General features: G+C 37.8%; 6 protein-coding genes across 8 annotated transcripts in view; 1 reads left to right on the forward strand and 5 right to left on the reverse strand.

The window, feature by feature from the left end:
* Positions 1 to 685: 685 nt before the first annotated feature.
* LOC100891894 (NXPE family member 3) lies at positions 686 to 5,044 on the forward strand. Its single transcript, XM_030977475.1, has 4 exons — positions 686 to 1,506; positions 2,101 to 2,279; positions 3,160 to 3,227; positions 3,717 to 5,044. The coding sequence occupies exons 1-4, from the start codon at positions 925 to 927 to the stop codon at positions 4,550 to 4,552; spliced, it is 1,665 nt and encodes a 554-aa protein (XP_030833335.1). The 5' UTR covers positions 686 to 924; the 3' UTR covers positions 4,553 to 5,044.
* A 5,670-nt stretch (positions 5,045 to 10,714) lies between these two features.
* Positions 10,715 to 49,775, reverse strand: LOC105446252 (mucin-5AC-like). Its single transcript, XM_030977593.1, has 24 exons — positions 49,713 to 49,775; positions 48,981 to 49,029; positions 45,882 to 46,154; positions 43,844 to 43,881; positions 42,025 to 42,094; positions 41,208 to 41,227; positions 30,328 to 30,409; positions 27,797 to 28,069; positions 27,227 to 27,264; positions 26,874 to 26,919; positions 26,015 to 26,170; positions 25,179 to 25,304; positions 24,144 to 24,373; positions 23,353 to 23,402; positions 22,679 to 22,787; positions 20,693 to 20,805; positions 19,625 to 19,727; positions 17,929 to 18,130; positions 16,480 to 16,546; positions 14,987 to 15,053; positions 13,640 to 13,755; positions 12,629 to 12,755; positions 11,832 to 11,873; positions 10,715 to 11,160 (listed from the first exon to the last, which is right to left on the reverse strand). The coding sequence occupies exons 1-24, from the start codon at positions 49,773 to 49,775 to the stop codon at positions 11,086 to 11,088; spliced, it is 2,535 nt and encodes an 844-aa protein (XP_030833453.1). The 3' UTR covers positions 10,715 to 11,085.
* A 14,295-nt stretch (positions 49,776 to 64,070) lies between these two features.
* Positions 64,071 to 154,054, reverse strand: LOC100887982. Its single transcript, XM_030977594.1, has 44 exons — positions 153,942 to 154,054; positions 147,355 to 147,776; positions 137,016 to 137,170; positions 136,020 to 136,070; positions 134,437 to 134,549; positions 132,970 to 133,031; positions 131,175 to 131,350; positions 130,259 to 130,291; positions 129,441 to 129,521; positions 128,108 to 128,248; positions 125,175 to 125,398; positions 123,433 to 123,589; positions 122,367 to 122,480; positions 120,529 to 120,648; positions 118,450 to 118,566; positions 117,857 to 117,973; positions 116,419 to 116,523; positions 115,894 to 116,019; positions 115,142 to 115,291; positions 114,517 to 114,722; positions 112,458 to 112,617; positions 111,260 to 111,376; positions 108,815 to 108,946; positions 108,298 to 108,441; positions 107,701 to 107,906; positions 106,878 to 107,037; positions 106,116 to 106,232; positions 104,039 to 104,164; positions 102,126 to 102,239; positions 101,588 to 101,701; positions 100,560 to 100,676; positions 97,654 to 97,791; positions 94,080 to 94,193; positions 88,415 to 88,537; positions 87,259 to 87,639; positions 81,558 to 81,680; positions 80,409 to 80,516; positions 75,566 to 75,685; positions 73,536 to 73,928; positions 69,243 to 69,362; positions 68,557 to 68,682; positions 67,643 to 67,774; positions 66,163 to 66,522; positions 64,071 to 64,401 (listed from the first exon to the last, which is right to left on the reverse strand). The coding sequence occupies exons 1-44, from the start codon at positions 153,957 to 153,959 to the stop codon at positions 64,298 to 64,300; spliced, it is 6,537 nt and encodes a 2,178-aa protein (XP_030833454.1). The 5' UTR covers positions 153,960 to 154,054; the 3' UTR covers positions 64,071 to 64,297.
* Positions 154,055 to 160,987: 6,933 nt separating this feature from the next.
* LOC755356 lies at positions 160,988 to 251,359 on the reverse strand. 3 transcript variants are annotated; one of them, XM_030977476.1, is made up of 59 exons: positions 251,174 to 251,359; positions 246,657 to 246,880; positions 244,720 to 244,876; positions 243,129 to 243,242; positions 240,810 to 240,929; positions 238,823 to 238,930; positions 237,992 to 238,117; positions 236,340 to 236,456; positions 235,582 to 235,701; positions 234,540 to 234,641; positions 234,088 to 234,237; positions 233,464 to 233,669; positions 232,618 to 232,777; positions 231,766 to 231,882; positions 229,317 to 229,442; positions 228,636 to 228,755; positions 219,895 to 220,008; positions 219,312 to 219,428; positions 218,701 to 218,823; positions 218,032 to 218,192; positions 215,662 to 215,899; positions 214,016 to 214,135; positions 213,078 to 213,197; positions 206,886 to 206,999; positions 206,296 to 206,412; positions 205,685 to 205,807; positions 205,009 to 205,169; positions 202,902 to 203,139; positions 201,594 to 201,713; positions 200,726 to 200,851; positions 199,949 to 200,062; positions 199,398 to 199,511; positions 198,698 to 198,814; positions 197,757 to 197,879; positions 197,095 to 197,255; positions 193,331 to 193,574; positions 192,356 to 192,475; positions 191,695 to 191,820; positions 190,803 to 190,916; positions 190,333 to 190,446; positions 188,186 to 188,299; positions 187,330 to 187,443; positions 186,951 to 187,064; positions 185,704 to 185,817; positions 185,170 to 185,283; positions 184,498 to 184,614; positions 183,536 to 183,658; positions 182,329 to 182,489; positions 176,154 to 176,391; positions 174,884 to 175,003; positions 173,751 to 173,876; positions 172,587 to 172,700; positions 172,045 to 172,158; positions 170,950 to 171,063; positions 170,138 to 170,251; positions 169,795 to 169,908; positions 166,497 to 166,628; positions 162,683 to 163,042; positions 160,988 to 161,613 (listed from the first exon to the last, which is right to left on the reverse strand). In XM_030977476.1, exons 1-59 carry the CDS (start codon positions 251,352 to 251,354, stop codon positions 161,495 to 161,497), a joined length of 8,223 nt encoding a protein of 2,740 aa, XP_030833336.1. In that variant the 5' UTR covers positions 251,355 to 251,359; the 3' UTR covers positions 160,988 to 161,494. The 3 variants fall into 3 exon arrangements, with proteins under 3 accessions (XP_030833336.1, XP_030833337.1, XP_030833338.1); XM_030977477.1 differs by lacking the exons at positions 235,582 to 235,701; positions 236,340 to 236,456; positions 237,992 to 238,117 and having other exon boundaries at positions 160,989 to 161,613; XM_030977478.1 differs by lacking the exons at positions 214,016 to 214,135; positions 215,662 to 215,899; positions 218,032 to 218,192; ... (3 more) ...; positions 228,636 to 228,755; positions 229,317 to 229,442 and having other exon boundaries at positions 160,989 to 161,613.
* A 2,151-nt stretch (positions 251,360 to 253,510) lies between these two features.
* Positions 253,511 to 259,843, reverse strand: LOC115920849. Its single transcript, XM_030977479.1, has 5 exons — positions 259,733 to 259,843; positions 258,780 to 258,892; positions 255,283 to 255,344; positions 254,484 to 254,659; positions 253,511 to 253,796 (listed from the first exon to the last, which is right to left on the reverse strand). The coding sequence occupies exons 2-5, from the start codon at positions 258,783 to 258,785 to the stop codon at positions 253,714 to 253,716; spliced, it is 327 nt and encodes a 108-aa protein (XP_030833339.1). The 5' UTR covers positions 258,786 to 258,892; positions 259,733 to 259,843; the 3' UTR covers positions 253,511 to 253,713.
* Positions 259,844 to 260,137: 294 nt separating this feature from the next.
* LOC105440503 overlaps positions 260,138 to 270,000 on the reverse strand; it is a 12,858-nt gene continuing 2,995 nt past the window's right edge. Inside the window, exons 2-4 of the mRNA XM_030977598.1 lie at positions 264,792 to 265,213; positions 261,306 to 261,460; positions 260,138 to 260,217 (exon numbers count right to left, since the gene is read on the reverse strand). Of these exons, the coding sequence (XP_030833458.1) occupies positions 260,138 to 260,217; positions 261,306 to 261,460; positions 264,792 to 265,213 (657 nt within the window). The remainder of the gene's footprint in view (positions 260,218 to 261,305; positions 261,461 to 264,791; positions 265,214 to 270,000) is intronic.

A 270,000-nucleotide genomic window follows, 5' to 3' on the forward strand; every position in this document is an offset into this window, starting at 1 on the left:
GTTGAACCACCACCTGACACCATCGAGGGCGTGCGGAGGTACACTTGAAGCCACTCTCTTTTTGTAGTGTCTAGCATCAGTTCTTGTTTTCCACCAAAGCCGGCTGATGTTTACGAGCTCCATGATTTATGTAATGTTTTTGTGTAATACATCCATGCATAATGATCTGGAAATTTATTACTGGCCTAAATTACAACATGGTAACTACACTATTGTAAATTCGAATCCCGGCAAAACAAAATATGTAAACTCGCCTGTATCTCCTATAAGGCCTATTTGTTTTTAATTTATTTTTACAATGTCTTGTAAAAATAACGTTACAGCTTTGGATGCTATACGTGAAATTATTTTTGAACGAAATGTATTGATTGAAGATTAATAAATCATTAAATTGAAATTAAAATTAACCAAATAGTATATATGTAATCTGTTCTTAATCCTGGCTTGTCATTCCACATATTGGATACTTTTATAATTAGCCAGTTTGTAAATAGCTTCGGAATGCATAACCCAAAAATATCCACAGACCTTTTACACGATGGATACGTACCATTTGTGCATTTTAGAATAATCACTGCCGAAGTGATGGAGGTGCTTCATGAATACCTTTTGTTTACCTCTTGAGAAGAATACTTCCACCTGTGTATCAGATAAATGTACTGTCGGTGCATAAATGAATACTGATTACATAGCTCTCGTGAGCGCGAAACCAGTATTCATCTCAATGGTATTACAATTTGGGAACGAATGACCTTTATCTGCCCATGCGCAAATCCTAATTACGATCTCGCTTATTGCGGGTGTTTATAACGTGTTGGAAAAAGCATAGGTGCTATTAAAGTCTGATACGTTGTTCTTTGTTCATGCAATCTTTCATCCATTTCTCTATTTATATATTTCTCTATTTATATATTTCTCTAGATTATGATCCTCTCAGACAGTCTCTCGTTAACAAACGTATCAGCTCAAAGGGTACCGACGGTAAATTATGTTACGGTCCCCAAAGTTAGACATCCCCCCATGAAGCAAAAGGAGTGGCGCACTCTACGACCACCTCAACCAACACCAAACCAAGTCCACGCCCAAGCAGTTATAAACAACGAGAACATGACTAGCGGGCATTACTCTCGGTTCTTCATTCAAGATCCAAAACCGGTTTACTCAATCGGAGACCGGATCGTTGTTTTGATCGAGACCCGGACGGATCTCAACGGGCCTAAAACCACGGGTGGCGATTCCATCCGTGCTAAGATGTTCAGCTTGGGGGAGAGAGCGGGGCAGAGTACGGACGGTGAGGTGAAGGATATGGGGAATGGTTGGTACGAGGCTTGGTTCACTGTTCGCTGGCCCGGAGTAACTACAATCGAAGTGGTGTTGGTTCTAACAGGGGAAGCTTTAGCGGTTCTCCGGGAGATAGTCGCCAATCCGGCCAAGATGGTTTATATCGGGCGTTTTGTAAACGGGGATAACGCTGCCACAACTAAGTGCAACATTTTCCCACCACAAGTACGTAATCTTTTAACCCATGTCGCTTCAATTATTTGTTTGTTGTCTCACAGTTTGTTTTCGAATATGTAGGCTTATTGGGCCTTATTAAAAAGAAAATCATTTAAACTTGACTCGTTTCAATTAAGTATTCACAGAAAAAGTGCAATATAAAACGCTTAAACATCCCCCCCCCCCCCCCCCCCCAAAAAAAAAATGAATAAAAAAAAAAATTAAAAAAATGAATGAATGAATAAATAAATAAATAAATGAATGAATGAATAAATAAATAAATAAATAAATAAATAAATAAATAGAGAAATAACAAAAACGGAACCATGTGACATTTCGAGATTGTATTTCCAATCTTTAATTCACGATCATCGCCGGGAGTTGAAAGTCTATTGGATGTAGAAAGTAACCTAGTTGTATTGGGGCAGCTTGACATCGAGGGACTTAAATAAAAACAAGTCAACTTTGGTTCAGTTCCTGGGGCTCAGTTCCCGGTGGTCAGTTCCCGGGGTTGAGGTTCTTAAAATGGTCATTAGTTTAAGTTCTTGATCACACTAAGAAATGCTTGGCATAATAGTTAAAACATTTCTCGTTTGTTGGCAGTATGGACCACTGTGTAACATGTCTCACCCTGACGGTAGAATGCCTTGGTATTGCCAAGCACCCAGCACACCAGGGCTATCATGCGGGGACTGGAGGTGGTCTCAGAGCGATGAGCCATCTACATCTCAACTTCTTGCGGTAATGATTGGACATCAATCAAGAAAAAATGCACTAAACAGGTACAGTATGCAGTTAATCCCACAAAGGCAATTTTTAGAAAATCAGTTTAATTCAATTGATTTGAAACACAACATTAAAAAAAAGATTATAAATTATAGATTATATTAAACATGCAATTACATAATTATGGAAAATTAACATTACAGTAGCAATCGTATTATGTGGAACTTAGGGAACTAAGTTCATACTATACGTATAGTCTAGTGTTAATCTAGCGGTATAGTTGGTCTAGTGGTCCATTTCGGCTAGAAGTGGTTTAATGGTAGGTCTACTTTCGATGTTTAGAGGTCTATTTGGTATAAGGGTAGGCCTACATTTGGTGTACAGGCTCAAAATGGTCCTGTTGGTCTAGATGCATATCTCTAATTTTACCTGCAAGCAGCCACCGGTTCTAGGACAATTACCCCCCCCCCCCTCCTCCCCCAGGAAATTACCCCCAATGACAACCATGCACCCCCGGAAAATTTCCCCCTAGGTCAACTACCCATCGAGGACAAAGACCCTCCGGAATTACACTCTAGGACAATCACCCCATGTGTGATATTTGTGATATGCTGTTTTTGCAATTGTGCTACGGGTAATTGTCCACGGAGGGGGGGGGGGGGGGGGGGGGGTGTCCTTGGGGGTAATTTTCCGGGGGGGTGATTGTGCTGGAGGGTGTTTCACAAAACTTGTCATCAGGGACAAATGACAGTTTTTGTTATAAGCTACTGAAATCCTTGCTTCTGATTAGTTATCATCAGATTTGTCATTTATTGTTGTCATATGTCATTGAAAAAGACATTGTGAAACGGGTTCCACGAGGTAATTGTCGTGATAGGATTCATGATCGTATTGATCACTTTTCTGCCAACCATCCCTGTTTCCCTCCCTTCACAGATACAGAGTACGTATAGAGAATGGGGGAGTACCGTTAAACATCAGAGTTGAACTTGAACCATCTTCAGGTAACTAACAATGTCACTTTTTCTGTACAGTATATTAGAGTAGCTACAAGGGGCGGGGCCACTGGGGCACGTACCCCCGATCGAATGGTAAATACAAAAAGAAAAAATAAGAGAGAAAAACAGAAGTACCAGGGAAATGATTCAAAGTGAGAAGGGGATAGAACTCCTCCCAGATTTCGTCTCTACAATAAAGTCTTTTAACTGGTGTTGGTGGTGGTTATTTTACCTGACTGCTAAGAAAGCATAAATGCTTGTTGGTAAGCAACCAGACGACCGACGGCTTTACGTCCTCTCCGAGGGACCTGGTAAAGAGGATTAATGCCTTACAAAAGGGCACTAGCGCATCGACTCGGTTTCGAACCCGGGTTACCGGATTGCGAGAACACTGCTCTACCGAAGCTTTCGTGCCTCATTGTATTTCATTCACAGGAATATATTTAAGAGACTTAATCCAGAATAATGAATTTATTCGATCTCGTTGTATTTCAGCTGGCGTGTACAATCCGAATTCCTTCGAGTATCCGTGGCAGAACCTCACTCTACCACCATGTCAACCCGGTCAGCATATCGGTCAACCGCACCCTTCCGGATACTTCTATCAGGATACCTGGTATTCGCTTCAATGTCGGATCCGGAGACACTGGCTACCCGGTAACATGTCATCCTGTCTAGCGAACACGGATCTTCAGATCATCGGAGATTCAGCAGCACGTCAGATGTACACGTTGCTAAAAGAGATGCTACAGGATCAAATAACGAGCGAGCGATCCGGATTCTTGCACGAATCCGAGAACCGAAGCGGACCTCTATGGTTCATCAACGACATTAACCGAATTGAAATCCGCTACAACTTTCACGGATTCCCAATAGGCGGATCTAATTGGTTTAACCGATCAAACATCATGGATGCCACAACGCGTATCGATGCAATTCAGGAGTCAACAAAACGGTTCGTACTGCTCTTAACGATCGGTGCGCATTTTACGTACCACAATTTAGAGTTTTACGAAGCCCGTATGCGCTCCGTAAAGGGCGCAGTAGACCGGCTTTTCGAGAGGGTTCCAAACGCTGTGGTCATTATAAAATCTCTGACAGCGAGGGAATACGGTGCAGTTCGTCATATCGCAGCTAATAGTGAATGGTGGATGTGGAGAATAGACCAGGCGATGAGGGAGGTGTTTGGAACAGACCCGAGGATAGCTCTAATAGATGCTTGGGACATGACAAAAGCGATGCTCTTTCCGTATGATATCCATCCACATCAGACTGTTATAGCAAATTACATCAGTCAAATTTTATCTTTTCTTTGCCCAACGGACACCTAGTTGACATTCATATTCATTTCAATGATCTTTTAATGAACTTTGCACAAACGTCAATAGTTGGGTTCGAGTAAGTCGCCATAATAATTTGATACTACATGTACAAGGAATCGTCGAGTGAAAGGGGTATTCTCCCTTGTCGAAACAAAAGCGTAAAATTAGAGAAAATACACCAGTGAAAGTTCGAGAAGATGTGACAACATGTGACCGCATTCACCCGCTCCGGGATTCACGAACAGTTTGAGGCAAATACTGAAATACGAGGGGTCAAATCAACCGAAAATGTAATAATATTTAGTGTCTAAAACATTTGATTGCACTCTGCTGTGACGGTGAATAAACCTCTACGAATCTACAGAGGTGAGGACATTTTAAAAGATTCCCTCTCATGCCATAGCATTGACACTGGCATACCTCATTTGAGCACCACGCCACAATAAGCCAGTTCGTAAATAGCTTCGGAACGCATGACCCCCAAATATCCACAGATCTTTTACAATATGCAGGGGCGTAGACAACGGGGGGATGAGGGGGATGCATCCCCCCACCTCACAAGGTGGGGGGGGGGGGGGGGGGGGGGGGGATGGCATGTACAATCATCCCCCCCCCAGGTTTTGGGGAATGATATTTGCTTACTTAATAAGTCATAATGATGATAATAATAGTAATAATAATAATGATAACAATTATAATATTAATAATAATAATCATTATGATGATGATAATAATAATCCTCATCATTATTGTAATTGTGTTTATTGTTATTAGCCGCATTCACACGGTGAAAGCCAATTCAGACGGTAAAAAAAGAAAATCTTACAAGTATTTTTTGGTTATCTTGTGGTTTGGAAACCACAAGATAACCACAAGATTAAACAGGCGCGGATCTACGGGGGGGGGGGGGGGTTAGGGGGTTTAAACCCCCCCCCTTGGGCGGCCCAAAAAACAAACAAACAAAAAAAAAGGGAAAAAAAAGAAGGAAAAAAAGAAAAAAAGAAAGAAAAAAGAACGCACGCTGGAGAGAAACCCTTTCAAGTGCAAGTATTGTGAGAAGATATTCAACTCCTCTGGTAACTTAACCAAACACATGATAACTCTGGATATAACTGTGTATTTAACTGTTACTTGATTTAAAAAGACGTTATCATGCACTGCTTTTTATGGTCTCCATTGTGTTAATAGATGCCAGGAAAACATCACTTACGGGGTTCAAATAAACACCCCAAAAAAAAATCGGCTCGCCGCTTCGCGGCTCGTCGACGATGCTCCGCATCGTCATTATTGGTCAACCCCCCCCCTTAGCAAAAAGCTAGATCCGCCCCTGAGTCATCCCCCCCCCAGGTGTACGAACCTGTCTACGCCACTGACAATATGGATACGTCCCACTTGTGCATTTTAAAATAATCACTGTCGAAGTGATGGAGGTGCTTCATGAATACCTTTTGTTTGCCCTCTTGAGAAGATTACTTCCACCTCTGTATCACATAAATGTACTGTCGGTACATAAAATGAATACTAATTACATAACTTTCATGAGCACGATACGAGTATTTGTCTCAATGGTTTTACAATTTGGGAACGAATGACCTTTATCTGCACACGTGCAAATCCTAATTACGAACTCGCTTATAACAACATACAACAGATACATGAATCAGGGACGTGATAGAGAAGGACTGGAATCAAGCCGCTTTCCTTTGACCCCATGCTCCAAGCCGCCGAAAAGTTATGCGCTAATCTACAACTGTTGACCAGGTGGTGAGATAAAAGAGCGCATGAAATTTCAGGATTTAGAATTCCTACATCAGAAAATAGTATCACTGCAACTGTTCGCTGTCCCTTCCAATGATTTCTCATCCATTGTTGAATGTGTAAAGAGTAGAACAAGCGAACACAAACTTGTGTACATTCATCCTTTTTTAAACTTGAAAAATACAAAAAAACACACGAAAACACGCATTAGCAAACTTAATGTTATTGAAGATTGTAAATCATGGATCAAATAACGGGGCATTAAAGCATGCACACATTAGCGCATCATCCTAAAATCTTGAGTTTTTGACAGGATGTAATTTTTCTTTTACCAACTCTGGCACACAAATTAAAGGAAGGACGGAGTTCTAAATTTGAAAATTTGTTTGATGCACTATTCCAAATAAAATCCCCATATAAAGTTTATGATTTACACTGAAATTTTGCCGGTAATTTAATATTTTGTAATAAATGTAAAACTGGTGCCTGGGTTCCGAAAGTCCCCGCAGTGGAAGCGCGGTTCGGAGCATGGAACTTCAAAGCCAAGTGGAATGTTACACATCCCATTGTTACGCTTTAGAACTCAAGAATGCGTTTGAATAAATTACAAGAGTTTCGCCTCCTTTTCTTTCACCTCCCTGTATGAATGGTGCATTCCTCACAAACTTTAATACAATTATTAAAATTAAATCTGATGTTATGTTAATAAGTAGTTGGAGGATTACAATAGGTATGATTGGTAAACTGGAAATCGCTGGCGAGGAAATTAACGAGGTTGATGTTGCCACTTATGTTGGGGTTCACATTGATTAACATTTGTCTTGGAATAGTCATCTTACTTTTGTAAATCAGTGTATTAGAAAGAAGGTTGGAGTGCTATTTAGATTGCGACATTTTGTTCCTAGCCGTACTCTAATATCATTACCTAAGCATTTATACAATCACACATTTCTTAGGGAATAGATGTGTGGAGAAGCACTTATGAGACTAGCCTAAGAAGCATATTGTATTCACAGAAAATGCCAGTTCGTATTATAACGTTAAGCGAATGGAGAACTTCTATAGCTCCATTATTTAAAAGATTGCGAATCCTAAATGTGTAAAATTTACATGATTTATCAATATGTTCTTTCATGTTTGATCTAGTCAACGACCATCTACCTCATATTGTAATACAGTACTCAGACATTATAGAGCATATCTATTCCACACGACAAAAATAAGGTGGAATATTACGTCTCCCACAATTTTGAAGGACGCAAGGTCAATTTTCATTGTCTTTTGTGGCCAGTGAATTTTAGAACAGATTACCTATTAATGATATTGAAATAGGTTTCGAAATTCTCTTAATACTCATTTGTTGAACAAATCATGAATTAAATACCAAGTTAAATAGTCTGTATATGTATGAAAGTTATATTTCATATTATCAGTTAGTATATTGTTAGACATTATTAAGTATTCTTATCTTTTAAAGTATTGATTGTAATAGTCAATTTATTATTTATGTTTTGTTCCGTTTTTCTAAAATGATTTGTACCAAAATACTTTGTTTAGCTGTCTAAGGGGTTAGGCTCGACTATATAGCAAATGTGCTATTATCTGGCCCCTTTACCAACCAATAATTTATCTTCTATCTATCTATCTATCAATAGTGTTATTATATTGCTGTTGGTAAAATAATTGGTAAAATAATTATAAAAAGAAATTAGACGACACAGTCACAAAATGTTAGTATAACAATAACACATCATGTAGAGTAGGGAAAAACAAATGTTATTTTAAAAAGAAAAAGCCATAACAGGTGTCCCCACCCCTTTCTCTCTCTCACTCACTCACTCTCTATCTCTCTATTTTTCACGTCATGTTCTATCTAGTGCACTATTTTCCTCAACCACGTTTATTAATTCTGATCATACAGGTTATGTTCAATTAATATTTAATATCAATAATGTAAATTTTAAATTATGTTGGATTTATTACGGTCATTATTTTAAAGGTCATCGAGGTTGATGTTGTATTTTTAGTTAGGTGAATATTTCGTTTGTTGAAAAAAGTGGCTTGTTTTTATGTTGACGCGCAGCCAGATTGACACCAATGAAATGATAAGAATAAAGGAATGCATCTCTTGAATGATAATCGTTTTAATTATCCTTTTTATTTAATCTCCACTCTACGACTGCATGTCAGTTTTATTATTTAATTTCCACATCAAACGATAACATAAATAGACAGTATAAATCCGCCCCTAAGTATGCAGATACGATGCAATTTTCAGTGAATGTCCATACAAGAAGTAAAATAAAATCCACCTTGATAGCATACTTAGCGTAAATATTTATTAATGAATGATACACACCAATGAAAGCTAAAACAACAACAACAACATACAAATTAAGTAGATTGGTGAAAGTTTGAATGAAATTGGACAAAAGATGAGAAAGTTAAGAATGTTTTACAGTTGCAATCATTATATAGGCACTATATGGGCTCTTCAAATTGGGTGAATCGTTAATGTCTCCGCGATGTAATGGGAGACAACTTTCCCATTCTGTTTATTTTATATTTCTAATTTCATATGAATCAACCCATTACAAAGGTTGGATTGCCCTTTAAACTTGAACGAGTTCCCACTTTAAAGAAAAAAATATCAATTGTTTCGATATATCCGTACGCATAAAGAAAATATCAAATGTAGAGTGCATGTCTAATGCTAGCGAAAACGTATTAAATTATCCTTATTTAATGATGAAGAAGGTAATAGCAGGTATAACATGTATATTACTGGGCAAGGGTATAAACTATTTGCTGAAACTCCCGGCAAAAGACCGTCAACAGACCAATCATAACATCATATAACATTGAATTACTAACGCCCGGGCGCGTTATTTTTTTCAGCGGCACAGATTGGGGTAAGGTGCGTGTTGAGCCTATGGGAAAGTTTAGGGTTAGGGTTAGGGTTAAATCAAGACCTCTTTTTAAAAAAAAGCCCCAATCTGTGCCGCAGAAAAAAAATGACGTCGCCCGGGCGGCGCACACTAGTGCACCATCAGGATGAGACATGTTATATAGTGGTCCATATGCCACGAAACGATAAATATAACTCCTTATATGCTACAATATCATTTGATGTGAACATTCAAAGTTATAAAATCGATGATCTAAATGGCCCCATGATTAATGGCACTTAAATTTCAAGATATTTCAAGCTTCTTTAGACATGGTGGAGGAGAACAAGCTAAAGCGGCTCAGAATCACCGTGACGTCATACCAGGGTCCCATTCCACAAAACCTGTCATCGGTGACAAATGACAGTTTGTTTTAATAAGCTACTGAAATCCTTGCTTCTGATTGGTTATCAGCAAATTTGTCACTAATTTTTGTCATTTGTCGTTTAAATCAAAATTTGTGATACACCTCCCTGTAGTGCGATTATCCACTACTTGAGGTCGACCCACCCCATGTGCAAAATGTCAATAGGCCTACGTTTTTTCAGGCGAGGTCAAAGATCGTAGTTATATTGTGACGACCATTAATAATTTTTGTTTAAATTAACACTAGGTACTAAATCGCGAATTTAAAACGAATACATTTAATTGCTTGAAAAAGATAGATTGGATAGTTTAACAAATATTCTTGAGTTCTTGACTAATTCAAAAATGGAATGTCTTATTAAACACATCAAAAAGAAAAGAAATATATTTTTCATATTTGTCATATATATATTTAGATATTTACAAGATTGCATTCATACAATAAATGTGGTGCACCAGGAGTACCAAGTTTGACAGAAAGGAGCGCTATACAAAACCCCACTACTACCATTGAATGACTTCAAGATTTATAACTAGTTTGTTTTCATATCATCATTATATTCATGCATTTCTTAAATCGTATCTTGATTTTCTTTATCTGGTCATGAAAAATAATATCCAAAAGAGTTTGAAACATTTGCACAACAAAAGTTTCCTTTTCAGCACAAATGTCTCTTTGAACGTTAGCAAAAACAATGACAATTTACATGCCTATAGACAAGTTATTCGTCCTTTTTGATAACATGATATCCTACATGTCATGTACACATTGATTTAATGGAATTACCTTTTCCAAATATTAAATGTATTCACTGTATATCAAAGTTTTTATGTGTTCACCACACGATACTAACTCCTAACAATACGTGTTAAGGCAAACAGCCAAATAAACCAAGAAGATCATAAATGTGCAAACCAAACACCAATGGTTAAATACGCCAGAAATATTTACAAAACCGTCTTTATTTACCGTCCTAGGTAATATTGTTTATATGATTAATACATGTTGATATAATTTATTTGTTTCATCATCATTATACGTTATATATAACCTACGTTGACTTTGTACATGATGGACTATTCCATTGCTGTAATCATCATCATCATCATCACAGTCGATTTCAAGTCGTACGCACTGTTTCCATTACTTTACTTTACTGTAATCCAACGATGTCGTAGGTATAAGCATGTTCATCGATTCAAGATTCTTCCATGGTTACTGCTATTTGTGAAGGGAGAAGATAGTGTGCAAACATGAGACAACAGACAATACCTAGACAGGCTCATACAGAATGCTTGGATTCTTTGACAAGTGACTTTCAAGTCTATTCCTTAAACGAGTTAACCGACTCAGCTGCCACCATGTTTTCTGGGAGACTGTTGCAAAATATTGCCCCATATCAAAGCTGAAAACTTCATTCATCCTCTCACTCATGGTGGTGTTGAATCATTACGATGGTTCAGTAACCTCTATTCCTTGCCAGTCCCTTCATCGGATGTTTTGATGTCAGAAAAGTCTTGCTGCTTGGCATTTGATTCGCGGAGCTAAAAAACAAATGAAGAAAATGGAAATTAATGTATACACCATCAAAAACCCTCCAGTATTTATCCCTCAACCCTCCTGCTGCTTTACTTGCACAAACCCTCGTCAGTCATTGGACACGGTGCGATCATGTGACTGCAAGATTCACCTGTTATCGACACATCATAGGCTGTGTACGCTGTGACAGTCAGATATTAACAAATCTAGGCTCCACTGAAGCCTTTAGCAATTGTGGTAAAAGTGTCAAGTTAGAATGTAGGCCTGCATACTACCCTCCTGCCGTCACAGTTTTGGATGGCATTAAAGAGAAGGCTAAATTCTAGTAAATATTCTACTAATTTGAGAGCTTTATCATTCCGTTTATGTCAGTTGGAAGAATGACGTCATAGCAGAACTTTCACCCTGACTGAGAAGGATTGCCATTCAAATGCCCTCATACATAATACAATAAGAGATTAAAACAAGTTAGCACCAAATTTCCCTTTTTTTACCGGCTCTTTCTCTCTCTCTCTCTCTCTCTCTCTCTCTCTCTCTCTCTCTCACACACACACATTTTTTTCTCTGTCTGTCTGTCTGTCTCTGTCACGCTCTATATATATCTCTCTCTCTCTCTCCTTATTTCTCGCTATTTTCCTCCCATTTATCTCTCTGGATACGCTCTGATTAAACTCACCTGTGGATTAAAGACACCGTAGAACACAAAGACGATGATGCCCTGGTTGTGAGAATGAAATTGATGAAACAGTTAATAATCAGATAAAATCTCCAGATTTTATTTTCAAATCACGTTCATACAAATCAGACACAAACTGAAATGAGAGAAATGCAATTATTGGGATTTCATTATTCACCCCTTTATTTTCAAGAGTGTAGATAAGAACAAACAATAGACACAATTAAAGACATGGATTTCACCGGATCCAGGATTTTCCAATAGGGGAGGGGGGGGGGGGGGGGGAGGCGGACATTTGAAAATCGCGCAGACCGTTATTTGGTCAAGGGGGGGGGGGGCAGTGCATGAGCACTAACTAACTAAAACTAAAACTAATACTAATATATATAATTTTTTACTCAACACCCCCCTCCCTTGAGCAATAAAAAAGAAAATATAAATTTTGGGTAACAATCTTTTATTTTTGCCGGGGGTAGGGGCCCGCTTTTTTGTAATACTCTTTTTTGGCAGGGTTCTCGAGATTCGCGCCATTACTTGGCTTAGCGTGTATAGTCGGTGAATAAAACAATCAATAAGAAGGATCCAGAACTAGACTAGGTAGGCATATGTGCAAAACCTTTTATAACATGCTTCAAGTCGCTTCCGACTGAAAAATGAGAAAAATTATCTAGAATTCATTGGTAAAAATACCCCTTCAAAATAATATGCCGCACAGCTAGGGCATTCATTGAGTGGCACATTTAGAGTTAACTGGTATGAGAAACATGTCATGATGAAATGACATTTCGTGTGCATACCTGTGACATCATGCAGATGTGGAACAAGTAGTCCAAGACTAGGCTGGACCAGACCTCAAAGACCATGTGAAGGACCCAAGCAATGACAAGTAACAGAGAAAGCAGTACCGAGGTAGGTAAGCACCATCTGTTTTTTTTAAAAATGAAATGTAGAAGGTGAAACACAATGACCGGTAATAATGATAGTTTTGATAGCAATCATAATAATGATATAATAAGCTGGGTGAAGAGTGGACAATGTGGATTAATGTCCTGCCGAATGTCATTGATAACGGGCTGGGATTCGAACCCTCAACCCTTGCATTAAGAGTCAAGTGAATTACCCATTATACAACCTGCACCTTGAAACATAATGACCGGTATTCATAACAGTATTTGTTATAGCTTAAGTCCAAGTTAAAACCCTGACCAAGTGGTCGGATTCGGTCCACTTATTTATGGAACGCCAAGAGAAACGGATCTAAGACTTTGGATAAGGGTATGGAGAATACCCCTCCCCCAAACAAATTCCTTGAAATGCTAGAGCGCCGTATGGCAGCCGTGCTAAAGCCAGGGTAATAATCGGGAGCGCCAGGAGGGTCAAATCTGACTGACATGACCGCTATACAAGAACCCACTATTATTATTATTATATATGTATATATATAATAATAATAATATTACAAAAATAAAACAAATATCTAATAATAATACAAAATATCGCCAGCACTAAAGTAAGGAAGCAGAAAGTGCCCCTTTCAAATCGAAAATTATATAAACAACAAAGGAACAGACAAGCGAAATAAAAAAAAAAAAACACAAATGCAAATCACAAGGTGATCAGCCCCAAAAGAGAGTGCGTGAGAAATTGAGAGAGAGATAGAGAGAGAGAGAGAGGGAAAGGGGAGAGGGAGAGGAGGAAAGTGGATCAGAGATGTGTAGGGAATGTCACTTGATTTTAAGGGGGTAGGGGGTAGGAGGGGGAGAGGCACTCCCTATCTTTAATTTTTGTTCAACCTCATTTATTCTTACCCGGCAAGTATCTTGAGCTTATCTGTCCATTCTTCGTAGTCCTCATCATCTCCGTGGAATTTACGCTCAATCTTGATCATAAAGTATGCGGTGATGATCGACAAGGTGATATTCACCTAAACAGGAGGCAACGATGTTAGACATTTCATGTATGTACTGAAACGCATAGCTGATCTTCACTCAGATAGTCTTCGTTTATATATAATGTTATGAGTTTCTATATTTGCTTACACATGTTTTTAAAATGTCGTTTTTATTTTCCTTGTTCATTCCCACAGCTCTGTTATAAATACTTGCAAGATTGCTTTACCATATGAAGCCTATTAACGATAGGCTATGGTTTTGTTTTGTTTTGTTTTGTTTTTTTGTTTGTTTTTTTTTTTTTTTTTTTTTTACCGTAGACGCCTTCATATCCTCTTTTCCGATTTTAAGTCCTTGATTTAAAAGTACCTATAAGCATACCAAAGTGTTGAAATATATATTTCATGTACTTGTGTTCATTGAAAATACAGATGCATTATTCTTATCAATATTATTTCTTGTAAAGAAAACGGACAAAGTGTAACTTAAAAGGTGCGAAATGAAAAAAACCGAATCGGAAGAGTATGACTGATGACCGACGATGTAATATTGACCTACACAGGAATAACTGATTAAGCAAATAATAATAGACAAATATGAACTGCAATTAGAGACCCTGGGTTAAAGCGTGGTACGGTATGTCACTGAAACAGCTCCCGTAGGACTTTGTGCCAAAATTGATGGGGTTCAAATTTTCCCGAAGACACCAAATTTCCCTATTGCGCTTTATATAAGCCAGGAGGTGTCTGAAAATTTGAGCCCTATCATTTTGGGCCAATTGGGACCCTTTTGAAACCAAAACAGAAAAGAAAAGGAAAAAAAAAAAAGAAAAAAAAGAAGAAAAAAAAAAAATCAATTTTGGCAAAAAATCCTACGGGATTACGATTACATACCATACCGCACTATTAGGAAATACTGTACCAGAGGTAATATGTATATCACTACATGAACTAAGTAATTTATACCAAGTAAACGCGAAGATGTGTGCGTTCAAGAATTGTCTGATGAATTTAAAACGTTATAGGAGCAATATTTCAATCTATTTCTATTTTCGAACGTCCGACAATTACGGGTACTCTTACATGTATAAGCATGCGAGCAAATCATTAACCTAATACGCTGTTTGGGGGCCAGGGATATCCTCTATTTTTTTTCTCTGACTCGAGAAAGGGAACTCCTTCTCTTACATTTTCCCGGTTTACAGGATAGGGAAACCCTACTTTTATTTATTTAAAAAAAAAAACACACACACAGAGATAATATTACCAGGAGTTCGAGGATTGTAGTAGAGATGAAAATCTTATACGGTATCAACGTATCTACCAGCCAACAGCTGAAAGAGAATGATACAGAAACAAGGAGGTGGAGATTAGACAAATTAGTATTTAGTTACTCCACTTAAAGATGAAGTTGAGTTCTCGTCATGCGATTGCATTGTGAAAGAAACGGTGTGGAACCGACCAGAAAAGGTTTATCATCTAGCATATAAGAATTTGTGTGTATTGCAAGGTCCTGGAATCATCAAAATGATAAGAAATGTGGCCAAGTCTTGGTAAAGTTACAAACACTTGCACAGAAAGATGTATATGGGACTACACGAACACGTGGCGTAAAAAGCCGGCCCCCGATTTTTACGATGTTACATGCATATTTAGAATATGAAGGCATTTGAAGAGCCATGCTTTTCAGGGAACATGTCTTAACTGATGTTCTTCCACACTTGCATAATAAGAATGAGTAATGCTCACAAATTATTTTTCACCTCTTCCCAGAACTCAACCTTCTCTTTAACGAATAATTTTATATCTTACTTCTTGAAAGAATTATCTTATCCTTTAGTCATTTTATCAGTCAGGTATGAGGGGAAATCTTTTATTTCCATAATTCGTTCATGTTAATTTTATGTCGAGACAGATACCCTTCATAGTAATTATCCAAGTTCAAGTTCCATGTTTGAAATGTTCATGTAAAATTGCCTTGGTATATAATATATTTCCTTATTCTTTGTAAACTGCAGTTTTGGGTCATTGCTACTAGGCAGTCTTTATGAAATAGATAAATCAATAAATCAAACTAAGAACTGTTTTAAAGAATAAATAGTTCTGTTTCTAGAGAGCGAAACGGGGGGGGGGGGGTGGTCACAAAGATCCTTAGTCTAACTTAACTCTAAGCCAGACTTAAAAATCATGGAGAGCCATTTGTTGCCTTTTAAACAAATATATTAAAAAGCGAAAATTCAAGTAATTTTGACTTTTTATGAACTCACATCAAGAACATGAAATCTCCTTAAAAATATGAATGATTTGAATCAACATGTTTTTTTTAAATAACTTGTACCAAATTCTTTCATAGATGCTAACGGCTTTCCATAATTGTTAAGTCAAACTTAGAGATAAGTTATACAGGGTTCGTGCGGTTCTGTATCCCTTATAAAATACACTGAATATGAATTCTAAATGTAAATTGAATTGATTAGACTCGAAAATGTATTATACATGTTCAGTTATATCGTTTATGTTTCGTTTAAATGTTTATATTGAATGTATTATACTTTTAATTCTAATTTCCCCTTGATTGTCTAAAATATGTGATTTTTATGTAATAGCTTTTTATCCGGACCCCATGGAAGAACAGGCGGATTTTGTTAATACACCTGAAATGGGCTAGTTATACGGAAATAAAAACAAACAAACTTAGGATCTTTGTAAAACACCCCCCCCCCCCTCCCCGGCCCCTGAACTCTTAGTTTTGATCGATACCTCTCCGGAGTGCCGTATGCATACGGGTATTCTGAGTAAAGAACTCCAACCAGTAGCACGGGAAGTCCTGCAAATGAATGACATACAAAAGAAAAATGATATGAATGAGGAAGATACAAACTATGGGTAGACTTATGATCTTCTTGCAGTGGCGTAGCGCGTGTTCAGACGTTGAGGGAGGTCTGGGAAGGGGCACCAGGCTAAATAACAGGTAGATTAAAGTTAAATCTTTAGCGCCAACGAGGCGAGGGGGTGGAGGTGGAGGTTGAAAGTTGTTTAGTCTTTGTCTTTCTTCCAGCGCCTTCTCCCTTCGTGTCTCTTTTTTTTTTCTTTTTCTGAATGTTTGGGAGGGGGGCACGCGGCTCATGAACCCCTCATCGACGCCAGTAAAATATTTAAATGCAGGAAAGATTCAATTTAAAATGGTTTAATTTGACTACTGTTGTATGTAAAAGATAGACGTTATCAATAAAAACTTGTTTTATGCAATAAGCGAAAAAGGATTATTGTGAGAGTGTAGTATACATGTTTTGGACCATAGTGAAATTAGGCGCAGTCCATTAGCTGTCAAACAATTGGTAGATCAAAAGCATTCCACCGTTAATGATACTAATACCGATTATAATTGAGCACAAGAAAACGAAAAGTACCATAACGCTTACAAAATCACAAAATGTGATGAGAAAAAAAGTAAATCATCATGATCATATAATGTATATATGTATATATATATATATCTATATTGTGTTTTCATATGACCATATTGTATTACATCGTGATCCTACTATATTGCCGATGGAAGAAGTGTGTTTTAAGGAATCTTTTGAAAGTGACAAGACCGGCTAGTTATCTGATGGAAGGTGGGATATTGTAGGGTGAAAATGTATCCGACGAAACTTCTGGGCGCTCTTTCATTAAAAATTGTTATCAATAACAAGTTACAAAAACTGATATAACTTTAAGCATAAAATTATAGAATGCCTCAATACCATGGACTTTTTTTGGAGGTTAATTATATACATTATATCATATACAGTAGGCTTGCGGATGCACCATGAGAGAGAGAAAGAGGGGGGGGGGGGGATTGAGGAATTATGAAAAGGACTCTCGGTAATCTTTCTTGGGGGTGTGTAGTCCTGAAAAGGACTGTTTGTTTGGTCTTGAAAAAGACTGTTTGTTATTTTTCATAGCTTACTAAAGCGCTTGGAGAGGATGAGTGGCTCGACGTTTCGAACAGGGTGACTATTTGTCGTCCTTTTCAGGACTCCTCAATCCCCTCTCTCTCTCTCTCTCTCTTTCACATGGTGCACCCGCAAGTCTACTGTATATATACATCACCATGCAAGCCGACACTTACAAGCTACATTATATCAATACACAACTTTTTTTTAAAGAGGTGGGGGGGGGGGGGCGATTGGTACACTTTAACAACTGGTGGTCTGATATTACCCCAAACAGCGAGGAAAATCCTAGTGAGCGGTAACAGTTCTAGGCTGAATGTCTTGGGTGCTATGAGAGCTGCATGTAGTCCCTCTCGTGTCTTTCCATGTATGTAACAAGTGTTGAGGAACAGAGCTGTCTGGATAACCAACCACAATCCATACACCGTGGAGAGGTACTGCAAAACCGCTGCCATGGCTGCGCAAACGTACTGATATGGTAGGGGTGAAATAATAAAATCATATATAATAATGAGAGTTGAGTACACCTGGGCCTTGTTGAAAAATTGTAAATGTTTATTCTAAAATCAAGGCAAGTCATAAAAACAGGAACAATACAATATTCATTATCACGAAGTTGCATTAAAAGACCTTCTTTTACAACAACTTCGTCATATTTATTCCAAATGGTTTTCATTGGATGATAAGACACATTCAGCCGTATGAGCATTCTCTTCCCCAAAATGCCGTGATTTTTTTTTTTTAAGTCTCAGAATTTGATATGAATCTCAGCCTCAGGTGTGATGCTATTCATATTGTCTTAATGTAGAGAGTGAAAAATCATCTGTTTTAGGATTCATGCCCGTCATCGGTTCGTTTGAGATTGAATGATTTTGAATCCGTTTCAAAATCATCTTGGAATCTACACCAAAATAGTGATTTGAATATTAAGTAGATTTTATTATATACCTCACTTAAGTAATCCAGCAATCTGATTGGTCGAAATTGCATTCATAAACTTTAACTCTTCCTGTAAAAACAGACCTATTTTCCCAATAACCATGGTTATTGGGAAAATAGGTCAGTCTCCATGGTTACCCCATAGGTTTACATGTTAAAAAATGGTTTGAGCGATCGAGGATACCGTACGTGTGCGAAGAATTGGTCGGTAATTTCAATACAATTGAATCTCGATCGATCTTACCGACAATTTTATCTTGCATTGTTGACATGAAGACGAAAATAAACTTCCAAAAAACAAAAAAAACAACATCTGCCGATAGATCTTGATCTAAGTTCGTGCCAATATGCATTGCAAAAGTAAAAGAAGGGCCCGATTGATGGAGCAGCCGCGAATCATCAATCACGCGAAGCCGTTTTCAATCCATTTTAATGTATATATTAGAAAAAACAGTTAAGTATGGTAACAGAGCGCGATAGCCGAGCGGTTTAAGGCGCTGATTTTAGTTACATCACCTTTTGTACGCAAGAGATCGAATCCCATCTTCGACAAAAGTTTTTTTATTTTTTATTTTTTAGTCTATTTTTTTTGGCATATAAAAGTATTAATGACTGCTTTAATATTCGAGAAATAGTTGTTTTTATACGCTCAAGGGAAGGTTAGAATTGTGCTATTGCCCGAGGCGTACAACTATTTCTCTCAAAGCAGTCATTAATACTATACTAGTTTTTTTTAATGGAGTTCTACTCCAAAACAAAATGATCCCTAATATATAAAGAATCGATGTGCACTTGACCTGCATCTATTCAAGAAAGATAGAGACGGAAAGAGAGAGGGAAATAGAGAGAGAGAGAGAAACACACACACACTCACACACGCACACACACATTCATACATATACAACGGAGTTAACAAACCAAAAATAAGTTAGGAAAGGCATTTAGATTTGTACTATTACTGAAACCTGATGAATAGTACTAAATAGTATATTACTGTCAAATAGTATAATGAGAGTAGTAATTACCAGGTTGCCAGTAGCTTTCATCCCTACGAGATAGGTCATGTGAGCAAAGCAACAGGACATCGCTATGTTCAATTGAATCTTGGCCAGTTGAGAATGCTGATTGCTGCTCAATCAAAGAAGAAAATATATCGCATCAATTGATGAGATAATGATTCAAGTTCAAGTTCAATTTCAAGTTTTTTTTGTTTCACATTTTCACAAGAAAGAATTCACATAATTGACAAAATTAGAACATAATATGAAATATACTAAAAGTGTCACATTATATAATTAATTCTTTGAAAAGACGTCGAAATTAATTTTATTGAATAGAAGTTTATATAGGGTGAAATGTGAGGAGTCTATTAAAAAGCTCAGCTTGTAGATTATAGGTTCCTATAAATAAAACTAACATTTGATTGAAGTGGTTGTAATGGTGAAGGACGTAACAATAATAATAGGTGGGCAAGAAGGCCTTGACATAAAATGATATACAACGTGAAACAAGCAAAAATAGCAAATACAGCAATCAAATTAATTTGTTACCAAAGAAATGACACGATAGTCACTTTAAAATATTGAGGCCATTAAACGAGGTCACTCGAGCGAGGCAGAAGACATGAACAATCATGATACTGTAATGGTTTACGGAAGTCAGGCTGTAACTGTTTAGAGACATCCATTCTAAATAATGATTCGTTTCAATTGGCTTATAGTATGGAAAGTAGACAGGCCTAACTATTATTGGGTGGGGAATTATTAAATGACGTCAATTCCCCTCAAATAATTCTGTTATTCTGAATGTTAATGTCAGAGGCCTTATTATATCAAAACAATTCCATGAAACTTATGCCAGGTGTAATTCCCTTCTAATCGTGTAACTTACTTTTTGGTTTAGGTATTAGCTTTAAGTTTAGGAAATATGAACGACAACCGACGTGTTTCATAATTTCATCACGTGACATTCCTACTCAATGTTGGTTTTCACTGTTTTGTCGCTATTCTTCGATGGACGGAGTTTGGAGATAATCTTTACTGTCTGACTTTTGACCTAAACTTTGGCCTATGACCTCAATTTTAGCTACGTACCCGAGGATGAAGTAAACCATGACGATGACGAGAAGGCAGATGACGGATATCGCTCCTAGTATCTTTTCGATAAGAAGCAAGGCGATGGTGTTGACATGACCCACAGAGAAACCCTGCAAAACAAGTCATATCAAAGTCGTACACACTAAGAAATAGGGGTACATTTGGGGTGCAGATCGCTGCTACAATAGCAGCCACCTATAGGGTGCAAGTCTGCAATACATGGCTGCTATTGTAGCAGCGGTCTGCACCCCTAAGGGTGCTCTTTTGCACCTCTAAGGATGCAAGTCTGCAAATTGCACCCTATAGGTGGCTGCTATTGTAGCAGCGATCTGCACCATATAGGGTGCAAATTTGTACCATTAATTTTTAGTGTGTACAGTTAATAACTAAACTATTCATACTCCTTGTAAATTTCATGATTTGTCTGTGTTTTTTCTCGTTACTCAAGAGTGAAAGGTAGGCTTGTTGAATTAGGTCCTAGCTTTGTTGAGTACTTTTTTAATGTTAGCTTTAACATGCCACAAGAAACATAAAGTGAGCCGAATCAATTTTTCACAAAAACTTGGCAAGGGTATACATAATTCAGTTGTTACCTGTATCTCGAATACCATGTACCTCTGACATACCGCCAAACTGACTCAAAACTGACCGATAAACCGACCAAATCATATCTCTTTGGTGTAATGTATATATATATATATATATATATATATATATATATATATATATTGTTTTTTTTTGGAGGGGGTGTATATAGGGGAGGCTTTGGATATTGTTAGTCTTGTGTTAGTGACGTGTACCTGTCGTATCAACGAACAAAATTAAATGAATAATCTGTAGGACGAGCAGTCTTAATACTGATGTTGCTACCTGAGGCCCAGCTGTTATATTTGCTCCAGCGCCTAATGGCTTTTTATGTCATAAGCCCATTTGTACTCCAAATTCTTGTCGAAGCGTCCACACTTAACTTCCTGAATAATGAACCTCCGTGGAAATGCTAAAGCCAATGTTTAACGATCTCCTTTAGATAAATTGCTAACTATGTCACGAGTTCATTGCCTTCTGCTTTATTGGGGATGATACTCCCAAAATGTGTTGCAAGGTCTATAGAAAGTGATAACCTGGAAACAAAGTGATACATAATGCCAATCTAATAAAGATCGTCCACTTATGTACAATGAAGGAATACAAGTATTGCAAGTGGGGCCACCTTTGAACCACGTTCAAGAGCAATGGCGGTAAGGTGATCTAGCCTAGTCACATGGGTATGGTCATAATATAGATCACATGAAAAGTGATACTTCTAACGAATAGAGTTTCAAGGATCCTCGCTTCTGAAACGTCCTCTAATGATATATACAAGAGCTATGTATAATCGATAATATGAATGGACCTAATTATCCATACAATAGGTTTTTAAAGCTAATCTTTCGTTCTGGTCAGGTATGAGGATCGTATGTCCAGAGAACAAGACCATAATTTATTCTGGATTGTTTATCCTTCAGTAGATTGAGTGTTTGAACCAGTAAAATAAAAAAAAAAACTCGCAAAACTTGCCGAAAAATCATCTTCAATAAAAGCCTCAACTCTCATTTTTGCATAGTGACCTGTATAAAGTACATGGTGTCGGGCCTCCCTACCTTGATTTCCTTATCTTTCTATGCTCATTATCCAGCGCCTACACATTTTCTACCAAAATGTCATTTGTTTGTAATACTAAACATTCAGTGTAGTACGTTTTGTTGAATTCTGTGAGAATTTATTTTCTATCATTTCTGGACCTCTAGGAAGAACAGATCCATTTAATAATGGCTCTGAATAGAGCATTCCAGCCGTTTCTAATTCTTGATTTGTGTTATATTTATATATTGTATTCTTGTATGTATTTGAATTTTTATACGGAAAATAAAATAAAACCAAACCAAACCAAACATTAACTCCAGCTTATCTTTAAGAACACTCTAGGCATGCTAATTCGACTACCTTTGGGCCTCGTTCCAGAGCAATAGATGCAAGATGGTCACATCGACATGTCACGTGAGTATAGTTAGAATAAACCACCTTACAACCGTCTGTAGACCATTTCCAATCCCTAAAAACAAACAAAACACTCAATAAGTATTCTCTTAATGTTCTTAGAACATCTTTAATATTATATTACGTCCGTTGCAATCGCTAAAAACAAGAAGACACAATAACACATTGTATTTACGTTCTTAGAACATCTTTAATACTGTATTATGTCCGTTTCAAGCACTAAATACAAATAAAACACACAATAGTATTATATTAACGTTTTTAGAACACTTTTAATAATATATTACGTCCGTTCCAATTCAAAAACACCCAAGGAATATCAAATAAGTGATCTCGTAAGTTTAATTAAAAAGTGATGAGAACTCTTCCGTCCAATAAATCATATACGTTCTCTATACCTCTTGAAATTATCTTATAAGCTGTATACGTCTCATTCCAAAAAAGCAGGAACTAAAAATATGACAATCTACTTCCCAAAAGACGCTCTCTTCAGGCCTAACTCATAAAACGATGTTATCTTATCTGCTTCTTATAATTGGTAGGAAGGAATTTCTTGAATGCTTTAGTCCCTAATCATGGTAAGCAGAAGAACATAATAAGACACTTTTTTTTTTACTTACGATGCAGCTCCTCTCATGGATGTGCAAATCGGTACCTCATTCTCAAAATCCTGAAAAAAAGTCACGAGGATGAAAATGAATCATTTATTATATCGGACAGTATCAGTAAATGAAATTGTTTAGTTATTGCAGCGGATGGAAAATCCCACGGAAAAGGTTAATATAGGGTGGCATAAAGCTACAAACTCAAACTTGTTTCCTATGACATAGAAGCCTCAGTAATTTCCTAACAATCGTGTCCAATATCAACCCATCCACACTTTCTCCTCACTCACACTCAATGTATGTTATTCACCTATTGCGATCTGCATCCCCTTCTCGAATGACACCTGGGCCCCGTTGCATAAAATTTACCATTGATAGTAACTTTGCCATCAATGGCAACTACCATTGTAACAGGGCTCAACAATTAATCAAAATCAAGGTTTCAATGGTAGTTACCGTTGATGGCAAAGTAACCATCAATGGTAAGATTTGTGCAAAGGGCCCCATGTCTCTTCTATGTTTGGGTGCCCAGTACGTGACTCCATTGACAGGCCTATGGGGGGGGGGGGGGGGGGTTGGGGGGGATGTTGGTTCCATTTTTATGTACAACTTTACAGCTATACGCCTATCGAGTAGATGCATAGTTGCATAGTTGCATAGTTGTATAGTTGTACAGTTTTAACCAATCAGAACACATGAAACTATACAACTGCGCAACTATGAGACTATGCATCTACTCGATAGCCGTATAGCTGTAAAGTTGTACATAATAATGGCACCAACGGCCCCCATACAGGCCTACTTACTATCTTAGCGGGGAAGACCACGTCGACATATTCACCATCCTTGAGTTGCAGTGGAGCGCCGTTGAAACAGTAGACGGTAACGTCGACGACGGAAGTAAGAACACGAGAAGGAGCAGCCGACTCGGATTCATTGTCCACATCAGCATCGGTGTCATTAGATGGTGGCTCGGGTACACTGCCGCAACCGTCTGCCTGACTAGGCTCACTAAATGCATTGATCGCTAGTTTAACTGCGAATGATTTAGGTGACATTTTGTGAAAGCATGGACATAGAAACAAATTTGTCAAATCTTGTCAATTTTAACATCACTTAATTGAGCAAACTTGCAAAAGAAAGGACACATGATAGCCCACGACAAAACCAACTTAATGGTAGATGCAGTTTATATAAAAGCAACAACAATCATTGTGAGATTGTTTCACATGGAAGCATATTTTCATACGAGATGGTACTTTTTTTAATATAAACTTTAAGAAACTGAGGGCAAGTGTCCATGTATACACTCGGACTCTCCCACCTCCACCTTATTGGAATTCGTTTGTAGCTGATACCAAGACATTTTCAGAATTTAAATTGCATTATCAGAAGACATGCGAAACCAACGAGTGCGTTTTTTATGTGCCTGTGGTCATGTAAACTTTTGCTTCCCTGGTCCTTGAAGCTAATGATCTCGCTCTCATTATCAGTACTATACCAGTGGAACCGAAGGTTTCGATCTCGTGTGCCATTAAAAAACAACTTTCGGTCTCATGCATGTGCCTCCGATCATGAGATCGTTTGCTCTCGAATGACTTTTTTGGTGCATTTTCGGTCTCGAAAATATTTAGTCTAACAAACTTTAGGTTTTGGAGGCCCGTGAGCTTATAAGCTTTATTCGCGAAATTGACAACCTGGACCACTCAAAACTCACATCTTCCTTCAGACATTTAAATGCTAATTGTATTGGAGGAGCTCGCGCCTTGAATATTTTTAAACAGATATATGGCGCCATACAAATGCTGTTGATCATCATCATCATGTTCTCTGTGACATACCTGGTTTAGTTTGTAGAGATGGCGATTCGAAGTTGACAGCTAAGCGAGAGTCCGCATCCTCTCCAGCTGAAGTAAAGGTCAAAGGTCGGTAAGGTTTGGCATCCGCTTCCCCTGCTGTAGCATTACCTGAAGAAGAAAAAAAAGGCTCTCGAAAATCGATTCAATAAAACAGTAATTAGTGGGCAAATAGACACTAAGAATGTTGAAGCACTGTTGTATATTGATGACGGCTCTTGTCACATACACAAAAGTTTCTAGGCTCGACTCTGGTCTATGCTTTGTGTATTGTGTATATGACTTTGTTGTATCGAACTGGTACTTGGAAGTTATAATTGATAATTAATATTAATAATAATAATAGTATGGTTATTTATATGGCGCCGGTATCCGACTCTGGCGCTCATGGCGCTTTACACATATTACCCTGGTCGTAACCGAGCTGCTAAAGTAACTAGTGCTCAAGCATATCAGGTACCCATTTACACCTGGGTGGAGAGTGGCAAATGTAGATTAACGTCTTGCCAACGGACTTGAACCCCATACCTTGTAATCTGCAGTCGGGTGACTTTTCCTCTAGTCCACAACACCTCTGCGGTTGTTAGCATTACTTTTTTAATAATAATAATTATTATTGTTATCATTATTATTATTACCATTATTATCGTAACCATCATCATCATTGATATTAGGTATTTTACTATGTATTATCTAATACTTTCACGACACATCCATACAGTGGTATCGGGGGCAATGTTCGCAAGGTCATTTTGTCACCGAATTAATGCTCGACAGGATCATAATTCCTGAAGACGACTTTCTCTTCAATATAAACTTACCGAAACACTCTGCAAGAAACTCCTCGAATACAGCCCCAGGCGATGAATCTTTTGTAGTGGCAATTGGAGTACTCGTCGTTGGTGGCGCTGTAGACGCAGATGGGGTAGTAGTTGGAGGAGTGCTTGTCGTGGTCGTTGGTACAGTGGTAAGAGGATCTATTGATGATCAACGTAAAAGAACAAAATTCCAGTTTAGTATATATATATACATAAAGCTTTATCTTTAATATCTAGCTCTATTGCCGGATTTGGTACGTACGTTTCTAAAGTAATGATGTTGGTGGCGGTACACACATGTATTTCGTGAAATTGTGTGGATATTGTACGACACATATTTCTTTTGTAATGATGTCGGTGTTTGTGTTGGTAAACCCATTAAAAAGACATTTTAATGGTGTTGATGTCGGTACACACATGTTTCTTATAAAATGGTGTTCGTGGCGGTACTAATAGATGTTTCTTATACAGTGTGTAATATGGTTTTTGTGGTTCTTGTGCAACTGTGTGGATATTGTAACACACATGTTCCTTATGTAATGGTGTTGGTCAGGCGCGTACGTAGGATTTTTTCAAGGGGGGGGGGGGGGGGGGAGGGTTTAACATTTTTAAATCGGGCCGAAAATTTCGCATCGACTCAGCTGCAAAAGGGACATAGTACCTTTAAAGCTAAAGATATAAAGATATAATACACGAAAAATGACACAGGACAGATGGATGTGACATTACTACCCAATGTGGGATTCATGGACTACATAGCTTAAACTGTTCTGGAAAACCTGCAACTTGCACCATGTTTACAAATAATCTGAAAGGTTTTCAGCAGAAGAGTAGAAGATAAGAAATGGATCCTTTTAATTACCAGGCGTGGTAACGGTAGGTGTAGTAGATGGTGTGGTGGTAGCTACCTGCAGGGTAACAAAATAAAAATAAACAACAAACGTATATTATCGTTTAAAATCAGTTTTAAACAAATTAAAATTACACTGTTGGCTCAACTAACTTTTCAATGAAGTATGATTCGATATAATGGGATACAGTCAGCTCTTAATCCTCGCCTTTAACTTTCTATTCAGTTTATTTCACAGTGCAATCGCCTAAGTTACAGTCCTCATCAATGTCTTCAAGGAACAGATATAACACAAAACAAAAAAGTACAACAAATTAATCAGAAAAAAGAGAGTAAATAAACAGAGAAGAAACAAATAAACATACCGCAGTGGACTCCAGCACCACAGGTCCAACTCTGACACCTTTACAAGAAGAAGAAAAAACAAACGATCCCAATAATACAAATATTACTTCTGTGAAGAGTTTCGCAAATAAACTCTAAAGTAACAGAAAATGCGACTTGTAAGAAGACTACTCAATGCACCCGTACGCACTCGTTTAAAACGGGGCTGGCATGCACGTGCTCAAGCCCGAGTTGGGTTTCGTGTGTCCAATTTTATATTAATATTTTTGTTCTTGATACTCCATAGAAACCCGGGAATTCTTTGTTTAGAAGGTTGTTTGTATGATTTATAGCTGTACGCAGCAGATTAATTTATTTAGGGTGATTGGTACACATTAAAAGCGATCGCAAAAACTTTCGAAAAACCACCTTAGTCAAGTTTATATATAATAGCCTCGTCCATTACACATGCGAACATCACACACACGTAATTTGAACAAGGGTTTTACTGGGTATCCAATAGGGGAGTCCACTTTTGATACTGCTCTTGCTTTGATTTCTCGAAAGCTTTTGGGCTTATTTTCTTTGTGAATAAGAGATAATTAACTTACAATCGTACTCGGCGTAGAAATAAGCGCTATCTTCTCCTGGACACGAGCCGGTACACGTTATATCGCATATGTGACGTTGACTTTGTATCGGACATAAAATATTCCATAGGCTTGTTGTTTCAGCGCTGGGGCATGACGAAAAGGCAGAAGTAGTAAAGTCATCGCATTCATCAAAGCTCAAGCAAAATCCCTTTGTTACGACAATCTCTGTACCACTGCTGCATCTCAGACTACCACTATTGATAGTAGGACGGTCATCTGTGCATTCTCTTTCTGCAATGGGATAATATACAAATACATGTATTGAGTGGTTGAATGGGCCAGGAGCACGGTTAAATACATTACCCAAGGTAATCTCGAAAATGTACAATAGTTCAGTCTCGAGATCTATAGGAGCTATAGTTTAAGATCCCCATAAGTTTACGTGTTATTTTTTTTTTACTTTGTGCGAGCGCGGACACCATACGGTGCTTTTTGTCTGCGATTCCCAAATGATTGAAACTTTCAGTCATTTTCAAGCGAAGAAAAACATATATTTTTTGGGCCCTCGAAAATTTGAAAAATCGCAACCCCCCCCCCCCCCCCCCTTGAGCGCCAGGGGAGGGGGCCCATCTCCCCCAAAAGGTAAAATTAACGTGTTTGTACACGTTTTTTTTCCCCAGGGGGAGGGGGACCCGGGCCCCCCGGGCCCCCTGGATCCACCACCGCCTCTTATAGCAGTCAATATTATAGATATAATGGCTGCTGTGAGAGGAATAGTTGTTTTATAGGCTCAAGGGGATGTTGCATCCTGATATCACCACGAGGCGTGCCGAGGGGTGATGGCAAGATGCAACGTCCCCTTATAAAACAACTATTTGTTTAAATATTAAAACAGTCATTATATCTTGTATATAGCGAACCAGTTTGTTTACGCTATCGAGGTCTCGGTTGATAACTTGCAGGTAGACCAAGTCTTAGGCGCACTCGATTGTGCGTGCTAAAATTCTTCCCATTGAGATTGCACGCATATATTCCTATGTAGTCTACGTGCATTGCGCGATCATGCAAAATTGGTCAATGTAATGATTTCCAAATCGAGATTCAAATCTCTTTTGTATTTGATCCTGAAGGTGATACTAAAGTAATGAGATGTCAAATGAAAACGCAGGTTTATCTCCATGCTTCCAAAGGGGCATCATCTCATCATTACATGTAGATCTACGCCTAGCTACAATCGAGATCCGGATACCCGGAATCTTGCGGGAATATCACTCATGAACAATTGATCATTACTGGCATCGTTCGTCTCTTTAAGGGAATGGCTAAAATTACGACTGCAATTTCTACCAATAAGATGGTTAGATTTCTGAAGAGAGGTATGTATATAAATCTATATAATCACACCCTTCGGTAAGATATTCATTTACATTGCCACTCTCTACCCCAGGGGGGGGGGGGGGACTTCGCCTTATACGGTAAAGAGGGAGGTGCCGTTCTGATGGGTAACTGTTTTGAAAAAAGCCCTTAACGTGTAAAATAATTGCAACTGTGCATAACAAAGTTATTCACGTATTTACTTATCTATGTTATAAGCATTACTGTTTTAAGAAAAAGAAAATTTGCATTTATTTTAAAAGTCAGCTATAAACGATTTGTAAAAGTGTTATATCCCGGATCAGGTGGTATCATTTTTTGTGTGTGTTATGTCTTAACGCTTGGATGAACAGGAGGCATTGATTGAGAGAGTTCAAAGATCAATCTGCGCAAACGTATTTAAGTGAGCGAATGAATTGAATGCATAAATTAGATACATTGCATATGCCTTTTTTCAGAAGCAAAGTCACACACACACACACACTCACATACATTAAGATGCAGACTGACCGAGTCCTTTGAGAGAAACAATTTATATACATGTTAATGCACCAAACTTTCATTATGGCATTATGATTGATTTTAAATTCCATTTTGATATTAAATGGGAAATTTGCGATTTAAAAAAAAAATGTTTATTCCGTAATAATGACTTGGCTGCGTGTATTTTTCATTTATCTGAGTGTACGAGTGCAAAGAATTGTGTCTGTGTGTGTGCGTGTGTGTCGGTGTGTGTGCGGGTGCGTGTGTATGTGTGTGTTTGACTGACTGAGTGTGACTTCATGTATGATTTTATATGTGTGGGATGATTAATTTTGATGGAGATGTCATTTGGATCTGCAAAGACCGAATTAATACCCAAATCCCCATTGTTTTATACAAACATCACATAACCATTACAGGCACAAGTCGATAATTGCACTCTTACACATGTCTCCTGTTCATCCAAGCGTGACCATATACCACACAAAAATGATACCAAATTATTTGGGATAACACACGCTTCCATAAGATGTATAATAATTGATTGTTTATAAATGAATGTTTAGGTGTAAACTTTTTTTGGACTAACATTGTATATACACCTCCGCGGGTTCGGATCGGATGTGAACGAGACCTAAGAGGTTCTGAGTGATTATGAGAGACAACCCCGGTAGATCTAGCTTGATACTTACCTATCTTGCTTTCCACCACAACCCTTGTAGCAGCAGCAGTAGTAGCGGCAGCAGTAGTAGTAGCAGCAGCAATAGTAGCTTCCTATCATTTGAAAACAAACAGGGCATACTTTAATTTCCAGGTAAAACATAAGTGAAACAAATAATATACCATCCTAGGGTTCACTGTATATTAGTCCGCACCAAATGGGGGAGAGGGAGGGAGTGAGAGAGAGAGAGGGAGAGAGGGGGATGTGTGGAGCATCTAAACGTATGGATGTGATCATATTTATAATGGGTGCTATACCTGAAATGTGTAAACATTCAGAATGATTTGATTGAAATGATTTATTTCCGTTTAAATATTTACATAATTTAACATGTAAAAACTCCTTAAAAATCGATAATGACATAAAAACAATGCAATAAGACACACATGTAACAACTGAAGAACTGAAAAAAATAACGGAACACGTTAATAATAAAACGAAACGGACGAGCATGCTAAAGAAGCAGTTCTTGCATGTTATCCCCTAAAACTTAGTGGGATAACATTGACAGAGAATTTTGGTCAAAATAGAAATATATCAGAGATAGAGCCCCTTTGCATTAGGATAATTTCTTTTTAAAGAAATGCCCACAAGGGTTACGAATGAATTCTTGTTTACTCCTAGCCATACCAAAAAAAAATAAAAAATATGGGAAGGGTCTTGAAGGGGATCTTCTTTTTAAATCCCCTTCCCTCTCCCCGTTTCCTTCTTCTTATCCCCCTTTTTGTTTCCGCCTTGGCGGAATGAATTTGAATGGCCAAAGTGCATAAATAGAATGACTGAAGCACATTTCCGAATGAAAATGACAGTCTCCGCTGCCGAAAAAAGGTGTTTTCACCTAATTGAATGAACATTTTAACAAATAGACCTTACAATCTGCAAAACTAACTGCGGGAATATCTATATTATTATCACTAATAGTCTTTATTAGCATGGATCAATCGTATCAGGACAATTACCCCCTGGGCAATCACCCCCCGGAAAATTACCACCCGGAAAACTACCCCCCACGGATAATTACCCCCCAGAAAATTACCCCCCCGGAGAATAACCCCCCGAGGACAATTACCCCCCAAGGACAATTACCCCCCAGAAAATTACCCCCCGGAGAATTACCCCCCGCGGACAATTACCCCCCAAGGACAATTCCCCCCGGAAAATTACCCAGAGGACAATTACCCCCCGAGGACAATTACCCCCTGAGGACAACTACCCACCGAGGACAATTACCCCCCGAGGACAACTACCCCCAATGACAATTACCCCCGATGACAAATACCCCGGAGGACAATTACCCCCCCCAGGACAACTACCCCCGAGGACAATTCCCCACAAGTACAACTACCCCCCTCCTCTAAGGACATTTACTATCCCCAAAGACAACTACCCCCAATGACGATCACCCCCGAGGAATTTGTAACACTGTGACAAATAATGCAAGCTTCTCTTCAAATTGCTCTTTACAGAAAATGTCATAAACTTTCAATTTCTATGTTATTTGTGAAGTTCCTTTCAGTGTTTTCAAATTATTCACTTCGATATGGGGGGGGGGGTGGGAGTTGCCCAATTCCCCCGAAGTTTTGCTTCCGAGTAAAGAACAGAAATTACATTTTTTAAAGAAATTCAACAATACATTGCGCCCAGATGAGTACGCCTTACAGCCTCTCTCACCAACAATGGCAAAACAAAGAAATTAAGATGTAATATTTCATTTATGCATCCTCTGTAACTTTTTAAATAAGCTGATCGTGTATTTGTCTTTGTATAATGGGCCCTCGTCCATGATCCGAAATTAACGTTATCTATATATTTCTGTTATCTATATATTTATGTTGTCATGCGGGAGTATGATATGCGCAGGTCGAGGGTTCGAATCACGACACCGGCACTAATATCCTTTGGCAAGATATTAACCTGCACCTGCTACTCTCCACCCAGGTGTTAAATGGGTACCCGGTAGTATGCGACCGTCATTGTTGGTCACAACGGTGTCGATTTTTATCCGTGGTTGGGGGGGATGATAGGTGCCAAAATATTTTCGGCAATGGATCAAGGCAACAAAGAGGTAGAAGCGTGTGGCAGGTTGCACCCCCTCCCTTACAATTTATTAATTTTTTTTCAAGTCACCCTCAATAAAGATAACATTTCAGAGAATATGGGACCCATGTGGGCTTGCAACTTTGGTTATTATCCTCTCAAGCGCGTAGCAAGGATTTGATTTTAGGGGGGCGGTAGTGAGCACGCGAAGCGTGCGAAGAGCGCTCCCTATAGGGGGTGGCTGCAGGAAGGGGGGGGGGTTCCCCGTCCCACGCGAAGCGCGGAAGCTTTGATGTTTCATTAAATTATTAGATAAAGAAGACGATTCGTTGTTACGTTCTCGACTCTTAATACTTGTCTAAATTCAATTTCTTTTGACGTTTTATTAAATTATTAGAGAAAGAAGATGATTCGTTGTACCGTTCTCGACTCTTAATCCTTGTCTGAATGTAGTTCTCCTTCCTCCGCGCATAGCGCAGAAGCTCTGACATTTCATTAAATTGATAAAGAAAGAAAACGATACCATTCTCGACATTTAATCCTTGTCTGAATTCAGTCCCCCCCCCCCTCCTGCGCGAAGCTTTGACGTTTCATTAAATTATTAGGGAAAGAAGACGTTTCGTTGTACCGTTCTCGACTCTTAATCCTTGTCTAAATTCAATTTCTTTTGACATTTCATTAAATGATTAGAGAAAGAAGACGATTCGTTGTACCGTTCTCGACTCTTAATCTTTTTTATTCCTACGTCCTCTTCCTTTCTTCTTTCTCTCTCTCTCTTTATTTTTGGCCGGCGGTTTTTTTTTTTTTTGGGGGGGGGGGGGCGACCGCCCCCTGGCTACGCGCCTGTATCCTTTCAGTCTCTCATCAATTCCTGATGAAGCCGTATGAGAGAGAATTCAATTTATTCTTGTCTCATATACGGATGTCTCATTTACGTATGTATTATGGAAATGAGATAGCAAAGTGTGTATATTGATGGTCATCTCGCGAGTAATAACCATTAACTACTCTCATCGGGCTCTCATCATTAATGTTTCTCTTCATTTTTTGTGTGATGGTGAATAGTTTAGGGGGAAGGAATGACTGTACACCCCCCTCCCCCCCCCCCCGGGATCGACACCCATGAACATAGCACTTGACGAGTGCCTGGGTCATGCAAAATAGATAGCCTGTGAAGACTTTGGGATTTGGGAGAAACTTTTCATTTCTTAAGAGGGTACCATGACTCAAAAAGTTGAAATAACGCTGTTCAAGAGAAATGTATTTCTATGCATTTTGAGAAGCACTTGACGATTACCTAAAACTTACATCCTTCGTGGAAATCAGTAGCCGCACTGCCGTTCTATATAAAGGGGAATGTTTAGTAACGAGGAAGACAACGTGCTAGTATTTGAACGAATATGGGTTCATGAAGGGGTCTTATAGGCTCGTAGCCATCTCTCAATGTATCAGATCGTCTTTTGCTATTGAATCCCGATTTTCCACGGGGGGTAGTTGTCCTCGGGGGGTAATTGTCCTCGGGGGTAGTTGTCCTCGGGGGATAATTGTCCTCGGGGGTAGTTGTCCTCGGGGGGTAATTGTCCTCGGGGGGTAGTTGTCCGGGGGGTAATTTTCTGGGGGGTAATTGTCCTCGGGGGGTAGTTGTCCTCGGGGGTAATTTTCCGGGGGGTAATTTTCCGGGGGGTTATTGTCCTTTGGGGGTAGTTGTCCTCGGGGGGTTATTCTCCGGGGGGTAATTTTCCGGGGGGTAATTGTCCTTCGGGGGTAGTTTTCCGGGGGGTAAATTTCCGGGGGGTGATTGCCCAGGGGGTAATTGTCCTAGAACCTGGATCAATATTCGGAAGATGCAACTTCAAGTTTAGAAAGATCAACCAAGTCGGCGACTTTCCAAATTATGTCTACGCTGTTAGCTAAACTAATTGAACAAAATTTTAAATGAAGTATGATTTTAAGTTACTTCGTCAGCCCTTGACTCTCGCTTAAAAACTGATGTTCAGTTTCCTGGTATAAACGGCTGGCATAAGCCTAATTTACCGTTAACTTTGACAGCCAATCAGCGCTCGTTATATTCTCGCCTTGCTTCCTTTTAGTTTCTGTAATATTGATCGATTTCGGCTTTCTGTTTCATTCTTGCGTTTTACTCTGATGAGTTCAAGTCGAAAAGCTTAAAGGGACTTTGTAACATTGTTTAGATGAGAGATAGTGGTGCTAAGGCAGTGCAATGCTAGATGTACAATTAAAGATAATCTGAAAATTTGAGCGAAAACGGACCATTATTCATTGTACAAATCGGAAAAAAGTGATCCGATCGATTCCTTAATTCTCCCAATTATATTATTACAATTTAATTACATTTTAGGTGAATGGAAATCTCACAAAGCAATAAAATGGCTCTACATTTTTATAGCCTGTTGTATGTCTTTTTTTCATGGAAAAACGGTTGGGAAAATTCAAAAAATGGTTGGGAGAATTTTCTCCCATGATGAAAACCATGATCATAATAATGAAGCTTGATGACGATGATGATATTTAAAGATGATAACGATTATGATGATAAGCCGCACATCGATCCGTTGAACTTTGTTAAAAATCTTCATATTGCGTGAATTAATTTCGGATTTGGGGCAACGTAGTTGGATAATCCATACATACAAACATAATTTTACGTGTTTTGCATCCTGATTCAACAGATTTGTGAAATCAACCATCACAATGTTACTAAGTACCTTTAAGTTATGGCTCTCTTCAACGCTATAAGAAACAGAATAAGAAAAAGTACACAAAATGAAGCAGAACAACACAAGAGAATTAAATAAACAAACAAGAAACGAATACACATACCGTAGTGGACCCCAGCACTACCGGTCCAACTCTGACACCTTTACAAAAAGAAGAAAAACTAGTAAATCCCCAAACAAAGCCGATGAAATCCATATCAGTCTTATTTAATCTCTACATCTGGTTACGGTCGTTAGGTCATCTTCTTTTGCATCACATTTATTCCAATATGCTTAATCTGCAATCTACAAAAAAATCTCTTTAGTTAAGAACATCACAGTTTTTTAATTAATTCATGAAAAAACAATGAATTCAAACAAACTAATTTCATGAATTGTATGAATACAATCATTTGTATTCATACATATTATGTTCGAGAACAGGTTGGGATAAATAAAAGATTCCATGAGAGTAGTTAAATAATTATACTGAGTTAAGCCCCTATTACACCGAACTAGTTCTAACTAGGATCTGGAAAATGTTGCCAAACGGGCTAAAACTGTGGTTGAACGAAGTTGAACGTAATAGCAACTGTTTACGATCTGTTTAAAAACTTCATGGACGGGCTCGGACTGGCTACGGGAGAGTGCTCTAGAACTTTGAGCGTGTTCAAAATCGTCCCCGTCCTGCAATTAGTAGCTAGGAGTGACACCGTACTTAAAACGAGGAGGACGTACTACAAACGAAATTGCCGTACTTCGATCCTACTCGAAACGTGTAACAACCTGCTGTGGTCAAGGATCAATTAACAGCAGTATAAGTCCCCATCACACCAAATTATTTCTCGCTGCGTTCTGGAACCGGCCTAGAAAATCGTAAAAACGGGTTATCGTAGGGGTAGAATGTGTAAATAATGTCTATAATACGATCCTAGATCGTTCATAAAAATTCCTCAATACGTCCATCTCGTCTGTACCCCGTCTACAGTCAGTTCATATCAAGTTCAGAGGTGAATTTGCCATTTCCTAGCCGCCGAAGCCTAGTCTGCAAGCACAGACCCTACAGATACTTTGTCAAAAAAAATCATTGGGCCTTGAGAGAAGCCTTGCCCAGCTACCTGTGTCAGGAGCAGCTATATTATATGGCCTATGGTATTATTATAGTGCAGACTCTCTTCTACGACTGACTAGGGTTTGTGTCTGCAAATTAGTCCAAGCCCGTCCTTTATCAGTTTTTTTTACCAGTTCTTAACTAGTTCTACCTCGTTCCCTGTATACGTCCAGATCATTCTAACTAGTTCGCAACTTGCTCTCACTAGTTTATAACCCAAGCATGCCATTCAGGGACAGTTCTACTCGTCCTCATATCGTTGTTAGTGCGTTCGAACGAGCCCTTATAGGCTCGAGGGCTATAAAAACCCGGCGTGTTCTTGCCATTCTTTATTTCCGTTCAATTATACTACTGCTAATTGATGCTCGACCACTTCACGTTGTAACACGTTCCTAGTAGGATCAAAGTACGACAATTCCGTTCGTAGTACGTCCATCTCGTTTGAAGTACGTTGTCACTCCGTCCAATTGCAGGACGGGGAATCTTTTTTGAGGAGGCTCAAAGTTCTAGTGCACCCTTCCCGTCCAAGCCAGTCCGAGCCCGTCCATGAAGTTCTGAAACAGATCGTAAACAGTTGTTACTACGTTCACTCCGTTGAATCCGTTCCAACTCAGTTTGAGCCCGTTTGGCAACAGTTTATAAAACGTAGTGAGAACTAGTTTAGTGTGATGGAGGCTTCACTCCTGTGAATGTCTTGCTCTTCAGAGCTTTAAGTGTTGAAGTTGAACGGGAATAAGGAATGACAAGAACGCGCTGGGGTTGTATAACCCTTGGGCCAGGACGTGGTTGCACACGCTCTTGGAGCGAGTTCAAACGCACTAAGAACGAGATAAAGACGAGCTGAACTGTCTCCAAACTAGTAAGAATGGGTTTGAACTGACTGTGGATGAGATATAGACGAGATGGACGCATTGAGAACTGTTTATTAACGAACTAGGATCGAATTATAGGAATGATTTATAATAATAATAATAATAATAATAATAATAACAATAATAATAATAATAATCGGCATTTCTATAGCGCCGTCTATCTAGAAATTATATTCCGAGAAGCATTTATTATTACCCCGGCTTTAGCCTAGCAGCCATTACAGCGCTCCGGTATTTCAAGGAATTAATTCCTGCCAGGTGCCCATTGACATCACCTGGGTTGAGTGTGGCAAATGTACATCAATGTCTTGCCAAAGGACATTAGTGCCGTGGCGGGACTTGTGATCGACAGTCCGGCGGCGTGTCCACTCTACCCCGCCCACAACCTGTTTTACGATTTTCTAGGACGGTTCCAGAGCGTAGTGAGAACTAGTTCGGTGTGATGGGGGCTTTAGACAGCATCACCTGTGCGCTTAGAAACACCTGTATAAAGCGCCCTATTAATGTAATTATTATTATTATTTTATTTGTGAATAAGAGATAAATGACTTACAATCATACTCGGCGTACAAATAAGCGTCCCCACTTTCTGGACACGAACCGGTGCACGTTATGTCGCATCTATTACGTTGACTTAGACTCGAACAATACGTATTGTATTGGTCTGTTTTATTATCGCTGGAGCATGACGAAAAGGCAGAATCAGAAAAATCCTTACATTGATCAAAGCTCAAGCAAAATCCCCTTGTTACGACGATCTCTGTACCACCCCCGCATTTCAGATCACCTACGACAGAACGATGGTTATTTTTGCATTTTTCTTCTGCAATGAGAAAATATGCAAATACATGTATTGAGAGGTTGAATGGGCCAGGAACACGATTATATACATTTGTATCATCTAAGGAAATTTATCCAACAGGCGCGTCCCACTGCACTGCGCGTACATCCATTGTTATTGTAAGCTTTAGGCGCAACAATTGAGTCCTGCATCGTACGCGCAATCAGAGCAATATCCGGTCAATATTCTTTGCGCTAGACTGCCCAGCAGTCATTAGTGAAATTCGTGCATGTAGGTTTGACCAATCAGAGGCATAGAATCTACATATATTATATGTAAAAGAAACTAACAGTAGCGTACGTCGCGCAAGTACAGCACAAAAAAACAACATTTTCAATTCCTTCAATGTCTACATTTCTCAGAAATAGCGCCTATTAGTATTAGTAATGGTTAGTTATAATGCATGTGAACGTTGTAGTATGTTCCCTATAGGGTCGTTCACAAATGAGCCGCCGCAATTTCTTTCATTCTTTAAAAAAATACTTTTTAATTAAAAAAAAAAATGAGATGATTGCAAATATGCACAACAACAGTCTGGCGCACTTTCACTGAGCTCTATGTTTTTAAATACAGAAATGCGACGCTTATTACGCTTTACGTCATCATAAAAAGTTAATCCCTACGGATGTGTCGCGTCATATCTGAACTAGGTTTTTTTGAAGTGGAGATGGTGCACATACATGCGTATAGGATTGAAATCCAGTAACCAGGAGTAATAATAAAATTAAAAAAAAGCAGTTATACGCATTCAAGTTTTGGCGTATACTTGGCTATTTTCTTGTCACCGCTATTAGAGCAGAACGCATAAAGAAATACAAAGTAAATTCTTTTATAAACAATGTTCTTAAGCAAATAATGTACGAAGAAAGTATTCTGCTAATCATTTTATTTTTGAAATAATTGATTAATACAAAGAAAAAAGAAAACATTGAGGGTAGACTTAGCTGAAATAAAGATGGCTATTAACAAGTTCAACTTTATATTATCATAATGCATGAATTAATTTTGTTTCATATTCAAATTCAAACTGATGAATAGTAGATAACTAGTAAAAGACCCGTTCCGATTTGACGTGGTAAACCGTCGCAAAAAGGAAAAATTGAATAAAAACCGCCGCAGTATTTGTACGTGTAAATGAATGACAACAGCTTCCGACGATGGTCTTGCGCTTACTCACTCAGCTCAATCTTATGAGCACAGATGTTACAAACAAAAAGCAGATCATCGGCAGATCATATACACACCAAATTGAATATAAATACAATAGAAAATCTACTTAACCCTATTGTTCGGGAACGCATATGGGTGGCGCCCCGCCGCTCGCAGACTTTTTTTATTTCGAGTCTTGCGCAACTTTTAAAACATTTTTTTTTTAAATTGGCCCTACGGTTACAAGGTCACGTGACCTATTGTCTTTGCATGTCACCCCGAAAATCGCTCATTTTCGTGATTTGTGTACAAAAATAATATGTCAAACATGGGTTATTGGGTCTTGTTTAAAGTTTAGGTGGTTGTTTTGGGAATCAAAATAGTTGAATTGTAGTAGGAAATGAAATAAAACAACAAAAACAATAAAATACATAAGTTAAAAAAACAATGAAATACTTAAGAAATTATCAAAACAAAAGATAACATAAGGAATAAGCTGGCTCTTCCAATTTTTTGTGTTGTATTATAGGATTTTCCGACCAAATTCGCGAGTTTGTCATTAAAATTAATTTGTCTTGCGTTCAAATTCGACGGTTTTAGTGCTGTCGGGTATATTTCGGGTTTATATTCCTTTTTCTAAATTTCAAATATATGAAGTTTTAGTTAGAATCTACGTATGTTTCATTCAAATTAATGAACAAAGTGCTTCTTTCGCTATTTGGTTATTCGATTTAGCGCAACACGATTTTCTGACAACGCGACGGTGTACTTCTAGCATTCTAATTCATATGTAGCATTCAAATTAGCACTTTATGCACTATAATTAATGGTCAATATACATTTCTCGTTTATTACACACTTTTTATAGCTCATTGTTTTTTTTTCTATATCGTTTTTTCATGTGTATTTCACCCTATTTTATTTTCTTGCATTTATACTCTTTATATATTTTAGATATTTCAGATATTCATCAGCCTTTAAGTTTGATTGTTAAAAAAAAGACTTACATCTACGGACTTGATGGTCTCAATATTTGTGCAAATTTTCATGTAAGGAAGTTGTTTGTCTTGTGTTACATCATAAATTTATCACAATTTCATGATGGAGGAATAGTATAATATTATGACTGGGGTAGGTGTTTTTGTATCCCCACTTTTCCGGGGTATATGAACATGTCCGTTCAGAAATGCCATATCCCTTGATTTCGCCCCTTCTTTACCTAATGTCAGACTACACACATATACTTTGTCCTTTAAAATTAATAAACTGAATAACAGAAAAGACCCTAATGGTAAATCATGTATTTAATTGCATTTTTTTTTAAAGCTGTAAACGTGTGTTGCATTTCTTCCCCCTAATATTCCTATTTTGAATAAACATAATCCGAATACGAATGATAGGTAATAATTTGAATGATAAAAATGACGCCTCGACAAGTGACGATTAATTATAATGCTAGTTGAGCAGTTTCTAAATTGAATGACAGATCTATGAAATCCTTCGACCAAAATTCTAAATTAAATACAAAATCGGGAAAATTGAATGATAATTGGCATGGCAAAGCTGATCTGCGCTAACTTAAATACAAAGTAAATGTATTCGAATGACAAACTCGCGAATTTCGCCAAGAAATCCTATATTATTCCGAATGGTCTAATGCATTTATATCATATGAAAAAGAATGCTTAAAGGGATAGTTGAGTTCTGTTGCAGGGGGCGCTACACAAAATAATTTTTGTGAGATAATGAAAAACTGAGTGTCAAATTTGAGAGAACATAATATTTAAATGACAAAATCATCTTTGTTTGATCAAAATCGGTTCAGAGACGGCTGAAATATAACGATTTCTAATACTTGTGTACCACCACAAATATTAGATAATTTGAAAAATTTGAAAAAACCGTTAAAAAAAAACGAGATAACGTCTTTTACGTCGTATTTCAGCCAAGGCCGATATTGGTTTTTTTTGTTGACATTTTCGTGTTGCTTATATTACGCACAACCAGCCGGCCCATGTTTTGTTATTTTTAATTTAATTGAATAATTAATTAACGGTCGAAAGTGGAGCTGAATTGGTATGCTCGTATTGGCTAAATTTCACACATTTGGGGGTCTAAACTTACCTTCATAGTAATTTTAGGTTCTAAAAGGGCACTAGAAATGTTATAGATAAGAATAAAAGCAATAACCATGCACTTTGAAGGCATTTGCGGTCTGAAAACAAAACTCAACTATCCCTTTAAATATGAATAATATATGATTTATGGGTAACAATGTGATTTTTATGACTTTATTAGCCTACATTACCATAATCATGCAAATGGATTTTTCAAAAAATGGAAATTATCATGGTATTCTATACACTTCACTTGACATGTGTGCAAATTTTCGCGGAGATCGGCCGCTTCACGACCAAGATCTTATGGGGGGGGGGGGGCATAATGCCCCCCCCGGCCGTACTAAGAACTCATATAGCCCGGCCTTTTTAGGGTTAAAGATGACATTTATCTAAAAAAAAATGAGGACTAACATAAAACGAATTACATGTACAAAAACAGATATAATGATATCAAAAGTGTGATATGAATGGAAAAGGAGCAACATAATAAAATTAAAAAGTTCCTTCCGTCACCAATAATCAAACAGAGATATTATATACCGACGCGGGATTGCAGCGTCGCATGTGAACGACACTTAAAGACCGTCAATACTACTGGGCCAGAAGGGATTATACCACACAGCGAGGTCACTGACAGGTGGCTATCTCATTAACTCAGCTCTCAACTAACATAAGAAAAAGGAATCATGGGGACCAACAGGCACCGATTTGGGAAGTTTTCTATATAGAGGGAGCAAGTAGCTACACGTAGGACAGTGGGGTTTTAAGAGGTTCTGAGTGATTATCAGAGACAACTCCAGTAGATCTAGCTTTATACTTACTAATCTTGCTGTCAACCACAACCCATGTAGCGGCAGCAGCAGTAGCAGCAGCAGTGGGAGTAGTAGCCTCCTATTATAGAACAACACAGGAACATATTTTGATTGGCATAATATGCAATACTTGGGTTCACTGTATACTTGTCAACGTCAAGTGGAGGAGAGGGAGAGAGAGAGAGAGAGAGAGAGAGACGGAGTGAAGAGAGAGAGGGAGAGAAAGCCGATAGGAAGGGACGGAGAGAGAGAGATAGAGAGGGAGAAAGAAAGAAAGAGAGAGAGAGAGAGGGAGCGAGAGAGAGAAAGAGAGAGAGAGAGAGAGAGAGAGAGTGAGGGATGGGAAGGGGGAGGTGGTGTATGAATGTGGTTTTATTCATAACGAACGCTTTACCTCAAATTTGTAAACATGCAGAATTATTTATTTCCGTTTATATTAGTAACCAGGGAAATGAGAATAATAATGGAAAACCTTTTACCCACAAATATGAGAATTAATCGAAGGGGGCATGCTAAAGAAGCAAGTATTGTATGATGGATGCTCCTAAAACTGAGTTGCATAACATTAATAGAGAGTTTTGGTCAAAATAGACATGTCAGATAGAGCCCCCTTGCATAAAGATAACTTTAACAAGAAATACAAACGCACACAGGGGACACGAACAAATTATCGAAGTTGTGTTTAAAATGGCACAGAATAAAAAGTGCTGTTATGCTGCCAAATTCTACCGATTTAAAAATGAATTATTCAGGGGGGGTTCTTTTAGAGGCAAGATTAATATAATTATTACGCAGTGCCGCCGGGAGATCGTGGGGGATAAGCATATTGCATTTTCATGAGTTAGACTTGAATTGCAGTGACTGAGATGCACACCTAGTCACGTTTCAATCACAAGATGATGATGATTTGACAATTTTCTTCCAAATTAAATTTACACTAAACTTTTAACAAAATAATTGCATGAATAAACTTTTCGAGTATGACATTTATCTAAATTTGTAACTAAAACAGTTTGTAATGACAATGATGATAATGGCGAGGAAGATAAAGTTTGTAATGATGATGATAATAATGACAATAATAATAATAATAATAATAATAATAATAGTTATAATAGTACAAATTATAGCAATATTAATAATTAGAATAATAACAATAAAAATAATTGAAAAAGTTAATTAGACTTGAAATCATAGGGCTTGATGACTGACAGAAATTCAAAGGAAATTGACCATGTCGATTTCGAGTAAACGTGTGCACAAAAAAGTGTACGGAAGAAATAAAAAGAAAGAAAGAAAGAAAGAAAGAATAAAGAAAATTCTAGCGAAATCAATAGGTGATCTGTCGTTGACAGACCACCTAATAATACGATAAAGATTAGAAGACAAAAGAGAACACCTAGACTACTTCTAACTACAACTATTTCTGCTACTATTTATTCTACTACTAATATTACTTCTACTACTATTGCTTATATTACTACTACTACTATTTACTACTACTACTTCTACTACTACTACTATTTACTACTACTACTTCTACTACTACTACTACTACTACTACTACTACTACTACTACTACTACGACTACTACTACTGCTACAACTATTACCACTTCTACTTCTACTTCTACTACCTTTAATAATACTAATAATACTGCTTATTTTCTACTTCTACTACTGTTACTAACTACTAATACTGCTCATATTATTGCTGCTTCTTTAGCTACTACTATAGTGACAATAAGAAGAGAATAAGAACAAATAAAATGACAGAACACTGCGATCGACATTTGAAACATGACTAGGAAATACTGAACTTTACTCACCGTTGTGATGACTGGCGTTGTGGGGTCTGATGGTCCACCTTTGAGAGAACATGCAAGAAATATATAGTTCTGTTTTAGGTATGTGACGTATTGTGTGGATATATGGTATATGGTCACTTAAAGGTACTATGTCCCGTTTGCAGCCAACATCAAATTCAGTAGAACTTTGCAGGAATTTTGAATAAGTCACGTATGTCCTATTTATGAAATGTAAACGTTAGCAGTGTCCTATTGTTCAAATTATGAAAGGAAATCCGTTAACTTTCTAGACTTCACTGTCAGACACTATTGAGTGAGTGTCTGACTAATTTCTTTGTCTTTAGTAACAACATACATAACTGTTTACTTTACGTTATCACTGAGATTGTCTCATGTTATTACACAACCTCCTCCCTCCAGCAACCATGGGAGAATCCTGGATCGATGAACAGGCTTAGACCTACAACACCGTGTATTAAAGTAAACTAAAGTAAGTAAGTATGAGAGGAAAAGGGGTAGTTCAAACATTTTAATATTTATGAAGAGAAAAAAGATAATTCGATGAGTTTGCCTTCACGTATCAACTGTTGTAGGGTCATGTCTTATTGGTTTAGTGAAAACATCCTGTCAAACCTATATCAAGATGTGTTTTTTTTTCCTTGATCTAAAACAGTGTATTGATGCCGTTTGATCACTTCACCTTCGAGTACATGCAATAATGACTATTAAAACATGATGACGTGGATCCTAATCAAATGATTGGTTGGAAGCGTACACGTGACCAGGCATTTATGACTAACAATTCATCACCTTGGCGACGGACTATTGACGTTACAACAATGTAATTAATCAGGAGGTTGCATTGATGGCGGAATTTTCATGGCGGACTTTGTTTGAGGGATTACACTGCCTCGTAGCCGGGTGGCGAAATTTTTATTCCCAAACAGGTTTGCAATTTCTTATATTTCCGTTCTTCTCAATGGCTGATATGTTCTACATCATTAGCAGCTTGGAAAGAGGTCACAAACAATTAGACTTTAATTTTTTATTGCTTTGCCTCACTATTTAAAATGGAAAAAAAAATGAATAAACTGAGACTTGAATCCACAACTCTAAGCTTGTATTACGCTGGCCTTACCGATTGAGCCAACGATGGGTTAATGAAAAGTGATTCTGCATGATTTCGATAACCCTATCACTAACCCTAAGGGTTACGTCATTGCTAATGACATAACATATCAGCCAATCAGATGACCGGAAATATTAGCATTGGCAAACCTGTTTGGGGAAAAAAATTAGCCACCGGGTGGAGCGTGTGGTGGGTGTGGGGGAGTTAGCATGCACTATTCTAAATTCCCGGTACCATCAGGTCATTCATAATTATGAACTGATGGGAATTTCCAAATGTGTTTTAAAAATCAATGGAAAGTTATCATGCACAAATTATGGATTATGCTGTATATCTACATTATATTTTTCTTTAATTTTTTTTCCTAAATGTATTTTTACAATTCTACCGAAGTTTTGTGTCTTACAATGGCGCCAGGAGTGTCAGTTCTTAAAGTATTGTGCATAATGGATTGAAAAATGAAAATTCATGTGTTTAATAAACATGGCTTATGATATCAATTGTTTATATTTCAATCTGAATTTGTGTTGTTGCTTAGAATAAACTTCCACCGCTTCCCCTCCTTGTAGAAAACTTTAACCCTCCTTTTGAAGGTTTCCTCCGCTGTTTTAAGATAAAATGCTCAAATGAAGACAACAAACAAACAAATGCAGAACGAAGAAGAAAAAAGTAGCGAATATATGTTTCTTTTATTTAATGAAGAAAAAGACGGAGAAGTAAGGAATGAAAAAAGAAGAAGCCATACTAATAACAGAAAGAGTAAGAAGAAGAAGAGGAATACGAAAAAATAATAAGAAGGAATAAAAACTAAACATAAAAGCTAAACGTAAAAGCTAAACATAAAAGCTAAACATAAAAGCTAAACATAAAAGCTAAACATAAAAGCTAAACATAAAAGCTAAACATAAAAGCTAAAAAACTCATACTCACATGAATATGTAACATTGAGATATTTGTAGGTGTTCGGGCATGGATCATAGCTAAAGCTGCACTGGAGTGCACACGTCTGTTGATCCTGACACTGGCTTCGGGCATAGGTGACTTCGTCACTTACACAGTTAGTGGTAAGGATACTCCGATGATCGCAGGCCACACTACCCGTGGCACTGCGGCCATACTGGGAGTCAATGATACTGATTGTACCAGGAGAACAATCTATATTACCCGAATCATTCTGACATAAGATCAGATCGATAGACGTGTCTGCTGAGAGATAGAAAAGAAGCAGCAAACTTTCTTTTGAACAAATTACCTATGGGTTGAGAACTATAAATTCGTTGAACAATTTAAACTACAGGTTGAAAAGAGATATTTTTAGCAATGCTATACATTAGAATACGGCACTCAATCGGACTCTTTAATTGCCTTAAATATAGGATTTCCAGGCCAAATTCGCGTGTTTGTCATTCGAATTCATTTACTTTGCATTAGTTAGCGCAGATCGGCTTTGCCATGCCAATTATCATTCAATTTTCCAGTTTTTGTATTTAATTTAGGATTTTGGTCGAAGGGTTTCATAGATCTGTCATTCAATTCAGAAACTGCTCAACTAGCATTCAAATTAAAATTCCCTTGTCGAAGCGTAATTTTTATCATTCAAATTAACACCTGTCATTCGTATTCGTAATATTTTTTATTTAAGTTAGGAATGTTAGGGGGAAGAATTGCAACAAACTTTTACAGTTTTTAAATAATGCAGTTAAAATGCATGATTTGCCATTGGGGTCTAAGCTGTCATTCCATTTATTTATTTTCAGGTCAATGCAGATTGGTGTAGTCAGACATAAAGTAAAGAAGGGGCGAAATCAAGGGATATGGCATTTCTGCACGGAAATGTTCATATATCCGGGAAAGGTGGGGGTACTCTCAATCGCCCCTTTTTACTACAGACTCAGAATTTTACAAAAGTAATTCACATCGTCTCTTATACTCGGCACACCCATCTGTTTTTCTTAGTTTCATAGTTTCATAGTTTACTTGCCTGCCAGCAGATCGATGGCTAAATACATGGCTAAATAATGAATCATGTTCAAATTGTTGACTCTAGTCCCCACCCCAGTCACAATATTTTACCCTTCTTCCATATTGAAATTATGATGAAATTATGATAAATTTATGATGAAACATAAGAAAAACAACTTCCTTACATAAACATTTAGATGCAAGTCGTTTTTTTCTTCTTAACAATCGAACTTAAGTGCTGATGAATATCAGATAAATCTAATAAGTAAAAGTGTATAAATGCAAGAAAATGAAATGTGATGAAATACACATGAAGAAACAATCTTGAAAGAAAAAGAATGAGCTATAAAAAGTGTGTAATAAACGAGAAATGTATATTGACCATCAATTTAAAGAGAAGGTTGAGTTCTGGGAAGAGGTGAAAAATAATTTGTGAGCATTACTCATTCTTATTATGCAAGTGTTGAAGAACATCAGTTAAGACATGTTCCCTGAAAAGCATAGCTCTTCAAATGCCTTCATATTCTAAATATGCATGTAACATCGTAAAAATCGGGGGGCCGGCTTTTTACGCCACGTGTTCGTGTAGTCCCATATACATCTTTCTGTGCAAGTGTGTAACTTTACCAAGACTAGGCCAAATTTCTTATCATTTTGATTACTCCAGAACCTTGCAATACACACAAATTCTTATATGCTAGATGATCAGCCTTTTCTGGTCGGTTCCACACCGTTTCTTTCACAATGCAATCCAATGACCAGAACTCAACTTCATCTTTAAGTGCACAAAGTGCTAATTTGAATGCTACAAATGAATTAGAATGCTAAAAGTACACCGTCGCGTTGTCAGAAAATCGTGTTGCGCCAAATCGAATGACCAAATAGCGAAAGAAGCACATTGTAGATTAATTTGAATGAAACATACGTAGATTCTAACGAACTAGAAAAGGGAATATAAACCCAAGATATATCTGACTGCCCTAAAACCGTCGAATTTGAACGCAAGACAAATTAATTTGAATGACAAACTCGCGAATTTGGCCGGGAAATCCTATATTCTTTCCCTGTTCGCTTTGGAGAAGAAGTTCTAGAAGGAAGACAGCATCCAAACGTCTATTATCATTGTTGTTATTATAATTCTTCTTCTACTTCGCCTGCTTCTTCTTCTTTTTCTTATCACTCTTATTATTATTATCAATATTATAAATATTTAGCATGGCCATGAGCTCAACAATTATAGGGAAACATGTGACTACAAAATCCAACATACCAATACCACAATACAGTGAATGACGAAATACGATACAGTATTTGGTAATGTCACAGACTTTCCATTAACAAGACATAACATTGCAGCTCAATGAACCCTTTTCAAAAGGCAAAACACGCTATGGATTAACAAAACAAAAAAGCTATTTAGGATTATCAATTCTTCTCTCTCTCTCTCTCTCTCTCTCTCTCTCTCTCGTTTTACTCGCTCGCAGAGACCTCAATGAAAACATTTATTTTATATCCAGGTAAAAATCAACAACGAAGATGATCAAAGAGGATTTCAGAAGAACATGTTTTCGATGAATAAATGATGGCATAACAATCTTGAATTTGATTTGTTTGTTTCTATACATACTTTGTTCTTCAAATTCAAATGTACATGAATATAAAATGCTACAATCTTTTTTTGACAGTACATAATTTGAACATATGAATTGAAACTGACATACTAAACAGAAATTATATATAGAAGGGATACAGCGTGAGCTGGTGGCTTGATTTGCTTGCAGTCGTTTTGTATCAGAGAAAATAATCAATTTGGTAGGTGCCCACCTATTTGAATAGTGCGCTCTCCTATTGATACCTGTTGAACTCTAAATTAAATGTTCTGTCTTCATAACGCTCCGCGGGATCCCAACATATATTGTGATAACAGAGGAAGACGTAGGAAAAGAACCGTCGACGGAAGGGAATGTGTTTTCATTTCGGTGTCATGAAATTGATTGGTTTTTGTTAACAATACCATTCGGCTCATCTAGCAACGATAACAGCCTGATCACACTTAAAATAACTTACCGCCATGGGTTGGGTATACAACACTCGCAGTCAGAAGCAACACAAGGACCTATAGAAAAAAAATACAATAATAATAAAACATTTAGTTTCGTTATTTTCAAGCTACTAACGTCGTTCGTCAAGACATTAATCAACTTCTCTTTTCCTACTGTCCAACCAGGTGTAATAATTGAGTACCTGGAAATCGCTGGGATAAGGGTAATTACAGGGCCTTAACAAAGAACAGCATTGAAGCTGATTAGGCTTCTTTGGGTAAGAAATATTATAAGCACCGTCTTTATCATCTGCCTTTAAATTCTTGGTAGACTATCATAATTTCACCATTGACTAAAATTTAGATAATCTAGGGTTAATGAATTCCATTTAATGATCAAGCTTTTACCAAATTAGGTAAGTTTATTGAGCGATATGATGATAATCATGGTATTGAAACTGGCAGGCGTTTAGTAAGGCATTGTTTTCTCAGTGATCAAAGTCCCTCAGATACGATAGAAAGCCGTATATCTTCTGGTTGTTTATGACCGAGCATTAATTTGAATTTATATTAGTAAGGTCGGGTAAGAACACAATAAGCGTCATCATCATCATCATCATCACTACCATCACCATCATCATCATCATCATCACCATCATCATCACCATCATCATCACTATTATCATCACCATCATCATCATCATCACCATCATCATCACCATCATCATCATCATCATCACCATCACCATCATCATTACCATCACCATCACTAGTATCACTGTCATCACCACCTTAACCATGATCATCATCACCATCACCATCATTATCATCATCATCATCACCAACACCATCACCATCATCATCACCATCATCATCATCATCATCATCACCATCACCATTATCATCACCCTAATCATCATCATCACCATCGCCATCACTAGTATCACTGTCATCACCACCTTAACCATGATCATCATCATCATCATCAGCATCACCATCATCATCACCATCATCACCACCATCATCATCATCATCACTATCACCATCACCATCATCATCACCATCACCATCACCATCATCATCATCATCATCACCATCATCATCACCATCATCACCACCATCATCATCACCATCACCATCATCATCACCATCACCATCATCACCATCATCATCACCACCTTAACCATGATCATCATCATCATCATCATCATCACCATCATCATCACCATCATCACCACCATCATCATCATCATCACCATCACCATCACCATCATCATCACCATCACCATTATCATCACCATCACCATCACCATCATCATCATCATCATCATCACCATCACCATCATCATCACCCTAATCATCATCATTATCATCATCACCATCATCATCATCATTATGATCCTTGTTATGACAATTATCACTATCACCACCAATATCATCATCACAACCACCACCATCACCAACAAAACAACTCCATCAGCGACACCAACACCACCACCATTACCACTACCTCATCCACCATTCCCACAACCACCACCACCACCACCACCACCACCACCACCTTTACCACCATCACCACCATTATTCCATTTCCGCCACAAACACCACCATCATTAGCACGTATAATTTATATATTTAATTCATTAGTATGAATCCTTTTTTGCATTTCATATCTTTAAACGCTAGGGTCTTCGTGAAGAGTTAAAATGAGAAAAAAAATATATTTAGCCTTAAACATAAACAATGCGATATTATTTGTTTGCAAGAAACGTTTTGGTGTCACGATCTAGAAAGCATAATTTGCAACAAATTGATGGGTACAGGTTTGTGCAATAATGGAACCAATCATTTGAAAGGTGTCTCAATTTTAATTAACAGAGACCCGAAAATTTATGTAATACGTACTTTTATTAAAAGTGACGGCAGAACTATGGCTACTAGTTTGAGCTTTCATGAATTGTGATATTTTCTTTTGAATGTTTATGCTCCTGCCAAAAAAGAATCGGGAAAAGAAGCTTTTTATAAAATAATATTTTGATTGTAGGAGGGGAATTGTTTTCAAAAAAGGAAATTGATACACATGGTATATCTTCAGGTAATCTTCCGAAGTATTATTTTAGGTAATTTAAAAACAGTGCAACTTGGTAGATATTTGGAAACATTTATATTTAGACAAGAGTCAATTCATATGGAAGCAGATCTCCCTTTCTCTCTCTATTTTCTAGGTTGGATTATTGGTTAATGTCAAAGAAGATATGCCATTTACTTCAATCTACGGACATCCGTCTGGCTTTAAAGTGCGACAATAATGCTCTTTCTTTAAAATTTAAATTTGAAATTTTAGAAAGGGGCAAAGATAAACAATAATATCTAAATGGATGCAGAGTATCATACTAGTGTAAGTAATTTGATTAAACAAGTTAAGTTAAAATACATACAATTGTCACCACAGGAAAAATAGGAGATATGTAAAGTTCGTTCGTTCGTGTCTCCTTAATAGATCGAGATAGTTATGTATGTAAAGTAAAGATAAAAGATATTACGATGTTATATATATACTGTAACCAAAAATATAATGTTAACAAAAATGATTTTAATAAACTTAAAAAGAAATATGATACCTTGAGTGAACAGCTAGATAAGAATTAAAAAAAATATTATTAGTAAGAAGTGTGAAGCACAGAAGAAAATAGATAAATATTATACACATAAATTAAGAGGGGCGTTTGTAAAATCGAGGTCAAAGTGGATTGAAAAGGGTGAAAAGCAAGCAAATATTGTTTACAGTTGAAAAACGTAATGGGCAGAAAAACGAAATAGAAAGCTTATATATGAATAGAAAATTATAAAGGATGGTGAAGAGGTTTTACAGGAAATTCAAAGGTATTTTGAAAAGAGTATGAAATGAAATTCACGAATGTTCATGTTGATAAATATTTCAATTGTTTAATTGTAAGTACTCTGACCGATGAAGAGGCATTGAAATGTGAAGGGTTATAAGTGAAAAGGAATTTGAAGTGATGGTCTTAGTGCGGAGTTTTACAATGTATTTTGGTTAGAAATTAAAGAGTTGGTTATTGCAAGTTTAAATACGGGGTATCAAAAACAAAATGTATCTTCTTCCCAAAGGCAGGGCATAATACATTGTTATTTAAGAAGAGGGATAGGAGATATCTAGACAATATGAGACATATTTGGTTATTATACAATTGCGGCAAGAGCAGTGTCTAAAAGACTTCAACGTGTTTTATCAAGTATTATTTCAACTGATCAATGAGGTTTCAAAAGGAAAAGATCCGCAGCAGAAAAAGATGTGATTGATTATTTAAAGACATCCAATAGTTCAGGGACTATATTCTTTTGGATAAAACAAAATGAATCGACAATTTATCCCATTTGTCCTAATTCATGTAACGGTAAATTCAATTTAAAGAATCTTTTATCACCTTGATAAAGATTTTTTAGACTGACGCTATTGGTCGTGTGATCAATAATTGATGGATAAAAAAAGTTTATTATTGAAAGAGTAGTTTGCCAGGGTAACCCATTATCGACATTACTTAGTATTGGAAATACTAGCAAGTAAAATACGACAAAATAAAACATTTGAAGGGATTAATATACTCAATGCTAATTTAGGTTTCGCTATTTTAACATTTCCCAATTCCCAACACGACACTATGTGTGAATTCTGATAATGGTCTACTTTATATAACCTATGCAGGTCCAGAAGAAAAATTGGAATTTGACAGAAGTTATGAAACTGAATATTGTGGATTTTTTTCTTCAATAATTACATAATATATACGTTTCAACCTGTTAAATATTTCGGAGTATGTTTAGGCGAAAATAAGAAATTGTTACAAGATTTAAACTGGAATGTAAAAATGTAAACAATTCGAAATGTATTAAATATGTGGAAAATACCTTTCATAGTAAAATAATTGATTTGAAAATGTTAGCTACGTCATAAATTTTGCATACGGAAACTGTTGTAACAGTACCAAAACGTGTTTTTCAGATATTGAATAGATTATTGTTTTGTTTCTCATGGAATTCCCAAAAAGATAAAATGAAACTTAATATAATTATACATGATATTGAAAATGGTGGATTGAATATTATTCATATTGCTAGTAAAATATCTTCATTTCGGTTGGCATGGACATTTCGATTCTTTAATGATGATGGCTATAATGGGACAGACATGTATATATACGAGTCAGATAAAATAGGGGATTTACTTTGTTTACAGTTCAATTGTAATATAAAATGTATGAATTCGATATGCACTAAACATGATTTTTCATAATTAAAGACAGCATTTCCGCAGTGTTGGTAAGATAGATTAAGTGATGTCATTGATTTTGAAGATGAATATGATATTTCCAATATTATAGAAATAGAAACAGGGGATAAAGTAAATGTTTTTGTTATGAAAGTGAAAGATTACTACCGTTTGTTAATACGGAAGAAGTGAGGAGAACCAATCTTCTTTTTTTGTTAAATTCCTTTCTATATTTAGATAACGTATTTATTTGGAAGGATGTATTCTCATTTAAAATAAAGCGAAACCTTAAAAATAAAGTTAAACAATTTAATTTAAAGATGATTCACAGGATTATTGCCTTAAAAAGTATATATAAATGGCAAATTGTGCATTATGATTTATGCAACTCTTGTGAAAAAGTCGATTCACGTTTAACTTTTCAAATTTTTTTGAAAAAAACAAAAAATTTGATATTGCATCTATTCCCAGTCTTACTACAAATACACACAAATTTTTTTTTTTGTTGAAACAAGAAATGTACTTATCTCAATATTATTTTAAATTTTTCGCAATATGCAATTTAATAAATGTTATGTTAAAAAGATCGGCGATAGTTCTGTTATTTACCCGCATGCTTTTTAAAAATAAATTTAAGTCGTTCCTAACATTTTTAGAATGTATAAATGTGGAAGAATTATTTTAATATCATTTTTTTACCAATGTTATTTTTCATTCAATCATTGAGTAATTAATGTAAATATGTTTCCATATTATGGAAATATAAAGTCTCGCTTGAGAAAAGAGAAAATAAAAAAATCAACATCACAACCACCACCACCATTACCACCCCTACTAAGAACACCATCACTACCCGTACAACCACCACTAACAACACCACCACCACCACCATCACCACCCCTAACAACAACATCATCACTACCCCTACTATCACCACTAATAATACCACCACCGCCATCACTACCCCTACCAACAACACCATCACTAGCCCTACTATCACCACTAATAACACCACCACCACCATCACCACCCCTAACAACAACACCATCACTACCCCTACTATCACCACTAATAACACCACCACCGCCATCACTACCCCTACCAACAACACCATCACTAGCCCTACTACCAACACTAACAACACCACCACTACCACCACCCCTACCAACAACACCATCAAAAGCCCTACTACCAGCACTTATAACAACAACACCACCACCACCACCACCACCACCACCACCACCACCACCACCACCATACCACCACTACCACCAGCACCGCAGTCCATCCGCATCGATTAAGTAAAGGGTAAACATCCCTCATACCTGAGAAGCTGCAAGATTCCTCGTGGTCTTCATGACTCCCTTGTTTCCCTCCCTTTCGTGCAGTTGTAAAGGAAATGTAACTAGAATATCTCTAAGCTGATGTCCTTCTTGATTATCCGATAAATGTCAGTTTACAACAGTAGACAGCTTAATGAATTTTGTCAGTTCCTCCAAACCAATTAGTTTAAGAATCATGACATTTAAAAGCAGATGATATTACAATCCATCACAGTTGCATCGAACCCCTATGAAGACAGAGCATGAATTGGTATATAACGCCGAACCACTCGTCGAAAGTTTGCAGAAGGCATTTAATGTTTACATTCAAATGTAAGTATCAGCGAATTTCGAATTATCAATCAAGATGCTAGTAAAATGTTACGATTTTGAGGAAAGGATAAAACTCTCTCTTCGGTGTGGCGTAGAAAGAAACCCTATCAGACTTGCTACTACGGTATCAATGATCATGCATCGTTCCGACCAACGAGAGAGGAGGCCTGGAAGACTATTCTCAGATCGGATAGCATCATCATTACCATGGTATGGTTGGCATGGCAACACACTGTAACCGCCAAGCGCATCGCGGTTCGGTGAATGATGCATATCATTAGGGGTCCTTTTGGCAAGGTGATGACGCCAGTACTTGATCAAAATTCTATTTTTTTTTTGCAAAGGAAAATGGGAACATGTCGAAGGAAAAGGGGCACGAGTCAAAAATATAAAGGGCACTCGTCAGGGGTGAAAAGGGGGAGGGGGCACTTTAACTAAGTAATAGGGGCACTTGTCAAAGTAAAAGGGGCACCTTTCCTATGTAAAAGGGGCACTTATTACAAAATAAAAGGGGCACTTTTCCTATGTAAAAAGGGGCACTTTTGGGGCATCTGAAAAAGTGTGGGGGGGGGCACTGTGCCCCCCTGCCCCCCGGGAGGGCCACCTCTGCCTACATTCCACGCACCATCAATGACTGGAACTCACTACCCTCTGACATCCGAAGGACCACGAACAACGACACCTTCAAACTCCAAGCAACCAACTTTTTCCGCAACCAAGACTCAAGCAATAAGAACTAAACAAGCACAGTGCGCACCCCTCATCCTCCTCGCTTGGTTCTTTACGGAACGTTGAGGAGTATCCCAGAAGAAGAAGTGATATGCGCAGAACGCGCAGAACGAACTATCGCTATTTAATATCATTAATTTGAAGCATATTTCAATACATTTCGAGGCCCATAACAAAACTTGTGAATTTTATTTGGGGGAGGGGGGGGGGGGGGGGGGGAGGGGGGGGGGGGGGTAAGAGGACACTTTTTTCCCTTTTTTTTTGGTCTCGAAGTTTGAAAATATGACATTTTGCTCCGTTGAGGGGGGGGGGGGGTAAGGTCAGCTTTTTTAGGCCAGTCATGGGAATATTTTTTTTTAAATAAAAAAAAAAAAAAATGCAAAGGGGGGGGGGGGGGGTTAACCCCTCAAATCCCCCCCCCCCCCCCCCCCCCCCCCCCCCCCCCCCCTGTGTACGCGCCTGAAGTCAGATCAAAAGAAGTTGAAGATTATACAGAACAAAATGGTGAGATTTATCATCTGTTCTGGTCCAAGAACTCATGTTGGCTACAGCGAACTTTCTAAGGCTGGTTTTCTTGAAGTCGACCAAAGATCAAAACAAGTCGTATTGCATCACGTGCATAAAATATATCATACTAGGTCGAATCATTATATTTGATCCAACTTCGATCTTGTTACTGACGTACATGATTATAATACAAGAAATAGCCGCTTCAACTTTAACTTTATACAGAAAGAGTAGGTAGTATTGGAAATTCGTTTTATTACAATGCCATAAAACATTGGAATTCCCTTCCCAATGGTGTAAAAGAAATAGGAAAGTATGATCATTTTAAGAGGAAATTAAAGGAATAACTAATACTTGACAGTCAGAGAAGAGAAGTGAATGACATGTTATATGATTGAAATTTTTATTCTTCTGTCGGTTCATACTTTTTCATGTTGTATATACTTATGTTTTCGTACATTCATCATTATTTTCCTCTTCTTCCTTCTCCTCTTTTTCTTCTTCTCCTTCTTCTTTTTCTTCTTGTACTTTATATCATTTCTATCATCAGTTTAATGTTGTTATTATTATTATTATCTTTAATAAGTAGTTCTTTTAATTTTCTTATCTGTCTGTACATATTACTATTTCAAGTTATTAATTTTATACAAGTCTGTAAGGGACCCCACTGGAAATAAGCTCTCGAACTTTCGTGTTATTATTGTATATTGTTGTATGTTGGAAGCTTGTGGAATAAAAATCAATCAATCAATCAATCAATTTTGATGAAATGATGAGGTAAGTAGCAATCAAAAAATAGAATTGATGCATTTGGCTCGAGATACCCCCCCCTCCGAAAAAAATAAATCGGCGGATAGTTTGATAGAGGATTTTATGTTGCTAAGTCATCGTTTTTTTTAAATGAAAAATCCTACCCCCTTTTCCCTCTCTCTCCATATCTCTCTCTTCATCTTTTTCTTCTCTTTTATCTAACTATCTCTTTTCTCTCTCTCTCTCTCTCTTTCTCTCTCCCTCTTTCTCTATCTCTCTCTCACTCACTCTCACTCTCTCCCCCCTCTCTCTTTCTCTCTATTTCTCTTTCCCATACCCCCTCTTCCTAGCTTTCGCCTTTTGTATCCGTTTCTATCTCATCTTTCTGATAATGTTTGCTACTATAAGTTACCTCTGTGAAAAACACAATACGGTTCAAAAGCCGATGATACCTTCCTCTCACGTGAAAAATGTCCACAAATTCATTTCCTAATTGCCTCGATGAAAAGGGTACAAGAGATCCTATCAATTATTAATGATTTAATCAACGTGCTCGAGGTGTCTGAGTGGGAGAAATAAACTAACGAAGAACAAAAATAAAACAGCAACATCAACAATAATATCAAAAAGTGTCGACCATGAGCATCGGCAAAATGATGCTCGAGTTCATTAATCGGTCTAGTGGGACCAACCAATTATTATTTAGAAAGTAGCCCTTTTCTGTTGCTAAGGCCTTTCATGTATTTGTTGTTAATATACAGGTTTAGAATTGATGTTACGCCGTATTACTAAGAGGTAAAAAATAAACCTGAATTCTTTTTAGTCTGTGCTGCATTCATAGAAGCATTCAATCAATTATTATTGCTATAATTGTCAGGACGTTACAAATTATACGGAGTGTGAGACACGCGGGGGGGGGGGGGGATGCAGCCCCTAGCGCTATACTCCCCCCCCCCCCTACCCCGCTTTGTACGCCTCTGGTCCAGACATTAAACTATTCCCTGCCACGCGCAAATATGAGGGCAATAACAAAACGATTTCAAGGGGACATTTATTCTGATTTACTCTCCCACACTGATATAAAAACAATAAACAAGCTAACATATTATTTTCATATTTTTCAGGGGTCATCCTTCTGGAATCATAGCATTATATCATATTCAAAGGGCATACTAGCTCACAGGCGGTACAATTCATGGGGGACTTTATTCAAAGGCAACTTGATCGTTATTATCTGTGACATATTATTTACTTCTTCTAGGCTCGTGAGTGGTCAAAACTGCATGCAATAGATTCGCTATTGACTGCTGGCCTGGGCAGTGTAGCGAAATATATGACCGGTTATGTTCTGCATTCAATTAAAAAGGAGGCGCAGAGTGGATAGCCCACTTCTGTTAGATTCGTAAATCTCCCCAAATATTCAAATACAATTTGAACTGCATATCATGTAAACTGATCCCATTGTCAAAATACACAAGCAGTATATTCGGTATATACAAACCAAACCAATATTTGCTGCTAAATGTTCGGGAAACGGTTACAACTCTAGCTCCTCGGTGTTTTCGAGACGGCACTATGCATCTCAACCCCATCTCCAGGCACAGTACATTTTCTACATCACCTTGGTATGTAGTTAAAACCGTGTCCCTCTAAGCATTGAATATATAAATACTATATTACAGAAAAAATATCTTTTTAGAAAAGAGGACGGGAGCGCTCCCGATCTTTGCATCCGTAAGTACACGTACCTTTCCCAATATTATTCATTATTCATCTCTTTTGTCCACGTCTCCTTGGTTAGTGAAAGAGACGCTGATCATGCGTGTCATTCAAAGATGGGCAAGGTCACTCAAGGTAATTGGATTACGTCCCGATAAATTAACCAGTGTATTGTGATAGAAATTGAGTAAAGATAATTTGACGGGTTGTAATTATATTCATCTTTTTTAATAATTATCTTTCCTTTCACTAGTTATGGGCCTGCCACTTAGGGACTCTCTATCTTCCCTATCTCTTATTTATATCTCTCTCTCGCTCTTTCTCTCTCTCTATCTCTCTCTCTCTCTCCTCTCTCTCTCCCTTTCCTCTCGTCCCCCTCTCTCACTTTCTTTTGTTTATTCATGTCTCTATCTCTCTCTTTTCTTTTGTTCTCTTTCTATATTTCATTCTCTCTCCTTCTCACTTTCTCTTTGTTTTCCTTTCCTTTCTCTCTTAATTTACCTCGCTCTCAACCTCTTCTGTCTGTAAGTTTTGATCTCTCTCTTCTGGCACTGCTATCACACTTGATATTCCTGTCAAGATCCATAAAGCTCCAAATAATTATATGTTCCCTCTTTCACATCCTTTCTCTCTTTCTCTTTCCGAGACTCTCTCTCTCTCTCTCTCTCTCTCTATCTCTCTCTACTTCTCAGTTCATTCTGTAAATCTCCTTTGTATTCTCTTTTTTCTTTATCCTTCTACCTTTCAGTCCCATTCTCTCATATCAGGGATACCAATTGCAATTAATCAGTTGGTTTCATCAATTGATAACAAAAAAGGAGACTCTCACGTATATTTTCAGAATACCATAAATCAGCTGTACAATATATGAAGCCTGAAAGAGACTGAAATTGAGAGCTATCAAGGCCTGAAAATGATAAATAATAATATTCGGTTCTTGTATAGCGCATATCATAAACATACATACATACACATGTAGAAGTGTCGTAGTCGAGTGGTTTAAGCACTTGAATTGAAATGCAAAGGTCATGGGTTCAATCCCAGGCACGGCAGTCCTTTGGCAAGGTACTAATCTACATTTACCACCCCATACCCAGGAGAGAAATGGGGACCTAGAAGGACGGTGAAAGCCTTTGTGCTAGTAGTTGCCTATGCCCTCACTGCTTACATCTGGCCCCTCTCCCTCTCTCGGTCTTGTCACCTACAAACCAATCCCCTTTCTTCCCCTCTCCTATGTTTTCTGTCTGGGTAATAATAGTAAAGCGCTTAGAATCAAGAAATGTTACTATCATTATTTCAGTTATTGTTATCTGTCGTATTATTGTATAAAACTATTTGACATGCATGTACCTCCTTTACTAGCAATAAACACAAAAAAGCTGCGTACTCATTTCATTGTATCCATACACCAAGATTTTATTTTCTTTTTACTTTGACATCAATATTTCATACAAAAATAAAAACAAAACATAAATCATATACCCAAGTAATGGTTTTCACAAAGTGAAATATAGTCTACATTGTTTGTACATTACCTGCTATCTTACTTTTACAGTGATTGATGACCTTACATGAAATATCATTACGATTTGGAAGATTATTATTGGTTGAAAACCAGAAAGGTGCAACTCTCTGTTCAAATAAACGATCTAACCTCCCTCTGGCTCTATGCATACAATACATAACATTTATAAGATATATATATATATATATATATATATATATATCACCAAAATGGTATAAGTATTTTGAAAGAGGTGTTTTGATTTGACAAACATATACAGCATAATATATACTTTTCTTAATATAATGTCTAAAAACGTAAGTACATGCATACAAATATGAACAATCCCCATAGGAAAGAAATGAGCCTGCCGCATACTCCTGCGGCAGACTTGCCGCAGATCTGCAGCAGACCTGCCGCAGACAGTCATCTTTTTCACATGCTAATTAGTTTTGCCGCAGACTTGCCGCAGACTTGCCGCATACTCTTTCAGTATGATGAAGAGTCTGCGGCAGGTCTGCCGCAGACTTGCTGCAGACTTGCCGCATACTCTTTCAGTATGATGAAGAGACTGCGGCAGGTCTGCCGCAGACTTGCTGCAGACCTGCCGCATACTCTTTCAGTATGATGAAGAGTCTGCGGCAGGTCTGCCGCAGACTTGCTGCAGACCTGCCGCAGATTCTTCGTCATGAATATTCATATCTCATATAGACCTGCTGCAGACCTGCCGCATACTCTTTCATATCCAGTACGTGGCAATAAAGTATGCATGTAGAAGAACCAGTGATAAACTGATTGATACTTCATAATCGATATTGGCAATATCGATATTACCAATTAGGTAATACCAATATATATCTATATTACCAATTAGGTATATTCTATTCTCAATTGTATTAACTTCATCACATTAATCATTTGAAGTGTATTCAAGAGTAACATTTAAAGTGACACAGGCTCGTACACATATATATACTAAATATGTATATTGTTTCTTGGTTAGTAATCATAGTTTCTTGGTTAGCAATCAATATATCTATTGCTTAAACGTGAATGTAATTGTAACATGATCAGACACAATAATCTATTGGTTAATAATGGCAAAAGGAAAATAGAAATCACAAAAATGATGTGCATTGTCTTAATTTGCTTAACAAATCATGATAAATGTATTTTTCTGTCACACGTGTAAAGTAATAATGAATATGCATGAGATGATTGGTTTCAATTGGCCCTGTTAGACTTTAATGGGATTTCCTGTGGCAGACCTGCCGCAGACTGTTCCTGTGGCGTACTGGTATGCGGCAAGTCTGGAGCAAAGTTTCGTCCTGCCGCAGATCTGCCGCAGACTGTTCCTGTGGCATACTAGTATGCGGCAAGTCTGGAGCAAAGTGTATTCAAGAGTAACATTTAAAGTGACACAGGCTCGTACACATATATATACTAAATATGTATATTGTTTCTTGGTTAGTAATCATAGTTTCTTGGTTAGCAATCAATATATCTATTGCTTAAACGTGAATGTAATTGTAACATGATCAGACACAATAATCTATTGGTTAATAATGGCAAAAGGAAAATAGAAATCACAAAAATGATGTGCATTGTCTTAATTTGCTTAACAAATCATGATAAATGTATTTTTCTGTCACACGTGTAAAGTAATAATGAATATGCATGAGATGATTGGTTTCAATTGGCCCTGTTAGACTTTAATGGGATTTCCTGTGGCAGACCTGCCGCAGACTGTTCCTGTGGCGTACTGGTATGCGGCAAGTCTGGAGCAAAGTTTCGTCCTGCCGCAGATCTGCCGCAGACTGTTCCTGTGGCATACTAGTATGCGGCAAGTCTGGAGCAAAGTTTCATCCTGCCGCAGATCTGCCGCAGACTGTTCCTGTGGCATACTAGTATGCGGCAAGTCTGCAGCAAAATTTCATCCTGCCGCAGATCTGCCGCAGACTGTTCCTGTGGCATACTAGTATGCAGCAAGTCTGGAGCAAAGTTTCATCCTGCCGCAGATCTGCTGCAGACTGTTCCTGTGGCATACTAGTATGCGGCAAGTCTGCAGCAAAATTTCATCCTGCCGCAGATCTGCCGCAGACTGTTCCTGTGGCATACTAGTATGCGGCAAGTCTGGAGCAAAGTTTTATCCTGCCGCAGATCTGCCGCAGACTGTTCCTGTGGCATACTAGTATGCGGCAAGTCTGCAGCAAAATTTCTTTCTGCCGCATACTTCGGCATACTCTTTGCCGCAGACTAAATGTCTGCGGCAGGTCTGCGGCAGGTCTGCGGCATACTTTTCACTTTCCTATGGGTCATGTCGAAAGTCAAAACCATTTGATACCCAACAACATAAATGAATTCTACAAATGATATTTTAATACACCTGCATACTAATGATAAAACATAAAAGGTGGTGTTACAAACTAAGGATAGATTCATTAAAAGGTATGACAAAATAACATCAACCATTTGATACCCATACACATAAATGAATGTTGTTAAACTCTTACAATACAAATACAAGTACATTTAGGATGACTTTTATAAACCATCTCCTCTTACAAATTTAATACAAATTTTATATGACAAAATGATGTGCTTCCTATCAGCTAGGTGTATTCTTATCATTATTGCAGAAAAATCCATGAATAAATTGTATTTCAAAGCCGAGAAGAAACATGATATCTTTGATTAAGGATTAAAGAAAACATGATAAAATATAACGATAAAAAGTAGCCTAAAAGCTCCATTGCAGCGCAGCTGAATATACTTTCCATTAAAGCGCAGCGGAATATATTTGTATAAAAGCTGCACTATATGAATTTATTATTATCATTATTAGATCATATCTCTCGTTAATCGAGAACACATCAAATTATTTCAAGGACTCCTTGCAAACAAAACTAAACTAAAAACAAATAGTAACAACGAACCTCCCCCGACGGCATTTTCAAAGACCACTAAATAAGTCTTCATCTTCTGCAAGCCAGTTCCTATACCAACAAGTCATATCTTCATCTATTGAGCATGCTCATACGATCAGCAATATTTTACTGCTATCATCAGCTAGTTCATAATTCCAACATTTAGTACCTTCTTTAACATTTCGAGTACTTTCTTGATTTACACCTTATCTTAAAGGTAATACAAAATTTTGATAATATTTCAACAGGAGTGGATTATGAAATTTAAAATTGGCATTACCATTGTAAAACCTAGTGTTAGAATAAGCAACTTTAAAAAAATTGGGATAAAAAACACTGAGGATTTCAAGAAATTTAAATATCAAATTCATTGGTGCTCCTGATAAAATTCAAATAGTGACTACAGCTATACAATGGTAGCTGCGACCATGAAAATCTCTGAATATTTTTATTTTTCAAACAGGAATAGAAAATTGGCCGGTTTTATTCAAGAAAAATTGTTTTGAAGCTAAAGTAATATCAATCTTGAGAGGGAGCTATACAACAAAGAGAGTAATTATTCACAATTTCATCACTTTAGACTTGATTTCAACCACGACAACGATCATTAAATGTTGTAGGATTGCTTATGCTTCCAATATCATTTGAACCAAATTCATGACCCCATACCAAAACTTTGTATCACCTTTAACTCAGTACATGTCTTAATTCAATACTCTTCATTCTTAACTCATACAGTTTAGCAGTAGCGTACACAGGATTTTTTCAAGGGGGGGGGGGGGGGGGGGGGGAGGAGGGGAGGTAAGAGGACACCTTTTTTTTATTGGGGGGGGGGGGGGGGTCTCAAAATTTGAAAATTTGACATTTTGTTCTGTTGGGGGGGGGGTAAGGTCACCTTTTTTACGTCAGCCATTGGAATAATTTTTTTTTTTTTTTTTAAATAAAAAAAAACAACACAAAGGGGGGTGTTTTGCTCAAAAATACACACATACACACAACTGAAGGGGGGCGCTAACCCCCATCCCCCCCCCTGCGTACGCGCCTGCAGTTTAGTACCCTGTAATATCCACACTTTTTCTACAAGAAAATATAATGTACACATTTTATTAGCCTATGGTGAAACTGCCAATAAAGTAATCAATATTTTATTTTTGACATTTAGTGTCTACTCTTTGTTAAAACACCGGAATACTAAAGTACTTTCTTTCATATCTAAAATTTAAAAAAATGAAGCAAAACCTACGGTAAATTAAGGAGCTGGAATTTATGGGCATTCGTATTCAGTCGATTGAGAGCAACTGAGACTTAGGTCGCAGGTCTCAGAACCTGAATCGCAAGCCACACAGACTGAAGAATCCCCAGTGCATTCTGAAGAAAAAAGATAAAAAGAATATAAATAGAATTGACATCTTCTTCTAGGCTTGGGACCAAACAGCATAGTCTGATGTCAACAAGGACGCCTGGACGCCTGAATCAACAAGCTAACATAAGCTTCCTACAGGTACTCTCTTTTCCTTCTACTCATTTTCACAGTTTGTTTAAATTAATTTAACATAATGCTCATGATTTGTATATCGTAAACGGTTTGTACTTCATCACATGTATATATTTGTTCGCTTTTTAACGGAAATAAAGTCTTTTGAATTGAAAAAAAAAAAAAAAATGTACTACTGACACTTCAGAATATAATTTAAAAAACAAACAAACAAATAATGCAATATTCTAATCTTCATGGGATATAAGAACTGTTTGTTCATAGACTGAAAAAACCCTGTTATCCACTGCTTTCCAAACTTAATACAATTGTGCAACATTAATCCATTGACTACAGCATTGCCAATATCCCATAGGCTGAACACATGAGACCACTGGTTCCGGTAGGCAAAGGGCTTAGGAAGGTTGCATTCACTCAGGTTTAACCATTTAAGCAAATATGTGATCAGGGGGTGTTTAAAAAAAGCCTCTTTTCAATGACAAATTACAAAAATCAGCGACAAATCTGCTGATAACCAATCAGAAGCAAGGATTTCACTAGCTTATCATACTGCATTGTCAAATCCCATAGGCTGAATACCTGATACCACTGGATCCGGTAGGAAAAGGGCTTAGGAAGGTTGCATTCACTCAGGTTTAACCATTTAAGCAAATATGTGATCAGGGGGTGTTTAAAAAAAGCCTCTTTTCAATGACAAATGACAAAAATCAGTGACAAATCTGCTGATAACCAATCAGAAGCAAGGATTTCACTAGCTTATCATACTGCATTGTCAAATCCCATAGGCTGAATACCTGATACCACTGGATCTGGTAGGAAAAGGGCTTAGGAAGGTTGCATTCACTCAGGTTTAACCATTTAAGCAAATATGTGATCAGGGGGTGTTTGAAAAAAGCCTCTTTTCAATGACAAATGACAAAAATCAGTGACAAATCTGCTGATAACCAATCAGAAGCAAGGATTTCGCTAGCTTATCATACTGCATTGTCAAATCCCATAGGCTGAATACCTGATACCACTGGATCCGGTAGGAAAAGGGCTTAGGAAGGTTGCATTCACTCAGGTTTAACCATTTAAGCAAATATGTGATCAGGGGGTGTTTAAAAAAAAGCCTCTTTTCAATGACAAATGACAAAAATCAGTGACAAATCTGCTGATCACCAATCAGAATCAAGGATTTTACTAGCTTATCATAACAAAAACTGTCATTTGTCTGCACTGATGGCAAGTTTTGTGAAACACCCCCAGGCACCAAAACACAATCAGAAATTCGCCAGAAATGATGTCTTAGTTTAGGTGTGATTCTAAAAGATGAGACATATAGAAAAGGAAAGGATACAACAATTCGTTTGAAATATATTGAGGGTTCAGTGACACAAAGACGTAACTCTATATTTTGCCAAAATGAGTATTTGATATCAAAAGGTTCAAAAGAGTGTGGGCTTCCCAGGAAACACAAAGACTGAACTCCATCCAACACCCCATTGAAGTCAATGGCTGGTGAAACATAGACTTAACTCCTATGACTTAGGCCCATGTGCTCAGTGACACAACCACTTTTTCTCAAAATGGCCAAAATGAATTTACGTCTTTGTGTCACTGACCCCACGATACAAGAAAGAAAATGTTCTTACCAGGAGCTGGGACTGCTCTGACTGAGAAACTGAGCGTGACAGGAGCCGACTCTGTCAGTGGAACATCCACTGACACAAAGGCTTCATGGCTCAGTACAAAGAAGTCATGCCTTGTGAACATGGTGGTAGAGCCCAAGCGAGAGTAGCTGGCAGTGCTTGAGCCGAGGAAGTCTGTTCCTTCGCCAAAGACCGCTTTAGAATCATCGGGAAGGTTGTAGGAGGAAGATACGTCAAAGAACAGGACGTAGGAGCTGTTAAGGGCAAAGAAATGCCACAGAGCTGCTTTGATATTGTCCCCCACCGGCTGAAGCTCTATCGTATTAACGTCATACGATTCACCAGCGACCACCCATACCTCAGCTGAGCAAAAATATAAAGTTACAAGACGGATTAATCTTTTGTATGATTATCATTAATTTATCATCAATTTGGTAACATGTACACCAAGATAAAACAATAATTCAAATATTCATAGGAAAGAGAGAAATAATTTATTGAAAACATTAATAACCATGACCCGCAGGTCTTCCTCCCTGACCAAGCTAACAAAACCAGGGTAGAAAAAATTGATTTATAAATATATGTACAAATGAAATAAGACCATGAAACATAATTCCATAACATAAAACTAAAATTGAGAAATATGAAAGTAAAGATATGCCAAGCAGTAATGAAAGCTGGTATTTCTGGGGCCGGTTTCTATGGAATACTTGTACAGTGTTCTATCAATGTGTTATCGAATGGAATCTAGAGAAATCCAAAATATTTGGTATAGCGTCTTTTGATTGCAGTTAAAAATTGCTTCACTTTTATTTTTTCTGTGTTTAAAAAAAATAAAAAAATTCTTGTCATCCCTGTATAAGGATGCTTAACTAATGATTACAACTCAAAACACATGAACCAAAGTGCATATAAACATCAGACAATCCATGCTTTATTCTTATATGCTCTATTATGATACAAAAATAATTATATGATCACGTCAAATGAAAGGATATAACAATATTGCCCCAAATTACATGAGTATTTTTATTTCATTAATACAACAACAAAAAATGGAAAAAGACGCCCAATTGTCACTTGGGTGGAGAAAAGCAAGGTAGTAAAATAAGAACTATGATTCACAAATATCGAACAACGTGCCTTTGGCAGTCCCGGCCGGACAAATCTTTTTTTAAATGAAAGGAGCATAAAGGCTACAAAAAACAAGTTGTATACAGAAACTAATTTTGAACAAAATTGCCAGCCATTATTGAGGGCACATGATAAACCGCCCAATTATAGATTTTTCAAAAGATTTTCAAAACAACATTTAGGCTATATCATGACCCTAATTCTCTATCAATTTTTTGTTCAAATCGATACTCAAACACTAGTGAGGAATTTTGCTAAACGATGTGTTTTATGACGTTCAGAACAGGAAAAATCGAATAGCTATACGAGAATCGTATAAATGTTTGGAAAAGTGAAAGAAGCTTACTTGAGATGTCATCATAGCCACAGCTCATCTCATCTTCAGCAAAGGTGCATTCTGGGGCCAGGTTGCAAACAGACTCAGACCCGATGCATTCACCGCCTCGATTACAATGGAATTCATTCAATTCACAACTAGCTACAAACAAGAAGAAACATTGATTGTAAGAAAACATCAATTATATAGTAACATTCATCATAGGAGAATATATCTGATATGATAATAATAATAAAACAGTGCTTATACAGGAAAACACCAATTATGAAAAAAATACCCATTGCTAAAAAACAAAACCTGTTATAGAAAAACGCACTTCATTAGTATACATATGACATATGATTATAAGGACACTCTCATTACAGGTACCCATTATAAGGACACTCTCACTACAGGTACCCATGTATGTTTTTATTTCAGAGCTACGAAGTTCTGATGAAATTTCCTCTCTCTGTAAAAATATACACCTTCATAAACCATATCCAAACGTTTGTTACACACATACTACCCATTTTGATTGAAAAACTGTGATTTGGGATCTATCAATGTGTTGCCAGTTTAAGAATTTGAAAGTTTGTCTATACAAAAACAAAAAATGGTATCAAATGTAATATGGGCATTTAACAGTTAACAGATAAGTATTGCAACCTTCAACATAAGAGTGCACATTGCAGCCTTGAAAATAAGAGAGTTCCAAAACTAACAATAAAGCAAGCTTTTAAAAAGGAGTGAAGCAACATTCAATCTAAGCATGTTGCCATCTTTAAATATGGAGTGTTGCAACATCAAAACAAGAGAGTTGCAACATTCAGAATAAGTGGGCTATGACCTTCTACATAGTAGTGTTGCCACATTGAGCAAATGAGTGATGCAACATTCAATTTACATAATAGTACTGTGATATTAAAGAACTTTAATCTTACTTGGGCAGTTTAATTCATCCTCTCCGTTAGAGCAGTCATAGTCACCATCGCAAACCCATTGTGGATCCAAAATGCATTCAAAGTCAGACTCACATTCAAAGCAGGAGTAGTTTCCTGGTGGGGTTGCTGGAATAAAGTTTTAAAAAAAGATCACATATAATACAGTTTAGTTAATGCCAGTTTAACTAAAAGTCACCAGTGCATGCTTGAAAGAAATAAGAGTACATACATGTCGCAATAAATTACAATTGTTTTGGTAGTTGATATACAAAAAACCTGATTTTTTAAATTTTGCTGCATTTTACGTTGCAAACTAAGAAAATAGGAGTGTTGCAACACTCAACGCAAGAATGTTGTCATCTTCAACAGAAATGTTGCACCATTTAACAGATGAGTATTGCAATCTTCAACCGAAGAGTGCATGTTGCAGCCTTGAAAATAAAAGAGTTCCAACATTAAAAATTAAGCAAGCTAAAATCTTTTAGAAAGGAGTGAAGCAACATTCAACCTAACATTGCTGCCATCTTCCACAAGAAAGTTGTGGGCCGCATATCGATATCCCCTTGAAACAATCAAACATTTTGTACATTGTAAGCCATAGGCCATCAACTGCTGCAGTGCCAGGGCTTGACTCAACGACTTTTGCATCTAAAGTCAATTGCTTAAACCACTCGACTACATCTTACCTTCACACCCGTACTCATCTTCCCCGCTATTCAGACATTGGATTTCTCCATCGCATGTATCATCCAACCAGTCATAGCAGTGAGGGGAGCCATTACAAGCCACCTCAGGGTCCACGCATTCTGCAAAAGGAAAGAAGGCGTTCTTTGAATTTTGAATATTTTCATGATGAGAAGAGCATATTTAAGTTTTAATGTAACACGATGTGGGTTAGTTAATGAACAATTTTAAGTTAATGAACAATTTTGACACTGGGGAAGAGACAAATTAATGAACAAATACTATACAATCACTTTCACTGATGCATTTCCATATGCATTCAATTTCATATTTTCTGTTTTGTTTTTGCCCGATATATTATATATATATATATATATATATATACACATATATTAATTTGGACTACTCAATAGACCTGTTAAATTTTGTAGTTTACGTAGTTTTTTTATGAATATTTTGTTCCCGTATTTTGCATGTCTATGAATTTGTGTTCTGTCTTTCCATTCTTTTCTGTCAACAATGATGAATACCTTAAATGTGTTGCACAAGTATTACAAAATACGTATAACTTACAATTATTTAAATGACATGAGTGAAGATGTAAGATTAAACGATTCTATTCCAATTCTTGATTCTGACTTTGATCAACAATATGTAAATGATTGCAAATATTATTTGGAAGATGAATTCAAAGAGTCTATAGATCCAAATTTAGTGCTATACCTTTTAACTCGAGGAGTATGGCCAAAAATTTCGATCAAATTTCTGCCTACCTTAGCAGCCTTTCTTTAAATTTTACAGCTATTGGGATAACAGAGACGTGGCTGAATTCAGAAAACGAAAATTGTTACATGTTGGATGGATATAACTTTATTAATAATAACAGAAAAGTTGGTAGAGGAGGAGGCGTTGGAATATTTTTAGATGAAAAGTTGTGTTATCGATTACGGGATGACTTGAATCCCACGTGTTCTTCATGTGAAACTGTATTTGTTGAAATTAATATACCTTGATTAAAAAGTATAGTAATTGGTGTAATCTACAGACCCCCGAAGTCCAATTTATATCTATATATGACATATTTTGATAAACTATTGCAAGAACTTTCCAAAGATAATAAACAAATGTATCTCCTTGGAGACTATAATATTGAGTTATTGAAAATTACTTCAAATAGTATTATTACTCTAATGAACATAATTGCGTCACACGGCTTCTACATTCAAATTAACATTCCAACCTGTGTAACCAACTCATCCCTTTCTATTATTGATAACATATTAACGAATGACAATGATATTACTCAAGGTATTTTTTATTCCTCAATTACTGATCACATGCCAATTTTCTGCTATAAGAGAGGTGTTTATAAAAATGTTTCAGATCAGTCCTATACTTACAGGAAAATCAATGATTTAACGATTAATAATTTTTTTGTTGAATTAAGTAATATTGATTGGGGTGACGTACTAAGGTGTATGGATGCTGATAAAGCTTATACTTTATTTATGAATATATTCCTTAAATTGTATGATAAACATTTTCCTCTTACATCAACAAAAAAGAGAAGAAAAAATAGGAAACCGTGGGTTACCAATAAAATATTGAAATTGATTAAGAAAAAAAATAAATGTTTCAAAAATTTTTGTCAAACAAGACGTACAAGTGATGAGAGAAAATTTAAAAAATTAGAAATAAAGTTATTAATGCCCTTTGTAGAGCTCGTCAGGAATATTATAAGAACTTGTTACAATTGAATCGAAATAGTATTAAAAAGACCTGGAAAACAATTAATGAATTATTGGACAAAAATAAAAGTCAAATTCAAAAAACATTTCAATGTAACAGAAAATTATTTACTGAGCCTATTGAAATAACAAATCAGTTCAATAATTATTTTATTAACATTGGAAAATTTGTTAGTGACGCGGTACCACAATCTATTCATTCTTCTCATTTTTATTGTCGAACAAATGTTGTTGAATCCATTTTTTTATCACCTGTACATACGAGTGAATTAATTAATGTCAGTAAATACCTTAGAAGTAATGCAAGTTGTGGAATCGATAATGTAAGCTGTAAAGTTGTTAAGCGGGTTATCCATGCCATTGTATTGCTGTTAGTTCATGTATTTAATCTTTCCATTGTATCTGCCAAAGTAACCTTAAAACTCAAAGAATCTAAAGTAATCCCTGTTTTTAAGAAAGACGATCCCGGCAAATTTGTAAGCTATAGACCCATATCCCTCTTACCATGTTTTTCTAAATTACTTGAACGACTAATCTATAATCGGTTATATAAATTTTTTAATATCAAAGATATTTTAAGTGACACTCAATATGGATTTAGACCCAGCTATTCCTGTGAACATGTTCTTTTAAAAGTCCAACAAAAAATATTAGATTCATTTCAAGCTAACAAACATATAATAGGGATTTTCTTAGACTTATCTAAGGCATTTGATTCTATGGATCACTCAATACTTTTATTTAAACTACAACAATGTGGAATATGAGGGATTGCATTAGACTGGTTTAGGGACTATCTTTCAAACAGAGTTCAACATACTTTTGTCCACTGTGTTTTGTCTTCTTCGTTAAATGTCTTTATTGGGGTACCTCAGGGATCAATACTGGGCCCCCTGCTATTTATTTTATACATAAATGATCTTTGTAAATCATCTAACTTATTAACCGTCTATCAATTTGCTGATGACACTAGTATATTTTTTTCATCTAAAGATTTGAATAATACTGTCCACGTCCTAAATAATGAGCTTAAGAATATATCTGACTGGTTAAAAGCAAATAAATTGTCCCTGAATGTTGACAAATCTAAATGTGTTTATTTTCGAAAAACTAAATATAATATAGGATCTAAAATTTCCAAAATTTCTGATATAGCTAGCAATAACAGTCCTTTAATTAATAACGATAATATTCCCATTTATATTAATAATAAACTTATTCAATTAAGTAATCCCGTTAACTTCTTGGGTGTCGTATTAGATAATTGCTTGGGATTTAAGGACCAAAACCCACAAATGTTTTACATAAGATCAGCAGAAATGCTGGCTTGATAAATAAGCTAAAATATAGTTTGTTACCCGAAAATTTGATAACTTTATATCATTCCATTATTTTCCCTTATTTGAAATATTGTAATATTGTATGGGCCACTAATGCAACACAAACTGAATTAGACTCACTATTTAAAGTTCAAAAGAAATGTTTAAGAATAGCTACCAATTCTCATTATCTAGCACCTTCCGCACCTTTGTTAAAGAAGCTATCGTTACCAAATATATACGATATAAATAAGCAAGAAATCGCAACGTTCATGTACAAATATAAAAACAAGTTGTTACCTGCCCCCTTTTCAGACCTCTTTCAATATAAAAGTCAAATTCATAATTATAATACACGGCTTTCCAACAAATTTCATTTATGGTCTGTTAAGTCTAGTTATGAAGCTAAATCAATGAGTTATCTAGGTCCTAAACAGTGGAATATGATCCCCCAAGTAATAACGAAATCACAATTCATATCTTCCTTTAGAAAAACAATATAAAATCTTACTACTAAATAATTATTAATCAGCACAATTGTTGATTTTTTTTTCTTTTCCCCCTTTATATATTGTTTTTCTTCTCTCTATTTTACTTTCTCTTGTCTTATAGGTAGTTGAAGAGCTTGTACTTTGCTCATTTTACTTAATTTATTGTTGTGTGCTTATAATATGTTATATTTCTTTTTGTATTGTTTTTCATTGTTTAATGGGTGATCCAACTTCACAGGTTTTCGCAACCTTCATGGAAAGCCCCGCATATAACCTTTGTAAACATAGTTAAAATTTACTGTTACTTTGTATATTTTGATTTTTATATTGCGAAATAAAATTGAATTGAATTGAATTGAATTGAATTGAATTAGTCCATAAAAGTACTGTAGGTTCTTTTGTGGAGAGCCAGTGCAGAAAAGAACCAACAGGCCTAATGTAATACTCTGCATTTTTCACTAATCGCCCATATCGATAAGTCAATATCATCAATTTCCCTCAACTGAAGACTGTCCAAGAGACTGGGTATAGGAACGGTCATTTCTTGATTGGACTAAAGATTTGCTGTGAGACTTGTTCACTCATTAATGTTGTTGCCACAAAGACTTGTGTCACCAAATTATGACCTAGTGCACCTAGAAACCAAGGACAATTTCCTTTTAGTTGAATAAGAATGAAAAACTAGTCTTGCAATGCACATAACCATTAGAATACTGATATTTGGATTGTTTTCTTACTGATAGCTGTGACACGGAACTTCACATAAGCTTCCACGCCCTCCTTGGGGAAAGAAAGTAGAACAAAGCCTGTGTCGTTGGTCAGGGTGAAGTTATATAAAGAGCTGGTGCTATACTCAAATCCAGTTGCATCAAAGTATCCTCTGTTCAATGGAAAAGACGCTGGGTCATCACCAGCTCCGGCAATGATGCGGAGGAGGGGGACTATTTGAGGAGCGTTGTCAGACCACGTGAAATTTTGTAGCTCCACGAAGAGAGCGGATCCTGGTTCAGATTTGAAGACGTAATGGTAGAAGTCATAGAACTTGCTGGCGGGTGTGCCACGATCCTCCACAGGATCACCGGAACGTTGCTCGATCGTGATCCATTCACCAGTCAGGACATCAATCTCGGCTATAGTGGGATAAATATAGGAGAACATGAATGTTAAGATATGCATGGTGGTGTGTATAAATTCATCAGTTTGCAATAGTCTTGAAAAGGACTGTTGGGTTTGAAAGGGGATACAAAAGAAAATGAGAGGTAAAGTCAAACCATTCTTAGTGGTCACCTCTATATAAAGGCCACTTGTCTAGAGCAGCCACTTTCTGTGTCTGGTTTTGGTTGGCTTTTATAGAAAGGTTTCACTGTAAATGGAATCTTGACCTGATGACAAACAGTCAACCTGTTTGAAACTTCGAACTTTGATCTCTCTTCCCATTCAGATCCTGGTTCATCAGTCATTCTATTGGGCTCCTCTCATGAAAGAATGCAGGTACCTCTCTCCAGTGGGCGCGATAGCTCAGTTGGTAGAGCAGTGGTCTCGTAATCCGGTAACCCAGGTTTGACCAAGTCGATGCGCTGGTGCCCTTTGGTAAGGCATAATTTATACTTACCAGGTCAATCGGAGAGGACCTAAAGCAGTCGACCGTCTGGTTGCTTACTTACAAGCATTTATGCTTTCTTAGTAGTCAGGTAAAATCTCTTTATATTTTCTTTCACATGTTGTTGTAGAAAATTTTACTTGCCAACATTAAGTTTTAGATCAATGCAATCTGCACATGCTAAATTACACAGATAAAGGTCATTTTCACACCTACGTGTAAAACGATCTTAACCCTACTCCTAGAACTTATCTCAAATCCCAATTACAATCCTATTCATATTCCTATATTTGTGATTTAAAGAAACATCCAGAACATGTGTCACTTATAGCAAATCTGAAATTTCACTTGCAAACTATAGTGTAAACTTTATGAAAAGGGAAAATCCAAAAGTCTTTTTGATTATCTAACCCCTTCACTGCTTTGGTTGATGGACGAATCAAATACTGGACCGCCACATTAGACTTTTGTCACACATACAAACAATGTGGCAGCATGTAGTTTCAATCCAGAGCAAAACAAAGAGTTTTAAAAAAAATCCACATTGCAGGAGAATCAAATATTAGTAGAAAACAAAAAACGACAAAAAAATTATTAATATTAAAGATAATAACAACAATAGTTGTAGTAATGGTCATATATGTCCATATATAAGGTCCAGCTACTATATACAGATATACTGTACTGTGCTTAAAGGTAAAGACCAGTTTTGGAAATGCCCCCTCTCCAAAAAATGAGATGAAAGCTCTTATTTGATAATTTGAACCGGCCGTTGAAAAAACCCAAATAGCGCCTTACACGTTTTATTCCAGCCAATGCGATGTTGGCTTTTTGTTGGCTTTTTCGTGTTAGTTAGAATACGCACAACCAGTCGGCCCATTATTGTTATTATTAGTTAATTAATTAATTAACGGTCACCATATTTGTTTTAAAGTAGAGCTGAATTGGTATGATTGTATTGGATAAATTTCACACATTTTAGGGTCTAAAATTACCTTCATAGCAATTCAAGGTCCTGAAAGGGCACTAGAAATGTCATAAATAAGAATAAGAGCAATAACCTTGCACTTTGAAGACATTTGCGGTCTGAAACAAGAACTCAACTATCCCTTTAATAAAAAGTATCATGCTACTATTATATACAAAGAATATAGATGAGAATCTTACTGATAAACTCAGAGTCTCTGCAGACACTTTCCGCTTCGTCTTCTCCGTCATAGCAAATGTCAAAGAAGTCACAGACCAGAGAATCAAGAATGCATCCGATCCCAGGGCAAGTAAAACATCCTTTGAAAAAGATATATATCGTGAAAAGAACACTATTAATAACTATAGACATGTAATACTTGTTTGGAAGAAGTATAGGTGGGCTCTTTAAACTAAAATTTCAGAGAAAATAGAGCAAAAATAAGCATGATACTGCTACAAAACAATGTCATGATGATGTGAAAGAAATTCATCTCACATAGGCATAACACGAAAATTAAAATAATTCTGACACGTGACATTTAATCAAAATTTTCACTTAATTGTCTTAGCTACAACATATCCAAATTTGAAAGCAAACTTTATCAATATTTACAGAGATACAATCAATATTCCATAAATATGCTGACGTCATAATATGCAAAATTCGTATTTTGAGTTTGAAGGTCATTATGATGATGTCAGAATATTTTTAATGGCCAAATGAAATCATATCTCCAACTCATACTCTATTGCTATGACGAATGAAAACGCGCTTGCATGCATGTGTGCACGTTTTTTTGTTAAAGGAAACCTAAACCCAAAGAATAAGTGTAGGTATTCTGAAAAATGAGATGTATTCCTGCCCTTTGATGTACAATATTCTTTACGAAAATTTACAAGATATATATAAATGAAGATATTCCTTCAGCATGATATGGGCGCAGCCATTTTCTTGAAAATGTGACGTACCTGTTGAAGTTGTACATGTATCATGCACCAAGCTTTAGTTGGAAAGAATTTTTAAATCAATAACGAAACCTTTACTTTTCAATAAAAAATAATAATAACTGAGATGATAGAAATTATATTAGGTGAAAAATAAATAATAGGGGCACAATTGTAACAAAATTCATCTATAAATACTACACTATAGCAGTTGACAAATCTATTTCATTTATGAGAAACCTTCACCCCAGAAGAGCACTAACTTATTTATGCAATTTGCATTCTGGCAATTATAGTACAAATGATAATAGCAGGTGAATGAAATGCTTCATCACCACACACGTCTGGGAAAGAAGCATCCATAAACTTGAATACATTACTTGATAAACGACTTCGCATAGTACGTCACATTATCAAGAAAATGGCGATGCCCATGTCGTGTTGAGAAACTGTACTTTATTTTTGCTTTATTCCTCTTTCATAAACTTTGGTGGGGAATATTGTAGATTTATGGGCAATAATATAATAAATCTCTTAGTATAAGTAAAGTTATTACTTGGGGTTCGGTTTCCTTTAAATGCTCAAAAAATGGCCTTAAACGTATGCACACACAAAATTGAGACGATTTCAAAAATGTGCGCACGCACATGCTGCATTTTTTTACCTGAAATTGACCAGACGGATATTGACCTTGATCATGATAAATATGAATGAAAAATGACTTTCCGTTATGAACATGACGAAAACTTGTCGTTTAAAATTGAAACCCCCATTTGACTTTCACTACTCCTAGAGTTAAGCCTAAAGTAAACACTAGCGCTATATAATGTAATCCCCCTGCCGAGACCTTGACTGGGTGATAGAGAGGGAGAGAGAGATAAGCATGATAGAGGGAGACAGGAAGGGAGAAAGAGTGCTAATTTTCACATTTAAAATTGTTGTTATATAGCCAATTCAGGGGGGTGTTTCACAAGTTGGACTTAAAAATTATGGAAAGCCGTTAGCATCTTTGAAAATATTTTGTAAAAGTTATTTTGAAAGGCATAAAATGTTGATTCAAATGATTCATATTTTCTATCATCAAGGAGATTTCATGTTCTTGATGTGGAATTTATAAAAAAGTCTAAAATACTTGAATTTCTGCTTTTGAATATATTTCATTTTAAGGCTCCAATGGCTGTCCATAATTTTTAAGTCCAACTTAGCGTTAAGTTCTACTTAAGATCTTTGTGAAACACCCCCCTGGGTCATTTTGTTTCGTTCACACATTTTGGTCTTCATCTAAACTAGAAATATCGCAATCTGTATTGCCGCGCAATAAGAATGTATACCCCGTCAGTGGCAGCCATTTTGTGTCATCCTTATGTTCGGAGGAGGAACAAAGAGCCTCTCTCCCCTCCCTGAAACAAATGGAAGACGTAGAGGTCGCCACTAGTGGCTCAGACTATTGTCAAGACTAGGAGCAGCATCACCAAAACAATATGTGTGGAGATCAGAGTATAATGCATCTCTGTAGAAAATTTGAAAGAAATCTGTCAAGAAATGTGGCAGTTAGAGCGCACAAAAGACAGCCACCAAATATGAACTTTGACCCTATAACAGACGGAACACAGGTGGCAGCATCACCAAACACTAAAGATGTGTAGATTGTACTAAGACACACCTCCATACAACATTTGAAAGAAATCCATCAAGAAATGTGGAAGTTAGAGCGCATAAAAGACATATATACAACCTTTGACAATATAAAAGACGGAACAATGAGGGCAGCATCACCCAAAAGTGTAGATTGTACCAAGATACAATTCTAATTCTCTATACAAAATTGGAAGGAACCCCGTCATGAAATATGACCTGCAGAGCACACACTAGACACCATACAAAACAATATGGCCTTTTAACCTATAGAAGACGGAACACTGGGGGCAGCATCACCGAAAGTTAACTCATATCCTGCCATGAGACTGCTAGCGCGCTATTTTTGTTATAGTGCTCTGTGCACGCGAGCGCGCTATCGATTGAATGCCACGTTCATGCTAGCGAGCCACCGCTACTCTGCTTTGTCTACGCAAGGGCGCATATATCTAATAAGAGTCATTGTTCATGCCCATTGCACCGTGCTGAGTGCTTTTGCAGCGCTATTGAAAGTACCATCGCGTGCATCAGATTATTGGCTTTGGATTACGCATCTTTGTATACAACAGTCAGATTGGATTTTCTCGAGTAATTTAGCGATTTGTTTTTTGTAAAGATTTAAATAACACGCGCTTGAACCAACCTTACAATTAACTTGGCACACAGGAGATTTGTGGCTGGCACAATAGGGATTAGCACTGTGGCACTGGGTGCATTGTATGGGTGGCAGCTTAAGAGTTAAAGGTGTGTAAATTACGCCAAGATACACCTCCATACAAAATTTGAAAGAAATCCGTCAAGGAATGTGGCAGTTAGAGCGCACACAAGAATATGACGCGGCAGTGGCTGCGGCGGCGGCGTAACACTGCTGAATCCAAAGTACTACCGGCATACTGCCGGGGGATACAATTATTATTGACTTTTGGAAAATGAAAATATCTTAAAACAAGTACAATACTTATTTCCTACTTCTCATTTCCTTTCAGGCAGAGCCCCAGTAAGAGTTTGTTTACACTAGTATTACGTAAGATGATGAAGTGTCCAGCTGCAATACAATATCATTATCTCTCACGCAGAGCCTCAAGGCTCTGTTCAAATTTTTAACGAGAGAAACGAAAGTGGGGTCATAATACCCCACCTGATTTACATTGGTGCCTGTGTTATAGTGGTGAAGTATTAAAGGCTCTCTCATAGTTTTAATGAAAGAAACGAAAGTGGGGTCCAGATACCCCACCTGATTTACATTGATTCCTGTGTTATAGTGGAGGGGTATAGTTTTAAGGGAGAGCTTTTCGTAATGAAGATATGATCATGAGTTGATTTTCAGAAAATTTCACAAATGGCGTCTAGGTGACGTCATCAGTCATGGTAAAGATTTAAAACCTTGCTGTGCTTTGACCATATACCTATACATATGTGTTCCAAATGTCAAGGCATTTGATTGAGCTATTTTCAAGTTACAGTATCTTGCCCACAAAAAAAGGGTTAGAAATAAGATAAATAAATAATAAATAAACAAAAATAAAGGCAATTTTAACAAAAATAATAATAATATATAGGCCTTTATATTGCGCCGTCTATCTAGACAATTCTATTCCGAGGCACAACTTAATTATTACCCTGGCTTTAGTCTAGCTGCCATTACAGCGCTCTAGCATTTCAAGGGATTAATTCCTGCCAGGTACCTTTTTACCTCACCTCAGTCAAGTGTGGCAAATGCAGATTAATGCCTTGCCAAATGATATTAGTGCCGTGCCAGAGATAAAGTCAAGTGCTTAAACCACCCGACTTCGAAACTTCTAAACATCTAAACATTTTTTCGTGGTATCAAATAAATAAAGAAAAAAAGACATTATGTTGCCATTTTTTAGGCGGAAACTCCTAAAGGAATAATGTCAAAGCTTGTATACCGGTCAGGGTACCTGTACAGTTACGGTTTACACACATGCATCATCTTTAGATATCTTTTATTTAAAAATTTAACATAAAGTTAAAGGCCGGAATTCACAACAGAAGTTTATACCTAAACTGTGGTCTAAATCATCAATTTACAATGAGTGTCCATGTGAAATGTCATGCATGCAATATTATACAAATTATACAACCTGGGCAAAGGCATTGGGAAATCAAGTTTTGTGTGATAGGGAAATTCATGGGATAAAAATATATATTCAAGCAATTGATAAATAATGAGGCAACGACGTCACAAGCTGATAACCAAATTGGCAATTCATGTAGTGATTTTTCATTTCCATTCGGCATATAAATGACATATCGACTGCTTTAATAATCGAGGTCTGGCTGCTTTATCTGCTTTCGGGAACTAGCACGGAGGTATTAAACAGCCAGGCCTCTCAAAGTAGTCGATATAAAATCATATAACCTGGGCAAACGCATGGGAAATCAAGTTTTAGGGAATAAAAAGGGAAATTAATGGGATAAAAATATATGTTACACGTACCTTCGCACCCGTACTCGTCTCCCCCGGCTGCGCAGTCATATACACCATCACAGTATTCATGGTAATAAAGACAAGATGACCCATTGAAGTAGCAGGATAAATCACACTCTGTTAACAACAATATAATAAACAATAGTAATAATAATAGTAAAAGTAAGATTACTAGTAATAGTGATAAGAGTACAGTGAGAGGAATGAAGGATGATGAAAATGACTGTAATATTAATGATAATAAAATTAACCATATTACCAATAAAATCATCATCACAATTATTTATCATGGAACTCATTCGCAGGAGATGGTGTACGCCATCTTATCAAAAACACCACGGTGGCAAATAAATGACTAAAATGGTATGTTCCATTCCGTTTTCTTTATTATACATGTACATCTAATTCCATGCAAGGCGATAAGTGGGTATGCAAAGGGACCTTTGTTCCTTGGAACTATACTTCATACTATAGCAGTTTTTAATTTGACTTGTTAGTACCAACTGTAAATGGCAAGAGGGGGTGAAAAAAGAAGTAGCTGCAAGCTCTTGTATGTACTAACTAATCTGTGTGTTAAGAGCTACAGAAATGTAAAGGGCAGTATACCATGCTACTATACCTTGGTTCAGGCGCGGATCCAGGAACCCATTTCTATCGGCCCGGCTATGGCAACCCCTTTGTGTAAAAACTAGATAAACTCAGTTTATCAACTGATAAACTGAGTTTTTCTGATAAACTGTGTTTATCTGTTGATAAACTGAGTTTATCTGAGAAAAACAGAGTTTATCTGAGAAAAACAGAGTTTATCTAGTTTTTACACAAAGGGGTTGCCATAGCCGGGCCGATAGAAATGGGTTCCTGGATCCGCGCCTGCCTTGGTTCTTAGTTCTTGATTCAAATTACCATCAACCATAAGTACAATATTAACTATGGTACCGAACGTTGGTAATACGATGGTACTTGTTTTTATACAGGTATTCTTATTGTGTCCTGGCTGTCTACTACAACATACATACAACATCGCTGCCATCATCATCATCATTCACCGACACTGCACCATCATCCCAATCATTGTTATCGCATCACAGTCATTGCATCAACATCATCACCACCATCATCATCAACACATCGTTGTCATAAACACATCACGAGCCTTACCGCCATCACAGTTGAATTCATCTTCTTGACTGTAGACACACTCATATTCCCCATTACACGTGTCATTGGCCCAGTCCACGCAGTGAGGAGATCCAATACAAAGACTCTCAGGGCTCTCGCATGCTGAAAAAGAAAAGCAATCAAGAAATGAATCCCAAACTTTAAGGAATCCTTGAATCTATGGAAAACTATGTCCACCTAATACCATTGAACAGTTTAACCCTATTTAGCCCGGGGGGGGGGGGGGGCTTTAAAAGCCCCCCCTCGACATTTTTCCGAAATTTTTTAACGCAAGAAAATCTTGCACTAAAATTTTGTGACTTTTTTCTTTTGAGTCTTGCGCATCTTTTGAAAGATTTTTTTTTTTAAATCGGACCTCCCGTTACAAAGTCACGTGTCCTTTTGACTTTGCATGTCAGCCCGAAAATCGCTCATTTTTGTGATTTGTATACAAAACATATGGAAATCTCATTTTATTAAATAAAGTGATAAAACATTGGTTATTTGGTCTTGTTTATAGTTAAGGTTTTTATTTTGGGTTCAAAATAGTTGAATTATAGTTGGAAATGAAATAAAACAACAAAAACAATAAAATACATAAGTTAAAAAAACAAAGAAATACATAAGAAATTATCAAAACAATAGATAACATAAGGAATAACCCTGGTTTTTCAATTTTTGTGTTGTACTATTATTCCAAATGGTCTAACAAATATATGTAGTGAGAAAGAATGCTTTAATATGAATAATGTCTGATATATGGGCAAAAATGTGAATTTGATGACCTTATTTGCATAAATTACCATAAATATGCAAATGAGTGAATTTTTCAAAAAATTGAAATTACCTTAGTATTCTATACACTTCGCTTGACATGTATGCAAATTTTCGCGGCGATCGGTCGTTTCACGGCCGAGATCATGGGGGGGGGGGGGGGGCCTTAGAAGCCCCCCCCCCCCCCCCCCCCCCCTGGGCTATGCAGTTTCAAAATAACCCGGGCTAAATAGGGTTAATGACTTCAATACATTTGACCTTTGCCCTCTAACACACGAAACATAATCACTTTATCCTTGCATGCTAACATGCATAATTTATATACTCCCTCTAAGTTTAGTTTCAATTACTCTTCAATTAGTCATCGCAGTAATGATAATTTTTCTGGTAACCTTAAAAGCCATCAACATTTCAAAAACATGTTTGGAAGTGTGACAGTCAGGGTCAGGGACCTTAACCCCTTGCATACGGGAATCAAGTTGTCCCTGTATTAGCCTATGGGCATCAGAGAATTCAGTAGTGGAGAGGTTAAGGGGTAGTCAGCTTCATGTAGCTAACACATTACAAAGAATATAAGGATATATGTACTGGACACATTCCATATAGTGCAGCGGCTTAGCAAGAAAATTGTGCACTTTTTGATAAAAGCATGAAACTTCTAGCATAGTTTGCTTTCACCATAAGATTTATTTTCAGATGTGGAGGGAAGTCAGATTTGACCTCTGATGACCCTGAGAGGTCAAATCCAAAATGGCCGCCAGGCCGCATGGTCTAATGTACAAACATGCTTAACTTTTGAACCAAATAGTCCAGAGAAACGTTTAAGGTGTCATTTCCAACTAACTTGGGGATGCCAATTCATTTGGTAATACTTCTGAGATCGCCTGAACTCAGGGTTTTGCATTTAGGTCAAGGTCAAGGTCAAAATTGACTAAAAATAGCATGTTTTGAAAGGTTACAAATGGTAAAATCTCATTTATTTGTCATTTGTTCTCAAATTTCTTTAGGAATGGTTCCCCTGCACAGTCCTCCACCTTAATCCTTTTCTGGTAGTCTATTTCAGTTTGATTTGACCTCTGATGACCCTGAGAGGTCAAATCCAAAATGGCTGCCAGTCCGCAAGGGCTAATGTATAAACGCAGTAACTTTTGAACCAAATAATCCAGAAAAACATTTAAGGTGTCATTTCCAACTAAATTGGGGATGCCAGTTCATCTGGTAGTACATTTGAGATCACCAGAACTCAGGGTGTGGCATTTATGTCAAGGTCGAGGTCAAAATTGACTAAAAATAGCAAGTTTTGAATGGTTACAGAAGGTTAAATCCCCATTATTTGTCATTTGTTCTCCCTAGCTATGTTCTCAAATTTATTAAGGAATGGTTCCCTGCAGAGTTCTCCACCTTAATCCTTTTCAGTTAGTTTATCTAACAGTTTGATGTGACCTCTGATGACCCTAAGAGGTCAAATCCAAAATAGCCGCCAGTCCGCATGGTCTAATGTACAAACGTGGTAACTTTTGAACCAAAAAGTGTAGAAAAACGTTTGAGGTGTCATTTCCAACTAACTTGGGGATGCCAATTCATTACGTAATACATTGAGATCGCCAGAACTCAGGGATTTGCAATGAGGTCAAGTTAAAGGTCATATTAGGCCAAAAAAGTACTGTTTTCTTTTTTGAAATAAACATTGCCTCTATTTTTACACTTAAGGTTTCATTATTTTAAAAATTAATAAAAAGACCCGTGTACCACCACTTTGACTATCCAGGGCCAAATTTCATAGAGCTGCTTATCGGCTGGTTCTGTGCTTACGTATTAGTTTCTACTTCAAAGCACTGCTAACCGTAAGCACACGAAAATGCATTAACCTTACGCTGCTTACTGGACGAAAATGAATTTTGTAACAATGCAATCCATTGTGAACGTACAAGGTGGACGCCTTGTTTTCTTGCTAACCAAAGTTGTCTGCTACAGTTATAGCACGAAAATTTGCTTACCGGTTAGCAGCTTTATGAAATTGGGCCCAGAAGACAAAAAAAGCTATTCCAAATACGACCTAAAACCTGTTCATAACCACAGCTATAGATATTTACATGAATTTAGCACTGTCCACAACTTATGCATATCCTAATGATGGTAACGATCAAAATCTAACAGTCTCCAGAACAAGATCACATTCCAGTGCATCTTTTCTTGCAGCGACAGTGGATTATTCATGCCACAACTTTTATGCTTCCGGGAGAGTGGTCCAAAGAGGCTACCACCCAGTTGTTTCGTTTGTCCAGCCCAAGTCAGATGGCTCTGCATCTCTGGATTCTTGGCCAATATCTGGTTTCAACAGTTGGCCTGGTAGCAAGTGCGCTTGAGGTGCTGCTTGAGTGCTGCCTGGGATGGAGGAAAGTTCTCCAGGTTTCTAGACTTCTGTGCGAAGAGCTGTTTCCTGGCATCATTCACTATCATGCTCTCACTGGTTCGGTCGTATTAGCACCACAAATCGCTCTGGCAGTAACATTGATCCTTCACTGACCTCGATCCTAGGCATGCACAGGAGTTCATTGAAGGAATCATTCACCTCTGGGAAAGACTTCTAAGTTTTTCCTGTGAATGTAGAAACAGTGTGACACCCGGTGAACGCATGAAAGATTGGAAGAGTCATACATTGTGTCAGACTCATGGTGGCAACTATCATGATTTTATGAAAAGCCTTGTACCGAAAGCTTGATCTGGCACCAAAAGCGATCCCCAGCTAGCATCAGGAGCTGTCTTGCTGAATGAAGCCACGGCCAGTTCAACCGCATCAGTACTAACAATACGTATGGATACCCTTTTACACCCATGGGACAAGGCCTACCAAGTGTGACTCAGCAGGAGAGCAGAGTACTCCACTTCCATCTGTTGCATATTATACAGTTCCTTGCCCTGTGGTAGAGGAAGGTAAACGGCTTCGCATGACATGAAATCAAACAATTCGGTTTTGTTCTCATTGAATCGAAGGAAGTCCTTCCAGCTTTCTGGCAGCAAAATGGAAGGAGCCACCCTTTTCCTGGTGTCCTTTCCCTTTTCCTGCCCTATTGAGGCTTTCAGGCTAGCAGGTAAGTATACACCATAGCCAAGGTCGATGTGGATGCTTTTCTCGAGTTGAGCAAAGATGTATGGGGCAAACACTTTTTCTCCATACTCTTGAAATGTTCTTGATGTTCCAGGGTTGAGCATTTAATTGAACCACAGCTTCACCATCAATAATTATTGCTTGGGCCACAGGTGCACTATTGTTTTCGAACAGATTTGATTCCAGGCAGCGAAGTAGATCTGCTTTAACTCCAAACCGCATTTACCTCCAGTTAACAAAGCTGGCGGGACTGCCTGGTTTTCATGAGAGAAGAAATTGTCCATATCTGCATCCCTTGTCTGACACGAGATGTAAATCCTCAAAAAGAGACCACAGTCACTCTTAAGTGCTGCAAGCTGTGCCTTCTGTTTTAACATATATATAACCTTCGCCGGCTGCCGACTGAAAAATGGCAACTTGTTCGTATGAAGTGTTTGTGTGACAGCTAGGTGTCGTACACTGCTCTAGCCTTTCTGTCACAAACTTTGTGTACTGCTCACCTAGGGTCTCAATCCTTCTCCCCGTTTCAGCCAATTGGATGTCCATGATATGTCGCTTGTGCCAATGACTAGTATGTCTTGACTTTGTTCTAGAGATGGATTCCCCATCTCTTTCAGTACTGTCAGAAGTTCCCATCCCTCAAGAATGCTGCCTGCACTCCAGGTTGCTGGTCAAGGTGATTTTTGTATAGTGTTAGCAGAAACGTTAGTTTGCTTTATGGCATGTTCCTCAAACTCTGTAGCGATTATTTAAATTACTTAAACCAAATAAAACACAAAGTAACTTAAAGAACATCTTACCAGTATTATTGAGCAGTAACGGAAAGGAGCAGTTTCCCTGACTTGAATTGAGGTTTGTACCGTATACTGCCTAGCTGCCCACTGACCATGCTATATGCATATGGTCAGTTACAAGACAACTACTGGTTTGGTGCTATAATTAGTGAAATAAACTAACTGACAGGGATTACGATGGAGACTATGCAGGGGAACCACTCCTAAAGAAATGTGAGAACATAGGGGGACAAATAAATGGGAAAACTTTTTGTAAACATTCAAAACTTGCTATTTTTTTAGTCAATTTTGACCTTGACCTTGACTTCATGCAAAGCCCAGAGTTCTGGCGTACCCTAAAGTATTACTAAATGAATTGGCATCCCCAACTTAGTTGGAAATGACACCTTAAACGTTTTTCTGGACTATTTAGTTCAAGAGTTAAGCGTGTTTGGACAATTATTAGACTATGCGGCGGACTGGCAGCCATTTTTTATTTGACCTCTCAGGGTCATCAGAGGTCAAATCTGATTTCGCTCTACATCTGAAAATGAATCTCATGGTCTGCAGGGGAACCACTCTTAAAGAAATTTGAGAACATAGGAGCGAACAAATGACAAATAAATGGGATTTGTTTCGTTGTAAACATTGAAAACTTGCTATTTTTAGTCAATTTTGACCTTAACCTTGACCTAAATGCCAAACCCCGAAATCTGGTGATCTCAAAAGTATAACCCAATGCATTGGCATCCTCAATTTAGTTGGAAACGACACCTTAAATGTTTTTCTGGACTATTTTGTTCAAAAGTTAATTAGCGTGTTTGTACATTAGACCATGCGGACTGGCGGCCATTTTGAATTTGACCTCTCAGGGTCATCAGAGGTCAAATCTGACTTCCCTCCACATCTGAAAATGAATCTTATGGTCTAAACTAACTATGCTAGAAGTTTCATGCTTTTATCAAAAAGTGCACAATTCTCGTTATATGGGGAGCTAATCCGCTGTACTAATAGTAGCCACCAGAAAAGAGTGGAAGATACTTACCTATGGATGTGACCCGCAGCTGGACAGAAGCATTTATGCCATTGGGGAAACCAATCAGAGCAAAACCTGTGTTGCTCTTGAGAGAAGCGTTCGAAGAGTAGCTAATGCTAAAACTATAACCTGTTCCATCAAAGTAAAGGACATTAGCTGAAGCGTTTGTGGGGTCGTCTCCAGCGCCAGCATAGATGCGGAGGAAGGGGGCAAGCGGGCCATCAGACCAGGCAAAATCCAGTAACTCCATGAAAAGGGTTGTACCTGGTTCGCCCTGAAATACATAGTGTGTGAACTCGACGAAGTTGCTTGCTGGGGTGTTGCGAATTTTATCACCTCCAGGCCGTTGTTCAATAGTCACCCAGTCTCCAGTTGGTACCTCAACATTCTCTAGGATGGGGCAGAGACAATGACAGCAATACATATCAATGATTAACATTCTACTCTTTGAGTTTTGTAACAAACTTTTAAAGATAAAGCGAATTAAGTTCTGGTCGTGTGAATTGCTTTGTAAAATACACTGTATGAAAGTGATGGGAAAGATTGATCATGTAGCAGATAAGCATTTGTGTATTCTCTGAGGTTTTGGAATAATCAAAATGATAAGAAATTGGCCTAGTCTTGCTAAAAGTTACGTGCACTGTTCACAGAAATGTGTATATGGGACTTTACAAACAGTGGCGTCAAAGTGTGGTACACAACTTTAAGCTGTTACATGCAATACTTAAAATATGAGGGAATTTTAAGAGTCATATATACCTCTCCAGGGGACACATTTTCTATAATACTCTTTCACACTTACATGTCTGGCAAAGAAGACCTTCGGGTATAGTATTTAGTTAATCTTTTTTTTCTTCCTGTAATCCATGAGAATCACCTTAAATTTCACTTTTGTTTTTTATACACTGTTTCTGGATTTTGTCTTTGCCAAATAAATGAAAAAATTATAACAATGAATCAAGCTCACAAATGAATTTCCAACTTTCCAAGGACTCTAGCAAGCCTATCTTTAAATTTTGGTCATGTTGTTCCTCCATTCTTGCATGGGATAATACTTAGTGAATCTTCACAAAAACTTTGATGCAAGCACAATTTCTAGAAAGCTGCTAAAGTCTATAGACAGGTGGTCTATATATAAAGGTAGTCGCTGTCAGCTGAGACTTACTGATGAATTCAGAATGTTTGCAGAGACTCTCAGATTCATCTTCCCCTCCTGGGCAGTCGTCATAGAAGTCACAAACTCGAGCATCAGTCAGGCACTCGGAGTTTCCACTACAGGCGAAACATCCTGTACATAATGATAATAATAATAAACTAAACATATAATACTTGTTTGGAACAAGTATATGTGGGCTGGTCAACTAAAATTTGACACAAAATAGAGCAAAGATAAGCGACATACTGCTAAAAAACAATGTCATGTAAATTAATAATGGGAACGAATTGACCATAGGCATAACATGCCTAAGACTGAGCTGGTAGAGAATTGTCTTAGCTACAACATATCGAAATTTGGAAGAAAATTGAACAATATTTACAGAGATACAATCAATTTTACATAAATATGCTGACGTCATAATATGCAAATTCGTATTTTTAGTTCGAAGGCCATTATGATGATGTCACGATACATTTAATGGCCAAATGAGACATGAAATCATATTTCCGACTCATACGCTATCTAAATATGAAAAAAAATTGAGAGTCCCGGTGCATTCCAAAGAGCTATAATGGATTTTGTATGGGCATGTTTTTGCCCATATATGCTATGTATTAAAAGAGCTCGCACGCACGGACCATTATCTTGAATGGACGCTCATCTTGTAATTAATGGCCATAAAGAGAAAAACATGGTATCAAATTCCTCGAAAAAATATGAGAAATATAAAAAAAAAAAAATGGCGATTCTATTTTGTGTAATGGTGTTACGCGTGAAAACGCACGCGTGTGTGTGTGCGCGATTTTTATTTTTTTTATGAAATGCTTAAAATGACCTGAAACGTATGCAAAATTAATTTTGACGATTTTGAGCATTTAAATTTTTTGCGCACGAATTGACGCCCGGACGTACGCGCATGCGCACATTTTTTTACATGAAATTGACCGGACTGATTTTGACCTTGATCATGATAAATATGAATAAGAAATGTCTTTTGGTTATGAAGATATGATCATGAGTTAATTTTCACAAAATGGCGCCTAGATGACGTCATCAGTCAAGGTCAAGATTGAAAACGTTATTTTGATTTCTCTATATGCCTATACATAGGTTCGTAAAATTTCAAGTTATTTGATTTAGCCATTTTCAACTTATCTTGCTAACAAAAAAGTGGGTGGAAATAAGAAAAATAGACTAGATTTGTAATACATGTTTGGAACAAGTGTAGGTGGGCTGATTCAACAAAAAATTGAGACAAAAAAAGGGCATATTTGAGATATCTTATTGTCTCAGCTACAACATACTTGAAGTTTAGCGTAATCGAAGCTTAAACAACGTAGATATTGCTCGCGAAAAACGGGAATGTAGATTGTAGAATCGAGTTTTGAGAAAAAGTCATGTCCCATAGAGAACACACGCAAAATGTGAAAAATTGACATGCCTCCTTTAATCGCAAAAATACGCCATGATGCTTTTGTCAAAATAAAAAATGTGGCAATTTTATTTGTTAAGAATTGTCTCAGCTAGAACATATCAAAATTTGGAAGAAAATCAATCAATATTTACAGAGATACAATCAATTTTTCAAAAAATATGCTGACGTCATAATATGCAAATTGAAATTATGAGTTTGGAGGCCGTTATGGTGACGTCATGAGTTAATTTAGGGTCAAATAAGACCTTAAACAATATCTCTGAATCATACTCTATTGAAATATGAAAATAAATTGGGTCACTTTGCATCCTAAAGAGCTACAATGGATTTTGTATAGGCATATTTTTGCCCATATATGCTACACTGTTGCTCATAACGGTGGAATATTTTTTTTTATCCCAATTTATGGAATTATTTTAAAAATAATTTAAAAATACTAGATCTAGATAATAGTATACAGTCTCAGATTTTATTGAATAATAATTTGCCAATATGTGTTTTGCGTGACTGCTAAAGCATGTATATTATGCTACTATGTTTATCAACTAGGGGACCTATGCCCTTAAGTCATAAATGACAGTAATGAGGATTAATGCCTCACAAAAGGGCACTAATGTAGCACATCGACACGGTGTTGATCCTGGGGCCTCACAGTTACGAGGCCATTGCGTTGTCACTGAACCATGACTGTACGCAGCGGGGGCTAGGGTAGGGGGCAGTTTCCATAAATTAAAAAAAACACAGAAAATGCAATAAATATTCCAATAATTTATTGCATTTTACCCCGGTCCCCAACATAAAAAAAATACTCTGGACGGCCATGCATTATGGCTCAAGGCATGGGCACACAGAAGATTTTTTTATGTTGGGGACCGGGGTAGAATGCGATAAATTATTGAAAATTTATTGCATTTTCTTTCTTTTTTTAAATTTATGGAAACTGCCCCCTACCCTAGCCCCCGCTGCGTACAGTCATGGTTCAGTGACAAAGCAATGGCCTCGTAACTGTGAGGCCCCAGGATCAACACCGTGTCGATGTGCTATATTAGTGCCCTTTTGTGAGGCATTAATCCTCATTACTGTCATTTATGACTTAAGGGCATAGGTCCCCTGGTTGATAAACATAGTAGCATAATATACATGCTTTAGCAGTCACGCAAAACACATATTGGCAAATTATTATTCAATAAAATCTGAGACTGTATACTATTATCTAGATCTAGTATTTTTAAATTATTTTTAAAATAATTCCATAAATTGGGATAAAAAAAAATATTCCACCGTTATGAGCAACAGTGTATGTATAACAAGAGCTCGCACGCACGGAAATTTATGTTAAACGGTCGCTCATTCCGTTATTAATAGTCATAAAGAAACAAACATGGTATCAATTTGTTTGTAAAAATATGTGGAATATTATGAAAGAAAAAAAATGGCGATTCTATGTTGTGTAATAGTTTTACGCACGAAAACCCGCGCGCATGCGCTTGTGCGCGATTTTTTACAAAATGATTAGAATGGCCTAAAACGTATGCAAAATGATTTTCAGACAATTTAGAGCATTTGAAAATTTTGCGCGCGCACTGACGCGGACGAACGCGTACGTGGCGTTTTTTGACCTGAAGTTGACCGGACGGATATTGACCTTGATCATGATAAATATGAATGAGAAATAACTTTTGGTTATGATATGATCATGAGTTGATTTTACGAAAATTTTACAAAATGGCGCTTAGATGACGTCATCAGTAAAGGTCAATGTTGAAAACGTTATTGTGCTTTGTACATATGCCTATACATATGTGTGCCAAATTTGAAGGCATTTGATTGAGCTATTTTCAAGTAATCGTGCTTACAAAAAAGTGGTTCGAAATAAGAAAAATAAAGAATAAAAATAAATAAATAAAGGCAATTCTTACGAAATTATAAGGTGGTCTGTACGATATACAGCCCACCTGATAATACTTGTTTGGAACAAGTATAGGTGGGCTGGTCAACTAAAATTCGAGACAAAATAGAACAAAAATAAGCGAGATACTGCTTAAAAATTCTTAAAAAGCAATATCATGTAGTTTCATGACGTGAACGAAATTCACCTTCTATAGGGATAACACGCAAATTATGAAATTTCTGACATGAGGCCTAAATCGAAATTTTCACTATGATGACGTCATCAAAATGAAAAATGGTGTCTATTAAGCTTGTAGAAAATTGTCTTAGCTACAACATATCGAAATTTAGAAGAAAATCGATCAACATTTACAGAGATACAATCAATTTTACATAAATATGCTGACGTCATAATATGCAAATTCGTATTTTTAGTTTGAAGGCCATTATGATGATGTCACGATACACTTAATGGCCAAATGAGACATGGAATCATATTTCCGACTCATACACTATTTAAATATAAAACAAAATTGAGGGTCCCTGTGCATTCCAAAAAGCTATAATGGATTTTGTATAGGCCTCTTTTTGCCTGTATTAAAAGAGCTCGCGTGCACGGACATTTATCTTGTTATTAATGATCATAAAGAGATGAACATGGTATCAAATTGTTCGAAAAAATATGAGGAATATCATTTTTTTTAAAATGGCGATTCTGTGTTGTGTAATGGTGATACGCGCGAAAACGCGCGCGCATGAGCGTGTGCGCGATTTTTTTATAAAATGTTTAAAATAACCAGAAACATATGCAAAAAAAATTTGAGATGATTTTAAGCATTTAAAATTTTTGCGCGCGCACTAATGCGCGGACGTACGCGCACGCGCGCGTTTTTTGACCTGAAATTGACCGGACGGATATTGACCTTGATCATGATAAATATGAATGAGAAATTAATTTTGGTTATGAAGATATGATCATGAGTTATTTTTCACAAAATGGCGCCTAGATGACGTCATCAGTCAAAGTCAAGGTTGAAAACCTTACTTTGATTTCTCTATATGCCTATACATATGTGTGCCAAATATCAAAGCATTTGATTGAACCATTTCAAAGTCATTTTGCTAACAAAAAAGTGGGTAGAAATAAGAAAAATAAATAAATTAATAAATAAATAAATAATAAAGGCAATTTTAACAACATTATAAGGTCGTCTGTATTAGATACAGCCCACCTGATAAATAAATAAAGGCAATTCTAACAAAATTATAAGGTGGTCTGTACGTTATACAGCCCACCTGATAAATAACTAGACATATAATACTTGTTTGGAACAAGTATAGGTGGGCTGGTCAACTAAAATTTGACACAAAATAGAGCAAAAATAAGCGAGATACTGCTAAAAAGCAATGTCATGTAGTTTAATGATGTGAACGAAATTCAACTTCCATAGGCATAACACGCAACTTAAGAAATTTCTGATATGTACCCTTTAATCGTAATTTCCACTATGATGAAGTGATCAAAATAAAAAATGGTGGGGACTGAGCTCGTAGAGAATTGTCTTAGCTACAACATATCAAAATTTGGAAGAAAATCTATCAATATTTACAGAGATACAATCAATTTTACATAAATATGCTGACGTCATAATATGCAAATTCATATTTTTAGTTCGAAGGCCATTATGATTATGTCACGATACATTTACTGGCCAAATGAGACATGAAATCATATTTCCGACTCATACTCTATCTAAATATAAAACAAAATTGAAGGTCCCGGTTTATTCCAAAGAGCTATAATATATTTTGTATAGGCATGTTTTAGCCCATATATGCTATGTATTAAAAGAGCTCACGCTCATCTTGTAATTAATGGTCATAAAGAGATAAACATGGTATCAAATTCCTCGAAAAAATATGAGAAATATGAAAGAAAAAAATAGCGATTCTATGTTGTGTAATGGTGTTTTGCGCGAAAACGCGCTCGAATGCGCGTGTGCGCGATTTTTTATAAAATGCTTAAAATGACCTGAAACGTATGCAAAATAAATTTTAGACGATTTTGAGCATTTAAAAATTTTGCGCGCGCATTGACGCGCGCGTTTTTGGACATGAAATTGACCGGACTGATATTGACCTTGATCATGATATGAATGAGAAATACCTTTTGGTTATAAAGATATGATCATGAGTTGTTTTTTAAACAAAATGGCGCCTAGATGACGTCATCAGTCGAGGTCAAGGTTGAAAACCTTACCGTGTTTTGTCCATATGCCTATACATATGTGCGCCAAATATAGGAAGATTAAAACATAAGAATAGATGTAAAGTTGAAAAATTTACCTGTACAGTTAAATTCATCGATACCAACTGGGCAGTCATATATTCCATCACATACATCGCTTTCATCGAAACATGTAGTATCAAAGGAACATGGATACTCGTCTTCACCGCAAACTACAGAAGGAAAAGGAGAACGTTAATTATCACATTTTATGCTCTTTATAATGATGAAACCTGTACTGATGATGAAAAGTATAATTATGAATATATTGATGATTTGACACCTAGTTATGTCATTGATTGCGATGATAAGGAGGATTATATATATATGAATAATGGTCATAGTGACGGTGATGATGATGGTGATGATAATGATGATGATGACAAAATAATTATGATATTGATGATGGTACACCTAGTTATGTCAGTTATTGCTATGATGAGGATGATGATATATTTATGAATAATGGTCATAGTGACGGTGATGATGATGATGATGACGATAATAATCATGATATTGATGATGGTACACATAGTGATGTCAATTATTGCAATGATGAGGATGATGATATATTTATGAATAATGGTGATAGTGATGGTGATGATGATGGTGATGACGATGATGATGATGATATTGATGATGGTACACATAGTGATATCAATAATAGCAATGATGAAGATGATGATATATTTATGAATAATGGTGAAAGTGATGGTGATGATGATGATGACGATGATGATGATGATATTGATGATGGTACACATAGTGATATCAATAATAGTAATGATGAAGATGATGATATATTTATGAATAATGGTGATAGTGATGGTGATGATGATGGTGATGACGATGACGATAATAATGATGATTGTACACATGGTGATGTCAATAATAGCAATGATGAAGATGGTGATATATTTATGAATAATGGGGATAGTGATGGTGATGATGATGGTGATGACGATGACGATAATAATGATGATTGTACACATGGTGATGTCAATTATTGCAATGATGAGGATGATATATTTATGAATATATTTATGATATAATGACAAAATGAAGGATATGATCAATAATAATAATAATAATAATAAACAATATTTATAAGGCGCTTAATACTGGTGTCTCTAAGCGCACCATATTCTGACTTAACAATTATTTACCAAAACTTATGATAAACAAACAACTTAAACATCTGTTTTTTATTCAATAAATCATGCATATATAATAATAAAAAATAAGATAAGAGTGAGATCAAACAAACATACAGTATACAAGAGGTCAAACATAGGATCAAACATAGGAACGAACAAACAAAAAATAAGACGGTGTGCACCTCCTTTGACCGACTCACAACTGCAGAATATTATTTATGAATTAAAAAGGTGCGTTTTCAGCAAGGACTTGAATTGGTCGAGAGAATGAATATTATGAAAGTGCGCTGGTAATTTGTTCCAAAGGATAGGGGCATTTACTGAGAAAGCTCGGTCGCCATATTTAGTAGCGGTACGAGGTCCGAGGGTTAACTGCAAGGTTGATGATGATCGAAGAGGTCTTAAAGAACTAGAAGAACGTAAGGAAATCAAATCTGAAAGATATTTAGGGGCTTGGCCATGGAGAATTTTGTATGTAAGAAGAACTTTGAATGTGATGCGATGGTGTATGGGAAGCCAATGAAGAGAACGCAATATTGGGGTTATGTGCTCAAACTTTCTCGAGAGAGTAACAAGCCTTGCAGCAGTATTCTGAATTCTTTGAAGTGGAAGTAGGGACGATTGCGGAAGACCAGAAAAAATTGAATTACAATAATCAAGGTGGGAGGATACAAATGCATGGGTTAATTTTGCAGTTGTGGGCTGGTCAAGTAGTTTCCTAATTTTCCCAATTTTGAAGATTCCAAAAGATGCCGATTTACATACGTTTTTAATGTGCTGTTGAAAAGTAAGATTTTTGTCGATTAAAACACCCAGGTCTCGAACGTATTCACTACCCTTCAGTGAGCCATCTCTGGTAACCAAGTCGGGGAAGGAATCGGTGTTTCTGAATTTGGAAGTAATGTGGATCATTTCAGATTTTCGTTCATTAAGGCAAAGTCTATTGTTAGAAGACCAGAACCTAATGTCTTCAAGGCAACTGCTGAGTTTCCGAGTCGCATCATCCTTCCCGTTAGGCTTAAGAGTTATATAAATCTGAGTGTCGTCAGCGTACATCGCATGTTGAATCCCCTGGTGAGAGTTAATGACCTTAGACAGTGGGCTGGTGTAGAGAACGAAGAGAAGTGGGCCGATTACGGAACCTTGAGGAACGCCGCAGGTCAGTGGAAATGTTGCAGAAGGCGTGTCGTTGATGATCACACGTTGACTGCGATTGTGGAGATATAAGCGTATCCAATCAAGCACAGTTCCGGTGATGAAAAAGTCATTTTCCAGGCGATGAAGTAACAGGGTATGGTCGATGGTGTCAAATGCAGCCGTATAATCCAGGAGGATGAGCACGGCTTCATTACCCTTGTCTATGGCCAGGAGAAGATCGTTCAGGACTTTAACCGTAGCAGTTTCTGTTGAATGGTGGTTCCTGTAAGCAGATTGATGAACAGGAAGCATGCCAAATCTCTCGAGGTGGGCCTTCAGCTGAGCAGCCACAATCCTCTCCAAGACCTTATCTAGGAAAGGTAGGTTTGCAATGGGCCTGTAGTTGTTCAGTCCATTTGGATCAAGGTTCGGCTTCTTGAGAAGAGGAAGGAGTAGGGATGTTTTAAATGATTCCGGGACATGACCAGAAGACAAGGAGAGATTAAACATCTTGGTGATAACAGGGAGGAGTTCGTCAAGGGTGTCCTTCAAGAGCCACGTGGGAATTGGATCCAATTTACAGTGTTTAGATGGTAGTGATTTGATGAGCTTCCTAACTTCCGAATCAGATACAAGACAGAACTGGGAAAGTTCATGATCAGACGACGGAGCGCAATATGTGACTGCTGGCACCGGAACTGAGTCAGTGAAGGAAGATACCAAATTGGATACCTTCTCGCTGAAGAACCTAGCAAACCTGTTGGCAAGTTCACTGTCAGATGAGTGATCCGGAATAATTGAAGATTGATTTGGTGATGAGAGTGACTGTACAATACTGAACAGTTGTTTGGTGTCAGCATCTGAAATAATATTCTTGAGATACGTTGACCTAGCACTGTAGATGCATTCGTAGTAAGAATCGCATTCTTGACGATACAGTTCCCTGTCAACACAAAGCCCTGACTTAATCATACAGCGTTCCGCCCGGCGCCTTCGTCTCTTTGCCTCCCGCACGTCTTTGGTAAACCAAGGCGCTTTAGGTCTAATTGTGACGGTTTTGACTTGAAGAGGAGCATGCCTATCAATCAAGATGATAATAGTGTTGATGATGATGAAAGTAAAGATGATAGTCCTCACGATGATGGTGATGATGGTAACGATAATTATGATGATTATGACAGTAATGATAATGATTGGGATGGTGATAGAGATGATGATAATTATGATGGGGGTGATTATAATATTAATATACAAATTTCTTTACATTTTTTCAACAAAAGAGTAATGTAACATTCAATCTACATAATAGTATCGCGACTCTAAACAACTTCATTATTACCTGGGCAGTCAAATTCATCCTCTCCGTTAGAGCATTCTCGTACGCCATTGCAAACCCAGTATGGATCATAAACACATTCATAGTCAGATTCACATTCAAAGCAGGAGGAGTTTGCTGGAGGGGTTCCTGGGGTGGTTGCTGGAATAAAGTTTTAAAAAAGATCATATACAATGCACTGATACAGTTAATGCCAGTTTAACTAAAAGTCACCAGTGCATGCATGCATGCAAAAACATAAAGCATACCTGCCAGCATTTGAAAATAAAAATTAGGAATTGTTAGCACGGTATGCCTTCGAAAAAAATAAATCGCACTTGCAGCGGCAGTGTAACTGGCAATACGGAATCGAAATTTTGTCAAATCTGAATATTCTGAATTTTCAGGTTCTAAAAATCAAGAAAATCTGAATATTCCTGATTATTTGTAAGGGTTGGCAGGTATGCATGAAGTACAAAATATGGCCTCAATACACAAACAATTGCTTTGGTAGTCAATACATAAAAACCCTGATTTTTTAAACTTTGCTGCATTCGATGTTGCAAACTTGAAAATAGGAGTGTTGTGACCTTAACCCTATTTAGCCCGGGGGGGGGGGCTTTAGAAGCCCCCCCTCGACATTTTTCGCGATTATTTTTTAACGCAAGAAAATCTTGCACTGAAATTTTGTGACTTTTTTTCTTTCGAGTCTTGCACATCTTTTGAAAGAAATTTTTCGAAAATCGGACCTACCGTTACCGAGTCACGTGTCGTTTTGTCTTTGCATGTCAGCCCGAAAATCGCTCATTTTTGTGATTTGTGTACAAAACATATGGAAATCTCATTTTTCTAATGAGATAAAACATTGGTTATTTGGTCTTGTTTATAGTTTAGGTGTTTATTTTGGGGTCAAAATAGTTGAATTATAGTTGGAAATGAAATAAAACAACAAAAACAATAAAATACATAAGTTAAAAAACAAAGAAATACATACATTGTATTATTATTCCAAATGGTCTAACAAATATATGTAGTGAGAAAGAATGCTTAAATATGAATAATGTCTGATTTATGGGCAAAAATGTGATTTTATGACCTTATTTGCATAAATTATCATAAATATGCAAATGAGTGAATTTAAAAAAAATTGAAATTACCATAGTATTCTATACACTTCACTTCACATGTATGCAAATTTTCCCGGCGATTGGGCGTTTCACGGGTGAGATCATAGGGGGGGGCCCCCCCCCCCCCTGGGCTATGCAGTTTCAAAATAGCCCGGGCTAAATAGGGTTAAAGGCTAGATCCACTCCAAAAAAAATTTGCTTTCAATAGAAGCAGAAAAACGAGAAACAGAGCACACACAAAATTGAGTAACATCGGTCGACTAATAAGGAAGTCATGATTTTTTTTTTAAAGTATGAAAATGTATGAAACTTAGAAATTCACTCTACAAATTGCCAATTTGGTTATCAGTTGGTGAAGTCATTCCCTCACTATTTATCAATTGCTTTATATATTTGTATCTATCCCATTAATTTGTCTTTTTATCCCCCAAAGCTTGATTTCCCCATTCCTTTTCCCAGGTTATTAGATTTGTTTCATATATTGCATGCATGACATTTTACAAAATCCTTTTTGAACTTTGAAGAATTGATACTGTTTTGAAAGTATTCAATAATTTATCAAAATTCACATTTGTCATGATCTAACTGGCAAAAAAAATCTATAAAGGGTACCCACACAAAAAAAATTACTGTCAAAATAACTTGGATGCTGGTGTGAGGAAATAAGATTCTTAGGGGGGAAATAGGTAATTTATATTATCAATATAAAGGAAACAATTAGTGGATAGTGAGGCAATGATGTCACAAACTCATGAGTGAGTTGTCAAGTTGTCTTGTGATTTTCCAAGTTTTGTATGCCATTCAAAATTAATAACTTTCTTACTGGTTATCCGATTTTGCTCAAACATTTTTTGATTGGTTTGTATGATTTTTCTGCTTCTATTGAAAGAAAGTAATAATTGGAGATGACATGCTCTCTAAACATAAGAGTGTTGCAACACTCAACGTAAGAATGTTGCCATCTTTAACAGAAATGTTGCAACATTTCACAGAGGAGTATTGCAACCTTCAACCTAGGTGTGCATGTTGCTTTGACAATAAGAGAGCTCCAACACTAACAATCAAGCAAGCTAAAACCTTTTACAGAGGAGTGGAGCAACATTCCACCTCAGAATGTTGCCATCTTCGACAGAAAAGTGTTGCAATATTCATCCTATTAAAGAATGTTACCATCTTTAACATAAGAGTGTTGCAACATCAAAACATAGATGCACAGTCAAAGCAGTTTCGTGGGGGGTCCGCTGGAATAAAGTTGTAAAAAAGATCACATACAATGCACTTCATTTAGTTAGTGCCAGTTTAACTAAAACTCAATGTTGCATGCATGCAAAAACATAAGGTACATTACATGTCGCAATGAATTACAATTGTTTTGGTAGTCAATATATTAAAACCCTGATTTTTATCATTTTGCTGCATTTTATGTTGCAAACTTTAAAATAAAGGAGTGTTCTGACCTTAAACATAAGAGTGTTGCAACACGCAACGTAAGTATGTTGCTTTCTTCAACAGAAATGTTGCTACAGTTAACAGATAAGTATTGCAACCTTCAAAATAAGAGTGCATGTTGCAGCCTTGAAAATAAGAGAGTTCCAACACTAACAATAAAGCAAGCAACATTCAATCTAAGAATGTTGCCATCTTTAACTATAGAGTGTTGCGGCATCAAAACAAGAGAGTTGCAACATTCAAAATAAGTGAGCTGTGACCTTCTACATAGTAGTGTTGCCACATTGAGCAAATGAGTGATGCAACATTCAATTTACATAATAGTACTGTGATATTAAACAACTTCAATCTTACTTGGGCAGTTTAATTCATCCTCTCCGTTAGAGCAGTCGTAGTCACCATCGCAAACCCAGTATGGATCCAAAATGCATTCAAAGTCAGACTCACATTCAAAGCAGGGATAGATGGTAGCTATAATAACAGTAAGAAAAAAAATATATAGATAAAAAGGTAAAATACAATGCAATTTAACAGTTAATGCCAGTTTAAAGGTAAAGACCAGTATTGGAAACGCCCCAATTTCAAAAAAATGAAATGGAAGCTCTTATTACCAATCATGTGAAAGAATATGTTTTGACTAATACATGATGATAACAAATTTGCCGGGAAACCGCCTACTAATTGATATATTTGGTAAATTAATTTATCAATGGTCTGTGAGAGCCTAAACGCACGTGTCGCACAGCTGTGCGTATAGTCCCATATAAATCTTTCTGTGTACAGTGCTTGTAACTTTACGAAGACTGGGCCAAATTTCTTATCATTTTGTTGATTCCAGAACCTTGCAGTACACACCAATACTTATATGCTAGATGATCAACCTTTTCTGATCGATTCCACAACGTTTCTTTCACAATGCAATCGCACGACCATAACTGGTCTTTACCTTTAACTTTAAGTCACAAGTGCATGCATGCAAAAACAAAAAGTGCATACCGGCCGGCCGGTAAATGTTGCAATGAATAACAATTGCTTTGGTAATCAATATATCAAAACCCTAATTTTTATTTTAAACAGCTACATCCTAAAAATATGGCGAAGTAGGCTCTCTTTATTGTACTTGCAATACAATATTATTTGGCCTACAGCAATGCTTTCTATATCAAATGAAACATTATTTTACTCTCTATGTTATGATAATGCTTCATAGTAGAGAAATTAATTTCTCTTTAATGAAATTTACCCATAATAAAGAACAAAATATGAAGCACAATGTGAATATATCACTTTGTCTAGTTGCAGCAATTCTTTGATTTTGTTTTGCTTTGGTCGTTTCTTAAGCAATTTACAGCATATGAATTTGTCTAAAATTGTCAACTCACGAACGCAGTTGAGTTCATCTTGTCCATTGTAACAGTCTTCATCACGATCACAAACCCAAGCCTCAGGAACACAAGGCCAATCTGAATCACACTGGACACATGGAAGAGGTGTACCTGTATCAAAATACATTAGCTCATATCAATAAAATGGAAAAGGTTATAGACCTATAGGCCTTGTCTGGTTAAGAGTTGCGACTGAAATCAATAACTCGATCTTTACTGTTATACTATGACAAGATGGACACACAAAATGAATCCAGTCAGGATATTCATTTTTTTTGAGAACCTGTATTTATGGACTTGTGCAAAATGTGAAGTACGTATGGGACTGTAAACACACATATGCAAGCTCAAGAGTTTTTCATCTATTCCTTGTGATAAATACGAGGGTGTTTCAAGAACTATGCTTTTCATGGGACCTTTCTACTAGTCTTTCAAATTGATATAAAAAGAATTAAAAGTTTACAAATTATCATTCATCTTTACAAATCTTTACAAAATTTCACAGGGTTGAAATTCACTTTGTTTCTAAACTCACCATCACAATCTAATTCGTCAGTGCCATTGAAGCAATCAATCTTGCCGTCACAGACAGAGTCAAAATCAATGCAGTTATCAAAGGAAGGATGCGTTTGGCACTCAAAGCAAGTCCCTGTCGCAAGAGAAATGATTCGATAAGTTATCAAGTAAAGTATATAACATGTCAATTCTTGAAAATAAGGATGAGGGGCTTCATATTGTACAATGACACTCAAGGATCTAGCTGGAACTATTTACATCGAAGGAACATCAAAAGTACTAATGATGTTCCTGAGTGTGAATAGTTTTAGCTTGTTCCGAGAATGAATCATTGTATATTTGTTTTATATCCCTTCAATCTATACCTCCTGTTCATCTAAGCATGAACACATACCACACAAAAATTATACCAAATGATTTGGGATAAAACGCTCTTTATTAGATGGATAATAATTTACTGTTCATAGATGATTTTTAAGATGATTAGCAATTTTCTAGTTGTAAACTTTTTTTTGACTCACACAGTACAGGTACTGCATTATTGCAGTGCAGTTATAGCTCAGCGTAAATTGCATGACTTGAGCGCCGTGACACCGCGGGAGTCGCCTGTCCGGAGGCATTTGAAATCCTGTACGCTCGCTAAATTTTGCCAGGGAAAAAGTGAACTATTCGTGACGTCAGCAATAAAAATGAAATATTCCGATGTAATCGGCAGGAAACGTAGTTTATAGAAAAACTATTCTTTTTCTTGTTGTGTTCAATCCTAATGCAACAATCTTACGATAAGGGATATAATATCTGTTATATACCTCATTTTAAGATTCTTTACTAATCCTGTCTTCTGATTGGTTGAAAATGCAGTCATGTTCTTAACCATGCCCGCTAATTGAAATTCATAGTCATTTTTCCCGGCTCTACCGGTTTATATCCATTTTTCATAGCACTTTTTCCATGGCTGTGAAACGTGACGTCATTTTGCTGCGATCCCCAACCATGCCCGCTAATTGAAATTCATAGTCATTTTTCCCGGCTCTACCGGTTTATATCCATTTTTCATAGCACTTTTTCCATGGCTGTGAAACGTGACGTCATTTTGCTGCGATCCCCATTTTGGTTTACGTGTTACCGTATAAGTTTCTTTTGTGCGATGAGATGAGTCAACATTTTCCTTTTTTCCGGTATATAAAATATATATTGACTGCTTTTAATATTCGAGGCATAGTTGTTTCTATAGGGTCTCGGGAAACTCACAACCTGCTATGACCCTATAGAAACCACTATGCCTCTCAAAGCAGTCAATATATCCTTAATATTTGATATTTCCCTCCAAATATAAATATCACTTGAATAAGAGCAAACTTGAACACAATGTCCTGTGAATTAAATTATTTTGTCTTGGCACTAGAAGCTAAAATTAAGTTGAAATATCAACATGTTAATTATTATTCATTGTCTCACTAAATAGAGTACATACATTTTGATTAATCATTTTTATTGGTAGTCACTAGGTATATAAAATTCCTACTGTTTTATAATTTTGCTGCATTCTACATTGCAAACTTGAAAATATGAGTGTTGTGACCTTAGACATAACAGTGTTGCAACACTCAACGTAAGAATGGCGCCATCTTCAACAGAAACATTGCACCATTTAACAGATGAGAATTTGCAGCCTTGAAAATAAGAGAGTTCCAACATAAATAAATCATTAAAGCAAGCTACAATATTTCACAAAGAATTGAAGCAACATTCAACCTAAAAACATTGTTGCCATCTTCCACAGAAAAGTGTTGCAACTTCAGAACAACAGAAATGCAACATTCTAAATAAGTGAGCTGTGACCTTCTACATAATAGTGTTGCCACATTGAGCAAAAGAATGACGCAACATTTAATTTACATGATAGTACTGTGATATTAAACAACTTCTTACCTGTGCAGTTCATCTCATCCTCTCCGTTATTGCAATCACTCCATCCATCGCAAATCCATTCTGGATCTTTGACACACCGAAAGACAGACTCACAATCATAGCAGGTGGAGTTTGCTGGAGGGGTTGCTGGAATAAAGTTTTACAAAAAGATAACATACAACGCACTTTATACAGTTAATGCCAGTTTAACTAAAAGTCACAAGTGCATGCATGCATGCAAAAAATCAAAGTACATACATGTCGCAATGAATTACAGTTGTTTCTGTAGTTGATATACAAAAACCCTGATTTTTAAAATTTTACGTTGCAAACTAGGAAAATAGGAGTGTTGACACCCTCAAAGCACGAATGTTGTCATCTTTAACAGAAATGTTGGGACATTTAACAGATGAGTATTGCATTATTAAACCGAAGAGTGCATGTTGCAGCCTTGAAAATAAAAGAGTTCCAACATTAAAAATTAAACAAGCTAAAATCTTTTAGAAAGGAGTGAAGCAACATTCAACCTAACAATGCTGCCTTCATCCACAGAAAAGTTGCGAGCTGCATATTGATATCCCCCTTGAAACAATCAAACATTTTGTACATTGTAATCATTAGGGCATCAACTGCTGCAGTGCCAGGGCTTGATTCCATTACCTTCGCATCTAAAGTCAAATGTTTAAACCACTCCTCATCATCCTTTTTCAGCCCAAGCTCGCAAAATCATGAATCAGATGTATGTCGCAATCAGTTACATTCTTTCCGTGGTTATATTATCACAACCATGATTTTGTTATATGATTGCTGTATTCTATGTTGCAAACTTGAAAATAGAAGAGTTTTGCACCACTCTTACCTTATCCTTTTATTGAGTAAAGATTGGTAAAAATATCAAAGAAAATCTGAGAAAATGTCTGTTTATCACTGCAGGAAAATGACTGAAATTTTCGATCAGTTGGGAATCGCAGACAAAAAGCACTGTATGGTGTCCACGCTTGCTCAAAGAACATTTTAACATGTAAACCAATGGGTATCGCAGCAAAATTTTATTAGTTTCGCGATAACAGGAATTTTGAGGAATTTTACTCTTGGATATTAACCGATTTGGGCATTTTTTGTTTCTTTACGGGAATGGCGAAAATCACTCCAATTTCAATCAATCAGATGGCTGAATTTCTTACGTGAGGTATATACTGAATTAAAATCATAGTGGCTTAAAGGAGAAAACATATTCCCACTATCAACAGCTTTTATAACATACCAGGTATTAGACACAGGCAATTATTGAGCAAAACTAGATGGAACTTCGACTGCACGTACTCGAAAATAATGCCTACGTCATAGAGCAATTTAACAAAAATGAAACCAAAACAGAAGAAATTTTTCAAATTCAAGTTCAATTGTAATCCATTAACAGGTTCTCAGAATATCGTGATTACAAGCAATTTTTTTATATATATATATATATATGACCCTTTGATCTTTGACCTCATAACCCTAAAATCTACTCAGTTCATTGGCTCTGCAAGATGTCCTGAGTTAAATAGTAATCCATCTGTCAGTTCTAATGAGAATGCGTTCACAAGCTATTTTTGCATACATAATGAGCCCATGACCCTTGACCTTATGACCCAAGAATCTACTCAGTTCATTGGCTCTGCAAGATACATACATTATCTAAGTTTGGCAGGAATCCATCAATCTGTTCTAATGATAATGCGATCACAAGTTATTTTTGCATACATAATGAGCCCTGTGACCTTTGACCTTTGACCTCGTGATCCCAAAATCTGATCAGTTCATCGACTCTGCAAGATACATACATGACCAAAGGTTGGCAGGAATCCATCAATCGGTTCTTGAGATAACGCGATCACGAGAACGGGACGTACGAAAGGACGGTTGACGGACTTACGGACGGACGGACAACCGAAAACATAATGCCTCCGGCTTCTTCATAACGGAGGCATAAAAAATGTCTGTGGGGTGGGTTATTCTGATTAACTTTGGTGAGTGGGCAATTATTTTCCATGATCTTATTCTATAACTTAAGTATTGTACTGTTTATAATAATATTGTCAATGAATATCCGTACTGCAATCGGTTTCATCCTCCTGGCTGAGTTCACACTGCACCACACCATCGCAGATCTCACTCTCTTGATAACAATTGTTGGAGTAGGTACATGGGATATCATCTTCTCTCGGACATTCTGGAAATGAAGGGAGTAAAAAGAAAATCTTAAAGCCACACTTTCCTACTTGTACCTACTTGCTCCCTCTATATAGAAAACTTCCCCAATCGGTGCCTGTTGGTGCACCATGATCCTCTTTTTCTTATGCTAATTGAGAGCTGAGTTAATGAGATAGCCACCTGTCACAGTGACCTCCTTGGCTAGCTGGGTGGTCTAATCCCTTCTGGTTGAACTAGTACAGCCAGCCTTTAAATATGACAGGCCATTCCTGCCACTGGTTGCTCTCTTCTTTGGAATACTCATCAACGCCCTGTGATGAACCAAACGAGGAGTTTCCCTTTTCTTAAAATAATTCCTGTCCTGAAAAAGTTATATGCCACACAAATAACCTCACTGTGCCACACTCTATCATGGGATAGATATACCAAAGGCATCAAGATTTATAATGAATATTGAATATTGAATAATCTATACTGCTGTTAAAAGGGTTAACATGGAGCTAATCAAGACTGGAAATGGGCGTGTTGCAAAGCCATTGTTACATGAAGCAGTCCGGGCCTGTCAATTGATGCCTACAGTTTTGTGCAAATTTGCATGTGTCGCAAATAAAAGATCGTGCTGAAAGACCAGCGAAGAAAGCAGCTGAAGCATTAATGTACTTACGGAATGAACTCAGTCTCAGGGACATGTTGACGTTTCCTCCTGGCGCTCTCTCAAGTAAGATATATGCCTCGTTCCCAGGTGTTGCTCCGCGGAATGGCACAGTACTATTCCATATGAAATAACGGGAGAAACCCAACAGTAAGCCATCGTCGTAGAATGCCTGAAAAGAAACCATTTGACTGTCAATAGAGGGAAAACATGTTACTGAAGTCACACCTGCTTTAGGGACCACCGGTCTACAAAGACAATATTTCCCTTGAAAATGGTTTCTTGTTGAAACATGTACTAAAGGAACCTGTACATAAAGACTACCCGCTTTAAATATAAAGACCACTTTTTGTGTCTCCCTTGGGTGGTCTTTATAAACAGGTTTCACTGTACTACTGTTAGTAGTCAAAGATTAATCTTTACCAGTGTTAAAATGGTTGAAAGGGAGCTACATGTATAAATCAGGGCCACAAATAGGTTACTTTCCAAAGTCATAATCAGGGGTGATAGTGAGTACTAAAAAAAATATTTAAAAAATTAAATTCTTTCTCAACTGCCCCCCTCCCCCCCCCCCCCCTTAAGTAAAAAAAAAAAAAAAAGGCATCCAACAACATTCCCCTTTTTGAGTGAAAATTGGGAAAAAATAAGGAAATATCTGGAAAATTGGGAAAAAAAAGAAAAGAAACAGATTTAAATCAGGTAATTACCAGGCCTGCATAATGTTCTACAAAGCAGTCCTTCCCTCAATTGCTGCCTATTGTTCTGTACAAAAATGTGAATGTGGCAAATGAGCATTCAAGCAGAGAATTAAGACAAGAGAAGTGTTAGCGTTTACCTGGACAGGGTCATGCCCAGTGCCAATAGTCAAGGATGAATCGTCACCATCAAAGACCACCTTTATGATCTCAATCAGCAAATGTGAGTTTGGTGGACTCGATGCACGGTAAAGAAGATAGTCCTTGGGCGTATCGATGTCCCGACTAGGATAGGCATCAGGGGTCATTAACCATCTATACTCATCAAATGGAACACTTATATCCTCTGCAAGAACAAGTGAAGGAGTATATAAATGATGTAGTTGAGTTCTGGTCATGCATTTCATTGAGAAAGATGTGCTGCTTAGAACCAAAATGGAAAGATTTAATTCAACATTAATTAAAGTTTGATAATAGAATTTATGAAATAAATTATTAAAAAAAATAAAGGTGTTAATGAAGTATGAAGAAATAAAGTACAATTATTGAGTGCCTTGAAGGGCACAGGTTAGACTATTGACCAAGGTGATCTTAAAACTGTACTTTCTCTGGAGACAAAGAGGAGTGGTAGGGGTGAGGAGTGGAACAGAAAGGGGAAGAGGAAAGGGGAGAGGAAAGGGGGTGGGGTGGGGGAGGGGAGGTGGGGAAGGTGGGGGGGGGGGGGAGCTTTAAATCACCTGATATTTGTGAGACCATACAAAGTTCTTCTGTTTCGTCTGATCCTGAAGCTCTGCAGTGTGGTATAAAGTCACACAGCAGTGTCTCTTCAATACATGTTGAGTCTGGCTCAGGGCAGGCAAATGAAGCATCAGGACAATTCTCTGTACCAGAAAAAAAGAAAACATCATCGAATTTTATTCATATTTCATGTTAATTACTTCAATAGCAAATTTACATCTGGTCACATTTAAGCTACCAGTCACAGCTAGGTGCCAGTAAAATACTTACATAATTCACTGAGTGAATTACATTTTTAGTACAAAGCAAAATGACAGATTTGAAGCAAAATTGATTTAAATAACTGTTATATCATTTTGAGTATATTCATTTACTTCACCATCTGCAAACGTTCCAGAGTACTCTTCAAAAAGATTCCAGACAGTTCTTTCACAGTGCAATTATACATATCAAGGACACAACTTTATCTTTAAAGAACATTGTCTTCTCTCTATCCACACAAATGTTTTGACTTACGACAATCAAGTTCATCTGATTCATCAAGGCAATCAGCACTTCCATCACAAACCCAGGAAGAAGGCAAACAGGTATCTTCAGCCCAGGCAGTAGTACAGTTATGGCAAAGATCGGGAGTACCGGTAGGCGATGCTACAAAGATGGAAGAAAATATAAATCAAATCAAACCAAAGAAAAATCATATCATATAAAGTTATGTTCTTGAGTATTAAAGGTGTTTTACTTTAATATGCTCCACTCCACCCAGATGGTACCTAGTAGAATACAAGAGGCAATCTGCAAACTTGAGAATAGGAGTGTTTCAACCTTAAAATACGAGTGTTGCAATATATAACCTAAGAATATTGCCATCTTCAACAGTAGATTACTGCAACATTCAACATAAGAGTGATGCAACATTCAATCTACAGAATACTATCCTGACTTTAAACAACTTCAGTCTTACATCAAATTTAAGCCAGTAACACGGCAACAAGCTGGATTGCTGCAAAAGTGATTGGAAGGTGGTGCAACCTAAAGTGTAGAATCGTGATTGAATCCAGTGACCGGGGAAATAATAGCAATGTCATGGGTTGGAGCCCCAGCTTAAGTTGGCACTGGTGTCCTTTGGCAAGATATTATTCTACATTAGCCATTCTCCAACCAGGGGTCTGTTTCATAAAGCTGTTCGTAAAGTTACGCATGACTTTACAAACGACTTATGTAAGAAGTGCCAGATAGGATGCCCAAAGTTTTTCCTGATGTTTTCATAAAGTGTGACTATATTACCAATAACCTCAATTAAATTATGGCAAAAAGTATACTTTGTATTAAAAATGTTTGTTATAATAATCTAGTCTGCATAGTTCAACTTTAGTTGATGCAGTTAAAAAATGATTGAGCATCCCATTTGGCTTTTCATATATAAGTCATTCGTAAAGTCATGCGTAACTTTACGAACATCTTGATGAAACGCCCCCAGGCCTTAAATGGGTAAAAGTAGTAAGAAATCCCATGCATGCCGAGGGCACAGCGTTGACAGTTTAGCTAATACCGGGGTTATAATAAACCACATTGAGCACTTGCGTGGTGGATATACATGTTTGCGCTCAATGGCGGCTGGCTGGAATGCTCCCCAGGGATTGGGAAATGTGCATACATTGTGTGTGGGTAAGCCTGAATCCGATGAACGGGGTAATAATATATCTGTAAAGCGCTTAGGCACATCGTTGGATCGATGTATTGAGCGCTATATAAACACAGAATATTATTATTCTTATTATTATTAACAAATATCAAATCAAAGAATAGTGAAGCAATACACGAATTTGCATCTAAATACAATCACAATATTCATAACCATGGCCCAGTGTTTCATAAAACTTGTTATCAATAACAAGTTAAAAAAGGTACAAGAACTGTTACGAGCTTTCATGAGCTATACTATGCTGTCATAAGCAAAACGTTTTATGAAACAGGACCCAGGACAATGAGGCTTTCTGGGTTCAAGGCAGGTTGTGCAAATTAATCATACAATACCCCAAAAATAGAAATTAAAAAAGTGCAATAATGGAATTGAAATCATAGTCACTTACAGGTAAAGCAAAGTTTTGGGAAATTTTGAAAATTGGATGGATAGTAATTCTTGAGAATTTTGATATATTTGGATGCCTCTGTGGAAAAATTATTAGCACTAGAAAATATATCCCCTAAAACACTTCTGCTTTTGAGATATTGAATAATCAAAAATGTACTTGTGCTCCCAGTAAGTATCAAATATCAAATATTTCAAATAGCACCCAAGGCCATTCCATGGTAACTGCGACCATGAAAATCTCAGAATATGCAGTTTTGATATATGATTTCTAAACAGGAAAAGCAAATTGGTCGATTGTAGTCAAGAAACATAGTTTTAAGGTTAAAGTAATATTAGTCTTGAGAGGGAGCTATACAACATAAAGAGTTTATTCAACTACAACAACAATCATGGAATATCGTAGAATCGCATATGCTTCCAATATTGTTCTTTCAAACCAAATTCATGACCCCATACCAACACTTTGTTTTACCTTTAAAAGAGAAAACATATTACCACTATTAACAGCTTTTATAACATACTCGAGTATTAGGCACAGGCAATTATTTAGCAATAAGGGAAATTACCTGTCTTGCCACCTTCAAAAGATCCCTCAAAACTCACCTTTTCCCCAATGATCTATGTGATATACTTCCTTTACTGTACATTTTTGTCCTCTTTTCATATATTTGTATTTGTAAGCACTATGGTACAATATTGTTTTTAGCGCTCCTAAATATTCAATATTATTATTATTATTATTTTAACAAAATCTGTGGGGTGGGTTATTCTGATTAACTTTGGTGAGTGGGCAATTGATTTCCATGTTCTTATTCTATAATATAAGGTATTGTACTTTTTGTAATAATATTATCAATGAATATCCTTACTGCAATCGGTTTCATCCTCCTGGCTGAGTTCACACTGCACCACACCATCGCAGATCTCACTCTCTTGATAACAATTGTTGGAGTAGGTACATGGGATATCATCTTCTCTCGGACATTCTGGAAAGAAAGGGGGTAAAAAGAAGACCTTGCTCAATTTATACTATAATATTCTTCCAAATTGACACCAAAATAATAAGCTCAAAAATCACAAGAACTTCACCTGTTCACTCCCGATTCTTTCCTACCCATAAGCATCATCTAACAAATAATCAATGTCAGTTAGAATATATAAAATCAACCTTAAAAATCTTTACCTGGCATGCTATATGTTAACAGATTAGGAGCATGAAGAGAAAAAAGACCCAAATAAATCCCTGTGTACGAAACCCTAATCTGACTTGTGTTCCCTACCCGACTTGGCACCAATGTCCTGTGGCAAGGCGTTAATCTTCATTTGCCACTCCACACCAAGGAGACAAATGGGGACCAGGGGAGTGTTTCACAAAGACTAAGATCGACTTGAAGTTGGACTTAAAGCCAGCCAACTGTGACTGTGTGTGAGCTGAGCTGAGCTGAGCTATTATAGAGTAGACTCCACAACACTTTGAAATTGCTCTTATTGCACCGAGTTCAATATAGTTTTGTTACTATAGAGGTATGAAACCTGAGCTTAGATTGTGATTATTCTGGCCATGTATAGTTGTATGCTGAATTTCGATAATAATTTTTCAAAGTAAAGTTTTCACAAGAAAATCAGACGGCCGTTTAAAAACATAGCCTAGCTCATTAGCTGGATAGAATACTTTTACTATGATACAGTTCTTGCATCATATCAATACATTAAAACGGGTATTACGCTGCGCCATTCATGGTCAAACAACGTATATTATAAAAATCGTCTATACCCTATATAAAAATAATCGAATTTTATTTTCGATAGCATATAGGCCTCTTTCTATGTACCCCCCCCCCCCCTTTCCCCCTAGAATCCCATGGATTTTCCACGGGTCCAGCTAGTACTGGTGTTAAAAGGGTTATCATGGAGCTAATCAAGACAGTTTACCATTGTTTACACTTAGCAGTCCGGGCCTGTCAATTGATGCCTACTGTTTGCTGCAAGATTGCATGTGTGCATGGCAAATAAAAGATCGTGCTGAAAGACCAGCGAAGAAAGCAGCTGAAGCATTAATGCACTTACGGAATGAACTAAGTCTCAGGGAAATATTGACGTTTCCTCCTGGCGCTCTCTCAAGTAAGATATATGCCTCATTCCCAGGTGTTGCTCCGCGGAATGGCACAGTACTATTCCATATGAAATAACGGGAGAAACCCAACAGCAAGCCATCGTCGTAGAATGCCTGAAAAGAAACCATTTGACTGTCAATAAAGGGAAAACATGTTACTGAAGTCACTCCTGCTTTAGGGACCACCTGACTGCAAAAACAATATTTCCCTTGAAAATGGTTTCTTGTTGAAACACGTACTAAAGGAACCTGTACCCATAGGAAAGAGCCTGCCGCAAATGAGCCTGCCGCATACTCCTGCGGCAGACTTGCCGCAGATCTGCCGCAGACTGTTCTTGTGGCATACTAGTATGCAGCAAGTCTGGAGCAAAGCTTCATCCTGCCGCAGATCTGCCGCAGACTGTTCCTGTGGCATACTAGTATGTGGAAAATCTGGAGCAAAGTTTCATCCTGCCGCAGACTGTTCCTGTGGCATACTGGTATGCGGCAAGTCTGCAGCAAAATTTCATCCTGCCGCAGATCTGCCGCAGACTGTTCCTGTGGCATACTTGTATGCAGTAAGTCTGGAGCAAAGTTTCATCCTGCCGCAGATCTGCCTGCATTGCGTCATTTCATTCTAGTAGCTTGAATTAGTAGAAACAGCTAAAAATAGGCGGAGTTGCTTCAACAATTCTACAAATATGGTTTAACACAATGCAGAAGTAGATGTAGAGGAATAGGAATACAATAACTGCATATACATAGCCCAGAGTAGAGTCACAGATCCATGTGCTAGTTACAATTAGTGGGGCTGAAGATGAGATCACATATGGCACAACAAAAAAAGTATTAAACAGTCCGTTAATTCCTCAGTCTCATCTTATGTAATAAATTCCTCTTATGGTACCAGTTGAACTTGAAGCAAATTGTTTGGTTTGACAGAAGATAAAAAGACAATTAACAGTACTAATTAACACAGGAATTTACAAGATCATGGGCTCAGCCTGCAACCTCATGGCCCTGCATGGTCCTCCAAAATGGCTGCCTATAGCCTTGCTTCAGACTGTATAATTTCCCACTTTTCTGTGGCAGACCTGCCGCAGACTGTTCTTGTGGCATACTGGTATGCGGCAAGTCTGGAGCAAACTTTCGCCCTGCCGCAGATCTGCCGCAGACTGTTCTTGTGGCATACTAGTATGCAGCAAGTCTGGAGCAAAGTTTCATCCTGCTGCAGATCTGCCGCAGACTGTTCCTGTGGCATACTAGTGTGCGGTAAGTCTGGAGTAAAGTTTCATCCTGCCGCAGATCTGCCGCAGATCTGCCGCAGATCTGCCGCAGACCGTTCCTGTGGCATACTGGTATGCGGCAAGTCTGCAGCAAAATTTCTTTCCGCCGCATACTTTAGCATACTCTTTACCAGACTTAAAGTCTGCCGCAGATCTGCGGCAGGTCTGCGGCATACTTTTCACTTTCCTATGGGTACATAAAGACTACCCGCTTTAAATATAAAGACCACTTTTTGTGTCTCCCTTGGGTGGTCTTTATCAACAGGTTTCACTGTACTACTGTTAGCAATCAAAGATTAAATCTATACCAGTGTTAAAATGGTTGAAAGGGAGCTACATGTACAAATAAGGGCCACAAATAGGTTACTTCGCAAAGTCATAATTAGGGGTGATAGTGAGTACTAAAAAAATATTTAAAAAATCAAATTCTTTCTCAACTGCCCCCCCCCCCCCCCCCCCTTAAGTAAAAAAAAAAAAAATGGCATCTAACAACATTCCCCCTTTTGAGTGAAAATTGGGAAGAAATAAGGAAATATCTGGAAAATATGGATAAAATTGGGAAGAAAAAAAAATTGGGGAAAAGAAAAAAAAAGGGAAACCAATTTAAATCAGGTAATTATCAGGCCTGCATAATGTTCTACAAAGCAGTCCTTCCCTCAATTGCTGCCTATTGTTCTATGCAAAAATGGAAATGTGGCAAATGTGCATTCAAGCAGAGAATTAAGACAAGAGAAGTGTTAGCGCTTACCTGGACAGGGTCATGCCCAGTGCCAATAGTCAAGGATGAATCGTCACCATCAAAGACCACCTTTATGATCTCAATCAGCAAATGTGAGTTTGGTGGACTCGATGCACGGTAAAGAAGATAGTCCTTGGTGGTATCGATGTCCCGACTAGGATAGGCATCAGGGGTTATTAACCATCTATACTCATCGAATGGAACACTTATATCCTCTGCAAGAACAGGTAAAGGAGTAAATGAAATAGTTGAGTTCTGGTCATGCATTTCATTGAGAATGATATACTGCTTAGAACCAAAATGAAAAGCCTCAATTCAATTCAATCTAACATTAATTAAAGTTTAATAATAGAATTTAAAATAAATTATTACAAAATGATGGAGTTAATGAAGAATGAAGAAATAACTTACAATTATTGAGTGCCTTGAAGGGCGCGGGTTTAACTATCGACCAAGGTGATCTTAAAACTATACTTTCTCTGGAGACAAAGAGGGGGAGTTGTAGGGGTGAGGAGTGAAACAGAAAGGGGAAGAGGAAAGGGGAGAGGAAAGGGGGTGGGGTGGGGGAGGGGAGGTGGGGATGGGGAGGTGGGGATGGTGAGGGGGGGGGGGGGGGAGGAAGGCTTTAAATCACCTGATATTTGTGAGACCATACAAAGTTCTTCTGTTTCGTCTGATCCTGAAGCTCTGCAGTGTGGTATAAAGTCACACAGCAGTGTCTCTTCAATACATGTTGAGTCTGGCTCAGGGCAGGCAAATGATGTACCAGGACAAACCTCTGTACCTGAAAAAAAGAGAAAACATCATCCATTATTATTCACGTTTCATTTTATTTACTTCAATAGCAAATTTACATCTGATCCCATTTTAGCTACCAGTCACAGGTGCACGCTTGCAAAAACATAAATCAGATACATGTCACAATCAGTTACATTCTTTCGGTGGTTAACTTAACACAACCCTGATTATGTTATATGTTTGCTGTATTCTATGTTGCAAACTTGAAAATAGAAGAGTTTTAATTGCACCACTCAACGTAAGAATTTTGCCATTTTTAACACAAATGTTGCACATTTAACAGATATATGAGTATTGCAATCTTCAACCTAAAAGTGCATGTTGCAGCATTGGAAATAAAAGAGTTGCAACATGGGAAATATTAAAGAGCGTTACAACATCAAAAATTAAGCAACCTAGAATCTTTCACAGAGGAGTGAAGCAGCATCCAACCTAAGAATTTTGCCATCTTCCACAGAAAAGTGTTGCGATATTCAACCAAAGAATGTTGCCGTCTTTAACATAACAATGTTTCCACATTCAACAAAAGATAGATGTAACATTCAATGTACATAATAGTATCGTGACTTTAAACAACTTCAATCTTACTTGTGCAGTTCATCTCATCCTCTCCGTTATCGCATTCACTGTATCCATCGCAAATCCAGTCTGGATCATTAACACATAGAAAGACAGACTCACAATCATAGCAGGTGTTGTTTGCTAGGGGGGTTGCTGGAATAAAGTGAGAAGAAAAAAAAGATCACATACAATGCACTTATATAGTTAATGCCAGTTTGACTAAAAGTCGCTAGAGTATGCATGTAAAAACATAAAGAGCATACCGGTACATGTCGCAATGAATTACATTTGTTTTGGTAGTCAATATATAAAAACCCTGATGGTTATAATTTTGCAACATGGAAAATACGAGTGTTGCAACTTTCAACCTAAGAATGTTGCCATCTTCAACAGAAGAGTGCTGCAACATACAACACCAGCTACAAGGGTTATGGCATTCAACACAGTGGTGTTGCAATGATCAACATAATAGTGCTGCCACATTCAACAAAAGAGTGATGCAGCATTAAATATACAGAATAGTATCTTGACTTTAAACAACTTCAATCTTACCTGTACAGTTCATTTCATCCTTTCCGTCATCGCAATCTTCATATCCATCGCAAACCCATCCTGGATCTTCAACACAAACATCAGATTCACAATCAAAGCAGGTTTCTGGAAAATGGGAGGAAAAAAGAAAATCACATACAATGGGATTATACATTTGATGCCAGTTTCACTATAAAAAGTCATTAGTGCATGCATGCAAAAATATAACTCACATACACGTTGCGTCAATTACCCCCCAAAATGTAGTCATTACATTAACCAAAAAAATTGAAAATAGGGGTGTTCCTACATTAAACATAAAAGTGTTGAAGCTTTCAATCAAAGAAAGTTGCAATCTTCAACATAAGAATGTTGTAGCATTCAACCTGATGGTAATGATAATAGTAATAATGATAATAATAATCTACCTATAGAGGTCATTTTCCATATACATGATCAAATGCACTTTACAATATTTTTATTAAAGGCATAGACCAGTTATGGTCATGCGATTGCATTGTGAAAGAAATGTTGTATAATTGATCAGGAAAGGTTGATCATCTAGCATATAAATATAGGCGGTTTACCGGCAAAATTTGTATCATCACGTAATAGTCAAAACATGTTCTTTCACATGATTGGTAATAAGAGCTTCCATTTCAATTTTTGAGAGGGGGGCGTTTCCAAAACTGGTCTATACTTTTAACAGAAGAGGTGAGTTTTTAGATATTTTTTGAAGGTATGTAGAGATTTCGGGTTGCGAAGACAACTGGGTAGGTTTTTCCAGTTTGGAACAGCAGCTGTGAATACTCTGTCTAAGAGACGGATAGTTCAGCGTGATGCATTGAGAGAAGTGAAGGAAATTCCAGAATAGTTGACTCATAGTTATTGGCTCAGATAGGTAAGAGTAGCAAGATCGCAGATACATTTGGAGGTGAGAAGAAGTATTTTGTAATGAATCAGGGACCCGACGGGTAGCCAGTTCAATTGAAGAGGGTACAGGTATCATGTAACAGATCTTGGTTGAACCTGTGGAAAATCTAGGTGCGGCATTTTGAAATCCATGTACTTTCTCAATGTGGGTTGCAGTGCATGGCACCATAAAGTAATAATTACATTAATCCTGGCGGCTGGTGATGAAGGCATGGGTAAGGGTGAGTAATCACCACTGGTCCAGATACTTGCAAAATCGACGGCTATTGTAGATGAAAGGAGGCTTGCCATCTTCAACAGGAGAATGTTGCAACGTACATTCAACAGATGATTATTGCAACCTTAGTATTGCAACATTCAACCTAAGAATGTTGCCATCTTCAACATAAGAGTGTTGCAACATTAAAATTAAAGAGAGTTGCAACTCTCAAGATAAGTGAGCTGTGACCTTCTACATAATAGTCTTGCCACATTGAGCAAAAGAGTGATGCAACATTCAATAGTATTTAGACATTAAACGTCTTACTTGTGCAGTTTACTTCATCCTCTCCGTTATAGCAATCAGCAACATCATCGCAAACCCAGTATGGATCCAAAATACATAGAAAGTCAGACTCACATTCAAAGCAGGGATAGATGGTAGCTGGAATAACAGGAAAAAAAAATTGAATACAATGCCATCATGCAGTCAGCTAATGCCAGTTTAACAACAAATGCCAGTTTAACTAATAGTCACTAGTGCATGGGAGGGGGGGGGGGGGTTGGAATAAGGAAAACACAAAAGATTACATACAATGCAATTTTATAGTTAATGCCAGTTTAACTAAAAGTCACTATAGTGCATGCAGGCAAACGTACATACGTGTTGCAATTAATTACCATTGTTTTGGTAGTCAATATATAAAAACCCTATTCAACGTTGCAACATGGAAAATAAGAGTGTTGCAAACTTAACATGAGACAGTTTCAACTTTCAACCTAAGAATGTGGCCATCTTCAACAGAAGATTGCTGCAAAAATTCAACACAAGAGGGTTATGGCATTCAACACAGGGGTGTTGCAATGATCAATCTACAGAATAGTACCGTTTTTTTTTACTTTAAACAACTTTAATCATACCTGGGCAGTTATATTCATCCTCTCCCATATTGCAATCTTTTATACCATCGCAAATCCATTCCGGATCTTTAACACAATCATAGCCAAGATTATCAGAAGCGCATTCAAAGCAGGTTTCTGGAAAAAGGGAGGAAAAAAGAAAGTCTCATACAATGCAATTATACCTTTGGTGCCAGTTTCACTAATAGTTTCACCGGTAGTCACTAGTGCATGCATGCATGCAAAAAAAAAAATTACATACACTTTGCATAAATTACCAAAAATAATTAGTCAATATAAAAATTATATAAAAACATATTTTAAAAAAAAAATATTTCCTGCAATCTACGTTCCAACCTTGAAAATAGGAGTGTTCTGACATTAAACATACATCTAAGGTAGTACTGAACAGGACCAATTGGTATACACGTCCAGACTTCTGTGGCATTGCAAATTGTCATAAATCATGACAACTGAGGACGCAGAGTTGAAAAATCAGATAAAAAAGGTGCTCATAAAACTACAGTGGGTTGCAGACAGTGGGTTGCTATATGAACATCGACGTTATAGCCCGTCTGTGTATGACTGTGCTGAGTGTTCATTCTGCATGTAGCTCCAAGCTTTGGTATTGAAAGAATTGGCTGATGTTGACTCTTTGATGATGGTGGCTGGTAGTTGAATCCATTGCTTAACCCTTACTGTACTGGGGGGGGGGGGGGCTGGGAGGCCCCCCACCCCCCTCGACATTTTCGGAGATTGCGCCGCAACCGCTTGGAATTTTGAATTGTCGTTTCATGTCTTTTTTCCCTCAAGTCTTACGCACATTTTGTTACCATTTTTGAAGAAAACAGATATACGTGTAAGGTGTTACATGACAATTAGTATGTGCATGTCATCAAAAAGTGTTATAATTGCATATATACATGTACAAGCAAAAATGTCAATACAGGTTAAGATGTATTTCTTCCTAAGTGGGAGATATGAATTGATATCAAATTGTTTTTATGTTTCTCAAAGTAACTTGATGTATTCCAGAACAAAAGAATACATTAGAAATAAAAAAATAGATATAATAAGAAATACAAAACAATAAAATACATAAGAAAATAAATATTTGAAAATCGCATAAAATTTGCATAAATTATCATTATTAATTACATCAAAATAACTATTTTGTGTTAGAAAAGAAGTTTCATATATGAATAACGAGTTTCAACGTTAAAAAAAAGATTCTGACAATTTTTTTAATGATTCTAGTTCCCTGTATACATGGTGTATATCCAGATTTTATATTCATGAATGTGTAATTTGCGTATTCATAATTTATGCAAATTAACCTATGCATTTTCAAATATCATAAAAATAATGACACCTCATTCATTACATTTTCAATATTCTTCACAAGTTTACAGACAAATATGTAGAGTTTTCTGTAAAATGCATAAAATTTACATTTTGCATAATTAATTAGGCTATAACGACAAAAATGTGCATATTAGGAAAAAAGTAATTATACCATCTTGTTCCTTACGTAAATATCTACAAACATGCAAATTTACGTGTTCATCAGACATTCGACGGCCGAGATCATAAGGGGGCCTCCCCCCCCCCCCCCCCCCCCCCCAGTAAGTGAGGTGCTCAATATAGCCCAGTACAGTAAGGGTTTTATAATAGTACAAGTATAGAAGCTGTTCTTGTATGCTTCGGTCCTCGCAGAGTAGTTGATGTACAGATTCAGTCTTTGACTACGGGTGACTGGTCTGTTGGGGTTGTTGGCGACTGGGATAAACTTCTCTGGGACGGTAGTGTTCCAACATTCAACAAGTGAGTATTGCGACCTTTAACATATGAGTGTTGCAACATTCTTAGGTTGAATGCTGCAACACTCTCATGCTGAAGTTAGACACACATTCAAAGCAGGAGGGTACTTCGGGTGGGGGGGGGGGGGATGCTGGGATAAGGAACAAAAAGATTGCATACAATGTAATAATGGCCTGCATACAATATATGCACCATCTCCACTCCCTTTATGAATCTTTACATTCAAACAACATTGAAATATAAATAAATCATAATATCGTGTTCGAGAATGGGACTTACGACAGTCGTTTTCATCCGAGTTGTCCAGACAATCTTGAGTGCCGTCACAAACCCAGTTAGATGGCAGGCATGTGTTCTCTGCCCAAGCGGTTGTACAGTTGTGACAATCGTCAGGTGTTGCTATGGTGAAAGGTGAAAGGTTAAAGGTTAAAGGACAAAGAAACGTTACTTGGGTGTAGCCAGTCATAGTAAACAAATATACCATGCACTGAGAGGCTCTAGTTGAAATTATGGATCGAGGTGGCAGGAATAGCACTATTTTCTGAGGGGCTTAGACCCGAAGAAAATAGTGCTATTTATGTCGCCGAGGAATCCATGATTTTACTAGTGGCTTGAAATAGTGCATGATATATTTGTTTAATATTTTTCAGCGACCGATAGCACATTGATCTTGATTGATCGCATGACGTCATCCATGGCATAGTGCCATGGTATAGTGCACTATACCATGGATGACGTCATGGTTACATCATAGCAATGTTATGTTTGGTCACATGATGCTATGTTGACCAATCACTGAACAGGATTTCATTGATCAAAAATATAATAGTAATTATGGTGGCTTCTTATACAGCTTTCCTGTCTGTAATACAGGGACATTCCTGGTGCTCCAACATTATAATAGCTTGTTATTCCTACAGCGAAATTTAGAGCTGAAATATTGTATAACCCTAGCTGTTGCAACTATGAGAAGGCGCTAAAGCATTCAAGGGGATTCTTTCTACAGGGTATTTATTTATTTCACCCAAGCGGTGAAGGAAGATGTCATTTAAGACTCACTTCTGCAAGGATTTTCAAAACAAATGTTCAGTCGAATATTGATGAAATAATACAAAATTTAGGTTTTCTGCGTGCAATAGAAAACTCAAATTATGTATTCTTTTATCAATATTTGTCTTCACTTTTTTTTTGTGGGGGGGGGGGGGGGGAATCTTTGCAGAAGTGTGTCTTAAATGACATCTTCTTTCACATTATGATACAATTTAAGTGAAATTTTGCCATCAAATTACTGGCAAAATCAGGGCTCCAAACAATTTAGAGGGGCTTCAAATATAAAGTTGCGTTCTGGTCATGCGATTTCATTGTCAAAGAAAAGGTGTGGAATCTATCAGAAAAATTGATCATGTAGCATATAAGTATTGGTGTGTATATTTATACTGCAAGGTTCTGGAATCATTAAAATGATAAGAAATTTGGCCCAGTCTTGGTAAAAGTAACAAGCACTGTACACAGAAAGATGGTCATGGGACTTACATACACAAACAAATGGCATAAAAATGTGGTCCTCATATCTAAGCTGTTAGTACATGTCATATTTAGATTATGAAGGAATTTGAAGCGATAGCAAGTGAATTGGGGATGTTCTTATTTTGTAAAAGTCTCTCACTCTTGTCAAACCCTTGTCAACAATAGGAATACTTGGTATTTTAATCAACATGCATTACATTCGCACCGCTGTCCAAAATTGATCAACCTTCTTGCTCTATGCATGTACATGTACAGTACTCGGCTGTATGTGGTGCGATGAGCTGCTCAAACTTGTGTGTGCATACGCGTACCGAGTACTGAAAGTTTGTGAATACATCATGCCCATTCATTAATTCTGATGGGTGCTAGCTAATCCTGAGGTACCACAGAGGTCTCATTCGCGAAAGCAATGTCTTGCGAAAATGTCGCTTAGCCTGTTGTTCACGAAAATGTCTGTACGTGAAAATATCAGCTTATACTAGCTTCATACCCCACAGTATAGTTTTGATGAAATATCGACTGAAGCACGTAACTGGAGTGAAATTAATGTCACAGTGCCTGATTCTAATGATAATAATATGCATGCTTACAACATCCATCTTCGTCGTCTCCATCCGGACACTGTTCTATGTCATCACAGGCTTCACTGGGCAGGTAACATTGAGCAGAGCGCTTACATGCTATAGCCCCCTCAGGTAAACATTCTGGTGAAGAAAAAAAAAAAACAGTTTTAAAGATAAAGGTGAGTTTTGGTAATGTGATTGCATTGTGAAAGAAAAGGTGTGGAATGGATCAGAAACAGTTGATCATGTAGCATGTAAATTAGGTGTGCACTGAAAGGTTCTTGAGTCATCAAAATCATCATAAATTTGGCCGAGTCTTGGTAAAGTAACAAGCACTGTACACAGAAAGCTATATATGGGACAACACACATGGTGTCGGGGCTAGTACTACCTTGATTTCCTTGTCTTTCTATGCTCATTACTCAGCCAGTATACATTTTCTTCCAAAATTGTTTGGCTCATGTCATTTATTTGTAATCTTAAACATTCAGTGTAAGTTTCGTTTGATTCTGTGAGAATTAATTTTCTTTTTTTTACCAGAACTGGAGTTTATCTTTAAAGTTAGAAAGAAAGCAGTAAGGTTGGTATGAAGGAGAATGCTTGGGACAAGAAGAGGGATGGAGTGTTTTCATCCCGCCAAAGTCAGTAATCCCTCGTAAGAGAGAAAATGCCTACTACAGTAAATGATGATGATGAGTAAAAAAAAATTCCTGAAAGAGTATACTTTCCTCTAATATGTATTTTATTGCAAAAATTTGGAAGCATTATGCCATCTTTGGGCGGATTTTCGTAGACATTTGTCTAATGCGGAGGTTGCATCAGTCTTTTTGACCTTGTCTATTACTGGAGTTGACTTTTGGACATCATATTGAATTGGATATGCCTAGTTCTTAAACCTCTTTCAAAGTAGAGGTACACTTCAGCATTCATAAAAAAAAATGTATAAGGACATTTCACCTCACCAAACCTGGACAAGAGTTAGGCCACAATATCATATCAATTCAGGCACAGTTAGTCTCCTTTGACTTTGCGTGTATGTTCAAGAGAACATGTGAAGTTTATCCACGAAAGGAGTTAAGATAATTGTACTTACGGAATGCGCTAAGTTCGATGTTAATCTCAACGTTATCTCCTGGGGCTTTCCTAAGCAATATGTAAGCCTCATTGTCTGGTGTGGTAATGGATAATACAGCGTTAATCAATATTCCATCTTCAACACTCAGCAGTGGTCCATCACTGTCGTATAGTGCCTGAAACATTATCAAAAATAAAAATAAAAAATGTTATGAATGATTTCATTTCACAAATTGTACATGTATACAGCATTCGTTTCTTGTCCAAGTAGCATGTGTTGGGATATAGAATCAGTCCATAATATCCTATAACCACCACAGATTTTGTTCCTATCTATTATTCATTTGGCAACTCATCAACAGAGATACAAACAATTGTGTTTTATGTGAATGGCATGTTATTATTTATATACGCAATCAGGTGTTACGTGTTAGTTGTTAGGTGTAAGGTGTTAAGTGTGAGATATGGGTAACATTCTTTATTATATCATATTAGGGACCAGCACCACATAAGACTTTAATGTTCTTTCTTGCCCATTTCCTCATTCGTATATACATATTTGTATTTTGTGTTTAACTTTCCTCATGTTGTTTGTATGTTTTTTACTTATCTGTAAATACCAAGTTAGAACTCGGGAGGGTTCTAGATGCTCATGCTCCTCAGAGATCACGGAAAGTGAGGAATCATGAGGACTGTCCGTGGTATACCAATGACATTCATACTCAGAAGAGGATACGTAGACAACTGGAGAGGAAATGGAGGGCCAATGGCCGACTTCAGACTGACAAAGATCTGTACTGTGCCCAGCGTGACCTCGTAAATTCACTTGTGAAAAGGGCGAAGCGCTCATACTTTGTAGATCTTATTGAAGACTGTCGGAATGATTCCAGAAAGCTCTTCTCAGTAGCAAACCGACTTCTGAATCGTCGACCGTCATCACCACTTCCAGCCCACACGGACAGCCAGTAAATGGCCTCTACATTCACCCACTTCTTCCAGACGAAAGTCAAGACCATCTGCGACAGTTTATCACCTGACGAAACACCACACCATCCCCTTACTTCCTCTTCCTTTTAAGTAATACAACCTACTACCCCTACAGAGATTATGTCACTCTTACGTAAACTACCCCCCAAATCATGTCAGTTAGACCCTGTTCCCACTAAATTATTAATGGACTGTTCCTCCACATTCGCTCCCATCCTTTCTTACTTGATTAACTTGAGTTTAGAGCAGGCACATGTTCCTTCCTCATTGAAAATAGCTCATGTTACTCCGTTGTTGAAGAAACCTTCTCTGGACCGAAATTCCCTCCAAAATTATCGACCAGTTTCAAACTTACCTCTCTTCTCACTTAACATGGGGGTAGTAATATATCCAGGAATCTAATTGATTTATCACCAAATTTAATCACACACTCGTACGTAGGGATAGAAATAATATGCTTGAATATATTCATATTCGTATGATTATGGGTATTAATTTGAGGGTTCAGTGACACAAAGACGTAACTCCATATTTTGCCAAAATGAGTATTTCATATCAAAATGTTCAGAAAAATGTGGGCTTTCCAAGAAACACAAAGACTTAACTCTACCCAATAACTCATTGAAGTCATTTGCTAGTGAAACATAGACTTAACTCCTTAAGGCCCAATTGCTCAGTGACACATAAACCACTTTTTCTAAAAAATGGCCAAAAAGGAGTTACGTTTTTTTGTCACTGACCCCTCAAATTTCTCCCTCACAAATGTTTCCTCACCTGCACAGGGTCATGCCCGCGTCCTATCAATAGGGAAGAATCATTGCCGGCGAACTCCACAAAAACAAGGTTGATGAGAATGTGTGAGGTTGTCGCAGATGAACCGGTCACCGATAGCTGATAGAGGATGTAGTCCAGCGGCGTCTCTACGCTACCGTCTCTCTCCGGGTAGGTAGCAGGCGTCGTCCATGTGCTGTCCCTTCTGAGAGACACAACCTGTTCCACTGAAAGAAAACAGATTATGATTTTAAAACATGATAATGCTATAAGATGACAACTTGTCAGTGGGAGCTGCGTGGTTCCTATGTTAACCAATCGACTACGGTCTTCCTATGGGCTTAACACAGTCCCCATCTGGGCTGGTTCCCGCACACAATGGCCCAAGTTCAACAAACCGAGGTTTACGTGCGTCATATGACACGTTTCAACCTGTTTTTACAAACCAACGCGTCATATGACGCACATAAACCTAGGTTTGTTGACAAACCTCCTTTGTGAATTTGGGCCATTGAGTTATGCCCAAAGAAGCAGCATCATGTTTTTGTTTTTTTGTAATCCAGAAATAGATTAAAATTGGTACAAGACATAAAAAATTAGTGAATTATTAATAATAATTACGGTATATTCATATCCAGAATTTTTTTTTTGTAATGAAAGGAGACATAACAAATTAATGATAACCATTGCTTTTCATACCAGCCTAATTAAATATCTGATGTAATAAAGCCCAAATGAAATGTTGAAGGACCAATACCTGTGATGGATAACCTTTTGATAGATGAACTTAGATTCACCCATTGCTAGTATAGAGCAGAGATATGTATGTCAATGAAAGATATGCCTGTTCAGACTTCGTATACATCGAGCACCAAAATAGTTCCGTCCCATAGAGGTGTTGTTGTCTAGTGTAGAGGTGTGGTGGTCTAGGCGGCCGTCAGATTGTAAAACGGTCTAACTCGAAAATTTGACTTTTTTAGGTAAATTCACTTTCCGGGTAATGTGAGGGCGCTCTTTCCAATGGTGCTATCGATAAAATCCCATTATGTCTACTTTAAGAGATAATTTCCGCTATCTTGGTACTTTTTTTGTATTTTTTCTTCAGATTTGATGGTAAAACGGTCTATCTTTGAGTTACTCCATTTTCGGTAATATCGTTTGGAGGTAAAACGAGCTATCTTTTACATGAACCTTTTAACCTTCTTAACTGAGATTTTTTAATCATCGCTGTCAGATGGTAAAATGATCTATCTTCGAGTTAGACCAGTTTACCTAAGTTAGCCCATTGTCGCTAATATCTAATAGTATGGCAATAGTGTTTATGGTCTAACTAGAAGATAGACCATTTTACCATAGTATGGCAATAGTGTTTATGGATAGACCATTTTACCATTTTATGATGTGAAGTGGGAGTGTATTCATGTGCTACGGTTAAACAGTCTATCTGCACAAAAATCTCATTTATTTTATAATTAAAACCCCAAATACGCACAAAATTCTTCAGTTATCACTGTTTAATATGCTTCTTCTTGTCCCATTGCTAAAAATGGATTATACCCATTTCCTAAAAAAAGCTCAAACCTCTAAACTTCAAAGTCATTTTTCTCAGAACAGCGATTTCCAGATAGACTGTTTTACCATCTGACGGCCGTAGTGTAGAGGTGTTGTGGTCTAGTGGATAAGTTGTTGGACTTTGGAATACAGGGTCCGCGGTTCGAGTCCCGCCCGACTCTTATGTCCTTTGGCAAGATATTAATCTGCATTTGCCACGCTCCACCCAGGTGTTAAATGGGTACCGGTGGGAAGGAACTCCTTGAATGCTGTGAGTGCCAAAATTGGTATCGGCTGCCTAGCAGAGCCGGGGTGATAGTGGGAGCGCCTTGAGCACCATGCATAGTAGATATGTACGCTTTATAAATATCCAATATCATTATTGTACATAGTATGTAGTAAGAGGGAATGACAGGCACTGGGAGCTCCATAAACTGTTTTTTGAGCCCATGTCACAACTAGATGTCTTTCTACATGCTATATAGTAACAAAAGCGCTAACGTCATATTCCCTCGTCGTCCAGGTTACTGGTGCTAAACAACAGAGCTGCGCATTAAGCTCACTGCAAGGTCATTCAAGAAACAAGCTAGAGCAGGGCAAATTCAGAGCTTGGGACTGCATGGTGTGATCACCACACCAGTGTTAAGCACAACGTTGTTTGGAACCAGCAACCTCAAAGGTATAGCTAGACCAGTTCTGGTCATGCGATTGCGTTGTGAAAGAAACATTGCGTAATCGATCAGAAAAATTTGATCATCTAGCATATAAGTATTAGTGTGTACTGCAAGGTTCTGGAATCATCAAAATGATCAGAAATTTTGCCCAGTCTTGGTAAAGTTACAAGCATTGTACACAGAAAGATGTATAAGAGACTACGCGATATCTATCCAGGGCGGGTCGATATGATAATTTACCAAATATATCAATCAGTAGGCGGTTTCCCAGCAAAATTTGTATCATCACATACTTTCGTCAAAACATATTCTTTCACATAATAATAATAATAATAATAATAATAATAGCCTAATAGTCCACTCCAAATTTTATTAAACCGAGACAGAAATTCTTTTTGCCCAATTGATCAAGAGCCCGGCAGCCACTGAGCAGCGCCAGATCGACGTTGCTCTATCCCTTATTGTTTAACGCCAAACAAGGCAGCAACAACTCCCATCTTTTAACGTCTTTTGGTATGACGCAGCCGGTGTTCGAACCCACGACCTCCCGGTTGTGAGGCGGATGCTCTACTGACTGAGCCAACACTCCGGTATGATTGAAAATAAGAGCTTCCATTTCATTTTTTAGGGGGGGGGGGCGTTTCCAAAATGGTCTATACCTTTAACAACTTTGTCACAATGACTTCATGCTTTGATACTCCACAGATTTACCTGTTAATGAGGAGACCTTGCAGAGGTCTTCTGTTTCGTCTGCTTGGGACACCCTACAATCAGGTACAAAGTCACAGAGCTGCGTGCTATCTATACAGGTTCCCTCGGCTTCGCAGGTGAACTCATCGCTTGCACAAGTAGCTGTGTTGGGTAGAAAGAGATTGTTACTGAAACATGACATGGTAAAGAAGGTTCTGAGCTAGGTGTCATCCAAAACTGCTGGTTACAGTAATGATGATAATAATTATGGTAACAATAATAATAAAAATAATTGTAATATAACAACAATAATAATACTACTGACATTAATAGTAACAATAATAATAATAATACTAATAGTAATAATAATAATAACAATGATAATAATAAGATCACAATAGTTGCAATAGTGATAATAAGAAAGTTGGTGGTGATGATGAGGATAACAGAAATAAATGTAATATTCTTGATTTACATTATGCCTAGTACATCTATAATATCTCTTACAAGTGCTTTAATGAAAATATTATTTTACAGTTTCCTTCTCGAGTTCTGCCTAGAATGGTGATTTCTTTTGAAGAATGAAGGAGCTTGACGTTTTGGGCAGTGTACTCTGAATTCATGAGGACTGAGAATAGTTCCCCCAAACAATAAATACCTATTAGGAACTTATCTGACAGTTGTAAAAAGGATAAAGATTATACGAAATGCAAGCTGTGCAGATGCACAATAAAAACTCAATAACCAAGACAACCCCACACAGTGCTAAATCAAATCTTAAATTATGAGTAATTCATAACTGTTTTGTGCGATACATTACTGACAATGTCTAACATTTAATTAAATCTGGTCATTGTAATTAGTTAAAAGCCCTTCTAAAGCTCATACCAGGAACCCATTTTACAAAGCCTTTTTTCAGTGACAAATGACAAAAATCTTTGACAAATCTGCTGATAACTACTCAGAAGCCAGGATTATGCTAATAACAAAAACTGTTATTTATCACCGATGACAAGTTTTGTGACATTAGGCCCAGATCAAATATGAAGCGACATGTCTCAATTGATATCAATCTTCATTCAGAACTCCACAATATCGGTACTTGGTTATGTCAGGGACACCAAATTTTGTGATAAAAGCCATGCAAAAAAGGTGCGACAAAAAGGTACAATGCATTTCAATGCATGTTTACGAGAAGTCGCACCATGCACTGCATAGTCTGTTCACGAGGCCACTGCTGCCGCGATCGTCTGTGTGCACACGTTATTTCTTATGAAGGTTGCATGTTTACAGTGATATCGCCTTGCTAAGTAAGGTTGTCGACCCATTTTATAAAACAAGTAATAGAACTTACCTTGCGCTGTTGTGGTATCTGTGGCATCTGTGGTACTTGGTGGTGCAGGTGTTGTACCTGCTGTTGGTGCTGCTGTGCTAACTGTAATGGCAATACAACAAAACATGTCAATTTGTATATGATTTATACTTGACACGTGTCATGGAAAAGTACAAAAATGCAGATTTTCTTTCGTTTTTTAAGGTACACCGCAAAAAAAAACTATAACATACTAATTATAATTACAAAAGACAGCATGATCAGCTAATAGCAAGAGATCACAGAAAAAAAGTTCCTGTAAAAATACTCGGAATGGGGGACCTTCACGGTTTTGGTAATTTAGTTTGCCTGCCCCATTCCTGGCAACTTGTAAATGCTCATGGGAATCACAATGATTTTCATCCTTTGTTTTGTATGATTTGTTCTTCTATGTAATCCTCTGTATACACTTTGTTTTGCCGAATAAATAATAATAAAAATAATAACTCCTCATTAACTGATCACCTACATTTTATTCAATAACTTTAAACATTGACGGAGAAGTGTCTTTGTCTCCAACATTGGAGCAGAGAGAAAGAGAAAAGGAGAGAGAGAGAGAGAGAGAGAGAGTAAGGGAGGGATGGGAATAACAATAAGTTATTAAAAATACTATGATTATAACAATTATCATTTAGTATGCTTATCACAGTTAGAGTTTTAAAGAATTTGTTACATTAGTCTGTGGAATTCGCTAATTTGATGAAAGATGGGATATTGTTCTACTCAATGAATGTAGTGACAGTAAGAGGAGAGACAAATTTGCAATGGTGTTTTTTCAGGGAAGGGGGTGGTACGCTCACCTGTTGTTGTTGTTGTTACTTCTTGAACTGCCACTGTAGGATAAACAGAGAGAGAGGGGAAAAAAAACATTTATCTCATTATAAAGGAAAAATTAGTTTTTAATCAGTTCTAAAGAATCAATTCCTTCAAATTTGAATTAGCAATAACGATTCTTCCAACTTTCTTGCAAAATTTCTACGTAGTCAGCTGTCTCAGAACCTGCTGCTTCAACATAAAGTACCCTGTATAGGCACTACAATCATGGTATACAGATGAACTGGGGATAAATGTTCTGCACCGTACACCATGAACAAACTATAACTTGTATGGTTTTTTATCAATAGAAGGTAATTGAGCTTCATACTAAAAGAGTATTGGACAGGGTCAGCCAAGATGATAAATTCAAGACATTACGCCACATTTGCCACTCTCCAACCAGGTGAAATAAATGGATACCTGGTAGGATGCGAAAATCATTGTACTTTGCTCAGCACTGCAAATTTCTGGAATGGCTGGAATGCTTCCCAGGGAGTGGAGAATGTGTATATACTGTGTGCCCCGTTTCACAAAAACTTGTCATCAGTGACAAATGATAGTTTGTTATCAGCTTCTGAAATCCTTGCTTCTGATTGGTTATTAGCAGATTTGTCACTGGTTTTTGTCATTTGTCATTGAAAAAGGGGCTTTGTGAAACACCCCCCAGGTGATCTGTGAAGCACTTACCATTGGAAACCACAACATCCACATTGTTATTAGAGATTATTGTGGGCCCTGTATCACAAAAATTGTCATCAGTGACAAATGACAGCCTTTGTTATTAGCTACTGAAATCCTTGCTTCTGATTGGTTATCAGCAGATATGTCACTGATTTTTGTCATTTGTCATAGAAAGGGGGCTTTGTGAAACACCCCCCCGTTGATCTGTGAAGCACTTACCGTTGGAAACCACGACATCCACATTGTTATCAGAGAGACCCTCTGAGGTCAGTGTGACTAGTTCCTCGGCAATCGCGTCACCAAGAGCAATTGATCCATCTTCAGCCAGTATAACATTGAGTCTTACTGGTACAGAGTCTATGGTTATCAAGATTGTAACCACCACACTCCCGGGACTAAAAAATAAACATTACATTAAACAAATAATAGATTAAACACTTGTAGGTTAGATTCTGGTTCAGGGTTTTGAGCTAGCTCCTGTCATCCTTTTGTTATATCAGTTTGGAAAGGTACCATACAAGGCCCTTTCAAAAATATATTTATTCAAATGCACTTTTATTTTTAATATGCGTGGAGAAAAAGCTGACAAGTTTGAACTACCATGCTACATGTACATGTATGTTAAGTACCATATATACACATTCTTGGTGTGCATTGCGTGAGATTATCAGCTAAATTGGAGATGGTCAATTACAAAACTAACAATAAACACCATATCCTATGTCCTACATACATGTTAAACCAACATTTTCCCATTGCCTTCAGACAGTTTATCTTTCACGGTGTTGTCGCATGACCAGAATTCAACTTTTATCATTAAAGACAAATAATTGTGGATTCCTGTGGGTACTTGTAGATGATATGGCTCTTTTTTCAATTATATTCATGAGTGGACAATTGTAAAGACGTTTTGATAAGAACCTCCTGGAAGGGAAAGTCATCACATATTTCAATTTCAAAAGATGTAGAGTAGTGGCTCCGGTCTGCGGCCGATCGGCGGGAACTGCCGATTCTATTTTTATTGGAATACTCACAGAATACTTCAATACCCTCAATAAAGAGTCCATATACTTACTTATTAAATAGAAGTCACAAATAACCAAACTGACCCACAGCGTGGTCAGCATTGACCATGTTTCGAAATGCTTCGAGTTCCCCGGTTTGCGGGCACGCAGTACCGGTTTGCGGCACGCGTACGTCACAAAGCTTTATGCGCTACGTCACGATGAAAGCATGTACCAAATTACTACGGGTAACCCAAATTCTCATGTTTATCTGTTGCTACGGTAAATTTGTGAAGTTTTAAACAATTTCACCTTTTCCTCGAATGGATCATCCCATACGGGGGTACGTACTACTAGAAACTATCGGGTCATAGGGGGTACACACATCAGCACACATACCATCATACACGATCCCGCATGTTATGTGTGTATTAACACCCCCTGCCGCAAACCAGAAAAACACGTAATTACGTGCCGGTTTGCGGTCACCCCATGCAACTAGCCATGCGGTGGCACAATCAAAATATCTGCGATAGGAGACAGACCACAGCCATCATACTTCCACAAAAACATCAAATTTCACCTCCAATCGGACAAATATCGGACAAATAGAGCTACAATATTGATCTAGTCATGCCTCGATCTCTTAACATAAAAGTTAGCACCTGCTGGAATTTTCATCGGCGACTGGTGCCGTAGATTTCCGACATCGCTGACGGATACTCCGTACCGATAGGAGCACCTGCTACGGACATTTTCGGCAAAGCAGAACTTACCGTGGAATCCACGGTAGGTTTCAATGATTATTATCGAGTCATATTCATTTTATTTTTGAAACAAATACCCCTGGCCGCAAACCGGGCGATGCCGCAAACCGGAGACTCTACTCTAGATCAAGTGAAATAGAAAAAGGTAAACAAATAATTTCTTGATCAGATAACATTCTAAATAAAGACAATGAAACGTTTGTTTGTGCTGTTGTTTGAATTATTTCAACGTAGTCTATTCACCTGAACCCCAGGACTACCCTAGTTGAGTTTGAGAAGTCCCCTGACTGCAGTACTCCAGCCAGCTGCATTAAGGAACAAGAACAATTATTTCCTTTTAAACTGATAAAAGGCACATCTAGTCATCTATACTCTTCATAAACCCAATATCAAACAAATGATCTGATTGGCCATTTGCTTTGTTTTGGTACGTTGACCCGGTTATATATCGGCCAGGTTATGCAATCCTTTTCCAATACAAATCTTGGGGATCTTGAACAAGTTATGACAAACATGCTTTTCAATACGTGGGACACTGCCAATTATACCCGATTCTTTTCCCACAAGATACTGTTACTTAGCTTAGAAGGTACTATTAGCAACACCGGTCTACCGGTACATCTACTTACATGAATCTATTTGAAGACATCATTCATAGAAACAGTGCCATATATATCAATTCGAATCAGCGTTAAACAAAAAAGACTCTCCGCGACTCAGGGGGCTGGCTTCTTTTTCTATTCTCCGTGCATGCATCGATCAATCTAGATCATATCTAGACTCTATGCTCCATTTAGGCTTTAGCCAATCGGAGCGGTGGTAAGAAAACTAAACCGGTCCTTAATGTGTGACAACTGTTCTGATTGATCAAAAGTTTTCTTAAGTCTACCAATAATTTTGAAGGGGGGGGGGGGGGGCTACATCTGTAAATGACCCCCCTCCCCCCTTATTTTCTTATTCGTGTTCTTTTGCCTAAAGAGATAGATTTATAGCATGCTGATTTATTTTTAAAAGATAAAAACCTATTGTTAAATGCAACATGTTAAAAGTGCTACATGGAATAGACCTAGCTACAAGCTTTGCGAAATTATTGGACCCTATTGCGATGTCATATTTCCTTGACTATTCTAGTCAAGATTGTGATTGCAATAGTAGTGTGTATTACAAATCTTTAAACAAAAATTACAGAGTAACTTTCTTTTGTATCACTTCTCAATTTATCGATTGTATGTACACCTATAATTTATGTTTTTACCATTTGGTTCTAACTAGTTGGTTAAATTTTATTATGTATTAAGACAAAATAAACATCCAGAAGAAAAGGAGCTAGATGTGAAAATAAATCACTTTTGAAAATTGCAACTTTCACATTTTGAAACATTTTGAAATATTTCAAATCACTTTTCTCAACTGTACTAACGTAGGCCTAGCCTACACATGAGCTGCAACCAGACTAAATCATCCGTTAGTCTCCATTTGTGACATAGGTGCCGAGACAGGAGTAACCCGATCCAAGCGACACACATATTTATTTTATTTAGGGAGTGTTTATTTAGTAAGGGCCTTGAAATGTTAGGTAGTCCAACAAGAAACCAATTTACTTCCAATGTGCATTCATGAAACGCATACCTTCATTAAAATGTGACAGAATAAAGTGACATCCTGTGACTGCGGTCGCCCATTAGTAAACACAAACTTCGCTTGACTTACCAGCATCAAGACTTCAGCCTCTAGCTCCTTATATTCAGTAGAGTTGGAGTCGTATAAAGCGTCGGTGAAATTCTTGTCATTAAACGTCAAGTTCAACTCCACTGCGACGTTATCTATTGGAAAAATCCACAAAAGAAACTGATATATTTAAGTCAACAAAACCTTGTAAACTCGCATTTGTCTGTGTTTAGTTTTGATGAATTAGTAGTGGGGAAGAGGCTTCTTTCCAGTTTTGTTGAATATTTTAAGTATGTTACTTTGTTATTGTACGCATGCTTCTATTGTAAATCTTTCTTAATTCAACCAATGGCTGCGATGAAATGATATTAAAACGTTCAATCAAGCAATCAATATAGGACTATGCTACGGAGACCCAATTCAAAAAATGTATGGGATGAAAAGAAAGGGGAACAAACATAAAATAATTCCCTCTATTTGTTTTCGTTTTTTCTTATGCCAGTAAAATCGCTGAAAAACTGGGTGAAGTGCCATATCCTATTACCGTTTAGAATGAACAAATAAGCAGAGTCCCCAAAGTGTCCCCCCCCCCCTTTTTTTTTTGTACCTCTCAAAGAAATCTAAAAGCACACCAACAAGCCCCCTCTACGTTTCGAGACATTTTAGGAGAGGTTCATCCCCGTGACATTTCACAGAGATTGGTTCAATCTACCATTACTATTAATAATTTCACCTTTTTAAAAAAAAATCAAATTAAGTCATTTTATCAATTATGTTATCATGTTTATGATGTAGTTGGAAAGGGACACAAATAATGATTTCATGATATGTTACTTATTCTTTTCTAACTCCTTAGTTTGTTCTTATTGCTTCATCGATATAGTTAAATCGTGCAAAAATTGATAAAATGCAAGAAAGGAAATTTAAAGATGAATGTATTCGTTGTGGAAATAAAAATGAAATTTAATGAAAGGAAATTTTTCAAAGTTCAAACTTACCAATCTGGATCGGAAGAGGGCGTTCAGTTACTTCAGTACCTGCTACGGAATATGAACACGTGAAGCTTCACAGTCAAAACAATGATCAGTAATGTAAATTGCGCGTCAAAAAGAACACACTTTCTACTTTTAATCTTCTCCCTTTTTTTTTTTTTTTTTTTTCTTCTTCTTCTTCTTCTTCGTCGTCTTTTTTTCCTTCTTCTTCTTCGTCTTTTTTTCCTTCTTCCTCCTCTTTTTCTCCGTCTTTTTCTTCTACTTCTTCTCCTTCTTCTTCTTCTTCTTCTTCTTCTTCCTCTTCTTCTTCTTCTTCGTCTTTTTCTTCTTCTTCTTCATTTTCTTCTTCTTCTTCTTCTTCTTCTTCTTCTTCTTCTTCTTCTTATTCTTCTGTTTGCTGTTTTTTTTTTTTTTTAATGTTTCCTCTCTTTTACTTTCCCTCTTCTTTACCCCTTCTTCTTCCACTTCCTCCTGGGCCATATCGACGGTGGGGGAGTCACAGGAATCAAGATTATTTGCTGGTAAAAGATTTGTTGTTTTACCTCAACACCCAAATATATAAATTATTATAAATGTGATCGTAATCAGTTTTTTTCTACCTTTGTCAACGATAAAAACACATGTTTACGATACCTGAAGTCGTTGTGCTTTGAAGTGTAGCGGCCGTCAATCCCACTGAGTAAACTGTAAATATTGACCACACGAGGTGATTAAAAAAATGGACTTTGTGAAATCAGGTTATGTTAAGGCCCAAACAGATCTAGGCAGTAAGTATTGAGCGAAGAAGGGGGGGGGGCAGCGAATTTAATTTTCAAATGTTTATTAATGCCAGGTTGTGTACAATGGTGGTAAAGCGTTGTTGTTCCTCCATAATTTTCAACGCATTTAAACATTTTGGTAGTAAACTATTGCACATGAAATGACTGAATTTCAGATCGATTAAAAAAGTTATGATTTTGTTTGGTGGGTTAATTATTCATGTTTATGTAAATGGGATCACCAACTTATACGAAATTGTTTAATTTTTCCAACAAAAAGATAAAAGTTAACAACCCCCCCCCCAAAAAAAAAAGTGAACAAAACTAACAAACTGTTCCCTGACATTTTTCCCTCGACACCCCCCCCCCCCTCTTCTTACAGCATACATATGGACAAAACATGCTTCGTATATTATGAAATTTATAATTTTATGAAATTATCTACCATTTAGATGAAAGCTGTATATTCTTCAAAAGCTACATATCGAATGTATTCAACTGATTTACTCAGCGGCGTAGCCATGATTTTTTGGCAAGAAGAAGCACGATGTAATAACAAATTGCTGATATGCCCCTAGCAAACTAAAACAACTAATGAAAATAAACTTAAGAACAACTTTTCAAAAAGAAAGAACAAAGATGGAAAAGGAGTAGTTTCATGAATCAGGGGAACAAGGCATATTAATATGATTATTATTTATATTATTATCAATATGTAATCAGTAGTAGTATCATTATAACCAACATTACTATTATTGTTATATTGTTTAATGAAGATGTGCACCTGGATTTCAGAGGGACATGGACCGGTTGTGCCGCCCCCCCCCCCAACCCCCTCCCCAAACAAATATCTGAGAGTTGTTTTGCTTACCGATGTAGAATGCAACAAGACCGATAATCACTCCTATCAGGACGAGGATGAAGAGAAAGATGCAGATTTTGAGCTCTTTTTGTTGCCTGAGCTTCTCTTCTTCACTGTCTGGTCCCGCAGATGGTCCTGCAGGTGTTCTCTTGATGCTCTCGTATCTAGCAAAATTATCGTCAAATGTTCAGATTTAAAACATATTCATTTCCTTCATAATTATGAAGATTTTCATTCCAAAAAGGACTTTTCCACATTCAATGTTTTCGAATGAATATTCGTAACACATGTTTAAATAAGATACAGTTATTGAAATTTGCACTGATCATCTAAACTGGTAATGACTCCATATTGTAAACGTTACATACATACAATTATTTGTATTTATTTAGCGCCTTTACATGAACATGCTCAAGGCGCTTTACATTTTAAAATACAAACATAATAGTTTAAATGAATAAATTCATCATTACCATATTGTTTTTTTTTAATGGAACGAGTTTAGATTGAATCTCCTGTGCAATGAAACGTGATTAATTACCTTTTGAAACATAATTTTAAATGCAAAGAGTACATATGATTACAATATGTAAGATTGGTATTTAAACAAATCTGTAAAAAGTGTAGATAGCGCCCTTTGATTTTTAAGCTCTTCATAATTTAGTTATCAAATGAAATGTAGAAATATACATAGATTAATCAGGTGGGATACACTCACGAGCCCAAGGCTTGTGCTGCTAGCTATAGCGCCCTAATTATATATAAATACAGTGCGTCCCAGAAAGAAAAAATAACACACGAAAACAAACTGTGAGCTCTATGAACATGACATTTTTTAATTTTTTTATAATAGAAGTAATCCATCCATATGCGCTCCACTGAGCAACCTTGATTTGAAAATGGCATGTTAAAGTCCACTTGTGCCAGATTTGGGTGAAATAGTGAACAAAGTTATTATGGTTTAGCATCACGGCGTGAACATGATCGAACATGACTTGAAAAAGCAGAAACTTTTCAAACCAAACGAGCAGATACTTTTCACGTATCGTATAGATATGTTGTCGATGGTGAGGGTAAAACGAGCATATTTTGTATATACTTAAATGGATGTGCATTCATTACGAACAATAATGTGTGCATGTTTCAAAATCGCAAATTTATAAAAAAAAAAAAAAAGAGAAAAGAGACAGTCATGTGATATTGTCACCAAAAAAATGTAAGGGCAACTCATATTTGTAAAATGTGGAAAGGTAGGGTCCTATTGGGCACATGAGGTGGAAAATATCCCATTAGAATATGCAATTTTCCTTTTAAGATCGGAAGCACTTTTAATCAATAACTGTTGCATACGATGTGGGGTATTATGACGTCAGAAGCGAAGTTTTGGTTATTTTGGGTTTAGCCATAGAGGGCAGTTGCGAATTTGTTAGGGAAACTAAAACACGTTGTTGCAGTTAGTTATCGGCACTGAAAGTGCACCATTTTTTGGTATTTTGACACAAGCCCAATGTTGTGAGTATTTATTTACCTCTGTTTATTGAAATATGATGACTATTGTTGTGTTTGATGCTATTGGTGATAAAAATGAAGAAATGCAAATAGTGTAAAATTAAGTAAGAAAATTGTTACTCACGTACGTAAATTTACGTTGTGTGTGGGCATGCAGTTGTGTATAAAGTCATTGGGTTAGAATTAATTTCGGTAAACGTAAAGAAGACAGATATGAATATGACAGAAAAGTTGTATTATTATTAGTTTCAGTGGATTATGTTAGAAATGTATGTACAGTATAAGCTGTCCAATATTCAGTTGGTTTTTTTGGATTAGTATGAAAGACAAAATGTTCTATAAAGAGTAGTTGACAGAAAGTAGGTCAGGTATGCCAGGGGTCATTATAGATTGGTAGTCTTTCGTGCAGCCTGTTATTAAGATTTAGGTTACCACTAAATGATATGTTGGGCCTATTATGCTTTGGTAATTAATAGTGAGTCAATAGGTTGTATCAAAGGAGCTATGAACTCATCTTAGCAGAAATATGTAAAGATATTTCCTAACTCATATTATGCCATTTATTTACAGTTATTTACAAACCTGTTTATTATTTGACTGGATAAGATAAACAAATGTTGGATAGATTATTTGATTGTCATATCAGCTATGCTAAGTAGCATATTGGATGCATTATTCTAGTAATGCTTATGATTGTGTTTTTTATCTTTTATTAAAGGTTGAACCTTGCACCTGCCAGTTTGGAGTCTTGGTATCACAAAAGGGTGTCGCTGTGCTATTCATTCGTCAATGGTGTCTTTTGGTTAAGTGAATTAATCGTCAATCGTCAATCACATCAGTTCAACAACAGCTTGGTAGTGAGAGCTACAAGTCAAGAACGTCAAGATGAATACCATCAGTGAAGATGGTAATAATGAGACTGTGAAGTCCAGTGACGAGCTGGTTGGCCTTGGTGGTGCTGTTAACGTTGATGACATCACACCGCATGATTCAGTGAGCCAATGTGGGGGAAGCACTACTATCTCCACGTCATCCAAGTCCTCAAGGCTAAAGGCTATGGCGAGAAGGGCTGCTCTTGAGGCAGAAGCTGAAGCCTTAAGAGAGCAACAGGAGCTCGAGATGGAAGAATTCCGCTTGAAGCAACGCAAAGCCCAGCTGTTGCTGAAAACCCAGTTAAAGGTTGCTCAAGCTGAAGAGAGGGTGTATCAGCAAGATAATGCTCCATATGCACAGTCTGTTGCAGGAACAGGTGGACCTACTCCCGCAAGGTCATCCGTTGTGCCTTCAATCACGAATAACTACAAACCTGTTATGATGAAGCCAGATGAGGACGAAACTGTACCTTCTCCTCACACACAGACGGAAATGCTGCGGCTGCAATTACTGGAGCAAGGACAACGACAACAGCGGGGGCTGTTAGAGTCTGTATCCCTTCCTCATGCCACTCTGTCTACCTATCAAGGTGATCCGCTGAAGTACCATGAGTTTTGGAGGTCCTTTGAGAACAGTGTTGACCAAACTTCAGTAGACGACGCTGTCAAGCTGACACGCCTCCTGCACTATTGTGCTGGCGACGTTAAGAAGTTGCTTCAACCATGTATGATTATGAAGCCTACAGAGGGCTATCACAAGGCAAGGATTCTACTCAAAGAAAAGTATGGAAATCCAGTAATGATTGCTCATGCCTGGCTTAGAAAGGTTACTGAAGGAAAGAACATTGCTGCACAAGACAAACATGGACTAGCTGAAATGGCGGATGAAATCCAGATTTGTGTGCAGACGCTAGAAGCAGTAGGTCAGGCATCTGAGCTGACTTCTCAACATGTTCTGCTGAAGATAGTAGAGAGGCTACCATACCATCTGAGGACAGGATGGTTAAAAGTTGTAGGAAGAGCTAGAAAAGAGGGTCGACTTCCAGCTATTACGGATTTGGTTGCATTCTTGCAACAGATTGCAGATGAAGAGAATGACCCTGTCTTCGGTAGGCTGACAATTAGAGATCAAGGCAGTAAGATGTCAGCATTTAAGAAGTCTGGGAAGACATCGAGAGGGGTCTTTACTACTAGTACAGATGCTGAAGGCAGCAAGACACGGAGCTGCATTCAGTGCGGTGGAGAGCATTCCTTATTCGGCTGCAGTGAGTTTAAGCAACTCAAGATTGAGGACAGGCTTAAACTGGCCCAGAAGGAAAGATTGTGCTACAATTGTTTGAAGAAAGGTCACGTGACCAGGGACTGCAAGTTAAATAGGACATGCTCAGTAAGTGGGTGTAACAGGAAACACACCAAGTTTCTACACCTTATCAGACAGCCTTCACAGACTGATAGCACAGAGTCTCGGAGGGATATCGGAGAGTCATCAAGTGATGCCAGGAATTCACCAACGTCATCTGAAACGGAGGCAACTACTCATCACTCGTCATCCTCTCATGTTGCTGAAGAAAGTTGTAGTGTCATAGGGGCCGGTAGTAAAGTAGTGCTACCTATTGTTCCCGTTCGAGTACGAGCTAGAGGGAAAGAGGAGTATTTTGACACTTATGCCTTGTTAGACACATGTTCAACATCAACATTCTGCACTTTGGAGTTGACGCGTAAGATCGGGGCTGAAGGCACAGAGCAGAGCCTTTCCATGTCGACTCTAGACAAGTCAAGGATTGTCACAACATGTAAAGCAGTCAACCTGGAAGTTGAAAGTCTGTCAACTCAATATAGAGTCAGTCTCCATCATGTATTAGCCAAAGAGAAGATAAATGTTAGCAGTGCACTTGCTGCTGATAGAAGTGACATTCGCCAATTTGCCCACCTTGCAGATCTGAATCTACCGGCTGCTAGACCTCAAGACGTCATGCTACTAATTGGACAAGATGTGCCAGAAGTATTGGTACCAAAGGACGTTAAGTATGGCGAACCCGGGCAACCTTATGCTGTGAGGACGGCATTAGGATGGACCGTGAATGGACCAGTTGGGAACCGGCACAGAGACCATGACATATCGTCAAGCTTTATTTCCAGTGATGCTAATTTGGAGCTTCAAGTGGAAAGGTTCTGGTCACTTGAATCAGGGTCGCTAGCAGAACAATCTAAGTGTATGTCTGTCAATGACAAGAGAGCTCTGAGAATTTGGGAGGATAGTATCCAGAAGAAGGGTGATCACTACCAGTTGTCTATACCCTTCAAAGAGAGACCCCAAGAACTGGCTGACAACATATATGTAGCAGAAAAAAGGCTAGAGAGTCTTGGTAGGAGATTGAGGCGAGATGAGGATCTACACAGACGATATACCAAGGCTATGTCAGGATTGGTGGAGGATGGATATGCAGAGAGAGTAGAAGAAAGGAATGCAGGTTCAGGCAAACCTGTTTGGTATCTTCCTCACCATCCTGTTGAGAACCCTAACAAGCCAGGCAAGACAAGAATTGTGTTTGACTGTGCATCTACATACCAGGAACGATCGCTCAATGATGCAGTTTTGCAAGGCCCTGACTTAACAAACACACTTCTGGGTGTTCTCTTGAGGTTTCGACAGGAGCCGATTGCCATTATGGGGGACATCCAAGCGATGTTCCATCAAGTACAAGTCCCGCCTGATGAAAGAGATATGCTGCGGTTTCTCTGGTGGCCAGAAGGAGATATTGAGAGACAGCCAATGGTCTACAGGATGTGTGTACACCTCTTTGGAGGGACCTGGTGTCCCAGTGTTTGCAGCTTTGTACTGAGGCATACCGCTGAAGACCAAGCCGAAGAATTCTCCCCAGACGCAGTAAACGTGGTAAAACGCAACTTTTATGTTGACGACTGCCTGGTATCAGTGAAGGAAGAAGATAAAGCAGTTCAACTCGTAGATGAGCTGAAGAGAATGCTGAAAGGAGGAGGTTTCAACCTCACAAAGTGGCTAAGCAATAGCCCAAAGGTAATGGAGTCTGTGCCTGCTCATGACAGGGCAAAGGAAGTGGAAGGACTCGACTTAAGTTATGATACCTTACCGATTGAGAGGGCCCTGGGTGTCAAATGGAACATTGAACTAGATACCATGACGTATGGAATCACCCCGAAACACAAGCCCTGTACCCGTCGTGGAGTGCTGAGTGAGGTTTCCTCGGTATATGATCCGTACGGATTTGCAAGCCCATATGTGTTGAATGCCAAGATCATTTTGCAAGAGCTCACGGCTATGAAATTGGATTGGGATGAGCCATTGCCAGAGAAGCAGCGTGAGAGCTGGCTGAACTGGAAGAGAGATCTGCTGCTTATGGAGGATTTCAACATCAGCAGGTGCCTAAAGCCTCATGATTTCGGAGATGTGACGGAGTACCAATTGCACCACTTTTCTGATGCTTCAGAGAGGGCATATGGTGTGGCCTCTTATCTCCGAGTGACGAACCAGGAGGGCAAGGTCTATTGCAGTCTAGTAATGGCCAGGACTCGGCTCACTCCGCTGAAGAGAGTTACGATACCTAGACTGGAATTGATGGCAGCGACGCTTGCTGTGAGACTCGATGGTATGCTGAGACGTGAGCTAGACTTCACCCTGAGTGACTCTGTGTTCTGGAGTGACAGCACTATAGTGCTCCAGTATATCAAGAATGTGGAAAGACGATTCCACACATTCGTCGGAAACAGGATTGCAGTAATCCATGAAGGATCTGACCCAAAGCAGTGGCACTACGTCAACACTCGGCAGAATCCGGCTGACGATGTCTCAAGAGGGATGACAGCTGAGGCGTTAACAACCAGCAAGAGATGGGTGAGTGGACCCAGCTTCTTATGGTGTGAGAATGAGTCAAGGCCTGCAAGTCAAGTCTTAAATGATGTCAGTCTAGATGGCGACCCTGAAGTTAAGAGCAAGGACAAGGCTGGGGTTTATATGACAACTCTCTCAGAAGAAACTGCCTTAATGAACAAACTTCTTGAACACTACTCCTCGTGGCACAGGTTGAAGAAAGCAGTTTGCTGGCTACGGAGGTACTTGAAATGGCTGAGATGTAAATGTACACAGGGTCCTGAAGGCATTTCAGCTGAACTTTTGCATGGAAGCTTGGTGGTGGAAGAGATGAAGGACGCAGAGGAGAAAATTCTGCAATATGTACAAGCAGTCAGCTTCCCTCATGAGATGTCAACCTTGCAGGCTGAGCAGAATGACACTGCACACCAAGAACAGAGCTGTAAATTGGTCAAGAAGACAAGTCCAATCTACAAGCTAGACCCAAGGATGATAAATGGCCTACTGAGGGTAGGAGGAAGGCTTGGCAAGGCAATGTTGCAAGAGGAGGCGAAGCACCCAATTATACTTCGCAATGATAGTCATGTCGCCAAGCTTATCCTGAGTGAAATCCATGAGGCATCGGGACATAGTGGCAGAAATCATATGTTGTCTTGCCTCAACCAGAAATATTGGATTCCTGCTGCTGGCTCTGTGATCAGAAGGATACTGACTAGATGTGTTGTGTGCAGAAGACAGCGAGGGAAGGTTCTTGAGCAAAAGATGGCGGACTTGCCAGTTGACCGGCTTATTTCAGATGAGCCCCCCTTTTCAAGAGTTGGAATTGATTATTTTGGACCGTTGGAAGTGAAAAGGGGTCGGAGTGTCGTAAAGAGATATGGGGTGCTATTCACATGTCTTACTGTGAGAGCAGTGCACCTTGAGATGGCAGATTCCCTTGACACAAGCTCTTGCATTAATGCTATCAGACGCTTCATTGCACGCAGGGGAAATGTGAGAGAAATTAGATCTGATAACGGCACTAATTTGGTTGGAGCAGAGAGAGAACTGAGGACCGAAATACAAAGTTGGAACCAGGCTCAGATACATGATACATTGTTGCAGAAGAATATCAAATGGACATTCAATCCACCCGCAGCTAGTCATCATGGAGGGGTGTGGGAACGCCAGATCCGAACTGTGAGGAAGCTGCTGTGTTCCTTGGTTAAGCAGCAAACCCTGAATGATGATTCATTGCATACACTCTTCTGTGAGATTGAAAGCATCATGAACAGCCGGCCAATCACTGAGGTGTCCAGTGATGTAAATGATGTGGAAGCCTTAACTCCGAATCATCTGCTTCTACTCAATGCAAAATCACCACTGCCTCCCACAACTACCAGTGAAGCAGACAACTATGCCAGGAGGAGATGGCGCCAGGTGCAGCTTTTAGCGGATACCTTTTGGTCGAGATGGGTGAAGGAGTACTTACCACGGTTGCAAGAGCGGCAGAAATGGGCTACTTCACGACGCAATATTCAGGTCGGCGATCTAGTTTTGGTAGTTGATGAGCACGCACCACGTAACTGCTGGCAGATAGGAAGAGTGCTTCGAACCATGCCAGACCGAGAAGGCAACGTTCGGCAATGCGAAGTGAAGACGCAAACTAGCACACTTCGAAGACCTATCGCTAAGCTCTGTTTGCTCCTGGAAGTGGATTCCTGAGATTTTATGTGTTAAATCGCGTTAAGGTGATATCATAATAATGGATCATGGTTCATTGGATGGCACATGGATCTGCAATATTTGTGGTGTAATTTAAAATAAGTGTTAGAAGTGCGAGCCTAGCAACGCCTCCCCTTTATGATATATTAGTGGACCGCTGTTTATTGGATGGATTCAGTCACTCGCCGTAAGTTTAGTAATTTAGCGGTCTTCGTTATCGCGGTCTTACATCGCAAAGGATTTCTTCTGACACAAAAGGGAGAACTGACCATACCGAGATTGAACGCTTTCGCAAAGAAACATTAACATTCAGATTGATAAACACTATAAGAGTGAAATTTGATACATCGAACAATGACAATCAGAAAAAGGATTGTTGGAGATATATCCCATGGAAGGACTGATAGTTGAATATTTAAATATTAATCCATGCATGAAATATGTTTTATAATATGTATACATAAGATATTGGTAGAAATACATGCAACTCCTGTTGTTTCCCTTTTTTTTTTTTGTGCATTGAGGCCAAATATCAGATTTGGGGTTATAAAAGGAAAAAAAAACAAAAAACAAAAACAAAAACCAAACAAACAAATAAAACATGACAAGGGTTGCAGTTATTTCACATGTGCAGAAATTTCTATGTTATGTTTATATGCAGGTTGTATCTGCTTGACAACATAATCCATATGGTGACATATGGAGACTGAAAAGGAATTTTCATCAAGAGTAGTTAAATCCTAAAATGTATCCAAAGCTACTGTTTGTATTAGGAGTAAAAGGAAAGGAAAATTTGTCTGAAATTTCAAAGATATGTATATATGTTAATATAAACTTGATACAGTTTGGAGAAAATGATTAAGTACAGCCAGTGAAGATTTAGAAAATGTTATTATCAGTTACATACACGATGGAAGTTATTTGCATAAGAAATACCTTTACCGTAGATGAAAGGGTTTGATTTATATGTGTATAAATAGTGGAGTACGTTTTATTTTTACATTTATGTGCTTTTTCATAGTATGTTAACAGATTTAAATGGGATGTTTGTGTTATTAACCGAAATACAATTTCTATGAAAGGGTTGTATGATAGGATAAGTTATGTAAATGTTCATTGAATGTTCACATTTAAGGGGCCGGAATGTTGCATACGATGTGGGGTATTATGACGTCAGAAGCGAAGTTTTGGTTATTTTGGGTTTAGCCATAGAGGGCAGTTGCGAATTTGTTAGGGAAACTAAAACACGTTGTTGCAGTTAGTTATCGGCACTGAAAGTGCACCATTTTTTGGTATTTTGACACAAGCCCAATGTTGTGAGTATTTATTTACCTCTGTTTATTGAAATATGATGACTATTGTTGTGTTTGATGCTATTGGTGATAAAAATGAAGAAATGCAAATAGTGTAAAATTAAGTAAGAAAATTGTTACTCACGTACGTAAATTTACGTTGTGTGTGGGCATGCAGTTGTGTATAAAGTCATTGGGTTAGAATTAATTTCGGTAAACGTAAAGAAGACAGATATGAATATGACAGAAAAGTTGTATTATTATTAGTTTCAGTGGATTATGTTAGAAATGTATGTACAGTATAAGCTGTCCAATATTCAGTTGGTTTTTTTGGATTAGTATGAAAGACAAAATGTTCTATAAAGAGTAGTTGACAGAAAGTAGGTCAGGTATGCCAGGGGTCATTATAGATTGGTAGTCTTTCGTGCAGCCTGTTATTAAGATTTAGGTTACCACTAAATGATATGTTGGGCCTATTATGCTTTGGTAATTAATAGTGAGTCAATAGGTTGTATCAAAGGAGCTATGAACTCATCTTAGCAGAAATATGTAAAGATATTTCCTAACTCATATTATGCCATTTATTTACAGTTATTTACAAACCTGTTTATTATTTGACTGGATAAGATAAACAAATGTTGGATAGATTATTTGATTGTCATATCAGCTATGCTAAGTAGCATATTGGATGCATTATTCTAGTAATGCTTATGATTGTGTTTTTTATCTTTTATTAAAGGTTGAACCTTGCACCTGCCAGTTTGGAGTCTTGGTATCACAAAAGGGTGTCGCTGTGCTATTCATTCGTCAATGGTGTCTTTTGGTTAAGTGAATTAATCGTCAATCGTCAATCACAATAACAGGTGCACTTTTTCAATGATCGAGGTATATCATGAGCACATAACAAACAGTAAACTAATTTATTAAAAAAACATAACTTAATTTAACTATATATGTATATGTATTTTATATATATATCCCTGTGCTACAATTCATTTTCAAGGGATAATTATACCTGGTTTTGTGTTTCACAAAGCAATCAAGTCAATGCATGTTATATTGTTTTTGTTTCGATCTAATAATATAAACTAGCTGGATTGAAATTCAAAGAGAAAATATCTTACATCCTTGAATCTCCCCTTGATTTGCTCGGGAGTGGACCGGCCTGTTCCTCTTCCGGTTCTGTGTATTCAGGTAGCTCTTCACCATCATCTAGCCTCACCATCTCAATTTCGTCTTTAGGATCCACATCCGCGCCACCATCCACAGCATTGACTTCAATCACAGCTGAAGATTCCATGTCCTCATCGACAACGACCTCGCCCTCGGCATCAATGTCTAAGTCATTACCGGGATCGGCGACGACGTCAGGCTCGGGATCGTTGGGGATGTCATTGACGGGTTCTTCCGGTGGTTGCATGTCGACAGCGGTCTGTTCGCCCGTGTCCATCTCGTACGTGGAGTTGTCGTAGGCATGTTCCTCGGTATTACGACCAACAGCCGCCGCATCACCAGCGTTGTCGTATGGGCTCTCGCCCGGCGGGGGCTGTGAATGAAAAGAAAACACAATTATACAAAAAGGTGTGGTATGAAGGGGAACAGATTGAGCCGTAAGGATTTTCATTTGCTCTCGTTCTAGAAGGTATACAAAGTATGCTGTATGAAGCTAACATTTCATTCGATTATATTCCGTTTGATTTCTTAGACAAAAACAAAATGCAATTTGCAAGGCAATACAAATGTTATCCCTGCATTCTTTGCTCGCAATGCTGAACTCATAATAACATCATCATTGTTTGAGTTCACCGTGCAATGTCTCAGGAATAGTTGACTTTAATAGTTACCATTTTAGATAAACCCGACATTAGGTTCCACGTTTGTTTCCCTTTTCTGTCAAATATAGGGTTAGGGTTGGTTGGTTTTTACCTGACTGCTAGGAAAGCATTGTATGCTTGTATGAAAGCAGCCAGGGACCGACAGCTTTAAGTCCTCTTTGATGGACTTGGTAATGACGAGTAATGCTTTAAAATGAGGCATTAACGCATCTAATTGGTTTCGAACCCGGGTCCTCCCTGTTACGAGACCAACACTCTCTACAACTGAGCCATCGCTCCTCCTTAGTGGTAGGATTTCATTTGGGTTCAGGTTAGGTTATGGCTAGGTTTAGAGTAAGGAATAGGTCAAGGGTTGAAGTTCAGAGATAAGTTGGCGCGAAGATAGTGACCGCGGAACAATAATAAAAAAAAAACATCCCCTCCACCTCACATAATCCAGATCCGCCTATATTGCCTCAACATCAGTCATCACAACCACAACATAGTCGAGTCTGGGCGCTTCATACATGTAGATTGACATCCAGCTACTGTTAGGGTATGATAAATGGCCTTACAATTCTGTGACAAATTGTATCGTGTTTCTTTGAACCGCGATACATGAATTGAGGTTATTCTATTCGATTCGACAAACAATAATCATCTGTGATATGAACTGATAGCCCACGCTCACCCGACGTGCATGACCAAAATCGGTGACATGCTGCCTGATTTTGAACAAAGATGCACAAATTTCAATCTTTGAAAATATCCTGATGACAATTAGATCCAGTGCAAATAAACATACTGAATTTATGAACATAATGATATCAAAGCAAGTCAACATGTTATGGTGTTCTGTACTGACATTGTACACGTATTTACGCCTACACTGTGGAGCACAGACAATTTTGGAGATTCGCATTTTAATTACCCAATGCGTTCTGGAACTGTGATTTCTGTACTAAGTTTATGGGAACAAAAGACTTCAGTAGTCAACAGGTTAAAGGTACTATGTCCCATTTGCAGGCCCAAAAAACATGAAAAGGTTAAATTCCACCTGCATTTAAAAAACGAAAACGAAACGAAAGGGCTTGAAAATGTCTTTGTGTGGGGATATAACGACCGTTAGTTGTCGAATCAAATTTATGGATTGCAATCTTTTTAGTAAGTAGTCTGATTTTCAGACCCTTGTACCGAATGATGTACGTTTTGTACGGTGCAAATATTCAATCAGGTTGATTTTGGCCATTACAAGAAGTAGGTTATTGATGTCGACAAATGCATATGTGCCCTTTACAGCTCATTGTATGTATGCTATTATCAAAGAAAAAAAGAAGTCAGTCAGTCACTCAATAGTGTCTGTCATTGAAGTCTAGAAAGTAAACGGGTTTCCTTGCATAATTTGAATATGAGGACATTGCTAATGTTTACATTTCACAGATAGGACATAGATAACATATTCATAGTAATCTAGTTCTACATAATTTGATGTTGGCTGCAAAAGAGACATAGTTCCTTTAAACACTGATTCACAAACAAATAAAACCACCTGGATTAACCTGTTTGACGTCTGTAAGCCCGTTTTTGTCAAAAAGCAATTTCATTACCAAAACTCAAAATCAGCATTTCTACAGAAACACAAATAGTGAGTCCTTTGTGTTTCTGCTTCTCATTCGTCACATTTGATTGATGCTAACACTGGATAAGATAAAGGAATGTTAGATATTGATCTACATTTGTCACTCTCCTCCCAGGTGCTAAATGGGTACCTGGTAGGATGCGAAAGCTTATGTGCTTAGATTACCAAGTGTGCGTTTGTAAAAATGACGCCTGGCTGGAATGCCTTAGTATGAAACAAACTAAGTCACCTGGTGTAGACGGCCTTCCAATATAATTCTCCAAAGTATTCTTGGAAGATATTGAGCAGATACTGGTAGATGCGCTAAATTAATCTTTTAATAATGGTCATATGTCTGAATCACAAAAAAAGGTAAAATAACTTTGCTATTTAAGAAAGGTGATTCTTAAAGTTTGATGAACTGGCACCCAGTGACATTACTAAGTTGCGATTATAAAATAGCAGCTGCAGTTCTAGCTAACCGCTTGATGAAAGTTTTCCCGAAACTAGAGGGGGAAGAAAAAAAAATCCAAATCCGGTATATCAAGAATAGCCTAAGCGGTTCTAATCTAAGACTGCTGCAATATGTGATAGCTTACATGAAGTTGGACGATATGTAAGGTGCCATTATGAAGGCAGATTTTAAGAAAACGTTCGATGTGATAAATATTGATTTTGTAAAGCAGTCATTAAGTGTGTTTAATTTTGGCCCCCAGTTTATCAAGCGGGTTTCAGTATTGTATTCTGTTAACTCTGTCTGTTATTGTTAATGGTTTCCTAACAGAGCAGTTCAAAACTCAGAGAGGATTCAGACAAAGCTGCCCTCTCTCTCGGCACTTCTCTTCATTCTAGCCGCTGAAATGCAAGCAATAAGGATATGTAGCAATCCTGGTATAAGAGGTATAAGCGTAGGAAACACTACAAGTCTTTTTCATTTGAAATTATTTCAAAATACAGATGACACTGTTTTCTTTGTAAATGATGAAGAATATTTAAATGCACTATTGAAGGGCTCTCATGCCTCCGGGTAATAGTGTTGAATTTCACTTTTGTGAGCCCTGGCCCACACGTTGCTCCCTACCTTTTCCTCTTGTATTGTTCATCTGTCAAAATGTAACTGTATTGTGCTTTTATGATTGGCCTAATCAATAATAATAATAATAATGAAAACTTAGTGAAGTCGCAGGTTCTTAATCGAATAAAGATAAACAACATTGACATGGATTGGTAATGAAAATGAAAAATGTGATCTATTGGACCACACATTGTCATGGTGCGACGAGCCTGTAAAGTAATTGTCCTGCTGATTTATAAAGATAAAGAAAAAGCCATACATATCTTGTGGGCCGATAGTAAGATGGAGAAAAAAAAAACTAGATGATTCGAGAATAAGAAATCTGACAATATTTGGAAGAGTAGTTGTATTGAAGACACTAGCAATAAGCTTTGTGATACATATGTTAATGTTTTAAACTGTTCCTAAAATCTATGTCAAAAGAAAGAATAAATTATTTTTAATTTTTATTGGCCGGGAAAAAATTAAAAAAGTAAGGAGAATTGATATGTTCAAAATTGTAAGAATAGGGGTGTAAGTATGATGGACGTTGAAAATAAGATTATGAGTGTTATATTGCGTTGGCTAGGGCAAATCACTGATGATTCAGACACACTGTGGACAAGAATGGCTAATTTCTGGTTTGACCAGATAGGTGGGCTCTCTTTGGTATCAAATTGTGATTTTGATGAAAGAATATTACATTATTGTGTATCAAAATGGCCAATGTTTTATCGTGATATCTTCCTAGCATGGTATACATTTTAGGGGGATATAGTTAAAAAGGCCTCATCGGAAATATATATGATTTAATTGAAACATTATTTTTAGAAAGAAATTGTTGTTCTTTAAGAAATGGTTATAAAGTGGTATTGCGAATGTTAACGACATTTTTAGAAACGGTACCTTTAGAATAAGTGCTCAAATTGGGTATGAATTCAAGCAGAGAAAATCAATGTATTTTTCGACCTTGCAACACTTCAAAAAGCGATTCCAAAACAATTACTTACCAAAGGAAATAACTCTCTATTGAAAAGAACAAATTTACAAATTCCAAGAATTCTTAATAGAGGTAGAATATTTTTAAAAAAATATATGAGTTAACTGGTAAACAATATTTTGACATGCTACGCTTAGATGCCGTCTTTTGGGGAAAAGCTTTTAGATAAAGATAACAATTGGCCAAATTGTTTTGAAAGAAATTTGATTAACGTTAATGTTAATATGCTGAAAGAATTTCACTGTAAGATTTCGTAAAACATTCTACTAGTGAGAAGGAATCTTTTGAAGTGGAATCTTGCACCTGATGATACGTGTAAAACATGAGTAGCAAGTGCAGGCATTGTTCATGCTTTTATTTTATGTAAATGCAATGATTCCTTCAAATCATATTTATGCTGGTCAATAGAAAAGGTGTTTGATATAGAAATAACAGATATAGCAGATCATCTTATCAAAGTAGTTGCGGAAAACTCAACAGATCACATCATTTCCATTGCACTTTGGTTAATATATAAAAATGATACTATCAAATAATCTGGATTGAAGTATATTTTCAGAGCTTAGAAAAAGAATTGAAATTGATCAGAATCGAAGAAGGAGGGGGAAAGGGACCCACGTCCCTGGCCATTTAGAAGCACTACCCCCCCCCCGGGCCTGAGAAGGTAAACAAAATGCCCACTAGGTCTACATTCCGACCCTGTCCCCCGGTCAAGGACAGGATTAGATTTTTGATTTGATGTAAATGTAATATTTAAAAATCCTAAACAATAACGCAATGATGATGAAATCAAGGACAACGTCATGAAAGGAAATGAAATCAATATCTCTGTTCAGCTGTGCCATTATAAAACAGCTCTTCTCGAATACTACAACAATTACTACTACTACTACTACTACTACTACTACTATTACTTCTTCTACTACTACTATTTCTACTACTGCAACTTATACTACTACTACTACTACTACTACTACTACTACTTCTACTACTACTGCTACTACTACTGCTGCTACTACTGCTACTACTGCTACTACTACTACTAAGACTACTACTACTACTTCTACTACTACTACTACTACTACTACTACTACTACTACTGCTACTACTACTGCTGCTGCTGCTGCTACTACTACTACTACTACTAGTACTACTTCTACTACTACTACTACTACTACTACTATTACTACTGCTGCTGCTACTACTACTACTACTACTACTGCTGCTGCTGATGCTGCTGCTGCTACTACTGCTGCTGCTACTACTACTACTACTACTACGACTACTACTACTACTACTACTACGACTACCCCATTTGCACTTTTTCGTCTGCAGTCTCAAATTCCTCAGTGATATTATGGTGAGATATTTTGTATCATAATAGTTGTAGTACTATTCAGTACTACTCCCCTAAACATAAGGAATCATAATGATGTCCGTAACAGTAAATTATGTTATATCATCCAGGTCAATTCGGCATGGGATGGAGATATTGTGACCCTTAAAGTCATGAAATTCATGTATATATATATATATATATATATATATATGTATGTATGTATGTATGTGCGTGCGTGTATGTGCGTGGGCTTGTGTGTGTTCGGAGTATATATGTATGAAGTAAGAAACATAACTGAATAATATCTTTCACCAGAGTGTATTCAATACCAGGGTTGTACCGAGGGATTCAACGTGAACATTAAGAACCCCCTTTTCCAGATTTAGTTTGGCCTAAAACGTTTTAAAAGAACCATTCAAATAAAAGGTAGATTCTTCATACCTTAACGCAACTTGTTCAATCATTGAGAACCATAGGTATATATCTAGTTTTAATCTTCAAATAACACCTGTTCAGAGTATAAAATAAATATGTATATTGAATGAACTTACTGACGTTGCATTTGCGGGGCAAACCACATTTTCGCTATCTAGTTTGTCGCTAACAAGTTTGCGAATAGTCGTTCAAAGTTTTAAGTAAAAGTTACAGTGATTGCAAGTTCTCCAAACTTTAACACGTCTTTTGACCATCGTTGAGAAACATAGATCAAGAATCTATGATACTTTACAAAATAACACCTTGTTCTCATTGCAAATGATAACGTTTAATCAAATGATTGATAATTTAGTTGAGATATAGATCAACCCTTCTCGACTTAGGTTATCCCTAAAGCGTTCACACATATTGATTTAAAGGTTAAACTTGGTAGCAAGTTCTTCAGACTTACCGGTAAGTCCTGATCCATCTTGGAGGACCGTAGGTCTAGAAGATATAGTCCGAGAATAACTTCTCCTCAGAGTAAATGATATGTAGTGATTCAGTCGGCGGTACCGCCCCGTAATGCTGGTACAAAATATAAGCGCATTCCTCCTTTCATTTCAAGTTTATTAATGCGTGACCACGGTTACAGGTACTTATAAGTCATAACCATTATCCCGTGAACACCAGATTGTACTAAGGTGTAGCCAGGCATGGATGTTCAAATATGAGAGATAGAGCATTGAAGGTGTAGGTGGACCGGTTTCAGGTCCTCATAAGTCATAACCATATCCAGTGAAAACCAGATTGTACTAAGGTGTAGCCAGGCATGGATATTTAAATATGAGAGATAGACCATTGACGGTGTAGGTGGACCTTGGGCAAGGTTGGCTGTCTAGATGGTTGTCCAGGGTTTGAATCTTTGCCAGGTCTTCGGGAAGGGGGACAATTAATGCATGAATGTGACAGTATACTACAAGGGATTAATGTTTTAATGTTACGTTTTTCTACCTTATTCTTATTTTGCCTTCTAAAGAATCTCCTATTTCTCTCTCTCTCTTCTATCCCCTTCTCTCTCTCTCTCTCCCCCCTCTTTTATCTCTCTCCTCCCTCTCTCTTTCTACCCTCCCTTCCTGTCCCTTTCTTTCTCTCTCGCCACTCTTTCTCTCTTTCTTGTCATTTCTCTTCTTTTCGATTTCCTCGTCATATCTCGCCTTGGTCTAGCTACAAGTAGCCAGCCGTTGAATATTGTATTGTAACCATATTTTCATGTGTGTAAAAAAACATGTTTTTCTTAAGTGTATGTATTTAGGTTCAATTTTGTTTACACTATTCAATTTCATTGTAAATCAACCATTATGAGTTCCTGAACTTTATGTGTTGAATGTTTTTAAACCAAATAAATAAATAAACTAGACTTTAATTCGTCACTTTAACGAATTAGGTGATACGTATGCTCATGTGTAACATAATAAAGAACGTATTTTAATGATTTCATCTCGATCGTTATAAAATACTACTCCCATTATGGTCTATCCATGAGTCAAGTTTCAACTGTGAAGGGCAAAGGGAGGCAAGGCAAGAGAGATAGAGAGAGAGAGAGAGAGAGGGGGGGGGGTGAAAGAGTAGAGAGAGAGAGAGAGATGCAGAGACAGACCAAGAGAAGGAGAGGAGCATAGCATTAGAGGAGAAAGGAAACAGAGCAAGACAGAGGAGAGAGAGATGCAATTGAGAACAATGCCTTCCATATTTCTAGCATATGCTCTTTTGAATACTGATCATGAAAGTGTTGCCGATAATCAAAAAGCGATTATGTTCATGAATACGATGATGACGATATTTGAATGTTGGCCATGATTGAAAGTGGCACAGCGCCTTCTTCAGGTTTTCGATAGAGGATTAAACTATTTGCTTATACTAAACAAGCTCAAAACACTTTTTTAAATGAATATTACAAAATGTACATAGTGATTTATTTAGTTCTGATTTGATATAAAATATGAGTAAGATATTATTATTGTACCCATCCATAACCCAACATCTATAAGATGTTAAATCTATAAATGATAGTTAGTATGCATGGCAGTGAATGGCCAAACGATAGAAATTTCCTCGAATTTCTTCGGATTAAATTGTTATACATATACATGAGACAAGCTAAGATGATGCAGAGAGAAAGGGGAAGAGTAGAGAAAGAGAGAGAGAGAGGCAGAGACAAAAGGAGACAGATCAAGAGAAGAGGGAAAGAGAAACAGTGAGAGGGAGAAGGTGAAAGTGTAAGAGAGAGGGAGAGAACAAGAGAGATGCAGATGAGAGAGACCAAGAGAAGGAGAGGGGCAAAACAAGACTAGGTGGAGGGAGACAGAGCAAGAGAGAAGAGAGAGAGAGAGAGAGAGGGGGAGAGATGCAATTTAGAACAAGGGAAACGCTCTCGGCGGTCTCGCCTGCATTACGCAATTCGATATGATGAAAAATTGAGGTTGGGACATTATTTATAGGCAGGGTGGCCCATTAGCAGGCCCCCAAAAATGAAATCCTCTAAATATAATCACATTTTGAAGTTAATATTGACTAAGAATCATCAGAAGAATTATTTAATATTAAATGTACCACGATCGATAACTTGAATGAAATATGAACAAATGAATTAAAAAAAATATTAATTCTTATATTAAGTTGTGAAAACATAATCCAAGTCTACTGACCTTTGACCTTGGGACCTGGAATTTGTGTCATATGATTTGTGATACTTGATAACCCTTGGGTACAAGTTTCATGGAATTTGAACAATCAATTCTGAAAATATGCTAAAAAATTCAAAATCTTGATGTTGATGCCACAACAAAGTCTAAGTTTGTTGACCTAAAATGACCTTTGACCTTAACTTAGTGACCTGAAATACTACTCACATGATTGAGGATACTTGCAATAACCCTATAGCATAAGTTTCATTGACTAAGAACTTATACTTTCAAAATTATATCCAAAATTCAAAAACTTAACCTTAGGTTAAGTTTTCGATGATGATGCCATAACATAGTCCAAGTCTGTTGACCTGAAATGACCTTTGAACTTGACTTTGTGACCTGAAATTCTAATCACATGATTGGGGATACTTGATAACCCTATAGTTCATGTTTCATTGACTAAGAACTTATACTTTCAAAATTATATCCAAAATTCAAAAACTTAACCTCAGGTTAAGTTTCTGATGTCGACGCCGCCGCCGTCGCAGGCGAGACAAAAATGCCTTCAATATTTCTAGCATAAATAGCTAGGCTCCTGAATAACGATCATGACAGTGTGCCGAAACTGCCGATGATGATATAATGATAATGTTCATGAATACAATAATGACTATATAGTGGTGATGATGAAGACGACCATGATTAAAAGATAGCGCCCCCTTCAGGTGTTCGATTGATGATTGTTATATATGATAACTGACATGTCACCTATGATTAAATTTTAAATAGTCTACATAAATCCTGTGGAAACTTGTCTCAGTTACAACATACACAAACATCAACAAAATCCAAGCAGAAATAACGGCGATATCGCTCACAAAAGACAGAAATGTAGATTCCAGATTTGAGAAAAAGTCATATCCCATAGGGATTACACGCAAAAAGTAATAGATGAAGTGTAAATAGTGTAATAATAAAGTAAATAGGGTTGTTTATTACATTATTTGCGATTCTACGTGTTTTAATAATTAAAGGAGATGGTACAGGGAAAAAAAGTGAAGAAAAAAATTGTTGGAGACGCCCGGACTCGAACCAGGGATCACAAGGTCGGAAGTCAAGGAAGGTACCGATATACCAAAACATTTCCCATAGCCATTACACGTAAACGGAAAATGGGAGTTCTCAAATCCCACTTTGCAAGTGAAATATGAGCATGATCCCGGCATCTGATTGAACAATAAAGTGCACATTAGAGATAGCTTGTTTTCTCAGCTACATCATACTCGAAGCTCAGCGAAAACAAAGCTCAAACAACGGAGATATTGCTCGCGAGAGACAGAAATGTAGAATCCAGTTTTGAGAAAAAGTCATGTACCATAGAGAATACAAGCAAAATGTGAAAAATTGACATGCCTCCTTTAATCGCAAAAATACGCCATGATGCCTTTATCAATATGAAAAAATCGTGGACACTGTATTTGTAGAACATTGTCTCAGCTAAAACATATCAAATTTTGGAAGAAAAAAGATCAATATTTACAGAGATACAATCAATTTTCCAAAAATATGCTTACGTCATAATATGCAAATTGAAATTTTGAGTTCGGAGACCATTATGATGATGTCACGAGTTAATTGAGGGTCAAATGAGACAAGAAATCATATTTCCAACTCATAATCTATCTAAATATGAAGAGATATTGGGAGTTCCCATCCATTCTGAAGAGTTACAATGAATTTTGTATAGGCACGTGGATAAAGATAATGTAAATCCGCGTGTGCTGTCAACTTTGACGAACGCTCATTGCGTTATTAAAAGGTAAACATGGAAGTTATCAAAATGCTTGGAAAAATATGATGAAAGAGAAAATTTGGCGATTTTATGTTGCAAAATGCCAGTACGCGCGAAAACGCGCGCGCATGCGCGTGTGCGCGTTTTTTTGTGCAAAATTCCAAATGGCCTGAAACGTATGCAAAAAAAAAATTGGGATGATTTGGAGCATTTTTTTTTTACGCGCTCGTTGGTGCACGCTTATTGACCTAAAATTGACCAGACGGATATTGATCTTAACCATGATTAATATGAATGAAAAGTTACTTTCGGTTATGAAGATATGATCATAAGTTGATTTTCACAAAATGGCGCGTGGATGACGTCACGACGACCTTGACTCTCTGAAAAGTCACGCACTTAGACTATCAAAGATCCATCATCATGGAAAGTTCATGATAATGGCTTTATTCAGTCTTGAGGTAGCCTGCGAACAAATTCGAGGAAGAATAATAATAAATAATTAATAATAATAACAATCTTGACGAAATCATTAGATGATAAGTAGACTTCGTACATATCACCTAATATAATAGAATAAATACAGCATGCAAGGTGCAAATGGAATCAAGTCTGGTGGTTGAGTCTCTGCATGGTCTGTTCACATACATGGACCAGAGTTAAATCTCTGTTATGTTTTCATTTCTTATGGCGACTGTAAATGTCGGCCCAGACATAATTAAACATATCAACATGTAGTTTTTTTCAGTCAGGTAGCGCTAGCTGCGCTGCTGTGGCCATCGCAATTCTGCTATCCTACTCTGTTAGCTGTTGGTCTTGTTGCCTATGACAGCTTTTCCCTATTCACGTGTAGATGTCCTTCAATCATTGAATTGCAGGTCGCCCTCCTCTTCGCTTAGCTTCTACTGTTCATGTTATAGACATTTAAATTATTTTATTGTTTGCATTCAGTAAAGGCACACAACAGACACAAGGAATTCAAGGCAGTTTGTGATCTGTTCGTTTATATTCACTTTGTTTAAGATATGTTTCTCTCACGTCATTGCACTTGAGGCGTCAAAGACCGCTCCAGGACCGCTCCTATCACTGACGTTGTCCTCCGTCAGCAAAAATGACGCATCTGGTGCAAAAGGCTTCAGCTAGATCAACATGTCTTCACGTCACGAAACACATACAGCTCTCATACATTCATCTTATCCTCCTATTATCTACTCTTATATTGGATTGATGAACAGCTTATTGATTAATTTGTCACAAAGCACACTCCCATTGAATAGAATACTGAACTTAATTGTAGTCCGCTCTATATATTACATATGCCTATTGGACTAATTAAGGTGATGTCAATCACCAGGATTAGCCTTCGGTTTTATGACCATGGCCTTATATAATGATATATTTGGTAAATTACTATATCTATTTGGACCTGAGAGATATAACGCATGTGTCGCGCATGTGTGGGGGTAGTCCCATATACATCTTTCTGTGTGCAGTGCTTTTAACTTTATCAAGACTGGGCCAAATTTCTTGTTGTACACACCAATACTTATATGCTATATGATCTACCTTTTCTCATCGAATCCACAACATTTCTTTCACAATGCAATTGCATGACCATAACTTGTCTTTATCTTTGATACCAAACATATAATCATATACTCAAGTAATAGTTCTCACAAAGTGAAATATAATCTACATTGTTCATACATTATCTGTTAACTTACTTTTACAGTGATTGATGACTTTACAAGAAAAATCACTCAGTCTTTTTATTTCAAATTTTTTAAATTCCGGTTTGGAAGATTATTATCGGTCGAGAACCAGAAGGGCCCAACTCTCTTTTCAAATAAACTATCTAACCTCACTCTGTCTCTAAGCATACAATACATAAAATATATAAGATATATAACACCAAAATGGTATAAGTATTTTGAAAGAGGTGTTTTGATTTCACAAATACATACATCATAATATATATACTTCTCTACACGCATAAAATTATGAAAAATAATTTCGAAACCATTTGATACCCAACAACACAAATAAATGCTATAAATGATTTAATATACCTGCATACTAATGATAAAGCATAAAACCCGAGAGTAAACAGGAGAAATACAATGTGTTTCTCTGAGGTGGTGTTAAAAACTGAAGATATATTTATTGAAAGGTATGACAAAATATTATCAACCATTTGATACCCATACATATGAATGAATGCTATAAAACTCTTAAAATACATGTACCTGTACCTTAAAGATTTAATACAAATTTTATATGACAAAAATGAAGTGATTACTATAAACTAGATGTATTGTTATCATTATTGCAGAAAAATTCATGAATAAAAATGGAGTTCAAAGCCCAGAAGAAAAATGATATCTTTAATTAAGGATTAAAGAAAACATGATAAAATATAACGATAAAAAGTAGCCTAAAAGCTCCATTAAAGCACAGCTGAATATATTTTGTATGAAAGCTGCGCTATATAAATTTATAATTATTTTTATTAGATCATATCTCTCGTAAATTGAGAACACTACAAATTATTTCAAGGACTCCTTGCAAACAAAACTAAACTATAAACAAAAAGTAACAACGAACCTCCCCCGACTGCATTTTCACAGACCACTAAATAAGTCTTCATCTTCTGCAAGCCAGTTCCTATACCAACAAGTCATATCTTTATCTATTGAGCATGCTCATACGATCAGCAATATTTTACTGCTATCATCAGCTAGTTCATAATCCCCACATTTAGTACCTTCTTCAACATTTTTAGTACTTTCTTAATTTACAACTTATCTTAAAGGTAATACAAAGTTTTGATAACATTTCAACAGGAGTGGATTATGAAAATTAAAATTGGCATTACCATTGTGAAACCTAGTGTTAGAATGAGCAACTTTGAAAAATTGGGCTCTAAAACACTAAGGATTTTGAGAAATTAATATATAAAATTCATTGGTGCTCCTAATAAAATTTAAATAGCGCCTATGGCTATACAATGGTAGCTGCGACCACAAAAATCTTTGATAATTCAATTGTTATATTTATTCTTCAAACAGGAATAGAAAATTGGTCGATTTTATTCAAGAAAAATTGTTTTGAAGCTTAAGTAATATAAATCTTGAGAGGGAACTATACAACATAGAGAGTAATTATTCACAATTTCATCACTTTAAACTTGATTTCAACTGCAACAACGAACATTCAATGTTGTAGGATTGCATATGCTTTCAATATGTTCATTTGAACCAAATTCATGACCCCATACCAAAACTTTGTATTTCCTTTAACTCAACACATGTCTTAATTCAATACTCTTCATTCTTAACTCATTCATTTTAGTACCTTGTATTATCGACACTTTTTCTACCTGAAAATATAATGTACGCAATAGCCTATGGTGAAACTGCCCATAAAGTAATCAATATTTTTTTGTTTACATTTATTATCTATTCTTATGTAATACACCGGTATACTTAAGTACTTTCTTTTGAATCTAAAATTAAAAAAATATTAAGCATAACCTACAGTAAATTAAGGAGCTGGAATTGATGGGCATTCGTATTCCGTCGATTGAGAGCATTCAAGAGTTCGGTCGCAGGTCTCAAAATCTGAATAGCAAGCCACACAGACTGAAGAATCCCCAGTGCATTCTGAAGAACAAAGAAAAAAGAAATAAAAATAGAATTGACATCTTCTTCTAGGCTTGGGACCAAACAGCATAGTCTGATGTCAACAAGGACGCCTGGACGCCTGAATCAACAAGCTAACATAAGCTTCCTACAGGTGCTCCCTTTTCCTTCTACATATTTTCACAGTTTGTTTAAATTAATTTAACATAATGCTCATTGTTTGTATATTTTAAACTGTTTGTACTTAATGACATGTATATATTTTTTTTCGCTTTTTAACAGAAATAAAGCCTTTTGAATTGAAAAAAAAAAAATAATGTATTACTGACACTTTAGAACATAATTTAAAAAACAAACAAACAAATAATGCAATATTCTAATCTTCATGGGATATAAGAACTGTTTGTTCATAGACTGAAAAAACCCTGTTATCCACTGCTTTCCAAACTTAGTACAATTGTGCAGCATAAACCCATTGACTATTGCATTGTCAAATCCCATAGGCGGAACACATGAGACCACTAGATCCGGTACGCAAAGGGCTTATGATGGTTGCATTCACTCAGGTTTAGGGGGTGTTTCACAAAGCCTCTTTTCAATGACAAATGACAAAAATCAGACACAAATCTGCTGATAACCAATCAGAAACTAGGATTTCACTAGCTTATAACGAAAACTGTCATTTGTCACTGATGAAAAGTTTGTGAAATATCCCCTGGCACCAAAATACAATCAGAAATTCGCCAGAAATGATGTCTTAGTTTAGGTGTGATTCTAAAAGATGAGACATATAGAAAAGGAAAGGATACAACAATTTGTTTGAAATATATTGAGGGTTCAGTGACACAAAGACGTAGCTCCATATTTTGCCAAAATGAGTATTTGATATCAAAATGTTCAGAAAAGTGTGGGCTTCCCAGGAAACACAAAGACTGAAAACCATCCAACACCCCATTGAAGTCAATGGATGGTAAAACATAGACTTAACTTCTTAAGGCCCATGTGCTCAGTGACACAACCACTTTTTCTCAAAATGAATTTACGTCTTTGTGTCACTGACCCCTCGATACAAGAAAGAAAATGTTCTTACCAGGAGCTGGGACTGCTCTGACTGAGAAACTGAGCGTGACAGGAGCCGACTCTGTCAGTGGAACGTCCACTGACACAAAGGCTTCATGGCTCAGCACAAAGAAGTCATGCCTTGAGAACTTGGTGATAGAGCCCCAGCGATAGTAGCTGGCAGTGCGTGAGCCGAGGAAGTCTGTTCCTTCGCCAAAGACCGCTTCAGCGTCATCGGGAAGGGCGTAGGAGGAAGATACGTCAAAGAACAGGACGTAGGAGCTGTTAGGGGCAAAGAAATGCCACAGAGCTGCTTTGATATTGTCCCCCACGGGCTGAAGCTCTATCGTATTAACGTCATACGATTCACCAGCGACCACCCATACCTCAGCTGAGCAAAAATATAAAGTTACAAGATGGATTAATCTTTTGTATAATTATCATTAATTTATCATCAATTTGGTATACATGTACACCAAGATAAAATAATAATTCAAATATTCATAGGAAAGAGAGAAAAAATTTAATGAAAACATTAATAACCATGACCCGCAGGACTTCCTCCCTGACCAAGCTAGCAAAACCAGGGTAGAAAATATTGATTTATAAATATATGTACAAATGAAATAAGGTCATGAAACACAATTCCATAACATAAAACTAAAATTGAGAAATATGAAAGTAAAGATATGCCAAGCTGTAATGAAAGCTGGTATATCTGGGGCAGGTTTTCACGGAATACTTGTACAGTGTTTTATCAATGTGTTATCCAATGGAATCCAGTGAAATCCAAAATATTTGGTATAGCGTCTTTTGATTGCAGTTAAAAATTGCTTAACTTTTATTTTTTCTGTGTAAAAAAAAAAAAATTCTTGTCATCCTTGTATAAGGATGCTTAACTAATGATTACAGCTCTCAAAACACATGAACCAAAGTGCATATAAACATCAGACAATCCATGCTTGTTTCTTATATGCTCTATTCTATGCTCTACTATATGATACAAAAATAATTTTATGTCAAATGAAAGGATATAACAACTTTGCACCCAATTACATGAGCATTTCTTTTTCATTAATACAAATAATAAAACTAGACATTGAATTCGTCATGGTGACGAATTAGGTGGTCTGTTTTCAATTTTATGATCATTGAAAAGTCAAAAAAAAAAAAAAATGAAGAAAAAAAATTGTTGGAGACGCCCGGACTCGAACCAGGGACCTTGAGGTCGGAAGTCAAGTGCGTTACCGATATACCAAAACATTTCCCATAGAGAATACACGTAAACGGAAAATGGAATTCTCAAATCCCTCTTTGCAAGTGAGATATGAGCATGATCCCGGCATCTGATCGAAAAATAAAGGGCACATCTGTGATAGCTTATTGTCTCAGCTACAACATACTCAAAGCTCAGCGTAAACAAAGATAAAACGACGGAGATATTGCTCCCGAAAGACGAGAATGTAGAATCCAGTTTTGAGAAAAAGTCATGTCCCATAGAGAATACACGCAAAATGTGAAAAATTGACATGCCTCCTTTAAGCGCAAATATACGCCATGATGCCTTTGTCAAACTGAAAAATACGTCGTAACTTTATTTGTAGAGAATTGTCTCAGATAGAACATATCAAAATTTGGATGAAAATTGATTAATATTTACAGAGATACAATCAATTTTCCAAAAATATGATGACGTCATAATATGCAAATTGAAATTTTGAGTTCGGAGGCCATTATGATGACGTCATGAGTTAATTGAGGGTCAAATGAGACATGAAATCATATTTCCGACTCATACTTTATCAAGATATGAAGAAAAAAATTGGGGTCATCTTGCATCCTAAAGAGCTACAATGGATTTTGTATAGGCATGTTTTTGCCCATATATGCTATGTATTACAAGAGCTCGCACGCACGGACATTTACCTTGAACGGAGGCCATCATAAATACGTCATGAGTTAATTGAGTGTTCGAACGGAATTTACCTTGAACGGACGCTCATTTCGTTATTAATGGTCATAAAGAGAAAAACATGGTATCAAATTGTTCGGAATAAAATGGGCAATACTATGATAGACAAAAAAAAGCAGATTTTAAGTTGCGTACGACCATTACGAACACAAACGTGCGCGTAAACGGAAAATGGAATTCTGAAATCCCACTTTGTAAGTGAAATATGAGCATGATCCCGGCATCTGATCGAAAAATAAAGGGCACACTTGTGATAGCTTATTGTCTCAGCTACAACATACTCAAAGCTCAGCGTAAACAAAGATAAAACGACGGAGATATTGCTCGCGAAAGACGAGAATGTAGAATCCAGTTTTGAGAAAAAGTCACGTCCCATAGAGAATACACGCAAAATGTGAAAAATTGACATGCCTCCTTTAATCGCAAAAATACGCCATGATACCATTGTCATAATGAAATATCGTGATAACTGCATTTGTAGAGAATATTCACAGGTAGAACATATCAAAATTTGAACGAAAATTGATCAATATATACAGAGATACAATCAATTTTCCAAAAATCTGCTGACGTCATAATATGCAAATTAAAATTTTGAGTTCGGAGGCCATTATGATGACGTCATGAGTTAATTGAGGGTCAAATGAGACATGAAATCATATCTCCAACCCATAATCTATTTAAATATGAACGAAATTGGGGGGTATCCATCCATCCTGAAGAGTTACAATGAATTTTGTATAGGCATGTTTTTGCACATGTATGTTATGTATTACAAGAGCTCGCACGCACGGATGCGTATCTTAACGGACGCTCATTGCATTATTAATGGTCAGAAAAAGGTAAACAAGGTATCAAAATGCTTGAAAAAATGTGCCAAATATGATGACAGAGAAAATTTGGCGATTCTACATTGCAAAATGCAAGTACGCGCGAAAAAGCGCGCGCATGCACGTGTGCGCGTTTTTTTGCGAAGTGCTTAAAATGGCCTGAAACGTATGCAAAATTAATTTAGAACGAATTTGAGCATTTTAAAATTTTGATGCGCGCGTACGTGCGCGTTGAGGTGCGCGCGCAAAATTTGTTGATATTTTTAGTTGACCTTTGACCTGAAGTTGATGTATACCAAATATGGTTTATTTTTGATGACTAGTTATCGAGATATGATAATGACCTGATTTTTACAAAATGGCGCCTGGATGACGTCACGATGACCCCATGAACTTGAAAAAGTTAATTAGACTTGAAATCATAGGGCTTGATGACTGACAGAAATTTGAAGGCAATTGACCATGTTGATTTCGAGTAAACGTGTGGACAAAAAAGTGTACGGAAGAAATAAAAATAAAGAATAAAGAAAGAATAAAGAAAGAATAAAGAAATAAAATTCTAACGAAATCAATAGGTGATCTGTCGTTGACAGACCACCTAATAAATGAAACAGATGCCCAATCATCACTTGGGTGGGGAAAAGCAAGGTAATTAAATAAGAACTATAATTCACCAATATCGAACAACATGCCTTTTTCATTCCCGGCCGGAAGCATCTTTTTGTATAATGAAAGGAGCATAAACTCAAAAAGGCTACAAAAAACAAGTTGTATACATAAACTAATTTTGAACAGGTCAGTTGACATTGCAGCTGGCCAATCATTATTGAGGGCTCATGATAAACCGCCCAATTATAGAATTTTCAAAAGATACAACATTTAGGCTATATCATTACCCTAATTCTCTATCAATTTTTTGTTCAAATCGATACTCAAACACTAGTTAGGAATTTTGCTAAACGATGTGTTTTATGACGTTCAGAACAGGAAAAATCGAATAGCTATACGAGAATCGTATGTTTGGAAAAGTGAAAGAAGCTTACTTGAGATGTCATCATAGCCACAGCTCATCTCATCTTCAGCAAAGGTGCATTCTGGGGCCAGGTTGCAAACAGACTCAGACCCGATGCATTCACCGCCTCGATTACAACGGAATTCATTCAATTCGCAACTAGCTGCAAATAAGAAGAAACATTGATTGCAAGAAAACATCAATTATATAGTAACATTCATCATAGGAGAATATATCTGATATGATAATAATAATAATAAAACAGTGCTTATACAGGAAAACACCAATTATGAAAAAAATACCCATTGCTAAAAAACCCCCACCCGTTATAGAAAAACGCACTTCATTAGTATACATATGACATAACAAAACTTCCTGTACAAGGAAATAGCAGTTATAAGGGCACTCTCATTACAGGTAACACCCATTATAAGGACACTCTCATTACAGGTAACGCCCATTATAAAGACACTCTCATTACAGGTACCAATAATAAGGACACTCTCGTTACAGGTACCCATTATAAGGACACTCTCATTACAGGTACCCATTATAAGGACACTCTCGTTACAGGTACCCATTATAAGGACACTCTCATTACAGGTAACACCCATTATATGGACGCTCTCATTACAGGTACCCATTATAAGGACACTCTCGTTACAGGTACCCATTATAAGGACACTCTCATTACAGGTAACACCCATTATATGGACGCTCTCATTACAGGTAACACCCATTACAGGGACACTCTCATTACAGGTACCCATTATAAGGACACTCTCATTATCAGGTCCCCATTATAAGGACACTCTCATTACAGGTACCCATTATAAGAACACTCTCGTTACAGGTAACACCCATAATAAGGACACTCTCATTACACATACCCATTGTAAGGACACTCTTGTTACAGGTACCCATTATAAGGAAACTCTCATTACAGGTAACACCCATTATAAGGACACTCTCATTACAGGTACCCATTATAAGGACACTCTCACTACAGGTACCCATTATAAGGACACTCTCACTACAGGTACCCATTATAAGGAAACTCTCATTACAGGTAACACCCATTATAAGGACACTCTCATTACAGGTACCCATTATAAGGACACTCTCACTACAGGTACCCATTATAAGGACACTCTCACTACTGGTACCCATTATAAGGACACTCTCACTACAGGTACCCATTATAAGGACACTCTCATTACACATACCCATTATAAGGACACTCTCACTACAGGTACCCATTATAAGGACACTCTCATTACACATACCCATTATAAGGACACTCTCGTTACAGGTACCCATTATAAGGACACTCTCATTACAGGTACCCATTATAAGGACACTCTCGTTACAGGTACCCATTATAAGGACACTCTTGTTACAGGTAACACCCATTATAAGGACACTCTCATTACAGGTAACACCCATTATAAGGACACTCTCATTACAGGTAACACCCATTATATGGATGCTCTTATTACAGGTAACACCCATTATAGGGACACTCTCATTACAGGTACCCATTATAAGGACACTCTCATTATCAGGTCCCCATTATAAGGACACTCTCATTACGGGTGGTGCCCATTATAAGGACTCTCTCGTTACAGGTAACACCCATTATAAGGACATTCTCACTACAGGTACCCATTATAAGGACACTCTCATTACACATACCTATTATAAGGCGCTCTTGTTACAGGTACCCATTATAAGGACACTCTCATTACAGGTAACACCCATTATAAGGACACTCTCATTACAGGTAACACCCATTATAAGGACACTCTCATTACAGGTACCCATTATAAGGACACTCTCACTACAGGTACCCATTATAAGGACACTCTCACTACAGGTACCCATTATAAGGACACTCTCACTACAGGTACCCATTATAAGGACACTCTCACTACAGGTACCCATTATAAGGACACTCTCACTACAGGTACCCATTATAAGGACACTCTCATTACACATACCCATTATAAGGACACTCTCACTACAGGTACCCATTATAAGGACACTCTCATTACACATACCCATTATAAGGACACTCTCGTTACAGGTACCCATTATAAGGACACTCTCATTACAGGTACCCATTATAAGGACACTCTCGTTACAGGTACCCATTATAAGGACACTTTTGTTACAGGTAACACCCATTATAAGGACACTCTCATTACAGGTAACACCCATTATAAGGACACTCTCATTACAGGTAACACCCATTATATGGACGCTCTCATTACAGGTAACACCCATTATAGGGACACTCTCATTACAGGTACCCATTATAAGGACACTCTCATTATCGGGTCCCCATTATAAGGACACTCTCATTACGGGTGCCCATTGTAAGGACACTCTCGTTACAGGTAACACCCATTATAAGGACACTCTCATTACACATACCCATTATAAGGACGCTCTTGTTACAGGTACCCATTATAAGGACACTCTCATTACAGGTAACACCCATTATAAGGACACTCTCATTACAGGTACCCATTATAAGGACACTCTCATTTCAGGTAACACCCATTATAAGGACACTCTCATTACAGGTACCCATTATAAGGACACTCTCACTATAGGTACCCATTATAAGGACACTCTCACTACAGGTACCCATTATAAGGACACTCTCACTACAGGTACCCATTATAAGGACACTCTCATTACACATACCCATTATAAGGACACTCTCACTACAGGTACCCATTATAAGGACTCTCTCATTACACATACCTATTATAAGGCGCTCTTGTTACAGGTACCCATTATAAGGACACTCTCATTACAGGTAACACCCATTATAAGGACACTCTCATTACAGGTAACACCCATTATAAGGACACTCTCATTACAGGTACCCATTATAAGGACACTCTCACTACAGGTACCCATTATAAGGACACTCTCATTACAGGTACCCATTATAAGGACACTCTCATTACAGGTACCCATTATAAGGACACTCTCACTACAGGTACCCATGTATGTTTTTATTTCAGAGCTACAAAGTTCTGATGAAATTTCCTCTCTCTGTAAAAATATACACCTTTATAAACCATATCCAAACGTTTGTTATACACATACTACCAATTTTGATTGAAAAACTGTGATTTGGCATCTATCAATGTGTTGCCAGTTTAAGAATTTTAAAGTTTGTCTATACAAAAACAAAAAACGGTATCAAATGTAATATGGGCATTCAACAAAAGTGTGCAAAGCCAGTGTGACTTCTTGTTTGTTTTGTGGTGCTGGGTCACATATGACAGAAAAAGTATATAATTCAAGCTTACTGCAGTTCCATTCATCTGACCCGTCATCACAGTCAGTCCCTTCATCACATACATAGTCCAGATCAATACACTGATACACATCTGTTGCACACTGGAAGCAGATGGGTTCCGTTGCTGTGAAAGATAAAGTGGGTCAATTGAATAAATGAACCACAGAATCCAGAATGATTGGTGAATTTATTCAAGTTCATGAATTTAATAAGTTTTCATTAGCAGTGATGGCGTGTCTGGGGGATGGGGGAGGGGGAAGAGGCACATGTATCATTTGAGGCCAATGAAAATTACTCAGGTAACCCCCCCCCCCCCCCCCCACCAAAAAAAAAGGAAAAGAAGAGCTACTTACAATTGCAATCTCGTTCATCTGATCCATCACGGCAATCTAGGTCACCATCACAAACATATTCCAACTCTACACAGAAGTATGACCAACATGGAAAGCACTCTGGATCGGACGTTGCTAATGGAATACAAATGTATACACATAAAAATGAGACACATGCTCCTGCAAATTGCTTGACGATCATCGTCCTACACTAACCAAATTCACAACTTCATGAACCCTAGGCTAAACATTGTCCAACCCTGACTCAAAGCGTGACCTAAAAACCTAATCGGAACTATATTGGAAATGCCATTTTTGTCATAAAATTCATATAAAGTAGGTTGCGACTGCAAGTGTGCGCTTCCAAAAATGACGCCTGGCTGGAATGCTCCCCAGGGAGTGGAGAATGTGCAAAAAAGTGTGTGCGGGTAATCCTGAATCCAATGACCTGAGTAATAATATACTTATCTGTAAAGCGCTCTGGGAGGGCCTCCGGTCCTGAAAAGCGCTATATAAGAACGAGCTATTATTATTATTATTAATGAGGAAATGTTGGAGATAGGGTCCGATTAGGCATCACTTCAAATATTTGTTCCTGGAGGCGACATTGCTTTTGGTTTCCAGCCAGGAAAACATACTGGAAGAATGAGTAGGAAGAGCATAACATACTGCAAACGCTGTGTCTATTTCCATGGACTTATGTAATGGTTGTGAAAAGATATATTAACATGATTTTCATGTTCAATTTTTTTTTAAAGGATCTGTTTAGTTTGCATATGTATTTACATGGTAAGTTAATTCACATGGTGCATGAATATATTGTTTGAACTCACTGTTGCAATTCTGTTCATCTGATGTGTCATAGCAATCATATGCACCATCGCAAACATAATCCCATGATACGCAGTCTCCAGAGTTCTCACAGAAGAAGCAGCTTGAATTACCAGCTGTAAAACAAACAATCAACAAACAATTAAAAGAATGAATAAATGTTGCGCGCTACATCAGTTCTCCTTGCGATACGTCACAAATCAAGTCTTTTGAAGGAAAATCATGACGAAAACTTGTGGTTTAAAATTGAAATCCCCATTTGACTTTCACTACTCCTAGAGCTAAGCCTTAAGTAAACACTAGCGCTTTGCAATACCCCCCTGCCAAGACCTTGACAGGGGTGATAGAGAAGAAGAGAGAGAGATAAGCATGATAGATGGAGAGGAAGGGAGAAAGAGTGCTAATTTTCACAATTAAAATTGTTGTTATATCGCCAATTCTGGGTCAGTTTGCTTCGTTCAAACTATCATTATGGTCTTCATCTAAATCATAAGTGACTTTTTGACATGAAAATATCTTAAAACAAGTAAAATATATATGTCCTACTTCTCATTTCCTTTCAGGCAGAGCCACAGTAAGGGTTTGTTTCTACTATTACGTAAGATGATGAAGAGTACAGCTGTCATCTCTCAAGCAGAGCTGCAAGGCTCTCTCCATGTTTTAACGATAAAAACAAAAGTAGAGTCGTGATACCCCACCTGATTTACATTGGTGCCTGTGTTATAGTGGTGGGGTATAGTTTTAATAAGAGATTTTCGTAATGATTTGACAAAATGGCACCTATCTTGGGGAGAAGCTACGTCGTAAAAATATGGCGAACTAGGGTCTCTTCATTGTACTTGCAATACAATATTATTTGGCCTACAGCAATGCTTCCTATATCAAATGAAACATTATTTTACTCTCTATGTCATGCTTCATAGTAGAGACATTAATTCCCCTTTCATAAAATTTACCCATAATAAAGAAAAATATATGAAGCACACTGTGCCTATATTTCAGTTTGTCTAGTTGTAGTGATTCTTTGTTTTTGTTTTGCTATGGTCGTTTCTTCAGCAATTTACAGCATATGAATTTGTCTAAAATTGTCAACTCACGAACGCAGTTGAGTTCATCTTCTCCATTGTAACAGTCTTCTTCACGATCACAAACCCAAGACTCACGAACACAGGGCCAATCTGAATCACACTGGACGCATGGAAGAGGTGTACCTGTATCAAAACACATTAGCTCATATCAATAAAATGGAAAAGGTTAGACCGAGGCCTTGTCTGGTTAAGAGTTGCGACTGAAATCAATAGCTCACAATCTTTACTGTTATATTATGACAAGATGGACACACAAAATAAATCCAGTCATGATATTCATTTTTTTTTGAGAACCTGTATTTATGGACTTGTGCAAAATGTGAAGTACGTAAGGGACTGTAAACACACATATGCAAGCTCCAGAGTTTTTTTTTAGCTATTCCTTGTGATGAGTACGAGGGTGTTTCAAGAACTATGCTTTTCATGGGATCTTTCTACTATAGTCTTTCAAATTGATATAAAAATAATTAAAAGTTTACAAATTATCATTCATCTTTACAAATCTTTACAAAATTTCACAGGGTTGAAATTCACTTTGTTTCTAAACTCACCATCACAATCTAATTCGTCAGTGCCATTGAAGCAATCAATCTTGCCGTCACAGACAGAGTCAAAATCAATGCAGTTATCAGAGGAAGGATGCGTTTGGCACTCAAAGCAAGATGCTGTCGCAAGAGAAATGATTCGATAATTTATCAAGTAAAGTATATAACATGCCAATTCTTGAAAATAAGGATGAGGGGCTTCATATCATACAATGACACTCAAGGATCTAGCTGAAACTATTTACATCGAAGGAACATCAACAGTACTAATGATGTTCCTGAGTGTGAAAAACTTGTTCCGAGAATGAATCATTGTATATTTGTTTTGTATCCCTTCAATCTATACATCCTGTTCATCCAAGCATGAACACATACCACACACAAATGATACCAAATGATTTGGGATAAAACGCTCTTTATTAGATGGATAATAATTTACTGTTCATAGATGATTTTTAAAATGATTAGCAATTTTCTAGGTGTAAACTTTTTTTTTGACTCACACAGTACAGGTATTGCATTATTGTAGTGCAGTTATCGCTCAGGGTAAAATGCAGGACTTGAGCGCTGTGACACTGCAGGAGTCGCCTGTGCGGAGGCATTTGAAATCCTGTACGCTTTTGCCAGGGAAAAAGTGAACTATTCGTGACGTCAGCAATAAAAAAACTATTCTGATGTAGTCGGCAGGACACAAAGTTTATAGAAAAACTATTCTTTTTCTTGTTGTGTACACTCCTAATGCAACAATCTTACGATAAGGGGTATAATATCTGACATTTGATATTTCCCCCCAAATATAAATATCACTTGAATAAGAGGAAACTTGAACACAATGTCCTGAGCATTACATTATTTTGTCTTGGCACTAGAAGCTAAAAATAAGTTAAAATATCAACATGTTAATTATTATTTGTTGTCTCACTAAATAGAGAACATACATTTTGCGTTGATTAATAATTTTTATTGGTAGTCCACTAGGTATATAAAATCCCTACTGTTGTATAATTTTGCTGCATTCTACATTGCAAACTTGAAAAACAAGAGAGTTGCAACATTCAAAATAAGTGAGCTGTGACCTTCTTCATAGTAGTGTTGCCACATTGAGAAAAAGAGAGATGCAACATTCAATTTACGAAATAGTACTGTGATATTGAACAACTTCAATCTTACCTGGGCAGTTCATCTCATCCTCTCCATTATCGCAATCACTCCATCCATCGCAAATCCATTCTGGATCTTTAACACACAGAAAGGCAGACTCACAATCATAGCAGGTGGAGTTTGCTGGCGGGGTTGCTGGAATAAAGTTTTACAAAAAGATAACATACAATGCGCTTTGATTTGATTAGATTTATTGGTTTATACAGTTAATGCCAATTTAACTAAAAGTCATAAGTGCATGCGTGCAAAAAATAAAAGTACATACATGTCGCAATGAATTACAATTGTTTCGGTAGTTGATATATAAAAACCCTGATTTTTGAAATTTTGCTGCATTTTACCTTGCAAACTAGGAAAATAGGAGTGTTGCAACCCTCAAAGCACGAATGTTGTTATCTTTAACAGAAATGTTGGGACATTTAACAGATGAGTATTGCATTATTCAACCTAAGAGTGTATGTTGCAGCCTTGAAAATAAAAGAGTTCCAACATTAAAAATTAAACAAGCTAAAATCTTTTAGAAAGGAGTGAAGCAACATTCAACCAAAAAATGCTGCCATCATCCACAGAAAAGTTGTGAGCAGCATATTGATATCCCCCTCGAAACCATCAAACATTTTGTACATTGTAATCATTAGGGCATCAACTGCTGCAGTGCCAGGGCTTGATTCCATTACCTTGGCATCTAAAGTCAAATGTTTAAACCACTCAACTACATTTTACCATCACGCCTAAGGCGAGGCGTCAAAAATAAATATACCAGCCAGCGGCAGCTAACTGCACTTGTGCGTCCTGGCTGCATTTTTTAAACTAGCTCAGCCGGCTACCGCTGGCGGTAGGAAATGGCATTCAAAAGCATGCGCCGGCTGCCGCCTTTCGAATGGAAACCGAGCCTCAGATCCCAGCCTGGCGCAAGCCGGCTGGGCTAATAAGTGAAAAATAATTGCCCCAGCCAGGCTTCGGCCGTAATTGCAGCCTTGATGCGCCAATACGTGAGGCGGCAGCCTGCTGGTATCGATATTTTTGACGCCTCGCCTAAGCTTAACACATCTTCCCTGATATCCAGCTATTGGATTTTTCAATATCACATTTATCATTCCTCCTTCTCCTCCTCCTTCTCATCATCCTTTTCAGTATCTTACCTTCACACCCAAACTCATCTTCCCCGCTATCCACACATTGGATTTCTTCATCACATATGTCATCGAACAAGTTGTAGCAATGAGGGGAGCCATTACATGCTACATCGGGGCTCACACATTCTGCAAAAGGAAAGAAGGTGTTCTTTGTACATTGTCATGATGAGAAGATCATATATAAGTGTGTTAGTCCTTAAAATGACAGTTGGTTCTTTTGTGGATAAGAGCCAGTGCTGAAAAGAACTGAGGCTCATATACTGGTATTCGTTTTCTTTGGGAATATTTCTGAAAGGAACTTTGGCCATAGTCCAAAAAAAGTTTTGCTTGACGTTTGGAACATTTAAGACATTTCTGATTAAGAATACAGTTAGTATCATGTCATAAACATAAACACGATTTTTTTCTTCTTCAGAACTAGTCCGAAAGAATGCTATAGTAATGAAGAGATACACTATCGATGTATAGTGAACAGAGAAAACCGATCTTGACTAGCACTTGTGCTAACTTTTGTATGTGTTCTATGTGGGCATTAATTAAGCTTTTGCAGTAATTCATTGTTTTGTACATTATGTACAGTTTGTATTTTATTGTTTTGCCTTGCGTACTTTGTTTCATGATGTACATACATTTTGTTGTTGTTAATACAACTTTTAACTTCAAACTTCAGAAAATTTCAATGAACAATTTGAACTTCTATTATTGTACGAACTGGTGATTGTTCTACAGAAGAATCAACAATACCGCTAGTCCATTTACAAACAGCTCACATCATTTTTAAATCATATATATATCAAAAGGAAACGACATGGGGAATTTGGTTGTTTAAGCAATAACAGCTATTGTCAATCACCAGGCTCAGCGTTCAATTCTTTGACTAACAGGCCTCATGTAATACCCATATCGAAAAAGTCAATATCATTAGTTTCTCTCAACTGAAGACTCTCCAAGGGACTGATGAGGGAAGGTCATTTCTTGATTGGACTAAGGATTTGCTGTAAGCGAGACTTGTACAGCCATTAATATTTTTACACCAAGACTGGTGTCAAGGAATTCTGACATAGTGCACATGGAAACTGAAGACAATCTCCCTTTAAATTAATCAAAATGAAAAAGAAGTCCTACGTTATAAAAAAATACACTGTTTGTATAAGAGATTCTGAATTTATATACCCCTCAATTCATATACATGTACTATGCTTCAATTAAAGTGCTGAACATAGTTGTGTATAACCCAGTCACTTGATTCAGACTTGCTGCACACAGTGCTTCTTACCGATAGCTGTGACTCTGAATATGATATTGAAGATGCCAGCGACAGATTTTGGAATGGCAATTAATAGAAAGCCTGTATTATTGGTAAGGGAGAAGTTCATGGAGTCACTGATGCTTGCTGCATTCCCATAGCCATCTATATATCCTCGGGCTGCACCACGGTCTGTCGGGTCGGCTCCAGATCCAGCATAGATTTGAACCAGGGGCACAAGAAGGCCAGACAGAGACACTGTCAAATTCTGCATTCAAGATTCAATATAGTAGTAGTGCAAATGAAGTGTGAAACAATGGTAAATGAATGAGAAACAGAAATGTAAAGGACCAAAAGGAAACACACAATATTACCATCATTTTAATTCATTAAAATGAATATAAGAGAAATTTTCAGTACATGAGGGAAATAAACTTCAGAAAATTTTAATAAACGCCATTTTGTGATAGAAGATATGGTTATAGAAGCACAGGCGCTAAAAAATTAAGCATTGTTTGTGTTTTCATAGAAACTTAAAAGAAGCAAAAAACATTTGGCACATTTCCAGGGTTATTTAACAGTGTGGTGCTTAATTTTGCAGTGAGGGTGAGGGTAAGGGGGAGGGTTAGGGGGAGGGGGAGGATGAGGGGTTAGGGGAAGGGTGAGGGTTAGGGTGAGGATGAGGGTTAGGGGAGGGTGAGGGTGAGGGTTAGGGTGAGGATGAGGGTTAGGGGAGGGTGAGGGTGAGGGCGAGGGTGAGGGTTAGAGTGAGGGATAGGGGGAGAGGAGAGTAAGAGTGACGGTTAGGGTGAGGGTTAGGTGGGGGTTAGGGGGAAAGTAAGGGTGATGGTTAGGGCGAGGGTGTGGCTTAGGGTGAGGGTGACGGAGACAGTTAAAGGGAGGGTGAGGGTTAGGGTGAGGCTTAGGGTGGCATGACGGTTAGGGGGAGGGTGAGGTTTAGGGTTAGCAGAAGGGTGGGATAGGGGGAGGGGAAGACTAAGGGTGACGGTTAGGGTGAGGGTTAAGGGAGGTGGGGGTTAGGGGGAAAGTAACGGTGATGGTTAGGGCGAGGGTGACAGTGATAGTTAAAGGAAGGGTGAGGGTGAGGAGAGGGTGAGGGTAAGGGTTAGAGGATGATGAGGGTGAGGGTTAGGGTGAGGGGGAAGGTGAGGGTTAGGGTGAGGGTTAGGGTGATGAGGGATAAGGGGAGGGTGAGAGTGACAGGGAGAGTGAGGCTTAGGGGGATGGTGAGGTTAAGGGGAGAGTGAGTGTAAGGGTGATGGTGAGGGTGATGGTGAGGTTGTGGGTTAGGGAAGAATGGGGGTGAGGGTTAAGGGGAGGGTGAGGGTGGAGGAGGAGGTTGAGGGTAAGGGAAGAGTGAGGGTTAGGGGGAGGGGAGAATTGGGGTGAGGGTCAGGGTGAGGCCGTTGGTGAGGGTTAGAGGGAGGGTGTGGGTAAGGGGAAAGTGAGGGTTAGGATGAGGGTGAGGGTGTGGGTAAGGGGAGAGTGAGGGAACGGGTGAAGGTGATGGTGACGGTGTGAGTTAGGGAGAATTGGGGTGAGGTTAAGGGAGATGATGAGGCTGATGTCGAGGATAAGGGTGAGGGCGAGGGTCAGGGGAGAATGAGGGTAAGGGTGATGATGATGAGGGTTTGGGGGAGAGTCAGGGTGAGGGTGAGGGTGATGGTTAGGGTGATGTTGAGGGGGGTGAGGGTGAGAGGGAGGGTGAGGGTTAAAGGGAGAGTAAGGGTAAGGGGGAGGGTAAGGTTGATGGTGAGGGTTAGGGGGATGGTGAGGGTAAGGGGGATAGTAAGGGTGAGGCTTAGGGGGAGGGTGAGGGTGTGGGTAAAGGTAGAATGAGGGTGAGAGTGAGGGGGAGGGTTAGGGTGAGGGTGAGGTTAGGGGGTGAGGGTTAGGGGGATAGTGAGGGTTAGGGGGAGGATGAGGTTGATAGTGAGGGTTAGGGAGATAGTGAGGGTGAGGCTTAGGGGGAGGGTGAGGGAGTGGGTAAGGGTAGAATGAGGGTAAGGGTGAGGAGGGTGAGGGTGAGGGTGAGGGTGAGAGGGAGGGTGAGGGTTAAAGGGAGAGTAAGGGTAAGGAGGACGGTAAGGTTGATGGTGAGGGTTAGGGGGATGGTGAGGGTAAGGGGGATAGTAAGGGTGAGGCTTAGGGGGAGGGTGAGGGTGTGGGTAAAGGTAGAATGAGGGTGAGAGTGAGGGGGAGGGTTAGGGGGAGGGTTAGGGGGAGGGTGAGGTTAGGGGGGGAGGGTGAGGGTTAGGGGGATAGTGAGGGTTAGGGGGAGGATGAGGTTGATAGCGAGGGTTAGGGAGATAGTAAGGGTGAGGCTTAGGGGGAGGGTGAGGGTGTGGGTAAAGGTAGAATGAGGGTGAGAGTGAGGGGGAGGGGTGAGAGTGAGGGGGAGGGTTAGGGGGAGGGTGAGGTTAGGGGGGTGAGGGTTAGGGGGATAGTGAGGGTTAGGGGGATGATGAGGTTGATAGTGAGGGTTAGGGAGATAGTGAGGGTGAGGCTTAGGGGGGGGGGGGGTGAGGGAGTGGGTAAGGGTAGAATGAGGGTAAGGGTGAGGAGGGTGAGGGTGAGGGTGAGGGGGAGGGTAAGGGTACGGGTAAGAGTGAGGTTGATGGTAATGGTTAGGGGGATAGTGAGAGTGTGGGTAAGGGTAGAATGAGGGTGGGGAGAGGGGGGGAGTGAGGGTGTGGGTAAGGGTAGAATAAGGGTGAGGGTGAGGTAGAGGGTGAGGGTACGGGTAAGGGGGAGGGTGAGGTAGAGGGTGAGGGTACGGGTAAGGGGGAGGGTGAGGTTGATGGTAATGGTTAGGGGGATAGTGAGAGTGAGGCTTAGGGGTAGGGTGAGGGTGTGGGTAAGGGTAGAATGAGGGTGGGGAGAGGGGGAGAGTGAGGGTGTGGGTAAGGGTAGAATAAGGGTGAGGGTGAGGTAGAGGGTGAGGGTACGGGTAAGGGGGAGGGTGAGGTTGATGGCAATGGTTAGGGGGATAGTGAGAGTGAGGCTTAGGGGTAGGGTGAGGGTGTGGGTAAGGGTAGAATGAGGGTGGGGAGAGGGGGAGAGTGAGGGTGTGGGTAAGGGTAGAATAAGGGTGAGGGTGAGGTGGAGGGTGAGGCTACGGATAAGGGGGAGGGTGAGGTTGATGGTAATGGTTAGGGGGATAGTGAGAGTGAGGCTTAGGGGAAGGGTGAAAATGTGGGTAAGGGTAGAATGAGGGTGAGGGTGAGGGTTAGCGTGAGGGTAAGGAGGGTACGGATTAGGGGATAGTGAGGGTGAGGGTTAAGGGAAGAGGAAGGGTTAGGGGGAGGGTGAGACTGATGGTGAGGTTAGGGGAATAGTGAGGGTGAGGCTTAGGGGGAAGGTGTGGGTAAGGAGGGTAAGGGTTAGGGCGATAGTGAGGGTGAGGGTTAACCCTATTAGGCCCGGGCTATATTGACACTGCATAGCCCGGGGGGGGGGGGGGGGGGGGGGGCGCTTCTAAGGTGGAGGGTAAGAGTAAGGAGGGTAAGGGTTAGGGGGACAGTGAGAGTGAGGATTAGGGGGAGGGTGAGGGTGTGGGTAAGGGAAGAATGAAGATGGGGGGGGGGGGGGGGGGAGGGTGAGGGTGCGGGTTAGGGAGAGGGTGAGGTTAAGGAGGGTAAGGGTTAGGGGGATAGTGAGGGTGAGGCTTAGGGGGAGGCTTAGGGGGAGGGTGAGAATGAAGGTGAGGGTTAGGGGAAAGGGTAAAGAGGGTAAGGGTTAGGGGGATAGTGAGGCTGAGGCTCAGGGGAGTTATAGGTGTGGGTAAGGGTAGAATGAGGGTGAGGGTAAGGGGGAGGGTGAGGGTACAGGGAGAGTGAGGGTGAGGTTGTGGGTTAAGGGGAGAGTAAGGGTTGGGGGAGGGGGAGAGTGATGGTGAGGGTTAGGGGGATAGTGAGGGTGAGGCTCAGGGGAGGGTTAGGTGTGGGTAAGGGTAGAATGAGGGTGAGGGTAAGGGGGAGGGTGACGGTATGGGGGTTGTGAGGGTGAGGGTGTAGGTTAAGGGGAGAGTAGAGTAAGGGTTGGGGAAGGGGGAGAGTGATGGTGAGGGTTAGGGGGGAGGGTGAGGGTGTGGGTAAGGGTAGAATGAGGGTGGGGAGAGGGGGAGAGTGAGGGTGTGGGTAAGGGTAGAATGAGGGTGAGGGTGAGGTGGAGGGTGAGGGTACGGATAAGGGGGAGGGTGAGGTTGATGGTAATGGTTAGGGGGATAGTGAGTGAGGCTTAGGGGGAGGGTGAGAGTGTGGGTAAGGGTAGAATGAGGGTGAGGGGGAGGGGGAAGGGTAAAGAGGGTAAGGGCTATGGGGATAGTGAGGCTGAGGCTCAGGGGAGGGTTAGGTGTGGGTAAGGGTAGAATGAGGGTGAGGGTAAGGGGGAGGGTGAGGGTACGGGTAAGGAGGAGGGTGAGGTTGATGGTCAGGGTTAGGGGGATAGTGAAGGTTAGGCTTAAGGGGAGGGTGAGAGTGTGGGTAAGGGTGACATGTGGGTGAGGGGAGGGTGAGGGTAATGAGGGTTAGGGGAATAGTGAGGGCGAGGCTAAGGGGGAGGCTGAGGGTGTGGGTAAGGGTAGGATGAGGGTGAGGGGGAGGGTGAGGGTACGGGTAAAAGTGAGGTTGATGGTAATGGTTAGGGGGATAGTGAGAGTGAGGCTTAGGGGGAGGGTTAGGGTGTGGGTAAGGGTAGAATGAGGGTGGGGAGAGGGGGAGAGTGAGGGTTTGGGTAAGGGTAGAATGAGGGTGAGGGTGAGGTGGAGGGTGAGGGTACGGGTAAGGGGGAGGGTGAGGTTGTTGGTAATGGTTAGGGGGATAGTGAGAGTGAGGCTTAGGGGGAGGGTGAGGGTGTGGGTAAGGGTATAATGAGGGTGAGGGGGAGGGTAAGAGTAAGGAGGGTAAGGGTTAGGGGGACAGTGAGAGTGAGGCTTAGGGGGAGGCTGAGGGTGTGGGTAAGGGTAGAATGAGGGTGAGGGTACGGTCAAGGGGGAGGGTGAGGTTGATGGTAAGGGTTAGGGGGATAGCGAGGCTGCGGCTTAGGGGGAGGGTGAGGGTATGGGTAAGGGTAGAATGAGGGTGGGGTGAGGGGAAGAGTGATGGTGTGGGTAAGGGTAGAATGAGGGTGAGGGGCAGGGTGAGGGTAAGGAGGGTAAGGGTTAGGGGGATAGTGAGGATGAGGCTTAGGGGAGGGTTGGGGGGTGGGTAAGGGTAGAATGATGGTAAGGGTATAGGGAAGGTGAGGCTAAGGGGGAGGGTGAGGGTGTGGGTAAGGGTAAGGGTAGAATGAGGGTGAGGGTGAGAGTGAGGGTGTGGGTAAGGGTAGAATGAGGGTAAGGGTAAGGAGGGTAAGGGTTAGGGGGAGGGAAAGGGTTAGGGGGAGGGTGAGGTTCATGGTGAGGGTAAGGGGGATAGTTAGAGTGTGGGTTGGGGAGGGTGATGGTTAGGGTGATGATTAGGGTGTGGGTTAGGGGGGTGAGGGTTAGGGGGAGGTACAGGTTGAGGATTAGGGGGAGGTACAGGTTGAGGATTAGGGGAAGGGAAGGGTGAGGGTTGGGGGTGAGGGTGACGGTAAGGGGAAGGGTACGGTTTGGGTTAAAGGTATTACAAAATTTGGTATAGGTCATGAATTTGGTTCAAATGAACATATTTGAGGCATATGCGACACTCCAATATTCAGTGATAGTTGTCGGGTTGAAATCGAGTCTAAAGTGATGATATGTAATTAATAAACTCTTCATCTTGTACAGCTCCCTCTCAAGGTCAAGATATTAATTTAGCTATAAAATACTGTTTGACTAAAATCTATCAAAATATAAAATATATCACAACTGCATATTTTGATATTCAATTTTTCATAACAGCAGAAGTGTTTTAAGGGCTGAATTTTCTAGTGCTTATAATACATCTACAGGGGCATCTAAATATCCAACAAACTTTTCAAATTCACCAAAACTTTGTAATACCATTAAGATGAGAGCTAGGGTTAGGGTAAGGGTCAAGGCAAGGGTTAAAGCGAGAGTTAGGGGATAGGTGAAGGTGATTGTTTAGGTATAAGGGTGAGGGCAAGAGTGGGGACGAGGATGAACTTGAGAGTAAGGGTGATGATGATTAGGGCGAGGGAAAGGGATAGGTTTGAGGTTTGGGTTATTTGGGTTTGGGTAATATGAAGAAAGGGTAACCTGTATCTCCATATATAGCGTGGTTCCAGGATCTGAGTTGAAGCCATAATGAGTAAAATCATAGATGTTACTAGCTGGTGTATCACGATCATCAATAATCCTCTCTGATACATAACCTTCACTAAAGAGCTGCCACTCTCCAGTCTGAATGTCAACATTTTCTAGGGTATAACAAATAGACAGAGAGAAATAATGAGAAAATATGTTATATGGATTATTCATGCATACATGCATTAAGTTGGAGTAAATTAGAATGCTTTGACTAATACTGGCCCTAGAGGGTGGAATATCATCTTCTATTCTTCATGAAGCCCCGTACGCAAAATCAGGGTGCTTTTTGAATATTTACAATTGATATAAAGTGCAATTAATATGCTTCACGTTTCTAAAACTTATAACAAAGAGTTTAGAGAACATGCTCATTTTCCATTAATTTAAACATAAAACTTGGAGGTGTCGTGGTCTAATGATGACGTCACCAGACTGTGAATTACATGGTTTGCAGATTGAGTTCTGCAGCAGCATGTCCTTTCGTCCACCAAAGTAGAGTAAATGGGTACCTGGCAGGAACTAATTCCTTGAAATGCTAGGGCGCCATAATTACAGCCGTGCTAAAGCCGAGGCAATAATTGTGGAGCGCCAGGAGTGTCAAAAATAAACAGACATGAGCGGTAAAAGAAAACCCACAACTACTATCATTATTATTATTATTTGAAGAAAAAAACAAACATGCAAACAGCATATCTAAACGACCCTTTATCTAAATAACCGTCTGTGTAGCAAGCTCATATTGTCATGTCCAATTGAAGGGCAATAAACACCTTATAAGCTATCAGTCACACTTATTTAACGGACATTTAAACATGGTTTAGACAACGTGCTGAATTCAAACCCCTTTTGATAAATCAAGCCAGAGTTTTACAGAGCCAATAAGCTTCATCTTTCCATCATGTATGATCATAAAAATAATCATAGACCCACATGTATGAATGATAAACTCTGTGTTTGGAATTCTTCTAATTTCTGTTAACCTACGTGATGCTCGGTCTAAATTCATGTTTAACACAATGAAAACATTTATGGTGTATCTTCCTTGTTACATGAATTTAGATCAAAAGCAAGATTTATATTTTTGCACAATATTGAATAGCATGTTCACGGAGACAGTAAGCTTTGTCTCCCCCTCCTGTAATAGTTAGAAACTTACTAATAAATTGAGAGTGGTTGCAGAGACCCTCCGTTTCATCTTCTCCTCCTGGACAATCATTATAGAAGTTACAGACTTGCAGGTCACTCAGACATGTCGAGGTATTCCCACAGGCAAAACATCCTAAGGAAAGAGTAGAAAAGTAAGGAAAACAGGTATGCCAGTGAAAGTAATTAAGGGGAGGCAAATATAGTCAAATATAAGCCATAGAAGTTGAGAATTTTCTGAAGGTCTAAGAAACAGATTTTGTTCTGCAAATTAGCGCGAGGAATAATTTGTATAACTCCTAAAATAAATAATTATGTATATTGAATGAACAAACACATTTTCAAATTACGAAACACAGCATAAATGTCCAATTGTTACATGAAAAAAGTGGTTTTAAATTCCAGTCTGTATATTCAATTTAATGACATTGATATAAAGAAAAATGAAATGTATACATGAATAAATTAATTGATAAATGATGAAATAAAAGAAAAAGAATGAATAAATAATGTATGAATAAATAGAAGTGTTGTGGTCTAGTGGATAAGTCACGAGGCTGAAGATTGCAAGGTCCAAGGGTTTGAGTCCCGCCGCGGCACTAATATCCGTTGGCAAGACCTCAATCTACATTTGCCATTCTCCACCCAAGTGTTAAATGGGTACCCGGTGGGATGCGAAATTTAATGTGGTTGAATGAGCGAGTGGTGCTTGTAAGATGGCGACTGGCTGGAATGCTCCCCAGGGAGTGGATAATGTGCATACATTGTGTCCAGGTAAGCCTGAATCCGATGACTGGAGTAATAATATATATATATATATGTAGAGCGCATTGAGAGGACCTGTGGTCCTGAAATGCACTATAAAAGGACGGACTATTGTTATTATCATTATAATTCAACTAAATTATCCATACAAAATGAAAAGATAAATAAAGAGGAAAATGGAGGGAATATGAAGTTAAAGAGGAATCGTACCTGTACAGTTAAATTCATCTGCACCACTAGGGCAGTCATATATTCCATCACATACATCGCTTGCATTGAAACATGTAGTATCATCAAAGAAACACGGATACTCGTCTTCTCCACAATCTGTTAAAGGAAATGTAAAACAATAACAATCTCATTTTAGGGTCTGTTTATGGTGGCGATTACAATGATGATGATGGAAAAGGGAACTTTAATTCACATATCTTAAACATGCAATATAACATATAAAAACAAAATAATTATCTTAGCATATCAAACAAAGCTTTTACCTGTTTTTGTTTCTTTACTTTTGTTTTAAACTGTTCAACGTAGTTCTTATAAATAACATATTCACCAAAACTAATCAAAATGATTACTGAGTAATTATCTAACTTGCCTTTATCATATCCAATTAATAAAGTCTTCTCATTCATGTTCATATTTAATACCCCTAAAGAATATATCAAACATGTTACAATTTTCAAAACATAATTATCTTTTTACACTCTAGCATCATAATTATGCTGTGATGTTTCAAGGGTATTACAATCTTTACATACGTAATAATTTTTAATTTTCCATTCATGAAGGTCATATTCTGATGGTAAAAACGTATTCAAAAAGTTTTAAATCAAATTGTTTGATTCTGTTATTTTGTCATTTGAGCTTTTAACTCACCGTTGCAACCAGCTTCGTCTTCTCCATTGTAACAGTCCGCCCCACCATCACAAACCCACGACTCAGGAACACAAGGCCAAGGTGAATCACACTGGACGCATGGAAGGGGTGAGGCTATAACAAAACACATGAGCTCATATCAATAAAATGGACAAGGTTAGACCTAGGCCCTGTCTGGTAAAGAGTTGTGATTGACTGAAATCGATAGCTCTTATCCTGTGTACCAAATAATGTAATTCTATGACAAGATAGATACACAAAAAAAAACAGTCATGATATATAAACTTTTGTTTTTTTGGAGAACCTGTAATTATGGACTTGTGAGAAATGTGAAGTCCGTATGGGACTGCAAACACACATAGCTTTTCTTGTAATGAAAACAAGGGTGTTTCAAGAACTATCCTTTTCACGGGACCTTTCTACAAGTCTTTCGAATTGATATAAAAAGAATTAAAAGTTTACAAATTATCATTCATCTTTACAAACCTGTACAAGATTTCACAGGGTTGAAATTCACTATGTTTCTAAACTCACCATCACAATCTAATTCATCGGTGCCATCGAAGCAATCAATCTCGCCATCACAGACAAAATCCCACTTAAGGCAGTTATTATAGTCAGGATGTGATGGGCACTCGAAGCAATACGCTGTCACAAGAGAATGGATTCAATAATATATCAAGTAAAATATATTACATGTCAATTCTTGAAAGTGAGGATGAGGGGCTTTATATTATCTGATATTTGATATTTTCCCCAAAATATTAATATCCCTGGAATAAGAGCAACATTGTTTGAACACAATTTTCCTGTGAATTAAATTATTTTGAAGCACTGATTTAGGTTAAAGGTTACAGAATCTGAATAAATAATGAATAACAGAAATCAAATCAAATGAAAATTTGGTTCCTTTTCTTTGCAAGTGTGAACAGGTGTTTTGGAGAGACTCTGTGCAATATGTCCTGTATGACATACATGTATGCCTTTTATTCATTCAATGATACAGCAAACAAAACTCTTCATCTTACTATCGACTAATTTTCATTTTGATAGAGGTAATGAATAGCAAGTGCCTAAATAGTTTGCCAAGTTTTAAGATAATGTGATAATCCCTTCCCAGACACATGCACCTTGCAGGTAGGTATCTCTTCAATAAACTAAAAAACTAATGAATCTTTTATGAAATATTACACTACAGCTTTCTGCTGTGGGCTAGTAAGATATAATTCTGATGAAAGTCTTTTCAATCCTTCCATGACAAAAAAATTATGAATGGCTGAATTGAATACATTTTGTTCTTTAAATTAGCAACAATTACAGAAATGTATGTATGTTTTTATTTCAGAGTTAAAGTTCTGATGAAATTTCCTCTCTCTGTAAAAATATACACCTTCATAAACCATATCCAAAAGTTTGTTATACCCGCCTACTACCAATTTTGATTGAAACGCTGTGATTTGGGATCTATCAATGTGTTGCCAGTTTAAGAACTTTAAAGTTTGTCTATGAAAAAAAAACAATGGTATCAAATGTAATATGGACATGCAACAAAAGTGTGCAATGCCAGTACGTGCATAAGTTTACAATATTTGTATTGCTCTAAATCTACTAAGGTAACCAGGTAAAACACAAATGTGAAATGACTGCCTAGGGATGGTAAAAGCTGACCATCTCCTCTTTTAGAAAAAGATAGAAACTAAAATGTTAATTGCTGGCGACTTGTTGGTGGTTTTGTGGTGCTGGGTCACAAATGATAGGAAAAGTATATAGTTCAAGCTTACTGCAGTTCCATTCATCTGACCCGTCATCACAGTCAGTCCCTTCATCACATACATAGTCCAGATGAACACACTGATACGCATCTGTTGCACACTCAAAACAGGGGAGTCCCGTTGCTGTGAAAGATAAAGTGAGTCAATTGAATACATGAATCAAAGAATCCTGAACTTCTCACAGCGAGATGTACCTGGTATTTGATTGGTGAATTTATTCAAGTTTATGAATTTAATAAGTTCTCACAAGCAGTAATGGGGTGTCTGGTGGATAGGGGAGGGGGAATAGGCACATGTTTCATTTGAGGCCAATACTAATTACTTCAACCCCCCCCCCCCCCCCCACAAGAAAAAGACAAAAAAGGGGGGGAAAAAAGAAGCTACTTACAATCGCATTCTCGTTCATCTGATCCATCACGGCAATCTGCCTCACCATCACAAACCCATTCAAGCTGTACACATCTGTCTGAGTAACATGGAAAGCACTCTGGATCGGAAGTTGCTAATGGAACACAAATGTAGATGTACAAATGATTATTACAAAATCTGATATCAAACTGTTTCATGAAGGTTATGTTTCAATTATTAGGGATGATGTAAATCAACAGGTGGTGTACAGTTACTACTTTGCAATAAATCAGGCTGACAGAAGAATAGCTAAATAGAGCAGGAGTCGGGCAAACTCGGACCCGGTTTTTTGCAGTGGGGCAGAGTTGTCCCTGGGTCCGAGATAGCCCGGATCCACCAAAACATATCAAGTTGCTTCAATCAAATGTACAACACATGCTCCTGCAAATTGCTCCACGCTTGATCAAAGTCCAACACTAACTAAATTCACAACCTCAACCCTAGGCTAAACATTAGGTCGAACCCTGACTCAAAGCCTAACCTTAAACCTAATTGTAACTATAATTGTAATGCAATTTCTGTTATGAAATTCATGTAAAGAAGGGAGTGACTGTCGAATGAGGATATGTTGGAGGTATGGGCCACAGATGCATCACTTCATTTGCGAAATAATTGCCTTTGGTTTGGAGCCCTACAAATATACTGGTTGCATGAGTAGTAAGAGCAAACTGCATACATGGTGTCCATTTCTGTTTAATTATGTGTTGGTTGTGAAAAGATACATTAAAAAAGACTTTCCTGTTTGAATATTTCTGAAAGCATCTGTTTAGTCTGGAATATTGTCTTTAAACAGTAAGTTAGTTCATATGGTACATGAATATATTGTTTGAACTCACTGTTGCAATTCTTTTCATCTGATGTGTCATAGCAATCATAGTCACCATCACAAACATAATCCCATGGTACACAGTCTCCAGAGTTCTCACAAAAGAAGCAGCTTGAATTACCAGCTGTAAAAAAACAATCAACAAACAATTAAAAGAATGAATAATAATAATAATAATAATACAGCATTTATTATGCGCCATCGATCTAGTAAACTATTCTGAGGCACAGAGGGATAGAATTAGAATGAGATACATAGAGAAATGAGAAGGCGGTTGGGAAAGAAAAGGAAGAAAAAAAATGCATAGATGTACAATTAACATATAATTAACTAAAATAACATGCGAACATATATATAAGGGGTATGGTCAGTAGCCCTCCAAAGTGTATTGACATTTGATGTGTATGTACATGTACATCATGTGCATGTCATCCGTTTAGAGCCAGAAGAGCATTAACTCTGTGCTTAACCCTATTTAGCCCGGGGGGGGGGGGGGGGGGGGGGGCTTTAGAAGCCCCCCCCTCGTCATTTTTCGCGATAATTTTTAAACGCAAGAAAAACCTTGCACTGAAATTTTGTGACTTTTTTCTTTCAAGTCTTGCGCATCTTTTGAAAGAAATTTTTCGAAAATTGGACCTACCATCACGAAGTCACGTGTCCTTTTGTCTTTGCATGTCAGCCCGAAAATCGTTCATTTTTGTGATTTGTGTACAAAACATATGGAAATCTCATTTTTCAAATAAAGAGATAAAACATTGGTTATTTGGTCTTGTTTATAGTTTAGGTGTTTATTTTTGGGTCAAAATAGTTGAATTATAGTTGGAAATGAAATAAAACAACAAAAACAATAAAATACATAAGTTAAAAAAACAAAGAAATACATAAGAAATTATCAAAACAATAGATAACATAAGGAATAACCCTGGTTTTTCAATTGTTTGTGTTGTATTATTATTCCAAATGGTCTAACAAATATATGTAGTGAGAAAGAATGCTTAAATATGAATAATGTCTGATTTATGGGTAAAAATGTGAATTGTATGACCTTATTTGCATAAATTACCATAAATTTGCAAATGAGTGAATTTTTCCAAAAATTGAAATTACAATAGTATTCTTTACACTTCACTTGACATGTATGCAAATTTTCGCGGCAATCGGGCGTTTCACGGCCGAGATCATAGGGGGGGGGGGGGGGGGGCCCCGGGCTATGCAGTTTCAAAATAGCCCAGGCTAAATAGGGTTAAGATGTGAGTTAACAACCTTTTGGCTCCAAATAGACGATACGTATATGTGCATCTACATATACACTGCAAGCAAGCCTATAAACACATTGGTCCTAGGATGTAAAAGCTGTGACTCCAGGGGGGGGGGGGTGTTTCACAAAGAATAAGATCGACTTTAAGTTGGATTTAAATATGGTATGTCGTTCATGCCACTGTTTGCTCTCACCATTTACTGGCATTGGTCTCTCAAGAGACGTATAAATCGTTGTCACAAATCTACAGAATTTACCTTTTTTGATAGTTCATTATTGAAGGAAAAAATATAATCTTTAGATCATAATTGAGAGACCAATAGTGAGAGCAACCAGTGGCATGAACATGCAGCCTGTCATATTTAAGTCCAACTAAAGAGAAGTGTATTGAGATTTAATGGAAAGATATGGTAGAGAAAGAAAGCAGTAAGGTTCGTCTAATTAGGAGGATGCTCAAGACAAGTAGAGTAAAGGGAGGGAGTGTCATCATGGCGCGGAAGTCAGTGAGCCCGTCGTACCAGGGAAATTGCTGACTTCATAATTAAAATGATGATGATGAACCTTCATGATTGCTGATGAGACTATTTTAGTCATTTGAAGCAAGAGTAAACAATTCATAACTGAGAAGCTTACAGGTACATCCTTTTACAGAGAAAGTGGAAACCATATTAAGTTGCTTGACTAGTGATTTGGGGCAACCTACAGCATCATTCATACATTACACAGTACAATTGTAAACGTAATTAATAAAATCCATCCATTGTAAAGAAAAAGAAATGTGAAGCACACTGTGCCTTTATTTCACTTTGTCTAGTTGCAGTGTTTCTTTGATTTGTTCTGCCTTTGTCGTTTCTTAGGCAATCTGCAGGATTTGATTTTTTTTAAAACTTTCAACTCACAATCGCAGTTAAGTTCATCTTGTCCATTGTAACAGTCTACATCACGATCACAAACCCAAGACACAGGAACACAAGGATAAGCTGACTCACACGAGATGCATGGAAGAGGTGAAACTGTAAAAAAAAAAAACTTATATCAATAATATGAAATAGGTCTGGTAAGAGTTGTGATTGACTGAAATCACTAGCTCTTTACTTTTCTTTTTTTTTGAGAACCTATATTTATGGACTTGTGAAAAATGTGGAGTACATATGGGACTGCAAACACAAACGTGCACACTGTACACCTTTAAACTATTCCTTGTAATGAATACGACAGTGTTTCAAGCACTATGCTTTTAATGGGACCTTTCTACTAGTCTTTCAAATTGATGTAAAAAAAGAATTAAAAAGATTACAAATTATCATTCATCTTTACAAATCTTGACAAGTACTCATAGGGTTGAAATTGACTTTGTTTCTAAACTCACCATCACAATCTGATTCGTCAGAGCCATCAAAGCAATCAATCTCCTTGTCACAGACCCAGTCAAAATCAATGCAGTTATTTTCATCAGGATGTGTTTGACACTCAAAGCAAGATGCTGTCACAAGAGAATTGATTCAATAATATATCAAATAAAATCTACAACATGTCAGGACTCCTCAATCCTCTCTCTCTCTCACATGGTGCACCCGCAAGCCTACTGTATATGTCAACTCTTGCAAATGAGGAGTGGGGCTTCATATTACCTTATATTTGATATTTCCCCCCAAATATTAATATCACTAGAATAAGAGCGACCTTGAATACAATTTTCTGGTGAATTAAATCATTTTGTCTTGGCACTAAAAGCTAAAAATAAGTTGAAATGTCAACATGTTAATGATTATTTATTGTCTCACTAAATAAAGTACATACATTTTACATTGATTAATAATTTTAGTGGTAGTCAATGTAAAATTTTTTTTTTTATAATTTTGCAGCATTCTACATTGCAAACTTGAAAATATGAGTGTTGTGAACTTAAAAACATACGGATGTTGCCACACTCAACGTAACAATGTTGCCATCTTAAATAGACATGTTGCACCATTTTATAGATGAGTATTGCAACCTTCAACATAATAGAGTGCATGTTGCAGCTTTGAAAATAAGAGAGTTGCAACATGAATAAATCTTTCACAAGAAAGTGAAGCAACATTCAATCTAACATTGTTGCCATCTTCCACAGAAAAGTGTTTGCAGCTTCAAAAGAAGAGAGTTGCAACATTCAAAATAAGTGAGCTATGACCTTAGTAGTGTTGCCACATTGAGCAAAAGAGTGATGCAACATTCAATTTACGAAATAGTACTGTGATATTAAATAACTTCAATCTTACCTGTGCAGTTCATCTCATCCTCTCCGTTATTGCAATCACTTTTTCCATCGCAAACCCAGTATGGATCATAAACACATTCATATTTAGATTCGCATTCAAAGCAGGAGTAGTTTCCTGGTGGGGTTGCTGGAATAAGTTTTTAAAAAATATCACATATAATGCAGTTTAGCTAATGCCAGTTTAACTAAAAGACACAAGTGCATGCTTGGAAGAAAGAAGAGTACATACATGTCGCAATGAATTACAATTGATTTGGTAGTTGATATACCAAAAACACTCAGTGCAAGAATGTTGACATCTTCAACAGAAATGTTGCACCATTTAACAGATGAGTATTGCAATAGTCAACCTAAGAGTGCATGATGCAGCTTTGACAATTAGAGAGTTCCAACATCAAAAATTAAGCAAGCTAAAATCTTTTAGAAAGGAGTAAAGCAACATTCAACCTAACATTGCTGCCATCTTCCACAACAAAATTGTGGGCCGCATATTGATATCCCCCCTTGAAACAATCAAACATTTTGTACATTGTAATCATTAGGGACTTGTGTAGTGACTTGATAAGAAGAAGATTAGGGCATCAACTGCTGCAGTGCCAGGGCTCGACTCAATGACTTCTGCATCTAAAGTCAATTGTTTAAACCACTCAACTACATCTTACCTTCACACCCGTACTCATCTTCCCCGCTATCCAGACATTGGATTTCTCCATCGCATGTATCATAGAACCAGTCATAGCAGTGAGGGGAGCCATTACATGCCACCTCAGGGCCCACGCATTCTGCAAAAGGAAAGAGGGTGTTCGTTGAAAATGTTCATGATGAGAAGATTATACAGGTGCCGTGGTCGAGACCGGCTGTGGCACTAATGTCCTTTGGCAAGACATTGATCTACATTTGCCACACTCAACCCAGGTGATGTAAATGGGTATCTGGCAGGAATTAATTCTTTGAAATGCTAAAGCGCCGTAATGGCAGCTCAGCTAAAGCCAGGGTAATAATCTCCAAGTTTGGAAGCGCTTAGTGATTGTAATAAGCGCTATATAAAAACTGAGTATTATTATCATTATTATTATACATAAGTTTGAATGTAACACCATGAGGGTTAGTCCTTATAATGACTCCTTGGTTCTTTTGTGGAGAGCCAGTGCAGAAAAAACAAAAATTTCAAAATCGCTGTTTACTTTTTAGATATTTCTGAAATGAACTATCTGGCCATATTTCAATTAAAAGAAGTTTTGCGTAACATTTTAAATGTTTCAGACACTCCTTATGAAGAATACATTATCGTGTAATAAACGTTGAACAAAAAAATGTTTTTTTTCAGAACTAGTCCACAAACAAACTCAATGAACAATTTGAACTTATGTTATTTTTTAAAAACTTGTTCTCTTCTACAGAAGAATCACCAAATTTCCTTTAAGAAATACCTCACATCATGTATAACATAAATCATATATATCAAAAGGAAAGGATATTCAGTAGATTCATGTAAGAGACACCTGTGCCTTAAAGGGACTTGGTAACATTGTTAAGATTTAAAGAGAAAATGGTGCTAAGGTAGTGAATTCAATGCAAGGTGTACAATTAAAGACCCAGTCACTTGATTCAGACTTGCTGCACAGAGTGCTTCTTACCGATAGCTGTGACTCTGAATATGATATTGAAGATGCCAGCGACAGTTTTTGGAATGGCAATTAAAAGAAAGCCTGTATTATTGGTAAGGGAGAAGTTCATGGATTCACTGATGCTTCCTACATTCCCATATCCATCTACATATCCTCGGGTTGCATTAATGTCTGTCGGGTCGGCTCCAGATCCAAAGGAGATACGAACCAGAGATAAAAGAAGGCCAGACAGATCTAGAGACACTGTCAAATTCTGCATTCAAGATTCAATATAATAAGAGGAATAGTGCAAATGAAATGTGAAACAATGGTAAACAAAGGAGAAACAGAAACGTAGAGGATCATATATTTTACAATAATTTTCATTCATAAAATTGAATATATGAGGAATTTTCAGTATCATAAGGGTAATAAGTTTGATACAACTTTGATGCACGTTATTTTGTGATAAGACATATGGTTAAAGAAGTACATGCGCTTGAAAAAGCATTATTTTGTGTTTTCATAGAAACTTAAAAGAAGCAAAAGCCTCTTGTCACATTTCCAGGGTCATTTGACAGTGTGATGTTTTATTTTGCAGTGAGGGTAAGGTTGATAATTAGGGTGAGGGTTAGGGGGAGGTGAGTTTTAAGGGGAGGGTGAAGATTAGGGCGAGGGTGAGGTTAGCTAAAGTCGGAGGATGATGGAGAGCATCAGGGTGAGGGCAAGGGTGAGAGATATGGAGAGGGGGGGGGGGTGAAGCAGAGGGTTACAGTTAGAGTGAGGTTAGGGGAGGGTGAGTGTTAGGGAAGAGTAAGGATGAGGGATAGGGTGAGGGATAGGGGGAGGGTGAGGATGAGGCTGAGTGTAAGGGGGAGGGTTAGGGTGAGGGTAAGGGGGAGGGTGAGGGTAAGGGGGAGGGTGAGGGTAAGGGGGAGGGTTAGGCTGAGGCTTAAGGTGAGGGTTAGAGAGGGGGATAAGGGGAGGGTAAGGTTAGGGGTGAGTTTAAGGGGAGGTCGAGGGTCAGGGTTAGGTGGGAGGTGAGTTTTAGGGGAGGGTAAGGGGGAGGGTGAAGATTAGGGCGAGGTGGAGGTTAGCTAATGCAAGGGTCACTCTGTGGCCTGGACCCACCCTCCTCAGAGGTCGCCAAATATCGACGTCGACTCGACGCCTAAGCCTGACCCTGACCTATTTGTTGTTGTAGTGAAGTCCTAACGTTCGTTTTTCTTCATTGGGTGAAGCTTTACTATACAAATTGATGAAATAGCTTTGACGAGTAATTTGTTTTTTCTGGTGATGTGACATCGAATCCAATCGGTCGCCTTGTTTGTTCAGGTGATGTGACATCGAAGCCACTACCGGTCGCGTCGAAAATATGTTGAAATCATGTCGAAATCGTGCGTTTCAAAACAACTATTTAATTTTTATTCCGGTCACTCATGCACTCGCATGATTTATCAAAACCGTTTAGCATTTCTCGCTCCGGTTAACCGTTATTTGCATACATTTTGGAATGTGCTAATAGCCGATGATAAAGATAATCAAAGAAACCGCAGTGTAATATTACACCCTGGCCACTGCGCGCTAGCTTTCTGGCAGCAGTTATCCCCATGAATGAATTTGTAAACAATAAAACAACCAGCCCCCTTCTCTCTTTTCTCACCCTCTTTATTCCCTTCTCTCTGCAATGTGTTCATCGCTCATGTACCTTTTCTTATTACTGCACTCTCAGCTCACAACTTTCTAAATGTTTACACATTCGATGGTCAGTTCCTCTCACATCCCTTCTCCCCCGAGTCTCTCTCTCTCTCTCTTTCAATATTAATATCCATCCCTTGCCGACTCGCCCCCTAAAATAATGTTCATATATAAATAAAATACAAAAATATTGATAACAATAATAATTGAAGTTTTAGAAATATCAATCAACAAAGTCTTGGATATTATTTGTGAGTAATTTAAGTTTTTGATCATTCTTCAATTCAGCCGATTTACACAGCCACCCTTTCTTACTTCGATCTTCACTCATGTCCCTGCCTCGTCCATGCTAGGGACATGCAGGGACATGCTAGCCCATATGCATGCTCTCTCAGTCACACACACATGTACACACAAACCTCCGGCGCCCAAATACACTGTACATACACACAGATGGAGAGCTCATGCTTGTCACATCATAGACCTAGGTCTATGGTCACATGCACACATGTGGGCGTGGCTTCTTGACCTCCCACTGAACTGGGTACGGTGAAAGCACGCGCGGTCACCAACCTGTAATTTATGCTGGTATCAAACTCCACCCACATAGCTAGAGAACCTTCCTGATTGGTCACTAACTTGGATCAGCTCATTGCAGGGTGTGTCTTGGGTGTGTGTGATACACACTTCCACATAATTTCATATGGCAATGATACATGCAGGGAGCTCTCTCCCTGACCATGTGCAAACATTGCATTGCAAAGGCATATATAAACACGTCACAGATCAGCTATCTTCACAGAGTAACTTTGCAAGGTTAATCATGATATCAAATTCAGATGAGGAATAATAAGACATGTTTTATGTTGTTTATTACTGGTCTCTGTTTATCAGGATGACCCAATTTGTGCCATAGTCCGGGGCTGGGAATGCTCAGCCCGACAGTCTGAAGACCAGCAGGGTTCCGAGCTACAGCACTATTAAAAATACTGTATTTTCACTTTTTCAGATTATTATTAAACGGTTAAACGAAACCGCCCGTATACTTTTAACGGTTAACCGTTTAGCACAAAAACCGTAATGACTCAGGCTTAGGTGAAACAGTGGTGAAGCTTGAACTATGCAAATGGTCAGTATGGTGAAACAGTGGTGAAGCTTCAGACCGGCCGAAAACTTACAAAAGTGAAGCCTCACCTATGGAAAACTGACACAAGTGAAGCCTCACCTATGTAAAACTGACAAAAGTGAAGCATCACCTATGCAAATAATTCAAAGGGTGAAGCCTGGACTAACACATTTGCTGATAAGAGTGATGCTTTGCCTTTGTTTTTTGTAAAGCACATGAAGTGATGGTGAAACCCTGAGGTTACAAATAATTGGCTCAGGTGAAGAAAGGTGATGACCTGAGGAGGGTGGGTCCAGGCCACAGAGTGACCCTTGCATAAAGTCGGAGGATGATGGAGAGCATGAGGGTGAGGGCAAGGGTGAGAGATATGGAGAGGGGGGGGGGGGGTGAAGCAGAGGGTTACAGTGAGAGTTAGAGTGAGGTAAGGGGAGGGTGAGTGTTAGGGAAGGGTAAGGATGAGGGATAGGTAAGGGTAAGGGTGAGGCTGAGGGTAAGGGGGAGGGTTAGGCTCAGGCTTAAGGTAAGGATTAGAGAGGGAGATAAGGGGAGGGTAAGGTTAGGGGTGAGTTTCAGGGGAGGTCGAGGGTCAGGGTTAGGGGATGGTCAGAGGAGGTTAAGGGTAAATGTGAGGTCGAGGGTTTGAGGGAGGGGAGGGTGAGGATGAGAGTTAGGGGAGGGTAAGGGCGAGGCTGAGGATTAGTTGAGGGCGAGGGTTAGGGGAGGGTGAGGGTTAGGGGGAAGGGTGAGGGTTAGGGTTAAGAAGAGGGCTAGGGTTAGGGTGAGGGTTAGGGTGAGGGTTAAAGCAAGAAGAGTTAGGGAATGGGTGAAGGTGATTGTTTTGGTTATGGTGAAGGCAAGAGTGGGGACGAGGATGAACTTGACAGTAAGGGTGATGATGATTAGGGCGAGAGAAAGGGATAGGTTTAAGGTTTAGGTTACTTGGGTTTGGGTTATAAGAATGAAGGGTAACCTGTATCTCGATATATAGCGTGGTTCCAGGATCTGAGTTGAAGCCATAATGAGTAAAATCATAGATGTTACTAGCTGGTGTATCACGATCATCAAGAATCCTCTCTGATACATATCCTTCACTAAAGAGCTGCCACTCTCCAGTCTGAATGTCAACATTTTCTAGGGTATAACAAAAAGACAGTGAGAAAGAATGAGAAAATGTTATATTTAGGTCATGCATACAAGCTTAATATACATGTAGGCTAAACATTAAATACAGAACTGAAGTAGTCTGCAGACACAGACTCTGATTTGACACTTTAAACCAATTTATATAGCCTTAAGCAGAGAATAGCTCTGTCAATCTCTGTCCATGTCCGGAGCAATTAAAGTAAAGCGCCTAGCAGTATGCAGGTTCATATTTCCATTGTATACGATCATAAAAATAATCATAGACCTATATGTATGAATAATAAACTCTGTAGTTGGAATTCATCTAAAATCTTTTAAACTGATGCTCGGCCTAAATTCACGTTTAACACAATGCAAACATTTACGGTGTCCCTTCCTTGTTACAATATGAAATTAGACCAAAGGCCAGATTTATATTTTAGCAAATTTGGATAGCGTGTTCCCCACAGAGACAGTAAGCTTTGTCTCCCCCTTCTGTTAGAAACTTACCAATAAATTGAGAGTGGTTGCAGAGACCCTCTGTTTCATCCTCTCCTCCTGGACAATCATTGTAGAAGTTACAGACTTGCAGGCCAATCAGACATGTTGAGGTATTACTACAGGCAAGACATCCTTAGGATAGAGAAGAAAAGTGAAGAAAATAGGCAAGTCAGTGAAAGTAATTAATTAAAGGAAGGCAAAACAATTCAAAAAAGCCATAGAAGTTGATAATTTTCTAAAGGTCTAAAGAAACAGATTTTGTTCCTCAAATTTGCACTAGTAATTTTTTGTATAACTCCTAAAAAAAGTTTAAAGCAGATCAATAAGTATATTGAATGAACCGACACATATTGAAATTACGAAACACAGCAATGAATGTCCAATTGTTACATGAAAATAGTGATTTTGAATTACCGTCTGTATTGTCAATTTAATGACATTGATACGAAGTAAAATGGAATGAATGCATGAATAAATAAATTGATAAATGAATAAACGTAACAATAAAAAAAGAGAAATAATAAATAAATATGTGAATAAATAGAATTGTTGTGGACTAGTGGATAAGTCACCCTACTGTAGATCACAAGGTATGGGTTCGAGTCCCGCCGCGGTACTAATGTCCTTTGGCAAGACCTTAATCTACATTTGCCACTCTCCAACCAGGTGTCAAATGGGTACCTGGTAGGATGCGAAAGTTAATGTGGTTGGATGAGCAAGTGGCGCTTGTAAAATGGCGACTGGCTAGAATGCTCCCCAGGGAGTGGATAATGTGCATACATTGTGTGCGGGTAAGCCTGAATCCGATGACCGGGGTAATAATATATATCTGCAGAGCGCATTGAGAGGGCCTACAGTCCTGAAATGAACTATTGTAAATTATACATATAAAATGAGAATATAAATAAAGAGTAAAATGGAGGGAATATAAATTTAAAGAGGTATCTTACCTGTACAGTTAAATTCATCTGCACCACTAGGGCAGTCATATATTCCATCACATACATCGCTTGCATTGAAACATGTAGTATCATCAAAGAAACACAGATACTCGTCTTCCCCACAATCTGTTAAAGGAAATGTAAAACAATAACGATGTCATTTTAGGGTCTGTTTGTGGTGGCGATTATAATGATGATGATGATGATGATGATGACAACAGGAAAAGGGAACTTGAATTCAAATATTTTAAACATTCACTATAACATATATACATGTAAAACAAAATAATTATCTTACGATATTAAACAGAGCTTTTACCTGGTTTTGTTTCTTTACTTTTGTTTTAAACTGTTTAACGTAGTTCTTATCTATAACATATTCACCAAAACTAATCAATATGATTACCGAGAAATTAACTAACATGCCTTTATCATATCCATTTATTAAAGTCTTCTCATTCATGTTAAATATCTAATGCCCCCCCCCCACAAAATATATCAAACATGTTTAAAAAATTTAAAACACAATTATCTTTTTACACTCTAGCATCATTTGCTGTGATGTTTCAATGGTGTACCAATCTTCACATACATACAATTTTTTAATTTTCCATTTACGAAGGTCATATTTTGACGATAAAAACATATGCAAAAGTTTAAAGTTAAATTGTGTAATTCTGTTATTTTGTCATTTGAGCTTTGAACTTACCGTTGCAACCAGCTTCGTCTACTCCATTGTAACAGTCCCCAAAACCATCACAAACCCAAGCCTCAGGAACACAAGGCCAATCTGAATCACACTGGAAGCATGGAAGAGGTGTACCTGTATCAAAACACATTAGCACATATCAATAAAATAAAAAAGGTTAGACCTAGGCCTTGTCTGGTAAAGAGTTGCAACTGCAATCAATAGCTCGATCTTTACTGTTTACACATTACTGTTACACTATGACAGGATAGATACACAAAATGAATCCAGTCATGATATTACTTTTTTTGTTGAGAACCTGTATTTATGGACTTGTGCGAAATGTGAAGTACGTATGGGACTGTAAACACACATATGCAAGCTCCAGAGTTTTTAGCTATTCCTTGTGATGAAAACGAGGGTGATTTTAAAAACTATGCTTTTCATGGGACCTTTTTACTAGTCTTTCAAATTGATATAAAAAGAATGAAAAAGTTAACAAAGTATCATTCATCTTTGCACATCTGTACAAAATTTCACAGGGTTGAAATTCACTTTGTTTCTAAACTCACCATCACAATCTACTTCATCAGTGCCATTGAAGCAATCAATCTCGCCGTCACAGACAGAGTCCCACCCAATGCAGTTACCATAGAAAGGATGCGTTTGGCACTCAAAGCAATTCACTGTCGCAAGAGAAATGATTCGATAATTTATCAAGTAAAATATATAACATGCCAATTCTTGCAAATAAGAATGACGGGCTTCATATTGTACAAATACACTTGAGGATCTAGCTGAAACTATTCGCATCGAAGGAACATCAATAGTACTGATGATGTTCCTCAGTGCGAATATTTTTAGCTTGTTCCAAAAATGAGTCATTGTTTATTTGTTTTATATCCCTTCCATCTATATCATTCCTTGTATATACTTCTGTAATAACATGTACCGTGTTCAAATTCACATCACATTCAGAAAAGAAATAAAAGAAAATTGCATGGCTCAATAAAACATTGAAGGATGTAAATATGTTTAGCAAGCGCCATGCCGCCCATACAGGTACTGCATTATTGCAGTCCAGTTATTGCTCAGCTTAAATTGCATTGTACGATCGAACGCCCTGACACCACTGGAGTTGCCCGTGCGGAGGCATTTGAAATCCAGTACGCTAAAATTGTTGCCATCTTCCACAGAAAAGTGTTGCAGCTTCAAAACAAGAGAGTTGCAACATTCAAAATAAGTGAGCTGTGACCTTCTACATAATAGTGTTGCCACATTGAGCAAAAGAGTGATGCAACACTAAATTTACAAAATAGTACTGTGATATTAAACAACTTCAATCTTACCCGTGCAGTTCATCTCATCCTCTCCGTTATAGCAATCACTGTATCCATCGCAAATCCATTCTGGATCTTCAACACACGGAAAGGAAGACTCACAATCATAGCAGGTGGAGTTTGCTGGGGGGGTTGCTGGAATAAAGTTTTACAAGAAGATAACATACAATGCACTTTATACAGTTAATGCTATTTTAACTAAAATTCACAAGTGTGTGCAAAAAATAAGGGTACATACATGTCGCTATGAATTACAATTGTTTCGGTAGTTGATATACAAAATCCCTGATTTTTCAAATTTTGCTGCATTTTACGTTGCAAACTAGGAAAATAGGAGTGTTGAAACCCTGAAGCACGAATGTTGGGACATTTAACAGAGTGTTGCATTATTCAACCTTAGAATGCATGTTGCAGCCTTGAAAATAAAAGAGTTCTAACATTAAAAATTAAACAAGCTAAAATCTTTCAGAAAGGAGTGAAGCAACATTCAACCTTAAAAATGCTGCCATCATCCTCAGAAAAGTTGTGGGCAGCATATTGATATCCCCTGGAAACAATCAAACAATTTTTTACATAAAGCCATATGCCATCAACTGCTGCAGTGCCAGGGATTGATTCCATTACCTTCGCATCTAAAGTCAAATGTTTAAACCACTCAACTACATTTCACCATCACGCCCAAGCTTAACACGTCTTCCCTGATATCCAGCTATTTGATTTCTCCATATCACATTTATCATTCCTCCTTCTCCTATTCCTCCTCTTCAGTATCTTACCTTCACACCCAAACTCATCTTCCCTGCTATCCAGACATTGGATTTCTCCATATCACATTAATCAATCCTTCTCCTCCTCCTCCTCCTTTTCAGTATCTTACCTTCACAACCGTACTCATCCTCCTGGCTATCCAGACATTGGATTTCTTCATCACATATATCATCAAACAAGTTGTAGCAGTGAGGGGAGCCATTACATGCTACTTCGGGGCTCACACATTCTGCAAAAGGAAAGAAGGCGTTCTTTGAATATTTTCATGATGAGAAGATCATATATCAGTGTGTTAGTCCTTAAAATGACTGTTGGTTCTTTTGTGGATAAGAGCCAGTGCTGAAAAGAACTGAGGCTCATATACCGATAGTCGTTTTCTTGTGGAATATTTCTGAAAGGAACTTTGGCCATATTTAAAAAAAAGTTATGCTTGACATTTGGAACATTTACCGGTAAGACATTTCTGATTAAGAAAACAGTTAGTATCATGTCATAAACATAAACACATTTTTTCTTCTTCAGAACTGGTCCGAAAGAATGCTATAGTAATGAAGAGATACACTATCAATATATAGTGAACAGAGAAAACCGATCTCGACTAGCACTTGTGCTAACTTTCGTATAAATGTGTTTTATGTGGGCATTAATTAAGCTTTTGCAGTAATTCATTGTTTTGTACATTATGTACAGTTTGTATTTTATTGTTTTGCCTTGCATACTTTGTTTCATGATGTACATATATTTTGTTGTTGTTCATACAACTTTTAACTTCAAACTTCAGAAAACTTCAATGAACAATTTGAACTTCAATTATTGTACGAACTGGTGATTCTTCTCCAGAAGAATCAACAATAATGGTAGTCCATTTACAAACAGCTCACATCATTTTTAAATTATATATATCAAAAGAAAATGACATGGGGAATTTGACAATATTTGGGTGTTTATGCAATGACAGGTGTTGTCAATCACCAGGCTTAGTCTTCAGTTTTATGACCTACAGGCCTCATGTATTACTCTGCATTTTTCACCAGTCCCCCATATCGAAAAAGTCAATATCATTAGTTTCCCTCAACTGAAGACTCTTCAAGAGACTGAAGTGGGACGGTCATTTCTTGATTGGACCAAGGATTTCCTGTAAGCGAGACTTGTACAGCCATTAATATGTTTACACAAAGACTGGTGTCAACGAATTCTGACATAGTACACATGGAAACTGAAGACAATCTCCCTTTAAATTAATCAAAATGAAAAACATGTCCTACGTTATAAAAAAAACAATATTTGTACAAGAGATTCTGAATTTATAAACCCCTCAATACATATACATGTACTATGCTTCAATTAAAGAGCTGAACATAGATGGGTATATAACCCAGTCACTTGATTCAGACTTGCTGCACACAGTGCTTCTTACCGATAGCTGTGACTCTGAATATGATATTGAAGATGCCAATGACAGTTTTTGGAATGGCAATTAAAAGAAAGCCTGTATTATTGGTAAGGGAGAAGTTCAAGGAGTTGCTGATGCTTGCTGCATTCCCATATCCATCTACATATGCTCGGGTAGCATTAAGGTCCGTCGGGTCGGCTCCAGATCCAAAGGAGATACGAACCAGGGGTACAAGAGAGCCAGACAGAGACACTGTCAAATTCTGCATTCAAGATTTTTGAAAAAATAGGAATAGTGCAAATGAAATGTGAAACAATGGTAAACGAATGAGAAACAGAAACGTAAAGGATCAAAAGGAAACAATCATATATTTTACAATAATGTTCATTCATAAAATTGAAAATATGAGAGATTTTTAGTATCATAAGGGTAATAAGTTTGATACAACTTTGATACACATCATTTTGTAATAAGATATATGGTTAAAGAAGTACAGGCGCCTGAAAAAGCATTGTTTTGTGTTTTCATAGAAACTTGAAAGAAGCAAAAACCTCGTCACATTTCTAGGGTCATTCGACAGTGTGATGCTTTATTTTGCAGTGAGGGTTAGGGTGAGGGTTAGGGGGAGGGATAGGGGAAGGGTAGAGTAAGGCTGAGAGTGAAGGTAAAGGTGAGGGTTAGGATAAGGGTACAGGTGTGGGTAAGAGTGAGGGTTAGGGGGAGGGTGTGGTTATGGGGAGGTTAAGAGTGAGGGTTAGGGTGAGGTTTAGAGTGAGGGATAGGGGAAGGGTAGAGTAAGGCTGAGAGTGAAGGTAAAGGTGAGGGTTAGGATAAGGGTAAAGGTGTGGGTAAGGGTGAGGGTTAGGGTAAGAGTGAGGGTACGGTGAGGGCAAGTTACAAGATCGGCTATCACAATCTTCAAGAAGTCTCTCCTTAACAAAAAGCTAGGTTGAGGTCTAGGGTTGCGAGGGTGAGGTTGAGGGCGAGGGTGAGGGTGAGAGTAAGGTTGAGGGTAAGGGGCAGATGGGTTAGGGGAGAGTAAGGATGAGGGTTAGGGTGAGGGATATAGGGGGAGGGTGAGGTTTAGGGCGAGGGTAAGGGTGAGGGTAAGGGTTAGGGTTAGGGGGAAGGTGAGTGTTAGGGGGAGGGTTGGTTTAAGGATAAGTTTGTTAGGGAGAGAAAGGGTGAGGGTTAGGGTGAGGGTTAGAGTAAAGTTGAGGCTGGGGGAGGATGAGAAGAGGATGTGGGTGAGGGTGAGGTTTAGGGCGAGGGTGAGGGTAAGGGTGAGGGGGACGGTGAGGGGAGGGTAAGGGGTGGGTGAGTTTTAGGGCGAGGGTAAGGGTGAGGTGAGGTTGAGGTAATTGTTAATGGGCAGGGTTAGGTTTAGGGCTAGGATGAGGATGAGAGCTAGGGGAGGGTAAGGGTGAGGGTAAGGGTAAGGGTTAGGGTGAAGGTTAGGGGAGGGTGAAGGTTAGAGTGAGGTTAGCGTTAAGTCTGAGGATGATGGAGAGCATGAGGATGAGGGCAAGGGTGAAGGATACAGGGGGTGAAGCAGAGGGTTACAGTGAGGGTTAGAGCGAGGTTAGGGGATGGTGAGTGTTAGGGAAGGGTAAGGATGAGGGTTAGGGTAAGGGATAGGTAAGGGTGAGGCTGAGAGTAAGGGGAGGGTTAGGCTCAGGCTTAAGGTGAGGGTAAGAGAGGGGGAAAAGGGGAGGGTAAGGTTAGGGGTGAGTTTAAGGGGAGGTCGAGGGTCAGGGTTAGGGGAGGGTCAGGGGAGGGTAAGGGTAAATGTGAGGTTGAGGGTTAGAGGGAGGGGAGGGGAGGGTGAGGGTGAGGGGAGGGTAAGGGCGAAGTCGTGGATTAGTTGAGGGCGAGGGTTAGGTGAGGGTTAGGGAGAAGGGTGAGTGTAAGTGATAAGAAGAGGGCTAGGGTTAGGGTGAGCTAGGTTAGGGTGAGAGTTAAGGCAAGGAGAGTTAGGGAATGGGTGAAGGTGATTTTTGGGGTTAAGGTGAAGGCAAGAGTGGGGACGAGGATGAACTTGTGATTAAGTGTGATGATGATTACGGCAAGGGTAAGGGATAGGTTTAAGGTTTAGGTTACTTGGGTTTGTGTTATAAGAATGAAGGGTAACCTGTATCTCGATATAAAGCGTGGTTCCAGGATCTGAGTTGAAGCCATAATGAGTAAAATCATAGATGTTACTAGCTGGTGTATCACGATCATCAAGAATCCTCTCTGATACATAACCTTCACTAAAGAGCTGCCACTCTCCAGTCTTAATCTCAATATTGTCTAGGGTATAACAAATAGATAGAGAGAAAGAATGAGAACATTTTATATTTAGGTCATGCATACAAGCTTAATGTACATGTACATGTAGGCTAAACCTTAAATACAGAACTGAAGTAGTCTGCAGACACAGACTCTGATTTGACACTTTAAACCAATTTATATAGCCTTAAGCAGAGAATAGCTCTGTCAATCTATGTCCATGTGCGGAGCAATTAAAGTAAAGCACCTAGCAGTATGCAGCTTCATATTTCCATTGTGTACGATCATAAAAATAATCATAGACCCACATGTATGAATGATAAACTCTGTGTTTGGAATTCTTCTAATTTCTGTTAAGCTACCTGATGCTCGGTGTAAATTCACGTTTAACACAATGAAAACATTTACGGTGCCCCTTCCTTTGTTATAATATGAATTTAGACCAAAGGCCAGATTTATATTTTAGCAAATTTGCATAGTGTGTTCACAGAGACAGTAAGCTTTGTCTCCCCCTCCTGTAATATTTAGAAACTTACCGATAAATTGAGAGTGGTTGCAGAGACCCTCTGTTTCATCTTCTCCTCCTGGACAATCATTATAGAAGTTACAGACTTGCAGGCCGATTAGACAATCAGAGGTATCACTACAGGCAAGACATCCTTAGGATAGAGAAGAAAAGTGAAGAAAACAGGCAAGTCAGTGAAAATAATTAATTAAAGAAAGGCAAAACAATTCAAAAAAGCCGTAGAAGTTGATAATTTTCTAAAGGTCTAAAAAAGCAGATTTTGTTCCACAAATTTGCACCAGTAATTTTTTGTACAACTCCTAAAAAAGTTTTAAAGCAGATCAGTAAGTATATTGAATGAGCCAACACATATTTAAATTACGAAACCCAGCAAAAAAGGTCCAATTGTTACATGAAAATAGTGATTTTAAATTCCAGTCTGTATCTTCAATATAATGACATTAATATGAAGTAAAATGAAATTAATACACAAAGAAATAAATTGATAAAGGAATAAACGTAACAATAAAAAAATAATAAATAAGTATATGAATAAATAATTCAAATAAATTATACATATAAAATTAAAAGATAAATAAAGGGGAAAATGAAGGGGAATATAAAGTTAAAGAGGAATAGTACCTGTACAGTTAAATTCATCTGCACCACTAGGGCAGTCATATATTCCATCACATACATCGCTTGCATTGAAACATGTAGTATCATCAAAGAAACATGGATACTCGTCTTCTCCACAATCTGTTATAGGAAATGTAAAACAATAACAATCTCATGTTAGGGTTTGTATATCGTGGTGATTATAATAATGATGATGACAACAGGAAAAGGGAACTTTAATTCACATATTTTAAACATTCACCATATTAACATATATACATGTAAAACAAAATAATTATCTTAGCATATCAAAGCTTTTATCTGTCTTTCATTAAACTTTGCTTATGTTTCAATATGTTTAACATAGTTCTTATAAATATCATATTATTAAAGTATTCTCATTCATGTTAATATTTAATGCCCCCCCAAAAAATATATCAAACATGTTACAATTTGCTGTGATGTTTCAATGGTATACCAATCTTCACATACATAATAATTTTTAATTTTTCCATTTATGAAGGTCATATTTTGATGGTAAAAACATATGCAAAAGTTAAAAATTAAATTGTTTGATTCTGTTATTTTGTCATTTGAGCTTGCATGGAACTGACCGTTGCAATCAGCTTCGTCTTCTCCATTGTAACAGTCGGCAACACCATCACAAATCCAAGAATCATAAACACAAGACCAATCTGAATCACACTGGACGCATGGAAGAGGTGTACCTGTAACAAAATACATTAGCTCATATCAATAAAATGGAAAAGGTTAGACCTAGGCCCTGTCTGGTAAAGAGTTGGGACAGTGATCAATAGCTCCTACTTTACTGTTATACTATGACAAGATGGACAACAAAATGAATCCAGTCATGATATTATTTTTTTTTTGAGAACCTGTATTTATGGACTTGTGCGAAATGAGAAGTACGTATGGGACTGTAAACACACATATGCAAGCTCCAGAGTTTTCAGCTATTCCTTGTGATAAATACGAGGGTGTTTTGAGAACTACCCCTATAGAAATTTAAGTTCGTCGCGAACTCGTATTATGCTCGTAGTAAGCTTAATAAGATTGGTTTTTAGGCTTTAAGCTCGTAACACGCTTCCAGGACGCTAGTAACGACCTTACAAAATCTTGGCGAGCTCGTGGCGAACTCGCGGGTAAAAGGGGGACCTCATGGTGAGCTTGGGGAGTAAACTGGGGAGCTTGTAGAGAGCTCGTGGATAAAATGGGGAGCTTGTGGCGAGCTTGTTGGTAAAAGGGGGAGCTCATGGCGAGCTCGTGGGTAAAAGGGGGAGTTCATGGCGAGCTCAAGGTTAAACTGGGGAGCTCGTGGCGAGCTCGGGGTTAAACTCTGAAGCTCGTGGCGAACTCGGGGGTAAACTGGGAGCTTTTGGTGCGCTCGGGGGTTTATTGGGGAGCTCGCCACAACTTTGGGGGTAAACTGGGGAGCTGGTGGCGAGCTCACTGGAAAATGGGGGATATTTCGCCACGAGTTCTGGGAAAATGGGGGAGCTGACAGGAAAAAGGGGGAGCTCACCACGATCTCACTGGTAAACAGGTGATCGAGCTCCCAGGAAAACAGTTGGGTATACAGTGTGAGTCAAAAAAAAGTTTACACCTAAAAAATTGCTAATTATTTTAAAAATCATCTGTGAACAGTAAATTATTATTCATCCTATAAAAGAGTGTTTTATCCTGAATCATTTAGCATCATTTTTGTGTGGTATGTGTTCACGCTTGGATGAACAGGAGGCATTGTATGCGAGAGTGCAAAAATCGACTTGCGCCAAAGTTGCTTATGTGATCTTTGAATAAAACAATTGCGATATGGGTATTATTTCGGTCATAACAGATCAACATAACATCCTGAACAAAATTAATCATGCCACACATATCAAAAATCGAATATAAAATATCTACGAACATTGTTAGTGTCTGTGCGTGTGACTTTGCTTTCCTACATAAAACAAATTCGATGCATTTCATTTGATACATTCAATTCATTCTCGCACTCCGCTGATCCCAACATAATACATACTGTAGGCATCACTTTGGCGCAAGTCGATTTTTGCACTTTCACAAACAATGCCTCCTGTTCATCCAAGCGTGAACACATACCACACAAAAGTGATACCAAACGATTTGGAATAAAACACTCTTTCATGAGATGTATAATAATTTACTGTTCATAAATGATTTTTAAAATAATTAGCAATTTTCTAGCTGTAAACTTTTTTTGGACTCACACGCTTTACATGTATATGTATTTTAAAGTTCCCTTCAGGATGCCCATTTCTTTTATTTATTCTATTAATATATATACATGTATTGTTTAAATGTCTTGGGCCAAGGAAAATGAGTTCCTACTTCCTATTTTCTTGTCTCCACCAGCATCCTTTTGATGTAATTTTTGTTTTAATACAAAATATTGATCTGAAGATATCTCTTACCTGAAATAATTAAGGTAAACAAATGCATACTTTATTATTTTGATACATTTTTGAGCCTCTTTGTCAGAACATACATTGTATATGCAATTACATTGAAAGTTCAGAAAATTTGTGTTAAAATTGAAACAATAGCTTTTTCATGCTGAAGTAACCTGTCAAATTACTTGTAAATGTAATTAAATTCTTTGAAGTTTTTTGAACTTGTAAACTTGGAATCAAAATCAGTAGAATGGAAAAGCCTGATATACAACCTACCCAACAAAGTTGCAAAATTTCTCATGAATTCGCTTTCAGATACACTTAATACGAATGCAAACCTTACTAGATGGGGTAAAAGGGCATCAGCAAACTGTAAAAAATGTGAAAATAGAGAAACAGTACACCATGCATTGAACGCATGCCCTGTGTCACTTGACGAGGGACGCTATACTTGGCGCCATGACAACATACTTTTGTATCTTGCCGAAATTATTCAAGAAGGCATCGCCTCTCATAGCGACACTATTATGTACACAGACCTGAAAGTAGAGCGATGGACAAAAGAAGGCATCTCCACAATTCCACTAGAGTGTACCCAAACCAACCTCATCCCAGACATTTGTGTTTTTGGAAGAACTTAAAGAAAATCCTCATACTGGAATTGTCAGTTCCCTTTGAAATGAATGTAGTTAAGGCACATGAATATTAATCGAACAAATATGCCCCGTTAGTTGCCGATATACAGGCTAATGGATATTCTGTGGTGTATCTTCCGTTGGAAATCGGCTCTAGAGGTCATATTTCGCCAGAGAATGTGACGAGGCTAAAGCAGCTGTTGAAAGAAATGGGAAAACCTGTCAATGCGAAACAAGTTCGACATACTCTATCCAAACTATCTATTGTTTCTTCGTTTGTCATCTACTACTCAAAGAATGCCAATAAATGGGAAACCAAAATTCCCCTTCGCATTTCAAGTATGTAATTACTCACACACACAAATTGGTTAATACACCTTGTAACCAGTCTTATATTTTCTTTCTACTGCTCGTCTCTTTTCATTGCCTGGCACTGATAGAATCCTCTTTGTATTAAACATTAACCCTTACTGTACTGGGGGGGGGGGGGCTCGACATTTTCGGAGATCGCGCCGCAACCGCCAAGAATTTTGAATTGTCGTTTCATGACTTTTTTCCCTCTAATTTTACGCACATTTTGATACCATTTTCGTCGAAATCGGATATACCTGTAAGGTGTTACATAACAATTAGTATGCGCATGTCATAAAAAAGTGCTATAATTGCATATATTCATGTACAAGCAGAATTGTGAAGATATGAATTGATATCAAATTGCTTTTATATGTTTCTCAAAGTAACTTGATGTATTTCAGAACAAAAGAATACATTAGAAATAAAAAAATAGATATAATAAGAAATAAAAAACAATAAAATACATAAGAAAATAAAAATTGAAAATCGCATCAAATTTGCATAAATTACCATAATTAATTACATCAAATAACTATTTTGTGTTTATAGAAAAGAAGTTTCATATGAATAACAAAAAGTGGAGTCTGACAATTTTTGTAATGATTCTAGTTCCCTATATATATTTCCAGATTTGATATTCATGAATGCGTATTCATAATTTATGCAAATTAACTATGCATTTTCAAATATCATAAAAATAATGAAACCTCATGAATTTGAGATGAAGGAAACATTTATCCAATACATTTTCAAGATTCTTCACAAGTCTGCGGACAAATATGTAGAGTTTTCTGTAAAATGCATAAAATTAGCATTTTGCATAATTAATTAAGCTATAACGACAAAAATTTGCATATTAGGAAAAAAACTAATTATACCATCTTGTTCCTTACGTAAATATCTACAAACATGCAATTTTTCGCGTTCATCGGACATTCGACAGCCGAGATCAAAGGGGGGGCCTCCCAGGCCCCCCCCCCCCCCCAGTCAGAGAGTGCTCGAAATAGCCCAGTACAGTAAGGGTTAACTCAAATCAAACTCTTATAATAATCATTATGTATGCTTCGTATTTATTAAGTTGATATATCAAATGAAATTTCAATATTTAGCTCCTCTTATTTATAGCTAGGAATATCCATCACTCCTCAGCTTTCACTATGTTGTAAAATTAGTTAATTTTTGTTGATGTTATATAACATTCACTGTATATCTACATGTATGTACTTTTAATGCCCTGCATTTTCCAGTAAAATGGAATTGTCCTGGGCTATTGTTCTCCTTTGTTGTGCAAGTTTGAACAATAAAGTGATGTTTAAAAAAAAAAATATTTTGAAACTTTGAAACATTTATTTGCAGCATACCAGATTGGGAAGGGGGGGGGGGGGGGTTGCCATTTATTCTGACTGTATCATATATTTAACACCCTGAAACGTCACTATCAGGTATTACATAAGAGCACACACCCAGTGCTTGATTCGAGGTCAACTCCCTGTTTCTATTTTGCTCTCTCCTTATGTACGTAGGATTCCCCCTGCTTAGACACAAATCCCTATTCCTCTCTTCTCCCCTCTCTCACTTTCTTATCTACTCTCTCTTGTGGAATTACCACTGGTAGCATTCCTGATAAGAATGAATTGATTTGTTAGGCCTATTTGGTCAGTCTTTTTCCATCTTGCGGTTGTGGAGAGCAGACATGGGTTTTGAATGGTACTGCAGCTCCTTTGTTTTAGGTAAGAGAAAACTAATTTCACACACCTTATAACTAAATGTTCTACTTGTGTATTTATAATAAGACTAGGCCAACAGTTAGGCCTACCTAGTTTGCTAGCGGATATAAAGAAGGGATTGTTCTAGAGATCCTATAGTATATGTACATGTATCATTACTTCGTACCCTGGGTTGGTGAATACACTGACAAGAAGGGGGATGCTATATAGTTATTGTATGAATACCGCTTTATTAGTTTGGATCTTTGTAATATTATGAGTGATTAGAATGATGGATAATTACCAAAAGGGATAATAATATTTCTTCAAAGGCAGAGTATTTTACAGTGTAATTACTCACATATTTAATTTCATTATACAGTGTAATTATATAATTTGGAAATCATTTATTCATTCATACTGTTTTGTGAAGTTGTGAACCCTGCATACAGGTAACATGCATTATACAGGGTTTGTATTGACTCTAATAAAGAGCTACTTGTTTTAAGTTTCATTTTATGTTATATATTTTCTTTCTGTTCTTTGATATATTAGTGATATAATTGATTGAAATCCCAGAAGTAATGATCTTTTAAATTGCCCTAAGAGTATTACTGTATTCTTCACCAGCTAGCCAACTGAATTGTCCCTGCATAGCCAGCCTGCAGATGTTACCAGGATATTGAAAGGTTGATAAGTTTGATAAATGTATATATATATGCTTGCCAATAGCTCAACAGGATCATCAAGCTCTATATGTAAACACAAATTTGTTCTCAATGCCAACCTGCTGTTAAGCACGCCATTAAGCTTGTAGCCATTTTTACCGCGAGATTGTCAGCGAACTCGATGACGAACTCGCCAACGAACTCGTTGATGAACTCGCCGACGAGCTTGCATATTTGGAGCACGCCAACGAGCATGCCAACGACTTATATGCCAGTGACGAGCTTGCATATTTGGAGCACGCCAACGAGCTCGCCAACGAGCACGCTAACGAGCTTATCGGCCAGTGACAAGCTTGCATATTTGGAGCACGCCAACGAGCTCGTAGCTAATTTGCATATTTGGAATGAAACAAGCTCGCTGGCGAGTTCATCTGCGTGCTCGTCGACGAGCTCGCGTGTAAGCGTACTGAAATTTGTTTAGGGGTATGCTTTTCATGGGACCTTTCTACTAGTCTTTCAAATTGATATAAAAAGAATGAAAAAATTTACAAATGATCAAAATGAGTCATTGTTTATTTGTTTTATATCCCTTCCATCTATATCATTCCTTGTATACACTTCTGTAATAATATGTACCGTATTCATATTCACATCATATTCAGAAAAGAAATAAAATAAAATTGCATGGTTCCATGAAACAATGAAGGATGTAAATATGTTGAGCTAGCGCTATGCCGCCCATACAGGTACTGCATTAGTGCAGTCCAGTTATTGCTCGGCGTCAATTGCATGGCTTGATCGAACGCCGTGACACCACTGAAGTTGCCCGTGCGGAGGCATTTGAAATCCAGTACGCTAAAATTGTTGCCATCTTCCACAGAAAAGTTTTGCAGCTTCAAAACAAGAGAGTTGCGATGTGACCTTCTACATAATAGTGTTGCCACATTGAGCAAAAGAGTGATGCAACATTCAATTTACATAATAGTACTGTGATATTAAACAACTTACTTGTGCAGTTTAATTCATCCTCTCCGTTAAAGCAATCATCGTCACCATCGCAAACGAATTCATCGATAACACAATAACGAGATGCACAATCAAAGCAGGGGGAGTTTGTTGGAGGGGTAACTGGAATAAAGTTTTAAAAAAAGATCAGATACAGTTAATGCCAGTTTAACTAAAAGTCACTATTGAACGCATGCAAAAACATGAAATACATACATGAACATCGCAATGAATAAAAATTGTTTTGGTAGTCAATATATACAAACCCTGATTTTTATAATTTGTCTGCATTCTATCTTGCAAATTTGAAAATAAGAGTGTTATGACATTAAACATAAGAGTGTTGCAACACTCAACATAAGAATATTGCCATCTTTAACAGAAATGTTGCAACGAATGACAATTGTTTTGTAGTTCGATACACAAACACCCAATTTTTGTTTTAATTTGGCTGCATTTTATGTTGCAAACTTAGAAAATAGGAGTGTTGCAACACTCAACGCAAGAATGTTGTCATTTTTAACAGAAATATTGCAACAGCATTGGAGATTTCCAACATTCAAAATTAAGCAAGCTAAAATCTTTTAGAAAGAGTGAAGCAACATTCAACCTCAAAATGCTGGCATGTTCCCCACATGTATTCATTCTTTTAATTGTTTGTTGATTGTTTTTTTACAGAAAAGTTGTGGGCAGCATATCGATATCCCCCTTGAACTAATCAAACATTTTGTACATTGTAATCATTAGGGCATCAACTGCTGCAGTACCAGGGCTTGATTCCATTACCTTCGCATCTAAAGTCAAATGTTTAAACCACTCAACTACATTTCACCATCATGCCCAAGCTTAACACATCTTCCTGGCTATCGAGCTTGATTTCTCCATATCACATTTATCATTCTTCCTTCTCCTCCTTCTCATCATCCTTTTCAGTATCTTACCTTCACACCCAAACTCATCTTCCCCGCTATCCACACATTGGATTTCTCCATCGCATGTATCATCCAACCAGTCATAGCAGTGAGGGGAGCCATAACATGCCACCTCAGGGCCCACGCATTCTGCAAAAGGAAAGAGCGTGTTCTTTGAACATTTTCATGATGAGAAGATTATACAGGTGCCGTGGTCGAGGCCGGCCTTGGCACTAATGTCCTTTGGCAAGACATTGATCTACATTTGCCACACTTAACCCAGGTGATGTAATGGGTACCTGGCAGGAATTAATTATTTGAAATGCTAGAGCGCCGTAATGGCAGCACAGCTAAAGCTGGGGTAATAATCTCCAAGTTTGGAAGCGCTTAGTGATTGTAATAAGCGCTATATAAAAACTGAGTATTATTATTATTATTATTATACATAAGTTTTAATGTAAACCATGAGGGTTAGTCCTTAAAATGACTCTTGGTTCTTTTGTGGAGAGCCAGTGCAGAAAAGAACCAAACTTTGTATCATTGTTTACTTTTTAGATATTTCTGAAATGAACTATCTGGCCATATTTCAATTAAAAGAAGTTTTGCTTAACATTTGGAACATTTCAGACACTCCTGACAAAGAATACTTTATCGTGTCATTAACGTTGAACAAAAAAAACTGAATGAACAATTTGAACTTATGTTATTTTACGAACTGGTTCTCTTCTGCAGAAGAATCAACAAAATTTCTTTAAGAAATAGCTCACATCATGTACAACATAAATCATATATATCAACAGGAAAGGATATTCAGTAGACACCTGTGCCTTAAAGGGACTTGGTAACATTGTTAAGATAAGACAAAATGGTGCTAATTAAGGTAGTGAATTCAATGCAAGGTGTAAAATTAAAGATAATCTGAAAGTTAGAGTGAAAACTGACCATTATTAATGATACAAATTGGGAAAAACTGATCTGATCGATTCCTGAATTCTCTCAATTATAATATCCTAATTCAATTAAATTTGAGGTGAATTTAAAACCAGTCTAGACATTTAAGTGTTGAAAGATTTTTAAAAGCCTGTTTTATGTCTTTTTTTTATGGAAAACGATTGGGATAATTCAAAAATTGGTTGGAAGAATTTACTGTTAGAGAGTGTCGCACAGTGACGCCTTCAAAGAAAACCTTTAATATCCTTGTAGTTTGAGAATTTTGTCAGGATCTTTTGCATGTTAGAGGTTTAGTACGGTAGGAGAAATATAATAAGTAACATTTCAAACAAAAATTACAGTTTTTTCATCAACCTTCAACACTGTTACCGAGTTTTAAAGAGGCATTGTAGTGAGCTCTCATATTAAATTCGACACCATTTGGGTGTTTATGCAATAACAGGTGTTGTCAATCACCAGGATTAGCTTTCAGTTTTATGACCAAAAGGCCTTAACTATTTCTGCATTTTCCACCAATCCCCCATATCGAAAATTCATTATCTTTCATTTCCCTTCACTGAAGAGTCTCCAAGAGACTGGGGAGGGAGGGAGGGTCATTTCTTCATGGGACTACGGATTTGCTGTGAGCAAGTCTTGTACACCCATTAATGTTATTTAATGTGCTCGACAATGTTGTGTATAGCCCAGTCACTTCATTCAGATTTAATGCACACAGTGCTTCTTACCGATAGCTGTGACTCTGAATATGATATTGAAGATGCCAATGACAGTTTTTGGAATGGCAATTAAAAGAAAGCCTGTATTATTGGTAAGGGAGAAGTTCATGGAGTTGCTGATGCTTGCTGCATTCCCATATCCATCTACATATGCTCGGGTAGCATTAAGGTCCGTCGGGTCGGCTCCAGATCCAAAGGAGATACGAACCAGGGGTACAAGAGAGCCAGACAGAGACACTGTCAAATTCTGCATTCAAGATTTTTGAAAAAATAGGAATAGTGCAAATGAAATGTAAAACAATGGTAAACGAATGAGAAACAGAAACGTAAAGGATCAAAAGGAAACAATCATATATTTTACAATAATGTTCATTCATAAAATTGAAAATATGAGAGATTTTTAGTATCATAAGGGTAATAAGTTTGATACGCATCATTTTGTAATAAGATATATGGTTAAAAAAGTCCAGGCGCTTGAAAAAGCTTTGTTTTGTGTTTTCATAGAAACTTTAAAGAAGCAAAAACCTCGTCACATTTCCAGGGTCATTTGACAGTGTGATTCTTTATTTTGCAGTGAGGGTTAGGGTGAGGGTTAGGGGGAGGGTGTGGTTATGGGGAGGTTAAGAGTGAGGGTAAGGGTGAGGTTTAGAGTGAGGGATAGGGGGAAGGGTAGAGTACGGCTGAGAGTGAAGGTAAAGGTGAGGGTTAGGATAAGGGTACAGGTGTGGGTAAGGGTGAGGGTTAGGGGGAGGGTGTGGTTATGGAGAGGTTAAGAGTGAGGGTAAGGGTGAGGTTTAGAGTGAGGGATAGGGGGAAGGGTAGAGTACGGCTGAGAGTGAAGGTAAAGGTGAGGGTTAGGATAAGGGTACAGGTGTGGGTAAGAGTGAGGGTTAGGGGGAGGGTGTGGTTATGGGGAGGTTAAGAGTGAGGGTTAGGGTGAGGTTTAGAGTGAGGGATAGGGGAAGGGTAGAGTAAGGCTGAGAGTGAAGGTAAAGGTGAGGGTTAGGATAAGGGTAAGGGTGTGGGTAAGGGTGAGGGTTAGGGTAAGAGTGAGGGTATGGTGAGGGCAAGTTACAAGCTCGGCTATCACAATCATCAAGAAGTCTCTCCTTCACAAAAAGCTAGGTTGAGGTCTAGGGTAAGGGCGAGGGTAAGGTTGAGGGCGAGGGTGAGGGTGAGAGATAGGGTGAAAGCTAGGGGAGGGTAAGAGTGAGGGTGACAGTAAGGGTGAGAGTAAGGGTTAGGGCGAGGGTGAGAGTAAGGTTGAGGGTAAGGGGAGGATTGATGGGTTAGTTGAGGGCAAGGATGAGGGTTAGGGTGAGGGATATAGGGGGAGGGTGAGGGGGAGGGTGAGGTTTAGGGCGAGGGTAAGGGTGAGGGTAAGGGTTAGGGTTAGGGGGAAGGTGAGTGTTAAGGGGAGGGTTGGTTTAAGGATAAGTTTGTTAGGGAGAGGAAGGGTGAGGGTTAGGGTGAGGGTTAGAGTAAAGTTGAGGCTGGGGGAGGGTGAGAAGAGGATGTGGGTGAGGGTGAGGTTTAGGGCGAGGTTTAGGGCGAGGGTGAGGGTAAGGGTGAGGGGGAGGGTGAGGGGCGAGGGTAAGGGTAAGGGTGAGGTGAGGTTGAGGTAATGGTTAATGGGCAGGGTTAGGTTTAGGGCTAGGGTGAGGGTGAGAGGTAGGGGAGGGTAAGGGTGTGGGTAAGGGTAAGGGTTAGGGGAGGGTGAGGGTGAGGTTACCGTTAAGTCAGAGGATGATGGAGAGCATGAGGATGAGGGCAAGGGTGAAGGATACAGGGGGTGAAGCAGAGGGTTACAGTGAGGGTTAGAGTGAGGTTAGGGGATGGTGAATGTTAGGGAAGGGTAAGGATGAGGGTTAGGATGAGGGATAGGTAAGGGTGAGGCTGAGGGTAAGGGGGAGGGTTAGGCTCAGGCTTAAGGCGAGGGTTAGAGAGGGGGATAAGGGGAGGGTAAGGTTAGGGGTGAGTTTAAGGGGAGGTCGAGGGTCAGGGTTAGGGGAGGGTCAGGGGAGGGTAAGGGTAAATGTGAGGTTGAGGGTTAGAGGGGAGGGGAGGGGAGGGTGAGGGTGAGGGGAGGGTAAGGGCGAAGTCGAGGATTAGTTGAGGGCGAGGGTTAGGTGAGGGTTAGGAAGAAGGGTGAGTGTAAGGGATAAGAAGAGGGCTAGGGTTAGGGTGAGCTAGGTTAGGGTGAGAGTTAAGGCAAGGAGAGTTAGGGAATGGGTGAAGGTGATTGTTTGGGTTAAGGTGAAGGCAAGAGTGGGGACGAGGATGAACTTGTGATTAAGGGTGATGATGATTACGGCAAGGGTAAGGGATAGGTTTAAGGTTTAGTTTACTTGGGTTTGGGTTATAAGAATGAAGGGTAACCTGTATCTCGATATAAAGCGTGGTTCCAGGATCTGAGTTGAAGCCATAATGAGTAAAATCATAGATGTTACTAGCTGGTGTATCACGATCATCAAGAATCCTCTCTGATACATAACCTTCACTAAAGAGCTGCCACTCTCCAGTCTTAATCTCAATATTGTCTAGGGTATAACAAATAGATAGAGAGAAAGAATAAGAACATTTTATATTTAGGTCATGCATACAAGCTTAATGTACATGTAGGCTAAACATTAAATACAGAACTGAAGTAGTCTGCAGACACAGACTCTGATTTGACACTTTAAACCAATTTATATAGCCTTAAGCAGAGAATAGCTCTGTCAATCTCTGTCCATGTGCGGAGCAATTAAAGTAAAGCGCCTAGCAGTATGCAGCTTCATATTTCCATTGTGTACGATCATAAATATAATCATAGACCCACATGTATGAATGATAAACTCTGTGTTTGAAATTCTTCTAATTTCTGTTAACCTACGTGATGCTCGGTGTAAATTCACGTTTAACACAATGAAAACATTTACGGTGCCCCTTCCTTGTTATAATATGAATTTAGACCAAAGGCCAGATTTATATTTTAGCAAATTTGGATAGCATGTTCACAGAGACAGTAAGCTTTGTCTCCCCCTCCTGTAATATTTAGAAACTTACCAATAAATTGAGAGTGGTTGCAGAGACCCTCTGTTTCATCTTCTCCTCCTGGACAATCATTATAGAAGTTACAGACTTGCAGGCCAATCAGACAATCAGAGGTATAACTACAGGCAAGACATCCTTAGGATAGAGAAGAAAAGTGAAGAAAATAGGCAAGTCAGTGAAAGTAATTAATTATAGGAAGGCAAAACAATTCAAAAAAGCCATAGAAGTTGATAATTTTCTAAAGGTCTAAAAAAGCAGATTTTGTTCAACAAATTTGCACCAGTAATTTTTTGTACAACTCCTAAAAAAGTTTTAAAGCAGATCAATAAGTATATTGAATGAACCAACACATATTGAAATTACGAAACACAGCAAAAAAGGTCCAATTGTTACATGAAAATAGTGATTTTAAATTCCAGTCTGTATCTTCAATTTAATGACATTGATATGAAGTAAAATGAAATTAATACACAAAGAAATAAATTGATAAAGGAATAAACGTAACAATAAAAAAAGAATAAATAAGTATATGAATAAATATTTCAAATGAATTATACATATGAAATGAAAAGATAAATAAAGGGGAAAATGAAGGGGAATATAAAGTTAAAGAGGATTGGTACCTGTACAGTTAAATTCATCTGCACCACTAGGGCAGTCATATATTCCATCACATACATCGCTTGCATTGAAACATGTAGTATCATCAAAGAAACACGAATACTCGTCTTCTCCACAATCTGTTATAGGAAATGTAAAACAATAACAATCTCATGTTAGGGTTTGTATATGGTGGCGATTATAATAATAATGACAAAAGGAAAAGAGAACTTTAATTCACATATCTTAAACATTCACCATAACATATATACATGTAAAACAAAATAATTATCTTAGCATATCAAAGCTTTTATCTGTCTTTCATTAACCTTTGCTTATGTTTCAATATGTTTAACATAGTTCTTATAAATATCATATTATTAAAGTTTTCTCATTCATGTTAATATTTAATGCCCCCCAAAAAATATATCAAACATGTTACAATTTGCTGTGATGTTTCAATGGTATACCAATCTTCACATACATAATAATTTTTAATTTTTCCATTTATGAAGGTCATATTTTGATGGTAAAAACATATGCAAAAGTTTAAAATTAAATTGTTTGATTCTGTTATTTTGTCATTTGAGCTTGCATGGAACTGACCGTTGCAACCAGCTTCGTCTTCTCCATTGTAACAGTCGGCAACACCATCACAAACCCAAGAATCATAAACACAAGACCAATCTGAATCACACTGGAAGCATGGAAGAGGTGTACCTGTAACAAAAAAACATTGCTCATATCAATAAAATGGAAAAGGTTAGACCTAGGCCCTGTCTGGTAAAAAGTTGGGACAGTGATCAATAGCTCCTACTTTACTGTTATACTATGACAAGATGGACAACAAAATGAATCCAGTCATGATATTACTTTTTTTTTTGAGAACCTGTATTTATGGACTTGTGCGAAATGAGAAGTACGTATGGGACTGTAAACACACATATGCAAGCTCCAGAGTTTTCAGCTATTCCTTGTGATAAATGCGAGGGTGTTTTGAGAACTACCCCTATACAAATTTAAGTTTGTCGGGAACTCGTATTATGCTCGTGGTAAGCTTAATAAGATCGTTTTAGGCTTTAAGCTTGTAACACGCTTCCAGGACGCTAGTAACGATCTTACAAAATCTTGGCGAGCTTGTACACGAGTTCGCCATGAGCTCGTGGCGAACTCGCGGGTAAAAGGGGGACCTCGTGGTGAGCTTGGGGGGTAAACTTGGGAGCTTGTGGATAGCTCGTGGAGAGCTCGTGGGTAAAAGGGGGAGCTCGTGGTGAGCTTGTTGGTAAAAGGGGGTGCTCGTGGCCAGCTCGTGGGTAAAAGGGGGAGCTCGTGGCGAGCTCGGGGGTAAACTAGGGAGCTCGTGGCGAGCTCGGGGGTAAACTCGGGAGCTCGTGGCGAACTTGGGGGTAAACTGGGGAGTTTGTGGCACGCTCGGGGGTATATTGGGGAGCTCGCCACAACCTTGGGGGTAAACTGGGGAGCTGGTGGCGAGCTCGCTGGAAAATGGGGGATATTTTGCTACGAGCTCTGGGAAAATGGGGGAGCTGACAGGAAAAAGGGGGAGCTCGCCACGATCTCGCCGGTAAACAGGTGATCGAGCTCCCAGGAAAACAGTTGGGTATGCAGTGTGAGTCAAAAAAAATTTTACACCCAAAAGATTGCAAATTATTTTAAAAATCATCTGTAAACAATAAATTATTATACATCCTATGAAAGAGTGTTTTATCCTGAATCATTCAGTATCATTTTTGTGTGGTATGTGTTCACGCTTGGATGAACAGGAGGCATTGTATGCGAGAGTGCAAAAATCGACTTGCGCCAAAGTTGCTTATGTGATGTTTGAATAAAACAATTGCGATATGGGTATTATTTCGGTCATAACAGATCAACATAACATCCCGAACAAAATTAATCATGCCACACATATCAAAAATCAAATATAAAATATCAACGAACATTGTTAGTGTGTGTGCGTGTGAATTTGCTTTTCTACATAAAACATATGCAATGCATTTCATTTGTTACATTCAATTCATTCTCGCACTCCGCTGATCCCAACATAATACATACTATAGGCATCACTTTGGCGCAAGTCGATTTTTGCACTTTCACAAACAATGCCTCCAGTTCATCCAAGCGTGAACACATACCACACAAAAGTGATACCAAACGATTTGGAATAAAATACTCTTTCATAAGATGTATAATAATTTACTGTTCATAAATGATTTTTAAAATAATTAGCAATTTTCTAGGTGTAAACTTTTTTTGGACTCACACGGTATACATGTATGTATTTTAAAGTTCCCTTCAGGATGCCAATGTCTTGGGCCAAGGAAAATGAGTTCCTACTTCCTAGTTTCTTGTCTCCACCAGCATCCTTTTTATGTAATTTTTGTTTTAATACAAAATATTGATCTGAAGATATCTCCTACCTGAAATAATTAAGGTAAACAAATGCATACTTTATTTTTTTGATACATTTTTGAGCCTCTTTGTCAGAACATACATTGTATATGCAATTACATTGAAAGTTCAGAAAATTTGTGTTAAAATTGAAACAATAGCTTTTTCATGCTGAAGTAACCTGGCAAATTACTTGTAAATTTAATTAAATTCTTTTGAAACTTTGAAACATTTATTTGCAGCATACCAGATTGGGAAGAGGGGGGGGGGGGGTTGCCATTTATTCTGACTGTATCATATATTTAACACCCTGAAACGTCACTATCAGGTATTACATAAGAGCACACACCCAGTGCTTGATTCGAGGTCAACTCCCTGTTTCTATCTTGATCTCTCCTTATGTACGTAGGATTCCCCCTGCTAAGACACAAATCCCTATTCCTCTCTTCTCCCCTCTCTCACTTTCTTGTCTACTCTCTCTTGTGGAATTACCACTGGTAGCATTCCTGATAAGAATGAATTGATTTGTTAGGCCTATTTGGTCAGTCTTTTTCCATCTTGCGGTTGTGGAGAGCAGACATGGGTTTTGAATGGTACTGCAGCTCCTTTGTTTTAGGTAAGAGAAAAACTAATTTCTCACACCTTATAACTAAATTTTCTACTTGTGTATTTATAATAAAACTAGGCCAACAGTTAGGCCTACCTAGTTTGCTAGCGGATATAAAGAAGGGATTGTTCTAGAGATCCTATAGTATATGTACATGTATCATTACTTGGTACCCTGGGTTGGTAAATACACTGACAAGAAGGGGGATGCTATATAGTTATTGGGGTGGGGTGGGCTGTCAAAAATACCCCCCACGTATCCTCTGCGTGTCGTAAAAGGCGACTAAAAGGGGACTATTCGGCATCAGGGGGCTGGTGGTGGTACTGAGTGGCACCAGTAGGACCAATAAAAACTTGCATCCCCTAAGACGTTGAATTGGGAAGGCGAGTTTAGGCCGCCTTTAAATAAGCCTAGCTTGCTCTGCATTGGGCAGCAGCGATGCAGTAGGAGTGTTTCGGCGGAAGATCCTTTTAGGACAACGGTGAACCTCTGATAATGACTGGCATGCTGGATAATCCCAGATACGGCTAACTACTGCGGTGAAGAAGGCAACAGAAAACCACTTCACTATTATTCCAAGAACAATCATGATGAATCACAACTCAAAAGCCAAGGCGTGAAGGGGGCTCGTCTACCTAAAGGGACAAGCACCTCGCCCGGTAGGGTGTCCCATGGGCGACAGGTGTGCCCCGACCGTCAGCCAGCTACTGTTTGCAATAGGAATACTATCAGAGTTGGAACATGGAATGTGAGAACACTGTATCAGAGCGGCAAGCTGGAAAATGTTAAACAATAGATGATGAGGCTAAATGTAAACATATTGGGACTAAATGAAACAAGGTGGCTGAATAACGGCGAGTTTGTGATAGATGAGTACAGATTGATTTATGCAGGAGGTGAAAAGCATGAAAGAGGTGTGGGGTTACTGCTGGATCCAGATATCTCAAAAAGTGTGTTGGGACACTGGTGTGTAAGTGATAGGGTGCTCCTAGTGAAATTACAGGAACACCCTTTTAACATCTCAATCATAGTGGTTTATGCACCAACGGCAGATAGTGCTGACGAAGTTATTGACACCTTTACGATTCCTTAGATAAAGCTAAATCTCAGTGCAAATCAAATGACATTCTCATTGTCCTGGGAGACCTGAACGCTAAAGTCGGTCGAGGTACAGAGGGCAAAGCAGTAGGTCCGCATAGAATTGGTGAAAGGAATGAACGAGGGGACAGATGGGTTCAGTGGTGTGAGGGGGAGAACATGGTCATCACTAATACTTGGTTCAAAGAACACCCTAGGCGAGTATACACTTGGAAGAGTCCTGGAACCAGATAGACTATATTGCCATAAATAGTAGATTTAAAAGAGCAGTGAAACAATCAAAAACTTATCCAGGGGCTGACTGCGGGAGTGATCATGTGCCGGTGATATGTACACTTCAAACTCAAGAGACCAAAAGTTGTGAAAATATTGGATTTTAAACAGTTGAGTAAACCGGACATACGTCAAGAATTTACTGTACAAGTAAAGAAAAGGTTTGAGTTGCTCATAGATGAAGGTGAAGAAAACACGTGGGAGACGATGAGAAATATTCTGGTAGAAACAGCGGAAGAGTATGTGCCGACGAAAGAGAGAAAAAGAAAGAACAAATGGATGACAGAGGAGATTCTTTTAATGATGAAAGATAGACAGAAATTTGAAATAGACAATGCGAGAAATATAGGGACCTAGACTGGCTAAACAATGTGTAGAAATTGAAAATCAATTCGATAAGAATAGTAATGTTTACCAAAGAATAAATAAGATTTCAGGTAAAAAGTCTGGTTGTTCAAACCCTGGCTGTATCAAAGGAAAAGATGGGTCAATCCTGTTTGAAATGAAGGACAAAATGAGTAGGTGGACGCAATACATTGGGGAACTTTTTGAGGATAGTAGGGAAGCAATGCCGAGTTTTGCAGATGAAGTCAAAGGGGAGAAAATTCTTAAATCAGAAGTCCGTTGGGCAATGTCAAAGATGAAGAAGAACAAAGCAGCTGGACCAGATGGTGTGGTCACTGAAATGTTTGAAGCATTAGAGGAATATAGTTTTGATAGATTAACAGAAATTATCAACAAAATATATGATTACGGAACATTTCCAGATAAATTGGGCAGATCCATTTTCATTACTCTCCCAAAGAATCCGGGAGCCGTGGATTGTGAGCAATATAGGACAATCAGCCTTATTTGCCATATCACTAAGATTATTTTGAGGATTCTGCTTTTGAGAGCAAGAAGTAGCATAACTCCCATGGTCGGAAGGGAACAATTTGGTTTTGTAAAGGATGCGGGCACAAGAAATGCAATATTTGTGGTTAGAAATAAGACAATCATCATCAGTCGAAACATTTAAGAAGAAACTTAAGCACCATTTGTTTATGTCGTAGTTATAATATTGTAAAATTATGTCGTAGTTTGTATAGTGTATAATTATGTTGTAGTTTTAATATTGTATAATTATTGTTGATGTTGTACAAGAGCGCCTTGAGCAGTCTTTTAGAATGGATATGTGCGCTATATAAATTGACATTATTATTATTATTAAATATAACGGAGAGAGAGCAGTCGAAATGCAAAAGGATGTGTACATGTGTTTTATTGATTATTCAAAGGCTTTTGATAAAGTAAGACATTCAGAACTTTTTGAAGAGCTGAAAAAGCTTGATATATATAGGAACGATCTAAGACTGCTACAAAGTCTATATTGGAATCAGTTTGCATGCATCAGGGTAGAAGGAGAGTGTAGTGAATATATCAACATCAGACGGGGAGTCAGACAGGGTTGTGTTATGTCCCCAGACCTGTTCAATATGTAGAGTGAAATCATTCTAAGAGAATTGGAAGATGAAAATGGGATACAAGTGGGTGGTCATTCAATCACAAATATTAGATATGCTGATGACACCGTTTTATTTTCTGAATCAGAGAAAGATCTCCAGAGACTCCTGAATGTAGTTGTAAAAGAAAGTGAGAGAATGGGACTAGAGATCAACTATACCAAGACAAAGTGCCTGGTGGTATCCAAGAAGAGCAGTCCAAAATGTAACTTGAAACTGAAAGAACAGACTATTAAACAAGTCTCCTCATTTAACTACCTCGGCAGCATGATAACCGAGGATGCCAGATGCGAGACAGAGATCAAGAGAAGGATAGCTCTCGCTAAACCTGCATTTTCAAAGTTAGGCAAAATTCTGACAAATCAAACAATGTGTATGAGGACCAGAATAAGGGTATTGAATTGTTACATCTACCCAGTACTTATGTATGGTAGTGAAACATGGACTTTAGCCTCTGATACTAAAAAGCATTTGGAAATTTGCGAAATGTGGTTTCTAAGAAGAATGATAAAAATCCCCTGGACTGACAAAGTAATGAGGAAGTTCTTACACGAGCAGGAGTGCAAAGGAAAATGATACGTGAGATGTTGATTAGGCAGTTGAAGTTCATGGGTCACATTACACGTAAAGAAGGCCTAGAGAATCTTGCTTTGACAGGGAAAATTGTGGGAAGAAGGAGTAGGGGAAGAAGGAGGATACTTTGGATGGACAGTCTGCAGAAATTGTTGGAAGAGAGAGGAGTGAAAGAACCAGGAGTGGTACTAATACAGAAGGCTAGGAGCCGAGGGTTGTGGAACAGCATGATCGCCAAATTCAAACGATATGGCACTTAGAGAGAGAGAGATATAGTTATTGTATGAATACCGCTTTATTAGTTTGGATCTTTGTAATATCATGAGTGATTAGAATGATGGATAATTACCAAAAGGGATAATAATATTTCTTCAAAGGCAGAGTATTTTACAGTGTAATTACTCACATATTTAATTTCATTATACAGTGTAATTATATAATTTGGAAATCATTTATTTATTCATTTTGTTGTGTGAAGTTGTGAACCCTGCATATACAGGTAACATGCATCATACAGGGTTTGTATTGACTCTAATAAAGAGCTACTTGTTTTAAGTTTCATTTTATGTTATATATTTTCTTTCTGTTCTTTGATATATTAGTGATATAATTGATTGATATCCCAGAAGTAATGAGCTTTTAAATTGCCCTAAGAGTATTACTGTATTCTTCACCAGCTAGCCAACTGAATTGTCCCTGCATGGCCAGCCTGCAGATGTTACCAGGATATTGAAAGGTTGATAAGCTAGATAAATGTATATATATATGCTTGCCAATAGCTCAACAGGATCATCAAGCTCTATATGTAAACACAAATTTGTTCTCAATGCCAACCTGCTGTTAAACACGCCATTAAGCTTGCAGCCATTTTTTCCACAAGATTGTCAACGAACTTGGTGACGAACTCGCCAACGAACTCGTTGATGAACTCGCCGACGAGCTTGCATATTTGGAGCATGCCAACAAGCACGCCAACGAGCTTATCTGCCAGTGACGAGCATGCATATTTGGAGCACGCCAACGAGCTCGCCAACGAGCACGCTTACGAGCTTATCGGCCAGTGACGAGCTTGCATATTTGGAGCACGCCAATGAGCTCGTAGCTAATTTGCATATTTGTAACGAAACAAGCTCGCTGGCGAGTTCGTCTGCGTGCTCGTCGACGAACTCGTTGGCGAGCACGCTGACGAGCTCGCGTGTAAGCGAACTGAAATTTGTATAGGGGTATGCTTTTCATGGGACCTTTCTACTAGTCTTTCAAATTGATATAAAAAGGATGAAAAAATTTACATATGATCAAAATGAGTCATTGTTTATTTGTTTTAAATCCCTTCCATCTACATCATTCCTTGTTCACACTTCTGTATGTACCGTATTCATATTCACATCATATTCAGAAAAGAAATAAAAGAAAATTGCATGGTTCCATGAAACATTGAAGGATGTAAATATGTTGAGCTAGCGCTATGCCGACAATACAGGTACTGCATTAGTGCAGTCCAGTTATTGCTCGGTGTCAATTGCATTGCTTGATCGAACGCCGTGACACCACTGGAGTTGCCCGTGCGGAGGCATTTGAAATCCAGTACGCTAAAATTGTCGCCATCTTCCACAGAAAAGTGTTGCAGCTTCAAAACAAGAGAGTTCCCAGGTCAAAATTCCACTAGGATCCGATCCTTTTGGACCATCAGAAACCATTAGAGCTATTGGTGTTTAATGATTTCAATAGGGGAAAGTAAAATGATGGACCCACAGATACCATTAGAAAATATCTATTGGACCAACACAAACCCACAGAAAGAAATGCTGATGGACCAACAGAAAGCTTCTATTGGACCAGCATCCACCCACGTCTTCTATGGGTTTCTGTTGTTCCATTAGATATTTTCTATGGGTTCCGGTTGGTCCATTATTAGAGATCTTTCTATGGGTTTCTAATGGTTCCATATTCTGGATTCCCTATTGAAACCAATAGTCCAATGGCTAATTCTATTGGTAAATCAAAAATGATAAATCAAAATTGATTTTAGCAACTGTCCACCAAAAAAAGTATATTCTAATCTCAATTGCATTAACTTCATCACATAGATCACTTGAAGTGAGTTTAAGAATATCCTTCATTTTAACTGAAGGCTTGTACTATTTCTATATAATAAACATACATGAATTTTTCTTGGTTAGTAATCATTATAATCAATATATCTATTGCTAAAACGTTAATGAAATTGTAACATGATTAAACAAATAATCTATTGGTCATGAGTTGCCGAAAGAAAATAAAAATCACAAAAGTGATGTACATTGTCATAAGTTGCTTAACAAATTATGATCATGTAATGTTCTGTGAACACGTATAAAGTAATCATGAATATCCATGAGATAGATTTAGCTGTTGGTTTCTATTGGTTTCTATTGGACCTATTGGTTTCTATTGGTCCCATTGGGTTCTATTGGTCTCATTGGTTTTCTATTGGTCCTATTGGTCCTATCGGTTCTATTGGTTTCTATTGGTCTTATTGGTTTATATTGGTCCTATTGGTTTCTATTAGTCCTATTGGTTTCCATTGGTCTTATTGGTCCTATTGGTTTCTATTGGTCCTATTGGTTTCTATTTATATTGGTTTCTATGGGTGCTATTGGTTTCTATTGGTTTCTGATGGTTTGAATGGTCTCTATTGGATTCAATTCTATGGGTCCAACAGAAACCAATAGACTCCAACAGACACCATTAGAGACCAATAGAATTTTTCTAATGGTCTCTATTGGTCTCTATGGGATTTTCGACCTGGGTTGCGCTGTGACCTTCAACATAATAGTGTTGCCACGTTGAGCAAAAAAGTGATGCAACATTCAATTTACATAATAGTACTGTGATATTAAACAACTTACTTGTGCAGTTTAATTCATCCTCTCCGTTAAAGCAATCATCGGCTCCATCGCAAACAAATTCATCGATGACACAATAAAGAGATGCACAATCAAAGCAGGGGGAGTTTGTTGGAGGAGTAACTGCAATAAAGTTTCAAAAAAAGATCAGATACAGTTAATGCCAGTTTAACTAAAAGTCACTATTGAACGCATGCAAAAACATGAAGTACATACATGAATATCTCAATGAATAACAATTGTTTTGGTAGTCTCTTCAATACATGTTGAGTCTGGCTCAGGGCAGGCAAACGAAGCATCAGGACAAACCTCTGTACCAGACAAAAAAGAAAAGATCATCCATTATTATTCATATTTCATTTTATTTACTTCAATAGCAAATTTACATCTGGTCACATTTGAGCTACCAGTCACAGCTAGGTGTCAGTAAAATACTTACATAATTCACAGAGTAATTACATTTTTAGTACAAAGCAAAATGACAATTTTAAAGCAAAATTTATTTAAATAACTGTTATATCATTCTGAGTATATTCCTATACTTCACCATCTGCAAACGTTCTAGAGTACTCTTCAAAAAGATTCCAGACAGTTCTTTCACAGTGCAATTATACAAATCAAGGACACAACTTTATCTTTAAAGAACATTGTCTTCTCTCTATCCACACAAATTTTCTGACTTACGACAATCAAGTTCATCTGATTCATCAAGGCAATCAGCACTTCCATCACAAACCCAGGAAGTAGGCAAACAGGTATCTTCAGCCCAGGCAGTAGTACAGTTATGGCAAGAATCGGGAGTAGGCGATGCTACAAAGATGGAAGAAAATATAAATCAAATCAAAGAAAAATCATATCAATTTATGTTCTTGAGTATTAAAGGTGTTTTACTTTAATTTGCTCCACTCCACCCAGTTGGTACCTAGTAAAATACAAGAGGCAATCTGCAAACTTGAGAATAGGAGTGTGTCAACCTTAAAATACGAGTGTTGCAATGTATAACCTAACAATATTGCCATCTTCAACAGTAGATTGCTGCAACATTCAACATGAGAGTGATGCAACATTCAATCTACAGAATACTATCCTGAATTTAAACAAATTCACTCTTACATCAAATTCAAGCCATTAACACGGCAACAAGCTGGATTGCTGCAAAAGTGATTGGAGGGTGGTGCAACGTAAAGTGTAGAATTGGGATTGAATCCAGTGACCGGGGAAATAATAACAATGTCATGAGTTGGAGCCCCAGCTTAAGTTGGCACTGGTGTCCTTTGGCAAGATATTCATCTACATTAGCCATTCTCTAACCAGGGGTCTGTTTCATAAAGCTGTTCGTAAAGTTACGCATGACTTTACAAACGACTTATATAAGAAGTGCCAGATAGGATGCCCAAAGTTTTTCCTGATGTTTTCATAAAGTGTGACTATAAATAACCTCAATTAAATTATGGCAAAAAGTATACTTTGTATTAAAAATGTTTGTTATAATAATCTAGTCTGCACAGTTCAACTTTAGTTGATGCAGTTAAAAAATGATTGAGCATCCCATTTGGCTTTTCATATATAAATCGTTCGTAAAGTCACGCGTAACTTTACGAACAGCTTTATGAAACAGACCCAGGCCTTAAATGGGTAAAGGTGGTAAGGAATCCCATGCATGCAAAGGGCACAGCGTCGGCAGCCTAGCTAATACCGGGGTTATATTTAACCACATTGAGCACTTGCGTGGTGGATATACATGTTTGCGCTAAATGGCGACTGGCTGGAATGCTCCCCAGGGAGTGGGAAATGTGCATACATTGTGTGCGGGTAAGCCTGAATCCGATGACCAAGGTAATAATATATCTGTAAAGCGCTTAGGCACATCGTTGGATCGATGTATTGAGCGCTATATAAACACAGAATATTATTATTGTTATTATTATTAAACAAATATCAAATCAAAGAATAGTGAAGCAATACACGAATTTGCATCTAAATACAATCACAATATTCATAACCATGGCTCTGTTTCATAAAACTTGTTATCAATAACAAGTTACAAAAGGTACAAGAACTGTTACGAGCTTTCATGAGCTATACTATGCTGTCATAAGCAAAACGTTTTATGAAACAGGAACCAGGACAATGAGGCTTTCTGGGTTCAAGGCAGGTTGTGCGAATTAATCATAGAATACCCCAAAAATAGAAATTACAAAAGTGCAATAATGGGATTGAAATCATAGTCACTTACAGGTAAAGCACAGTTTTGGGAAATTTTGTAAATTGGATGGATAGTAATTCTTGAGAATTTTGATATATTTGGATGCCTCTGTGGAAAAATTATTAGCACTAGAAAATATATCCCCTAAAACACTTCTGCTTTTGAGATATTAAATAATAAAAAATGTACTTGTGCTCTCAGTACTAAAGTATCAAATATTTTAAATACCGGTAGCACCCAAGGCCATTCCACGGTAGCTGCGACCATGAAAATTTTAGAATATGCAGTTCTGATATATGATTTCTAAACAGGAAAAGCAAATTGGTCGATTGTAATCAAGAAACATAGTTTTAAGGTTAAAGTAATATTAGTCTTGAGAGGGAGCTATACAACATAAAGAGTTTATTATTTACAATTTTGTCACTTTAGACTCAATTTCAACTGCAACAACAATCATGGAATATTGCAAAATCGCATATGCTTCCAATATGTTCATTCAAACCAAATTCATGACCCCATACCAACACTTTGTTTTACCTTTAAAGGAGAAAACATATTACCACTATTAACAGCTTTTATAACATACTCGGGTATTAGGCACAGGCAATTATTTAGCAAAAAGAACCTGTCTTGCCACCTTCAAAAGATCCCTCAAAACTCACCTTTTCCCCCAATGATCTATGTGATATACTTCCTTTACTTTACATTTTTGTCCTCTTTCATATATTTGTATTTGTAAGCGCTATGGTACTTATTGTTTTTAGCGCTCCTAAATATTCAATATTATTATTATTATTATTTTAACAAAATCTGTGAGGTGGGTTATTCTGATTAACTTTGGTGAGTGGGCAATTGATTTCCATGTTCTTATTCTATAATATAAGGTATTATACTTTTTATAATAATATTATCAATAAATATCATTACTGCAATCGGTTTCATCCTCCTGGCTGAGTTCACACTGCACCACACCATCACAGATCTCACTCTCTTGATAACAATCGTTGGAGTAGGTACATGGGATATCATCTTCTCTCGCACATTCTGGAAAGGAAGGGGGTAAAAAGAAGACCTTGCTCAATTTATACTATAATATTCTTCCAAATTGACACCAAAATAATAAGCTCAAAAATCACAAGAACTTCACCTGTTCACTCCTGATTCTTTCCTACCCATAAGCATCATCTAACAAATAATAAATAACAACTGTGACTGTGTGTGAGCTGAGCTGAGCTGAGCTATTATAGAGTAGACTCGACAACACTTTGAAATTGCTCTTATTGCCCCGAGTTCAACATAGTTTTGTTACTATAGAGGTATGAAACCTGAGCTTAGATTGTGATCATTCTGGCCATGTATAGTTGTATGCTGAATTTCGATAATAATTTTTTCAAAGTAAAGTTTTCACAAGAAAATCAGACGGCCGTTTAAAAACATAGCCTAGCTCATTAGCTGGATAGAATACTTTTACTATGATACAGTTCTTGCATCAAATCAATGCATTAAAACGGGTATTACGCTGCGCCACATAGGCCTCTTTCTATGTACCCCCCCCCCCCCCCTCCCCCTAGAATCCCATGGATTTTCCACGGGTCCTGCTAGTACTGGTGTTAAAAGGGTTATCATGGAGCTAATCAAGACAGTTTACCATTGTTTACACTTAGCAGTCCGGGCCTGTCAATTGATGCCTACAGTTTGCTGCAAGATTGCATGTGTGGCAAATAAAAGATCGTGCTGAAAGACCAGCAAAGAAAGCAGCTGAAGCATTAATGTACTTACGGAATGCACTAAGTCTCAGGGACATGTTGACGTTTCCTCCTGGCGCTCTCTCAAGTAAGATATATGCCTCATTCCCAGGTGTTGATCCACGGAATGGCACAGTATCATTCCATATGAAATAACGGGAGAAACCCAACAGTAAGCCATCGTCGTAGAATGCCTGAAAAGAAACCATTTGACTGTCAATAGAGGGACATGTTACTGAAGTCACACCTGCTTTAGGGACCACCTGTCTACAAAGACAATATTTCCCTTGAAAATGGTTTCTTGTTGAAACATGTACTAAAGGAACCTGTACATAAAGACTACCTGCTTTAAATAAAAAGACCACTTTTTTTGTCCCCCTTGGGTGGTCTTTATTAATAGGTTTCACTGTACTACTGTTAGCAATCAAAGATTAAATCTATACCAGTGTTAAAATGGTTGAAAGGGAGCTACATGTATAAATAAGGGCCACAAATAGGTTACTTTGCAAAGTCATAATCAGGGGTGATAGTGAGTACTAAAACAAATATTAAAAAATTAAATTCTTTCCCCCTCCCCCCCCTCCCCCCTTAAGTAAAAAAAATAAATAAATGGCATCTAACAACATTCCCCCTTTTGAGTGAAAATTGGGAAAAAATAAGGATATATCTGGAAAATATGGGTAAAATTGGGAAGAAAAAAAAATTTGGGAAAAGAAAAAAATATGGGAAACCAATTTAAATCCAGTAATTATCAGGCCTGCATAATGTTCTACAAAGCAGTCCTTCCCTCAATTGCTGCCTATTGTTCTGTGCAAAAATGCAAATGTGGCAAATGAGCATTCAAGCAGAGAATTGAGACAAGAGAAGTATTAGCGCTTACCTGGACAGGGTCATGACCAGTGCCAATAGTCAAGGATGAATCGTCACCATCAAAGACCACCTTTATGATCTCAATCAGCAAATGTGAGTTTGGTGGACTCGATGCACGGTAAAGAAGATAGTCCTTGGTGGTATTAATGTCCCGACTAGGATAGGCATCAGGGGTTATTAACCATCTATACTCATTGAATGGAACACTTATATCCTCTGCAAGAACAAGTGAAGGAGTATATAAATGATATAGTTGAGTTCTGGTCATGCATTTCATTGAGAAAGATATACAGCTTAGAACCAAAATGGAAAGCCTCAATTCAATTTAATCTAACATTAATTAAAGTTTAGTAATAGAATTTATAAAATAAATTATTACGAAATAATGGAGTTAATGAAGTATGAAGAAATAAAGTACAATTATTGAGTGCCTTGAAGGGCGCGGGTTAAACTATTGACAAAGGTGATCTCAAAACTGTACTTTCTCTGGAGACAAAGAGGGGGAGTGGTAGGGGTGAGGAGTGGAACAGAAAGGGGAAGAGGACAGGGGAGAGGAAAGGGGGTGGGTGGGGGAGGGGGGTGGGTGGGGTGGGGGAGGTGGGGGGGGGGGGGGGGGAGGAAGGCTTTAAATCACCTGATATTTGTGAGACCATACAAAGTTCTTCTGTTTCGTCTGATCCTGAAGCTCTGCAGTGTGGTATAAAGTCACACAGTAGTGTCTCTTCAATACATGTTGAGTCTGGCTCAGGGCAGGCAAATGAAGCATCAGGACAATTCTCTGTACCTGAAAAAAAGAGAAAACATCATCCATTATTATTCATGTTTCATTGTATTTACTTCAATAGCAAATTTACATCTGATCCCATTTTAGCTAACAGTCACAGGTGCACGTTTGCAAAAACATAAATCAGATACATGTCGCAATCAGTTACATTCTGTTGGTGGTTAACCTATCACAACCCTGATTTTGTTATATGTTTGCTGTATTCAATGTTGCAAATTTGAAAATAGAAGAGTATTGCCACATTGAGCAAATGAGTTATGCAACATTTAATTTACATTTATATCAAACAACTTCAATCTTACCTGTGCAATTTAATTCATCCTCTCCGTTATAGCAATCATCTTCACCATCACAAATCCATTCATGGAAAACACAATAGTCAGCTGCACATTCAAAGCATTTTGCTGGAAAAAGGGAGGATAAAAGAGGTCACATTTAATACGATTATACAGTTACTGCTATGAGGTACATACATGAATATCGCAATGAATAACAATTGTTTTGGTAGTCAATATATACAAACCCTGATTTTTATAATTTGTCTGCACTCTATCTTGCAAACTTCAACATAAACATGTTATGACCTTAAAGGTAAAGACCAGTATTGGAAACGCCCTAATTTAAAAAAAATGAAATGGAAGCTCTTATTACCAATCATGTGAAAGAATATGTTTTGACTAATACATGATGATAAAAATTTGGCCGGGAAACCGCTTACTAATTGATATATTTGGTAAATTAGTTTATCTATTGGCTTGTGAGAGATAAACGCACGTGTGTGCGTAGTCCCATATACATCTTTCTGTGTACAATGCTTGTAACTTTACGAAGACTGGGCCAAATTTCGTATCATTTGGATGATTCCAGAACCTTGCAGTACATACCAATACTTGTATGCTAGATGATCAACCTTTTCTGATCAATTCCACAACGTTTCTTTCACAAAGCAATCGCATGACCATAACTGGTCTTTATCTTTAAACATAAGAGTGTTGCAACACTCAACATAAGAATGTTGCCATCTTTAACAGAAATGTTGCAACATTTAATAGATGAGTATTGCAACCTTCAACATAAGAGTGCATCTTGCAGCATTGAAAATAAGAGTTCCGTAATTAAAAACTAAGTACCGGTAAGCAATAATCTTCTATAGAGGAGCGAAGCAAAATTCAACCTTAGAATGTTGCCATCTTTAACATAAGAGTGTTGCAGCATCAAAACATGAGAGTTGCAACATTCACAATAAGTGAGCTGTGACTTAGTTTGTTGCCACATTGAGCAAAAGAGTGATGCAACATTCATTTTACATAATAGTATTGTGACATTAAACAACTTGATTCTTACCAGTGCAGTTTAATTCATCCTCTCCATTAAAGCAATCATCGTCACCATCACAAACCCATTCATCGATAACACAATAGTCAGATGCACAATCAAAGCAGGAGGAGTTTTTTGGAGGGGTAACTGCAATAAAGTTTCAAAAAAAGATCAGATACAATGCAGATATACAGTTAATGCCAGTTTTAACTCAAATTCACTATTGCATGCATGCAAAAACATGAAGTACATACATGAAAATGCAATAAATAACAATTGTTTTGGTAGTCAATATATACAAACCCTGATTTTTAAAATTTGTCTGCATTCTATCTTGCAAATTTGAAAATTAAAGTGTTATGACCTTAAACATAAGAGTGTTGCAACACTCAACATGATAATGTTGCCATCTTTAACAGAAATGTTGCAACATTTAATAGATGAGTATTGCAATCTTCAACATAAGAGTGCACATTGCAGCCTTGAAAATAAGAGTTCCGACATTAATCTACAGAGGAGTGAAGCAACATTCAACCTAAGAATGTTGCCATCTTCCACAGAAAAGTGTTGCAATATTCAACCTAGGAGTGTTGCAATATTCAACCTAAGAATGTTGCAATCTTTAACATAAGAGTGTTGCAGCATCAAAACAAGAGAGTTGCAACATTATAAAAAGAGTCAGCTGTGACCTGCTACATAATAGCTTGTTGCCACATTGAGCAAAAGAGTGATGGAACATTCAATTTACATAATAGTATTGTGACATTAAACAACTTCAATCTTACCAGTGCAGTTGAATTCATCCTCTCCGTTATAGCAATCATCGTCACCATCGCAAACCCAGGTTGGATCCAAAATACATGCAAAGTCAGACTCACATTCAAAGCAGGGAAAGATGGTTGCTGGAATAGCAGGGAAAAAAGAAGATCAAATACAATGCCATTATACAGTCAATGCCAGTTTAACTAATGCCAGTTTAACTTATAGTCACTAATGCATGGGGGGTAGGGGGGGGGGGGGAGGGTGGGCGGTATGTGATAAAGAAAAAACAAAAGATCACATACAATGCAGTTATACAGTTAATGCCAGTTTATCAAACTAAAAGTGACTAGTGCATACATGTAAAAACAGAAAGTACATACATGTCACAATAAAGTACAATGGTTTTGGTAGTCAATATTTTAAAACCCTGATTTTTTAAATTTTGCTGCATGTTGCATTGTACTGCAACATGGAAAATAAGAGTGTTGCAACCTTAGAGTAAGAATATTGCAATCTTTAATAGAAATGTTGCAACATCCAACCTAAGAACATCTCCATCTAGAGTGCTGCAACATTCAACACAAGACCCGGCTCCAGCGAGACTTGGCCTTCCTGGCTAAGCCTCAACCGCCTAAGAACTGGCTACGGACGATGCAGAGTCCTAATGCAGAGGTGGGGTCTAGGAGACGAACACACAGCATGTGAATGCGGACAGGAACAGACAATGGAACACCTGCTAGTCTGCCCAGTCCTGCCAGAGCCATGCACCCAAGATTACCTGGAAGCTGTGATTTGCCGGCCAAAGCCTGTGTGGACCACTGGACGGGACTTGTGTAGTGACTCGATATTAAGAAGAAAATTCAACACAAGAGTTTTATGGCATTCAAAACAGGGGTGTTGCAATGGTCAACATTTAGCGTTGCCACATTCAATATAAAATAGTGATGCAACATTCAATCTAGTGCTGTGGTTATGTAACCATCTGGTATCCGATCATCCATCGTTTAAACAGAATTTTTTTTTTTAATAATTTTTTGGAAATTGGTGTTTTTATTGGAAAATCAAAAGAAATCACATTATTTACATAAATAGAAACAAAATCACTGAACAAAAACAGAGACTGTACTGTCGGGCATGAATTGAAATAATGATTGGGTTTCACTTTGTTTAATATGTTTAACATTGTTTAACATTATAGTTATCATGAGTCAGCCCCGACTGTTGAATGTTAAATTGCAGAGGAACAATCTACACGATAACAATCAAATGCAAGATTGCAGATTGAGAAGTTGACTCGTTAAACTAAGTTCCCAGCCTTGAAATACATGCACAATACTTCATTGATGCCATCTAAATCCCAAATCCTGACCTCTGCAATATCGCGATAGCGAGCTATTAATACAAATATACGTGCATACTACATTCATTAGCTTCATAAACAAAGTGAAACCCAGTCATTGATCAAATGCATGCATGTAAATTATTTGTAAATATTGTGATTTCTTTAAATTTTCCAATAAAAACACAAATTTAAAAAAAGAAAAAAAATGTTTACCCAAAAAACTGTCTGGTTTTGACTAGAGGTTTAACAGGCGGAATTGGAAATATCTGTGATGTTACAACACTAATTCAATCTACCAAATAGTATCGTGACTTGAAACAACTTAAATCTTACCTGGGCAGTTCATTTCATCCTCTCCCTTAGAGCAATCTTTTACACGATCACAAACCCAGTCTGGATCCACAACACATCCAAAGTCAGACTCACATTCAAAGCAGGAGGAGTTTGATGGAGGGGTTGCTAAAATAAAGTTTTAAAAAAAGATCACATGCAATGCAGTTATACATTTAATGCCAGTGTAACTAAAAGTCACTTGTGCATGCATGCAAAAACATAAAAGTATTGTAATATTCATCCTCAGAATAAGAGTGTTGCAACATTCAAAATATGTCAGCTGTGACCTTCTACATAATAGTGTTGCCACATTGAGCAAAAGAGTAATGCAACTTTCAATCTTACTTGTGCAGTTTAATTCATCCTCTCCGTTATAGCAATCATCACACCATCGCAAACATATTCCGGATCTTTAACACATTCGTAGACAGATTCACATTCAAAGCAGGTTGCTGGAAAAAGGGAGGATAAAAGAAATAAGTCACATAAAATACGATTAAATAATTACTGCCATTTTCACGAACAGTCACTAGTGCATGCATGCAAAACATTTAATAATCACATAAAAGTTTCATAAATTACTATTTTGTTATAGTCAATATATAAACAAACAAAAACCCTGATTTCTATATATATTTCCTGCATTCTAAGTTGCAACCTTAAAAATAGGATTATTTTGACCTTAAACATAAGATTATTCTGACCTTAAACATAAGAGTTTTGAAACATTCAAACTAAGAATTTTGCAATCTTCAACATACTACTGTTGCAACATTCAACAGATGAGTATTGTAACCTTAAATATATGAGTGTTGCAACTTTCAATCTTACTTGTGCAGTTTAATTCATCCTCTCCGTTATAGCAATCATCGACACCATCGCAAACATATTCCGGATCTTTGACACATTTGTAGCTAGATTCACATTCAAAGCAGGTTGCTGGAAAAATAAGTCACATATAATACAACTAAATAATTACTGCCATTTTTACTAACAGTCACTAGTGCATGCATGCAAAAACATTTAATAATCACATACAAGTTTCATAAATTACTATTTTGTTATAGTCAATATATAAACAAACAAAAACCCTGATTTCTATATATATTTCCTACATTCTAAGTTGCAACCTTAAAAATAAGATTATTTTGACCTTAAACATAAGATTATTTTGACCTTAAACATAAGATTATTCTGACCTTAAACATAAGAGTTTTGAAACATTCAAACTAAGAATTTTGCAACATTCAACAGATGAGTATTGTAACCTTAAATATATGAGTGTTGCAACGTTCCATCAAAGAATGTTGTTACCTTAGATATATGAGTGTTGAAACATTTTCAGTTTGAATGCTGCAGCACTCTTATACTGAAGTCAGACTCACATTCAAAGCAGGAGAGTAATTAATGCATACCTACCAACATTTGAAAATGAGAATTAGGAATTTTTAGCATGGTATGCCTTCGAAAATAAGAAATCTGTACCCTTAACAGGCATTCGCACATGCAGTGGCAGTGTAACTGGTAATATGCAGTATATCTGTACAAATTCGCTGCTCAATCATGCAGCCTTTCTACACACCCAATACCTGAACTCTCACATCACGGCAAATGATAAAACATGCTTAATTGGCTTAAGCAAAAAAACAAAAAAAAATAACAACAAAATAATTTTAAAAAGTTTTGAAAAAACAGAATATTCTGGATTCTGGGGTCCTAAAAATCAAGAAAAAACTAATATTCCGGATTATTTGTAACGGTTGGCAGGTAATGGGGGGAGGGGGGGGGGGGGTGCTGGGATAAGGTTTTAAAAAAGATCACATACAATGCAATTTTACATTTGCTTCAAGTTTATCATATCCACCTGTAAAACATTAGTCAGATGGTAAATGTTAATAAATACAAGTCTTCTGGTAGCCAATTTGCCTCTTTCAACATTTGGTCAGACGGGCACTTTACACTACTGCAATTGATAAGGCCTGGGGGGAGATTGTTCCATGGGTTGATCATGTGTTGGAGATATCTTGTTCTTGGGTTAGATTGGATTTTTTTTCAGTTTGCTCAAGTGTCTTCTTGTCCTATGATGGGTATGGTGCTGGAAGAAGTCCAATCAATCTAGGCCATCAATTCGGTGTATGAATGTCTGGATCATGTCATGCTGTGTCTTCTGAATGACAAGGTTGGTAAACTCAACTTCTTCAGGGGATGTTGCAGTTAAAAAGCTCGTAGTTGGATCTTGGGCCCAGGCCTGCGGTCCGCCGTGAGGCGTGTACTGCAGTCCTGGCCTTCCTCTCGGTTTTCGCCCGGTGCCCTTAATTGAGTGCTAGGAGAGGCCGGAACGTTTACTTTGAAAAAATTGGAGTGTTCAAAGCAGGCCTCGCGCCTGAACAGCAGAGCATGGAATTATGGATGAATTGTAGCTCAGGATCCTAAGTGCGTCAGAGATGTCTCTGAACACTTTACAGCTATAAATCCCCTAACCATTGGATCAGGCTTCCCTGCATACAATGTATGCATTGTCAAGGCACAATAGCTCAGTCGGTAGAGCATTGGTCTGGTAATCCGGTGACACAGGTTCAAAACCAAGTCGATGCGCTAGTGCCCTTTGGTAAGGCATTAATCCTCATTACTGGGTTCCGCGGAGAGGACCTAAAGCCGTTGGCCGTCTGGTTGCTTACTTACAAGCCTTTATGCTTTCTTAGCAGTCAGGTAAAATAACCACCACCACTACCATCTCCACTCACTTTATGAATTTTTACATTAAAACAACATTGAAATATAAATAAATCATAATTTTGTGTTCGAGAATGGGACTTACGACATTCGTTTTCATCCGAGTTGTCCAGGCAATCTTGAGTGCCGTCACAAACCCAGTAAGAGGGCAGGCATGTGTTCTCTGCCCAGGCGGTTGTACAGTTGTGACATTCATCAGGGGTTGCTATGGTGAAAGGTGAAAGGTGAAAGGTGAAAGGTGAAAGGTTAAAGGGCAAAGAAACGTTACTTGGGTGTAGGTAGTCATAGTTAACAAATATACCATTCACTGGAGGCTCTAGTTGAAATTATGGATCGAGGTGGCAGGATAAGCACTACTTTCTGAGGGGCATAGCCCCGAAGTAAAAAGTGCTATTTCTGTCGCCGAGGAATCCATAATTTCACTAGTGGCTTGAAATAGTAAACAAATATACCATGCACTGAGAGGCTCTAGTTGAAATTATGGATCGAGGTGGCAGGAATAGCACTATTTTCTGAGGGGCTTAGACCCGAAGAAAATAGTGCTATTTATGTCGCCGAGGAATCCATAATATCACTAGTGGCTTGAAATAGTGCATGATATATTTGTTTAATATTTTTCAAACCAACCTTCATAAAAAATAATAATAATAATAATACTTTTGTTAACTGTCATTGAAGTAGAGTGCAGTGAGAGCAGCGCAGACGACAGTACTGCGACCGCACATTGATCTTGATCGATCGCATATATATGACGTCATCCATGGCAAAGTGCCATGGTATAGTGCACTATACCATGGATGACATCATGGTTACATCATAGCAATGTTATGTTTGGTCACATGATGCTATGTTGACCAATCACTGAACAGGATTTCATTGATCAAAAATATAATAGTAATTATGGTGGCTTCTTATACAGCTTTCCTGTCTGTAATACAGGGACATTCCTGGTGCTCCAACATTATAATGGCTTGTTATTCCTACAGCCAAATTTAGAGCTGAAATATTGTATAACCCTAGCTGTTGCAACCATGAGAAGGCGCTAAAGCATTCAAGGGGATTCTTTCTACAGGGTATTTATTTATTTCACCCGAGCGGTGAAGAAAGATGTCATTTAAGACTCACTTCTGCAACGATTTTCAAAACAAATGTTTAGTCAAATATTGATGAAATAATACAAAATTTAGGTTTTCTGCGTGCAATAGAAAACTCAAACTATGTATTCTTTTATCAATATTTGTCTTTAAACACTTTTTTTTTTGTGGGGGGGGGGAATCTTTGCAGAAGTGCATAAATGACATCTTCTTTCACATTATGATATAATTTAAGTGAAATTTTGCCATCAAATTTTAGGCGAATTCGGGGCTCCCAACACTTTAGAGGGGCTTCAAAGATAAAGTTGAGTTCTGGTCATACGATTTCATTGTGAAAAAAAAGGTGTGGAATCTATCAGAAAAAATGGTTATGTAGCATAAGTATTGGTGTGTATATTTAAACTGCAAGGTTCTGGAATCATCAAAATTATAAGAAATTTGGCCCAGTCTTGGTAAAAGTAACAAGCACTGTAAACAGAAAGATGGTTATGGGACTTATATACACAAACCCATAGCACAAAAATGTGGTCCTCATTTTTAAGCTGTTACATATGTCATATTTAGATTATGAAGTCATTTGAAGAGCCATGATTTTCAGGGAATATTTTTTCTCTTATGTTCTTCCACACTTGCATAATAACAATGAAAACGCCCACAAATTATCATCCACCTCTCCGGAGAACCCAACCCTCTCTTAAAGGTAAAGACCAGTTTTGGAAACGCCCCCCTCTCAAAAAGTGAAATGGAAGCTCTTATTACCAATCATGTGAAAGAATATGTTTCGACTAATACATGATGATAAAAATTTTGCCGGGAAACCGCCTACTAATTGATATATTTGGTAAATTATTATATCTATTTGGACTTGATAGATATCGCGCATGTGTCATGCACGTGTCGCATAGTCCCATATACATCTTTCTGCGTACAGTGCTTGTAACTATACCAAGACTGGGTCATATTTCTTATCGTTTTGATGATTCCAGAACCTTGCAGTACATACCAATACTTGTATGCTAGATGATCAACCTTTTCTGATCGATTCCACAACGTTTCTTTCACAATGCAACTGCCTTTAATACCAGAACTGGTCTTTAGCTTTAAAGTCTTTATATATGCCACACAAATAACCTCCCTGTACCACATTATAGTTATCACTGTATTCATCACGTACCTTAAACCTTATTGTAACCATTATGCTAACTCATACCCTATAGTATAGTTTTCATAAAATATCGACTGAAGCATGTTACTGGAGTGAAATTAATGTCACAGCGCCTTATTCTAATGATAGTAGTATACATGCTTACAACATCCATCTTCGTCGTCTCCCCCCGGACACTGTTCTATGTCATCACAGGCTTCACTCTCCAGGTAACATTCAGCAGAGCGCTTACATGCTATAGCGCCCTCAGGTAAACATTCTGGTGAAGCAAAAAGAAAAGAGAAAATACGGTGAAGAAAGAATTAAAAGCAGTAAAGTTGGTATGAAGGAGAATGTTTGAGACAAGAAGAAGAGGGAGTGATTTCATGCTGCGAAAATCAGTAAATGCCCACTATAATAAATGATGATGATGAATACAATATCTTTCCTAAAAGAGTATACTTTCTCATGTAATTGCAAAATTTGAAAACATTATGCCATCTTTGGGTGGATTTTCGTAGACATTTGCCTAATGCGGAGGTTGTTTCAGTCTTTTTGACCTTGTCTATTACTGGTGTTGACTTTTGGACATCATATTGAATTGGATATGCCTAGTTCTTAACCCTTACTGCACTGGGCTATTTCGAGCACTCTCTGACTGGGGGGGGCCTGGGAGGCCCCCCCCCCCCCTATGATCTCGGCCGTCGAATGTCCGATGAACGCAAAAATTTGCATGTTTGTAGATATTTACATAAGGAACAAGATGGTATAATTAGTTTGTTCCTAGTATGCAAATTTTTGTCGTTATAGCCTAATTAATTATGCAAAATGCTAATTTTATGCATTTTACAGAACACTCTACATATTTGTCCGTAGACTTGTGAAGAATCTTGAAATATATTGAATACATGTTTCCTTCATCTCAAATTCATGAGGTTTCATTATTTTTATGATATTTGAAAATGCATAGGTTAATTTGCATAAATTATGAATACGCATTCATGAATATCAAATCTGGAAATATATATAGGGAACTAGAATCATTACAAAAATTGTCAGACTCCCCTTTTTGAATGTTGGAAATCATTATTCATATGAAACTTCTTTTCTAACACAAAATAGTTATTTGATGTAATTAATAATGATAATTTATGCAAATTTGATGCGATTTTCAACTATTTATTTTCTTATGTATTTTATTGTTTCTAATTTCTTATTATATCTATTGTTTTATTTATAATGTATTCTTTTGTTCTGAAATACATCAAGTTACTTTGAGAAACATATAAAAGCAATTTGATATCAATTCATATCTTCACATTTCTGCTTGTACATGATATGCAATTATAGCACTTTTTTGATGACATGCAAATACTAATTGTTATGTAACACCTTACAGGTATATCTGATTTTGACGAAAATGGTATAAAAATGTGAGTAAGACTTGAGGGAAAAAAGTCATGAAACGACAGTTAAAAATTCCGAGCGGTTGCGGCGTAATCTCTGAAAATGTCGAGGGGGGGCCTCTCAGGCCCCCCCCCCCCAGTACAGTAAGGGTTAAACCTCTTTCAAAGTAGAGGTACATTTCAGCATTTATTTTTAAAAAATGTATAAGGACATTTCACTTCACCAAACCAGGACAAGAGTTAGGCCACAATATCATATCAATTCAGGCACAGTTTAATAGTCTCCTTTGACTTAGTTCAAGAGAACATGTGAAGTTTATCCACGAAAGGAGTTAAGATAATTGTACTTACGGAATGCGCTAAGTTCGATGTTAATCTCCACGTTATCTCCTGGGGCTTTCCTAAGCAATATGTAAGCCTCATTGTCTGGTGTGGTAATGGATAATACAGCGTTACGCCATATTCCATTTTCAACACTCAGCAGTGGTCCATCATTGTCGTATAGTGCCTGAAACATTATCAAAAGTAAAAATAACGAATCTTATGAATGACTTCATTGCACAAATTGTACATGTATACAGCATTCGTTTGTTGTTCGAATAGCATGTGTTGGGAAATAGAATCTGTACATAAGATCCTATAACCACCACAGATTTTGTTTCTATCTATTATTCATTTGGCAACTCATCAACAGAGATACAAACAATTACGTTTTATGTGAATAGCATGTTATTATTTGTATACGCATGAATCAGGCGTTACGTGTTAGTTGTTAGGTGTAAGGTATTAAGTGTGAGATATGGGTAACATTCTTTATTATATCATATTAGGGACCAGCACCAAATAGGGCTTTAATTTCCTTTCTTGCCGGTTTCCCCATTCGTATATATATATATATATATATAATTGTATTTTGTGTTTAACTTTCCTTATGTTGTTTGTATGGTTTTTCCTTATCTGTAAATATCAATGTTATAATTGTGTATGTTTTAATATGACGAATGGAATAAAAAATGAAATTAACAAAATATATAAAACAATGTCTCTTTTACAAAAGAGAAAAAGTGCTTGAGAAGACTGGCTTGCTAACTAATAGTTGCCTGTGTATGGGCATAATGATTACAATTGTATTGTACTTCATGCAGTATCATGTGTTGAGGCCTCCTCAGATAAATTGTCAACAAGCCCATGATCTTTTATTTTAATTGTATATAATGGCTACCGGTATTATATACCTCTCTTTAGTATGTTGAATAAATCTAGTCATCTGATTGGTTAAAATTGGAGTGGTGATTTTAGCCGTGCCCGCCAAAAAATGAACTATGCCCCTTGCCCCTGGTAACGGAGAATAGTTAATGACAAAGATGCCTGTTGCCCCAGGTAACAGGCATAGTTAAATTTTGCATTATTGTTATCATTATTATCATTAATATTATCAATTATCTTTATTATTATTACTGATATTAATACAATTTGTATTATCATTATTATTATTATTAGCAATTATCATTATTATTGTTGTTATTCCAGTACTCTTTCCATCCATACACATGGGGAAAGTAATAAATCCAGGGGATGTTTCACAAAGATTCTTAGTCAAACTTAACTTAAAGTTGGACTTAACTATAATGGAGAGCCATTTGTAGCCTTATTTTGAAATATATTCAAAAGCAAAAATTCAAGTATTTTGGACTTTTCAAAAGTTCCACATCAAGAATATGAAATCTCCCATGAAAAAAGAAAATATGAATAATTTGAATCAACATTTTATGCCTTTTAAAATAATTTTTACAAAATATTTTCTAGGATAATTTTGAAGTCCAACTTTGGATCTTTGAGATACACCCCTATAGAATCCCATCTTATTATTTTATCCATCACTTAACATGGGGGTAGTTATATATCCAGGAATCTAACTGATTTATCACCAAATTCAATCACACACTCGTACATAGGGATATAAATAATATGCTTGAATATATTCATATTCGTATGATTGTGGGTATTAATTTGAGGGTTCAGTGACACAAAGACGTAACTCCATATTTTGCCAAAATGAGTATTTCATATCAAAATGTTCAGAAAAATGTGGGCTTTCCAAGAAACACAAAGACTTAACTCTACCCAATACCCCACTGAAGTCAATGGCTAGTGAAACATAGACTTAACTCCTTAAAGCCCAAGTGCTCAGTGACACATAAACCACTTTTTCTAAAAAATTGCCAAAATGGAGTTACGTTTTTGTGTCACTGACACCTCAAATTACTTCCTCACAAATGTTCCCTCACCTGCACAGGGTCATGCCCACGTCCTATCAATATGGAAGAATCATTGCCGGCGAACTCCACAAACACAAGGTTGATGAGAATGTGTGAGGTTGTCGCAGATGAACCGGTCACCGATAGCTGATAGAGGATGTAGTCCAGAGGTGTCTCTACAGTTCCGTCTCTTGTCGGGTAGGTAGCAGGCGTCGTCCATGTGTTGTTCCTTCTGAGAGACACAACCTGTTCCACTGAAAGAAAACAGGTTATGATTTTAAAACATGATAATGCTATAAGATGACCACTTGTCAATGGGAACCGAGTGGTTCCAATGTTAACCAATCGACTACAGTCTTCCTATAGGCTTAACACAGTCCCCATCTGGGCTGGTTCCCGCACACAATGGCCCGAATTCACAAAGGAGGTTTGTCAACAAACCTAGGTTTATGTGCGTCATATGACGCGTTTCAACACGTTTTTACAAACCAACGCGTCAAAACGCGTCATATGACGCACATAAACCAAGGTTTGTTGACAAACCTCCTTTGTGAATTCGGGCCATTGAGTTAAGCCCAGTGAAAACAGGTTATGAGAGACACAACCTGTTCCACTGAAAGAAAACAGGTTATGATTTTAAAACATGATAATGCTATAAGATGACCACTTGTCAATGGGAACCGAGTGGTTCCAATGTTAACCAATCGACTACAGTCTTCCTATAGGCTTAACACAGTCCCCATCTGGGCTGGTTCCCGCACACAATGGCCCGAATTCACAAAGGAGGTTTGTCAACAAACCTAGGTTTATGTGCGTCATATGACGCGTTTCAACACGTTTTTACAAACCAACGCGTCAAAACGCGTCATATGACGCACATAAACCAAGGTTTGTTGACAAACCTCCTTTGTGAATTCGGGCCATTGAGTTAAGCCCAAAGAAGCAGCATCATGTTTTTGTTTTTTTATAATCCAGAAATAGATTACAATTGGTACAAGACATAACAAATTAATGAATTATTAATAATGAGTATATTCATATCATACATAAAAATATTTGTTTAAATAATAGGAGACATCACAACCATTGCTTTTCATACCAGCCAAATTAAATATTTGATGAAATAAAACCCAAATAAAATGTTGTAGGACCATACCAGTGATGGATAACTGTTTGATAGATGAACTTTATAGATTCATCCATCCATGCGCGGATCCAGGGGGGGCCGAGCGTGCCTTGGCCCCCCCCCCCCCCCCCCCCCCCCGCAAAAAAAAAAAAAAAAAGAAAGAAAGAGAGGAAAAGAAGGGAAAGGGAAAGAGGAGAGAAAAGGAAAGAGAGAAGAGGAAGAAGAAAAGAAAAGGGGGAAGAAAAATATCGGGGGCCGAAAGGGCCTTGCCTCCCAGGCTGTTGCCCCCCCCCCCCAATCACAAAAATAAGAGAGAAGGAAGGAAAGGGAAAAAAAAAAGAAAAAGGGGAGATACTGGCGAACTGATAGGGGGTAGGGGGCTTGTGGGAAATCAAATTTAAACGTGGTTTCTTACTAATTCCATAACGGTAGATTACAAATAATGCTGAAATGACATAATTTCAGAGATTTTTCCTCACTTTTTAGTAAATTATACGTTTTTATGTGACAAATTCCTAAAATTACAGCCAGGCAACAAATGTGATTCTTGAGATTCCTACATGTCAGGGCCTGAGGAACGGCAGGGATCGAGAGCCTCGAGCCCCCCCCCCCCCCCCCCCCCCACTTTTTTTGAAAAGGTATATTAAAGAAAAATAAAAAAGAAGGAGAGCAAGAAAGAAAAAAGAGTTAACTGCCAGTGTCAAAAAATAATAAGGCATCAAAATATGCTCATCTGACCGTGATTAAATGCCTAAAGCCCCCAAGCTTCCGGGGGCTCTGCTGGCCCCTGGATTCCACCTAGGGCCCTAAGGCAGGCCCTTAGATGCTCATCTGACGGTAATTTAATGTCTAAAACTCCTGAGCCTCCGGGGGCTCCACCGCCTCGACCCCACCAGGGGCCCTAAGGCGGGCCCCTGAATGCTTATCTGACCGTAATTTATAGCCCCTGAGCTTCTGGGGTCGGACAAGTTATCAAAATGTGTTTATCTGACCGCAGGCGCGTAGCCAGGGGGGGGGGGCTGTGGGGGCGGTCCCCGAAAATCGCCGTCAAAATAAAAAAGAGAGGAGAGAAAAGAAAGAGGGCGTAGGAATAAAAAGGAGCAGACAAAGAACATTTTTGAAATTTAGACAAGGATTAAGAGTAGAGAATGGTACAACGCATCGTCTTCTTTCTCTTATGATTTAATAAAACGTCAAAGCTTCCGCGCTTCGCGCAGGAGGGGAGGGGGGTGGACTGAATTCAGACAAGGATTAAGAGTCGAGAACGGTACAGCGAATCGTTTTCTTTCTCTCACAATCTTATGAAACGTCCAAAATTCTGCGCTTTGCGTGGTAGGGGAAAAACTAAATTCAGACGAGGATTATTATCGAGAACAGTATAACGGATCGTCTTCTTTCTCTAATGATTTTAATAAATCCTAAAAGCTTCCGCGCTTTGCGCGGGAGGGGAGGGAAACTAAATTCAGACCAGAATCATTTTCCAGAACGGTACAACGAATCGTCTTCTTTCTCTAATGATTTTAATGAAACTTAAAGCTTCCCCGCTTCGCGCGGGAGGGGGGGGGACGAATTTAGACAAGGATTAAGAGTCGAGAGCGGTACAACGAATCGTCTTCTTTCTCTAATGATTTAATGAAACTTAAAAGCTTCCGCGCTTTGCGCCGGAGGACGGAGCCCGAATTCAGACGAGGATTAAGAGTCGAGAACTCTACAGCGAATCGTCTTGTTTCTCTTAATGATTTAATGAAACGTTAAAGCTTCCGCAATTCGCGCAGGAGGGGAGGGGGGAACTGAATTCAGACAAGGATTAAGAGTCGAGAACGGTACAGCGAATCATCTTCTTTCTCTCATAATCTTATGAAACGTCAAAAATTCCGCGCTTCGCGCCGTAGGGGAAAAACTGAATTCAGACTAGGATTCAGAGTCAAGAAAGGTAATACGAATCATCTTGTTTCTCTAATGATTTAATGAAATGTAAAAGCTTCCGCGCTTCGCGTGGGAGTGGGGGGAGGGGGAAACTAAATTCAGACGAGGATTATTATCGAGAACGGTACAACGAATCGTCTTCTTTCTCTAATGCTTTTAATGAATCGCAAAAGCTTCCACGCTTTGCGCGGGAGGGGGGGGGAACCTGAATTCAGACGAGGATTCGAGAACTGTATACGAATCGTCTTTTTTTCTATGATGGTTTGATGAATCGTAAAAGCTCCCGCACTTTGCGCGGGCGGGGAAAAACTGAATTTAGACGAGGATTATTTTCGAAAACGGTACAAAGAAACGTCTTCTTTCTCTAATAATTCAATGAAACGTCAAGAGGGAGGGGGAACTCGCCCCTCCCTGCACCCACCCCCCCCCCCTCCCCGCATTACGTCACTGCTGGTCAATATTACGTACCAATATTTGGCTCGCATAATTTCAAATTTGGGCCCCCCCCCCTAAGAAATCCTGGATCCGCGCCTGCATCCATCGCTAGTTTATAAGCAAAGCTATGTATGTCAATGAAAGACATGCCTGCTCAGAATTTATATATACATGGAGCATCAAAATAGTTCCCTCCTTTAGAGATCGTGCATACAGTAGTATGTATTAAGAGGGAATGACAGGTATTGGGAGCTCCATAAACTGGGTTTTGAGCCCATGTCACAACTAGATGTCCTTCTACATCCCCCTCTAAACAACAGAGCCTGCCCATCAGGTTCACTGCAAGGTCATTCGGCATGGTGTGATCACTGCCTACTGATTGATATATTTGGTAATAATATGTATTAAAAGGGAATGATAGGTATTGGGAGCTCCATAAACTGGGTTTTGAGCCCATGTCACAACTAGATGTCCTTCTACATCCCCCTCTAAACAACAGAGCCTGCCCATCAGGTTCACTGAAAGGTCATTCAAGAAATGGGCTGGAGCAAATTCAGGCCTTGGGGCTGCATGGTGTGATCATGCACCACACCAGTGTTTAGCACAACGTTGTTTGGAACCAGCAACCTTAAAGGTATAGACCAGTTCTGGTCATGCGATTGTGTTGTGAAAGAAACATTGTGGAATCGATCAGAAAAGGTTGATCATCTAGCATAAAAGAATTAGTGTGTACTGCAAGGTTCTGGAATCATCAAAATGATAAGAAATTTGGCCCAATCTTGGTAAAGTTACAAGCACTGTACACAGAAAGATGAATATGGTACTACGCGATATCTATCCAGGCCAGATCGATATGATAATTTACCAAATATATCAATCAGTAGGCGGTTTCCCAGCAAAATTCGTATCATCACATACTTTCGTCAAAACATATTCTTTCACATGATTGGAAATAAGAACTTCCATTTCATTTTTTGAGAGGGGGGGGGGGGGGGGCGTTTCCAAAACTGGTCTATACTTTGTCCGAATAACGTCACACTTCAATACTCCATAGATTTACCTGTTAATGAGGAGACCTTGCAGAGGTCTTCTGTTTCATCTGCTTGGGACACCCTACAATCAGGTATGAAGTCACAGAGCTGCGTGTTATCTATACAGGTTCCCTCGGCTTCGCAGGTGAACTCATCGCTGGCACAAGTAGCTGTGTTGGGTAGAAAGAGATCGTAACTGAAACATGACATGGTAAACAAGGTTCTGAGTGGTCATCCAAAACTGTTGGTTACAGTAATGACGATAATAATTATGGTAACAATGATAATAAAAAATAGTGGTAATAATAACAACAAAAATACTACTACTACTACTAATAAAAATAATAGTAATAATAACAATAATAACAATAAGATTGCATTATTGCTAAAAAGGAAGATGGTGATGATGATGAGGACAACACATATAAATGTAATATTCTTGATTGATATTATGCCTAATACATATGCCTATAATATTTCTAACAAGTGCTTTTACAGAAATATTATTTTACATTTCATAATTGGACAGGAGGAGACGGAGAAATGAAAAAGTTTTAAAAGTAATTTAAATTCAATTGATATAAAGCATCATTCAAAACTCCACAATACCAGTACTTGGTAACGTCAGGGACACCCAATTACAAAATACCTTGAGCGTGCGCATTAGAACCCTTGGGTTCAAGAATGTAGCGTCAAAATGGATTGCGTGACCATCCATTATTTTTAACCCTTACTGTACTGGGGGGGGGGGGGCCTGGGAGGCCCCCCCCCCCTCGACATTTTCGGAGATCGCGCCGCAACTGCTTGGAATTTTGAATTGTTGTTTCATGACTTTTTTCCCTCAAGTCTTGCACACATTTTGATACCATTTTCGTCAAAATCGGATATACCTGTAAGGTGTTACATAACAATTAGTTTGCGCATTTCATCAAAAAAGTGCTATAATTGCATATATTCATGTACAAGCAGAAATGTGAAGATATGAATTGATATCAAATTGTTTTTATATGTTTCTCAGAGTAACTTGATGTATTCCAGAACAAAAGAATACATAAGAAATAAAACAATAGATATAATGAGAAATAAAAAACAATAAAATACATAAGAAAATAAATATTTGAAAATCGCATCAAATTTGCATAGATTATCATTATTAATTACATCAAATAACTATTTTGTATTAGAAAAGAAGTTTTGTATGAATAATGAGTTTCAACATTCAAAAAGTGGAGTCTGACAATTTTTGTAATGATTCTAGTTCCCTAAATATAGTTCCAGATTTGATATTCATGAATGCGTAATTTGCGTATTCATAATTTATGCAAATTACCCTATATTTCAAATATCATAAATATAATGAAACCTCACGAATTTGAGATGAAGGAAACATTTATTCAATTCATTTTCAAGATTCTTCACAAGTCCACGGACAAATATGCAGAGTTTTCTGTGAAATGCATAAAATTAGCATTTTGCATAATTAATTAGGCTTTAACGACAAAAATTTGCATAATACGAAAAAACTAATTATACCATCTTGTTCCTTACGTAAATATCTACAAATATGCAAATTTTCGTGTTCATCGGACATTCGACGGCCGAGATCATAGGGGGGGGGGGCCTCCGAGGCCCCCCCCCCCCCCCCCCGCAGTCAGAGGGTGCTCAAAATAGCCCAGTACAGTAAGGGTTAACCATAAGCACGGGAGTGCATTTTGGTGATAACAGCCATGCAAAAAAGGTGCAACCAAAAGGCATAATGCATGCTGCGTGTAATTCAGTGCATGTTTATGAGAAGTCGCACCATGCACTGCATAGTCTGTTCACGAGGCCACTGCTGCCACGATCATCTGTGTGCACACGTTATTTCTTATGAAGGTAGCAGGTTTACAGTGATATCGCCTTGCCAAGTAAGATTGTCAATCCATTTTATAAAACAAGTAATAGAACTTACCTTGCGCTGGTGTGGTATCTGTGGCATCTGTGGTACTTGGTAGTGCAGGTGTTGTACCTGCTGTTGATGCTGCTGTGCTAACTGAAACGGCAATGCAAAGAAACATGTCAATTTTCCTATGATTTATACTCGACAAGTGTCATGCAAAAGTACAAAAATGCAGATTTTCTTTCGTTTTTTTTAAGGCACACACTGCAAAAGGACTATGAAGTACAAAAAGAAACAATTATAATTACAAAAGAAAGCATCAGCTAATAGCAAGAGATGACAGAAAAAAAAGTTCCTGTAAAAATATTCCTCATTAACCGATCACATACATTTTATTCAATAACTTTAAACATTGACGGAGAAGTGTTTTTGTCGCCAACCTTGGAGCAGAGACAAAGAGAGAGAGAGAGAGAGAGAGAGAGAAGGAGAGAGAGTACAGAGGGATGGGAATAACAATAAGTTATAACAATTCTAATAATAAGAAGAATTATAATTTAGTATGCTTATCGCGGTTAGAGTTTTAAAGAATTTGTTACATTAGTCTGTGGAATTTGCTAATTTATGAAAGATGGAATATATTGTTCTATTCAATGAATGCAGTGACCCTAAGTGCATGAGAGAGGGACAAATTTACAACAAAGGGTGTTTTTTTTCAGGGAAGGGGGTGGTACGCTCACCTGTTGTTGTTGTTGTTGTTACTTCTTGAACCGCCACTGTAGGATAAACACAGAGAGAGGGGTAAAAAAAACATTTACATTTAGCTCATTGAGGAAAAATTAGTTTTTAATTACTTCTAAAGAATCAATTCCTTAAAATTTGAATTAGCAATACCGATTCTTCCAACTTTCTTGCAAAATTTCTACGTAGTCAGCTGTCTCAGAATCTATTCCTTCAACATAAAGTACACTGTAGGCACTACAATTACGGTATACAAATGAACTGGGGATACATTTTTTGCACCATACACCATAAACAAAATATAAATTGAATGTTTTTTTACTAATAGAAGGTAATTGTGCTTTATACTAAAAGAGTATTAGACAGGGCCGACCAGGATGATGAATTTGCCACTCTCCACCCAGGTGAAGTAAATGGGTACCTGGTAGGATGCAAAAATCATTGTAGGTTGCACAACACTGTGAAAGTCTGGAATGGCTGGAATGCACCTTAGGGAGTGGAGAATGTGTATATATTGTGTGCGGGCAAGCCTGAATCAGATGACAACAGGGCCCCGTTTTACAAAACTTGTCATCAGTGACAAATGGCAGCCTTTGTTATCAGCTACTGAAATCCTTGCTTCTGATTGGTTATCAGCAGATATGTCACTGATTTTGTCACTTGTCATTGAAAAAGGGCTTTGTGAAACACCCCCCCCCCCAAGTGATCTGTGAAGCACTTACCATTGGAAAGCACGACATCCACATTGTTATTGGAGAGACCCTCTGAGGTCAGTGTGACTAGTTCCTCGGCAATCGCGTCACCAAGAGCAATTGATCCATCCTCAGCCAGTATAACATTGAGTCTTACTGGTACAGAGTCTATGGTTATCAAGATTGTAACCACCACACTCCCGGGACTAAAACATAAACATTACATTAAACAAATCTTAGATTAAACACTTGTAGGTTAGATTCTGGTTCAGGGTTTTGAGCTAGCTCTGTCATCCTTTTGTTATATCAGTTTGGAAAAGTACCATACAAGGCCCTTCCAAAAAAAAGCTCTTCAAATGCACTTTTATTTTTAATATGCGTGGAGAAAAAGCTGATAAGTTTGGACTAAACTACCATGCTACATGTATGTAATTAAGTCCCATATATACACATTCTTGGTGTGCATTGCATGAGACTTTCAGCTAAATTGTTGATGATCAATTCCAAAACTAACAATAAACACCATTTCTTATGTCCTACATAACCAACATTTTCCAATTGCCTTTGGACAGTGTTGTCACATGACCAGGATTCAACTTGTATCAATAAAGACAAATATTTGTGGGTTCCTGTGATTATAATCAAGAGTGAACAATTGTAAAGACGTTTTGATAAGAACCTCCTGGAAGGAAAAGTCATCACATATTCCAATTTCAAAAGATGTTGATCAAGTGAAATGGAAAAAGGTAAAAAAATAATTTCTTGATCAGATAACATTCTAAATAAAGACAATGAAACGTTTGTTTGTGCTGTTGTTTGAATAATTCACCTGAACTCCAGGACTACCGTAGTTGAGTTGGAGAAGTCCCCAGACTGCAGTACTCCAGCCAGCTGCATTAAGGAACAAGAACAATTGTTTTCTTTTAAACTGATAAAAGGCACATCTAGTCATCTATACTCTTCATAAACCCAATATCAAACAAATGATCTGATTGGCCATTTGCTTTGTTTTGGTATGTTGACCCGGTAATATATCGGCCGGGTCATGCAATGGACACTGGTAAAAGCAAGGACTAGGCAACCCGCCACCCAGCCCCCCCCCCCCCCCAGCTCCCCACTTAGTGTTTTTTAGGGTACGCGTACGCATGTTCCCTCCCTTTGAAAGCAACCCCCTATCTCAGGTGTGTAAAGTCACTATGGGCCAGACTTTGTTGCATGAAAAGTACCCCTTTACCAGAGATTTTTTGGAATATGAATGCGGTCCCTCTGACTAATACGCATTGGCATTGACTCTCTATGCTTTGCTGGAGTGCCTCTGACCGCGACGCTGAGTGGGGGAGCTCTTGGACCCCGGGGGGGGGGGGGGGGGGGGGGGGGGGGGTACTCACGCATATTGGGTATACGGGGATGTGCCGCTTGGAAGAGTGACTTTTTCAGGAAAGATCCTTAGACATGAGTCCCCTTTTCATTAAAAAAATCCTTAGACATGGGTCCCTTTTTTCATTTATTCCTTTCCCCTCTTTTCTCCCTCATTTTCTCCTGGATTTTGGGATTTGCTCCTACATTGAAAATGCCTAAATCTCTCCCATCTCTAAATAAATGGACCCTTCGGTGATTGCATTTCCAGTGTACGAGGTGTACGCACTGACCTCTAAGTCAGTGGATGTACGTACGTAGCTCGTAAACTCAACTAGATCCCGGGGTACCACATATATCAGGACCCCATGGGCTCTATACCGGGTACTCATATGGCATAATGCACGCTAGGTATGGTATCCGCCCGTATAGGGGTCGTACCCCGGAAACTTGTAGCGCTTCGCACGCTGAAAGATCGGCAGCTATACCCTGCGTACCCTCTGCCCAGCAGCCGGGCAGCAGCGGGGCTCAAGCAGGGAGCTATATAGCCAATGCTTGAGAGCTCGTGTACGGGTACGTTAACAGGAAAAGTCCTTCAATTAAAACAGATGCTAGAGGTGCTAGCACAGTATTATTATGTTGCATGGTGTTTTCATCTTTATGTGTGTAAACTACTTGTAAACTACATGTAGTATGGTACAGTTTACTAATAAAGAACTTTATCGAGAAACTGCAAAATTATTGGCCATTGTATTATTACACACATAGGTGCATTACTATCCTGGCTGTGTATTAAAAGCTGTGCTATTAGTATTGATTCTCAACATTTCAAACACCACTGTGTAAAACTCAACCAATTTCACTAAAAATCGATACTTTAGTGACAATCAATAAGATCTAAATAGCAGTAATATACATTTTTTAACTTTCCGATGTTAGAAAGAATAATTTAAAAAATCAAATTGTGAGTCCACTGTCGAACTTGCCGATCAGCCGCATCGGCATAATTGTGTGCATCTCTGTGTTATGAGTGTATTGACTATTCATGTATTTAAAATGCTGCCTATTAACGCGTAGTGCAGTGCTAGAGGTCAATATGCATTAGCGTTGACTCTCCATATGCTTTGCTGGAGTGTATTATTACAGCTTAAAAAATGTAATATTTGAAGTTCGAAATCCTTAGACATGGGTCCATTTTTGACAAAAAATCCTTAGACATGGGTACCTATTTCAGCAAAAGGACCCTTGGATGTGGGTATGGGTTCGGAGGTCTCAGCCGCACACCCCCGTCCGACTATAATCTGAGTACCCCCCCCCCCCCCGGGTCATGGACATGGACCAATTAAGGCAAAAAATGCATGTTACATGCCACTCACAATCTATCCTTGTACGAACCTAGACTAAATTCTTCTTGCTCAAGTTGGATGAGGTTCTTAGCATCAGGAATAACAATACCAACAACAAAAACATTCTCCTTTTCCAATACAAATCTTGGGGATCTGAACAAATTATGACAAACATGCATTTCAATACGTGGGACACTGCCAATTATACCCGATTCTTTTCCCCCAAGATACTGTTACTTAGCTTAGAGGGTACTATTAGCAGCACCGGCCCGGTCTACATCTACTTACATAAATCTATTTGAAGACATCATTCGTAGATACAGTGCCATATATAAATTCGAACCAGCGTTAAACAATTAAACACATAAGTTTTACAACTCTCCGACTCCGCTCTGAGTGCAGGCTTCTTTTTCTATTCTCGATCCGTACCGTGCATGCATGCATTGATCGATCTATGCTCCATTTAGGCTTTAGCCAATCGGAGCGGTGGTAAGAAAACTAAACCGGTCCTTAATATGTGACACCTGTTCTGATTGATCAAAAGTTTTCTAAAGTCTACCAACGATTTTGAAGGTGACACGACATTTGCTCCTGCGACAATTGCTCCGGGCTTTATTTCGTCAAAGATGTAGGGTTAGGGTTAGGGTTTCAATAGGGTTTTATGTTAGGTTTAGGGTTAGGTTTAGGGTAGGGTATAGTGTTGAATCCAGGGTTGAAGTTAGCCATTCGATTAGTGTATGAAATTTACAGCGGAGCAATTGTCGCCGGAGCAAATGTCATGGAATCATTTTGAAGGGGGAGGAGGGGGGGGGGGGGCTACATCTATAAATGACCCCCCCCCCCCCCTCCCCCTTATTTTCTTATTCGTGTTCTTTTGTCTAAAGAGATAGATTTATAGCATGCTGATTTATTTCTAAAAGATAAAAACCTATTGTTAAATGCAACATGTTAAAAGTGCTACATGGAATAGACCTTGCTACAAGCTTTGCGAAATGATTGGACCCTATTGCGATGTCATATTTCCTTGACTATTCTAGTCAAGATTGTGATTGCAATAGTAGTGTGTATTACAAATCTTTAAACAAAACTTTCTTTTGTATCACTTCTCAATTTATCGATTGTATGTACACCTATAATGTATGTTTTTACCGTTTGGTTCTTACTAGTTGATTAAATTTTATTATGTATTAAGACAAAATAAACATCCAGAAGAAAAGGACCTAGATGTGGAAATAAATCACTTTTGAAAATTGCAACTTTCACATTTTGAAACATTTTGAAATGTTTCAAATCACTTTTCTCAACTGTACTAATAAGGCTGAGCTTTTAATGTTACATTTGCAGATTAACGTAGGCCTACAAATTACCTGCAACCAGACTAAATCATCCGTTAGTCTCCATTTGTGCCATAAGTCCCGAGACAGGAGTTACCCGATCCAAGCGACATAAACATCAATTTTATTTAGGGAGTGTTTATTTACCGTAAAGGGCCTTGACAACAAGAAACCAATTTACTCCAATGTGCATGAAACGTATACCTTCATTAAAAAGTGTCAGAATAAACAGCCTGTTGATTGCGGTCGCTCATTAGTAAAAACAAACTATGGTTTTTCGCTTGACTTACCAGCATCAAGATTTCAGCCTCTAGCTCCTTGTATTCAGTAGAGTTGGAATCGTATAAAGCGTCGGTGAAATTCTTGTCATTAAACGTCAAGTTCAACTCCACTGCGACGTTATCTATTGGAAAAATCCACAAAAGAAACTAATATACTTAAGCCAACAAAACCTTGTAAACTCACATTTGTCTGATTTTAGTTTTGATGAATAAATAGTGAGGAAGAGGCAATTACGTTAACCTTCCTTTCCAGTTTCTTTTTGAATATTTTAAGTATGTTATTTTTTATTATACGCATGCTTCTATTGTAAATCTTCCTTAATTCAACCAATGTCTGCGATAAAATGATATTAAAACGTTCAACCAATCAATCAACAGATGCCTATGCTACGGTGACCCGATTCCAAATTATATGGGTTGAAAAAAAAGGGAAACAAATATGAAATAGTTCCCTCTATGTTTTCATTTTTCTTATGCCAGTGAAATCGCTGAACGCTGAGTGAATTACCACTACCTTTTAGAATGAACAAATAAACAGGGTCCTGAAAGTGTCCCCACTTTGTTTTTTGTTGTACCTCTTGAAGCAATCTGAAAGTACACCAACAAGCCCCTTCTACGTTTCGAGACATTTTAGGAGAGATTAGCGTCCGTGACATTTAATAGAGATTGGTTCAATCTACCATTACTATGAATAATTTCACCTTTTTAAAAAAAAAATCAAATAAAGTCATTTTATCAATTTTTTATCATGTTCATGATTTAGTTGGAAACGAGCCAAAATAATTATTTCATGATATGTTTTTTTTTTGTACTCGTTATTCTGTATTTTTGTTGCTTCACCGATAAATTTGAATCCTGCAAAATTGATAAAATGCAAGAAAGGAAATTTAAAGATGAATTTATTCGTTGTGGAAATAAAAATAAAATTTAATGAAAGGAAATTTGTCAAAGTTCAAACTTACCAATCTGGATCGGAAGAGGGCGTTCAGTTACTTCTGTACCTGCTACGGAATATGAACACGTGAAGTTTCACAGTCAAAACAATGATTAGTAATGTAAATTCCGCGTCAAGAAGAACACACTTTCTACTTTAAATCATCTCCCTTTTTCTTCTTCTTCTTCTTCTTCTTCTTTTCCTTCCTCCTCTTCTGTTTGCTGTTCTTTTTTCTTCTACACCTTCTTTTTATCTTTCCTCTCTTTTACTTTCCCTCTTCTTTACCCCTTTTTCTTCCGCTTCCTCCTGGGGCATATCGACGGTGGGGGAGTCACAGTAATCATGATTATTTTCTTGTAAAAGATTTGTTGTTTTACCTCAGCTCCAAAGTATATATTATTATAAATATGATCATACTCAGTTTTTCCCTTTGTCAACGATAGAAACACATGTTTATGATACCTGGAGTCGTTGTGCTTGGAAGTGTAGCGGCCGCCAATCCCACTGAGTAAACTGTAAATATTGACCACAAGAGGTGATTAAAAAAGAGACTTTGTCTAATACAACCCATATCTAGGCATTAAGTATTGAGCGAAGAGGGAGGGGGCAGCGAATTTAATTTCGAAATGTTTATTAATGCCAGGTTGAGTACAACGGTGATAATTTTGAACGCATTTAAACCTTTTTTTACAGTAAACTCTTGCACATCAAATTACTGAATTTCAGATTGATTTAAATAGTTCTGAATTCTTTTTGGGGGGTTAATTATTCATGTTTCTAAAAATGGAATCACCAAACTATATTTTTCCGCGACACCCCGCGACAGCATATATGGAAAGGCATGCTTCATATATCATGAAATATATACTTTTATGACATTATCTACCATTTAGATGAAAGCGGTATATTCTTCAAAAGCTACATAGGCCTTTCGAAGGTATTTAATTGTTTTACTTAGCGGCGTTGCCATGACGTTTAGGTAAGAGGAGACACGATATTATAAACAAATTGCTGATATGCCCCTGACAAACTAGAACAACTATTGAAATAAACTTAAGAACACCATCTCAAAAAGAAAGACAAAAGAGGGGAAAGGGAGTAGTTTCATGAACATTGGGCAACAATGTATATTAACATGATAATAAATTCTGCGTTTACATCATTATTCATTCTTCTTTTTCTTCTTCTAATAAATTATTATCAATATCATAATCGTTTTTTCAGATTCTTCTATTTCTTACTCACGTCATCATCATAATCATCCGCATCGTTTTTATTATTATAATTATCATTGTCATAGCTATTATCATTATCATCTTTGTTATTTCTATTATGACTATTATCAATATATAATCAGTAGTAATATCATTATAACCAACATTATCATCATCGCATGTTGTTTAATGATGGTATGCACATGCATCTCAGTGGGGCATGGACCGGTTGTAACCGCCCCACCCTCCCTACCCCCACCACCCCACCCACCCCCCAATTTTTATATATATATATATATATATATATATATATGTATATATATACATATATATATGTATATGTGTGTATATATATATATATATATATCTGAGAGTTGTTTTGCTTACCGATGTAGAATGCAACAAGACCGATAATCACTCCTATCAGAACGATGATAAAGAGAAAGATGCAGATTTTGAGCGATTTTTGTTGCCTGAGCTTCTCTTCTTCACTGTCTGGTCCCGCAGATGGTCCTGCAGGTGTTCTCTTGATGCTCTCGTATCTAGCAAAATTATCGTCAAATGTTCAGATTTAAAACACATTCATTTCCCTCATAGTTATGAAGAGTTTCATTCCAAAAGGGACTCATCCACGTTCTATGTTTTCGAGTGAATATTCGTAACAAATGTTTAAATGAGATACAGTTATTAAAATTTGCACTGATCGTCTAAACTGGTAATGACACCATATCATAACGTTAGCTTGAATTAAAGGGGAAGTCCACCCTGAAATTAAGTTAGTTTTAATAGGAGTAGAAAAATGAGAGAAACAAGTCAGTGAAAGTTTGAGCAAATTCGATTAAAAATAAGGAAGTTAGGATTTTTGAAGTTGTGATCAATCAAACACAAATTGGCAACTCTATGACGTATCATGCGAGCTCAACTTCCATTTGCTCAGTACTAAAAAAATCTAAAATTTTCATTTTCCCTCAAGAAAAATTTCAACCATACATGCACCCTAAATATAATAATTGCAAATATGTTTCTATACTCCCCCTGCAAGGAACAAATGTATATTCCGTCATCAATAACGAAGAAAACATGATTTTATGGAATATTATGCACAAAGCAAATGAAGGAGAGCTCGTATAATAAGTCACAGAGTTGCCAATTTGTATTTGATTGATCACAACTTCAATAATTCATAACTTTCTTATTTTCATTCAGAATTTGCTCAAACTTTCACTCACCTGATTTTCTTATTATTCTGCCTCTATCGAAACAAACTTATTTTGGGGGTGGACTTTCCCTTTAGGAAATGGGGGTGAAACGAACAAATTCATCAATACCATATTGCATTTTTTTTTTGCAATGACATTTTTGCAAAGTACATATGATTTCAATATGTAAGATTGTTATTAAACAAATCGGTAAAAAGTGTGGGTAGCGCCCTTTGAAATTAAGCTCTTCATAATTTAGTTATCAAATGGAATGTAGAAATATACATGGATTCAGTAGGTGGGATACACTAACGAGCCCAGGGCTTGTCCTGATAGCTATAGCGCCCTAATGATAAATACAGTGCGTCCCAGAAAGAAAAATATCCGGAAAACAGACTATGAGCTATATGAACATGAATTTTTGTTTTTCATAAAGTAGAAGTAGAAGTAATTCATACGCGCTCCACTGAGCAACATTGATTTGAAAATGGCATATTAAAGTCCACTTGTGCCAGACTTTGGTGAAATAGTGAACATAGTAAATATGGTTTAGCATCACGGCGTGAACATGACCGAAGATGACTTGAAAAAAAAACTTTCAAACCAAACGAGCAGATACTTTTCACGTATCGTATATTATGTTGTGTATGGTGAGGGTAAAACGAGCATATTTTGTACTTAAATGGATATGCGATCATTAAGAACAATAATTTGTGCATGTTTCAAAATCGCAAATTTATAAAAAAAAAAAAAAAAAAAAACAGAAGAGACAGTCAGGTGATATTTTCACAGAAATGTAAGGTGCAACTCGTATTATTTGTACAACGCGGAAAGGTAGGGTCCTATTGGGCACATAAGATGGAAAATATCCCATCAGAATATGCAACGTCCCTTTTAAGATCGGAAGCACTTTTAATCAATAAAAGTGGCATTTTTTCAATGATCGAGGTATATTGATGGATTTTAGAAATATTTTAAGGTTATACACTTATACATCCATGTCAGAAATTGGAATTCAACCCTTTTTTAACCGCTTATTGAATTACACACCATCAAGCGCGTAGCCAGGATTTCATTTTAGGGGGGGGGGGGCGGTAGCTTCGCACGCGAAGCGTGCGAATCACTAAAAAAGCGCGCGTAGCGCGCTCCCTAGGAGGGTGGGTGCAGGGAGGGGGGAGTTCCTGCGCAAAGCGCGGAAGCTTTGAAAGAAGACGATTCGTTGTACCTTTCTCGACTCATAATCCTTGTCTTAATTCAGTCCGCACCTCCTGCGCATAGCACGGAAGCTTCGACGTATCATAAGACAAAGAAGACGATTCGTTGTACCTTTCTCGATCCTTAATCCTTATCTGTATTCAGTCTCCCTCCGTGCTAAGCGCGGAAACTTTGAAGTTTCATTAAATTATTAGAGAAAGAAGACAACTCTAAGCACCGTTCTCGACTCTTAATCCTTGTCTGAATTCAGTCCTCCCCCCTCCTCTTGCGCGAAGCGCGAAAGCTTTGACGTTTTATTATACAAAGAAGACGATTCGTTGTACCTTTCACGACCCTTATCTGTATTCAGTCCCCCTCTTTCGAAGCGCGGAAGCTTTGACGTTTTATTAAATTATTAAAGAAAGAAGACGATTCGTTGTTCCATTCTCGACTCTTAATCCTTAATTTGAACTTAATTTCCCCCTATCCGCGCAAAGCGCGGAAGCTTTGACGTTTCATTAAATTATTAGAGAAAGAAGACGATTCGTTGTACCGTTCTCGACTCCTTTTCTCTTTTTCTTCCTACGTCCTCTTACTTTTTTTCTTCTCTTTCTCTCTCTTTTGTTTTGGCCGTTTTTTTGTGGGGGGGGGCGACCGCCCCCACCGCCCCCCTGGCCACGCGCCTGCACACCATCACACAATAGAAACCTTGCATTAATATCTTTTAAAGCTCCCAATTTCCTAGTGCCATGTTGGCATGTGATATCAACGATTTCTTTGTGTTACCAAAATATAGCACAATTTGGTTTCAAAATGCGATTTTTAAAACAAGTTCGCTCGATGAAGCGTGAATAATTAATGAAATAATACTATGAAATTGGTAGATTCAATATCTATCTGATTGTTAACGATGAGACATCATGCAGCATGATTACTGATTATTACTGATTAAATTACATCATTATTAGGCCTACAAAGTAGGTCAAGTTATGTTCATACTATTGAGACAATGTTCGATGGTTTTATCTGTTGTCATAAAATCATTTCAGTGCTTTGGATTTTCATAATTTTACCTTTTCTCCTCGCATGGATAATGATTATTCAATCAAATTCATTAATTTCTTAAAATGCAGACATATCATTATACAATAAATTTGTACCTGGGAATATCGAATTCAATTCCCTTACAATCGTAATACTTAAACAGCACATGCAGAATACAAGCAAAGCACAAAACGACACGATAATCATGAGCACATAACAAACAATAAACTAATTAATTAAAAAAACACAACTTAATTTAACTATATATGTATATGTATTATATTATATATCCCTGTGCTACAATTCATTTTCAAGGGATAATTATACCTGGTTTTGTGTTTCACAGAGCAATCAAGTCAATGCATGTTATATTGTTTTTGTTTCGATCTAATAATATAAACTAGCAACATTGAATTTCAAAGAGAACAGAACTTACATCCTTGAATCTCCCCTTGATTTGCTCGGGAGTGGACCGGCCTCTTCATCTTCCGGTTCTGTGTATTCAGGTAGCTCTTCACCATCATTTAGCCTCACCATCTCAATTTCGTCTTTAGGATCCACATCCGCGTCACCATCAACTGCATTGACTTCAATCACGGCTGAAGGTTCCATCTCCTCATCGACAACGACCTCGCCCTCGGCATCAATGTCTAAGTCATTACCGGGATCGGCGACGACGTCAGGCTCGGGATCGTTGGGGATGTCATTGACGGGTTCTTCCGGTGTTTGCATGTCGACAGTGGTCTGTTCGCCCGTGTCCATCTCGTACGTGGCGTTGTCGTAGGCATGTTCCTCGGTATTACGACCAACAGCCGCCGCATCACCAGCGTTGTCGTATGGGCTCTCGCCCGGCGGGGGCTGTGAAGGAAAAGAAAACACAATTATACAAAAAGGTGTGGTATGAAGGGGAACAGATTGAGCCGTAAGGATTTTCCTTTGCTCTCGTTCTAGAAGTTATACAAGGTATGCTGTATGAAGCTTACATTTCATTCGATTGCATTCGGTTTGATTTCTTAGACAAAAACAAAATGCAATTTGCAAGGCAATACAAATGTTATCCCTGCATTCTTTGCTCGCAATACTGAACTCATAATAACGTCATCATTGTATGAGTTCACCGTGCAATGTCTCAGGAATAGTTGACTTTAGATAAACCCGACATTAGGTTCCACGTTTGTTTCCCTTTTCTGTGAAATATAGGGTTATATTAGGGTTGGTTTGTTTTTACCTGACTGCTAGGAAAGCATTGTATGCCTGTATGAAAGCAGCCAGGGGACCGACGGCTTTAAGTCCTCTTTGAGGGACTTGGTAATGACGAGTAATGCCTTAAAATAGGGCATTAGCGCATCTAATTGGTTTCGAACCCGGGTCCTCCCTGATACGAGACCAACACTCTCTAAAGCTGAGCCATCGCTCCTCCTTAGTGGTAGGATTTCATTTGGGTTCAGGTTAGGTTATGGCTAGGTTTAGAGCAAGGACTAGCTGGTCAAGGGTTGACGTTCAGAGATAAGTTGGCGCGAAGATAGTGACCGCGGAACAATAATATAAAAAACCTCCCCTCCCCCTCACACAATCCCGATCCGCCTATAATTGCCTCACCATCAGTCATCACAACCACAAGCGTAGTCGAGTCCAGGGTATGATAAATGGCCTTACAATTCTCTGACAAATAAGTATTGTGTTTCTTTGAACCGCGATACATGAATTGAGGTTATTCTATTCGGTTTGACAAACAATTATCATCTGTGATATGAACTGATATCCCACGCTCACCCGACGCGCTTGACCAAAATCGGTGACATGCTGCCTGATTTTGAACAAAGATGCACACATTTCAATCCTTGAAAACATCCTGATGATAATTAGATCCAGTGCAAATCCACATACTGAATTTATGAACATAATGATATCAAAGCAAGTCAACATGTTTTGGTGTTCTGTATTGACATTGTACATGTATTTGCGCCTACACTGTGGAGCACAGACAATTGTGGAGATTCGCATTTTAATTACCCATTGCGTACTGGAACTGTTGTTTCTGTATTAAGTTTATGGGAATAAAACACTTCAGCAGTCAACAGGTTAAAGGAACTATGTCCCATTTGCAGGCCAAAAAAACATGAAAAGGTTAAATTCCACCTGCATTTGAAAAACGAAAACGAAACGAACGGGCTTGATTTGTGTGGGGATATAACGACCGTTAGATGTCGAATCAAATTTATGGATTGCAATCTTTTTAGTAAGTAGTCTGATTTTCAGACTCTTGTACCGAATGATGTACGTTTTGTGCGGTGCAAATATTCAATCAGTTTAATTTTGGCCATTACAAGAAGTGGGTTATTGATGTAAACAAAGTAACACTTATGTACCCTTTACAGCTCATTGTATGTATGCTATTATCAAAGAAAAATGAAGTCAGTCACCCAATAGTGTCTGACATTGAAGTCTAGAAGGTAAAAAGAGGTTCCCTTGCATAATTTGAATGCTAGGACACAGATAGGATATAAATGACATATTCATGATTCTAGTTCTACATAATTTGATGTTGGCTGCAAAAGAGATATAGTTCCTTTTAACACTGATTCACAAACAAATAAAACCATCTGGATGAATCTGTTTGACGTCTTTAAGCCCGTTTTTGTCAACAAGCAATTTAATTACCAGAACTCAAGATCAGCATTTCTACAGAAACACAGATAATGAGTCTTTTACGTTTCTGCTTCTCATTCGTTACAATTGATTGATGCTAACACTAGATAAGATAAAGGAATGTTAGACATTGATCTACATGTGTTACTCTCCGCCCAAGTGTTAAATGGGTACCCGGTAGGATGCGAAAGCTAATGTGCTTAGATTAGCAAGTGTGCGCTTGTAAAAATGACATCTGGCTGAAATGCTCCCCAGGGAGTGGATAATGTTCATTCATTAAGTGCGGGTAAGCCTGAATCCGATGACCGGGGTAATAATATATGTAAAGCAATTTGAGAGGGCCTTCGGTCCTGAAAAGCGCTATATAAGAACTAGCTATTATTAGTAGTAGTAGTAATATGAAACAAACTAAGTCACCTGGTGTAGACGGCCTTCCAATATAATTCTACAGGGTATTTTTCGAAGATATTGAGCAGATACTAGTCAATGCGCTAAATGAATCTTTTGATAATAGTCATATGTCTGAAACACCAAAATGGGGTAATAACTTTGATATTAACTCTTATCCTGTCACAGGGCTAATCCCCCAGTGCCAGATTTATAACGAGATAATCGGATTAACACGATGGTACTACCAATAGCGCGTGCAAAACACTAGGCACAGTCCAATGGGCATGAACAATAACTGCTATTACGAATGCGTGCTAGCATGCAAGAAGCAGAGTAACAATAGCATGCATGCAGCCTTATGGCAGGCTATGAGTTAAGAAAGGTGATTTTGAAAGTTTGATGAACTGGCGCCCAGTGACACTACTAAGTTGCGATAATAAAAATAGCTGCTGCAGTTCTAGTTAGCAGTTTGATGAAAGTTGTCCCGAAACTGGTAAATGGAAACCAAGTTCGGTATATCAAGAATAGCCTAAACGGTTCTTATCTAAGACTACTAAAAGATGTGATAGCTTACATGAAGTTGAAAATAAGCAAGATGCCATTAACATGACAGATTTTAAGAAAGCGTTCGATCTGATTTTGTAAAGCAGTCATTAAGTGTGTTTAATTTTGGCCCCAGTTTATCAAGCGGGTTTCAGTATTGTATAATCATGCTTTTAATTTTGTCTGTTATTGTTAACGGTTTCCTAACAGAGCAGTTCAAAACTCGGAGAGGGTTCAGACAAAGCTGCCCTCTCTCTCGGCACTTCTCTCCATTCTGGCCGCTGAAATACTAGCAATAAGGAAAAGTAATCATCCTGGTATAAGAATGATATTAAAACGTAGGAAACAATACAAGTCTTTTCATTTGAAATTATTACAATATGCAGATGACACTGTTTTCTTTGTAAATGATGAGGAATATTTAAATGTACTATCAAAGGAGCTGAGAAAATTTATTGAAGTCGCAGGTCCTAAATTGAATAAGGATAAAACAACATTGACATTGGTAATAAAAATGAAAAATGGAATCGATTGGATCACACATTGTCACGGTGTGACAAGCCTGTAAAGTGCCTTAGCATGCCGATTTCAAAAGATAAAGAAAAAGCCTTACAAATCTTGTGGGATAGTGAAGTGGGGAAAAGAAAAGAAACTAGATAATTGGAAAATAAGAAACTGACAATATTTGAAGGAGTAGTTGTGGTGAACTTAAGTACACCAACAATTAGCTTCGTGATACATATATCAATGTTTGAAACTGTTCCTAAAATATATGTCAAAAAATTGAATAACTTACTGTTTAGTTTTATTTGGCAGGGGCAAAATTAAAAGTTAAAGACAATTAATATTTAAAAATTGTAAGAATGGGGGTGTAAGTATGATGGACGTTGAAAATAAGCTTTTGAGTTTCATATTGCGTTGGCTGGGGCAACTTACTGATGATTCAGGCACACTGTGGACAAGAATGGCTAATTTCTGTTTTGACCAGATAGGTGGGCTCTCTTTAGTATCAAAATGTGATTTTGATGAAAGAATATTACATTATTGTGTATCAAAATGGCCAATGTTTTATCGTGATATCTTCCTAGCATGGTATACAGTAAAGGGGGATATAGTTAAAAAGGCCTCATCGGAAATATATATGATTTAATTGAAACATTATTTTTAGAAAGAAATTGTTGTTCTTTAAGAAATGGTTATAAAGTGGTATTGCGAATGTTAACGACATTTTTAGAAACGGTACCTTTAGAATAAGTGCTCAAATTGGGTATGAATTCAAGCAGGGAAAAGCAATGTAGTGTTTGACCTTGCAACATTTAAAAAGCGATTCCAAAACAGTTGCTTACCAAAGGAAATAACTCTCCATTGAAAAAAAAAATAACAAATTCCAAGAATTCTTAATAGAGGTAGAATATAAAAAAATGTATGAGTTAACTGGTAAACAATAATTATTTTGACATGTTACGCTTAAATGTCGTATTTTTGGAAAAAAGCTTTTAGATAAAGATAACAATTGGCCAAATTGTTTTGAACGATATTTTGATTAACGTTAATAATAATAAGCTGAAAGAATTTCTCTTTAAAATTTCGTATAACATTCTACCAGTGAGAAAGAATCTTTTGAAGTGGAATCTTGCACTTGATGATACGTGTAAAACAGGTAAAGCAAGTGAAGGCATTTTTCTTGCTTTTATTTTATGTAAATGTAATGATTCCTTCAAATCATATTTATGCTGGTCAATAGAAAAAGTGTTTGATACAGAAAAAACAATTACAGCAGACCATCTTATCAAAGTAGGTGAGGAAAACTCAACAGATCACAGATTCCATTGCACTTTGGTCAATATATAAAATGAGACTATTACGCAACCAAAATGGGTATGATCTTAGAAAATCTGAATTGAAGTATATCTTCAGAGCTTAGAAAACAATTGAAATTGATCAGAATCGAAGAAATAAAAACAAATCAATATATGATTTTCCTAATCGACTATCAGAGTACATTTGAAACAAATAGGTAAAAGTCAATATTATGTTGTACATATATACAATTCATGTCTTAT

The sequence above is a fragment of the Strongylocentrotus purpuratus genome, unplaced genomic scaffold (assembly GCF_000002235.5).
Source record: "Strongylocentrotus purpuratus isolate Spur 01 unplaced genomic scaffold, Spur_5.0 spur5_scaffold_1, whole genome shotgun sequence".
In the NCBI taxonomy this organism is placed as follows: domain Eukaryota; kingdom Metazoa; phylum Echinodermata; class Echinoidea; order Camarodonta; family Strongylocentrotidae; genus Strongylocentrotus; species Strongylocentrotus purpuratus.

What these genes read in the sequence shown, in the direction of transcription:
- LOC100891894 (XM_030977475.1), top strand. Translation starts at nt 925, where the DNA reads ATGATCCTCTCAGACAGTCTCTCGTTAACAAACGTATCAGCTCAAAGG. An exon ending in AGAAAAAATGCACTAAACAG is followed by an intron (nt 2,280 to 3,159) that starts GTACAGTATGCA and finishes CTCCCTTCACAG; the next exon opens with ATACAGAGTACGTATAGAGA. An exon ending in TGAACTTGAACCATCTTCAG is followed by an intron (nt 3,228 to 3,716) that starts GTAACTAACAAT and finishes GTTGTATTTCAG; the next exon opens with CTGGCGTGTACAATCCGAAT.
- LOC105446252 (XM_030977593.1), bottom strand. Translation starts at nt 49,775, where the DNA reads ATGGTGATGGTGATGATGATCATGGTTAAGGTGGTGATGACAGTGATA. An exon ending in TGGTGCTGGAGTCCACTGCG is followed by an intron (nt 26,920 to 27,226) that starts GTATGTTTATTT and finishes GTTACCCTGCAG; the next exon opens with GTAGCTACCACCACACCATC. An exon ending in ATGGTTTACTTCATCCTCGG is followed by an intron (nt 19,728 to 20,692) that starts GTACGTAGCTAA and finishes TTGATTGAGCAG; the next exon opens with CAATCAGCATTCTCAACTGG.
- LOC100887982 (XM_030977594.1), bottom strand. An exon ending in GGATGTCGTGGTTTCCAACG is followed by an intron (nt 130,292 to 131,174) that starts GTAAGTGCTTCA and finishes TTTATCCTACAG; the next exon opens with TGGCAGTTCAAGAAGTAACA. An exon ending in TATGGTCTCACAAATATCAG is followed by an intron (nt 114,723 to 115,141) that starts GTGATTTAAAGC and finishes CTGTTCTTGCAG; the next exon opens with AGGATATAAGTGTTCCATTC.
- LOC755356 (XM_030977476.1), bottom strand. Translation starts at nt 251,354, where the DNA reads ATGTCATGTTTCAGTTACGATCTCTTTCTACCCAACACAGCTACTTGT. An exon ending in GGATGAATTAAACTGCACAA is followed by an intron (nt 238,118 to 238,822) that starts GTAAGATTGAAA and finishes ACTTTATTTTAG; the next exon opens with CAACCCCTCCATCAAACTCC. An exon ending in AGATGAACTCAACTGCGTTC is followed by an intron (nt 171,064 to 172,044) that starts GTGAGTTGACAA and finishes TTTGTTTTACAG; the next exon opens with CTGGTAATTCAAGCTGCTTC.
- LOC115920849 (XM_030977479.1), bottom strand. An exon ending in ACGGTAGTCCTGGAGTTCAG is followed by an intron (nt 254,660 to 255,282) that starts GTGAATTATTCA and finishes TTTATGTTTTAG; the next exon opens with TCCCGGGAGTGTGGTGGTTA. An exon ending in GGATGTCGTGCTTTCCAATG is followed by an intron (nt 253,797 to 254,483) that starts GTAAGTGCTTCA and finishes TTTATCCTACAG; the next exon opens with TGGCGGTTCAAGAAGTAACA.